Raw genomic sequence first — 248,087 nt, forward strand, 5'->3', positions numbered from 1 at the left:
TGTTTTTTTGGATTGTTCTGCTCATGGAACACTGGAAAAATATATTTCCAAGAAATTTCAGTTGACAAAAAACTCCCGCCAATATAAGCTGTGGAAAACTGTAAGTAACCTAGGAGCTTTATACAGCTTTTTACAGCGGGTGACATTGGAAACACGGCAAGTCTATCCCTCACAACCTCACTTTCATACATGGCGCTGCTCTGAATAAGGTCTATATACTCACTGCTTGGTCTTTTCTGTTTCTCGTAGTCTTTATCAACACAAGTCTATGATCAACACCCAATTGTACCACCTACTGGTTTTGTTTGTAGCAGCATGTGGAGATTGAGGGGACTGCTTTTCCTGCTATTTCAAGCGAATGGTAAATGGTAAAGTCATTTCAGGTTTCGAAAAACATGATATTTTGAATGTGAATATTTATTATTGAATTAAATGCTAAAATTATGTGTTTTTTATTGAAATATTTACTGGTTAAATATGCAAATGTGTGAAATTGCCTTTACAAATAATAAGTAGGATAGTATTTATCGAGATATAACCATTCACCTTATTATTATTATATTATATTATTATAGTTATGACTGAGATATTCATGCGATAAGGACCTTATTCTGACGAATATTATCTACCCATGCTGGTTTTCGAGTTCCTCTCCTGAAACAGCCAATGAAAACAATTAATATAGGCACCGGTCGTGACTGACCAATAGGAATAAGCTCAAATGATTTGCCATTAAAATGATTGGCTGAATTCATTTGAGCCATATTCACCGTACGTCAGTACGCTACACCAGCGCTGCACGATGGGTGGAATTAAAGAGCTAGTGTTTCTTATTCTATCTTTTTTGTATTTGACATTTGTGAATGGTACTGATGATATTTTGGTAGGCTGTGGGGGTTTTGTCAAGTCAGACGTGGAAATTAATTACTCTGTCATTGAGGTAAGAAAGACTTGAGATTTAGGGTTAAGAATGGTTAGCTGGCTAGCTAGCGCATGCAGTTCCGGAACTGAACTGATTATCTGATCTATATGTCATCTGCTTTCCTAAGAAGTAATGCTTGTAGTAGGTTGTAGATCGCATAATCTGTTGGATCAACGGATCGTTGACGGATCGTCTGTCGTGAAGGTAACAGGTTGCATGTCAGCTTTGCAACCTGTCAAGCAATGTCAGCAATTGTTCAAGCATGTTTAATATTATTATCACAGATCTGTCTCGGTTAATTAGATTTGCCTTACTCAAGTTAATCACTGAAACTCTCTGAATTAACTGCATATAGGTAGTCAAGCAATCCATGTTGTTCTCAGTATTCGCAAGTGTTTCAATTTTTTTAAGATTAAGTATGATAGTGTATATTACAATTTTGACGAAGATATGTAAATGCAGTGGCATTGTAAAAAGTAAAATGAATTTAAAATGAGTTTATGGCCAACCTTGACTATGTATGTGTTCTTTACAGATAAAGTTGTACACTAAGCAGGGCTCTCTGAAATATCAGACTGACTGTGCACCAATCAATGGTTACTTCATGGTCCCCCTCTATGACAAGGTACTGTAACTCTTTAGAATGTCTTGTATTCTGAATCTTTTTCTTGAACATTCAGATTGCCTCACCTTTAGTAGGGCTACACAATATCGAGGAACATATGATTCCACTATTTCTTTCTAGATTTTAAGCCATAAAAAACTGACATCTCCAACATGCATGTTTCCTGTTCGTTCTATTTAAAGAACTAAGTAAAAATGACCCTCTGTAAAAAGTATCATCTAGCATTAATGGAAACAATATGCTTATTTTATATTATGTACTTGTGCAAAATGACATCTACAACATCAATATAAGCAAATTATGTGGAGAGTGGAGCTTTAATTTATTTGACTATTCATTTCTTCTTTCCGCTTTTTCTATTTGCATAAATATTTCTTCATATTGCTTATTTATAATTGTTTCAAATTCATTTTAAAAAGTAGGCTTTATGGTTGCAGTACTTTATCAAATTCAGTACATGTTTAGATTATTTCTATGTGAAATCAATGTATCAGATTTTATATTCCGTACTTCACTGACAAAACGTTTTTCATATCTATCTATGTGTTCTCTAAACAATGCAGAAATTAAAGGCTATAAAAACAAATATAAATGTATGAATGCATTATGATTCTATACATTGTCTGCAGAAATTTGTTGGCCAAATGTTTGGAAGCTAATTTGGCAGCGAGACTATTTTAAATAACTAAATGATGAATAATATTAAAGAAAAACTTAGAGGTAGATCCCTCATAGTAAATTATATTTAGTTAACTTATAATTTTTCATATAGCCTATATTTAAGGAAATATTTATTATAGTATTATAAAGATACTTGGGGCAAGCTGAAGTTGCATGACTTTATATTCATTATTCAAATAAGAATATAACAGGAAAATGTAAGTGCACTGGAGGAAAACACCTTGCTACCTTGAAGATAGATGACAGCATCAGGCCAGTTCCCTTGACAGTCCAGCTATCATATGTTAGGGTTAGTTGCAGGTTCTTTACTTGACACGTGCATCACTGCTGCCGCTCAATGCACATACCAGAAAACGGGTGCATTTCTAGATGTTTCTCTGCTCTTTTCATCTCCATAACTTTCCGGATTGATGCAGTAAAATCAAATTGCAATGCATATGCAACCCTTATGAGTTAATTTGTAATGCGTCATGAAATTCAATATATTGTGCAGCCCTAATCTGCAGAATGGTAAAGTTTCCCAGTGGAGTTGAAACTAATCACGTATTGTCATAGGACTCACAAATTGCTGCAAGCTCCTCTGATGGTGTAAATTGGGGCAAAATTCATTTTTGACAGGCCCGTCTATTTTTAACTGGAACAGGAGTTGAGCAGGCTGAGGGACCGCCTGCCAGGCTCTTACAATGCAGTATTTCATCCTTATATCTGCAGCTTCACCTTAATTTACACCATCAGAGAAGCAGTAGAGCTGCACAATTAATCATTAAAAGATAACGATCTCCATTCAAACACCCACGAGGGCTTATTCCTAAATGACAACGATTCGCCTGTGTCTATTAAACCTTTGACAAAATCACACTGGAACATTCAAATCTGTGTTAGTGCTGCCGCTGAGCCAGAGAGAGCAGTTGTCATAGGTATACAGCTTCATATCTTTTCAACATCACAGTATCGTTATAAATATTCATATTATCTCAGAAAAACTGGGATACAAGTTTATAGTTCGTATATAAACAAACACTGACGTCTTGTCTTCCGAAGTGATCAAAAGGGAGTAAATCACCTTTTGAAAGTAACATGGTGTGACTGTAACAAGTCCCCCAGTGGTGAAAATCCAGTTTTTAAATGTTTATATGTCTATGTGGTGTTTTTAAATTCTTTGTGTAAATTCTTAAGTCAGCAGCACCATTGCAGAGTATTTTCTCCTTAAAACTGCAGTGAACCTGTAAGGCCTGCCCAATCGGTCCAACGACAGTTCACGATAAGCGGGTGAAGGTTTACTGCATGTTACTGTCTTTTCCACGTGGCAAAGTAATTTGATTCCAATTAAACTTTTATCTGACTCCATTTTACCACAACCTCAAATTTAAGTTGGAATGCCAATTTGTTATTGGTCATTTATATAATAGTTTAGCAATACATTTGATTGTTCTATTTGACTCTTTACTCTTATTAATTGTTCATTCGGGCCGTTAATATATTATGTGGGCCCATGATCACAAACTCGCCAGCTTCAAGTCACTAAACAGAGGTAATTGGCTAATACCTTAGACGGTCGCATTCACGCTTACACAATCAAATATATTTTTGTATAGCCCCCTCGGTTGTATACACTTAAATTAAAGTAATGTTTTCTTTAGACAGAGGTCATAACCACTACTACAGATATAAGCTGACCAATATACTTCTCTGATAGTAGCTTTGGTTTGGTCATGCCATGGTTTTCCATGTACACTTGGCTAAAGTAACATTACATTAAACAGAGGTAAAACTCACCCTATTTAGGTTGGTCGATCAGCAGTTTGCTGTCCGAAACGGAAATTCCCTTTTAGCCTTTACAACCGAGTACACTTGAATTAGTGCCAAATATTAGCCGGAACTCTAAAATCGCAGTTGGTGTGCCCTAATCTCAGAAAGCAGAGAGTTCCAAAGTTTTGGAGCAAAAGAAGCGAAAGCCCTATCACCCATAGATCTCAAACGAGTTAGCAGAACAGTTAAAAGACCAGCTTCGGAGGAGCAGAGATCAAACGTTGAGGTGTAGGGGGTTAAGAGCTCTGACAAATATCGTGGAGCCAAACCATGCAAAGCCTTCAAGGTAAGCATGAGAATTTTAAAATCAACACGAAACCTCACACGGGGCCAGTGTAAGGACTCCAAGATAGGAGTGATAAGATCCTTTGTCTTGGTCCTAGTAAGGATTCCAGCAGCAGAATTGTGTACAAACTGATCAAAACATTAACAAAACAGAATTAAATCATTAATCACAATTATCTGTATGACAATTAATCTGCAGCACAAAGTTCATGATCGTAGCTTATGTGTATGTTTGCACTAATCGGGACTACCATCTTTTACAGGGTGATTTTGTTCTAAAGATAGAACCACCGTCAGGATGGAGCTTTGGTAAGAAATCGATATGATTTCATGCGATAAAATCGTGAATAATTCAATCTTCAATAATTTAAGTTCATGTATACTCTTAAATCTGCTCTTATTCAATCCATGGTGTAACTTGTGCTTACCATTCACCTGTGATGTATTGTGTTATGCATTATCTGTATGCAGAACCAACAACTGTGGACCTACATGTGGATGGAATTACTGACATCTGCACTAAAGAACAAGACATCAACTTCGTTTTTACAGGGTTTTCAGTCCTGGGAACTGTAAGTTGAAATTCTGTACATCTGACTTTGTAATTCAGTTTTTGGTAAGGTAAAAAAAAATCTGATCATTTTCTTCACTCATTCAGGTCTTGAGTAAAGGGCATTTGTTGGGGCCTGCTGGTGTTGAAGTAAGTTTGAGTAAAGCAGGAGAAGATGATGTTCTTCAGAGTGTCCTCACCCAAGCTGGAGGCCAGTGAGTAGATTTTTTTTTTCTCTTCATAAACTGGTAAGGCGCGGTCTGACTAGACACTGATCCTGACAAAGTTCTTCTGACACAATGGGCTTAATATTGTCCCGCTCTGCACCGCTTTGTCTAAAAAGAAAATTCAACATATAATTGAGCGTAATCCCTAGATCATTTAACATCTTGCAAATTTGCAAGTTAAAGTTTGAATGCAGCGAAATATGAAACTTTGATCCTTCTTTTTTGATACTTTTGATTTACATTACTGCATGTACAGATTTAATTCAGATTTCACTCCACTGGTCTATAGATTGTGATAAATTATTGTTTAAAAATATTATGAGTAATTGTTTGAAGTATGCAATGAATTCTTGAAATGATTAAAAATAATATATCCATGACATATAAAATATTATTAAATTTAACAATAAAAACTCCAGGTAAAATGATCCCCCATGGCGAACAATATGGTTCTCTCTTTAACTTTTCAATTCAAAATAATTTTCAGATTTTTACTGCACAAATACTCCATTAACAAATAGACAAAACATGTTACCCTATCTATCTTGCTTGTTTTACAGGTATTCTTTTCTCAAGGTGCTTCCAGGAAATTATGACATCACTGCCTCTCATGTCTCATGGACCCTGGAGCAGGTATAAAGTACAAACTAGCTTGTTGACAAAATAGTTCTCAATGACAAATAGGTCAAAACCCAAAGAAAGCTGCCACTACACTTCATACTACTATGTTTGTTCATACGTTACATTTATGTCAAAGCATCTCATTTAAATATAAATGCAGTTTTGTGTACTTGGAGTTTATTGTTAAATCAAATAAAATTTATCTATAAAGCACAAAATGGCAAGGTTTACCAAAGTGCTGTATAATAAAAGAGAAAGTAAGATGGTAAAAACAAATAAGAAGGTAAAGGACAGCAGAAGAGTATAAACTACGAAAACTACAGCCACATATGCTACTATTGTACAGTTTAAGCTATTGAAAACAAGTCAGTTTTTAAATGCAGCTTGAACATGTATCATCGATGTTGATGACCTAAGGACAGTGGTAACCCATTCCACAACCTAGGGGCAGCAACAGCAAAAGCTTGATCACCCTTACATTTTGACCAGTGATGCGCGGGTCAATGTATAAACAACCCGCACCCGACCAACGTTTTCAACTAACCCGCCCGCAACTCGGACCGCAAAAAAAGAAAAAAAAAAGAAAATATTGTACCCGACCCGCTTCCTGACCCGCTTTTTTTTTTTTTGTGTGCGTGCGTGCGTGCGTGCGTGCGTGCGTGCGTGCGTGCGTGCGTGCGTGTGTGTGTGTGTGTGTGTGTGTGTCTAAATTAGCAAGGAGGCATTTAATTGTTTAGTAATAAACTGCTGTTTTCTGTGTTGCTGCAAAGATGAAGTTGACGATGCGGACTCGCCATGAACGCCAGAGAGAAATGCACATTTCATCAGAGAGTAGCCTATTTATTTTGGTTTGAATATTTTCGTTTAAAAGTAGACATTTCAAACTTTCTGTAATATATAGCCTATATTTCTCAAATCTGTGAGGCACAAGCTGAGTTTCGGCGCCCTCCAGTTCACATGCAATGCAAGTGATCGTGTCTGCGCCTTATTACATTGTCTGCTATATTATTTGCTTCTTATTTATTAAATACGGGCAATTGATTGATAAAACATTGATCAAAATTAAGATACAATTTATACAAAACAAAAATATTTTAAAAAGAGTTTTCTATAAAACAAAACTTAATGAAGTCGTCAAAATCATGTTTTACCAAAAACAGCGCCGTTGCTAGGAGGGCGCCAGCGCCTATGCCTTTCAGCGCCTCTGCCTCGCGAGTGGATGATAGCCCTGAAGACGCCTAGCAATGATATACCTTTAGTGGTAGTATACCCTTAGTTAAGTTATACCTTAAGAGTCCTCGTAGCGCGCTAAGAGACAAGGTTATCGGAAAATGCAGCCCAGGTATGATGCGTATGATGCATATGATGCATAATGGAGATTCCAAAGCGCTCTTCTTTGGTCAGAACCATGGAGAGCGATCGCGGATAGGTCTGGCCTATGCACCGAAACTTTTAACAATGCAACAAAATATTTAAAGAACATCAAGCTATTAAAATCTATATTATGTATACGCACAGATAATATAACAGCAGGCTATATTAGTCAATATTTTTTTTATTAGGTTAAGCAGTGATTGGATAATGTTTTTTTTTTTTTGTTTTTTTTTTTACATGTTTTTAATTTAAGGCCCACCCACAATTGGTCTGGCCCATTCAAAACTGGTGGCCCATCATTTTCCATTTCAGCTGTCTAGATGCATATTATTGATGAATGCGATGTTTGAAGCTCTCACAAGCACAAAATGCAGGCATAGAATATGTTAATAAAGTCTTTATTAACGCATTTTAGACAAACAAAAACAGGTAGGCTAAGCCAAAAGACTGAGGCTACAATATCCATAAATAAATGCTCACAAATACCATTAACCTGGGCTTAAAAAGAAGGCTAAAGGGTGCCACTTGTTGGTAAAAAAAAAGTAGCCTAATACAAGATAAACGCAAAATATGCATTTGTATAAGAAAATAAAATAGGCTGCATTGTTTAGCCTACACAAATATATCCATAAAACTAACACAGGAACCTAAATCAGATACAGTAAGCCTAACTTGGGCTTAAAAGGGCTATAAGGTGCCGTTGGTGGCCTAAAACAGAAGATTAGCCTACTTATTTTTAGCTTTCCTCGCGCTGTGTAGAAATAATATTGAATCAACCGTCCCTGGGTTGAGACGGTTTCTTCTCGCCTCTATGACACGACCTGCGGAGCTGAATGTGCGCTCACTGGCTGCACTTGATGCTGGAACGCAGAGGATCCTCCTTGCCAATGCATGAAGCCTCTGGAAGGTGGGTGCCTGTCTCTCCCAAAATTCAAGCAACCAGTCCTCGTCACAGTCATTCAGCGTAAAGTGTGCAGCACGGTAACGCTCCAATTCGTTCGTTAGGCCACATCAGCGGCATCATCGGCCCATTCAGCGAAGTCCACTCTAGGTCTTTTCTCTCTCTGACTTTCGTTAGTGACGTCTGTGGAAGGTAAAATAGCATTTGTCAATAATGTCATTTACCAGCATTAAATTGAAATATCCCATTCATCATTAATAACGCAGCCACTTACCCTCGCCTGTAGATGTCCGTGGTGCTGTAATGCTTGAAGTCTCAGGAGAGTCTGCGGCTTCAAAAGACACAGGGTATATGAGGTTGCCAACGATTCTGTGGAGATTTTTCCTTTCAGTCTCGGTCATCATTTTGAGACTTTTGTAGCGGGGGCAGAGGAATAGGGCGATTTTGTGCGTGTCTGTGAGGATTAACTTTTGATGGAGTAGAGCAAGTGCGCGCGTACGGAGCAAAGCCATGTACTCAGGGTCTCCAAAGACTGGTTTGCAGAGTGCGCTTAGATTGTAAAACCACAGCATCACTAAATACAGTGTCGGGTAGTCCTCTCCCTGCAACTCCTCAGATGCTTTCTTGAAAGGCTCCAAGAAATCTATCACGGTTGTGAGCGTGTTTTGATATATGCCTTCCATGCGCTCTGACTGCCCCCTGCTTTCGAGTAGCTCGTTTATTTCCCTGTATTGCTTGCTCACAGATTTGAGCATGTCAATTTTGCTATTCCAACGAGTCTCACAATCTTGGACTAAGCCATATGGGAGAGCTGTGCTTGCACTGGCTTTTTTAAGATATTTGACAATGCCCTTGCACGCGTCAATCATCTCCGTTACCTCCTCAATGTCAGATCCACTAAACGTATGTTTCAGAATTGTGTTCAGAACATGGGCTGCACATGGAATCCAGTGATCATTTTTTAGGGCAGCTTTAATGTTAGAGCTCTGGTCACTCACGAGCACCACTTGATCAAATGAGATCCTGTAAGAACACAGCTGCTCATTAATCTGTTCGTGGATGTTGATTGCTGTTTTGGGCAATGTGCAATCGAATTCCACTGTGCACATAACACGGCTTGCCAGCTTCCAATCCTCTGTCATATAATGGCACGTCAAGACAGTGTAGGACCTTCTGTTAAAATCATCAGTCCACATATCAGTCGTTATTGCAACCCCTCCATTGTCATGCACCGCTGACTTCAGAACCTCGGATAAAACTTCTTTCTCGACCATGGCCTGTTTTTTAGCACGATCACAGACTGTTTGCCTATGAGGAAGCACTCCATTTGCGTCGACTGAGCCATAACGTGCTCTAATGTTGATGAGACCCTGGGCCACTTTCGTAAAACCTTCCCCCGAAACAATATCAAAGGGGCGCAGGTCTGTGCAACAAAAGTCCACGCAATAATCCACAAATTTACTCTTCACTTGAAGAGGAATTTTCGTGTGGTCAGGGCGCATAAAGGCATCTATAGTTTGTGGCCGGGGTTGGCCTGACGCTGCTATATTCGGCTGTGATTGCTTCCAAGGGCCGCACTATTCAGCCAATAAAGTGTAGGCCTATGTATTTCAAAATTGTGTCTAGTACTATATAAATTACAAAGGTTTAATTGGCATCTTTATTTCAAACGACCCGACCGACCGCAACCCGAATATCATTAAAAATATTTTTGGATGACTCTGTGGCGAGCAGGACGAGGCCGAGGGCCGTGAGAGGGCGGCACGAGGCCGGTGGCGTGATTGCTGATGAGCGACACCTGCGCGACGCACCGGTCTCGAATCTCTCACGGAGGAGCGGAAGCATAAAGGAGGAGCGACGACAGTGAAGAGGGAGAGAGGACAGGCCTGTGTTTTAGTTCATGTTTTGTTTTTGGTTTGTGTTGCCAGCAGTCGTCCGTGAGGGGCTGCTGGCTTTTACTTTCATTTTTGTATTTGTGTGTTTATTTATTAAAATCTTTAAATGTTCGCCGGTTCCCGCCTCCTTCTTCCCGTAACATCTGAACCTCGTTACACTGGTGCCGAAACCCGGGAAGAGGGAGGGACACGCTGTCGGAGAGCCCTCGCTGCTGGGAGGAATCGCGGTGCTGAGGAGGTCGGGCAGCACGAGGGAGCGTCGGCCGCCGATTGCTGCCCGAGGCGATGGTGCTGGAGCGATGGAAGATCTGGTGGGACAGAGAGCTCGACACCGTGCTCCTGGATCGAGGAGGGGTGGCTGCCGTCAAGAGGGAGCGGAGGAGTCGCTCCCGTTCGCCGTGGGCCGGAGCCTGTTGCCGTCGGCCATGATGGGGGCGGAGCAGGGAACGGGAAACTCGCTGCCGGCTGCCCTCGAGAGGAGTCACCGCCGGCCGCCAGGAGGCGGAAGGGCGTCGAGCCGTCCCCCAACGAATGTCCAGTACCATCGCATGGCACCGCGAGTGACTCTCAGCTGGTTGAGGACCGAGCGGCAGTGTGTCCGGGAACCGGATCAAGAATTTTTTTTTTTCCTCTCTCCCCTCTCTCGTCTCTGTCGCTCCTCATGCTTCCGTCTCCTGTACTCTCGCCTCGTCTGTCCATACCCCCAGGTACCGCAGCCGCCGTGATCGGTCCCCCCGGGGAGGGGGGGAGGGGGAGTAGGCGCAGCCTCGGTGGTACCCCCCGGCCTGCGAGGGGCGATGGGGGTATGTGGCGAGCAGGACGAGGTCGAGGGCCGTGGGAGGACGGCGCGAGATCGGTGGCGTAATTGTGATGAGCTACACCTGTGAGACGCACCGGTCTCGCATCTCTCACGGAGGAGCGGAGGCATAAAGGAGGAGCGACGACAGTGAAGAGCGAGAGAGGACAGGCCTGTGTTTTAGTTCATGTTTTGTTTCTGTTTGTGTTGCCAGCAGTCGTCCGTGAGGGGCTGCTGGCTTTTACTTTCATTTTTGTATTTGTGGATTTATTTATTAAAATATGTTGAATGTTCGCCGGTTCCCGCCTCCTTCTTCCCGTACCAACATACCCCGTTACAGACTCGTAAACGCGGGTGACCGCAGGCACCCGCTCATTTTGGATCAACCCGCGCATCACTGATTTTGACCGAATCCGCAGAATGTCCAAAAGCAGCTGATTATTCGATCTAAGGGATTTTGAGAAGCAGTATGTATTGATAAGCTCTGAAATATAAACCAAACGGCCAAACTGTGAAGAGCTTTAAAACATACATCATGAATTCTATTCACTGCTTGACAGGCAACCAAAGAGAGGGAAAGACTGCAGGAATATGGTCTCTCTTTCTTGTATTTATTAGCAACCTGGCTGCTGCATTTTATTGTTAAGCTGTAGGCGTAACAATAAAAATCGACAAATACCTATTGTATATATGTATACAATATATGTATTATATAAAGCATTACAATGATCGAGGCAACGATCACTTTTTTTAAGATCAGTAAGAGAAAGAACTGGTTTTAATTTAGCGATTGTTGTATTATTATTTTTTTCGACTTGTAAAATTTAAGATCAGAATCAAATATGTCTTAACATTCCATGACAGAGGCCCAAGATAGTCCTTCCATGCATTTTTACATGATCACCAGGGCCAAAAACTGGAGAAAATTCAGATTTGATCCAGCTTTTTATATTGTTCTAAGAAATCTTGTTGGTTTACCCTGCCCTCCCCACAGAGCTCAACCACTGTGGTTGTGTCGAATGAAAATGCCCCCGCCGCAGCTCCTCTTGTGGTAAAGGGCTATGATGTCTCTGGAGAGGTGCAGAGTGATAGTGAACCCATGAAGGGAGTCAGTTTCCTCCTTTACTCTGCCAGCGTAACACAGGAGGTAAATGGTTTTATTAGATTCAAAAGCCAATCGTATATGTCATTCTATAATATGATAATGTCGTCACAAATGTGCACAGAATCATCATCTATTATCTGGTAAATTTTTCCTAATCAAATTTGTTATTTATCCAGGATATTAATGGCTGCAGTGTGGCTCCTGTGGATGGGGCTTTAATCGGCGACCCCTCCCTTGTGTATTTGTGCAGCTCCCAGTCTCGTGAGGATGGCACTTTCTCCTTTCCCTGTCTTCCCAGTGGTGAATACTCTGTGGTAAGAAGCTGTTTTTACTTTTGTTGTCACTAATTTCCATATGAAATGTGAATTGTGAACTACTGGCACACTGAAGCATAATATATAAACACCTGTCTTTTTTTTTTTTATTAAAATAATGTGATATTTATTTCCATCTCATGCTGCCTTTTTTATAAGTTAAATCATTTGTAATGATAAAGCACAAATGTCAGTCTTAGTTTATTAGCTTGTCTCTTCTTGAATTGCAGGTCCCATATTACAGAGGAGAGAGAATTACTTTTGATGTTGCTCCTTCTCGTATGGATTTCAAAGTACAACACAACAGTTTAATGTTGCAGGTGAGTTTCTCAATTCTCTGACTTGTTTAATTATGGTTTAGTTATTCAGGTTTTTTTTTTTTTAAATTTGCTTTGGTACTATTTTAACAAGTGTACATTTTCAAAACCATTTTCTTTCCACAGAATCATTGTTTCAAAACACAATAAATATCATTGTAATATGTAATGAGAACATTTGGTTTAATCGCCAGAACAAAACAATATGGTCTATGATTCAGTACTTTTTACAATCATTTCATTCAGTAGCAAATAATGCAAGATATGCAGTATGTTTGAAATAAGCCTTGTTGCTATAACGTTGCTGTCAATACAGTACTAAATGGCGGAGTCTATAGTGTAGTTAACCCTTTCCAGATGAGTTGCAGTAATTTGTTTGTCTCTACCATGGTAAGTCCTCTGTTTATATTATAATGATGTGGCACACTGTAATATTAAATGCCTGTACTTGATGCATCTCCTTCTGATGCATTTTTGATAAATCTGGAATGTTTATATAGATGAAACGCCTATTTTCTGTATTGTACATAACATAATTGAAAACATGCTGAAATGTTTTTTTTTTTAAAAGTGCATTTTGATCATCTGTTGTAGGATTTGGATTAGTACTAAGACTTTTGGAAATTTACCACTTGCTTGTGAAAATTGAACCAAAGCAATTAAAAGAACTGTAGTAATGCTTACGTACTGACTTCAAATGGACATTAAATCATTAATGAATAATTTTTTTTTAATTAATTAACTCAACAATTGCTCAGCAGCCTAACCTGTTTTCTAACATGTTTTTCCTATTTTGTCTCTCAGCCAATATTCCGGGTTATGGGATTCTCTGTGATGGGCAGAGTTCTGAATAGCCCTAATGGAGAGGGTGTTGCAGAGGCTGTAGTTACGCTTAACAACCAAATTAAAGGTAACTGATGCTACGCTTAAGTAAAATTAACATAGTTAGCCATACTCCTAAGAACCCAACAATTCATGCTTAATAAACAAATGTATACTAAATTAACACATTGCATTTATATTTTGCCTCCTCCCTGGTCTCTTTCACAGTGGAAACTAATGAAGATGGCTCATTCCGATTGGAGAATATGACCACAGGCACTTATACCATCAACACGCACAAGGAGCTGATGTTCTTTGAGCCAGTCACTGTGAAGATTGCTCCCAGCACCCCTCAGCTGCCAGACATCATCACTGCAGGGTGAGTATGCATATAAGAACTGGCCTTAAAGTTGAAGTATGTAATTTCTGTGCACCTAGCGGAATTACAAAAATAAAGCATATTTTCAAATAGGGCTGGGCGGTATGATGATATATATTGTTACCACTGTATAAAATGTCTATCGTTAGAGATTTTGCTAAATCTTGTATATCGCTGTATGTAAATATATATTATTGACACATCAGAGTGGGGCAATTCCAGTGTTATGGACGTGACATTGCAGTCATAACTTGAAATATAAATTCTCCGAAAATGCATTTAATACCAATATATTGAAATGTCTGTTTATATATCCATAATCCCTTAATAAAGGAGTCCAGACATTCGAAAAATATCAGTCTACACACGCCTTTTATATTTTAGATGAGGGAAATATAAATGCGTAACGGACTTGACAAAAAAAAGTTTTAGGTGGCAACATATTTTTTATGAATTCTGTGAATTACACTGCACAAACCAAAAGTAATACTACCCACCGAATAAAGAAAGGTTGACTCTCCACAGAACATAAAATATTAACTTTATTTTATTTTTCGTGATCGCATTTATGAGGAAAAAACAATGTTACGGGTGTGACAGTTCTCCGTTACGGACGTGACCGCTCTGAAAGCGGCACTAAACTGCACAGAGACCTGGAGCAGGCATTTAAACCACCAAATATTGAAATATGCCATATCAGTATGGTAAGATTGCATAATAATCAACTTTATTATACTAAATCGCTCTATTTCAAATGGTTATGGATTATTTCTCATATTGACAACCGTGTCACCTTGTTGTTCAAGACTCAATATAGAGACCATGGTTTTCCTACCAACAGAACGTCTCAGGTTACGACTGTAGCCTATGTTCCCTGAGAACAGGGAACGAGACACTACGTCAGAATGACGCTATGGGGAACGCCTCAGGCGTGACAGGTGTCTGAAATAAATATCAACTCACGTCAATTATGTTGACCGGCGACAGCCCGTGAATCATCAGCTTGATTGATTAACGCGCAACCTGGATGTATAAAGGGAAGCCTTGCATACATGACAACATCCTATCGTCTGAAGGGACTGTTGCAGGCAGGCCCCGAGGCATGGCAGGAAGACGTAGTGTCTCGTTCCCTGTTCTCAGGGAACATAGGTTACAGTCGTAACCTGAGACGTTCCCTTTCGAAAGGGAACTCTACACTACGTCAGAATGACGCTATGGGGAACGATATACCAACGCCACCATGCTGAGGGGAGTGCATGCCCAAAGGCAGTGACAACTGTCCGAACCAGTAATTCAGAAAACACTGGAACCACTCACCCTTAGGTCACATCGGGCTGTCAGTGACAGCACTCCCTACCGGTCATCACCCAAGCTAATGAACCAAGAAACCGCCAGAACATAGTTAATGGGGGGTATATCTGGGCCAGCTCAAAGGCTTAGGACCACAGCTTCCAAAAGAAGGGGTCCCTTCTAGGGAGTGTGGCTAGGGGGCCCAGGGGACTCCCAGCCAGTCACTATTCAGGGGAGCGTGCCACCTGAAATACCACCAGGCAGGCCTGACCTGGTGTCACTACATAAGACACTAGAGTCTGGCCACTTCCTGTCTGTCTGAAGACAGAGCCTCTGGACACTTGCCTTAAGGCATCCAACCCGAGGGACTGCAGAACAGGCAGTGAACCACTCAGCCCGGATCTCAGAGACGGGACATCCTGGAGAGTATGACTCAGCATAGTGCTTTACAACCCTTGCCAGCGAGGGGAGTCTCTCTACTCGATCCATGGATCTACCCAGTGTTTGTGTTTCAAAACACTGAGGAGGCCTGTGAGGGCCTAAAGGGAGCTACCTCCAGGAAGGCCTGGTAGGACCTCTAACCTGGCGACCACAACATGGGGGAGCTTGTATTCAACCACAATATGTGGGAGCTTACCTTCAGGAAGGCCGGTGAGGCCTCTGACCTGGCAACCACAACATGTGGGAGCTCATATCAGGAAGGCCGGTGAGGCCTCTAACCTGGCGACCACATCATGTGGGAGCTCATATCAGGAAGGCCGGTGAGGCCTCTAACCTGGCGACCACAGGATGTGGGAGCTCACTTTCAGAAAGGGAATAAAGCGTACAGCGCACAACCCTTACCATAAAAAATGGAAATAGAAAGTACATGAAAGAAAGTGCATGTACTTAGCCATTCTGAACCCAAGAAGGCCTGATGAGGCCTCTAACCTGGCGACCACAGCATGTGGGAGCTCATACTCGGGAAGGCCGGTGAGGCCTGTAACACGGTGACCACAGTGTGTGGGAGCTCATCAGAATGTGGAAGTTAGCTAGAGAAAAACATCTGTCGTAATAAAGTGACGACAGGAAGTAAGACCAGGGTCTGAGCCACATAGGAAGGGACAGAAGCGATACGCGCATGACCCTTACCATAGAAAATGGATTTAGAAAATACACAAGACATAAGTCGTGTGACTTACCATAAGCATGGTTTAAAAAAGGTACGGAACGTATGTACCAAAAAGGAATGAAGTAAAGGTTTGCTCGTACTTCACTCTAAAAACACAGTATGTGTGAGCCCACATTCGGGAAGGCCGGATGAGGCCTGTAACCTGACATGTAAAAGCTCAAACCCAGGAAGGCCTGGTGAGGCCTGTAACCAGGGAACCACCGTACGTGGGAACCTATAATCAGGAAAGCCAGAAGAAGCCTGCAACCTGATAGACACAATCCGTGGGAGTTCTCATTCAGTAAGGCCTGGTGAGGCCTGCCACCTGACATGAAAGAACTCATAACCAGGAAGGCCGCAGAGGCCTAAAGCCTGGTGACCACTAATTGTGGAAGGTTAAAACTCAGGAAGGCCGGTGAGGCCTGTGACCTAACGACCACCGCACGTGGGAGCTCAAATTCAAGAAGGCCTGGTGAGGCCTATAACTTGATAATCACAGTAAGTGGAAGCTCACAGCATGTAGGAGCTCACATTCAGGAAGGCCGGCGAGGCCTGTAACCGGACATGTGAAGGCTCCTATCCAAGAAGGCCTGGTGAGGCCTATAACCTGGCGACTACAGTATGTGGGAGCTCATATACAACCACAGTATGTGGGAGCTCATACTCAGGAAGGCCTGGTGAGGCCTCTGACCTGATAACCACAGAATGTGGGAGCTCATAACCAGGAAGGCCAGATGAGGCCTGTAACCTGATGACCACAGTATGTAAGAGCTCACATTCAGGAAGGCCGATGAGGCCTGTAACCTGACATGTGGAGGCTCGTAACCAGGAAGGCCTGGTGAGGCCTATAACCTGGCAACTACAGTATGTGGGAGCTCATATTCAACCACAGTATGTGGGAGCTCATACTCAGGAAGGCCTAGTGAGGCCTGTGACCTGACAACCACAGCATGTGGGAGCTCATATTCAACCAAAATATGTGGAAGCTCTCATTCAGGAAGGCCTGGTGAGGCCTCTGACCTGATAACCATAGAATGTGGAGGCTCATATTCAAGAAGGCCTGGTGAGGCCTAAAACTTGATAACCACAGAATGTGGGAGCTCATATTCAACCACAGTATGTGAGAGCTATACTCAGGAAGGCCTAGTGAGGCCTATGACCTGATAACCACAGTATGTGGGAGCTCATATTCAAGAAGGCCTGGTGAGGCCTAAAACTTGATAACCACAGAATGTGGGAGCTCATATTCAACCACAGTATGTGGGAGCTCATAATCAAGAAGGCCTGGTAAGGCCTATAACTTGATAACCACAGTAAGTGGAAGCTCACAGTATGTAGGAGCTCACATTCAGGAAGGCCGGCGAGGCCCGAAACCTGACATGTGAAAACTCCTAACCAAGAAGGCCTGTGAGGCCTATAACCTGGCGACTACAGTATGTGGGAGCTCATGTACAACCACAGTATGAGGGAGCTCACATTCAGGAAGGCCGGCGAGGCCCGAAACCTGACATGTGAAAAACTCCTAACCAAGAAGGCCTGGTGAGGCCTATAACCTGGCGACTACAGTATGTGGGAGCTCATAACCAGGAAGGCCGGATGAGGCCTGTAACCTGATGACCACAGTATGTGGGAGCTCATATTCAGGAAGGCCGGGTGAGGCCTGCAACCTGACATGTAGAAGCCCAGCACCAGGAAGGCCGGTGAGGCCTGTAACCTGGCGCCACAGTATGTGGGAGCTCATAACCAGGAAGGCCTGGCGAGGCCTGTAACGTGGCGACCACCGTGTATGGGAGCTCATATTCAGGAAGGCCTAGTAAGGCCTGTAACCTGATATCTCAGTATGTGGGAGCTCATAACCAGGAAGGCCGGATGAGGCCTGTAACCTGGCGACCACAGTATGTGGGAGCTCATAACCAGGAAGGCCTGATGAGGCCTGTAACCTGATTACCACAGTATGTGGGAGCTCACATTCAGGAAGGCCGGTGAGGCCTGTAACCTGACATGTGGAAGCTCATAACCAGGAAGGCCTGGTGAGGCCTCTGACCTGATAACCACAGTATGTGGGAGCTCATATTCAACCACAGTATGTGGGAGCTCATATTCAACCACAGTATGTGGGAGCTCATATTCAACCACAGTATGTGGGAGCTCATATTCAACCACAGTATGTGGGAGCTCATACTCAGGAAGGCCTGGTGAGGCCTATGACCTGATAACCACAGTATGTGGGAGCTCATATTCAAGAAGGCTTGGTGAAGCCTATAACTTGATAACCACAGAATGTGGGAGCTCATATCACAGTATGTGGGAGCTCATATTCAAGAAGGCCTGGTGAGGCCTATAACTTGATAACCACAGAATGTGGGAGCTCATATTCAACCACAGTATGTGGGAGCTCATTTTCAGGAAGGCCTAGTGAGGCCTATGACCTGATAACTACATTATATGGGAGCTATATTCAAGAAGGCCTGGTGAGGCCTATAACTTGATAACCACAGAATGTGGGAGCTCATATTCAACCACAGTATGTGGGAGCTCATTTTCAGGAAGGCCTAGTGAGGCCTATGACCTGATAACCACATTATATGGGAGCTATATTCAAGAAGGCCTGGAGCGGCCTATAACTTGATAACCACAGTATGTGGGAGCTCATATTCAGGAAGGCCTAGTGAGGCCTATGACCTGATAACCATAATATGTGGGAGCTCATTTAACCATAGTATGTGGAAGCTCATATTCAGGAAGGCCTAGTGAGGCCTATAACCTGATAACCACATTACTCCTTGACAGTCAATTCCTGGGAGCTCACCTCAGGGAGGCCCAAGCACTGTCCGGTTGCAAAATGGGGACTGTCTGGTCAAGGAGGCCTGTTAAGACCTACTACCTGACCATCAAAAAAAAATCTTTAGATTTACTCCCAAACCATTTTGCCCCAGACTCTAAAACAGGAGATGTGGTCTGAAAAGAAACAGAAATATGTTAGTTTCACATTTTACAAAAAGACCAGAATTACACCTGCTCTTTTTGTTCACTGCTTATTTTTAAATTAAAATGCAGCCAAAAACACTGGATAACGCGATCTGGATGATAGGCTGAATTACTAAATATCTAACTTCTTAAAAGTCAGATAATATTCCATCATTTTAATTCATAGAATTAAATGCAGCCATACTCACCAGACAATACTGTTTTAACATTTATACGTTCTCGTAATCTACACACTGCCTCGGCAAGCGCGAGAAAAGAGCCGTTAAAAAATATATATGGCTTTCATCCCTCGAGAAGAAAGTCAACAGGTGCGAGGTTGAAACATCCGACAGCGCACGGATTTTTTCTTTCTCACGCGCGCCGAGATATTTCTTAATGAACACTGCCAGCACCCTTAGGAACTGACTGTGAACGCCTCGTACCCAAACAGTATTGTTTCACAGATCGCACCACAGCTCAGATGCTGAACCCTCCTCCCTCGAGAAAAGGATCCGCGAAAGCGGAGCATTTTTAAATAAAAAACGCTCACAGTTTGCACAAGAGGCTCTCTCGAGAGCCTCCCGCGCGCTTCAGCGATATTCTCAATACAGACAAACAGTCCCTGAAGACGAAAAGATGTTGTCATGTATGCAAGGCTTCCCTTTATACATCCAGGTTGCGCGTTAATCAATCAAGCTGATGATTCACGGGCTGTCGCCGGTCAACATAATTGACGTGAGTTGATATTTATTTCAGACACCTGTCACGCCTGAGGCGTTCCCCATAGCGTCATTCTGACGTAGTGTCTCGTTCCCTTTCGAAAGGGAACTGCTTGCTAAAATACATTAACTAATATTAATGTTTATCATATATGAGTTCAAATCACAGGTTTCCTCCACAGTCAGGTGAACTGATTCAGTCATAAAACTGTCAGTTTTATGTTTTATGTCAAGTTTGTGCAGTTCAAAGCACAGTCGTGAGTCAAAATGGTTTTATTTTATTTTATTTTATTTTGTGTTAAAATGATTGCAGTATTATTATTATTATTATTATTATTATTATTATTATTATTTTGTCAGCTTGATCACGGGATTATAATGAATATTCATGTTTTAACCAAGAGGTGAAAACACGACATCCCTTATGAAAAAGGGTCTAAACTTTCAAATTCAGTTTAATAGATGTCGCTCTTTAATACGACGTGACAGATTTCTGTAGCACCTGAGTGTAAGCGGCAGATCAAGCACACATGGAGCGATCTTCTCTTCCTTTTTGCTAGTTACAGGATGAAATACGAACATCAGAAGGTATAAGACAGCCTACAGTACAACTTACAGAAGAGCATTGTGTCTCATAGGACAGTTAACAGTTGGGTGTGTAAACTGGATGTGTATCAGTATAATGGATTTGATTTTGTGCGTTTGGTCTTAAAGTGACAGCAGCCTAATATACCTACAGTACATGCTGCTCTGTGTCATTAAAGTGAATCAAACAAAAGAGAAAATAACTTGCTGCTCCTGACTGAATAACTTTTTTAGCTTTAGTAAGAATACATTTAAATTGAATTCATACAGTGAAGACTATGCAATATTTTTTTTACGTTTGATTATTACATTTCTGTATACTACACGTTAAATAAACCTATTGTACCTGATACATTTCATTTGTTTAATTAATATTTAATGTATATGTCCTGTTGTTTGCAATTTGCTTATTTTTTATTTTTAATAACAGAAATTAGAGAAAATAACACAAAATAATTATATTATTATGTATAGCGTGTTCGTGAAATAAGAATTTGGTCATATTCTTGATGTGACCAAATTCACATCAAGAATATGGTAATGTATTCTTGGAAACCCAAGAACTGTTGGGTCCCCCCAAGGCCCCCCTATTCAAACATCAAAAACTCAGATCTTATAGGTGCTTGTAAAGTAGGGCTGCACGATTATTTTATGTGTAGCTTGTCAGTGCAGCATGGCTCTGTGATCAGTAGTAAATGCTGCTCCATCTGAAAGCCAGAGGGCGCTCTCGCGCAAACACTGCTTGCCCTGCAGAAGTAGATAACGCACATTATTCCAGGAAATCCCTATGGGCATCATACTATCCTGTAGCTGAATAAACAGAAGATTGAAGCGCTTTGATTGATTTATTAAACTTTGTTTTTTGTTGGACAAGAGGTTCATAAATGCTTCTTATGTTTGATGTGTGTTGAAATGCATGTTATAAGCGACTCAAACCACAGTGCTTTCAGATGCATCACAGAGCCGTGCGTCACTGACAAGCTGCGCATAAAAAATAATCACAGTCTTTGCAATTTCATAATCGCAATAAGACTGTTTAAGCGCAATGTCGTGCAGCCTTATTAGGAAGTTTACTTTAACAAGTTAAAGTAGGCAACTTCTTAATAAAAGTTCCAACATGAAAGGAAACATAAAAATGTTATGAATTTGGTATGAATTTGAAGACAAAATTTGTCTTTCTGAACGGGTGCATAACTATACGGAGCCCCCCTAGTTCCACTTTGGCAAAAAAAAATTATTATAACTATCTTGTGGCCTCAAGATAGTAACTCGTGGCCTCAAGATAGTAACTCGTGGCCTCAAGATAGTAACTCGTGGCCTCAAGATAGTAACTCGTGGCCTCAAGATAGTAACTCGTAACTCGTGGCCTTAAGATAGTAACTCGTGGCCTCAAGATAGTATCTCGTGGCCTCAAGATACTAACTCGTGGCCTCAAGATAGTAACTCGTGGCCACGAGAAAGTGAGTTTTTTCAAGGCGAACGTTCCTTTTAATGTTTCCATGGCGACGCGTCACGCGATACACCGCAGCCACAATAATACTCTATGACAGATGTCACTTTTATTTCGCTTTTCCTTTTTTATTCAAAATATTCACAAACTTGCTTACCATGTCATCAACTAGCCCCTAAGAGTACGGCGCCACATTTAGAATGTTCAGTGCTGCCAGATCCAAACTGTGCTTTCGCGCATTGGCTGGCGCTGAGCCAGAGTCGGACGCGTTCAGCGCTGTCATCACAACTAAGCAGTGTTTTCAACTTCATAATGTTTATTTTTGGTTTCAGATATTTAAATACACATAAGCACGAGTAAAACAATACATTTGGAGTTTGTAAAACACACTGATGTCTGTGGAAGCAGCAATAACAATCTATTCAAATATAATTTGCCGACATGTGTTATTCATATTAGACAAACATAGTGCAAGACAAGGAATTATAAAGTTTACTCTATTCTTCTCTGTTCACCGGCCACTTTCTTGCATTTATTTCAGGAGAAACTGATGAATTTACGTGCTGTAAATCCGACTGACAGGACAACATTGCAGCGCCCATCTCATGTTATTATAGATCAAGATTATTTATAAAGGTTTTTAAACGAGCCAGAGTCGGACGCGTTCAGCGCTGTCATCACAACTAAGCAGTTTTTCAACTTCATAATGTTTATTTTTGGTTTCAGATATTTATATACACATAAGCACGAGTAAAACAATACATTTGGAGTTTGTAAAACACACTGATGTCTGTGGAAGCAGCAATAACAATCTATTCAAATATAATTTGCCGACATGTGTTATTCATATTAGACAAACATAGTGCAAGACCAGGAACTATAAAGTTTACTCTATTCTTCTCAGTTCACCGGCCACTTTCTTGCATTTATTTCGGGAGAAACTGATGAATTCACGTGCTGTAAATCCGACGGACAACATTGCAGCGCCCATCATGTTATTAGATCAAGATTAAACGACTAAACGCACTCACTTACACGTATGTGAGAATCGGAATATCAGATAGGCTAGTTGATGACATGGTAAGCAAGTTTGTGAATATTTTGAATAAAAAAGGAAAAGCGAAATAAAAGCGACACATCTGTCATACAGTATTATTGTGGCTGCGGTCAATCGCGTGACGCGTCACCATGGAAACATTAAAGGGAACGTTCGCCTTGAAAAAACTCACTTTCTCGTGGCCACGAGTTAGTATCTTGAGGCCACGAGTTACTATCTTGAGGCCACGAGTTACTATCTTGAGGCCACGAGTTAGTATCTTGAGGCCACAAGTTAGTATCTTGAGGCCACGAGTTACTATCTTGAGGCCACGAGATAGTTATAATAATTTTTTTTTGACAAAGTGGGACTAGGGGGGCTCCGTATAACTATGCTGTATGGTTCATCCATTGTAGCATGTACCATCGCAATGCCCCATTCGTTTTGATGTGGTCATGACCTGTTTAATCGAGACTAAATGTTTTTTCCCATGTAACACATCAGCCATGGTCCCACACCAGCTAAGCACCCTCTGGCTCCGCCTACTACAGTATGCCCCAAACTCTCGCTATACTGTAGGTTAAGCTGGAAAGAGACTGACAGATCTGAGTGGACTGCTCTCAATCTTTTGATGGTGCCTTGGAGGCTCAATGTTTACGCTTTTGGGGTAGAAGATAAACCCATGAATGGCATACTAACAGTAGTCATTGAACAATAAACCTGGTTAAGATAATGTATTTTAACATAAAATATCTTTCATACTTCACCTTTAAAAAGAAGTTCCAGCCAGAAAATGTGGTCAGAGGAAGAACAAGTACTTCAGGTCTCTGCCCTCAAGGCTTCCGCTTGATCGGATTGATAAAAAAAAAAAATCTGCCCCACTTTGTCATTTTCAGGTTCAGTGTGTGTGGTCACATCTTAGTCACCCGTCTTCCTGAGACTGTTAAACAGCTTGGGCACTACAAAGTTACTCTCTCGGCCCAGGATCAGGGCTTTTTCCGCACAGTTGAAAGTGATAGCCATGGAGCATTCTGCTTTCAAGTCAAACCAGGGGACTACAGCTTGCAGGTAATGATAATTTCTATTGTAACGCCACTTGACTTTTAAAGTTATTGCAGTTGCACGTTAATTAAATTGTTGTGTGCTGTACTGCAGGTGACCCTCCCTGAAAGTGACGTAAAAGCTGGCCTCGCTCTTCAGCCATATTCTCTCGATATTTCACTGGTGGACCATCCTATCACCGATCTTCTCTTCACTCAGTTCATAGCATCTGTCTCCGGCTCTGTGTCCTGTCTTGGTGAGATATTTTTTCATGCCCGCTATCAAATTCGATACGTGTGTTTTCTGTTTTTGTCTCAATGATTCAATTGTGTCATCAGTGGCATGTGGAGATCTGACAGTCACCCTTCAGCCTGTGAGCAGACAGGGAGAGAGGCAGAACCTCCAGTTGTCTGGCAGCAGTGAAACTCTCAGCTTTACTTTCAATAATGTGCTACCCGGCAAGTACAAAGGTAAGCACTGTTTTGCCCTGTTTTGATTTTAATGAGCAATAGAGACTATTAAAATTATAATTAAATATATGCAAATAGTTTTAGCTGAGTAAACGTGTTCAGTCTCCGTTTGTTGGGCCGTGGAATGTCTTAGAAGCGACATACTGCAATCTGGTGATTTACCTTGTGTTGGTCGAAGTCTTTTGGTGCAGTGTGAATTGGTCCTAAAGGGTTAGTACACCAAAAAAAGAAAATTCTGTCATTAATTACTCACCCTCATGTCGTTCCAAAACCCGTAAGTACCTTCGTTCATCTTTGGAACACAAATGAAGATATTTTTTGATGAAATCTGAGAGCTTTCTGTCCCTCCATTGACTGCAATGTCATTGAACGCCAGAACGTCGGCTGACTATTGGCCAGCATCACACATGACCAGCGTCAGCCAATAGTGAGCCTACGCTCTGACGTAGAACCCAGAAGTGCTGCACTGTTTACACTACGTCAACAGCGTATGAGAATGACATGGAAGAGAAGAGATTGTTGAATAAAGTCGTTATTTAATTTTTTTGCGCACAAAAGAGTATTCTTATCGCTTCATAACATTAAGGTTGAACTACTGTAGTCACATGGATTATTTTAACGATGTTTTTACCACTTTTCTGGGCCTTGAAAGTTGCAAAGATGTTGCTGTCAATGGAGGGACAGAAAGCTCTCAAATTTCATCAAAAATATCTTCATTTGTGTTCCGAAGGTCTTACGGGTTTTAACCATTTTAACCTTGAGTAGGTTCTAAACTGCTAGACCTTGTCAACCTGCAGATTTCACCTACTGCTGTCTTTGGCAATGTATAAATTACTACACAATTAATTAAAAATTGTAAGAAACTGAAGAAATGTAAACAGAAATTACTATTGTAACATTATTGTATAGTAAAAAAAAAAAAAAATAGTGTGGCTCAGTCTGTAGCACTGTTGCCATACACAGGGTTCCAGACTGCGACCATTTTTTGAGAATGTGTGAGTTAAAATTTGATGTGGTCGCATTTGTGCGAGTGCATGGTCATGTACTACTCAGTTAAATTCACGCATGAATTTTCCTGCATTGAACTTGTTTTAGCGCCCGCCAAAGTCTTATTTGATCGGTGAGTAATGTAGATGAACTGCTGCGCATGTTTAACTGAAAGAACGAGCAGAGAGAGAGAGCCCCGGTCGCGCGCGCGCTCTCTCTCTCTTCGGAGTCAGGCGAGAGTGTAAACAAGACTTCACCGTCTCCAAACTAGACGCTGTCTTGCTCTCTCTCCCGCGCGCATATTAATCAATATTAATCGTCACGGTGGTAAAAGGTCGGAAGAGTTTCCGTGGAGCATTCGGAGATTTTTTTTTTTTCCTGAATTACCGCTGGGTGTGAATTGTGCTAAATAAGTTGCCTTATCTTCTCTGAAAAGCGTTCTGGGCATTAAGCTGACATAAAAATAAAAAAAACACTTTAATTAAACGAAAAAAACTATCCAGTGATGAAATGTTTTCTGTGTTGACACAAATCTTGGATGTCCATGTCCTAACTGCTGGGATAATCACACAACGCGCATGACACGTCCAATTCGCGAACTAATGACTATGAACCGATTCATTTTAATGAATGGTTAAAACAACTGATCTTTCCAACAGTGAACTCAGGAGACGACTGAATCGGTGTAGCCTACTAATCAGTAACACTTTACAATAAGGTTCTATTTGTTACATAAATTACATAAAAAGTACAGTTTGCTTACTCAAGCTTTAAAATAAATAAAACCACTTTTTTTGAAAAGCATTTGACTACATTTTTCCACACAGTGCTATCAAGAATCGATAAGAGAATCGTTAAAGAATCGGATCAATAATCAGTATCGTCAGTGGCATTATTATTGATAAAATCTTATCAATTCCCATCCCTATGTGAATACAGTAAAATTATAATCAAACATTAAAGAACATAAAAGTTTTTTTATTATTTATTTTTTTGAGTTAAAAGATTATTTTTTGCTAACATGAGGTCTTGTGTCACTGTCAGTCTTATTACATCAGTGCAAAACTAGGGTATGCAGATTAAGACCACTATTCATCAGCATGCATTGATTAATCCCATGGCATGTAGCAAAAAAAAGAAAAGAAAAAAAAGGTGCGACCAAATCATATGCTGGTGCGACCAACTGAGAAAGTTGGTAGCACCAGTGCAACCAGTGGAAAAGTTAGTCTGGAGCCCTGCATACAGCAAGAAGTCCCCCACTGTGTGTGCGTGTGTATGTGCGTGTGCGCACTGGGGCTGCACAAGTCAAAAAGGGCATTTGGCATAAAAGCTCTGTTAAATAGATGTGCTGATCATTTTGCTGTGGCGACTCCTAACAAGGAGCAGCTGAAAGAGAGTAAAATTAATAAGGTTATTACATTTTACTGTAATATCTGGTCTAGTTATAGTACTATTATAACAAAATATATGCTAATTTTAAAAATAATAATAGTAGTGATAATTAGCGGTTTGCAGAGAAGCCAATATTTATATCTGTTGCAATGGCAAAATTATTTGTATCTGTATTCGGATAAAATCAGATGTGGAAGTTTGTCCAAACTATATGAAAAGCCCTTTTTAAATTCCCTTTGTAGTTAACATGCATCCCTTTATAGTTAATGCCTTGTATAATTTATAAAAGTATTTTTTCGTTACAAAATTTTCTCTAAATATGTTTTAATGAAAACAATAATACTAAATGTTAAATAAAATCAAATCGCTCTTTAGTAGAGAATGTCATTTGCGTGTGGGACATGTTCCCACCAGTTTTTTGCCAAATTGCAGTTTTGCCCCCACCACTTTTTAAAAGCCATTGGAAAAAAATCGTTTGCGGAATCGGAATCCATGTACAACACACATCTAACACAAATTACATTTGTGCCGCTTTTCCATTTTCCACATATGCATATGCTTGTATGTTTGTAATTATGTTGAAGTTTTATTATATTGCAATATATTATAGATTAATCATATTATTATTTTTGGAAATCGTGCAGCCTTTCAGTTTAAGAAAAAGATTAACAATGTCTGTTTATCACAGTGTCTATCACCCAGGAAGAGTGGTGCTGGAAGCATAAGTCAGTGGAGATCGATGTAGTTGACTCATATGTAGAAGGAGTGGAGTTCAGACAAACTGGATACTTGCTGCGCTGCTCACTGTCCCACGCCATTACTCTGGTGAGGCCTTAAAAAAAATCTATATTTAATGATGACTGAACACATAGTTGCCAGGATACGCTGTTACTAATCTAAAATGGTAATGATGATTATGATGCATTATTTGTCTATAATATTAGGAATTTTTCCAAGATGGCAGTTCACCAGAGAACGTTGGCATTTACAATCTGTCCAAAGGAGTCAATCGCTTCTGTCTGTCCAAACCAGGTGAGCTCAGTCTTTCCTTCAGTTTTGTTGGTGAAGTTTATAGAGGCTAAAGTACTTAACATATTTCTTTTAAATCTAAGGTGTTTATAAAGTAACTCCACGTTCCTGTCACCAGTTTGAACAGGATTACTACACCTACAACACGTATGTGACTGCCGGTGCCAAGCTTTTTATTATAATCAAAGTAGTTGCCACATCTTTTTATATCCTTTGATCCAGTTCTTTTGAAGTATGTGCTTGTTGTGTAACATTATTGAATGAAGTCTAATCCACACTGTTTTTTTTTTCATCCTGTTCCTTAGGTCTGCTCCAAGCATCTTAACCCTGACTGCTGTCAGACACCACATGACAGGGCTAATCACCACTGATAAAATGCTGGATGTCACGGTCACCATCAAGTGAGTGCGGCGGAACATTGTTAATGGCATGCATTTCTAAAAGTATAAAGCAAGTCTGTCTGTTGCTTTCTAACAGGTTAAAGGTTAAACCCCGGTATTCTTTGTTTTTTATTTTGGCAGATCTTCCATTGAGAGTGAGCCTGCTTTGGTTCTGGGGCCCCTGCGCTCAAACGAGGAAGAGCGAAGAGAGCAGCAGCTTCTGGAAATAGCTGCCCGCAGGAAGGAGAGGGAAGAAAAAGCAGAGGAGAAGAGCCTTCCTGTGGAGGAGAAACCAGATGAACTCCATGAGCCATTCCACTATGAATTTTCCTATTGGGCACGGTAAGATCTTTTGAGGAATGTTTGCTATAATTTTCCACTTCTGTCTACCAGTTTAAAGCCCAGGTATGTTTCATTTTCCAAGTTCCGAGCCTTTCAAAGTATGCTCATTTGGCCGTTGGCACGGAAAGACATGTTCGGCATCTAGTGGACTTTGTTTTCAAGCGCTTGTCGTGGAAATTCTCAATACAAATACAACCTACAAAATCTGACTTCTTCACCAAGGACAATTCAAAAAACTTCCAGTTGTTAATATAATAGTATTCCCTGAATACTTACAATACAATACAATACAATACAATACTTCCCTGAAGTATTGTGATGGCTTCAGTACTGTCTATCACTACTTCAATCACACATGAGCACACAGTTCTTTTGCATCTATACACTCTCACCGTCCTTCTCAGGTGTACTCTGGACCGACACAGGACCATTAATACTAACCCAGAGTATTTCAACCTAATAAAGTTTTATTCACGGCCGAGGAGTTCTCTGACCACAACCAAAAGATACATGTGAATTTAAATCTTACAGTTGAGTAAAAATCAATATCACTCAATTATCTAAGCTAACCATACAGTATGACTGTTAGTTCTACTGTGTTCAGTACTTTTTTGGTAAGTCTACATTGTCTTTGACCTGAGTATACTTAGTCTGCATTGTTCTATAAATTTCATACTGAAAATACACGTTTTACCATTTCTGAGGCCATAACATAGAATATTTCTATCACACACTCAAGTCACTCGAACGTGCTGTTGTACACGCATCGTCCATGCGGACACAAAAATCCGGCTGCACGTGGACAGTGTGCGCAGACGTCCACAGACCCTCCTGATGATAAAAATTACGTCACACGGACAGTGCACAGACTGGAACTTGGACGGCCAAAGTATACTTAGGGCATTAGGAAAAAATTGTAAAATCATATGTTCAAAGAAAGTGTGTTACCTTGTCTTTTCGTACCAGTCATGAATTTCTTGGTATTCATTTTATATCTTGACTGTGTTGGTTATTACAGGGCTGGGGAGAAGATCACAGTCACACCTTCATCCAAAGAATTTCTGTTTTACCCTCCTGAAGTAGAGGCTACAATCACTGGAGGTTAGAGTGCAATACAAACTTCTGAACCCTTTTTAAGCTTTTTATATTATGATAATAAATGCATTTTGTGTCCGAGCACTTTCACAACAAATACGAAACAAATTGCAGATGAGTTCTATTCACACAAAGGATGGAATTAACATTTGTCAAGCTACATCAAAAGCAAATCCACACTTATACATAAGGTGACACTAGCCCCGTTTACATGTAGCATTGTATTCCGATTATAACCAGGTGCAAGTCCAATCAGAATGAAAATGCTCCATGTCAACACCTCAATCGGAATAAAAATGCTCAAACCGATTGAAATTTCAGTCGGATTGAAGGGGGTGGAATAAACCTTTTCATGAACCGATCAAACGAAAGATTACACCATGTAAACGAGCTGATCCGATTACTTTGAGCGTACGTCTTTCTGCGCATGCCTGGTTTTGCGCCAGATAATTCTGTCAGCTAACATTATGCCTTCTGTTTGTGATCCGTTGTGGATTCTGATCACCGTATAAGGTAGGAATATTTATACCCGATGCAAAAAACTATGCGCGCTAACCATTACCATAGTAAACATGGTAAATATGTACGCTTGAAGAAATCAGACAAATCATAATCCTGTTTTTATTTTATCTGTCAGTAGCCTATGTCTCGGACTATCCTTTTTTTCTCTGACTGAAAATATAACTGTATCCTTCTAGGATAGAGTGCCAAAGCTCCTCAGGTCATATTTTTGGTGCCATATTTGTAGAAATTAACATTCTTTCTAAATGTGATGTAAATACGTCCTGTTACTAGGCTACCAAATAAACAGAAACAGACGCGAATAAGTTGTGTGCCCTCTTTCTTTTGTGAACGTTCACAAACGTCATAAAAGGTAAATCACTTTATTTCTGTGTGACTAATGTGCAATTTTGACACAAATTAATTCATTATGATTAATGTATCGCTTTTTATTGTAAACCTGTGGTAAAACATCTATTCTTGGGTTTTAAATATTTAATTAAACAACAAAAATGCCAGCAAACAGTCGCTCTTGTTTTGCGATCACGCTGTTTCCAGTGATTTCTTTCTGATCAGTTTTCTGATAAAACTTCCTTTTTTTCTTCTTTTTTTTTTTTTACAATAATAATATATATTTAATTATATGCTATAATGAGTGTGATATGAGTATGAGAATGAAAAACTGATGCAAATACAAAACAAGACAATAATAAACAAAGAACAATAGCCTACACAATACAATAAAACGGCCCGTTTATGGCTCGCACTGGCCCGACAGTGGAAACGCGGCTGATGCCTACAACTAACGCGACAATTAAGTGATGCACCATCTTGACAGGATTGAAAACGTGGAAATAATGAGCTTCCAGATCCGGCAGACAAGCTGTGTGCGCATGTCATAAAATGATTTCGATTGGAAGCGTCAGCACATGTAAACACCAGATCGGTTTAGATAATATCCCATGTAAACAGTCAACCGGAATCCGTCAATCAGAACGATCTCAATCAGAATAGCAAAAAAGTGTGCATGTAAACGGGGCTACTGACTGATAACCGAATTCATGGGGTTCATATCAGTACAAAAAATGAGGCAACCTACACTTTCAGAAAAAAAATAGCAAAATGTACCTTTAGGGGAACAACATCTTGTCACTGGGGCAGTACCTGTATAGGAACAACTTTATTCCTTATTTACCCCAAAACAGTGCATATTAGTACCATAAAAGTAGCCTGGCTCCGCCCTCCTACGTACTTCCGCTCAATTTCATTTTCCTTCAGTACTACGTCTGGGACTGCTGTATATTCTTAGGTTTCCAGAAATCAATTTTTTGTAGGACCAATCAGCGAACAGAGGGAGTGGCTGAGAACGATGACGTTGATGTAGTGCGTCAGTTTGAGTTGGAGTAATGGCAGCGGAGAAAGATGTGAGAAAAGCTATTTGGTCCGTTGTTGCAAAACTGCCGAATATACAGAAGTTAAAGTCGGAGCAAGAACAATGTTTGCTAAGTTTTATTGGTGGCCATGATGTTGTGGCCCTCCTCCCCACGGGGTTCGGGAAAAGTTTGATTTTCCAGCTCACTCAGCACTAGAAGTGCCAGAATTCCATAACTACTAGAACTGCCGCAAGCGGTCATTTTGGTCGCTATTCAAAACTCTATATCTTTAATGATAAATCCCCAATTGAGAGATTAATGCATTTATTGTATTAGGATGTCTTTTAAAAACAAACACCAAACTGTACATTTAAACAAGTTTAATTATAATTTATAAATAAATAATATTCGTAGATGCCCTGAACAAAATGACGAAGAGTATAGCCTATGTTTTCATGTTTCCACTGTTCGATCGCGCCCGCGCCCGCCGACACGCACACACACACACACACACACACACGTATTGGAACGTGAGTGAAGTTCAAAGCCTATGATAAAGAATAGTTTAGCATCCAAATACATCGCAAATGTTGAAACATTTTGATTCTAATTAGAGAGTTACGTGAGCCCAACGCCGCTTACTTTCACTTTCGCTTATAAAGCATTTCATTTTGGCTTTAGTTATTTTTTCCTTCTTGTTTTGTTCTGAATATCATTACATTTAAATGATTTGTTGTTGAATATGTTTAGTGTATTTTTTTACCACATTTTATTGTTGCGTATATTGGTATAATACCGCGAAATTCAGTGCGGTCAATATGACCGTTTATGGCCGAAATAGGTAAATATGTTCTTTCTTTTTTTTTGCCTTATGTGTAATTTACATAGGTAATTTGTATGAAAAACATTTTAAATGAAAATACAGACACTTTTAGGAAAAGTTAGGTACCAGCAGGATTGTATTTATTTTTTCAACATTGCAGATATAAAATTCAAAATGACCGCCATGGCAGTTCTAGTGGTGAATGAGTTAGCTAAGGCGAACGATAGGGCTGTAGGGGTAAAATCTTTGCAAAAGCCGATAGTTGTTGTCGTCTCCCCTCTTGTTGCACTAATGGAGGACCAAGTGAAGGAGGCAGAAAAGTTGTTTCCGTATCGCGCAGTAGCCTGGTGATCACTGTACAGCATTTGCGGCAGATCCGAAACGACCGCAGCGGCGTATTGTTAATGATTAGACCCAGCTTCGACAGTTGGCTGAATACATCACTGTCCTTACTGTCAAATATACATTTAGAATTTGTAAATGTTTCCGGCCGGTTTCGGCGCATGACATACGTCACGACCACACGTTAGCGATTGACTATGGCAGATCCTGAGTGACTCTGGGCAGATCCAATAGTTTTGAACTTTAACAGAGAACCCGCCTACAAGGAAGTAAACGTTTCTCAATGGAGAGATTCCAGACTCTCTGTACAAATGAAATGTACGAGAGTCTGGTAGAACCAGGCTACCATAAAAGGATAGTTCAGCCAAAAATGAAAATTCTGTCTCAAGTTGTTCTAAACCTTTATTATTATTTTTTTCTTCTGATGTTTTGAAGAATATGAGAAAATGATGACATGTTTTTTTTTTTATCCCTTTATGGGTGCATTTTACTAAGAGTAAAGAGTGAGAAACTACGCAAATTCGATTAGCTGGTTCAGGGTGTTGTTAGAACTAAACTCTGTAGGAAAATGGCCCTCCTAAAGCAGGTTTGGACACACCCAATGTAGGCAAAGGCCAGGTATACGTGCTTTTGAGAACTATAAATTGTTGTTGCTGGTTATTAATTGGGGTTTTAGTAAATTCAACATGAAAAATGACATTTGGATATTACTTGGTGTCTTCAACTACTATATCACAAATGAAATATTGATAAATCAGTTTTGTAAAAAAGTATTTTCACTCTCTTTCAACCCATGGGTCTATCATAGAATGTAAGAAACTTCTTCCATATGTGCGTCCCATAGTGAAATCCCTCACTAATGTACCTCAAAAAACCGGGTTACAGTTTTACCCCAGTTTATTATATCTAAACCTGTAATACAATCCTTTGTTCTGACAGAGAACTGTCCTGGTCAAATGGTGGAGATTGCTGGCAGGGCAGGGCTGTTCCTCACGGGGCAGGTGTCGCCTACACTGGAGGGTGTGGAAATCTCCATTAAGGAGAGTGGAGCTACTAACCCTCTCATTACAGTTCTCACGGATGAAACCGGATCCTACAGGTATCTCACTTATTTACGAACATACCGCATTCATTTATTTAATAGCTCTCTTATCTATTTATTTAGTAATGCATATTAGTGTAAAAGTATGGTTTAGAAAGTGAATGACTATTGGCATATTTAGAAATTAAGTGCAGTCATCGTGGCTGAAAGCGTAAGTGCACTCTAGTGTTCTAATCAATAAAAATTGAAAACTCCTTTTTTCCCTTTGAAACCAGTGTTGGACCCCTACATAGTGACTCTCTGTATGACATCAGTGCCAGTAAAGAGGGCTTTGTCCTGACTCCAGTGGAGGGAAAGACAGGAGACTTCAAAGCGTTTGCCTTGGCAGGGGTCACTTTTGAGGTCAGTGCCATATTAACGTCTTCTCATAAGCTTAGTTGATCACATTTCATCTTGTATTTTCATTTCTAGGAAACAAATGGTTCATTTTGTTCAAGATTTTTTTCTTGCCCCTCAGATAAAGGCAGAGGATGGTGTTCCTCTCTCAGGGGTTCTGCTGTCTCTCAGTGGAGCCAGCTTCCGCTCAAACTTACTCACTCAGGACACTGGCCTCCTCACCTTCAACAACCTGGTACTGTCTTTTCAGTGACTATGGGCATCTTTTTGATGTGTCTATCACATTGGTGTAGAAGTTTTTACTGGAAAAAAATTACAGTTTTAAAGGTATAATTTATTTAAACCAAAAATTCTGTCATTGTTTCCCTGGGGCTGTGCGATTAATCATAATTGATTTTTGAATTTGGCTTCCGAACAATTATAAAAACAAGATAATCAAGGTAAAATTATTATTGTGCCACTGCCACATTCCATCCAGCGCACCTTCCTTTCATTCACAGTGGTGTGCTTTCGTTCCTCCCTAAAAACCCAAGCTTATCATCTAAATCAGCCAAATACGTGAGTGTTGTAAAATGCAGTCTACTGTTGCTAAACTGCAGGATGGGTTTTATATTAAACCGTGTTATTAAAAGCGCATTAAGCTGCAAAAGAGACACTGTTCCCCAGGCGGCTTTCTGTGTGCGTGCTCCGAGTCAGAGCCAAATGCGGATAAGCAAATGGGCTTCGGATACGTGCCTAAACACGTGTGTAACAGTATATTGGATCCGTGCATTAGCTCTTAAAGTGACAGAAGCCTAATATACCTGCTGTAGTCTGTCATTAAAGGGGTCATATGATGCTATTTTCAAAGTTCATTATTTTGTGTACTGGATGTAATAGAATATGTTAACATGCTTTAAAGACCCACTCCGATGAAAATCATGTTTTTCTAGGTGTTAACATGTTCTTGTAGCATTTTTCTGATGTTAGAGGACATATCTTGAGAAAAATAAGCTCAAAGTTGTATTTCTGAGTATTTCTGCATTCAAATGGCTGTGAATCAGTAGCAGGCGCTAAAATGCCAGCTAGAAAAGACTGGAGTTGTGACGTAGTAACTCCACTGGGTGGGGCCACAAGCTCATACTCCCCTCCGCCCCCGCCCGCTCAGGTTCCGAGGAGTAGAGAAGACAATGGCGGATCAACACCTATGTGCGGTAGCGGGTTGCAAAACTACGGACAGTTCACACCGCCGCCGACTTGAGCGGCAAAGAAGCTCTGGCCGCCCTGTCAAGTACGCTTGTCAAAAAGTACGAGGAAGCTTGTTGACGCTTTGGCCGCTCTGATGTAGCAGCATTCTATGTTCGATCATGGGAAAAGAGAAGTGCCACACCATGATAAGTAAACAGAATAAACAAGCAATACATTGACACTAGAAACCTTTTATAATGACAGCATTTGTATAACCGTTTTGGTCACATTAATATTTATTATTATTAATAGTGAGTGCGCGCGCGCGGCCGGGGCTCTCTCTCTCTCTCTCCTCGTTCTTATATGCCCTGTCAAGCGTGCCCTGTTAAACTGGCAGGACTTAAAAACACATGCAAATGATAAATTTTCACTCTGTGATGGTTAAACTGCAATTAATACGATAATGATAGGAAACCCAGCAACGGCGATGATCGGCTTCTCCTCCGTTTTCTCGGAAGCTCAAGTCTTGAACGTACAGAGGAGAGGAGGGGGAGGGTCGTCTCCGTGCCACCGGCTCCGCCCACAACACAGAGGCGAATTGCTAATGAGCTATTGCCGCTCTGCTGAAGCGAAGTCCCAGAAAACAGCACAGGTTTTGTGATTTTGGATAAAAACGGCATAATCATCATTTAAAGACCACTGAGAATGTTTAAAAATAGCTCGAAATATGATCGGAGTGGGACTTTAATGTTCAAAAAATACATAATTTTTCACATACTGTACATTATTGTAGCTCCTCCATGCCCAGTCTTTCTAAAACGTGTCAATTTCTACAAAGCCCCTCCTTCCGAAAAGCGTAGTGTGCTCTGATTGACCAGCTGACCCAGAGCATTGTGATTGGCCGAACACCTCAAGCGTTGTGTCGGAAATGTAATGGTAATCGCAAGCTTCAGCTTCCAAAGCAATTATGAAGACTGTTAATAATGTCGTCAGTTTTATCATAACATCTGATACTCGTATGTATTTGCAGTACACAGTTCAACTGAACTAGGCGTAATTATGTCGTTCCAAATCTGTATGCCTTTATTCTGTAGAACACAAAAGGAGGTTTTTTTTTTTTATGTTGTAACAGTTTTTGTCCATACAATGAAAGTCAGTGGAGTTGAAAACAACATTGACTTTTAATGTATGTAAAAAAAAAAAAAAAAAAAAATATATATATATATATATATATTATTGAGTTCCACAAAAAATATTGTTAAAATGAAATACCTAGATTTTCTTAATCTCTCCTCCCTCCATCTCAGAGTCCTGGCCAGTACTATTTCAAGCCCATGATGAAGGAGTTCCGCTTTGAGCCCTCAGCACAAATGATCACAGTAGAGGAAGGACAGGTCCTCCATATTCCTATCACTGGCTTCAAAACTGCATACAGGTCAGCAGTTACAGTTCAGTGTTACAGTATGCACTGGTAGGAAAAATGCTTAGTACAAAGCAGCATATATATATGTGTGTGTGTGTGTGTGTGTGTGTGTGTGTGTGTGTGTGTGTGTGTGTGTGTGTGTGTGTGTGTGTGTGTGTATATGTGCGCATATAAAAAAAAAAAATATATATATATATATTTATATATTTATATATTTATATTTATATGCGCATACAGTACTGTGCAAAAGTCACATTTTGTGCGTGTAACTGTGCACATTAGTATTTCACTAGGGGAAAAATTGTTTTAAGTTTACATTTCCAAACATTCCTTTTGTCATTATTTGTAATAATCCAGTGAGATATTTGTTGATAATGAGTGTGACAACAGCCGGTATGCTACACACAGAGATCTTTTCTCACCATCATAAAGTCTATCTGTGATTACATGAAAAAAAAAAAAACAGAAAGAACTGAGACTAAATCCAGAAGAACTTCAGCAATGATGTCTCCAAGACGCTTGAAGAAACCTTCCTGCAAAGATACAATACTGTGAAAAGTTGTAGGCACTTGTGTAAAAATGCTATAAAGTGAGGATGCTTTCAAAAATACTGTCATAAATAGATTTTATTCATCAAATAACTTCTGTTAACAAAATCAAATCAATATTGGGTGTGACCACCTTTTGCGTTTAAAACTGCTTTTGTCCTTGATACACTTGCGCATAGTTTTTCAGGTAGCTTTGCAGTCAGGTTTCTTCAAGCATCTTGGAGACATTGCCGCACTCCATCTTTTTCCTGTTTCTAAATGTAATTTTCGAAACATGCTCATTCCATTGTGAAGTAAATTTTCCACTTGTACATTTTGACATGTATCTTAGCTGCTATGGAACAGTGCAGTCAATAGGTGGCGATGCGGAGCAGGGTGTTTCCGTGGAAGCAGTGGGGCAGGGAGAGTGTGGCATGTACAGTGAGGACACGGTTACTGATGAAGAGGGACGCTTTAGACTCAGAGGCTTGCGGGTGAGACTTTACTTGAGTAACTCTTCAGATAAACAATACGACTGACAAATATTCACAAAAACTACGTTTTAATATTCTAAACAAAGCTTGCCTTTTCTTTGTTCATTGTCAGCCTGGGTGTAACTACAATATTCAGCTGAGAGAAGAAGGAAATGATCACATAGAGAGAGCATTGCCACCACACAAAACCATTGAGGTGAGCAATGGAATTTATTGACCTTATGTTTTTTGGGGGTTTTTTTGCACATTTTATCCATGAATTGATTGATTATTTCCACAGCAATAATATGGATGTGTTAAATATCACTGTTGTAATATATGTCTGTATTGTACATTGCATTAATCAAAATTGTGCGGTTTTTTTTTTTGTGATATCCGTTTTGACAGACAATAAATATTGTATTTACCTGCTTTAGACACATTCCACATTTAGACAAATCTGTAACAGTATGAAAAAGGACAACATATACTGCGCATGTATGGTCTGCTCTCCAGACTTGCCATAGATATTCTTCTTATACCATGTCACATCAAAATACCAATCGTTACGTTATTCAGCTCTTTCAGTCAAACTGACGTCTGTTGGCTCGTTAGGAAAAAGTGGATATGAAGTTTTCATTCATTTATTTTTTTTTTTTTTTACTTTTAGGTTGGCAACACTGATATTGAAGGAATAAACATAATCGCCTTTAGACAGATCAACCAGTTTGATCTGAGTGGCAATGTCATCACTTCCCCTGATCATCTTCCCACTCTCTGGGTAGGTGCAGTAACTCTAAATCTCCTTTTTCTCATATCTGATGAAATCTTGAAGTCATTGTTGTTCCTCCCTCTCTAAAGGTGAAGCTCTACAAAAGTGACAGTCTTGACATTGACAATCCCTTCCAGACTGTGTCTCTAGGCCAGTCCCTGTTCTTCCACTTCGCCCCCCTACCACGTGATGGAGAGGTAGATCATTACTTATCACCTCTATTCCATTTACAATGAGTCTTTTCATCTGAACTACTCCTATTTTTTAGAATCTGTTTCACAACATTCATATTGTTCTGCCAGTACTTTCCACCTGCTTAAAAATTGGTGGTCATTTTCATTTATTAATTTTATTTTATTGTCCTCTTGCAGAGCTATGTATTGATGCTGCAAACATCACTTTCTCAATCCCAGTATGACATCAAACTCCCACAGGTCTCTTTCACGTCCTCTGGTTACCACAAACATGTAACACTAACCTTTAATCCTAAGGTAAGAACCTTTTCGCACAAAACATACATAATTATTTTCTGTTCGGTGATGAAAACATGCCGAATAATTAGATTTGTGTGAATAGATTGTTCATCTACAATTAGTTAATTTGCCATTTGGTAGAGCTGCAGGATTAATCGATAAAAGATCGCGATCTCGATTTCTAAATGACAACAATTTGCCTGTCTATTAAACCTTTGACAAAATCACACTGGAACATTCAAATCTGCGTTGACGCTGAGCCAGAGAGAGCAGTTGTCATGTATAGTATAGGTAAACAGCTTTATTGTCTTTTCAACCACACAGATTCATTATTTCTGTTACAAATATTCATATTATCACAGCAGTAATAAGATAAGTCTATAGTTCAAATATAAACACTGATGTCAAAGGTAGCAATCAAAATAAGAGCGAATAAATCACCTTTTGAAAATAACTTGACACTTCAAATAATGATTGTATCGATGATGATCGTTACACCAGGAGTATGTATATGTATATATGTGTGTGTATATATATATATATATATATATATATAAACCTTTCATTGAAGTAAAATAATTGAAAGTGGGGGGGAAATCGAGAAAAATGATTTTCTCCAAAACACATTGGCCACAATTATTGGCTCCCTCTAAATACTTTTTGCAACCTCCTTTTGCCAAGATAACAGCTCTGAGTCCTGACAAGAGATCAGAGACCATTCCTCCATACAAAATCTCTCCAGATCCTTCAGATTCACAAGTGCATGTTGGTGCTGCTTCTCTTCAGTTCAGCCCACTCATTTTTCTATTGGGGACTTTTTTTAGGGGACTGGGACGGTCATGGCAGAAGCTTCATTTTGTGCTCAGTTACCCATTTTTGTGTTGATTTTGATGTTTGTTTTGGATCATTGTCCTGATGGAAGAACCAACTACGGCCCATTATAACATTTCTAGCAGAAGTGGTCTGGTTTAGATTTTTTGTATCTGTTGGTATTTGCTAGAATCCATGATGTCATGTGTCTGAACAAGATGTCCGGGACCTCCTGCAAAAAAACAACATCCTGGCCCACAACATTAAAGATTTAGCAATATATTTAATAGTACACATTGGGTAATTTTTTTTTAATCCCTGTTTGCACCAAACACATCTGGTGGGTTTGCTGCCAAATAGCCCTTTTTTTGTTTGTCGTTTCTGACAACGGAATATCCGGAGTTTCTTTTTGGAGAAGCAAGGAGGATTTTTCTTGAAACCTTTTCTTAATTGTAGGGGTTGTTTGAACATTTTTTTTTAGGCTTTCTGTTCCCAAAGACTCAAGTAATCTCTGCAATTCTCCATCTGTAATCCTTTGGAGAGTCTTTGGCCACTCAAACTTTCCTCCTCACCTTGCATTAAGACAATATAGACACACGTTCTCTTCCAGACAGATTCGTAACCTCTTTGGTTCATTGGAACTTCTTAATTATTGCCTTGATGGTCAAAATGGGGATTTTCAATTCTTTAGCTATTTTCTTACAGCCACTTTCTATTTTGTGAAGCTCAACAATCTTTTGATGCACATCAGAACTGTAGTCTTTGGTTTTACTCATTGTGATGGATGATTAAGGGAATTTGGCCTTTGTGTTTCCTCATATTTCAACTCCTGTGAAGCAATAAGTCATAGCTAGACTATCATCACCTTTGTGTGCTAAAAAAAAGGTAAATATTTATGAGAATATGGAGATATTTTAAAAAAATTCTAGGGGAGCCAATAATTGTGGCCAATGTGTTTTGGAGAAAAACATTTAGGTTTGATTTTTGCTATTTTTTTTTAATGAAAGGTCAAAAGGATAAACATTTATTTATCTTTTTACAGCCATTTTTGATCATATTTACCAGGGGTGCCATTAATTCTGACCACAACTGTATATATATTTATATCTGATGTATCATTCAGTCCTAATTTGTTTACACTTTTTTGGCTTTCAACAGAGGAAAATGCCAGATCAAGATGTTTCCCAAGGATCTTTCATCGCCCTTCCTCTGACATTGCTGCTGTTACTTGCTGTGTATAATCATGAGCGGGTATGCTTTTTTTTTTTCAGGATGGTTGAAAGCTACTTAGAGACTCTTGTCATTTACAATTAGCTGCAGTTCTTAGGACATTATGTATATAATGCTATTTTGTCTTTCCAAGGTGATCCCACTTCTTCTGCAGCTGTTCAATCAGATCCAGGGTGTTCTAGGACTCGCTCAGACGAGCGGGGATGGAATCCCTATGGATGAAGCCAAGCGACAGTCAAAGAGGCCAAAGACAAGACGTACATGAAACCCCAGTATGAGCTAATATGAAGGCAAAGTCAATCGCTGCTTTCAGATCTCACAGGCATCCAGTGTCAGACAACACATGAGACCATGTTGGTCTGATCATAAAATGCTTTCATAAAAACAACCTCATTTGGAGTCACCAAAGTTTTTTGGACATCTTTAATTTTGTTTTGCTGAATCTCAGATGATTTAAGATTATTTGCCTGTGGTATCCTGGTCACACAGATCCCTATAATTTACAGTCCCTAGCACATGTGAATGTGGCTCTGAGATTTTGTATGTTTGTGAGATTGCTCAGGGAGGACGGCTGATTTAAAAGACTACAAATGTGTGTGTGTGTGTGTGTGTGTTTTTTTTTTTTTTTCACTAGTATACTAAGAACCCAAGGAATTGATTTGTTTGATGATTCCGGTAGTGTCCTGAATGACTAGTTTATTAATCCCACACTCCCATAAAAAAATCAGTTCAGTTTTTTTTATAATAACCTTACTAGAATTTGTAAACACCTTTACATTTTAAAATATAGATGATTTGTTTAATAAACATTGATATTGTTTTCACAAAATAATTTATTTTATACGATTTTTTGGTTTCCTTCATTTGTTTAAATGCAACAAGACATATCCTAAAGATAAAAAAAAAAAATCAATTCCCTGCCATTTGATGGATTTAGTACATATTCATTCCACTTCATTAAACAGTAAATAATGTGATAATGTGTCTGGTTATAGAGAGAACCAAATTAATAAAGTGTTTTGGAATCTACTTGACTATATATTGTGCTTATTGTGTGTGGGTGGGGGCGGGGGGGGGATTGGTGTAATTTATGTAAAAAACTTGATCAAATGTTATATGCAAATGTATGCATTTTGGCAATGTTGTAAATATTGGCAGACAAAACAAATCAGTCAAAGAGATACATCTGAATTACACTATATTATTTTAGGAATTATATTTGTATGTTTATTTGAAGGTTTTGTTATTGCCATAGAGACTATACATTTTGATAGAATTATTTCACTCAATTGGAAGTTCAGATGGAAAATCAGAATTAATAAGTTAATTCTATAAATGTGTTGAGAGAAGATTTAGTGACATGGTCAAGATGTGTGTGTGGGAAAACAGGATATAATTAATACCTATGTTTAACATATCCATATGTTTTTGAAATCAGGTTGATGAAAGTGAATATATCACATTTATTGATGCTCTTCAGAGTCTGAATAGCTACTAGCTCGTGTGTTTGTCTGACATGTTATTAAGGAGAACTGAGGTGACATAGGCTACATTTTATTGGTTTACTCTCATCAACTGCAATTTGTGAAACGTGTTGTAGCCTACTAACTGTGGCAGCCATAAGCCCTGTCGCGGAGAGATTCATTTTTGTTACATGAAGGATCACATTTTACCTTACATTTGTGAAGTGTAATTACAAATGTAATAAACATGTCCTCTGTGCTCTTTATTACACTTTTGTGGCGTAAATCGAGTATGGGAAGCATAGTTTTTGTCAATTACAGAAGTTATTATTACAACATTAAAACTGTGCTGTTACCCACCAAAGAAATAGAGAAACCGAAATTAAAAGTAATTTGGATTACAGTGATTATAGCCAACAAGTAGGCCTACCAAGTAACTACATCCAGCGTATTAGGTTAGGGTTAGGATGAGAGTTTGGTTTAGGGTTAATTGCATGTAATTGCTATGCATAGTTTATAGTTACAGTAACTATGTAACAATGTAAAATAAAGGGTTTCTGAAAGATTCTTACAAGGAGTTCCCATATATTATTTCTTTAACTGTAACATTTTGGCGGAATTGCCAGTTTGTGTAATAGCAAATATATAACAAGCAGTATTAATTTTTATCCCCTGAATTATGCGCGAAACTCGAGCTTTTAAGACCCAGAGGGGGTCCATCGCTCCTTCTCATTGATTACGTATTTCAAGCCGAATCTTCAAACCGGTGGTCAGTGTGTGTCCCCTAATTGACAAGTGGATTTCAGCGCTGCTCCGCGGGGTGGTGTCGACACAAGTCAACACCTGCAGCCATTTTACGATCCGATGTAAAATATCACTGTGATGCCGTGAATCAAATCCATCTCTGAGCAGAACGTCTGCACCCTTGAATCCAGCAGGTCAAAAAAATGGTGAAAAGAAAGAGCTTGGATGACAGTGACCAGGAAAACTGCCGGGGAATCCCGTTTCCGATCCAAACCTTCCTATGGAGACAGACCAGGTCAGTGATTTAGTCGTGGCATAACAGGTGTTTTTTCTTGTTGTCTGTTTCTCTTGTATATGGCTCCCGCAGAGCCTTTCTCATTCGTATGCATCTCTCATACCGGTTTCTGAATTGATTTCTGTTGCGCTGGTGTCTCGTGCGTCATCTTTTCATACACCGCCGCACCTTGTGTGTCTTATTATAACCCCCTAAACAAAATTTGCGGAATATTCAATCGAATATGTAACCTTCATAGAGCAATGCTGCTGTCAGTGCTTTACCCAGAGTTCGTCATAATTCAGTTTCAGTTCAAATCATCTGATTGTCCTTGTCAGCTCGACTGTTATTTTATGCAGTTTTATTACAGACATGTAACGTAACTAAATGAAATATGTATCTGTTTCAGCGCGTTTTTACGGCCGAAGTTAGGGAAGCAGTATGAAGCCTCCTGTGTGGTGAGTGTAATAATCATAAGTGAACACTGTCACCTGTGCTGTGAATAATCTGTCCTCTATCTCGGAAAACAATACCATAAGCCTAAATCCGAGGTTCATGTAGGCTACATCCATAAGTTTAAACGTAAATATTAAGATGTACCTGGAAGGTTGTGAATACTAATAATAATTAATAAAGTTCCCTAACGGGTTTTTAAAATTGGGGTTAATAAAAATAATAAATACAAAACTACTGAACTGTGCATTGTTTTTTGTTTTTTTTTCTGCTTTCTAAAGACGATGCAAGACTGGAAATCATGGAATTAATTGTGAATATTTCGTTTTATTGACAGACGCAGAGTTTTACCTGTAAGAAATAAAGCAAATCTGCATGTAGTTTTGTAATAAATAAATAATAATAAATTAGTATTATTATCATTATTACGCCAGATAACTGACAGTCAGGCTGGTTTATTCTGTTCTCTTCCTTGTGTACAAATAATATTGTAACAAGAATAAGTAATCATTTAATAAGTGCTTTTGGGGATTATGTCTCACGCTTTTAATCCTGGCTAGTCATTTGAGCGGGTGCTGGTGGAGAACAAACTCCATGGGCTCTCCCCAGCCCTCACTGAAGCCATCCAGAGCATCTCTCGCTGGGAGCTGGTTCAGGCTGCTCTACCTCATGTTCTTCACTGCACTGCCATCCTTCTTTCGAACCGCAACAAGCTGGGTAGGAACACTTTTACGGTTTACGGTTGCTAGATTACGTGTGTTTGGGTGAAATCATTTTGTGGTTCATTTTATAGCTTAGCATGTCCACAATCTCTCTTCACCAGGACACCAGGATAAACTCGGGGTAGCTGAAACAAAACTCCTTCACACTCTACATTGGATGCTTCTGGAAGCGGCGCAGGAGTGTCACCAGGAGCCTGGCCTGGGACACGGCTGGTCTGGGGGCAGCAGTGGCGGCAGTAGTGCCTACCTTCAGCCTGTAGGGAACCAGGGTCTCACAGACCGCAATGGCAGCACCACTGAAGAGAATGAGTATGCCCGTGCCAAACTCTACCACAAAAACATGGCCACTGTGGAGCTCTTTGTGTTTCTCTTTGCGCCCCTCATTAACCGGATCAAGGTTGGAACCTTTATTGTTTCGATTTTTCGACAGGGCTCAACAATAAGGATGGCCTGCTGAGTCACTTGCCTTTTTGTGCAAGTGCCACGTTGCCACTGTAAATTTTGGAATCATTGATAGTTGATACCATTAATTATAGTGTCTTGGTTTTCTATGATTTTTGATTTATTATTGTTGTAGAATCTTTTGATTTGTCATTAGATAATGTTACCTAGATGGCTTACATACTGTAGATAAGGTTAGCAGAAGTTTGTTTATGTTACATTACAGCTGTATAATTTCCATCTTAGTTTTTTTTTTTAAAAATCTAAATATTTTAATTATTATTTTAATTATTAAATAATTTGAATGAAATAATAATAATACAATAATACAAATATTTTAGTGAGTGAAAAAGCAAAGTTAAATTACTGAAAAATAAAAATAATTCTAGCAAAAATAGAATCATAGATCATAGAAATAGATCATTCTTTTGTGGCGGGGCGGATAAAAATTTGTAGTACAAAGCAAGTAAAAAATTGAAATCCTCATTGTTGAGCCCTACTTTATCAGTTCAAAATACATCATCATTTTTTGAATGTGCATATTCCTTTTTTTTTTTTTTTAATTAGTTTAAACTGCTAACATTGTTGATATTTTTGGATTTGGCAGGAGTCGGACCTCACCTTTCGACTGGCTGGTGGGCTTGTTATTTGGCAGCCAATGTGGGAGCACCGTCAACCTGATGTTCCTGCTTTTTATGCCCTTGTCAAACCCATGCGTAATATTGTTACAGGTCCGATTTCTGTAAATTCACCTTTCACCTCTGTCCTCAACATCAATGTCATTTTTTACCCATTTTACCAGTGTCATTGTTCTTTATGTGTGCCAATCGTTTATGTTTCAAACATCTGCTTTCTCTCTCTCTTATATTTTCCACAGCAAAGAGGAATTCTCCAGTGAATAACCAGTGTAGTCCTCATGATACCAGTAACCCATGCCCTGCAGTGAGTATTCAGACTGTGATTTGCAGCCGCACAGCCCCTTGTGGCTCATTCAGTCCAGGCTTAAATTAATTTCCTCTCGTAATACATTAACATTATTGTTCTGCTGGGGTCATGTGATTTCCTCTTCTGTCTCGGCTTTCAGGTGGTATGTGAATCAGCCCTGCCTGACTCCTCCTCCCCTTCGGTGACAGGACCGGGCTGTCGTCGTGGCAACTCTGTGGAGAAGGGAGGGTCTTCACAGCAGGCCTTTGAGAGAGGATTTTCACAACAGAAGAAGTGAGTGTTTGTACACACAGGTGGTACATATAGCAGGACCATATCATTCTATGTTGAAATATAGTGGAAAAAACGGCAGTATAGAAAACAATCTAATTTCTGGGTGGTATTCCTCTACACTGAACAAAAATGTTACAATACGGTTAAATGTTCTGGGTTAATCCCTGGGTTATTGTTAATCAATTAGTTAATACATTAGCTATCATGAAATAATAATGAAAAAAAAAGACTTTTACAGCAATTATTCTTCTTTATGTTACTTTTTACATATACAAATACAGTTTTCACATATTTAATTCTATAAATTGACAATTAACTTAAGTATGAACGAACATTAATTACCAATAATACATTTAGAAATATGCATATTAATATATTATAAATAATAAAAAATAATACATTTATAAATTAAGATTAACAGATTAATAAATTATGGGCCAGATTTACTAAACTTAGATTACTAAAATTTGCGTGAGCTCAATTCCAAAAAAGCGCGACGACATGCATGATCTACCGACGACATGCAAATTACAGAACGCAGACGCAGCCGTATCATGTGATCAATGCAATCTACCAAGCCCAGCACAAATTAGCGTCTGGTTTAAGATGTGCTTTTTTGGGCAGTAAATAATGGTGCAAATACCAGTAAATTGACTAACCTTAGTAAATCACCTTGCATGATTCATTTAAATACTCTCCTTCTATAATTTTTGTGCCTGAAAGGGAAACTCCTACAAATGCATATAAGGTCAGCCGCAAAAATAACCCTGTCCACACCTTTTCAGCGCCAATTTTTCACTGCGTGTTTTTAGTAAATCCTGACAGTAGTTTTTTTAACGCCAAAAGACGGTTTGTGCTGGCGCAAGCTGTTAGTAAATCTTGCCCTTAACGTTATTGTAATGTGTTGGCAGAAAAGTAAAAAAATCCATTATAATCTTTTAAAACTAGAATGATCTTAAAGCAGTTTTTCTTTAAACTCATCCTATGTTGGCTAGATAAACAGCGTCCATTTCCAGCCAGACTCCCATCTGTCACAGTGTTAGTCTGTGCATGTGATCGCAGTGCAGTTGCCAAGCAACGCTTCTCAGCAACCTCAGTCTGAACTTCCGTTCTTTCTGACCATCATTTTCTGTAACAACCTCTCTGTCTTTCTTTCACCGAAAGTTTCTCAGTCCCAAGTGGCATCTCTGTATCGCAGCGGGCAAGGTATGCCACCTATTTTGACGTTGCAGTGCTGCGTTGCTTGATGCAGCCTCACTGGACAGAAGAAGGTGTGCACTGGGCTCTCATATTCTACTTGCAGCGGCTGCGTCAGATACTGCAGGAGAAGCCTGAACGCCCCCCCGAGCCCCTGATACCCCCCTTACCACGGCCCCGCAGTAGCTCCATGGTGGCCGCTACCCCATCTTTGGTCAATACTCACAAAACACAGGTAATCCAGCACAGAAACAATCATTAACACGTCAGTTAGCTGACTGTGAGACAGTTTCAGATGGTAATTGGCAGTGGTGCAACTGGGACAGATCCAGGGTGTGAAATACATACTAACTAAAATTAGAAAAGTGAAATCATAATCAGGCACCCCTTTAAAGAGGTGCTCGATTATGATTTCACTTTTCTAACTTTAGTTGGTGTGTAATGTTGCTGTTTGAGCATAAACAACATCTGCAAAGTTAAGTTCAAAGCAAAGGAAGATATTTGCTTTTAAAGAAATCGTTTTTAAGGACTACAACAAACGGCTGATACAATATACAATACAGTACGTAACACAAATGCAATAGCATGTCACTCTGTAGGCATCTTACAACAGTTCCCACACAAACGACTTATAGATTATCATGAAAGAATATGCTAATCAATGACTTGAAGATAGTTAACTCCATATCAGCAACATAAATTCATCAACTAACCATTCAGAAACGTCCTGTTGCATTCTACATGTTGTCACTTCTTCTTGAATCTCTCCATCATTGTCCGACTCCAGTTTAAACATAAAAGGCAGAACAGTTTCTGACATTTTAGTGCGTTTCTGTGTGAGGTAATCAGAGCTGCTCATTTGCATTTAAAGGGACACACAACGTGTTTTTACTGACCCTCAAAAAGGGAGAATTTTAACATGCTGTAAAAAATATCTGTGGGGTATTTTGAGCTGAAACTTCATACACACTCTGGGGACAACAGAGACTTATTTTACATATTGTAAAAATGGGCATTATACCACCCCTTTAAATTTCTGGCTGATATTGATATAAATAAACAGATTATTAGTTTTATGCTATGGTCGATAATACATAAATGGATGATATTAAAATTCCATCCAAGTTTGTCTAAATACATTGAAAATAAGAATAATTATAAGAGCATTGAAATGTACAGTATGACATCCTTTTGAGACTTCCTAACAATTAGTTTTATAAGTGTTATTACATTATGTTAGGGGGTAACAGTTTAGGACCCAAGGACCAGATGTTTGAAAGAAGACCCGGAGTCAGAATTATAATAAATTGAAGAAAAGTTTTACTGAAGATAGTTTGCAGTTTCTTCAGCAGAAGTCAGCTTCAAGACTCACACAGGAGTTCGTAGGCCGCCCCGCTTACAGTTACAAAGATGACAGCAGTTATACCCTTCATCAAGGTCTAAGCTACGTCATTGCTTCAGGTTGCAGTTTCTGATTGGCTAAGAAATAGATAAATATAGTAATTTTCCACACATATACAGCTGACACTCGGACCCTGAAGTTAGGCACGTCATGACCTTCCAGTTCTCAGATTTGGGTTGCTGGGTGCCAGCATGTCCTGAACAACAGCTCTCCAATAATGCCAGTGGTTCCTTAACCTGTAACTAAGAAGACTAACACACACACCGACACACAGCTTTTCCAAGGTTGGATTTGGCCAGGCTCTAACTATAAACAGGAGAGTTTTCTCAAAACATCAAGGTAATGTGTTCTATTGGCTTTAATGACCCCTAAATGTTTTAACACGTTGAAGTCCTTTCTCAAACACAAAACGAGTCCATATTTAATTTCTGGAAGTCGGGCAAAATAAGCAAGCACTGTTACTGCATTCAGATATCAAATACAGACATTAAAGAATACATGAAAAGTACATTTCAGTAATCACACTGGTAACTTCTATAACAAAGTAAAATCTCCAGAGTCATTCAACTCATTTGATATTTAGAAGGAAAATATTGATTAATACCTTGATTATAATCACTCATTACATATACACTGAAGCAGCAGTGGATTCCAATCCACCCCCTTCAATTATCAGTGTTTTTAAAGGAACACGCCGACTTTTTGGGACTTTAGCTTATTCACTGTATCCCCCAGAGTTAGATAAGTCCATACATACCCTTTTCATCTCCGTGCATGCCGTAACTCTGTCTGACACACCCACGCTAGCCTAGCTTAGCATAAAGACTGGAGGTAAAAGGCTCCAGCTAGCATACTGCTCCCAGTAAGTGACAAAATAACGCCAACATTTTCCTATTTACAATTTAGTGATTTGTATAGTCACAGCGTGTACAAATAACAAGGTCACATGAGACACAGCCATCTTCTAACCATAAACATACTGGGAACTATATTCTCAGAAGGCGAAGCACTGCTACTTGGGCGGAGTGATTTGCTCTCAGCGCCTGAGAAGCCCCGTGGTGAGGAGCAGAGAGTTCGCTCAGAGTTGGAGTAAATCATTCCGCAGAAGTAGCAGTGCTTCACCTTCTGAGAATATAGTTCCCAGTATGTCCATTCTGGTCCAAAATGATTTAACCCTTATTTTTCCTTCCTATTTTTCTAAGGATATGACTCTGAAATGTAATGAGGAGAGCAGATCTTTGAGCTCTGAGACCTTCACCAAGGTGTCCATTACTAACCTCAGGAGACAAGCAGTCCCTGATCTATCAGCTGAGATGGGCATGAACATATTTAAAAAGGTTTGCAGATTATTTTATTTATGCATAGTTTAAGAGCGTAAACCTATATGTATATAGATCAAGCAAAACCCCTTTTAAAACATCTTAGTTCTCTAGAAGGGATACCTTTGCTTGAAAGCTAAACATTTTTCTAACCACTTATTAATATAACATGCACTCAGTTCCTGTTTGCCTGTGCTGTTTGTCTCTATGGTCATTGATTAAGCAGGTGTTTCTTGTTACGTTAACAATCTGTGCGTGTGTTTATAATTCTGTTCTTTGTTCCATGATGTCAATGTCTGTGCCAAGTGGTTGTTACGTTAATGCTCCTGTTTGTTCTCTTTGATTAACAAAAGACTTTCATTTTGACTACTCATTCGTCGTGCGCTTCCTTGATATAGCCACACTCGTGACAGTTTTATCCTGTCACTGCTTTTTCAGTTAAAAAACCGTAGAGAGGATCGGGAGAGAAAAGGCTCTATCCCATTCCACCATACTGGGAAAAAACGGCAGCGGCGGATGGGTGTACCTTTCCTAATGCATGAGGATCACCTGGACGTCTCACCCACACGCAGCACCTTTTCGTTCGGAAGCTTCTCTGGACTGGGAGATGACCGTCGCACACTGGACCGCGGGGGTTGGCCTTCCACCATCATGGGTATGAAGGGCCCTATGAAATTCGTTATTATTTTTCATCAAAAACATTAATTCATAAAACTTTTTTAATCATTTTAGTATTGTAATATAATATAATTAAAAGTAATATTCTATTGTCATATTGCTCTGTTTTGTTGTGTTGCAGGGAAGTTAACACGTCGTGGAAGCTCAGATACTACTGGAGATGTGGACAGTCTTGGAGCGAAACATTTTCACTCCCACCACAACTTGCCTGAACACTCTAACAGTCACAGTGACAATACCATCAAAGAGGGTGGTAAGCAAATAAGCACTATCACACTATTAGTTCATAAATCCATAACAGTTAATTTCATAAAATTCATTAAAAATCATAATATACAACAGAAGTTTATTTTTTTTATTGAAGCTACAAGGTGGCATTAGGGGATCCATGGAACATTTCAAAGAAATTAGTTTTTGTGTGAAAAGCGCTATACAAATAAATAATTATTTTGAATTAAAAATATTATACAGATAATATTTATCACTGATTTTAGCTTTAGAAAAATGACAACATAAACAGCAAATATTTTGTTTTTAATATCACACTTACTATTACCCTAACAGTATTAATAATAAGTCTTAAAAAGGTCAGAGTTCACCAAACTTAGAACTAAACTTCTCGCATGCATATGCGATTTGGTCTCTCGCATGCATATGCACAAGAATGGAAGTCAATGGAACGAAAAGAGTAGTGTGACTGCCTCTTTAATCAGTAATGTGGACTGATAGTCTTCTTTTTTTTCTCAGTTCGTTCTCAGATCTCCACCATCACTATGGCTACATTTAACACAACTGTGGCTTCCTTTAATGTGGGATACACCGATTTCTTCACGGAGCACATAAAGAAACTGTGTAACCCCATTCCCATCCCTGAGATGCCATGTGAGCCGTTGGCCTGCTCCAACCTTCCCCGAAGTCTGACAGACTCCTGCATCAACTACACATCCCTGGAGGACCGAGACACCATTGAGGGCACCAACAACTTTATTCTGAAGAATGGCATGCTGGACCTCATGGTAAGGAGTGGAGCCTTGAGCATAGGGGTTTACTGTCATAGAGTGATAGATTTGCGTATACACTACCGCCGGTAAAATGTTTGGAATAATTGATTTTTTTTTTTTTTTTATGTTTTTAAAGGAAGTCTCTCATGCTCACCAAGGCTGCATTTATTTGACCAAACATACAGTAAAATAACAGTTTTCTACTTTAATATATAGTAAAATGTAATTAATTTTTAGCATTTGCCATCATAGGTATAAAATGCATTTCAAAATATATTAAAATAGAAAATGGTTATTTTCAGCTTTAATAATATTTCACAATATATCTGATTCTACTGTAGATCACTTGTTTGTCAAGTAAATGTAGCCTTGGTGAGCATAAGAGACTTCTTTCAAAAACATTAAAACTTTTAACTGGCTAATGTTATGATTGGCCAATAACTTCTGTGGAAAATTTGATTATTTTAGATATAGTTTAAAAGATCTGACCATATGGTTCATATTATTATTAGTGTTAACTTTCTTGTTTACCACTGTGGTTGTGGTGTTTTTCAAGGCTGTTCTACGGGCCCTGTATTCTGTACTCACCCATGACATCAGCTCTCGGATTTGCGATGTGGCGCTCAACATCATCGACTGCCTTCTGCAGCTGGGTGTGGTTCCCAGCATGAGTAAGAAATTCTCCAAACCCGAGGACAAAGAGGCGGAGTGTCCGAAGGAGGGAGCCAGTCAGAGTGTGGGTGGAGCTCAGGGGGAGGCAGCTGGAGGCACAGGACCAGCACCTAATGGAGGTGGTGGAGGTGATGGAGGAGGAGGGGGAGGGGGAGGAGAGAGTCGTGGAGGAAGCAGAGATGATATAAAGAACAAGGACAACAAGGTAAGCCTATTAATATATCTGGTGTAAAGGAATATCTGAGTGTAATTGTCACATCATGCAAGATTTGCATTTTTTTTAAATCATCAACAGGATGAAGACACTTCACTCAGCACTCACAGGTTGGCTCTCACCATGCTTATTAAGATCGTAAAATCGCTCGGCTGCGCGTACGGCTGTGGTGAAGGCCATCGCGGACTCTCTGGAGACCGCCTTCGAATGCAGGTCAATATAGCTGTGCAATACAGTGCAAATTAACCTTTATTTTTCAAGAAGATTAAGCACTGACCTCTGTCACACAGCAATATGTTGATTTACTGTCAGACTAAGTCATATGGTCAGATGATATACATTTTATAATACATGTAGAATGCATTATATTACGTTTGTTCATAGCAATTATTAGACATGATTAACTAGCTCTGTCTCCAACAAAGGTAAATTACTTGATGCTCTGTCCTGTTTTTTTAGGCTCAGAACTGTTTGACTACTATGTACAAGCTGGATAAAGTGCAGTTCCGGCAGACTATGAAAGAATACGTTAACAAGGATTCGCTCAACAACATTGTGGATTTCCTGCACGCCCTACTTGGCTTCTGCATGGAGCCAATCACTGACAGTAAGAGGGCTGAGCTGCACTTATTAAGTGCATGTCTTTAACATGCCCAGGCTTATGTTTTATTCTGAAATAAGATATACAGCATGGGCCCAATTTCCATGCATCAGAAACAGAGATGTATTTGTCTTTTCCTAAAAGAGAGATGAACTTGATTATTTGCAATTTGATTATTAAACGGTGTATTGAACTTTTATTTAAAACTATGAATGCAGTAAAATTATACATTTTACATTGAAATAATACTACCCGTCAAAAGTTTGGTTCTTGAAAGAAGTCTCTTATGCTCACCAAGACATTTTTTTATGTTGTCGTTTAAAAAAATACAGTAATATTGTGAAATATTACTACAACTTTTCTGTTTGAATATAATTTAGAATGCACTTTATTCCTGCGATGACACTCCAGTCTTCAACGTCACATGATCCTTCAGAAATCATTCTGATATGCTGATTTGGTGCTTATTTAATATGCTTATTATTAATGTTTAAAAAAGTACTTTTATTCTAGCAAGGACCCATTGGAGTGACAGTAAAGGAGATACTTAGAATGTTACAAAAGATTTTGAATTCAAATAAATGCATAGTTCTTCCATGAAACTCTAGATGGCACAGGCTGATGGTCCTTGACGCAAGCTGATGATATTCATAGTGTTTACTACTTGGCACAAGCTGATTGGTTCATGTCATATCTGCAGCCAATGAGCTTGCTGCTCAACATTTAAATGGCTGGTTACCATTTTACTATAGCAGTTTGCAGCGTGCTTTCAGTGTTTGTCTAAACCTTCCACCTTCCCTAGCTCCACCTGTACAGATCTGATATTATATGGTTTCTTCCATGATACAGCAGCGTTTCGGCTTATGTATTGGCAATAGCAAGTTCCCGTACTTGCTCTGCAGCAGCAGCAATAATCTACAACATCAGCAATAATCAACAGCAGCAGAAATTTAGTCTGTGACAGACGCACAGAACAGAAATCATGAGTTAACAATCGCAATTTGTCCAGTGGGAAATTGCGCTAAAAAAGGTTCTTATTATCAGTGTTGAAAACAGTTTTTGTTGCTTTATACGTTTTATTGGAAAACATTTTTTAAAGAAAGGTTTGCAATCTCACTGTCACGGGTGGTTGGGAAGATGAAGAATCCATGAAGAAAGTTCCATACAAAATTGAACAAGAGTAATGCAAATAATATTGAGACAGGAAGGGCAACACACACTAAATGTAACATAGACCAAACAGATGGTGACTGTGCGGGATCAACTTATATAGCAAACACAAACGAGGATAATTAATAGAACACAGCTGAAACCAATGAACTAATAATGATGGCAACTATGGAGACAGACAAGTGGCGTGAATCAGAACAAGGAAACGCGTGACAAATAAAAACAAACTGAAAGTCCATGAACAAAAACTAAACAGGGGTGCGTTTCCTGAAAGCATCGTTAGCCAACTATGGTCGCAAGTTCCGTCGTTATCAGCATAGTTCAACGATTTGGTGTTTCCCGAAACCATCGTTCCAACGAACGTTCGCAAACAGCATCGCAAAGTTGTGTGGTTAGAACGACAGCTCGTGACAAAATCTAGCGTTAATTCGATCTCAAACAGATTAATTCACATAAATTATTAGTCCACCACATGCGAGACGTCATAAACCAACGTGGTTTAACGAAACTTTGCGACATACGGTTTCGGGAAACAGTCGTGACTAGCTAGTTGATTTCTCCAACGATGCATCGTACTATGGTAGTTCCCTTTCGAACGGTCACTTCGTATTGCGTAGCTATACGCAGTGGGCAAACTCCTTTTCCTCGATTTACTGAAGCTTTTATTTAAAACGCATTTGCAGCTGCACAGCTAGCACATTGAGCGTGGCTCGCTCATGGGCTGTGCTGCAGCAACTGCTTAAACCAATGGCGCGGGCGCCTCTGACAGGCCACCAATGAACAACATTGTACGTCAGAGCTCCCAAAGGGGGCGTGGCCTTAGTCTATATCAGAGCCCCGCATTCACCATTATAGCAGATTTCACTCCTTCAGCGACAACTGCATGTCTCTGACCAATACTGCAAGCTTCGCCGTAGAACAAGCCCTTCAGCCTGAGCGAGCATTCTCAGCGGACTACGCACTTCAAGCCGTTTTCCCCCTGACGCCGTCTCACCTGTGGCTATCCGGCGACGATATATCCTTTTAAATTATGCCTGGTTCATCCTGCGCCACGTGCGGACTCAAGCTGCACGAGGCTGATGGACACGCGAGCTGCATTTCTTGCCTGGGAGCTGCCCACGCGAAAAATGCGCTCTCCGCCGGCGGATGTGAGGCCTGCGAAAGCATGCCGATCTCCGTGCTGCGCACCCGGCTAGCTCTCTTACGAGACGGCGATGCCGCGTCACCCGCCCTTCCCTTCCCGGCACTACTTAAGCCGCGGAAGAAGAAGCGCCGCAGCCAAAGGCCCCCCGAGACCATGGAGATAAGCGAAAGCACGCCGGCCGTGTCCCCGCGTGCCTCGCCTTCTCCAGAGACGACGCCCTCTCCAGTTTTCTTCGAGGGAGACCTGCGCCCCCCCCCCCCCCCCCCCGCCACGTGGCGGGCCTTGTCTTCTTCGCGGGATCGGGCGAACACGACGACAGCCTGTCGATTACTGCGTCTGAGGAGGAATGGCCGGGCTCTCTCGACCCCGCCAAAGCTTCTGAGGCATCAGGCAGCATTTCAGCGACCAGGACTAACTCCGACGCCGAAATGCTTCGGATCCTGACAAAGGCTGTCACGGACCTCGACCTCGAGTGGGCCTCGCCTGAGGAGCCGCCCCGTAGTCGGCTGGATGGCTGGTTTCTCTCAGGGCGCCAACAGGCCCCACGTCACAAACCAGCGCCATTTTTCCCCGAGGTCCACGAGGATCTGACCAAGGCGTGGCGAGCACCCTACTCAGCACGGGTGGGTTCATCTGTTTCCGCGACACTCTCATCAGTGGACGGTGCAGCGGAAAAGGGCTATGAGTCTTTGCCGCCCCTCAAGGAGGCTGTGGCAGCTCATTTGTGCCCGAACACGGCGGCTAGCTGGCGAGCTAGAGCTACCCACCCCTACAAGCCGTGTAGAGCTACATCAGCCCTCGCCGGACACGCGTATTCCGCCTCTGGCCAGGCTGCATCGGCTCTACACACCATGGCCGTGCTTCAGGTCTACCAGGCCAAGCTCCTCCAGTCCATGGACGAGACTGGCCCGGATCCGGAAGCCTTCAGCGATCTGAGGAGCGCTACGGACCTAGCCTTGCGTGTTACGAAGGCTACAGCACAGGCCATAGGTAAGAGCATGGCAAGCTTGGTAGTATTAGAGCGCCACCTTTGGCCGAATCTAACGGAGATCAAGGAGACGGACAAGACACGTTTTCTCGACGCCCCCGTGTCCAGCTCCGGCCTCTTCGGCCCGGCGGTCAAGGGGTTTTCGGAAAGATTCACCGAGGCACAGAAGGCGTCCCAGGCAATGCGACACTTCCTGCCGAAACACTCTAGCTCAGCGTCCAAAACCAAGCCAGCCTCTTCGCCGCATCCAGTCAGACCGGCAAAGCAGGTATCTCAGCCCCGCCCTGCGGCTGATACCTTCCGCCAGCCGAGACCGACAAAGCGTTACCCGATGCCCCGGCGCCAAGGCCCGCGGCCCAGCGGGGTGAGTGAACCGGTTCCGCCGAAGTCGTCCTAACAAGGATGAAGAGAGAGGGCTTGTGTCTTGCACTAGCCGGACCACCCTCAAAAAGACCCACTATACTTCCCGCAGCTCCCTGTTTAGTTCAGGCGGCTGGGGATTTTATTACTGTAAACAGGCCCGCAGCAGTGAGCGCGCCTCTACAAACAAACGCCGTTTTCACGGCGACCCAAATAAAGCACAAAAAGAGTATGTTTCACAAACACAACCCATGGTTTCACGGTCCCCCTACACTAGGTGGCCCCCTCCATGTTGTAAGAATGACTTCCCCACAGGCAAAAGCTTGTACAGTCAGTCAAACACTCAATATGTGCACAAATCACAATGTAAAGGTAGTGAGTCCCCACAGTGTAGGCGACTCCTCCCATTCAGTGGTTCAATCCCTAGCCACACGGGTGCAGGCCTGGCAAGCCATCCCCAGTGTGTCGAGTTGGGTCATAAACATTATAAAGCGAGGCTACTCGCTCCAATTCGCTCGCAGACCCCCAAAATTTCAGGCGGTAGTCGAGTCTTCAGTGAGAAGCAGCGTGGGTCACGTGCTTCGCGCCGAAGTACAGAATTTGTTAGCAAAAGGGGCGATAGAATTAATCCCTCCAGCGCAAACATATTCAGGGTTTTACAGCCGTTATTTTCTAATTCCGAAAAAAGACGGCGGTCTCAGACCCATACTAGATTTGAGACATTTGAACAAAGCTCTCATGAGACGGCCGTTCAAAATGTTGACTATCAAACACATCCTAGCGCAAATTCGCCCGGGGGACTGGTTTGTAACAATGGATCTGAAAGACGCATACTTTCATATTCAGATAAACCCTCGTCACAGGCCATTTTTGAGATTCGCCTTCGAGGGTCAAGCCTATCAGTACACGGTCCTGCCCTTCGGCTTGTCCCTGGCACCCCGTACATTCACGAAGTGCATGGAGGCAGCGCTCTCTCCCCTGAGACATCAGGGAGTGCGCATGCTGAATTATCTCGACGACTGGCTGGTGCTAGCACAATCGAGAGCAGAGCTGATAGCTCACAGAGATTTGATTCTCGGCCATTTGAAATGCCTGGGTCTCACAATCAATGTTGCCAAGAGCAAACTGACACCCAGCCAGACTGTAGTTTTTCTGGGCACAGTTTTAGACTCAGTGGAGATGACAGCGCGGCTCACACGAGAGCGCGCGCTCGCAGTGCAGACGCTAGCAGCCTCGTTCAGAGCGCGTGAGCGCGCGCCCCTGAAAAAATTTCAAAAACTTCTCTGTCTCATGGCAGCAGCATCGCCAGTACTCTGTATGGGATTACTGCGCATGCGCCCGCTGCAACACTGGCTGAAACGCCGTGTGCCAACCCATGCATGGCAGTCCGGCAGCCTGCGCATCATGGTGAATCACGGTTGTTTAAGAGCCCTGATTCCCTGGCGAGCTCAGGACTGGTACCTCAAGGGTGTGACCATGGGAGTAGTTTCCAGAAGGAAAGTAGTGTTTACAGATGCATCCAACCTAGGTTGGGGTGCTCTGCACGAGGGCAAGCCTGTCTCCGGCCTCTGGTCGAGCACGGAGCAGAGCTTACACATCAACTGTCTGGAAATGAAAGCGGTTGGTTTGGCCCTGAAAGCATTACTAACAAACTTAAAAGGCCACCATGTCCTGGTCCGCACGGACAACATGTCAGTGGTGGCCTATATAAATCGCCAAGGCGGCATCAGGTCAGGCAGCCTGCATGCCCTAGCGAGAGAAGTCCTTATATGGGCACAGAGCAATCTGCGCTCTTTGAGAGCAATGCATATCCCGGGCGTTCAGAATCTGGGCGCGGATATGCTCTCACGGGGCAACACTCCCCCAGGCGAGTGGTCCCTAAACCCTCAGACGGTTCGTTTGATATGGAGTGTGTTCGGAGAGGCCGAAATAGACCTTTTTGCCTCGAGATCCAACACTCATTGCAAAATGTTCTTCTCGAAGAGCAGGGATGCGTTGAACCATCGTTGGCCCAATCGCCCCCTCTATGCTTTTCCCCCTGTCTCAATGATTCCACAAGTCATAAAGAGGGTCAGGGAGAGCGGGTGCCCAGTCCTGCTGGTGGCCCCTCTCTGGAGATCCAGACCGTGGTTTCCGGAGCTGATTCAGCTATCAGACACAGTCCCTTGGCCTGTTCCAATGAGGAAAGACCTCCTCTCCCAGGCGAAAGGAACGATATGGCATCCGCGACCCGATTTATGGGCCCTCCATGTGTGGCCCCTAAACGGGTACCCGGGGACCTTCCAAGGAAAGTCCTAAACACTATCTCCGAAGCTAGGTCCCCGTCTACTATTCGCCTATATGCTTTGAAATGGTCAGTGTTTTCCAGCTGGTGCTCGAAAAACTGTTTGGACCCAGAGTCATGTGAGGTAGATGCAATATTATCCTTCCTGCAGGAGCTGTTGGATGCGGGCCGCTCCCCGTCCACGCTCAAAGTGTATGTGGCAGCTATTGCAGCACATCATGCCCTGATAGCTGGCCAGTCGATAGGAAGGGATGATTTGGTGGTGCGGTTTTTGAAGGGTGCTAGGAGGATTAACCCCTCCAGACCCCCTTCTGTGCCCCTCTGGGACCTCTCCAGGGTCCTGGGGGCCTTAAAGGGCCCACCATTCGAACTGCTACAGTCGGTTGATTTGAAACCTCTCTCGCTAAAGACTGCTCTCCTGCTGGCACTGGCATCTATCAAGCGAGTAGGGGATCTGCAGGCGCTCTCAGTGAGCCCTTCATGTTTGGAGTTTGGCCCAGGTGACTCTAAGGTCGTCCTCAAACCCAGGCATGGTTATGTGCCTAAAGTGCTTTCAACTCCGTTTAAAGCACAGGTCATTACGTTATTAGCCCTTCCCCCCTCTGCCGAGGATGGTGAGGTGAATCTTCTGTGTCCTGTCAGAGCACTGAGAATTTATCTGGAGCGTTCTGCGTCTTTCAGGCAGTCAGAACAGCTATTTGTCTGCTTTGGTGGCCGATCCAAAGGCGATCCAGTCACCAAGCAAAGGCTGTCTAGATGGATTGTGGATGCAATATCTATGGCTTATACCTCGATGGGTCAGGTTTGCCCCATAGGTATTAGAGCCCATTCGACTAGAGGCATGGCTTCATCGTGGGCTTGGTCATCTGGTTTTCCTATTCAGGATATTTGTGATGCGGCTGGCTGGTCCTCGCCTTCCACATTTATGAAATTTTATAATATGGAAGTTCCTTCTCTGCATGCGAATGTGCTTTCAGTATGATGAAGACCCGGCAGTGCCCGGTCTTCTCTACAGTGTACTGTGCACAATCATTCACATATATATATAAAACCCGCTTGCTGGTTATTTTCTAATTTACTAAATAGCCCCGACGGTGTCTGGGTTCATTAGTATATTGGGTTGGTATTGTTACTGACACATATATTTTATAAGGCCCGACGGTGTCTGGTCTATATATATAAATATATATTATAATGGTTCGGACTTGTATTGAGCTCAGGGGTCCTGAGTTCAGTGGCAACCAGTTATTTTTAGTGCGGCGTTTTGCATGGCGTCCCCACTGCGTATAGCTACGCAATACGAAGTGACCGTTCGAAAGGGAACTACTCGGTTACTATCGTAACCTCAGTTCCCTGAGATAGGGAACGAGTATTGCGTAGCCGGCCGCACTATAGTAACCTGGTGAGTTGTCGCTTCAGTCGTGGAACCTGCTATAATGGTGAATGCGGGGCTCTGATATAGACTAAGGCCACGCCCCCTTTGGGAGCTCTGACGTACAATGTTGTTCATTGGTGGCCTGTCAGAGGCACCCGCGCCATTGGTTTAAGCAGTTGCTGCAGCACAGCCTATGAGCGAGCCACGCTCAATGTGCTAGCTGTGCAGCTGCAAAGTAAATCGAGGAAAAGGAGTTTCCCCACTGCGTATAGCTACGCAATACTCGTTCCCTATCTCAGGGAACTGAGGTTACGATAGTAACCGAGTAGTTAAGCGGCGAGCTGTATAGTTGTACGGGAAACGCACCCCAGAATGGTAACACTTACAGGCAACATTTAATTTGTTTATACAAATGCAAAGGAAAAACACATTTTTAAAAACCATCCCTTACCAGACCTGTTAACATGAAAACATTACATGCTAAAATGATGTGTTAGTCAACAAGGTTTCCATCAAGGTAAGGGGGCCAGATCTTATCAAACTGTCCAAATTTACCTTTCAGATGATAATTGGTTCCAAGTGTAAAGTAGAAAACAACTTTCAAAGCCTTAACTGTAACTCAGGAGATTCAGAAAAACAAACAGTATTTAATAATAAATCCAAGGAGAAACTCATATAATTCAACCATAAGGGGAAGCAAAGGGCTTAAATTAATAAAGAGATAATGAGGGAAATAATGAACAGCAGGTGAATTATAATATGTAACTAAGGAAACAAACTAGCAAACAGAACTCAGTCTAATAGGGACAGGGAACACAATGGAAACTAAACCAAAACACAACTCAACTGACAAATACTTGACCATGGGAGCATGCTTTTTCTTCCAGAACAGCAGTAGTAACTTATTTGCTGTAATTGAGTGAGTAAGAGTGTTTCTGAAAGCACATCAAATAATGTATACTAATAACTCTGTACCTTAGGGCAGAAAATAATACTGTGTGACAAATAAGCATCAACTGAGCTGCATTTATCACAGAGAGGTGAAATACTTTTCAGTTTATTTTTTGAATAGTGTAGTCTGTGAATAACCTTAAAGTGAACGAGACAGTGTCTAGAATTGGGAGTGTTCATTAATATCCTTTAAACTACTCTGCCAAGTTTCCTCAGGATTGAAAAATGTCCCTTCCCAGCTCTTTTTCCCATTCTTCTTTAAGTCATTTTGTTGAGGGAGAGTTAATGGATTGCAACATGTCATATAATACTAATGACTCAATTTTACTTCCTTTTACACTGATCAAAACACTTGTCAATAACTGAGGGTGATGTATTATCCAAGGAAGGTGTATGAGCATGTATCGAATTCCTAATCAATAAGAACCATTATTAATAATTAATCAGCGTATTGGAATGGTTTCTGAAGGATCATGTAACACTGAAGACTGCTGAAAGTAATGACTGCTGAAAATTAAGCTTTGCAATACAGGAATAAATTACATTTAAAAAAAAATCATTATTAAAATAGAAAACAGCTGTAATAATATATCACAATACATAATGTTTTTACTGTGTTTCTAAACAAACAAATGCAGCCTTGGTGAGCATAAGAGACTTCTTTCAAAGACCAAAAGAAAAAAAAAATCATTAATTTGAGTGAATTCAGAATATGTTACATGGCTATCTGAAATACCTGATTCCAATTGGTCACTGAGCTGTGAAATATTTTTGTATAATGACCGCTAAACTGTATATTTGACTGTTGTCGATGGCAAGATACCGGTGCTACTTTCATGTCTCTTGTATAACTTCAGCGTCTGTTTTCATACCAACACAGCTTAGAATAGCTCATTGTTGCCATCTTGTAACTCAAAACTAGAAGACTTAAATGTTAATTTTAATATATATATATATATATATATATATATATATATATATATATATATATATATATATATATATATATATATATATATATATATATATATATATATATATATATATATATATATATATATATATATATATATATATATATATATATATATATGTGGAAAAACCTTTGATAGATGACTAGAAGCAAGAAAAGCAAGAAAATGAAACCATTGCTTGGAAGAACAACAAACCGGTAAGAGACGTAAAGAGCTGGATGAGAGAGAAATTAAAATAGATGAAGACATGTAACATTGTAGCTAATTATGTTAATTAACTAGTCCATAAATAGTAACTTAGACTTAAGATTAATAATAATAATATATGACTTAATATTATAATACTGTAGCAGCATTTATTTAGTTGCTGAACTGGTTTTCTTAGTAATAATGAGCTGTTTTCTGTATATCTTCCTGAGATCCAGAAAAAAGTTTAGTAAATGTATTTATTTAATTTAAAAAATATATATATAATTTTGTTATTACATTGTTTGGAGCCTAAGAAACAAATGAAAAAAAAAAGATATTTTAGGACTAATTAGGAAAATGAAAAGACATGTATGGGAAAAAACAATGTTGTTTTGTTTTGTTTTCACTGAAATCGATGCCGTTTCGTAATAGAAAGTCGTATTCTGATTTGAAGCTCCATTACGTTTTCCTGAAATGTTTATTCATGAAAAACAATTTGAAAATTAGTAAGATTTAAAGAAATTTAAAAAAAAAATAATGTTGTTTATATGTCTATGTGGCGTTTTTAATATGCTTTAAGACAAACCATGTGCAAATTCATTAGTAAAAACCATTGCAGAGTATTTTCTCCTTAAAACGGCAGTGAACCAAAGACAGTCTCAAAAACACGATTTGAAATCGCTGGTGTTTCTGACATCACAAACCACCTTTTAACCAATATCATGTCAATGTGCCGGCTGGCTTTTAGCATATCATTAACAGCAAACTAGCAGGGGAGTTTCAAGAGATGCTTGGTTATCCCGGTATATTTTTTTGTTGATATGAAAATCGGGTAGATTTACTGATATAGCCGGGTGTATGATGTATAGTACGATGTTATGATGAAATGTATGCTTTTCTCCACTGACGTTCGGAGTTGTTCATAGCGTTTTTGATGATTGTTAGAAGGCAGACTGAGATGGCGAACGGGAACATAGTTTGTGTAACTTTAGCAACACGTTATTAGCTGTTTGATAACATAGTCAAGCAAAAGGCTAATCATACTAATTACTGTTATGTGTCCGACGTTGTGAAGAACGATACCGTTGTGAAGAACAATACCATTGTGCAGCATTTACCTCAGTAAGTTGACAAAGTGAATCTCTGAGCTGGTGTGAGTGGAGGCGGAGCTAATTAACATATTCATATACCCGCGTATACTAAATGAAGGAAGGGTGTAGAGTTACATTCAAGCTATTTTAAGGCATGAAAGGCATTTTTTTTCTTTCTTTTTTCACAGGAAAATTTTTAAATACGTAATTTTGATGATCAAAGATGAGTTTTAAGGGATTGAATTATTGACTACAGGGGGACTTTAAATGATAATTACAAAATATTATTATTATATAATATTATATTATATTATATTATAATATAATATTATAAATTTCCATAAGAGTGCTAAAGTTGGTCATTTAGTCAATGTCAGTCATTTATCAGACCAAGGAGAGAGAGTTGCATGGTCAAACCTCCAAACATTTAGTATCTCTAAATGTGCTCTTTACAATACTGTACATCCAGACTTAAAACCTTGACATATATGGTCTCACAGAAATTCACTAAAATGTAATATCCTCTACAATGGACAAAAGTCTGTGGCTGGGTCTCAGGAGGATGTCAAAAGCTTTAAGCTAATGTAGTAAGATAAAATCAATTAATTATTTTATACACATGTATTTATTTATTTAATAAATAAGCAGGTTAATTTACTGGGCAGATAGCTGGTCATTATAGCTAAACAAACCCTTTCAGGTTTAAACAGGTGGTATTCGATCCCCTGTCTGGGTTAATGTTGCAAAAATTGCTAGCATTATGCAAGCAAGTCTCATTTCTTATAGAAATGAATGGAGTAGCTTTTCCTATAAACACATTGCCATTTATCAGAACATCTGAATATTTCTGTGTCATACCACACATCCCATGATACACAACAGGAATTATGCTTAATAACACAGCCATGACCAATCAGAACAGATCATAGCATCTAATATAGCCATTTAGTGTCATAAATCCGGGCTTTTTCATCCCCGTCTCTTCGGTAGTTTATATAATTAACTATTCCACCAAATATATTGCAAATCGAAATAGTTTAGAGGTTGGGTAGTGGGTACATCTCTCCAACATAGAAAATTTGGTTACAATTTACTTTAAGGTATCTGTTTTACAGAGTAATTATACATTTAACTACTGAGTAATAAGAATTAACTACATGTGCTTACTATAGGGTTAGAGTTAGAGTTTGGTTTAGAGTTAGTGTTACGGGCGACTTGTGGCCGCAACAATATAGGGAAATCAAAACAAAAAATTTAAATAATGAATATGATTTATTACATAATTCTAGGAGTTTCACAAAGTGCAATAATACATTTTATGCCATCTAAAATGTCCCAAAATGCTGACAGACGCTAGATCACGTTTTAGCGAGGAAACAAGAGGCCAGCCGTAGATGATGTCACCTCTCCGTACTCCCTCCCCATGCACGGAACAGAAACACATATATCTCCACCTCCTAATTTGAATCAGGTGTTCCTCATCTCCGCTGCCACTTACAAAACCAAGAGAAATACAAAACCAAAAAATACAAAGAAAAAAAAAACACACCCACACCCATAACACCTCCCCTCTTAAGAGAGAGGATCCTTGCAAAGGATCTCTGAAACAAATGAGAAAATTATTATTAATTGTTAATTAACGAAAAAACTAAATATTACCACTTAACCCAAAATCATTATAACAATTCCAAACCCAGTATGGTGCCTTTTTAATCTGATTCCCCCTTACAACTTGAATACAGCAACTCCCGGCGCCTAGGAAAAGCCATAGTCACAATGAGAGAAAACAGAAGGAAAAAAAAACAACTGAATCAGTCGCAAAAACTATGGCATCAGCCAGTACGTTTTCCACACCCCTTAAGTGTCGGTTCTCCAAAGGATAGGGTTGCAAAAAGAGAGACCATCGAATAAGACGCTGGTTTGGGCTCTGCAAAGAGTGCAAAAAGGTAAGTGGATTGTGGTCTGAAAATACCACTTGTTACATAGACTTCAAAAAACTGCAAAGCCCAAATCAACACCAATGCCTCCTTTTCAATAGTGGAATAATGCAACTGGTGAGAAAAATAGGAAACTGGTCTTTCTATACTCTGTTCATCAGTTTGCAACACTACAACTCCAGCTCCAACTTGACTGGCGTCAGCCTAGATCTGAAAAGGCTGTCCAATGCGTGGGGCAACCAGCACAGGGGCAGTGCTAAGCAACAGCTTCGCATTGTCAAAAGCTTGTTTACACTGCAAGGTCCACTCATATTTGAAGTTGTTCTTAAATAAATCAGAATAAGGAGCTACAATTGAAGAAAAATTTGGCCAAAAGTTTCTGTAATAGCCCACCATACCCAGAAAGCGCATTTTCTCTCATTTTGTGTTAGGTGGAGGAAAATGATCAATGGCCAAGACCTTATAGCGCGCACTGGACGGACTTGACCCTGCCCAACTACCTTCCCCAAATAGGTCACAGTCGCCTTGGAAAACTTACACTTTGCCAAGTTGACCGTGAGCCTAGCTTCTGCCAAACGCTCAAAAAGTGCTTGGATACGTAAAAGATGCTGCTCCCACGTGTCACTATATACAACCACATCATCTAAATAAACAGCACAACCATTCAACCCAGAGGTTACATGGTTCATCAAGCGCTGAAAAGTAGCGGGCGCATTTCTAAGGCCAAAACTCATTACAGAATAAGAGTATAGCCCAGAAGGGGTAATGAATGAGGCAATCTCCTGTGCACGAGTGGTTAAAAGCACTTGCCCATATCCTTTCAATAAATCAAATTTACTGACATACATCGCAGACCCGACAGAATCTACTCAATCTTCCATTTGGGGCAATGGGAAAGAATCTGGTTTTGTTATGTTATTCACCTTTCGGTAATCAGAGCAGAAACAGTACGACCCATCTGGCTTTCCCACCAGTAAACAAGGTGATGCCTAGCTTGAAAAGGAAGGTTTAGCGATGTTATTTTCGACAATATATTTAATTTCAGACTTGTTTATCCAAAGAAACACGATAAAAACGCTGGCGTATTGGTTTTGCAGCGCCGACATCTATATCGTGCTCTATCAAATAAGTGCGTGAAGGTGAACCTTCAGCCAAATTATTACCCAGAATAACAGAGATGTCCTGCACTGGCAAAGAAGGTCTCACGCCTACAGTAACCTGACCAATGACCAAATCTAATTCAAGTATGACATTGGGTTACAAGTTCTGCCTGTTCCATTACACAATTCCTTTTATTAACACCTCATTTCCAGTACTGGAACTTTCAGAAAAGGTTAAAACAGACTCTAAAATAAAGGTCTCTGAAGCTCCAGTATCTCTGAGAATTTTAACTGGGACTTTTTCATCACTTCCGACCAGAGAAACAAAGCCGTCGGTAATGAAAGGAGCATAGCTCAACTTTTCTACATTACCCAACACCGCACTTTCCTGAACAGAGTTTACATCAACACCAATTTTAGAATGGTTAATTTTTGCTTTAAGAGCTGGACAATCTTTTTTCCAGTGTCCTTTATTCAAACAGTAAGCAGACTGATCACTTTTATCTACTGAACTTCTTGGCTTTTTCTCAAGCTTCATATTACCAGGCAAAGAAGAACGAGTCTCCATAGGAGCACTTTCCACAAAGCTATTTAAACGACGCCAATGATTTTTTTTAATATCTCTATGAGTCAAATGAGTCTCCTCGGCTGTGAACCGCTCCAGGCGCGCGCCTGGCAAATCCATCGTTATAATAGCAATCCGCCATGGAACAAGCGTGCCTGCTCTTAAAGGGAATGTGAGATGATGCTCTGATTGGTTTATTTAACGTTACGCCCAAACCACACCTATGAGTAATGTAGCTACTTCAGACCAACCAATTTTATATTTGCGTCGGGCGCAAGAGTCATTTAAGGCTGATTTCATACTTTTCTGCTACCTCCAATAACTGTTTTTTAGAAAGCTTATTAAAGCTCTCCTCAGTAGGATACTCAAATAACTCATCTAATAACGTAGTCATCTTAAAAAGCACAATTACCAACCTCCAAAACATAAATTTTTCTTTTTTTTTTTTTCAAACTTCACTTCACATTTAGTGACCTTCCCACTACCTACACATAAAACTACCTCAACCCTAAGCTTTGTGCTTCCACCAAGGGCTAAGTGACTTTAAGCACTCTAATACCGACAGTACAGACCCCTCTCAGACAAACCAGAGAAAGACTGTACAGCGGCAGTGCCCTCAACCCACCGTCAGCACAAAAATAACAAAATAAAATAGTAAAGAGTCAACGCAAGTATTGCTTCAGCCTAACAAGGGAAACGTTACCAATATGGGAAGACAAACATCAATTTGACCTTGCTATAATCTCACGCAAATTTAATGGAGACTAACAAACAACGTACATATGCCATGCAAAAAAAGGTACTATAAACAACCTTAATACATGTGTGGCAACACCAGATCTCAACTCTACCAAACAAATGCCAAACAAGAGTAAAACATACGTTTACCTCAACAGCATTTCTGTATCACTTTCCAAATGTAGGTCAATTTAAAGTTTAACTCACCTACCTCACTTTCCCCTCATATCACATGGATAAGTGATGAACATTTGTGATCAACTACGGAAAAAAACAGTGAATATCCAACTTACACATCGATCTTTCGGCACATTCACCTGCAAACAGCTGAGCTGCTGAAAACACCAACAGGTGTTTCTAATTACCCACGTGTCTTACAACACTAATACAAAATCAAACAAATGCATAAATGTCTAAAACGCGAAAGAAGCAGACATAAGTCTCTTATTACGTGAACTACAAAGATAAAAAAAAAGAAAAAAAAGATCTATCCATCAAATATTTTCTCGAAAGGTAAAAAAAAATCCCGGACGAGCCCCCATTTTGTTACGGCCGACTCTTGGCCGTAAATCAAAACAAAAGATCGATATAATGAATAAGGTTTATTACATAATTCTAGGGGTTTCACAAAGTGCAATAATACATTTTATGCCATCTGAAATGTCCCAAAATGCCGACCGACGCTATATTACATAGTGAGGAAACAAGAGGCCAGCCGTAGATGATGTCACCTCTCCGTACTCCCTCCCCATGCACGGAACCGAAACGCATATATCTCCATCTCCGCTGCCACCTACAAAACCAAGAGAAATACAAAACCAAAAAATACAAAGAAAACAAGACACACCCACACCTATAACAGTTAGTTGCATGTAATTATGCATAGAGTTATTACTATAGTAACTATGTGTAACACGGACAGGACTGTAAAATAAAGTGTTACCCAAAATTTTAATTTGGTTTTGGAATGGACATGCCAGCAATAGCATTTTACAGTTCTATCACAATAATGAAGTCTTATATTCCATTAAAAAGGCCATAATACACAAAGGTCATTAATACAAAGTATTAAATGAGAAACATAATGCAAATGTTACAAAATAATTTGGAGATACAGATTGCCTCTACATTTTTTTTAATGTCATTCGTTTCTCGCTCCTTGGCCTCTTCTGTCTTCTGCCTTCATGTCTGCCAGTAATATGACCCTTCCTTCCTTCCTTCCTTCCTTCCTTCCTTCCTTCCTTCCTTCCTTCCTTCCTTCCTTCCTTCCTTCCTTCCTTCCTTCCTTCCTTCCTTCCTTCCTTCCTTCCTTCCTTCCTTCCTTCCTTCCTTCCTTCCTTCCTTCCTTCCTTCCTTCCTTCCTTCCTTCCTTCCTTCCTAACCCTAACCACCTACCTACATGTCTGCTAGTCAAACTCCACTGTTTGTACCCCAAACGCTCATCACTCATCCTTTCAGCAGACTTGCCAAACATCATATTGACAGTGCCAATTCTTATTGTTTGTATTTTCAATTTTATGGTATCAAAACAAGATAAGCTGAATTTCGATTGATTTCTGGCAAGTTAGTGAACATGAGTGAATGTTATAAAAATGATATCCCTATGTTTTTTTGGGGGGGTGTCTTTTTTTGCATCTGTGGGTATGTGTCTGTGTGTGGGTGTGTTTTGGAGCGAGTTGGTGTTTCCTGACTTACGAGTACATGTCTGTGCTGGCCTGACACCAATGTTGCCCACCATCTTTTCTCTTTCAGAGTACGGCAGTGCAGGTGAGAGGTCCAGGAGGGCGAATAAAAGAAACATCGGTAGATACTCAATATCTAAAGTTACTGCCAAAACTAGGCATTACACCCATTCCTGCACCCCTCACAGTGTCCAGGGTGATGTTCTCGCCTGTAGTAGAGCTAAACAGTGCATAGGCCTTGCCAAATAAACAATCAAAAAATCGGCTTAATAGATCCAGCTAAACAAAACTCAACATTGCTGTGAAATCAGAGCATGACCTGATTGTTAGGTCTATCACTATCTCTCAGGCCACAGTCACTTGCATGTATGCAGACATCCAAAACCCGCAATCACTTTTTAGGTTTTCCTATCATATGTGCTATTAATTTTCCCCCCTTTTCATCTCGTAAACATCAATGCTTCCCTTATTTTTTGGAGCTTATGGCTAAGCCTCAGTGATTTTGCCCTGACATGGCAACCAGGTCACAGTTTCTCATCTGAGATGACTTGATTGTCTTTGCAGACAAAGCTGGTTTCGGGAACAACTTCACCACTGGAGGAGATAAGTCTCTGGCCCAGAGCATGGAGACTGTGGTGGTGGGCTGCATGTTCAAGTCTCTTATAACAAGATGTGCCTCCACTACACATGAGCTTCACAGTTCTGAGAACTTGGTGAGAGTACTGCTTTAAACTCATGAGTTGACAAAACTTTGGGCTTGAGTTTATATTTGGTGACGCTAATACTGTGTACTAACCAGGCACAATACACTAAAACAACAAGTGAAAAGGCATATTTTCTGTTAAGTTTGCCATCTGTTTAAGCATAAAGGAAATACAAAAGCCTATTTCCAAATCTGAGACTTGAAAAACTTCACCCTATCTATTTTCTTAAGGCACATTATTGATCTTATTATGATCAATAACATGCCTTTAGTAGCTCTGAATGCAAACTAAATACATTCACATTCCAATCTGCCTCCATCCAATCAACTACAGATATATAGAACCAAGTCCCCACCCTACATTTTTATCAACTTTTTTGATAATTCGTTTCATAATGATGTAGGTCACAATGTGGAAGAAATGATCTGTCGCTATGGAAGCATATGGGTAGCAAATTTCAATTTGAAATGTAATATGCAAAATGACAATGCAATATGTAAAATAGCAATGCATTTCTGTATTTAAATTTTAATTTTCCAATACATTTGTGCAACGTTTGGTGCAAAATGAAAATGAAAATTCAATTATATAATTTACATTTGCCATTTCATACACTAGTTTTAATATGCAAATTGAATACATATTTTAACACTTTATAAGTTGCAAAATTAAAATTAAAATGTATTACAGAAATGATTAGATATGTTTAAAATGTTCAAGCAAAACCTGTAGCAAAATTGTAATTTAAATGTTATTTTTTCTTAATTGCATTTACACTCACAGTTAAGACACTTGCGACTGCATTTCCATGAAGTGTCCCGCAATGCATGTAGCAAAATTCAATGTGCAGTTTGAAAATGCATTCTGAGCCGATCACGTGTCCGCCCCGCCCTGTCAATCAACTGCGTTGCTCGGCAACAGGTAAACATAGGCTATGGTGCATATTTTGAGGTGTTGGAAGGAAACAGGGCAGCGGCAGAGCTGATACGAGTTACATCAGAGAATGTCTAATAGGAAGAGAATTGGCACTCTCTGCTTACTTCCGGTTTCTGGACTGGCTGCAGTAACACGTCTCTGTCCATGCGGGGGCGCTCGCAGGCGAGTGCAGAATGAATGGAGGTCTATGGCGAAAAACCCTCAAAATCCACTTTTCTCAGGATATAATTTTTTGTCTAGTAATTTGAATGTTGTATTCGAAAGGAGATGCAAAGAAATTACACATTGCTGGGTGTTAGACATGGGTGTTAGATTTTTTAGAGTCACTTATTTGGTTTAAAAAGTCTTTTAAAATGTCAATGACGTCAGAATGCTGACGTCATTAGCAGAATGCTAGCGTGTTATGGGCAACAACAACTCAACCTGTAAGAAATCGAAAAGAAATAAGTACTCGTTCATTCAACTTTCGACCTATAACCCATGTTGAACTTGCAAAACCTACAATAAAATCTGAGATTTTTCAACGCCAATCGGGTGAAAGAGACACATTTAGCCGTCTAGCCCCATAGACTCCCATTCAGTCTGCACTCGCCCGCGATCACCTCCAGTGGACTTCTAATGGAACTGCAACCAAGATCGATACAATGGGGCTAATAGGAAGTGCCAAGGCTCTCCGTAGACGGGCTCTGGTTACATTCACTAGCAGATGAAGTGGAGCGTGAACAGAGAAATGGTAGTGTTTCCGAAGATTATTATGTGCCTGCAGGTGATAGAACCAGTACGATGTTGGACCGTCTGGGAGAATGTTCTACCTTATCAGGCGTCAACATTATGCTGAGCTGCTGTTGTCTGATGCTGGACTGTGTTTATGGTTTTGTTTTGTATAAAACATTCTCATTGTCTGATACATGCTTATCTTTATTCTTATTACTATTAACTTTAATACCCAATAATGTTGGAGATCCTATAGTTTTCCCTTACAAATGCATAGGCCTATTACTCTGTGATCACATATGACAAAGCTCCGTTGGTATTCGGTATTAATAGCGAAAAACGTGACCGCTCTTTTAATAACTGACTGTAATGTTCAATAAAGTGACGAATGTGATGTGTGTGATCATCTCTGTTTGCAGGTGTATAATCATAAAATATGAGGCAGACATGCGAATCCCCTTTCTATTTATAAAGCATATTGAAGGTATTAATCATAGACTGTAAAAAATATTATTACACAGGGTCACGGAATCTGACGGGTCAAATTCATCGACCTAGCCTTTTTTGGGTGAATGTGGAGCAGGTCGAGGGCTGGTGACGTCATCGTCTATAATTCAGTGTCTAATATTTTAAACAACGAAGCAGCACACGAAACTTTAACCGGCACAAACGATCGCACAAACAAACGAGACTATTCTGGGAGAATGTGGAGCAGTGGGGGGCCGAGTGAACTCAGAATGACCAATAAATATTATTTTAATATTTAAGAAACCGAAGCAGCACAAAATAAACGTTTATCAGCGCAAATTAGCACAAACATATGAGAATTTTGGGTGAACGTTGAGCGGGTGACGTCATATGATTCGGTCTAATATTTCAAAAACTGAAGCAGCTGCAAAAACAAAACCGGCACAAACCGAACAAGATCTATTTTATTTGGAGCATGTGGAGGCCTGGGTGACAGAATTACCTATAAATATTCTTTTACTATCTAAAAAACAGAAGCAGCACAAACAAACAAAAATTACACCACAAACGAAGTAAAACGATTGAGCCTATTTTGCGTTGGAGGCGGGGCCAACTTCACGCAGTGATTGACAGGGCGGGCACGTGATCCGCTCAGAATGCATTTTCAAATTGCACATTGAATTTTGCTACATGCATTGCGGGACACTTAATGGAAATGCAGTCGCAAGTGTCTTAACTGTGAGTGTAAATGCAATTAAGAAAAAATAACATTTAAATTACAATACAATTTTTTTGCTTGAACATGTTAAACATATCTAATCATTTCTGTAATACATTTTAATTTTAATTTTGCAACTTATAAAGCGTTAAAATATGTATTCAATTTACATATTAAAACTAGTGTATGAAATGGCAAATGTAAATTTTATAATTGAATTTTCATTTTCATTTTGCACCAAACGTTGCACAAATGATGGGAAAATTCAAATTTAATTACAGAAATGCATTGCCATTTTACATATTGCATTGTCATTTTGCATTTTACATTTCAAATTGAATATTGCTACCCATATGCTTCCATAGTCGCTACTTCTGTTACATTACAACTTAAAGTCACACTGTGAGATGTAAAGTTCTGAGAAATTTGCGAGAAATCTGGACACAAATTATGAGAAATAAAGTTACGTGTTGTAAGATTTTTTTTTTTTTGCAAATTGATATAAATATATAGATTTGATATTTTGGTATAAATTGATATAAAGTCTCAGTTGCAAGGAATAAAGTTGCAAGTTCATTTGGATGTAGGTCACAATATGGAAGGGAAAAAATATTTTGCTACTCCCTTTACATTGCAAATTTAAGACCCACTGTGAGATGTAAACTTGCGATAATAAGGTCACAAATTGTGAGAAATGAGATTGCAAATAATGAGAAATAATGTCGCAAGTCGTGACAAAAAAAGTTGCAATTGTGAGAAAAAGTTGCATTGTTAGATATAGTCAAATTGTGAGATATAAAGTTGGGTTACACTTTACTTTAAGGTGACGCAGTTACATTGTACTTACTCAAATAAGTACAGAGTAATATTAATTAACTTCATGTTATTACTATTGAGTTATGATTCGGGTTTTGTTTAGGGTTGGTTACTTGTAATTATGCATCATTTACTGTTATTACTATAGTATGTATATGTAGAAACGTGTAACTATGTCATCTTAAAATAAATTGCCAATTTTTCAACTCTAAGGCGGAACTGAGAAAGATTTGTTTTGATTTGCTGTGGTTTGTGATGAATAGGTTGCATCACACGCCATTTTCACATTCGTCTGTACAGAAAAATTGTTCTTAGCTGCGATCTTGTCGTATTGCATCTGGTTGGGATATGGTATAATAGAAGTTTACTTGATGTGCTTCTATGTATATGGATTATGTCAAATGAATAGCTGTTTAGCAGCTCTTATTGTTCAAAGAAGAGTGACCATTTAAATATTTTTTTTTCCATCTCTCTCTTTTCACACATTTCTCTCCTAACATCTAAACTCGCTCAAATCAGGGTCTGTATTGTGACATACGTCAGCTGGTTCAGTTTATAAAGGAGTCTCATGGAAATGTCTTCCGACGTGTGGCTCTCAGTGCTCTCCTGGACAGCGCAGAAAAACTTAATACCACTAAAAAAACTGACGAAAAGGAGGAAACCAAGCCATCTTCAGCAAAAAAGTACACACACAAATATAACACACATTTTGTAATGCATAAATGAAATATATGCATGGATTGAGTGCATCTGTATCTGTGTATCAGCGAAGAGCAGATTCCAGGAGCTCTTTTAGGAAGGAAAGACTTTTGGAGGAAGATGTTCAAGTCTCAGAGTGCCGCCAGTGATACAAGCAGCCAATCAGAGCAGGACACTTCTGAGTGCACCACTGCCCACTCTGGTACTACCACAGACCGCCGTTCACGATCACGTTCTCGACGGATCTCACTGCGCAAGAAGCTCAAACTGCCCATAGGTATGTTTTTGTGAGAGAGAAGTTCTTTACAAACATAACCAGATTTGTCCTATACAAAGCAGATAAATATGATAAACAACAGTGTGATCAGTATGATCATAGGATGACATCAGGCTTTGGCTACCAATACTTCCCTTTCTTATCCCTATACTGTTGTTCATCACTGGTATGCATGCTATTATTACCCAGTTTTTCAGAATTTCTTTCATTACAGAATTGCTGTATAAACAGGATTCAGGTTTAATAATATTCCATAATAAAGTAGCTTCCTGTGCGTGTGTGTAGGCTATATACTTTGCATTTTACTGTACCCTGCATTTTACATAAGATTTTAATTAATCAAAATCATCCGTAAAATGCAAAGTACAGTAAATACATTCATCTAAACAATTCAATGTAAATCTTTCTGTATACTCAGCCCATTTAGTCTAGAAAAATATGATTTTCTTTGAAAAATATTATATTTTTCTGAATTGTAAAACAATGATCTTATGCCAAATATGCATGATTGGGAGAATACTCACATTTATAGTGATTTGCTTTCTGTAGACTAAAAACTACAAAATTCAAATTTCCATACACAGAGGATTCACAAAATGAAAATGATGTCATCATTTACTCACCCTCATTTGTGTTTCAAAACACAAATGAAGATTTAGGTTTCCCTTAAATGTGTTAATGTGCATGCCATACATAGGTAAGTTTGTAAACGTTTCAAAAAATTAACTTCTAATATGAGAGTATGTGACGTTGATATTAGAATTGTTTTTAAATAAACCAATAAACTGATTTTTAAAAAGAGTTTTCACTTCTGATTTGTTCATTGGTGTGTTGGGGATATAAATTTTATGAAAAGTCATTCACTTCTCTGTTCTTTCCTTTTTTGTCACCAGCATGCCATAGGAAAGTTCGCCATCCACTCACTGTCTCCATGTTACGTATGTGTGTTGTGTTTTAGTTATGCAGCCTCATCTTACAGTGTCATTATGGAAGCTTTAGTTTAAAAAAAAAAAAAAGCATTCAAGATTTATCTTTCTTTTTTTACTTTTATGTACTTGCTGTGAGATTCAGTGTGTTGTTTTGTCTATTTTTGTGTATGAGCCGGAGAACCAGCATGAAATATTCCCTCTTACATTCCTTTTGGCTTGTTTGCACTTCCATTTAAAGGGTACCAGAGTTCAAACATGCTACCAAAATGCTAAATTCACTTTTATTTTATTTTTTTCATTTAACTATTGAACCTGTGGTACAGGTAACTGGCTGAAACGCTCCTCTCTATCTGGACTGGCTGATGGGGTCGAGGACCTGCTGGACATCAGCTCAGTGGACAGACTGTCCTTTATCAGACAGAGCTCCAAGGTGAGGACTCTGAATTTACAGTGTAGTAATGTCAAGATAGTTCGTTAAGAGGGTCAATGACAAATAAGAGTGTCCACAGTAATAAAAATCTTGTCAAAATCTGCAAAGTTCTTAGAAATGCATCCATGGAGAGATTACATTTAATGATTTATTTGTTTACATTCAATAAAATGTCATGTGGTGTGACCATCATAAAAAGTACTTTCCTTATACTTTGAATGCATGTGAGTGTTCTCTCTTATTGCTCATTACTTAATCATTAATATTAGAAAAGTATACTTTTTACCTAGATAAATACATCTTGTTTGAATATATGTATTGTTAGTTCATATATATTACTAGGTTTTGGAGAGTTGCACCACAATTTACAACCTGAACTAACCTAAACATGTCATAAAAAGGTAAAATAATCTGATTTTGTCAGAGACTCATCGCAGGGATCCTCTATATGCTATCATATTTCATATTTTTCTGCATGCTAGATAAACCACATGAATTTGTTGGTTTCACAACTTGACCAGTGGTGTGCCGTCAGAGCCAGCAGGGCCTTCTCTGCTGGCCCTGTCAAAATAGAATTTTTTTTTTCTAAAATTAAATTAATGTGTGTCTGAACATGTCTAAATTCAATTACTGTCTATCAGTACGTTACAATTATATTTCCAGAAAGAATATGGTTATTTTTTGTGAGTCTGAGCTGGATTTTACATATGTCATCTAAACGCCGTGGACCAGCACTAGTAGTATAGCTAGCCTTCCGTTGAAGCTGCCGTTTTCCAATTGATCATAACTTTGACTGACGTGTTTTATCAGCCAATCAAATTGTGATGCGTATGACAGAACGCCCCAGAGGCCCAGCGATGTGTCGATGGCTAGCCCGCGCTGATGTCATCGACATGGGTGGGCAGATACAATACATGTTTGTGTACAATAACAATTTTCAGGAAAAATAACATTACGATGTCCAGAAATAAATTTCATTAGTACATTGGGTCATTTTGGGTACATTTGTCATTCTAGATCTACCAATTTTGTTAATACCGAGAATTTCCACGTGAGTAAATCCATTGATAACTATGCAACTTTACTGTTCGACGATGGTCCAGTGGTAGAACTTTAGCCAAGTGTGTCAGAGGTTCTGGGTTCGAGTCCACACTTGTATAGTTTTTTATTTTTATTTTACCGAATATGTTCATCAGTGGTTGTATATCAAGCAAGGCGTTTGTGTGCATTTTGTTTTGTAAGATTTCAACGAATAGAAAGTCTCCGCAACGGCGCTAGATTGAAGCGCGCATCTGAGTGAAAACTGTGCGCGAGCCACAAGAGAACACTGTATCCGCGCCACTGATAACAGCGGCAACGAGCACTCAGCTTGAACAACACATTTCAGCGCTAGAATGCATCTTATTCAACAAACGAAAATTAATGTCCTGCTAGTTAACCGGAGATGTTTTATTTATTTGTATTAACTTACATCCGTGCGCGAGATGTTTCAGCTCAGCTTTTATAATGTACAGTGGTGTGCGTGTGCGCTGAGGTTGAAGATCAGCTGTCTCGTCGTTGATGTTACGCAGTGCATACAGTGCATGATTGTATTTTTATTTTATTTTTTTTTGGGGGGGGGGGGGTAGATCGTTACTGAAGGCCCTGACTGAAACCCCACGGTACGCTACTGAACTTGACCAATATTAATAAACAGTGCAGCAGTTTTGTTAAAATATAATTTTTTTCTAAATTATAATAGTAATAATAATAATAATAATATGCTATTTTCTACATTATGATATGACTGCAATTGTATCACCTTGACACAGGGTTATTATCGTTATTAAATAAAATAAAAAACATTTTCATTACTTGAAATAAACTAAACTAACTGAAATCAAATAAAATATCAAATAACCTAAGTTTATTTTATTCCAGCTAGTAATTAAATTTCTAATTTTTGTTTAGTTTAAGATGAAGTAAATAACTAAAACTGAAAACTAAAATATAATGAAAACAAAATTACACAATTTTTAGATATTTCAAAATATGAACAAAAACTATAATAGTATATCATTGATACTAAAATAACACTGCCTTGACATTTTTAACTTTATGCCCAAAACCATATTCATCTTGAGTATTCTAATCATTGTTTGTATGAATTGCATTTTTGAATAAATTATTAGACTGAGCCAAACAAAAACTGCATAATTACATTCACCCAAGAAACAGTTGACCTGATTTCTTATATGATTTATACTTAATTTGGTTTTCTTATTCTACAAACAAACAACAATGTTGTAAAACATACACATATTCAATCATTTAAACTAAAACTTTGTTATACAAAGTCACACACAAAACCAAATAAATGAATTAATTCTAATATTTTATGATCATGTACACACAAGGAGGGAAAAGAGGGTTATAATCATTAGGTCCCACCAGAAACTATGCCATTGCCATCATTACTGTGATCATTAATGATATAATAATGTCTTTCTTGGGAATAAATCTGAACCTCTTCATGGAAGAAAATCAGTTTTGCTTTGCACTAGAGTTATTAGACATCAAGTCCTTGATCCGAGTCTTTCCTGTACATCTCAGGTCAAGTTCACCAGTGCCGTGAAGCTGTCGGAGGGTAACGCTATTGAATATGGGCGAGAGGAAGAGGAGAATTTCTTCAAGCGGCTCGGTAAATGGCGGTCTGGTCGGAGGAACCCTTCCAAGATTCACCACACAGAAGAGAAAGATGGTAGAATCCTCGGTGCCGTCCCCCGCCCCCGCCCACAATTCGCTCTGTTTGTTTGTGTGTGTGCCCGTACTTGACGTGTCTTGTGCTTCTGGTACACTCCTCTACCATCTTCCATGCCAGCTCTCTGTGTGTTTGTCCATCTTTGTCAGAACCATCCGCTGGAAGAGGAACTGTGGTTTTCTGACCTATGGCCTGGCACCATGACCCGCCACAGCTTTGTCAGAGTTGTCGTGAACCTTCAGCTCTCCAAGTTATTAGATATATATTTGGGGAAATGCACAAGTCATGGTTTGATTTGTAGATCTTGTAAGGACAAAAACAGACTTGCATGTTCATTCGATATCACCAGATGCATATTTCACCAGCTATTTTCAGTTGTTAAAACCTTGTCAGATGCTACACTCCTTGTACTGACACTATTCTGTACCACCGACAAGGTTGCCATGGATTCCAGGAGCGCTTGGCTGCCAGCCAGGAGGCCATAAAGAATAAGAATATTGTGAATCTAGGTGCAATCAGACAGGGGATGAAGAGGTTTCAGTTCCTGCTGAACTGCTGTGAGCCGGGAACCATACCAGATGCTTCGATTTTAGCTGCTGCGCTGGACCTGGTCAGTTCGGATTCTTCTGTTTATATACAAAATGGTGTCACATTACTTTTGAAGCATACCTGCTAGACTAAAGAGATAAAATGGTAACCATAAACTTGAAACCTGTTATGTCCTTTAAAGGGGATCTTTGTTATGTGGTTACGTTTTTGCAGCTTGAAATTGAGAAAATAAGGAACTGAACATTGTTATGTTGATTTTGATAAATGTCTCTCCCAGGAAGCCCCTGTGGTGGCAAGGGCCTCGCTTTTTCTGGAGTGTGCCCGTTTTGTGCATCGCTGTAACCGTGGTAACTGGCCAGAGTGGATGAAAGGTCACCATGTGAACATCACTAAGAGAGGGCTGTCTAGAGGACGATCGCCTATAGCAGGAAACAAGAGGAACACGAAGCTCCAGTGGAATGCAGCCAAACAATTTTACCAGTGGGGAGATGTGAGTCACATTAATCTGAAAAATATGCAAATTTTGCCTTTCCTGCAGAAAACCTTCTTACATCATTTTTGAGAAATGCATTTGTGGCATTTGGTTGCATCTAATATATGTATCCTCAAAAAGGCAATAGGCACTCGGCTGAGTGAAATTTGCCATTCAGACAGTGAGAGTCCAGCCAACATCTTGGGTTTTATTTATGATGAAGAGAGCAAGAGGCGTGTGAAAAAGGAGGATGAGGAGGAAGATTATCTGGATGACAGTAAGAGTGAAAATGCCATGAATTCAGATTAAACAAACAGATGATGTTCAAAACCAAAATAATACTTCGGCATTTAGCTAATGTTTTTTTTATTTTTTTTTATGATTCTTTCAACAGACACCGTCAACCCTACAAAGTGTGGCTGCCCTTTTGCTCTGAAGATGGCTGCTTGTCAACTGCTTCTGGAGATCACCACTTTCCTGCGGGAGACTTTTCCCTGTCTCCCCAGACCCAGAACAGAGCCCCTTGTGGTCAGTTTTGGTATTGTCTCCCTCTGACCAGATTCATTCATGTGACATGATTAAAGGGATAGTTCACCCAAAAATTTAAATTATCTCATCATTTACTCACCCTTATGTCATTACAAATGTATAAGACTTTCTTTCTTCAGATATTTTAGAAAATATCTCTAATGCAAGTCCATATAATGCAAGTTGATGGTTCCCTCAAAGTTGAGGCTTCAAAAACCACGCAAAACAAACACAATGGTAATCCATATGACCCTAGTTAATAGGTCAATGTCTTCTGAAGAGAAATGATAGGTTTGTTGTAGAAAATACTTAATTTTTTTTTTTTATATTTTAAATTTATCATAAGCTTATGTAGTGAAACGTGAAGTAAGCATGTTGTGAAATTTGCTCTAGAAGTGATACGGAAGCACAGATATGGTCACTTCTCCATCAAGGAGATGGTCACCGGAGTTTCACAACGCACATACACACCTCATTTCACTTCAGAAGACATTGATTCATCAACTGGGTCGTATGGATTACCGTCGTGTTCATTTGGCATTGTTTTTGAAGTGTCAACTTTGAGAGACCTATCCACTTGCATTATATGGACTCACAGAGATGGAATATTTTTCAAAAAATCTCAGTTTGTGTACATCTGAAGAAAGAAAGTCATATACATCTGGGAGGGCATGAGGGTGAGTAAATGATGAGAGAATTTTTGGTCGGAGTATCCCTTTGATTACGAAGCCCCTCATACAGTAAAACATGCAGGGGAAAAAACAGGATGTTGTGGACACAAATTAGGAATTAAACTGCAGTCACACTAGACTTTGAGCATGCAAAATTTCTACGGACACTGGAATGGTCGCAAAATGTTTCTTTTCTTTTTTAAAACATAATACAACATATAATACATAAAAATTGTAAAAATATGCAATCTGCTTCATTTTACTGCAGTCCTGCAGATTTAAAGTTTGTGTTCTTTTAATTCAGCTGAAAGGTCACTCTGTGGCGTATCAATCTTCTATTGATCACACATCTTCATGAATTTGCAGGTCAGAGTTCACCAAACTTGTACTTTTGAATTCAGCAAAAATGCATAACTTCTTCACTTGGATTTGTGTGTCCTATCTCTTGCAATTGTATGAAGTCAATGTAATGAAAAGTGTTGTGTGACCGCCCCTTTAATTCCCACAAATTATTAATTTGTTAAAACTTAGCCATGTTGTACTTATTGGTTCCCTTGTTTTAGTTACATTAATGAGGGAACAAATTAGTATATCATGTGTATGATTTAACTATATTGAGTTAACAAATTAGTACATCTTGGCCATGATTTTACTAAAACGAGGGAAATAATTGATAAACGTGGCCATGAATGAATGTCATGAGAACAAATCCTTAATTTGTCCCCACAATATCTTCTACATATCATGTGTGGGGCTTCACAATTAACTTTGCAGAGAAATTTGATAAATTCGTATTTTTAAAAAAAAAATTCCAGACATTATATTTATGGCAGGAAGTTTAGAATTAAAGATTTGTCTCTTGAATTTGAATTCAGTTGTCTACAATACAAAATGTTGAAATGGAATGACAGAAAGATAGAATTACAGAATGTAATGTAATGTAATGTATTCTGGGAAATTAAGTAAAAGTTAATTTATTAAATATTATGAAAATGCATGTTTTGGTAACACTTTAGTTTAGGGTCCAATTCCCACTATTAACTAGTTGCTTATTATAATGCATATTACTAGGATATTGGCTGTTTATTAGTACTTATATGACCTTATTCTACATTCCTAATCCTACCCAATACCTAAACTTAACAGCTACCTTACTAACTATTCATAAGCAGTAATTAGGAGTTTATTGAGGCAAAAGTCGTAGTTAATAGTTAGTGAGAATTGGACCCTAATCTAAAGTGTGACCTATGTTTCAAATGCAGGAAATGAATTTGGAATTTAAATCTCTCAATTCCATTCTTAATAGCGCACATCCCTGGTGAATGCGTTTACTTGGCTGATGATTGAATAGTTAGCGGATCTTACATCGCACAGTTAAACAATTGCCGAACCAAGATTGTATTTTGGCTCCTATAGGATTTAGAGAGCTGCCGCTTGCGTCTGGACCCTGAGCTAGGCCGTCACCGCTATGAGAGGAAGATCAGCTTTGCAGGAATCCTGGATGATGAAGATGGACACGATTCTTTGAACAGCAGCAGCCACACCCTCAAGTCTGACACTGGCTGTGAGGAGAAGAAATCATCACAAGAGCCACTGGGTAAAATGAAAAAGGAATAATTGTCTGCATGTACATGTTTGATAGAGGCTGAAAATATGATTTATCATTTTTATTTTGTCTCATCTCCTCTCCCCAGCTCCAATTAGGAAGATCCGTATTGGTGGCTCTCGTTTGCTACAGATTAAAGGAGCAAGGAGTTTCCGAATAAAGAAAGGAGGCTCTTTGTCTTCTATCCGCCGGGCAGGGAGTCTGAAAAGCACTAAGATGTCCAGACAGGACTCTGAGTCTGAGAATGACGTGGATTCGGAGCGGCTGCTCTCCCAGAGTAGAGATACTGTCACTGATATAGGTCAGACAATGCTTCTCCAGCCCTATATGAAGTTATTTTATTATTACATTTGTAAATGTAGTTATTGGGGAGATGGCCAAAGCAGAATACATTATTTAGAAAGACATTAATAATGGCGTCAATAATAAAATGTATGGGTTAAAAGAAAAAATATTTGTTAGGCTGATCCAACAAACACAAAGGTAATGTTTTTAATAAATATATCTAATCGTACATGTAATGGCCTAATGGTCAGTTGTAAAGGTAATATGACTAAAGTATGAACTTTATAAGTAAAAATACACAATGGGCCCTATTTTAACGATATGCGCATTTAATCTAAATGCATGGTCTAAAGCACTCTGCGCAAGTGCACTTAGGGCGTGTCCGAATCCACTTTTGCTAGTTTTAACGACGGGAAAAATGATTGGCACATGGTCTAAAAGGGTTGTCCCTATTCTCTTAATGAGTAATGGTGTGTTTTGGGCGTAACTTGCAATAAACCAATCAGAGTCTCATCTCCCATTCCCTTTAAAAGCCAGTTGCGCTTGCACCATGGCTGGTTGCTATTTACATGGTGGAATTTGCAAGCGGAAAGAATGCGTCTCCAGAGAGGAAACGGATCTGCTCGTGCGCGAAGTTAAAGCGTGCAAGCAGACCATCTACGGGACAAGCCGGATTCCACCATATCTTTATGTACACAATATTAATCTTTTACATTGTAATCCTTTTATTTTTCATATTTGGCTAGTTTGTGTGCTGTTGGGGGTCCCTGTGTGTGAAAGAAGCACAGTGTACGCGCGTTGTGCACCCGCCTATAGGCGCATGTTACTAACACGCTCTATAATAACAAAATAAAATTTCTGCGCCATTGACTTTAGACCAGGTTTTTGTTGGTCAATGGTGCAGTCTATTTCAGTTGCCTCAAAATCGTAACGCGCCATTAATGCGCCTGAACACACCTCGTTTTCAGACCCATGGGCGCACAAATAAGCGCAAATGCACTTGCTATTTATACAACGTGGCGCAGGATGTGAAAAAGATAACTGCGTCGGGCTGAAATTAGCAAAAAACACTTACGCCGCGCCTGGCACTGCATTGGGCAGGATGTATGATAGAGCCCAAGGTGTGTAAAAGGAGTTCAAATTGGATGGCTATTTTGCAGTCATTTTTATTTGATGTGTCTCAGAAATCTAAGCATGTCAAGAGTTATATTGAACTATGATATCATACATATTTTTCACTTTTTTAAATGTTTGTGCTGCTTTTTTAAACCTTCAGAGTGAGAGATATATAGCATATTTCTGTATGCAGTGTATGAGGTAAAGGAGGGGTGAAATTTCTAAAAAATAATAATAAAATGAATAAATAAAAATAAGAGCCATTTCTTTCTAAGTGAAAGCAGTACCCTCAAAAGAAAAGAACAGCCTGCTGTGCTGTTATATTTCTGATTCAAGCTAAATCTTTTTTTTTACCAACCTTTGTTTTAGAATTTTTAGCTTGATTTACATAAAGATCGCAATAAAAATTAAATAATAAATAATTTAATGAATTATACACGTCATATTTGGAAAGTAAATGGAGATCAGATACATCTAAAAAGATTTGTCACAGATACTATACAAATTTGCTTATACAGATAATGGCTTTCCTGTACATAAGTAAACAAAAAATGTACAACACATTAAGAAAAGTAGTGTATGCATTATCTGTTTAGGAAGCCCTTGGAGCGCTAGCGAGCCAAGCATTGAACCTGAAGGTCCTGGCAGCACAGGGGGTGTAGAGGACAACTACCATCGCAACATGTCATGGCTGCACGTAAGAGCCAGCATTCGGACTTTTCCCTGTGTGAACTAAATGTGTGGGATATTTGTTTATCATGCTCCTCTTTCTCAATTTCCAGATTATGATTCTGCTGTGCAACCAGCAGAGTTTCATCTGCACTCATGTGGATTTCTGCCACCCTCGCTGCTATCAGCACCACAGCCGTTCCTGCGCTCGGCTCGTCCGTGCCATCAAACTTTTATACGGAGAAACAGTGGACAGCCTGAAAGAGAACAGCGCCACTGGCAATATCAGCGGCCGTGCCAAAAAAAGCAAAGAGGTGGTTAAAAATATTCAGTGCGAGGGGGTCCCCAAGTACAAACTAGTATTCTACAAACATAAAAAAACATTAATCTCCTAACATTATTTATGTAATTGTCATTGCAGTGTAAAGATATTCATTCCATATCCAAGTAAATACAGTTCAAGAGCTTTGGCACTGTAGAGTATGTGTTGACTAAAGGTGTCCAGGGACAACCTAACTGAGCCCTCTTAGATCAGCTTGCCCAAGTACAGAATATGATTGCTTTTTGGGTTTCACTTTATTTTTGATGGTCCCTTTTGAACATTCTGTTAACTATATGTAACGTTGTACCTACATGTCTACTAACTCTCATTAGAGTGTTAGTAGAGTATTAGTAGACTGGAAGGGTTAGGGCTCGAATAAGTTGACATGTAGTTGCAAAGTTACTTATAGTCAGTAGATTGTCTATTGAAGGACCATCACAATAAAGTGTAAGCAGATATTAAGCATACAGTCTACTAATACTCTAATAAGAGTTCATTGACATGTAGTTGCAAAGTTATTTATAGTCAACAGAATGTTCAAAAGGGACCATCAAAATAAAGTGATGCCTGTTTTTGTTTCAGTGTTCAGACAAATCCTGCCTCCGGACCCCATCCATGAAAAGACGCCCCACTGACAGCAGTGCTGAGGGGAAAAAAGACACTGGCATGCTAAAGTACATCCGCAACCAGGTCTCTCCTTTCTGTCCACTAAACCAGTGGTTCTCAATTCCAGTCCTCGTGACCCACTGCTCTGCACATTTTGTATGTCTCTCTTATCTGACACACTCAGTTCAGTTCATGGAGTCTCTCCTAATGAGCTGATGATCTGGTTCAGGTGTGTTAAATAAGGGAGACATACAAAATGTGCAGAGTAGCGGGTCACGAGGACTGGAATTGAGAACCACTGCACTAAACAGAGAACTTTACTGGTGTACAAGCTGTTGCTATTGTTACATATGCATAAAAACTGTGAGTTCGTAGTGTTAAGTATGCTATGTTCTGTTTTTTTAGGTAATGAGCCTGTCTCCAGCCCCTCTATCCTTGCTCATAAAAGCAGCCCCTATCCTGACTGAGGACATGTATGGAGACATTCTGCCTGCAGCATGGGAGCTCCTGCTGAGTGTGGATGAGCATATGGCTGCAGCTGCAGGTCTGTCTGGCTCCTCCCTTGCTGGGGAATCTACTATAATCCTATTTAAGGCATTGCAGAACTAATTTTCATTTTGTAATGTTGATGACCATGTTATAGTAGTGGGCAGCCTACTTAGTATGTATTTTTTTTGCAATATTTATTATAAATAATTTATCCATGCACACTAATATTTGTTTAATTCATGTGCATTAATAATCTTTTATCAAAATAAATTCATCTCCCTTTTGCAAAAAGACAACAATCCATTAAATTCTGGTTGGACAAAATCAAGTCCCACCATACATTTTTTCTTGTCCGAGAAGTTTCACCTGGATATACATCACAACAGGAAAGAAAAGACTACCCCAACTTTAAATTTGATTATAAATTAAGCTTTACATGACTAAAGCTTAATTTTAACAATATTTTATATAGGTATTTTCAGTGCTTGGAAAGTATCAGTAGAAATTAGTTATAATTAACTCATTAGTTAAAATTCTATAAGTGCTATACAAATAAAATCAGATTATTCATATAATGTAACTAAAAATATTCTAGGACACCTAGGTTTCCGTGTATGCCTTTTTTGTGCTGATAATAAGTGTATCAAATTTGTGCTCTTATAATTGTGCTAATTATAAGAGTATCAAATACAGCAACATCAAATTTTGTTGCAATCTGGAACTGTAAGAGTTTGCCACACGTGGCTGTTGACATTTTGGTTAGGATGTTAAAAAGTTGCTGCCTATATATAGAATGTAGACAGCAAGACAACTCCCTAGGGTTTGGAAGGGAGCAGGTATATGCTTATTCATCCATTTCTTAAATGGAGTCTCTCTCTATATACATTAATTATTATCATGCAAACACACACAGCTGCCCTGTTCCTGCTGTGCGCGGTGAAGGTGCCGGATGGAGTGACCGAGATGATGATGGCTGAATTTCAGCACCAGGAAGCGTGTCAGAGAATTAACTCCATTTTGAAATTCTACACTGTTTGGAGATTCCGTTACCAAGTGTGGCCTCGGATGGAGGAGGGGGCTCAGCAGATTTTTAAGGTATTATTGATGGAAAAACATATTACAGTGCAATTTACTGCAGTATGCTACTTCTAATTTCTATGCATATTATTCTTTGTTATTATTTTGTTTTACATCCTTACAATATCATTATTGGCAATATCAAAACTTTTTTCAGTCTCTCTCTCTCTCTGCGTGCATGTTGTTTCATAGATTCCTCCACCCAGCATTAACTTCACGCTGCCCTCTCCTATCCTGGGAATGCCCTGTGTGCCCATATTTGACCCTCCATGGGTTCCTGTTAATGCAGGCACTGTTCCGGATGCAATTAGTGACGATCAGTCTGTAGGTTTTATTGGCCCACCACACCAAACATATCCTGCCTTAAGGCAAAATGGTCAATATTTCCCTATTAACCACTCATTCATTTCTTCCTCTGCTCCCTGTACATTTCAGAAATCATTCTCGGCACGTGCAGTGTCTCGCTCTCACCAACGGGCAGAGCACATCCTGAAGAACATGCAGCAGGAGGAAGAGAAGAGGAGGCTCGGTCGTGAGGCCAGCATCATCACGGCCATCCCTATCGCTCAAGAGGCCTGCTATGAGCCTACATGTAGTCCCCCGCCCGAGCAGGAAGAAGAGGGTGTGTCATTTCTGTGCTGTACTAGTTAGGGTTATATCATAAGAATCTAATTTCCCTGATCTTTTCAGATAAAAGAGTAGTCCCACTTTACATTTTTAACTACTATGTACTAACATTTAAATGAATCATACAATGATACAATACACTTAATGTGTACATATATGATTTCACACTGTACTTATATTTAAAAAATACCTGCATGTAATTACATCTGCAATTAATTGTTGTAATTACATCAATAATGGCACTGTTAACTATTCCCTTACTCCTTAACTAGTCTCACGTAGCCAGACCTTCAGACTGACGGCAGAAGGTCTGGACTCTATCGCAGCTTTTCTTAGTCAAGAAACGCCCAAGAGCACGTGACTGACATGTAACGCAATCGATCACAGTTCGTTTTTGTTCCGCGTCATGTTTAATAATAAATATTATTAAATTATTAAATACTAATAAATTATTCATTCAAGAACGTTGTGCAAGTTTACTACAACAATGGAGCCACGAACTACACATACTTTTGAAAATCCAGCGTTTAGTTGAGTCTGGTAAGCGCTCATTGTCACACTTGTAAACACAACGGCTTTCTTCTTCCACGAGGGGTTTTGGCGTCACGGCATTTGTTTCCAGGTGGACCGATAAAGAACGCGACACACACATCTCCTGGACATCCTGTAGAATTCAACCAATCAGATTGCGACTTCAAAAACTCCTGAAGTGTTTCCAGAAAAGTGTGCCATATGCATCAGACGTTCAGCCAACGGTCTGTGAGCGTGACGTCTGAGGCTGAGACACTACCCCTTAACTAACCCTTGAACCTAACCATACCAAACCTGTCCCTAAAATGTACCCGTATCCAAAGTCAATTGAGGCAAAAGTGTTTTACAATACAACATGAACACAATAAGTGCATTGTACCTGTTTTTTATGCAAGTTTGTAGTAGTTAAAGACACCTAATATAAAGTGACAAAAAATGGTTCATTTTACTTGTAACATACTGTAAATTTCAGTATTTGTAACATACTGAAAACATACTGTAAATTTCCATAACCCAGTCCAGAAAAACCAAAGACTTTAGATGTACAAAGACTACAAACTCATATTATTTATGAATAGGAGAAAGTGCAACAGGCAATATGGCGGAACAAGTTCCACCTTCTAAATAAAAGAGCCAGTCGATGATTGGTAAAGTCATAGCATCACTGCAGCTGCCATCAGAATCTCTGCTCGCCATAGAAACAGTGTTTTGAGACGCGCACTTTGGACTGCACATTCGCATTGGCTGGTCCAGCCTGAAAAATAAACTTTTTTTAATGCTAGTTAACAGTTTATGGGACTGTTCATGTCAGATTGTGTTGCTGATTTGAAATATGTTATTTAAATGTGAATTCGACAAGCAGTTATTGAGATTTCAGGATTCCCCCATTCAAGTAGACAGGACTTGGTCTTGGATACCTGAAATAGCCTCTCGGTTTGAAAGTGAATTCTGTTTGAGCAATGCTTTATACAAATTCCACTGAAATACCTGCAACTCTGCATATAAAGAATCCCAACATTTGAAATGAGCAGCTGAAATTTTTGGTTACACTTTATTTCGATAGTCCACTCAAGACATTCTGCTTACTATAAGTAACTTTTCAACTACATGTCAACTAACTTTCATTAGACTGTTAGGTTAGGGTTAGGTGATAGGGTTCGGGTTAGGAGAATAAGTTGACTTGTAGTTGCCAAGTTACTTATAGTCAGTAAAATGTATGTTGGGGGACCAACAAAATAAAGTGTTAGCAAATATTAAAGGAGTAGTTCACTTTAAAATGAAAATTCTGTCATCATATACTCACCCTCATGTTGTTTCAAACCTGTATGAATTTCTTTCTTCTGCTGAACAGAAAGGAAGATATTTAGAAGAATATCAGTAACCAGGCAGTTTCTGGGTCCCATTGACTTCCATAGTAGGAAAAAAATATACTATGGAAGTCACCCGGACCCAGAAACTGTATGGTTACTGATATTCTTCTAAATATCTTCCTTTCTGTTCAGCAGAAGAAAGAAATTTATACAGGTTTGAAACAACATGAGGGTGAGTATATGATGACAGAATTTTCATTTAAAAGTGAACTACTCCTTTAAGCAGACAGTCTACTAATCCTATAATGACAGTTAGTTGACATGTAGCTGCAAAGTTACTTATAGTTAACAGAGGGTCTAAAGTGGACTATCGAAATAAAGTGTTACTAAATGTTTTAACCAGGTTTAATTTCTGAACTGTTTGAGCATAGATTGTTTACTGAACGATTAAAAACTAAATTAGACTCAACAGCAAACCCACAGCTTGTGTGTAAATACCGCATGGATACTTCACATGTGAATGTATTTACATAGTCTTAGAATTAAACAAGCTTTTTTTCTCTCTCTCTCTTTAAGTGCCAGAAAGAAAAAAATTAAATAATAAAACAATGAATGACTTGACTTCTTTAGATTTTGAAACACTGATTTCACTTTAAGCCCAGTGATCAATCCTGAAATATGGGTTTTCAGAACATGTTCATAGAGATGAGCTAACTATGTGCAAATGTAACTTGTGGTATCCTCTTCTCTGTCAGTAGAAGATGTGATGAACCTGACATCACGTCGTCTGTCCGCCAGCCCTTCCTGTGCCTCCAGTAACTCTCACAGAAACTACTCCTTTCGCAGAGGCTCCGTGTGGTCAGTGCGCTCAGTGGTCAGTGCTGAAGGTAAGCTGCGTCACCTTCTCCATATTTACAACAGATTTAGGAGTAAAGTCATTAATCACATTGATTTTATTGTTTGCTATTCATGTGGTTTGTTTTACCTTACAAGATGATGAGAACACAACGGAACTCACACCAACACACCACATGCTGCAGCCGCCCCAGGCTGTTTTCCCACCATGCATATGTGCTGCCGTGCTGCCCATTGTGCACCTGATGGAAGATGGAGGAGTTCGGGAAGATGGAGTTGCAGGTGAGAGGCAATGAAGAATCTTCCGACAAACCATTTAATTAACATTTTTACCCACTGTTCTTTTAGAGCCTCACACTACTACTTTGTTTTTTGTTTTTTTTGTGTGTTTCCACAGTATGTGCTGTTGCTCAGCAGGTCTTGTGGAACTGTCTGATTGAAGATCCAGCGTTGGTTCTTAGACACTTCCTGGAGAAACTCACAGTCAGTAACAGACAGGTAAGACCACTTAAGTAGTCATTCTTTCAGAGAATAAAAGATGAACGTTTGCTGTTATATGATGAAACATGGTTATTGTTCTCAGGATGAGCTGATGTACATGCTGAGGAAACTGCTTCTTAACATTGGGGATTTGCCTGCACAGACCTCGCACATTCTTTTCAACTATCTGGTGAGACTTTAGCATGAAGAAAAGAAAACCAACCAGCAGAAAGAACCAAAAAGGGGGTTTTACAGCAATGCCATAGAAGAAGCATTTTGGATTCCAGAAACCATTTATCTTTGTGCCATAGGAAACCTTATATAATATTATTTTTATAGTGTAAAGCACACTTTTCCATTACAGAAAATGTTAAAGGTTCTTCACACAAAGTACCATTTAAGAATCTTTGTTTGGGATAGTTTACCCAAAATTAAAATTCTGTGATAATTTACTTACCCTCATGTCATTCCAAACCCAGAAGACTTTGGCTATTCTTCAAAACAAAAATTAAGATATTTTTTATATTTCAAATAAAATTGATCCAAAAAGTTCATAAAGGTAAAATAAATCCATATGAAGTCTTGTGAAGAGATATGATCGCTGTATATGATGAACGGATTTAATTTAGGCTTTTATTCACGTGTAAACACATACATAGAGCGCATCACACATGGTAAACATGGAAGCTTGTGCATGCTAGAAAAAAACTCATTGGTTCTCAATTGAGCTTTCATGTTTGCCATATGTGATGCGCTCTATGTATGTGTGTTTATATGTGAATAAAAGCCTAAATTAAATCTGTACATCATATAAAAAGGGATCATATTTCTTCACAAGACTTTGATTAAACCACTTGATTCATATGGATTTATTTTACGATGCCTTTATAACCTTTTTGGATCTTCTAAGTTTTGGTTACCTGGACTATTAATAGAGGGACAGAAACCTCTCAAATTTCATGAAAAATATCTTAATTTGTGTTTTGAAGATTAACAAAAAGTCTGAAATGACATAATGGTGAGTAAATGATGTCAGAATCTTCCTTTTTAGGTGAACTATCCCTTTTAGAGTGAAGGATGGAGATTCAGGGATCTCATTGTGCAGATCTGGGTCTCATACTAGACATGTGAAATCTTTTCTCATTTTTCCCAAGGTGGGCTTGATCATGTATTTCGTAAGGACTCCCTGTGAGTGGGGCATGGATGCCATATCAGCCACATTGACCTTTCTGTGGGAGGTGGTGGGTTATGTAGAAGGGCTCTTTTTCAAAGACCTTAAACAGACTATGAAGAAAGAACAGTGTGAGGTCAAGCTTCTGGTTACTGCCTCCATGCCAGGTTGCATATTTCAGCTACGCTCAATACAGAAAATAAGTTTACTAGTGTCCTGTTCATGTTCATAACTGAACCTGTAATTGTGTGCCTAGGAACCAAAACCCTGGTCGTTCATGGACAGAATGAGTGTGACATTCCTACCCAGTTACCAGTGCATGAAGACACACAGTTTGAAGCTCTTTTAAAGGTCATTGTAATATCTGTAGATTTGTTCAATATGGACATGCTATTAAATGAGGTTGCGTTGCTATATTTTCACAATTTAACAACCTTTCCCCTTTGTTTTGCTTAATGTCTTCATGCCAGGAGTGTTTAGAGTTCTTCAATATACCAGAGGCTCGATCTGCTAACTATTTTCTAATGGATAAGCGTTGGAACCTTATCCACTATGCCAAGGTGGGTTATTGTTTTCGAACAGATCTAGACATTTCAAAAGATACATACTGGATATTCTTGGTAGCAAACACTAGAATGTTTGTATTTTGGCTGAAAATTGGTATGCATCTCTACATCAGACCTATGTGCGAGACATCTACCCTTTCAGAAGATCAGTGTCTCCTCAGCTCAACCTGGTTCATATGCTTCCAGAGAAGGGTCAAGAGCTCATTCAGAAACAGGTGTGCTTTATGAATCTCAGTCAAGGGAGTAAGTGTTTTTGCTGAACCATTTAATGGTTCACATAATGGAATTTGGTCACTTTAGAATTCAGAACTATTGTTGAATCTATATAGTGTGCATAACTTAACATGACATTAAAAAAAAAAATTAAGAAAAATATAGCACAAATTACCAATCATTTGTTAAAAAATCTTTCAGGTGTTTTCCAGAAAGCTGGAAGAGATTGGCCGAGTTTTGTTCATCATCTCGCTTACCCAGCGTATGCCTGCCATGCACAAGCAATCCCACGTCTCCATGCTTCAAGAAGACCTTCTGCGACTGCCGTCATTTCCTCGCTCTGCCATTGATGCTGAGTTCACCCTCTTCAATGAGCCTCTAGGTAAATGAGAAAAATAATTTGATCCTCTTTTATGTTAGCTAATAATCTTGACTAACAGTCCAACAATTTAACCAGTGGTGTCAGTTCGCCAAAAATCAGAATAGGCCTATATCTTACAATATTACCTGACAATTTCAAAGTCCTGTTCAGTTTAATCCTTTCTAACCATAAAATTGGCATATATAACATCTAATGGTTGACTATAATCTTAAAATATATCTAAAGCCTGGTTCACACGGCAGGATAATTAGGCCGATTATAGTCCCGATTCACCCCTTCCGACAATCTTAAGGATGCTCCGATATCGTAAAATAATCTGATCAGATATTCCTACCATGTGTGGTGTGTTGCTCGGAAGGACTTCGGGACCGCTCCGATCTCAAATCGGGGATATCCAACATGTTGGATTGTTTTGGCCCGATTTCTCCTCGTGTGTGGTGTCCCCCGGGGACAAACGAGCACGCAGCCTGTGGACTGTGGCGTGTAGATTTTTCTTTCATCCATTGGCTGCTCTATAGGCTACTATAGTATTTTATCACGCTATCATTCATTCAAGTGCTAAGAAACAATTCAAGCGCGATAAAACGCAAAAAAGAACTTAAATCTGTACTGGCGGCGCGCTGTCTGTAAATCTCCTCTCTGTGTGATGCACACACACAGAACTCATGAGCACTGAATGCCGCTTCAGACAGCGCGCAGCCGCATTGAGTTCTCTTTCACGCTTGAACGGACAAAAACACACAAAAGTATGCCAAAATGTTCACTTTGTCAAGTATCCTCGTAAGCACAGTATTAAATTACGTTTGATCTCGAGGGATTTTGCGAGATTTCCCGTCTGACATGGGAATGCTCGGGAGTCAAATCGGTTCGTGTGTGATGAGTTGATTTTGCCGTGTGGCTGCGCACCACACACTGTACGACCAAAACTGTTAGACCCGTGATTTTTTATCGCCGTGTGTGGGGTCTCTCAGGTTTGGAAAATCGGCCGACAATTTTAAAATCGTCCCGTGTGAACCAGGCTTAAGACATCTTTATTCATTATATTAGAAGGGCGGCTCAATTTGACTAATTCAATATTACAAGACAAGATGCTGAGTTGAATTGTAGAAAAACCGAAGAAAGAAAAAATACACGGATGTTAGTGTTTTAGATTAAAGATCAGGTGGACACAGTTTTTAAAAATGCATTCATCAGCAACACTGCAACATTCCATAAGAAAAGTTTTGATTTCATGGTAACTTTAAACTAAAAAAAGAGAGAAATTACTCCATTTGTCACAGCGCTCCAGTGTAGATAATCCACAGAGATAGATGATAGACGATTAATGACCAATAGGAACATAAGTACTACACACATGCAACATAACGTTATCGCAAGACCCAGACCTACGGAAAACGAAGGGCTTAAATACACAAGGAAGATCATTAACAGAACAGGTGTGTAGCTCAATTAGAAACCAGAGCAACTAACAATGAACAAGAACTCAGGCAAAACAGGAACAGGTAAAATCATGATAAGTAACCGTCAATTTTACCCTTCCGGTCAAATGTTGCGCTGCAAACATTAATAACAGCTTTAAATTGTCAATGCTGGCAAATGACCATGGTATAAGCGAAATATAATCCATGGCTAGCTGTGCATTAAACGATTATAATGCACTTTGCGATTTCTTTTCGGGCAGTTCTTTAGGTCCTTGCACACTGAGTCCGAAATTTTTGCATGCGTTTTTTCGTATTCGTGAATATTCGTGATTCGGTGGCTCTAAATTGTCAAAACACCATTCAAAATGCTTGCTACAGATGCGAAAAACACAGAAAATCGAACCTGATTCAAATTTTTTTGACGGACGAAAGTTTCAGAGATACATTTTATTTGATCGTATAGTTTTTTTATTTTGTTATTTAAAATAAATGCATACCCCTTGCGCTGCAGCCCTGGTTACATTTAAATAATTATGTTCATATTAGTTCAGGTTTAGAAAATCTCCTTTACAGTTCTTATGTTAAAAAATGTGTGCATGTTCATATAATACACATTATAATTCATATGTAAATCAACATATTTCTCCCTTCCCAGGCAAAGAGCTTTTTGGTTTGGACACTTTACACAAGGTCCTATGGATCAAACTGCTGGAGGAGATGTTTCTGGGCATGCCCAGTGAATACCCCTGGGGTGATGAGATTATGCTATTTCTGAATGTGTTTAACGGTGCCCTGCTCTTACACCCCGAGGACAGTGCCCTCCTCAGGCAATACAGCGCCACTGCCATCAACACAGCTGTACACTTCAACCACCTCTTCTCCCTCAGTGGCTATCAATGGATCCTTCCCACTATGCTCCAGGTTAGCAGCACACATATTAAGTTCATTTCCTCATTTATTATGATTTAGGAATGTTTTCTCATTTTTTATTATGCTTATTCGGTTTTGTGTTGCTGCTCTTCTTTGCTGAAGACATATGCGGATTATGAGAGTAACCCACTGTTGCGTCGAGGGATTGAGTTCTGCTGCAGACAGTTCTATATCCTTCACCGTAAACCATTCATATTGCAGCTCTTTGCTAGTGTGGCCCCACTGCTGGAATTCACTGTAAGAGGTTTAAGATTTCATGGTTTTAACAACCCTTCATTTATAGATACTGTTATTACAGTGTTATTACAGTATCATTAAACATTGAATGTATGAACTGACTTTTTTACAGACTCGCACTAGTACTGGTCTTTCGAAGGGCGTGTCTTCACAGTGTCTTTTTGACCTGCTGGTATCTTTAGAGGGAGAGACTGCAGATTCATTGGATGCTCTGGAGCTGGTGAAGGCTGAGAAACCTCTCCGCTCTCTGGGTAAGATGGCACACAGGGCTCCTGGAGGATACAGGTCTACCCTCGTCCTCTGTTTTATGTGAACACTATTCGGCTTGGCTATTGCAATTGTTCTGGGTTTTCTTTTTTCAGATTTTTGCTACGGTAATGAGGATCTGGCTTTTTCAATAAGTGAAGGCATTAAGCTGTGTGTCACAGTGGTCGCTTATGCCCCAGAATCCTACCGCAGGTTTGTCACTTGCAGATTTCAATCAAATTCTTTAGAGATGTACTATATATGTATATACATATATAGTATATTATTGGCACCATACCATTATAAGCAGATATTAGATGCCCATCGATACTGGATATATATTGTACAATATTAGATATATAAGTGTACCTAATTTTTACAGTTAGATTATCTTTGACGTTATTTAATGCTGACCTAAAGTTAATTTTTCAAAACAAGATTAATTTAATAACACATTTAAATTTTTTCTAAGATTACATTTAACAGAGTATCCATTTGTTTAATATTGTTTTTGTTTTGTTTGTTTTTTTATGTTGTGGTACCTAATTATGTGATTTACTTGCATTCAAAAGATTTCATTTTATTTTAGTTTTTAATGTTTTATTTTCAATTGATTTAGACAAAATAGAATAATTTTAATATCAGCCATTTACCAGTTATCAGCAACAACATTCAAATAATTAGTGGCTAATAACTGGAGGATCGAAGGATATGAGAAGTCCACTAGCAGCAAGTGTTCGTAATGACATTAAATGACTGAGGATCAAACACTTTAGTGTATGATGCACATTCTCTTTTCTCTGTAACCATTTAGAAATCCATTACGATATGAAAAGTCCTGTAGTGTATTCCAACCTTTAATAAACTTGGTTTCTCTGTTTCTTTTGTCAGTCTGCAAATGCTAATGGTTTTGGAGGCTTTGGTTCCATGTTACCTGCAGAAGATGAAGGGTAACACACAGACTCTGGAGTCTGCATCTGCAGCAAGGGATGAGATTGCTGCCATAGCTGCTCTGGCCACCTCTCTGCAGGCTCTGCTCTATAGCGTGGAGGCATTGACACGGTCAGTCCCAGAACACAAGCCTTTACTGTACTTACTGCTCTGAAGTCCTAGATATTCCCTGTCATGTATAATTTATTATGGTGTTGTCACATGATTTGGAATTCCTAGACCTATGACCGCACCTCAGATGAGTCGATGTGATCAAGGCCACAAGGGAGCAACTACAGCCAACCACACCATGTCTGGAGGACCAAACACCAGGTCAGGGCAGATATAGTTGGCTTATGATGCGTCTGTGTACCAGAAAACATTATAGTGTGAAGAGCATGGTACAGTGTATAAAGTCATGATCAGTGTTTGAAGACCGACCATACAGTTTGACATTTCTCAAGTTTCTTCTTTTTATTGGGGCATCAGAACTAAATAATAAATTGTCACAGAGAAACTGTCCAATTTTAAATTTTTGAGAAAAAAAAAAAAAAGCATATCCCTTCTCCTTTCCAACTTTTTAAAAAAGTTTTAAAGCCTACGATCATGACCTTTATTCAGAGCTTTCTGGTTCGTTTAGGCAGGAAGTTTCAGAGAACTGAAAAGAGGAATCAGTTACCATGACAGCAGATCTGCTACATTCTAACTCAAAGCCCTACAAGAGATAAATCTGAAAAACATCTCTTACAATCAGGGATCTTGGTATGGCTTGTAATATCTGCATTAATATAGTTATCAATGAAACAGTATAACTCAAACCATCTGAATCATCCACACAGAAGGGCAGTGCAAAACATATGCATTAGTAACAGAACTTGCATTTTTATGCTACAACCACAGATGTCGTTTGAGAGCCCAGAATTCCGTAGTGAATCATTAATGCCTGTGTGCCTAACCATATAAATCTTTAAAAGTTCCCCTGTTATGCTTTTTTGGATATTACCTTTGATGTAGTGTTTGTGAAGGTAAAAAGTTTGATAAGTTTCAACGGTCAAAGTGCATAACAAATGTGACCCGTGCTGGCAAATTTTTTGTTATTTTAATTGAATGTTAATCAAAAATTGTGGTATCATGGAAAAAAAAAGTTGAATACATATTTTTCCTATAGATATTTGGTTTTGACTTGGGTGTGTGCCAAATTTGGTGTCATTACCAGTGATTTTAAGGTATGGTTGCTAGGTGATTTTGTTTTGGAACCTTCAGAAAACTTTAACTTGATTTTTCTCAAAATTTACTATGTCGACTTCAAAACGGGTGTAGCTCATTCATTTATTTTGCCTGATTCCAACAAATCATACATCATTTGAAGTTTTTTTTTTTTTTTTTTTGTAAATTTGCTCATTGGAACTCATTTTGCCAGCACGGGTCACAAATTGAATCCTTTATCGAACCGTTTCAGACAATGAGAAAAGATTTCATGCTGCAATGTATACTATGATAAAATGAAAGTGTTTTTTTGACCTTGGATGTATGTAAACCTATTGTAGGACACCTCTAAAACAAAACTAGGAACCTTTATAGCATAATGGGGGCACTTTGCAAGTTTCACTTGCAGATTTCATTGCAATAAGTGTCACTCAGCCTCAATTTTATTTCATGAATTAAAAAGGATACCTTCATCAAATAATTGTATTTGGGTCAATTTAACTGAATATCTTATGTTTTGCTCACTCGAAACAACATTCTCATGTCAGCTTCTTACTTCACCCAGTTGCTGTAGAAAGAAGGTCACTTGGCACCATGTTGACACCTACTGTATATTGTTACTATAGCAACCCAAGTAATATAGCAGAAAATGACCAAACTTCCTGAACACATATTGTCTATTGATATGGTTTGGAAGAAAAAAAAAGTAATTATTGCTGTAATTTGACTCTTTGCAGGGATAACCTGCACCTGCTGGAGGAGGGTCAGGGTATACTGAGGGAGGAACTGGACGAGCGCATCGCCCGTGAAGAGTTCCGTCGCCCCCGCGAGTCTCTGCTTAACATCTGCACGGAGTTCTACAAGCACTGTGGTCCACGCCTCAAAATCCTGCAGAATGTGGCAGGAGAACCCAGAGTCACTGCTCTAGAACTGCTGGACATCAAGTCTCATATGAGGTGAAACAAAAGCTACCTAAAGAAGTTTGAACATTCAGTAGTAATTAAATTTCCACAGCATTATGGAGCAAGCGAGTCATAGCATGCATCTATAACTTTACTCTTTATGTTCTAATCTACAGACTGGCAGAAATCGCCCACTCCCTTCTCAAATTGGCCCCTTATGACACACTGACCATGGAAAGCCGAGGGCTGCGCCGCTACATTACAGAGATGTTACCCATTACCGATTGGTCGGCAGAGGCCATTCGTCCTGCCCTCATCCTCATTCTGAAGAGGCTGGACCGCATGTTTAACAAGATTCATAAAATGCCCACACTCAGGTGCGTTCACCCTCAGGCTCTGTGCACCAGGTATGTCCTCACACTGATCTCTAGCCCTCCACCGTCTGTGTTTCTGTCTGCTCTGGTGGGCCTTATCAGTGGTATCACATCTCTGAGATGTGATGGATGGCTGCTGCTGTTGTGCTTTGGTGATGTGTTTGTCTTCCATTGTCTCCATTATGGTTAGTGGACTAAATGTTGTAAAGCAACAAGTATGTCTAATTATGCTTTATAAAACGGTTAGTTCCAATCCTTGATTCTGATTGGTCAAAAGCTGTGTTTTATTCACAGTAAAACACAGCTATGACCGTTTCACCCAACAGTTCTATGTATCACTACACAACACCCCTAGCAACCACTCTTAGCAACTTAAACATGTTTGATCTCATTGATATTGTTCATTGAAGCTAGAGTAGAGATTGAGTAAGCGAGTGTACCTGCATTTACAGTAGACATAGCATTTTGCTTCAGGTCAGTCCTATACTCATAATAAAAAAATCTGTTTGGATGTCCGCTGAGATATCTTGTCCTTTTAACAGTTAAGGGGTTTTCCTGTGCCCTAGTCATTTGTCAGTTGCGTCTTTTCCGTGTTCACAAGTTTGAGTCCTTTCAATGTAAAAGTCTTCACTACTGACTGAAAAAATGTATGTAACTTCTGTTGCTGTTTACAGTCAGGGACTATTTTTTCAAGCGGAAGGAAGGCTTTTACTGATTTTACTTCATGCTAGTTGCATAGATGCATATTTTTCGGCTTTAAAATGGTAAATGGTAAATGGATTGCTTACGTATCTTGCTTAAGTAATTTGTGTAAATACTTTGTTTGCTTATGTTTGTGAAATGTTGTATTGTATTGTTACTTTAGGTGCTCCATAATTCAATGACTAGTGGTAGAAAACATGATACCTTTGTTGATTTCTATCTTGTGATCTCTGTGTGTTGTTTTTGCAGGCGGCAGGTGGAATGGGAGGCGGCTAGCAGTCTGATTGAAGGGATTTGTTTGACACTTCATCGGCAGCCAATCATCTCCTTCCTCCCTCACCTGCGATCTCTAATCAACGTCTGTGTCAACCTGGTGAGTCCCAAACACCTGTTGCTGATTATATGCTCTGTGTGATATGTATGTGTTTACATATAGATGTGTGTGTTAAGGTGATGGGGGTTGTGGGGCCGTCTAGTGTGGCAGATGGACTTCCTTTGTTGCATCTGAGTCCGTACCTGTCTCCTCCCCTTCCCTTCAGTACCGCAGTTGTGCGTTTGGTTGCCATGCAGATCCAGGTATAATCTATTCCTTCCTAAGGATATTTCGTTAGCACTTTATTTTACAGTCCTTTTCTGCATGCACATACTATGTACTTATAGTAATTACAAGAACTGGGTAATAACTAGGTACTGACCCTGAACCTACCCTTAAACCTGACCGTAACCCATGTAGTTGCCTTTTATTACCGGGTACTTTCTTTGGTAAGGGGACGTAAGTGCACGCACTGTAACATAAAGTGCAACCATTATTCTAATGTGCATTTCAATTCATTGACATATTTTTTGCCTGCATTCATGGGCATATGTTTAATGTCTTCCTCCAATTCTAGGCTTTAAAGGAGGACTTCCCGCTCAGTCATGTGATCTCCCCCTTCACCAATCAGGAGAGACGAGAGGGCATGCTGCTTAACCTCTTGATTCCATTTGTATTGACTGTGGGCTCGGGAAGTAAAGGTCTGCCTCAGAGATCAAACAGAACCAGGAACATTTAGGCACAGTTCACATAGAAACAACAGAAAAGCATGTGCAGTGGAATGTAAAAATGCGTTCTATGTAAACATGTTGTAGACGCATGTGTTTGACCATTGCTCTCGCGTCTTCTGCCTTTTGCAATGTCTTGTGCATGATACGACGATCTAGAAATGCAGCGCTCATGTTAAAAGATGATCAACTTTGTAAAAACCTTTCTCTAGACGTTGCATGTTTTTTTTTTGTATTCTTGTATTTTTAACTGCAAAAACGCATGTGTGAATATGTTTGTAATTTAGAATATGTTTGTTTGTTTTCCTTTCACAGACAGCCCTCATCTGGAACAGCCGGAGGTTTTTCTCCTTTTGCAGACAGTCATTAACATCCTGTTACCTCCACGCATCATCAGCACCTCCCGCAGTAAGAACTTTGTTCTGGACGCATCCCCTGCCCACTGCTCCACCCCAGGGGACACTGGGAAAGACCTGCGTAGAGAGGGACTGGCTGAATCCACCAGCCAGGCAGCTTATCTTGGTACTAGAGCCTTAGAAAGGAAAATTTTAATTTAAAAAATGTGTTTATATATTTTATATAAATATTTCAAATCTGCTCTCTCTAGCTCTGAAGGTGATCTTAGTCTGCTTTGAGCGACAGTTGGGTAATCAGTGGTACAAGCTGAGTCTACAGGTCAAGGAAATGGCTCTGCGTAAAGTCGGCGGTCTGGCTTTTTGGGATTTTATTGACTTCATAGTGCGCACACGGATTCCGATCTTCATTCTACTACGTCCTTTCATACAGTGCAAGGTAAGAGATTTTGAGGGTATGCACTACCTTTCTGAAGTTTCTATTAGTGGTTGACCAATACATGTTTTGTAATGGCTGATGCCAATGGGCTATATATATATAAATCAAATCAATACTCGGCGTGACAACCTCTGGGTTTAAAACAGCTTTTGTCCTCGGTACACTTGCGCATAGTTTTTCAGGCGTCTTGGAGATGTTGCCGCAGAATTCTGGATTTTTAGTCTGTCTCAGTTTCTTCTTTTTCTTCATGTAATCACAAATAGATGGTGAGATCAGATCTCCGTGTGGATCATACCGGCTGTTGTCAGACTCCTTGTGCATACAAAAATCTCACTTGATTATTACAATTAATTCCAAAAAGAATGTTTGGAAATGTAAACTGATATTTCCTACTGACACACTACAACCAAAGATATAAATAACTGACTTAAAACCTTTTTTTTTTACTAAGACTAAGTACTGTATATACATATATGCATAGTTTGTCACATGACTGTCGCAAAACATCCATAGAAATGAGCACTTGCAATCCATAAACACCACCTGCTGCACCTTTTCCCGCACAACAACATAACTCACCGCTTAACTAGCATAGTATGATGCATCGTTTTTAATGAATCCGTTTGAGATCTAATTAATGCTAGATTTTTTTCTGTGAATTACAGACACATGAGGACTAATAGCTACTCTTTTTTTTTTTGCTTTATTTCCAGATTCAATCATAGGCTTGTTCTTACATACTAGAGCACGTACACGAATGCGTACTCCTCAAAAACTGTGCTTTAAATCTCTCGACAAATTAAAGGACCTTAATGGCATTGGTATGTATTCAAAATGAAAGATATAGATTGTATAGAATGTCAGTTTGCTTGTTTTGCTCAAGATAAGGATTTATAAAGCCCACATGTCATGCAAACCAAGAAAATGTACTTCTAACCACAGTTTGAGAGCTGTCATTACAACCACACAACTTTGTGTCAGAGCAAAAGTGAGTGCTAATTAGCTAATGTAACACAGTTGTTCAGTCATTTGCACTATCCAAGCCTATCCAACATTTTTGGATAAAACAAACCTGGTAAAAATAACTGGCAGGCAGCAGAAGAAAGCCTTATTTTGCCCTTCAGGTGGACGTTCCTATAAAGATATCAGCCTTGGTGATATGATGGTCAACCACTAGTTTATCTCTCTGATCTATCTTCTGCCAGTTTTCTTTCCGTGCTTCCATAAAGTTGATGCTCATGAACAAGTCCTCAAATCTCTACTTTCAGCTGTTGACCCAGCCGGCTGAGTCTCAGGAGGAGATCACAGCCCGTCACCATATCGCAGAGCAACTAGAGCGTCGTTTCATCCCACGTTCCCTCTGCAAGAGCTCTCTGTTTGCTGAGTTCAGCAACGAGCTCAAGATCCTGAAAGAGGCTGTGCACAGCGGCTCCGGTGAGAACTGGCTTAATTGATATACAGTATTACTTCTAAATCAAAAGTTTACCTACCCATCTGTCAGGTTTTGTCACACTTTGTTAACCCTGGGTCATCCTTAACCATGGGCTAATCATGTTCCACACTGGTCCTGCGTTTGTAATTCATTTGACCCAGATTTAACCCGGGGTTAAAACTGGACTTTACCCAGGGTTAAAAAAGACATTAACCTAGGATTAAATGTAACGTGAAATGGTTTTCTGTCTATCTCTCCCCCTTTTTTTTATTCAGCATACCAGGGAAAGACTTCCATCAGTACTGTTGGCACGTCCACCTCTGCATACAGGTTAAGTCTCGCCACAATGTCTCGCTCCAACACTGGTACAGGAACTGTCTGGGAGCAGGAGAGCCAACCCTCACGCCAGCCCTCACAGGATACACTCAGTCGTACCGATGAGGAGGAGGAGGAAAGTGTGTAATTCTTCTTCTTTAGTTTATGCTTAAAGGCCTAGTTCACTCAGAATCCTTTTATTTTATCATCATTAACCCATGTGTCATTACTCATTACAAATCACATTAACTTTATTTCTTCGTAAACTATTTCAACCTGTTGATCGAAAAGATTTGACTTAAAAAACCAGTCTCTGTTCATAAATATATATGTGACGTATATATGACTTGTACTGTAATGCACAAGCCAGATTGACTACTTTTATGGTGCTTTTATGTACCATCCAAATTGTTTGTAGGCTAATTGCATGGAGAGAAAGAAACTCTCCTTCAAAAGAAGGAAAGTCATGTAGGTTTAGAGCAACACAACCATGGGCGTAGCTTGCAGGGAGGTGACTGAAAGATGCTACTATGTAGTTACAAATAAATGATATGTTCAACTCAAAAGTAAATATGCATATAATGTAGGTATTTTAATACGTTTTGAATTATTTCGTAAATAAATTTAAGAAAATTTTATAAATAAATCCAATCAAACTTACTAACATCTCCCCCAATCTCATTTGTGTAAGTTGTCTTGTGATGAATCTGCATTTTGCTAGATAACAGCCCAGCAGATGTCTGTTTTAAAGCAGAGGGTGAGTAATTCTTGACTCCTTTATTTGCTGAAAAGTGTTTTTTGCACACTAGTTTAACATGGCAAAACAGACTCATGGCAGCCCTCACAAGTAATTTGCGTGCTCTCTGTAGTCATAGTATAAATCACTTAAATATTATTATATATGGAGTTACACTGAGTGTGAATATGTAGGTTTACTATAAAAAAGCTCAAATGTGACTAAAATGGTGACTGACCAAAGCGACTAGCACGGTCTGCCCCAAAAAAACCCAGACCCCCCAAGCTCAGATGTCAAGCTATGCCCATGGACACAACGATGAGTAAATAATGGTATGGATGTCAATACTAGTATGTTTGTAATGCCTTCCATTAAATGGCATCATGAAATTCAGTTGTGTTATTGTGAGTAATGTTACTGGTTGCCTTTTAATGTCGATTATTTTAATCAAAGGTGTAATTTTAAAACAGTCATAAATGCTAAATTATTTAGCGTGACCTAGTGGAAATTATTTAATGCAGCATGCTGAGTTTAATGTAAAATTGATGGGTTTCATTGCTGAGCAATTTTAGAAGCACTTGCCAATGTTATTATTAGTGAATGACCCATATTAACTCTTACTCTGTCATTTTCAGATGACTCCATTAGCATCCCCAGCGTGGTAAGTGAGCACGAAGCTTTCCTCCCCAGGCTCATTTCCCAGCGGCGTTTCTCCAGTCACGCCACGGGCTCAGCCACCACTCAACCTGAACCAGGCATAAGCACCATGCTGCCCAGTCACAGGTAAACAAGCACCCCACTTCAAATCTAAAGCTCATGTAGACTGAAAGCAACAGAGACTGTCTATAACAACCTTATTTATCCAATCTTACCTTATCTTTCCCTTTAAGAGGGGGCTGATCTACAGCTGGGGGGTTGCATGTCTCTCTTATTATTCCCCTAATCTTGTTCCCTGCCCAACTCTACAGTGAACCCAATGTGCTAGATGAATCCCAGGGGCTTCTGGAGGAGGGTAACCTGTCTAGGTACAGTGTCACGGCCCTGTGTGTGCAGTGTCTCACCGTCTGTGTGCCGGGGCTGGGCCTGCCTTCCCTGTTCATCACATCCAACTTGAATTCTCACTAGGATCTCTCTCTCTCTTTCTCTTCTCATCCTCTCTCTCTCTCTCTCTCTCTCTCTCTCTCTCTCTCTCTCTCTCTCTCTCTCTCTCTCTCTCTCTCTCTCTCTCTCTCTCTCTCTCTCTCTCTCTCTCTCTCTCTCTCTCTCTCTCTCTCTCTCTCTCTCTCTCTCTCTCTCTCTCTCTCTCTCTCTCTCTCTCTCTCTCTCTCTCTCTCTCTCTCTCTCTCTCTCTCTCTCTCTCTCTTGGCAAGAGACAATGATGCCAGTTTACCTATTATCACTCTGTGGTACTCATGTCATCTCCAGTGAGCCTCATGGTGTCATGGTGTCCACTCATGTTTCAGGCTTTTTGCTGCTCAAATTGGAGTTCCTCTTTGGGGGGCCAATCTGTGGGGCTGGGGGGGTTTGGTCTAGCAGATTTAAAGTGGACAATTAAACATTTAAAAATGCATTTTCTGATCTGCCATCATATGAAACTCACAAATTCACTTATTGCCAGAAGTGGCTTAGTTCAAATGGGGGGTTACGTCCTGCTCACACTGCTATACCAGCTTCTCTATTCCCCTTTGTTTTTTTGTTGATGACATTGCAGGTTCTGACCTGTGATTCATGCTTTCTGATTCGTCCCTGTCCCTGTGTTTGATTGGTGGAGGGCTATGGACTGATGGGGATTTGTGGAAGGGACACATTTCCTCTTAACTCTCCCATTTATTAGGAGGATTTAACAGGGATTGTGTTCAGCTCTCCGAGGAGTTCAAGCTCATCGGCTCTGTTTGTGTGTCTTTCCCTCGGCTTTATTCTGCAGGGTTGCCAGTGTGCAGAGTGAACCAGGACAGCAGAATCTGCTCATTCAGCCGCCTCTCGGTCGGAAGAGAGGACTTAGGCAGGTGAGCTTTCAGTCTTATTTATAACGCTCGGATTTTTTGTATTCGGTGTATTATGTTAAGGCATGAAATTAAGGCGCTGTGTCTTGTAGCTGCGGCGACCCCTGCTGTCTATCCCGAGAGTGCAGGACGACTCTCGTGGGCGTCAGGGAGCCAGACTCTCAACAACCCGCAGGAGCGTTCAGCCTAAGAATAAACCAATCGACAGAAGTACGTGTTGTTTGTTTGTTTGTATGACTACATGAAAAATGAAATGAACGCCTATGATGCTAATGTGCACAACACAACATCTTGCCCTGTAAGACCTGATATATAAAATAATAATTCAGAAAATAGTAATCATCTTCTAGTCTATTGAGTCTTTTGACAAAATATATATAGCATGTATAATAATGTAAAAAATTATGAATAATAATTTAAATTAAAAAATATATGATAGCAAAAACATTGTTGTAGTAAATATTTTAATAATTACAGAGCAGGCTGCATAAGTGCATATATAAAAAAAATACATATCAGTTCCCAATGTAAATAAAAAATAATACTTTTTTGATATTGTGGTGGGCATAGTATATTTTAAAAACATACCTTCAGATACCTACTGTGTAATTTAGTACATTTTCTATAAGCAATGAAATATACCTAATGTCTATAAGTTTCTTAAATACACTTAATTTTCATTTTGAGATAGCAATATATTGCAATACTTTGTCTGACCAAAAAGTGAAATAATAAATATGCCAATATACATATTCCAATAAATATTCTTCTACTTCCTGAAGAGCATGAATAATCCACCAGGGGGCAGAAGATATGTAGTAGGTCATATAAAAAGGTAATTTTGGAAAACCATTGGTCACATTTAGGATGTAGAGGCCTTAGAAAGCCATGTATCAAATTGAATTAATATGGTTTTATAGGGTTCATGACATCAGCTCAAATGGCCACTATGAGAATTATATATGGAAGAGTCTGCAGGGCAAACAGTAGTGCTTGCTTGGTGCTAACAACACCAATGTTATGGATTCGATTCCCAGGGAATCGCATGCACTAATAATGTACACCTTGAATGCAATGTGCGTCCCTTTGGATAAAGGTGTCTGCCACATGCAGAAATGCAAACGAGGCTCAGGGGTATCTAATGAATCTCTTATTTTTTCCTAAGCACACGGTGACCAAAAGAGGTCTGTGACTTTCACTGAGACCCAGCAGGAAGCAGCGGGCAGATCTCCCACCGCCACTGCCAGCCCCAGCAGTGGCCTAGCAGGGGTCACAGAGGTCGGGAAGCTGAGCATTGACTGTCCTTCCACCGCATCAGAGTCCTCATCACCTAGCATCAAAACTGCTCAGCACAAACCAGCATTGCCACAGGTCTGATTAAGAACAGTGTTCGAATGAAAGCTTGCAGAGTTGTTGGGTTACACACATTCTTAGTTTAAAATGACACGTTCATAAGGTCTAGTTTGAAATATACATGAAAAGTTTGGGTGCACTGAGTGAACTTGACCAGGGTTGGAAATTAACAGTAGCTTGGAGTAAAAAGTGCCATCAAATGTCCCCCAAATTCAAGATAAGGGGGGAAAACTGCATCCGTTCAATTATAGGCTCTACTAAATCTATTGTTTGTCGCAATAAAGCGAAATGTGAAAATGAATTAAATGAAAAGTGTCAGTTGTTGCATTACGTTGCTCACATTGCATTAGATTTCTATTTATGCTTATTTTGCAGCGTTGGGAATTATAACCAATCACACACGTTTCTGTTGAGCTTATGGACAATCATTTAGATTAGTCACTGAAAATTCTGGAGTTTTGTTTCAGTGAGCGCTCACTGACTTTAATCTGTACTCCTATGAATTCTCTCATCATAAATGGCAATGTGAATAACCAATGTGAAGTCTTGATTTTATAATACGTAATTATCAAAGTAATTCATAAACGGTTCTTTAACTTTTGTCAGTGTAGCCAGAATATGTTCCCACTTTTAATGTATTCTGTTAATCAACAATAACAATCATTAATGTAATCAAGAGCAAGAGTCATATTTGAGAATTGAAATAGTTTTTTTTTTTTATTACAGTTATGATACTCACCTAAATGTTTAATCACCATGTATTTGTGCACTTGCAATTGATGCAAGAATCTGATGTGCTGAATCATATTTATATTGTTAGAAAGATACTTTGGTTATATTTATATTCAAGTGTATGACATAAAAGATTATTTCATATATATTTAATAAAATATTAAATTAAAATAAAAAATGATTATAATTACAGAGGTTAAAAAAAAAAAAACACACACCTGGAAATCAATTCCAGGGGGCAAATATTGGAAAAGTCCATTTCTGACTGTTGTGGAGACATTGTGTCTTTAAAATTGAATTTATACCTCTAAATTCAACAGCTTACAACTTACACTTGCTCTATTTTGACTGTAGGTCTTTCACTATGAGAATAAAGAAAGGAAAGATCAGGAGAGTGTAAGAAGCAGTCTGTCTCCCACCCCCTCTGCCACCTCCAGCTCCGCTTCTAGAGCCTGTTCCCCTCTTCCTCCTCCCCTCCCTGTCCTGAGTACACCGTCCCGGCTGGTCCCAACACAGATCAGAGAAAGTCCGGAGGATGAGGAGACCTCTGGGCTTCTGCAAAACACTGACACCTCCAACAGTACAGAAGAGGACCGTGGCACGGAGAACCCACTCCTGACCTCGCTGCTCGTACCCCATGCCCGCTCTCCGCTCCTCCTGTCCCCTGTCGACCTGGATCTGGACGAGTCTCACGTCTGAGAATGTCCAGCTTCGGGATGTGCAATACTGTGCTAGTGTAACAGGAAGTGGCAGGGCTCTCCTGTGATCAGATTTCTTGAATAACTTGAATTTTTTTTTTGTCAACTCTGATCAAACATAATAAGCTGATGCTTTGCCATGCTTTGCAATTAATATACGTATTTATAAAGCACTGTGCTTAAAGGGATAGTTCACCCAAAAATTCAAATTCTGTCATCATCATTTACTCACCCTCACGTCTGATAGGCCCTATTGACTTCCATAGTATGGGATTTCCATCAACTGTTTGGTTACCCATACTCTTCAAAATATCTTCTTTTGTGTTCAGCAGAAGACGGAAATTCACACAGGTTTGTTACGACTTCAGGGTGAGTAAATGATGACAGAATCTTCATTTTTGGGTGAACTATCCCTTTAATTCCACCAATCAATGAAAGCTGATTAACCTGTGTTGTACCATTCAGTCTTTAGTGAGATAAATTACATCATTTTAAATTAAATAAGTATTCTGTGAAAATCATATGTTAATAATCATATATTAACTACAGAAACTCATTGTGTAATTATATAGATGTATTCTAAATATGTATCATCTCAAAGTATTTATTTAGAGGATTATATGAAAATGAGATATTTCAAATAATTTACTTTAAAATTCTTTATTTTCAGAAAAAAAAAACGATGCTTGTATAATATTGATGCCAAGTTTGTTGCCAAATATATGTTTGCAAAGACACATTTTCAAATAGATATAAGGAAAATAAGCAATTAAATATAAAGTATTTAAGTAAAATAAATATATTTAAATAGAAATATTCTAAGCATCTTCCCAGATGTTGTCCTGATTGTGTTAGTGTTGATTCCTTTGTTCTTTAAGGCCCAATTCAACTTTGGTTACACTTTATTTTAAGTTGACGTTGTTATATTGTAATTACTCAAATAAGTACTGAGTGATATTAATTAACTACACGTACTTACTATAGTGTTACGGTTATGGTTTGGTTTAGAGTTCGTTACTTGTGATTATGCATAATTTACTGTTATTACTATAGTAAGTACCTTAAAACAAAGTGTTACCTCACCTTTTGCTTAATCTGACTCTAAAATACAGTATAACCTTTTTTCAGATACCTTACACTTTCTTCGACATAACGTTCAATGTTAAAATCGGAACTTAATTCACTGAATGTCTCACTCTGTGTTACCTGAATACCCTCAGAATGTAAAAGCTCAGCAGGTATTGTGTTTCTGTGTGTGCTGATTCGTGGGTATATTGTGTTTTCGTCTAATGTGTTGCTATCTGTTCGATTTGTTCAATAATAAAAATTTGAATCATGACATGTTGGTTTATTTTAATTAGTATAATTACTAAATTAATTTTATTTGTTGGATTTGTGAAAGAGTAATACTGACTTTTTGGTAACACTACAACAAGGTTTCATTTGTTAATGTGTTAACTAACATGAACTAACCGTGAACCATACATTTGTTACTGTATATGTTCATCTTTGTTCATTTTATACAGTTGTTAATTGTTTGTTCATGTTACTTCACAGTGCATTGACTAATGTTAACAAATACAAATTTTGATTTTAATAATGTACTAGTAAATGTGAAATTAACATTAACAACGATTAATAAATGCTGTAGAAGTGCAGTTCATGATTAGTTTGTGTTAACTAATGTAACCTTATAGTAAAGTTTTACCTTTTTTTATTATTCAAAAGAACTAGACACATCATGGCAATGCAAAACAGTTTATTAGCAGAAAATAGGCGATTCTTGGAATGTATCTATCAGTAAGTTTTACTTGTTGGCCACAAATGTCTCGAGGACTTTAAAGAGCCTTTCATCTCTAGCGTCAGCTTCTCTTTCTCTCCTCTCCTCTCTTTCTCTCCATTCCCTTTCATGTCGTTCTTCTCTAGCCAGCATCTCTTTCTCCCACCGGTCCTCTCTGGCAAACATTTCCCGTTCCCTCCTCTCCTCCCTCTCCAGCGCCTGTCCCTCTCTCATTTCTTCTCTCTCTGCAGCCCTTCGATCTCTTTCCACCTCTCTCTCTGCAGCCCGTCGGTCTCGCTCTTCTTCTCTCGCTGCAGCCCGTCTGTCTCTCTCATCCTCCCTCTCCGCCGCTTGCCTCTCTCGTTCCTCCTGTCTCCTCTCCATCTCCCGCAGGATTATCAACCAATCCTCTTCCTTTCTCTGCTTGATGGGAGGAGCGTCCTGAGCAAATGAGGACACTTGGTCCGGCTTGATGAAATGGTTGAGGGGGATCTCGCCACTCAGTGCACCATCCATGATAGCATACCACTTCCAGGTTGCAACTGCTGTGTCTCCTCCCACCATACTGAGGCTTTTGAGGTCCTGCAATAAATAATCAAAGACAAATGAATTGCAGGTACATGTACCGTGTTATTAGAAATGTGCTCTTTGTATTCATGTTGGTTTCATATGGTTTTGAAAAACTTTCTTAAATTATTTTAAGATAATATTGATGCAAAGTTTGTTGCCAAAAATTTGTTTGCAGAATTCAGAGCACCTGCCTATTTTTGACTTTAAAAGTCATTAAATAACAATAATATATTTAAATTGAGACATTCTAACCATCTTCCCATCAGTTGTCCATATTATGTGGGTGCTGATTCGTCTGATTCTTTTATATAATTTTCAAGAAAGGTTTCAATTTATCAGTCATGTTTAAGATGTTTTCCTTGCATCTTGAATGAGAAAAAAGGGGTGTAACGATACCCTCATGTCACGATTCGATACATATCACGATTCGATATTTTTTGCGATACTCCAAGACATGGTAAAAGGTGAACAAAAAATGCACTGTCAATTAAAATGCTAAATTTGGTATTACATTGGGAGTGTAAATGAATAGCCTTGGACTTGGTGCTGGTAACCCAATGCACAGGACAATGGTGACACCAGAATAAAAATATTCATGATTCTGAAGCTAAAAATACTGACTAGATATGTTTAAAATAATGTAAGGCACTTTTTATTGGTAACATAAGACATTTGGCATTATCAGGACCCACAAATATTCAGCAATTGCATTATTATACATTATATTCAACATTATATATAGTGGTTGAATGTAGTACTGACAATAAAACTGAAAACTTGAATTTTTTCCTCTAAAAACTATACACAATACATATTTTCACTATCCACAATGCATTATTGTATTGCGATATATTGTGATACGATATATTGTTATATGTTTAAATGTTTTTTTTATTTTTTTTTATAGCTTAGGCTACATATTTTATAATTTTTGCAATTATCATGGATTATATATATATATATATATATATATATAAATTAATAAATAGAGGGACTTAAAGCACATGACATTTTATAAGCAAAACTACGAACCTTACCTTCTTCTCTTAAGAGAATTACTGACCTTGACACTAACACTCTATTACATAATTTAATGTATATTTATTTATTTATTTATTTATATTTGCATGTTTGGTTGTGGTTGTACCTCATGATTTTGATTTGGCAAACTTTCTAAAATACAAATAAGCAATGAAGAACTATTTTTTTTTTTAATTAGATTTTCTTATCAATCATTTTTTCATATCAATAAAGTTTTTTTCTTCGGGACAGTTGTACCCTGAAATCTTTGACTTCACACCCATCCAGACAAAAATGTCATGTCATTTAACAGTTACCTTCAAGCAGAGTAATTCATTAGTATTTCTATTGTAGCCTATTTAATTGATTTCTGCAGTGCAGACATGTGACTTGCAAACAAGCTAATAAATGTAAAGCATGTCATCACCTTATACTTTTGTTTTAGATTCTCCCACTTCTTTCGAACCCATGCAGGGGTCACTTTCCCTTCCAGCTGTTTCTCTTTCACATACAGCCTGCAGATGGACAGATCAACAGCATCAAATAAGCAAGAAGGCGGCATGATAGCACTCAGTAAAGTTCACTCACTCAAAGGCTTTAATGGCTGCATTTCTTCTGCCTGTAAACAGACTGTTGTTTCTGACTCTCCACACAATCAGATCTGCCGTGTTGGCATCAGTCCCTAAATGCATAGAGACGACTGGTAACGATAGTTTGCCTTTTACCACTACTTGAAAGGGGAATTGATCACATACATTGACAATTTCATGATATCAGCATGTTGTTATTGTTGAAGCATTACGGTTTTTTGGAAGTAAATAAATCAGGCTAATCACAAACCGATACATTTTGACATAAAAAACGTGCTACTTGCATTTAAAGACTCCTTCTTCCGAACCCATTTTATTTGTTTGTTTTGTTTAGCATTGTTTTCTTCTGCTGTTCTTTCTCTCGTGTGGGTGAGAATGAATTACAGCATTAGCGCCCCCTATCGTCAATTGCAACAGGCTTGGTTTAGTTGGTTGTTGTTTTCCGTGACTGATTTCAAACAAATCACAATTCAAAAAAGCTATATAATATGTTACATGGGCACGATTCGAAAACGATTTGAATTATGTATACGGTTAATGTCAAAGTAAGGAGAAACGTGGTTTAATGAGACATCAGCTGAGGATTTTCTCCAGCAGGGGCGCTGTAGTGGTTGCGACTGTAGGAAGTGACGCGACTCACGCGAGCAGGAACAACTAGCAACGCTTGAAAGAAAGTGTGTAGTCACCGTGTGTTACCCGGTCTGCAGCTATATTTTCTGCATAACATAATCAAATCTTTCAAATAGTTCTTCGTATTATTGCTTGCTTTACATTTGTCATCATGGTAAGTGAACACGTTTGAAGAAATAATTGCGTTTGATGAATGCGATCGTATTTATTAGCACTGTAGCTCATTTGCCTTCTCATCTTTACTGGAAGTTGTTATAAAATAATGTATCCTAACCTGCAAACTATAAATCCTAAGTATTTTTGTATATATATATGAGCATTCCACACGCACAGTACGCTTTAGTTATATCGAGTGAGTGCTATTATGCTGAATTATTATTATTATTCCCTAGTCATGTTTAAAACGAAACTAACAGTTGCACTTGGCTGCCTGGGCCAAATATGGATGGTGGATTAATCATGCATAGACGTGCTATATATCATAACTTTCATAATTGTATCGGTATTAGAAGGGAAATTCAGTATTTTAACTTTTTTTTATCAAATATGATCATTTATAAACATTTCACAAGATGTGTAATTGGATAACAATTGCTGTGTTCCTAGTGGTACAATATTATTTGATCGAAACTATTTTAGTATTTAATTCTATATAATAACTATTTGAAAAATGTATATGAGTGTATGTAAGTTGCATTTTCTTAATTTTAGTCTTACTGTCTTCTGCCTATAGTCTATTATGTCATATAATGGAGGTGCTGTCATGGCGATGCGGGGAAAGGAATGTGTGGCAATAGCATCAGACCGGAGGTTTGGCATCCAGGCACAGCTGGTTACCACAGACTTCCAGAAGTTATTCCCCATGGGAGATCGACTCTACATCGGACTGGCAGGTCTTGCCACAGATGTACAGACAGTGTAAGAATACAATTTTAGATGCATTATAAATGTATGATTTTAAACAACACTTGTGATTTGATCTTTAATACTTTTTGGCTTTTACCTTTCCCTTTTATTTTAGATCTCAAAGGCTGAAGTTCCGCTTGAACTTGTATGAGCTGAAGGAAGGTCGTCAGATCAAGCCGAAGACCTTCATGAGCATGGTGTCCAATCTTCTGTATGAGAGGAGGTAAAAAATGCACTTATTTTCTTGCTAGCTACAGTTAATTTGCACCAAATGCAAAAACTATTTGCTGGAAAATGTAGGTCAACAGCAAATGCATTCAATGAACAAAACACTGAATAGCAGTAAATAAACAACTATTATTTTGTTTGCCAATATCCTGCAATGTGGGAAAAATCTGACTTCCTAAATATTTAAATGTCTTGCTAATTGGAATCGAGGAGGACACTAATGCAGTATTGGCTGATGCTGACAAGGGCATCAATACAGATTTTTCCCAGTTAATTTTGTAGCCACTCACATTGCTAAAATCTTTAAATATTCTAAGACATTAAGGGAGAGAAGTGGAAAAGTTAGACTTATACAGTAAGATATCATCCGCAAAAAGAGAAATGTAATGTTTGGAACCGCCTTTAGTGACAGGGGAGATTTTGTGATCCTGACGAATTGCCTGCGCCAGAGGCTCTAATGAAATTGCAAATAGCAATGGTGATAATGGGCACCCTTGTCTTGTGCCTCTACTCAACTGAAATGCTCTTGAAAAGCATAAACCTGTTGATACCCGTGCAGGAGTTAGTATATAAAATCTGGATCATGTGAATAAAGCGAGAGCCAAAGACAAAACAAGTTAAAACAGACAATAGGTATGTCCACTCGACCCGGTCGAGGGCTTTCTCGGCCTCTAGTGAGAGGATAGCGCGTTGTTCGTTAGCCAGGTCGGATGCGTCAATAATTTTCAGACGCCGTCGTTCGTTATCCATAGCAAAATGTCCCGTGAGAAATCCTGTTTGGTCATAGTAGATTAGGGAGCTGGCGACTGTTCCTAAACGTTGGGCTAAAACTTCAGCATATACCTTGGTATCCGTACTAATTAAAGAAATCGCCTATAGCTTGAACAGCAATGGGAATTCTTCCCTTTTTTCAGAACCAGTAAGATAAGGGCACTAGTATTTTGACCTCTGTGGAAACGACCTGTATCTATTGCAGAGTTTAAGGAGTCGTGGTCCAATTAGATCCCATAACACCAAACACAGCCCCGGGGGTAAACCGTCCAGACCAGGAGCCTTACCCCGTTTTCATTGACTCTAGAGACTCCTTTAGTTCTTTCAACTCTGTTGGAGAATCGAGAAAATGTGCTGCTCATCATTTAGGTGAGGGAGATTTAGTTTTGACAGAAATCCAATACCAGGTTGTTTTTCCGCTCCCACCTCTGATCTGTAGAGATGCTCGTAGAATTCCTTAAAGGAGTCATAACCTAGTATTACCTTGGATACCTACTGCTGTATTATAGTCTTTCAGGCCCTTCTAAAAAAGAAAAGTGGAAAAAAAATAAAACACAGAGCTCCTCAGACCCTTATTTCTGAAGGCATTATTGTCTCGCGAGATCTGATGCGATATTTTGGCTGTCGTGGACGGTCATTTTAATAATGCAAATGAGGGGCGCGTTGATTGTTGGCAGGAAGGAGGGGGGTTGACACCGCAGGTGACGCTTTAGCATATCATTACAAAATGACATCATGGCGCAAGTTATGAATGAACCTGACCTGGCCGCGACCGGCTTCCCGGCCAGTGTATAAGTATGAGGTGCTGTTTAGGGCTTAAATCAAACTTCATTCACGCACTGTCACGCTTGCATACATACTAAGTAGTCACACATACATGTATATGAACTCTCCACGTACATACTCATATGAGACGCGAGCACACACACACAAACTCTCGCACATACTCGTATAAGACTCGAGCACACACACACACACAAACTAGACGGCGCCTCATATATAAGCGTTAGGCAATCAATATACAATAGCCGAATTCATGATGATCTCAGTCATTTGTTGTTTGCAAAGTAACATTAGCAGCCATTCCCCATGTTTACCTCGAAGCTAATACTCCCGCTAGCATACAATAGCCGCATTAGCAGTTAGCTGCTGTTTGTTACACACAGTAGAGCAATAAAAACTCAGTCTTACCGTTTCAATTTCAGGCAAGTCTCTGATGGTTGGAATTGCACCTTTTTCCAAACAGAGCTTCGAGGCCAACTTCGCCTGATATTGCCCCAAATTTGTGTATGATTCCTGTGTGAACTGTTTAGCGCAGACTCCTAACGGTAAGCCAGTTGAAAGGGTTGTTGGGACAGCGTCATTAAAAATGAATTTCATCCACTGGTCCCTGATAGTTTGGTCCGTTTTTGGTAGAAAAAACACATTTACATGTTGTTTGTGGCAGTCAACCACAGAGCAACTCAGGTGTGTACTCGTTTCTCCATCTTTCTCGACTGAACTGAATATGAGGGGGAGAGGGGCGGGCTTCCCGCGGCATAGGTTTGCGGTGTCCATATATGGGATATCCTGCCCCGTCTTGACGTCAAGACGGGGCTGAAATCAAAATCTCGTATTTGAGTGCGCGTGCACGTGCGCTGGTTTATTTACCCTGAGGTAAACAAACGCTTCACTTTTAAATATCGGCTTCCCGGCCAGTGTATAATCGTTAGGCAATCATAACATACATTGATTCTCGTGGAAAAGTGAAAATTGCAGGTTATGACTCCTTTAAATATACAGTTCACCTCGCCCAGAGCTGTATGAAGATCACCAGTTTTTGACGGACATGATAACGTGCGCAAGGAAAGAACCATGTTTGAATTTTGGGTAATTATAAAACGTGCTGGAGATGGTTGAAATGCTTTTCGTTTAGTTAATTATACTTATTTTACGGAATTAAGTGTATTTTGTGGCTTAAATAAATTACACGTTACTCAGACACTGAAATGTTACATTCAACTGTCACAGACTTTTGAAAATCAAGGTAATTAGTATTATTTTTTATTTATTTTTTTTACCAGGAAAGGAGTGGTTTTGATTTACAAAGTTGTTTTTATTGTCTCTTATAACAAAAATATTTTATTTAAACCCATTTGTTTATTATTACTCCTTAGCTGATTTTGACATACATGTATAAAAAATATATATATATAAATGTAAAAAAAAAGCTTTAAAAAATCCCTTTATTAGGACACTGTATTTTTTGTCAAATCCAAATAAGCTTTTCAGATCTTTAATGGAAAGGGTTTAAACTATATTTTTCGCACTTGTTCAGTGAGCCATAAACAATTATTGCACATGCACCTGTGGAACGGTCCATAAGACACTAACAGTTTACAGGTGATAATAGGCAATTACAATAGCTTAAGACACTAAAGAGTCCTTTCTACTGAAAAACACCTGAAGAAAGATGTCCAGGGTCCCTGATCACCTGTGTGAACATGCTGTAGATGTGGTCAGAGCAATAAACTGCAATGTCCGTAATCTAAGATGCTAAGACAGCTGTGTCCTTCCAGTGCTTCCAACCCTGTCTCCGGATGCACACCAACAGTACACATTTTGTCTGATCCATCCGTTTCATTTCTGCTAAGGAGCTGATGGGTTGAATCAGGTGTGTTTGATTAGGAAGAGTTGGGAAATGTGTGCTGTTGGTGTGCTTCCAGGAACAGGGAACAGGACACACTGTCCTGATATGTAATTTTTAACACCTTTGTCTTTCTCTGAAATAACATTCCCATGCACACTGTCTACATAATTCCAACCCTTCATGTCCCTCTCTCAGGTTTGGGCCGTACTATATTGAGCCTGTGATTGCTGGTCTAGACCCAAAGACCTTCGAACCCTTCATCTGCTCCCTTGATCTTATTGGATGCCCAATGGTAACAGAAGACTTTGTTGTGAGCGGTACTTGCTCAGAGCAGATGTACGGCATGTGTGAGTCGCTATGGGAACCTGACATGGTAGGTGGAATAGAATAGGTTGGACATGAAGGCTAGTTTATGACCTAGACTGGTAGTCTCATAGACGATGCTGTTGATTGTGTTCTCTAGAAACCGGACGATTTGTTTGAGACCATCTCACAGGCCATGCTGAACGCTGTTGACAGAGACGCAGTGTCTGGAATGGGAGTCGTTGTTCATGTCATGTAAGTGTATCATCAAAACATCAACTGTAGTTATAGTATGAAAATCATTCACTTTTAATCAACTCACTTTAAACTACACAAAACGCATTATGTGAAGATTGTCATATTTTTACTGAACTTAAAACATTAAGACTAAGTTATTAAATTATTTTATTCACTGTATACACTGGGGGTCAAGGGTTTGGAATATTTAAAGGGATAGTTCACTTTGAAATTAATTTTTGATATGTTTTAGCTTACCTCAAGGCCATCCAAGATGTAGGTGTCTTTGTTTCCGCAGTAGTTTCAATTTTGATATTTTTAGGTCAGACCGTTCTTGTCTGTCAGTCATATAATGCAGGTCTATGGACACTGTTTCAAAACACAAGCACAGAGTCCAAATTAAAACAATTCCCCATCGTCCAAATGAAACAATTCCCCATCGTAAGTACACATTGATGGCCTAAGACACGAAACGAGCGGTTTGTGTGAGAAAACGAACAGTATTTATATCGTTGTTATCTCTTGCAAACAACACACGTCCAAATGATCTGACGGCGCGGGCGGGTATAGATATATTCATAGATGTCGCCTTGGCTACTGCAGTTCATAGGAACGAAACCGTAGCCAAGCGACATCTAGTGTATACATCTATACCCGCGCGCGGGCGAGTATAGATGTATACACTAGATGTCGCCTTCGCTACTGCAGTTCAGTGGAACGAAACTGTAGCCAAGGCGACATCTATGTATATATCTATACCCGCCCGCGTCGTCAGATCATTTGGACGTGTGTTGTTTTGCAAGAGATAACAACGATATAAATACTGTTCGTTTTCTCACACAAACCGCTCGTTTCGTGTCTTAGGCCATCAATGTGTACTTATGATGGGGAATTATTTCATTTGGACGATGGGGAATTGTTTTAATTTGGACTCTGTGCTTGTGTTTTGAAACAGTGTCCATAGACCTGCATTATATGACTGACAGACAAGAACGGTTTGACCTAAAAATATCAAAATGGAAACTACTGCGGAAATAAAGACACCTACATCTTGGATGCGCTTGAGGTAAGCTAAAACATATCAAAAATTAATTTCAAAGTGAACTATCCCTTTAAGATTTGTTATGTTTTTGAAAGAAGTCTCTTCTGCTCTCCAAGGCTGCATTTATTTGATAAAAAACAGTAATAACCGTAATATTACATAATTACATAATAATACAGTTTTAAAAAAATCTTTTCTACTTTAATGTATTTAAAATTAAAATGTATTACTGGGATGGCAAAGCTGAATTTTCAACAACATTACTCCAGTCTGTCACATGATCCTTCAGAAATCATTCTAATATTCTGATTTGCTGCTCAAGAAGCATTTCTTATTTTTGACAATGTTAAAAACAGTTTGTTGCTTTATATTTGTTATTATATTTATATTGTTGTTAAAAACGGATTTAAAATAAAGATGTATATTTTTATTCAACCAGGACAATTAAATTAATTCAAGTGACAGATATATTTCATAACATTATAAATGTCTTTACTAATTCAAATAAATGCTGTTCTTTTTCACATTCAAACATCAAATAATTCTTAAAAAAAAAAATCAGTTTTCACAAAAATATTAAGGAGCAAAACAATGTTTTCAACATTGATAATAATAAGAAACATTATTAATAATTGAGCATTAAATCAGCATATTAGAATGATTTCTGAAGGATCACGTGACTGAAGACTGGAGTAATGATGCTGAAAATTCAGTTTTGCCATCACAGGAATGAATAAATTAAAAAGTCAAATAGAAAACGTTTTTTAAATGTAATATTTTACAATATGATCAAATAAAATGCAGCCATGGTGAGTATAAGAGACTTATTTATTAACATCAAAAATCTTAGTTATGCCAAATGTTTGACCCCCGGGGTAATTCATTTAGTTTGATTTCTTGAAGTCACACTCTTGAAGTGTGAAGTGTAATGCATGGTACAGATTCAGACTATGAAGTGTTTTTATTTTTACATTTCTAGTTGAATTCAGTGAGTTAATTTGTGTATGTGGTTATTTCACAGCGAGAAGGATAAGATAACCACACGCACCCTGAAGGCCAGAATGGACTAGAGAAAACGACTACTGCTGTGTTTCCTGTCCTGCGAGCCCTTTTTTTTTGTACTGAAATAGAATTTGCCCCTTTCCATTGAATTGAGACAGAAAGATTAAATTGTTTAATAAACATTTCTGATATTTACTCATTTGCTTGTTATGTGGTCAGAGAGAGAAAAAGTGGTCTAATTCTATGATTTTTTTTTTTTTTTTTTAGTATTGGGACAGATTAGGTAATTCATGCCAAACTACCAGAAAGGATTTACCACATAAACAGGGATTTGATTTTTCCCAGAACAATAGTGCCATGAATAATGGAGTTTTATCCTCCTGACTGAAAACCAAATTTAGCTGCAGTGTGTGTACGTGGCCATGGATTTGCAGCGGTCGCATGGACACATCCAGTGTAGTCTCAAGACGTTGTTCATCTCAAACGTCGGGATCACAGTCATTTGACCACTTTATTTGAGATAAAACTCAATAAAACACAGATCATGTAAAAGAATGGAGTCATATAAAAAGATGCACAACAATAAATGAATGCAAATCCTTGTAGTGTGAGTGATAGGGGATGTGTTAAACTGATCTCAATATCGGCTGGCTGGACTGAGTGGCCAATGCAAGCTGCAGTAAACAGTATTTCCAGGCTGTTTTAATTTTGCGCTGTGTTGCTGACGCTGAGGCTTAGTTTAAATATTTTCTTGACACAATCAGGAGAAAACCCCAGAGTCTGAGCTTATTATAAAAAGCTACAAGTAATTGACTCGGTTGTCAATTCACGTAAAAAAAGAAACCCTTTTTTTTTCTGTTTTCTATAAGCTCGAAGATCTAAAAGTTTGAAAGTAAAGAACTTTAGACTTGTAGAATTCTAGATCTTTAGAATTGAAACTTGCTGTGTAAAATCAAATAATTATGAGGCCGATAATTAGACCTATCATATATATATATATATATATATATATATATATATATATATATATATATATATATATATATATATATTTTAATGGAACAGTTGTAATTTACAACAATTATATATCTTCATTTTTAGAATTAGAGTTAAAATAATAATATATTAATAGGCCCTATACTCACAGTCATATATATAAATATTAAAATAAAACCAATAAAAAAAAAACACTTAAAAAAAGTTTGGGAACCTCTGTTTTAAGTGAAGCTGACAAGAGGAGTGGTTAAATGAACAAGCGCTGAGTTGTAGACTGAGAGAGACAAAAGCTTGTCGATCGCCCCCTGGAGGGGAAATGAAGAATGACGAGACTGAGCTGTCCTTTGCTACAACGAAAGAAAAATGAAAGAAAATAAATAAAACAACTGAATTTGAAAGGATAAAGGGAAAACTGTCAGAGCCCAGGCGGTCTCCCATACAAGTTCAAACCAGGCCCGACCCAGCTTCAAGTGGTAGGCTACTCACTGCAGTCAAAAGACATCCAGCTCCTCCTCTCTGGACGTCTCATGGGGTGGAGGGGTAGAGTTAGGGTGTGGTTGGATGTTCTAGCTCCACCCATTAGGCCCAGAATGCATTCGCTCCTCCTCACTGGATGTCTAGTGGGGAGGAGCTAGAGGATTATGTTGATTAATTAATATAATTTCAAATTCCATTTATTTAGCTTTTCATCAACTCCACACGCAGTTCCCTCATGAACCCCCATTTGGAAAACCCTGAACTAGAACAATCAAATAAACGGATCAATTAGATTCCTATTAACAGTCTGTCAATTAATTCACCATATTTCTACAGATTAAACAGTTGCAAAAATTTGTAAAATTGGATAGCTTTACACAGAAAAGCATAGTGAGTTTTTTTTAACACTAAAATCATATTAACAAGCACATTATGTCATGTGGCTATACTTTTGAAACCGATTAGGCCTACTTAACAGCCTATAAGGCTTACGGATTGCCCCATTTACTTCAATCTCACTGTCACGCAGCAAATGCCAGTTCACGAGCAAGAACTGGGCACAACCATGAATGTTGGAGAATTATTTACTTGAAGAAAGATAGGGATGAATAGGGAGAGGATGAAGAGGAAGGGGGAAAGGGATGGTAGTCAGGTGTTGGCGGCCCATCTCAGTTAAATGTAGGCAGAGTGATTAGGACCCCCTGATACAACCTGGAAGGGAAGAGAACGGGTTGGTAAAGATGGTTGAATGGATGAGAGAGGGAAGAGAAGTTTGAGAGAACTAGACAAACAGTACTGTAAGGGACGGCCCGATATAAGAAGGTTTCGAGAAGTCAGGTGATTGGTTGAGGCTTGGCCCCGCTCCTAAACCTCAAGTTAACTCCATTGAATTAAAGTTTGTCCATAATAGTTGTTCACTCAGGAATCCACACATAACACCATTTCATTTCATTCATACAGTAGACTGCCGTTCAGTTTTTTTAATTTCATTCTATTTTTCGATAAACATGAAAGCGTACAAGGATTAAAGCTTCATTTGTCAACACAGTTCGACCTGAGGCATGTTCATACGGGAGGCGCACAGTAGAAAGCAGTTTGTACCTTGCTGAATTGGCGGGGCTAATATCTGATTGGACGGAGGGGAGTTTCGATGAAAATTTACAGAACTTTGGAGGTACAGAACCATTGAGTGGAGGTGGACATTTTAAAGGCAGACGAACAGGTCTTTGAGGGTCAGAATTCTAGCTAATGAACAGGTGTTCAAATACTTATTTGCAGCTGAATCATACAAATAAATAGTTAAAAAATTATACATTGTGATTTCTGGATTTTTTTTTTAGATTATGTCTCTCACAGTGGACATGCACCTACGATGACAATTTCAGAGCCCTCCATGATTTCCAAGTGGGAGAACTTGCAAAATAGCAGGATGTTCAAATACTTATTTTCCTCACTGTATATCTGGTTCAAAGAGAAGTGGGTGGGCATTCTGAGCAAGCGATTTAATGCCAGAATAAAACAAAATAATAATGACATCACGTAAGAGGTGTAAAAGGTCTGCAGAGGGAGAACAAAAGGAACATGATAAGAGTGAATGGAAGGTTACAGGAGTTCAATGTATTTATTTTTTTTATTTATAAGGCTTTTAGGTTCTTCTCTAAATAAATCACATGACATGATCAGAAAATGTATCATAAAATAGTTTGAGGTGACACCCATATATATGAAATGGATCAATGTGAATACACACACAAATACACATATGAAGATGAAGGTAGTCACTTCTGCACACCAAGGCTGAATTTATTGGATTAAAAATACAGTAAAACAGTAATATTGTGAAATATTATTTTTAAATAACTTTTCTATTCTAATATATTTTAAAAGGTAAAATATCATGTATTGTGAAACTGCAACTTCATGCTAACGCAAAATAAATACGATCTGTATTCTTCTGACTTCCATTTTTTTTTTGCGCTTACACTTTTGCCACGTTTTTTTCCGCACAAATACGGCCAAAAGCATTGCAGGCCTGTGAACAGCAATTTGCAAGCGAAAACAACAGGAACTGCAAAATAGATTGATCACGTAAAAAAAAAACTTTGTGTAAAAAAATAAACTGTTGCAAATGTCTGAATGACTTCTTGTGTGCATGGGTCAAAAAGTTCCCAAAATAACCTGATTTGTGCAGTTGCGTCTTTCTTTTAGCTGCGCTTACAGTTTTGGCACGTTTCTCTCACTCATTGAGTTTTGAAAGCGTGAAGAGGAGGGCGGGTCCATCTTCTTCATGTAGCCAATCAAATGAGCTTCTCGCTGACTCTCGATTTACTCTTATCTGATTGGTTCAATAAACACGCAAGTTGCCAGAACACATCTTTATCTTCTTTTGGCTCAGCATCGTTCTCGGTGCCCAAATGGTACTTTTAATCAAATCACGTTATTTCGGGAACTTTTTTTGCCCCGTGCACTCAACAAGTAACTTAGACATTTGCAACAGTTTATTTTTTTACACAAAGGTTTGTTTTACGTGATCAATCTGTTTTGCAGTTCCTGACTGTTGTTTTCGCTTGCAAATTGCTGTTCACAGGCCTGCAATGCTTTTGGCCGTATTTGTGCGGAAAAAAACATGCCAAAAGTGTAAGCGCGGAAAAATGGAAGTCTGAAGAATACAGATCATATTTATTTTGCGTTAGCATGAAGTTGCAGTTTCACAATACATGAATTACACTTACGAATAACAGTAAAATGCTGCAAATATTTTTTTTTCTTACACTTGAAAGGTGATTTAGCCTACACCATTAAGGTCCTTTCACACTGGACGCGATTTTTACGCACGAATAATTCGCGCGATGGTTTTATTTTTTGATCAGCTGTTTGTGTAATGAGTGCTTTCACACCGAATGCGAATGTGCTGCGGCGAAAAAACGACATTTTTTTTTCGTTTCGATGTCGATTTTTTTTTTCTTTTGCGGCGACAGAAAAGACTTCAGCCAATCATATACTACAAGGACAATGATTGTGTGGCGTAGCATTGCCAACCAACTCGGTTATAACGACTGTGAGTATGTTGTGTGATAGTTTTAGTTGTTGTATAGTCCTGTGCTGTGTAGGCTAGCAGGCTAAACTACATTTGGGATAGAAAGCTAATCGTCAAAGATAGAGATAGAGACCGTGTTTACGCGGCTCATGTGATGGGTTTTGACGCGAATTATTCGCACACGAACTATTCGCTTTTTCGTTACGCATCCAGTGTGAAAGGGCCTTTACAAATATTTTCTTGTGCAAGCAAATTTTAATTACACTTTCACAAATCTTACCCTGCGCATGTGATTCTTTATGGCATCATATTACCTTCATAAGAACAGCATTCACCAAAAGATCTTACTTTTAAATGGTAAACTTTAAAATGGTAGTGTAACATGGTTTCCACAAAAATATTAAGCAGTGCAACTGTTTTCAACAGTGAAAGTAAGAAGAAATCAGTAGAATGATTTCTGATTGATCATGTGACACTGAAGTATGGCTACTGAAAATTCAGTTTTGACATCACCTTAATAAATTAAATTTTAAAATATATTTAAATAATTATAATATTAATAATATTTCACAATATTTTTGTTTTCTCTGTATTTTTCATAAAATAAATGCAGCCTTGTGAGCACAAGACTTCTTTTAAAAACATTAAAAAATCCTAACTAGCCCCATGAAGCTGTAGTTTAACGATTCTAACATCACTTTAAAACAGCATCATAGAGGGATTTTCTCAAATTGTTCCTACACATAGCTGCCAAATGTTTCATAAAATAAGCATACAGCAACACAAATTTATTAATTTATAACAAACAAAAATCTGCCAAGCAATGTAGTTCTTCAGAAGATTGCTAATTAACACACCGAGATCATTACCTGTTCGTTTCTTATAAGCGGTATAACTGGTATTGCTCGCAGCACTGTTCTTGCATACGGCAGCTCTCATAAACTGTACTCTCTTCCTGGTTTAAGATATGCATGGGATATCAATTTCAACAAAATGAATCTCACATATAGGCAAACTCTTTGTTCTTAATAAGTGCTTGTGAATCATGGGAACTAATAAACTGGGTAATAAGTAAATGTTTTTTTCAGACTCATGGAATTTTATTTATTATTCATCAGAAAAGATCTATGAAAGAAGCTCAACCTCCTGATTTTAATGTCACGTTGCTTCCAAACATTGTTTACATTGTTATTCTTCAAAATATTTGTCAATAGTGGCTAACGAATCAGAAATCTTGATTATTCATAGAAAATATCCTACTTCCACATTGCAAAATACAGTGGATAAGATTAGGGATGTCAAACTCTGTTCCTGAGGACCTCCTTCCTGCAGACTTTACCTCCAACAGTGAACCAATTAATCAAGGTCTTTGGCAGCTGCTGTTAGATTAGGGTTGGTCTGCAGGACTGTATCCTTCCAAAAGCTGAGTTTGACACCTCTGTATGATGATCGTATCTTGCATGAGTCAGAAGTGCATTCACATAGTGTATGAATTATGGCCTCTACAGAATACAAAAAATATAGTTTTTAAATGTAGCCAAACATATTTCTTTGGAATAAGCTTCTTAAACATTAAATGTCAAAACAATTAAGTAGTCTAATAATATAAAGCATACCTTCTATCCCAAAAGAACAAGTTAAAGAATTACACAACTTAAAGGGTTAGTTCACCCAAAAATGAAAATTCTGTCAGTAATTACTCACCCTCATGTTGTTCCAACCGCGTAAGACCTTCGTTCATCTTCGGAACACAAATTAAGATATTTTTGATGAAATCTGAGCCATATCTGAATCCTCCATAGGCTGCTATTGTGTCCGAAACTTGCTGGCCCAGAAAAGTTATTAAAGAGATCGTTAGTATAGTCCAAGTGACTCCAGTGGCTCAATCTTATGTATATCAAGCGACGAGAATACTTTTTGTGCGCAAAAACAAACAAAAATAACGACTTTATTCCACTATTCATTTCCTTCTCTCTGGACCTCTAGTTGGTTTGCGTAGTGTTTTTGCGAAGCGCGTCCGTGTTACACGTCACCACGTAGGCTCACTATTGGCCGACGCCAGTCATGTGTGTGATGCGTGATGACGTGCAACACAGACGCGCAGCGCAAAAACACTACGAGGCCCAGAGAGAAGGAAATGAAAAGTGGAATAAAGTCGTTATTTTTGTTTGTTTTTGCGCACAAAAAGTATTCTCGTCGCTTGATATACTTAAGATTGAGTCACTGTAGTCACTTGGACTATATTAACGATCTCTTTAATAACTTTTCTGGGCCAGCAAGTTTCGGACACAATAGCAGCCTATGGAGGATTCAGATATGGCTCAGATTTCATCAAAAATATCTTAATTTGTGTTCCGAAGATGAACGAAGGTCTTACGCGGTTGGAACAACATGAGGGTGAGTAATTACTGACAGAATTTTTGGGTGAACTAACCCTTTAAGGCTGTGTGTTAGTGGGGTTATACCACAGGTAAAAACACAGATTAGCTGCCTAAAACCCACATAATCATGGTAAAATCACTGTGTGTTTTCAATTGTCTTCTTGCTCTCACAAAATTGCAGAAACCATTAAATAAGAGAGGCCAATGTTCAAAAACACTTTTATTACTAATGAGAATCAGAATAAACAGTTCCTCCACAAAGTGATATTGTTTGTTTACAGTTGCTAAGCAATGTAGCAACTTGGTGCATTAATGTGTGGTTACAGTAATGCTTTTAAGTATTTTACAACAGCTCCGAACATGACTTAAAACTTAATTTAGAGTAGGCTATAATCTTATCCATCTAAATTATTCAAAGACTACCATGTTCAGTTCTAGAACCACTAGTCCAAAGTTTAAAAGTAACATTTCTTTGTTTACACGATTTATTTACTACGAAATAAATGTTTTCCAAATTGTATTTGGTGGCACATGCATTTGTGTGGAATAGTTGTAATATTTTGGGGGGTGGTATGGGGAGACAGAACATATATCCTATGAACTATACAGAAAAAAAAAAAAACGTTTATTTTACAATAAACATCAGCAAAGTTCCTCCATGAATTACTCCAAAGCAGTGGTGATTTTGCTGTTGTAACGTAAAAGGAGTACACGCTCAAAATGTTCATCTGAGAGATGATTTCCTTTTGGGGTCACAGCGTTGGACCCATTGCTGAAGAGCTGTTGTACAGGGGAGCTTGAGGGCAAAGTTGTGTTGAACTTGATGAACACTTTTTTCACACCTGGAAATTCATTTAGGCATTTCAGATCTTTGTTTGTGCCCTGGAGATACAGCCATACCTCTTCTGCTGCTTCCCTCTTACCACTTTTGTTGCCAGAACTTCCAGGTCCATACGAGAAGAATTCATCTTCATGAACAGAGCCTCCATTGGTCTCGGTTTCTTCAGTCCCTTGGTCTACCTGCACTACCTCAGTGATCAACTGTGCCCGAAGAGCTTCCCTCTCATCTTCTGGTAACCACCACAATCTAAATTGTGGCATGGTGGCTGTAGCCAATCTGGCATCAGAACTGTCAAATACCTGCTTGAAGCCAGAGTCAATTGCCTTAACGGTGTCCTCAATGACTTTGGAGAAAAGGCGGGTGTTTGCTGCCTTCTCCTCGAGCTTCCTTTTAAGGGTCAACAATGTTGGTATCACAATGCCGAGGAAACACTTTTCTTCTCCCTGCAAAAGGTCCAGCGCAAAAGCCACTGGTTTGAAGACATCTGTATATTCTGTGAGATACGCAGTTTCATCAGGTGTAAAACCTGAGACACCCAAGGCTTCAGTCAATTCGTTGAGCTGTGAATCAGTAAGTGACATCAGTTTGTTAACGGCATAGTATTCTGAGCTCCACTTATTCAGGCAAGGTACTGTGATTGTCATTTTTGCAATAGATTCCATTGCCTCAGTAGCTTCCGTAGAGGAATGGGTCTTGTGCCATATCGCTGCACATTTTTCAGTTGCGCTACTGTGCAGTTTGCCTGACGGTCCCTTTGAGACAGCATCTGCTAGATCCTTTGATGCAATCAAGTTCAATGTTTGGGCAGCACACCTTTGGTGGGGAGGTAAGAAATAACTCAGAAAGAAGTCTCCACCCATTTCTCCATCGCAAAGAATACTGCCCAAATCCTCAAAACGACTGTCCTCCACTTCTTGGTCGTCCTCAGATGAGAACTCTTTAAAAGCCTTCACGAAATTGTTACCATTGTCAGTGACAGTGGCCTGAACTTTGCTCTCAATGTTATAGGAAGAGTGAATTTCTTGAATTTTAGCTATAATGGTTTCACAAGTGTAGCTGATAGGGATTCTTGTGCAGGCAAGAGCAGCAGACTTTCTTTCGAGATTGTCCTCAAGCCAGTGACAAGTCATTCCGAAATAACTTCTGTCCTGCACCGACCATATGTCTGCAGTTGTACACAATGTCTGTACTTTGTCGAGTTTTGCTTTTATCTCCCCTTTCATTTTATCAAATGCTACATCAAGCCTGGTGACAAAAGCGTTTCGGCTCATGACTTTTTTGCCTCTGCTTAATGCTTCAATCAACTTTCTGAAGCCAGGTTGCTCTAGAATTGAAATGGGCTGCACATCCTCCACGATAAAATTAAAAACCAGTGCATTTAGCCTGGATTGTGTTTGATAATAAATGGTGGGATCGGCCTTAGCTTCTTTTGCTTCGGAGGATTCTTCCGTTTGATTTTCCAAAATGCTTGGTCCATAATTGCTTGGTCCATCACTGCTTTGTGCATCCCTTATTCTCTTCCTACACGGCACAGAATGCTTTCTCTGGAGGACAAAGAAAAATTAAAACAAGACATTTATTTTCATTGCTTAAACTTGGTAAAACCAAGACACATGAAACACTTTAAAACATTAACTGATAGGTATGTCTTGCCCTAGAAGATGAAAGATTCATTATTTTTCATTTAAAAAGGAATTTTGGAACTTATTTCTTCTATGCTTGAAAACAATAATGAATGAATGTCCTATGAAGGATACAAGTCCTTCTTGAACTTTTTATCCATACAATAAAAGTCAATGGGGCTCAATTCTGTTTTGGACCCCAGTGGCTTTAATTGTATAGTCAAAACTAGAGATGTCCCGAGCCATCTAAGGATCAGTATCGGAGCTGGTTAAGGTTTTTTTTTTTTTTTTTTTTTTTTTTTTAATGTTCAGTATAGACTATCTTAAAGGTCCCGTTATATGCCCCTTTTCACAAGATGTAAAATAAGTCTCTGATGTCCCCAGAGTGTGTATGTGAAGTTTGAGCTCAAAATACCCAACAGATCATTTTTTACAGCACGTTTAAATTGACATTTTTGGGGCTCAGAAAAACGAGCTGTTTCAGTGTGTGCCCTTTAAATGCAAATGAGCTGCTGCTGGACGACACAGGGGGCGGAGCTTCATGAGCTCGTGCTCAGTCTGCCAGGACAAATTCATCTCACGGAATGATGATAATATCAGAAACTCTCTGTAACGGTGTTCATTTCGAGTCGGACAATAATGCCTACAGAGTCAGAGTGCTGTATAGAGATGAAACAGGTATGGTTTAGTAGTTTAATTACGGTTATTATAACGTATTTGTCATCTGCTTGTATGTATCCATTATTTATTAACAGCCTACAAGTCTGCTGTTTCGGACCAGGTCCGAATGATGATCAAACATGTACTGATGAGTTTAATAAAGTTTATTGTACATCACACAAAAGATGAAGCGTCAGTTTTACTTCAGAAAATCACCGTAAGAGCTGAGTAAACACAGTAGCCTAAGTTATAAGAAGTGCGCAAGTAGCCAGTAGAGTTGAGGGAGCATTCCTGTGGGCGGAGGTTAGTCTAAACACGGTTCTGGTGATGTCACTAATGAAGGAAGTAGAGGGGTGTAGTCCAATCGAGCCGTTTTATGTAGTCAAATTCTGTTAAATAAAATATCTCGCTTGGCATTGAACTTTGAGCTTTATAATTTTACAGATATTATTTATACTCTAACAACAACATTACACACTAACTAAAGTTTGAAACATGGGATCACATAGAACGGGACCTTTAAGCCAGATCCTTTATTTTACGTCAGCTGTCATGCAGTAAGTGGCTATATGGACCTTCAAGTGGGTTTGCCAACCGCCATTAAAAGGAAAAGAAGCTCAAATGTGCGTGACACGCAAGAACCAATGAGGTCTGTGCAATTAATCGAAATCTTAATAAAATCGTGATGTCAATAGAAAGCAACGGTGCCGCGACACTCATGCAGTGCGCTCTTTTTTCAGGCACATCTACACCACAACGAGATGAAAAAAACTAAACTTTTCAGAATCCCGCAAGCGCACCGCAGGTCTTGTGACAAGAACCAACCGATCAGCTTCGTCCTTTCCATAACATCAAAAGCTCAGCCAAGATGGATGAAAAGCTGATCATAGCTGTAAGGGGTGGGTTTTTTATTGCACGTCTCCATAAATATATGTAGTAGTAGAGCTAATGCAAGGGCTGGAAATCCATTTATCCTTTGCTGAAACTTCTTTGTCTTCATGGAGAAAGCGGCTTATGATTGCTAAGCAAAGGAAGACACCACTGGAGAGCAATCGCTTTTGAAAAGAGGAGAAAGCGGCTTAGCCGGCGTTTTCCAAGTAGGTATAACTGCAGACCGGAGATCTCCAAAAATGTTGTGTGAACTTCAAAAGTGGACAAAACCTCCAAAATGAGACTTTCACCATTGGCTCTGGCTTCAGCCAATTGTCACAAAGCCCATGGCCAATGGCATTCAGACTTAAGTTTACTTCCCACGAGCCGTCTCAGCGCAGCACGTGGGAAAGTTTTTACTCTATCACTGTGTTCTAAGCAACGGGGGTGTCCAGGGGCTCGAGATTCGCAGGGAAGGAGGGGGTTGTGACTAAGTGCAACTAAAAAGGTCCCATTGTCCGGTGAGGTCCGGTTGGGGAGTTACGGATCTGCCCAGCTCGGCGATCTCATATCGCATAAGAGCTTATTAACTGCCATGCAGTCTATTTCACTAGTTAAGTTTATGGTCAGGTGTCAGTTAGGTTTAGGGGTTAGAATTTGTTGTAGTATAGCATTGTGTAGGAAATCAGCACTGTAGAATCTGCCGTGGGGCGGAGTTTGCGCTAAACTGGATTTGTGGAAAAAATCGTCATGTGCCTATTTGCCAATGAGAGGAAGCCACACCCTATTTTGGAGCTCCCACCCCATTTTGGAGTTCTCACCCCCATTTGGAGATCTCCAGGCTGCAGTTGTACCCTTCTCGCATTTTCCACACGTTTTTAGATGCGGCATGTGAACGGCCGTGTGCAATCTGAATGCAGCACGCCTTAATATAGCGCAAGAACAGAACACAGTGGGATTACCGAACGACATGGAAGAAACAGGTAAGGAGAGTTCAGGGCAGGATAAGGACAAAAAAAAAAAAAAGATCTGATCAAGATCAAGATCTGTGGTTTGGGCATATTTTGGATACAGGAGAGATGATGTATCAGAGCCAGGTAAGCCAGGCAACATGTGCAGCACAAGTCTGTCATATAGGCTACATAGGATTATAATGATAAACTACTGCAAAAGAATATTGTGAATTCTTTGTTCACCCATGTTTTGTGCTGTTACGGGAAAAGCGCATCCACAACAGAGTTACGCCTTCATGACTAGCACATTCACTTGTTCACAAGGTCACTTGTACATTCGCAAAATTTTGTGCAATAGTAAGTTGTAGGCTAATATGTTAATTTTTTGTATGTCTGATTAATCACATATAGGATGCGTTTGGTTAAGTAGCCTAAATTAATGCTGTAAAAGAGTGCTTCAGTTTACCGGCCGCTTTTATGATCATCTTTAGCTTTAGCACGCAGCTCAAACAGCAATGCATAATGTTAATAACTATAATTGGGAATGTCATATTACATAACATAATAAAGAGAACACTTGTAATAAAACACTGTGAATTCTTTGCATTTAGTTGCCTTGTTTCAGCACATTGTTACGGAAAGAGTGCACCCACAATAAGAGTAACACATTCTGACTACTTAGTTCAATTTCACTTGTGCATTTTCATTTTGTGCAGATTTAAGTTGTAATATTATGTTGTATACATATCTGATTAATCTTACATAGGATGCGTTTGGTTAAGTTAATTAACGCTGTGGTAAAGCACTCCAGTTTACCAGTGTGATCACTGATCATCTTTAGCTTCAGCGCAAGCAGCTCAACTTGCAATGCACATCAATAACTATGATTGGGACTGTCATAAAGCCTACATAACATTATAAAGAGAACACTGTTTTAACAAAACGTTGTGAATTCTTTGTGTCTAGTTGCTATGTTTCAGCATTGTTACAAGAAGAGCACAACAGGATCACACATTCTGACTAGCATGTAAAGTTCACTTGTGCATTTGCATCATTTTGTGCAGATAAGTTATAATATGTTTATGTTGTATAAATATATGATTAATCTCATAAGACTGTTCATTTAGCTCTTCAGCTTGAACGCACGCAGCTCAAACAGCACTGCTGTTTTTTAATATTAAAAGTATTAGGCAATAAGTAATATTAATTTAAGATGTTTCTTTTTCAAAAAAAAAAACTTGATTCATTATTAATAACTAGCACTTTTTTCTCATTTTATTTTCATAAACAATATGGTTTAATTAAAATAATTTCATTATTGTCTGTGCTTAGGGGCTGTTTACAAGACACCGCTTTCAACTAAAAACGTAAAACTTGTGCGTTTTTGCTGTTCATTTACAAGACAACAGCGGTTTGGGTGCCTGAAAACGGGTTTCAAAGTGCAAGTTTTTGAAAACGGTCTCCATGTAAACAGCAAAAACGTGAATCTCTGAAGATGATGACATCACGCAGATGCATATTACGTGTTCAGTCTATAGTGTCTATAGCAGAATACAGCATTTTTAGTCGTTTCCGCAGATCCGTGTGAATGGGGATCGTTTTGACAATGGTGTCGTCTGTACGCGGAACACTTTAAGGAAAAATGTATCTGCTTTAAGCATATAGTTGTCGTGTAAACGTACCCATACTATTCCATTATTTATTCATAGCACACCCATTTTCATTTTTTATACGTGTAGTCCAATGACCTGTTTGCATTATTATTATTTTTATAAAGAAATTTGCATTTGCCCCTTTTTACATTTGAGTCCCTGTCCCCGAGAAACTCTCTGCACGGCCCATACATTAGATTGATTTTAATAACTTAAATGTACTGGAAGTTGTACACCAAGCACTAGGAAATTACAAGTATAGGATCGGGACCCTGTATCGGCAGATACTTCATATTCAATGACTCAGGACATCCCTACTCAAAACATTCTTCAAAATATCTTTTGTGTTTCACAGACAAAAGTAACTTATACAGGTTTGGGGTGAACTATCCTTTAATATGTTGGACAAAGTGGGACAGTAACTTTCAGGCAAGCTGATCTAGAAGTGTAACGGTATGAGATCTTCACGGTACAACATAACACGATTATACTCTTGATGTTTTTATTTTTTATGTTGCCCTATAGTAATGTTGCATTTAGGGCTTACAGAATGCACCAACATATGATTGACCTACCAAAAAATTATTCATTTCAAAACTTGATGTGTATTCCATTTACTAATGTATTTTATGAAAGGCGGTCTATAATTTATTAGTTGGCGATTTATAGTATTGTCACTTACATTCATCTTTGCAAATTCCTTGGGGTGGTGGTCACGGAGATGGTGCATCATGTTTGAAGTGTTGCCCGACCGTGCCGACACTTTTTTCCGACACATTCTACAAACTGGATAACCATCAACAGTGATGGTGCCTCCTGGGTCTTTTAAATACCCAAAATGCTCCCAGACAGCGGACTTCAGCCGCTTGGGTGGGAGAAAAAGAGGCTCAGGCTCCGACATTTCGGTGTGCTGCCGTTTGCGCATCTGGCAAGGTGAGTGACACTTAAATGAAAGAGGAGAAAGTCGCAATTTAGACATTTATGATTCTCTCTTAATTAAACGTATAGTAAATAGAAAAATGTCTTATTTTGGTTTTATTCAAAATAAAAACCCTAACTTGTGTTCCAATAACCGTCTTTATTTAAAACCGTGTACCGTAAAACCGTCATACCATTACATTGCTAGTTTGAACAGATAAAGTGCTTTGATGAATAATAATAATCAATCATCATACTGTTAGGAATGAACATGTCACAAACCATGCCATATAAAAATTTAGCTGTGTCTAAAATCACCCCAATCCCATATATTGTGCATTATTTAGGGTGGAGATTATCCAGTGCACTCATTCAATCCCATAAAGCTCTACTACAGAATGCATGGTTAAAGGGATAGTTCACCTAAAAAATAAAATTCTGTCATTATTTACTCACCCTCAAGATGTTCCAAAACCATACATTTCTTTCCTTTCCTGATCACAAAACCAGGTATTTTGAAAAATGTCAGTAACCAAACATGTATTATGACATTGACCTCCGTAGTATTTTTTTCCCCATCCAATGGATGTCAATGGGGCCCCGTCAACTGTTTGGTTACCCATATTCTTCAAAATATCTTCTTTTGTGTTCAGCAGAAAAAAGAAATTCATACAGGTTTGGAACAACTTCAGGGTGAGTAAATGATGAAAATTTTAATTTTGGGGGGAACTATCCCTTTAACTATACGAACATTTGAATACTGAATTTATTAAGGAACTGAATTTAATTAAGAACGGGGAGGGGATACATTATACTAATGTATATGAACAATTCTGCAAAGGAATGTTAGGCTATATTTCCCTTTTATAAAGCAACGTTTTCTGAATTCACTCTCCAATTTTCATTCACCCCTTTCTAGTGTAGTGGATTATAAGACATTCACTAAGGGATAGGGGACTATTTTGGACACAACATACAACAAAGTTGTATACAACACTACCTAGCCCGCCTTAAACACATTACTGACCAATCCCACCTTCGAAACTGCAGCCGTCCGCCATTTTCTCAGACGAGCTTTTTCTTTTCTTTTTTTTAAATAGAAGTCTACCGAGGATATGAATGTTTCTAAGTTTTAGACTTTATTTTACAAACATACAGTAAGATAGAGTTGTTGGATATCTTATAATTGTAACGCAAGCGGCATTTTCCTTGTGTAAAGCACAATAAACAAACCGTGAGACGTACACGCGGTATTACCCCTCATTCACAAATGAACACGTATTACGACAATAACATTTTATAAAGAGTAAACATTAAGCCTTACAAACGTTTTATCAACATTTTAGAGTCGACACTACTTAACGAGTTTGCAAACAGTACATGCGTTGTAACGTTAGAAACATTATAAACAGGAACAGCTCTGCTCACCGTCGCCAAACCGCCAATCGATTTAAAATGAAGCTTTCTTATTCCATGACTGAATATATTGCACGTTATTACTTAGCGGGTAACTAGTTCTAATTAAGCACCTAACATCTAACTTAACACTTTTTAATAGAATAAATCTGTTGGCTACAAACTCAAAACCACTCCCACTTTTGTTTATTCTGTCCCCAGGTTTCGCTTGAAACTTTGCCTGAAAAGCATTTAAAGTAAAACCAGTGCCTACCTGTATTTATATGTCACATAATTATATTATCTCGTGCCTCCTTGCATTCACACATAGAAATGTAGGCTAACTAAAGCTTTTAATCTGTGCTCGATCGCGAATCTACCAAAAACAGTCTACTTTTACATATTCGCTCCACAAACTCATGACGTTATACAGTATAAAAAAAAGCAATCTTTGGATGTTAAAATTGAGAAAACACGCAAATGTACCTCCAAATGCTTCTTTAGATTAGACGTAGAGTCCCTCGCAGTGGACAAGATGTTGATCTTTGGAAGGCAGAGGTTGCACTGAACGGTTATGTTTCTCCCTCTTGTATCCCTGAACGTGAAGTGGTGTCTGTGCATCCAGTGGTCAAAAGCTGTTCGAGCCCGCTCCATCTTCACACGAGGCTCCGGCGTGGTCAGCTCTTTTAAAACGAAAGAACAAAAACAGTCAATTATTTTTGCTGTTTACTATTTAATCGTGTAATTAAAAAAATATATATCCTATTTTATTTGCAGACTCTTGGTTTTTGTAATCTAATTACGTAATCCAAATATCGTGTAGTCCGTTACTACCAAACAACAACAGACAAATTTCTTCTCTCTTCCGTTTGCTGTTTCCGGCGGAGGACAAACTAAAATAGCTCATTACCACCACCTTCTGCTAGCATGGAGCAAAGACGCTGAATGTTCTGGCCCTACTCATGTACAAGCACACACACCACAAACTTCATTGAGAAGAAAATCTGTCTCATTTCGAAGGCTGTGCTCTCCGCATTAATTTGTCAGCCACGTATGTCATTGAAGATGTCTTATTTCAGAAAAATAACCATTATAAAATTGACTGTTATTCTTATGAGTTGTAAATTACACTAATTTCTTTCTTATTTTGGAATATAATGGGTTGGCCTACTCTACTTTTTTCTTTTTTTTCTCTCTCTCTCAAGAAATATAGTGCAATAGTGCAAACACGCATCTCTTAGAAATCTAGAACATTTTCAACAATGTACATATTAAACAAGTAAAATCATACTTGCACAATCATAGGACAAAAATGGAAAGAACGAAAAAAAAAACAGCAAACATATTAATCATGGTACATGAAAGATCTCATCATATTTCTTTAAAAAAGAAGTACATTTTCTATTATCAATTATTATTAGTTATTTGATCAAATATTTTACTTCACATAAGAAATCTTTAAAAGTAGGAATTTTCTATAGAAACCTTTGTTTGTGAAAGTAAAACTTTGCCATAAGGATAAGGAAGGTAACAGTAGATTCTAAAGATTTGTTTGGGTTTTCAAAAAGACAAATGACATCCTTAATACGTAGATTACCGTTCATATTAACTTTAGAAAAACATAAGAGCTCAAATCATTACAGAAAATTGATGAAACATTACAAGAGAAAATTAAATGATAGATGTCTTCATTTTCATTCTTACAGAAGGTGCATATATCAGCTAAATCACATTTGCAATATTTAAGTAACCATGTTTTTCAGAAATATTTCCCTTTGGGGGTAAATAAATTTCTTGATTGAGAGAGTTGACGAATTTATGTATTATTGCAATCTTTACTTAAGAGCGATACACCTCCCAAACATAACAAGGATAGTTGTTTAACATGACGCATGGAGTCATATTCCACCACTTGGAATAGCCTTTATAAGTTAAATTCTTTAAACGGGACAGGATATTGATATTCATAAAACTCAAGATAACAGATCACCATTAGAATTGAATAGATCAGCAATAAAAATTATGTTTTTTATTAAACCATTTATCAAAAAAGATTGATCTATTTCTAATTTTAATATCTGATTTATTCCATAAGATGGTTTTGTGGAGGGAAAAGATGTGGTTGTGGTAGCCCAATTTCCTGGCTAACAGAGCTTAATTTACCAGTGGAGTAATTACATTTCATCAAAAAATAAAGGCCACCTACCCTTTTAGATATATTATTATGGATACAATACCACATCGAATCTGACCCAAGCAAGCGTCTCTTCAACCAATTAATACTGAATGTGTGGTTAGTATCATCAAAGTCCAGAACTTCAAGACCCCCCCCCCCCACACACACACACACACACACTCCTTTTGTTTGCTAAAATAATTTTCTTCAATTTTCGAGATTTATTTTTCCAAATACATTTTTTGTATTTTATGAGGAAGTCAGGTGTGTCAGAGAAGTATGTGAGGGTGGTGCAGGACATGTATGAGGACAGTGTGACTGCAGTGAAGTGTGCAGTAGGAACGACAGACTGGTTCAAGGTGAAGGTTGGACTGCATCAAGGATCGGCCCTGAGCCCTTTCCTGTTTGCAGTGGTGATGGACAGGTTGACGGACGAGGTCAGACAAGAGTCTCCCTGGACTATGATGTTTGCGGATGATATTGTGATTTGTGGTGAGAGTAGTGAGCAGGTTGAGAAGAGCCTGGAGAGGTGGAGGTACGTGCTGGAGAGGAGGGGAATGAAAGTCAGTAGGAGTAAGACAGAGTACATGTGCGTAAATGAGAGGGAGGGCAGTGGAGTGGTGCGGTTACAGGGTGAAGAGGTGAAGAAGGTGGAGGAGTTCAGGTACCTGGGGTCAACAGTGCAAAGTAATGGAGAGTGTGTTAGGGAAGTGAAGAAAAGAGTGCAGGCAGGGTGGAGTGGGTGGAGAAGAGTGACAGGAGTGATTTGTGATAGTAAAGTATCTGCAAGAATGAAAGGAAAAGTTTATAGGACTGTGGTGAGACCTGCGATGTTGTATGGGTTAGAGACAGTGGCATTGAGTAAAAGGCAGGAGGCGGAGCTGGAGGTAGCAGAGCTGAAGATGTTAAGGTTTTCGTTGGGAGTGACGAGGATGGACAAGATTAGAAATGAGTTTATTAGAGGGACAGCGCATGTTGGACGTTTTGGTGACAAGGTGAGGGAGGCGAGATTGAGATGGTTTGGACATGTGCAGAGGAGGGACATGAATTATATTGGTAGGAGAATGCTGAGGATGGAGCCACCAGGAAGGAGGAAAAGAGGAAGACCAAGGAGGAGGTTCATGGATGTGGTGAGGGAAGACATGCAGGTAGTTGGTGTAAAAGAGGCAGATGTAGAGGACAAGGTGGTATGGAGACGGATGATCCGCTGTGGCGACCCCTAATGGGAGCAGCCGAAAGAAAAAGAAGAAGAACAAGAAGATTTTTCCAAATAAAATCTGGATAATCCATCTGCTTATAGGATAAAAAGACTAAAATTCTGGGATAGTCCTAAAATGGTTCAGGTCATTAGATGGGAGAGGTTATAATGTGAGTATAGGAGACCATAAGTCTGAGTGGACATCCATGACATGCGGAGTCCCTCAAGGCTCAATTCTTGCGCCGCTCCTGTTCAACCTGTATACTCCCAATGAGCCAAATAATGAGAAAGAACCAAATTGCTTACCACAGCTATGCAGACGACACACAGCTCTACTTAGCCCTATCGCCTAACGATTACAGCCCCATTGACTCCCTGTGCCAATGCATTGATGAAGTCAACAGTTGGATGTGCCAAAACTTTCTTCAGTTAAACAAAGACAAAACTGAAGTCATTGCTTTTGGAAACAAAGATGAAGTTCTCAAGGTGAACGCATACCTTCACTCTAGGGGTCAAACAACTAAAAATCAAGTCAGGAATCTTGGTGTGACACTAGAGTCAGACCTTAGTTTCAGTAGTCATGTCAAAGCAATAACTAAATCAGCATACTATCATCTGAAAAATATTGCTAGAATTAGATGCTTTGTTTCCAGACAAGACTTAGAGAAACTTGTTCATGCTTTCATCACCAGCAGGGTGGATTATTGTAATGGACTCCTCACTGGCCTTCCCAAAAAGACCATTAGACAGTTGCAGCTCATACAGAACCAGCTTCCAGAGGAGATCAGATGTGCTCCTACAATAGTCACATTCAAATCCAGACTCAAAACACTTCTGTTTAGCTGTGCATTTACTGAATGAGCACTGTGCCACTGTCCGACTGTTTGTACTGTACTGTATTTTATTTTATTTTTCTAAACTGTTTTAATTATTCGTATCTCTTTATTATTTTAATTTCTTCTATGTAAAGCACTTTGAATTGCCATTGTGTATGAAATGTGCTATATAAATAAACTTGCCTTGCCTAAAATTGCCTAAAATTGTCAGATCTCTTTGTAGCCAACAATCAAAAATATATTTTGTTTTGGATAGTCGTTGAGAAAAATTCAGAAACTGTCTACTAATTAAATTTTTCGTTAGATGAATCCCCAAATATTTCACTTCATTTTTAATTGGTATATTTTCAGTTTCTACATTGTCAAGTAAGCAAATCATTTCACACTTGGATAAATTAAGTTTGAGTCCAGAAGCATTAGATAAAGCATCCATTTTAGTTAAGACTGGAGAAACTTGCTCTTTATCTTTTAAGAATAAAATGGTATCATCTGCAAATTGTTCAAAATATTCAAATCTCTCTGTTAAAGACATTAAGACCAACAAAGTTATAATTGAAACAAAATATCAATGGATAATGTTTCTACAACCAATAAAAATAAAAATGGCCTCAAAGGGCAACCCTGTCTTATTCCGCGAAGAACAGGAAACCTTGGTGATGTTCGTGAATTTAAAATTACAGCTATCAATATCTTTGTACAATATTTGGACAACATTAATAAAATTGGATGGGAATCCAAAAGCCTCCAAAGAGCTTACAGAACTGGTGCTCTACAGTGTCGAAGGCCTTATAAAAATCAAGGAATAAAATAATTGCATCAGACTCAATTTCTTCTTTATAATCAATAAGATCCAGAACAAGTCGAGTTTTACAACTAACATGTCCTTTCGTCCTTTATATGCCTAATCCCCCCTAGCTATTTGGCCAGCTCCTGCACCTAGGCCCTTTGAGACAGAGACACCGTTCCAACTTTAAAACGTCCGGTCAGTACCGGTGTAAGTTGCTCGCGAAGATGACATCACGAGTCCATGTCGTTCGCCCGCCATATTGGATTGAACAGAAAGCAAAACTAAATTTTCACAGGTCACAAATTTGGTTCGAACTTTACGAAACTGGACGTACATGATCCTTGGACCAAGCCTCACAAAAGTTACTAGAAGGATTTTTGATTTTCGGAAGCGTTTGCCCGTCACAGCTAAACGAAATCGGCAGCTTAGTCGCCAAACAGGAAGTCTTCCATATCTCAGGAACTCTGTCACGTATCGAAACCAAACTTTGTACATGAACTCGGGACTCCAATGTGAGGATGAACAAGATCTGATTATTATTATTATTATTTTTTTTTCAAGCTAATTGACAAACCCATTTACTTATGTCTATACAAAAGAGTTTCACCTCACACTTTTAATGTTAATGCATTTAGACAGTAAATGGGGGTAACTCTCAGTAACGGTGTTCAGTTCGAGTCGGACAATAATGCCTAGAGTCAGAGTGCTGTATAGAGGTGAAACAGGTATAGTTTAGAAGTTTAATTACGGTTATTATAACGTATTTGTCATCTGCTTGTATGTATCCGTTATTTATTAATAGCCTACAAGTCTGCTGTCTGAATGATGATCAAACATATACTGATGAGTTTAATAAAGTTTATTGTACATCACACAAAAGATGAAGCATCAGTTTTACTTCAGAAAATCACCGTAAGAGCTGAGTAAACACAGTAAGTTATTAGAAGTGTGCAAGTACATAAACAAATTTCAGTAGAGTTGAGGGAGCATTCCTGTGGGTAGAGGTTAGTCAAAAAACGGTTTTAATGACGTCATTAAAGAAGGAAGTTGCCTAGAGGGATGTAGTCCAAATGGGCCGTTCGATGTAGTCAACTTCTGTTAAATAAAATATCTCGCTTGGCATTGAACTTTGAGCTTTATAATTTTACAGATATTATTTATACTCTAACAACAACATTACACACTAACTAAAGTTTGAAACATGGGATCACGAAGAACGGGACCTTTAAGGTCCTAGCACACTGAATCCGAAATTTTCGCATGCGTTTTTTTCGTATCCGACAGTCTGTGGTTTGCACTCATTGTGGAAGGGCCTTTACGCCGCCTTCACACTGGCAGTTGAAATCAGCTCCGTAATACGCAATACGCCCCCAGCGGACGTCGTACACAGCGGTGAAAAGTGTTGGAAGCCTCGGAAGCGAGTATATTTAAATATTGAATTATTTAATTGTATAAACTGCCCTAATAACGTTAAAACATCATGAAAATTTGTTTATCAGTACCATAGCAACGCTAACTTCCGTTGGGATCATGGGATAGAAACCGTCCGTAGCCTTTCGCAAGAGTCACATTTTTTGAACGCATCCGGATGGCCAACGGACACGATTTTTTTCGCACCGCACTCGTTCGCACCTGGTTCGGACCCATTCGCATGCGGTCTGCGAATCTCCATAGGAAATTAATGACTTCCGGTCGTTTCGCTGCCGTATCGGAGCTAATTTCAACTGCCAGTGTGGCGTTAGATGTGTAAAAACAAGTGGAAAGCGCGGGCGCACCGCTGTCTCCTTTCCACAAGTGCTTGCTCTCCCGTGGCATCTGTCGTTGCTATGCAACCATGAACTGCGCTCTCCATGATGACAAGGAAGTATCAGCAAAAGATTTATTGATTTCTAGCCCTTGCATTAGCTTTACTACTAGATATATTTATGGAGATGGAAAATAATAGGGCGCCCTGTACAGCTATGATCAGCTGTTCGGCCGAGCATTCAATGTTGTTACGCTGCAAGCTGATCAGTTGGTTCGCTGCTGCCGCGCTCTACACTGTAAAAAAAAATTGTTCACTCAACTTACATTTTTTAGTTATTTTTTTGCTTTGACTCAGTTAAGTTTTATTGACTTAATCTACTAAGTATGTTCAACTTAAAAAGTTTAGTTGACATAGTTAAAATAGTTGAGCCAACAACTTATTTCAAGTTACCTGGACTTGTAAAGATTAGTTGAAATACAATAACTTACATTTTCAAGTTACCTGGATTTGTAAAGATTAGTGGAAATACGATAACTTACATGTTCAAGTTACCTGGACTTGTAAAGATTAGTTGAAATACGATAACTTACATTTTTAATTTACCTGGACTTGTAAAGATTAGTTGAAATACAATAACTTACATGTTCAAGTTACCTGGACTTCTAAATATTAGTTGAAATACGGTAACTTACATTTTCAAGTTATCTGTACTAAAGTGTTTGTTCATTGAACTTAATTTAGCATATTTTCTCAACTTGCAATATAGCACACTCAACCAAATAAATAACAGATTTTTCCATACAAATGGTTTTATTGTTCCTTACAAATCAATAAATATTAAGAACAAACTGATATTCAAAGGAATACAATTATCTCACAATTGCATGAAGTTTAAAGATAAAAATGTATTTGAAAAATGCATAGAAAGTGTATTCACATGGGACTTTTTTCATGTTTGTACAAGTTTTCAGAATTGATGGCCTGACATGCATTCTCATTGCTTATTTTTTTTAAATTTTACTTGGCTAAAACATATATTAAGATTTCATGTGTTTTAAAGTTATTTCACAAGGGGGTATATTAATGTGAAAAATCTTAAAGTCTCAGTTCACACAAAAAAAGTTGCTCACCTGTTAATACTTTCCATTGTTGGTAGACAAATGAATATCTTTTTAATAAAATCGGTGAGCTTTCTGTCCCTCCTTTGACAGCCTAAGCAACTAGCACTTTCAAGGTCCAGAAAAGACATCCTTAAAGTAATCCAAGTGACTCCAGTGGTTTAACCTAAGTTTTATGAAGCATTGTCAGTGTTTCATTCCATTTTATTTATTAAATAGTTTTCTCCATCAAATGTTTACAAGAACATAGCAGCACATGATTCTTGTGTCGACGTGAAAGCTGACACACTGCTGCATGTAAACAAATATATAAACCACTGACGCCACTTGGATTACTTTAATGATGTCTTTTCTGGACCTTGAAGTGCTAGTTGAATAGGATGTCAAAGGAGGGACAGAAAGATCAAAGATTTCATTTAGAAAAATATCTTAATTTATGTTTCAAAGATAAACAAAGGTCTTTTAGGTTTGGAGCAACATGAGATCTAACATCTAACAAAATAATTTTAATTTAGGTTAAACTAACACTTTAAGATTTTTCACATTAACCCTTTAAAGCCGCATGTATCATATTTGATACACGAGTTTCTAAGACATATACTGAATCAGTGAGAGCAATACTTTCTTTGAAAACCTGTTGTATCTATTTTGATACGTGTATTCTGCCATCTTGTGGAATTTCACTGTACTGCAGGCAGTAGAGGGGTGATTTTTTAGCTTTTCAAATTGGCGGCTGCGAGTTGAATCAAGCTAGACGCTTTCGGCAGGAAAATAAAGGCTAATTTCAAGTTGTTAAGGTAAAAAATAATATTGGATTTCGCCTGATATAATTAATTTAACACTTTCTGAATTGAAATAATGCATAATTACTTAATAATTTAATCGTTAAATTACGAGTAAATCGTGTTGGAAATTGTGTATCAAATTTGATACAACAGGTATTAATGGAACATAAAGCAGTCTAAACAGTAATGTCAAATGTAGTAATGTTATTTTATGACTACCACAATGCAAACACACAATATTGGGATGATTCAATTAATGGCAATTAATGACTGAAATGACATAACCCTCTGGGATTCTTCGCCCGAAAACGGGCGAATACTTGAACGTTTCGAATTGTTAATTTTTTTTTTGCTTCATTGGATGGGGGTGAAATTTGTTGACTTTTGTTTTATTACCTATATGAACACACAAAAAAAATCAAGGAGATGATTCTGATATGGTAAAGGGTCGTAAAAAAAAGTCACACTTAGCTTCCTCCCGCCCGAAAACGGACGACGAATGGGAAATATGAAAAAATAGGAAAACTCAGAGAAACTTTTGGTGGTACAAGCTACAGATCAGCCACTGTGCTGAAAAAAAGTGTAATAACTCCAAAACTATAGCAAGGAGAGTCAAAAGGTAGGTATCGTTTGAAAGAACTCTTTTTACATTTTTTGAAAATATAAATTGCATTACATTTGGACATTGTCCTGCCAAGAAACGGCGGATAAAAGACAATATATATATATAATTTTTATTATGATTTTGCATATCTTTCTTATTTGTCATGTAATAACTCAGGAAGGAAATAAGGTAGGAGGAAAATTCTTTTTTAGTGAAGTCCCCCTATGTTAGCTGCATCTGGATAAAAAAAATTTTTTTTTAGATAAAGCAATCAAAAATTACAGCATTTTGAAAAGAGATAGCCTTTTTGTACAGTCTTTGACACCCCCTCATGGGCAATTTTTTCTCCATGAAGAATATCTTGTCATAAAAGCAATAGATTATGTTAATTTTGGGCTCATTTTAATTGTAATAATATGCTGTAAAAAATGAAGTGCCATTTTCAATTATCTGAGAATGTTTCATGAGCTGTATGATGGTTTTGACACATTGCAGTACATTATTTTATAGATTATGAAAAAAAAAATTCTATTTATCAGCAAATAACTCAGCAATACTTAAGAGTTTTTCAAAGTGGATACATTCGCTGTAAAGTTCAGACTCTAAGCTTTCAAATGACATCAACTTTGTGTTAATCAAGGCAAGATTTTTGAAAAATATGGTAATGAATATTTTCGCAGCTAGGTGGCGCCTGCTGGCGGTACACTTGGTTTTAGAGGGATTACTCAGCACTCGTTTGGAATTAATAAATGTAATTAGATGCATTAAAAAGCTGAGATCCTAAGCTTTAAAATGATATATAATTTTTGTTGTTCCATTCAGTGGTTGCTTAGTAATTTAAAAAAATCTTTCCAAATGGGAATAAATCAAATAAATAATTAAAAAAGCTATAGGCCGCCTAAAGCTATAGGCCGCCAAAGTGCATCTTTGCACTTTGTTGGTGCAAAGATGCAAGCATTGCACCAACAATCACTTCTCCCATGTGTACTGTGAGAAGTGTAAGGTGCATCTTTGCCTGAACAAAGACAGAAACTGCTATGTTTTCAAACTGTTAAAGGCATAATAGATTTTTTGTTTCTAAAATCTACACTGTTGTAAGCAAAACGTTCCACAAAAGCCTGATGTATCAAATGTGATACAAAAAATATATCATAAAAAAAATGAGTTGGCAAAAAAATTTTTTTTTATATTTTGATTCAAGGCTTAATAAACATCTAATTTCCAAAAATATATAATTTTCTGCCATTTTTTTAATGTGTCAGGCTTTAAAGGGTTAATAATACCTCTTTAACTGTGAAATAACTTTAAACCACATGAAATCTTAATATATGTTTTAGCCAAGTAAAATTAAACAAAGTTAAACAATGAAAATGATGTCAGGCCCTTGATGCAGAGAACTTGTAAAAACATGGGTAAACAAAAAAATACAGATGAAAACACAGGCTCTTTGTAGAAATACATACCTTACCTCAACAACATCTTTAATTCAACAATGTATTTTTAAGAGAGTGCACTCTTGCACTGCAGGTATCAGCTCCAATGTTCATGAATCACCTCGAAAGTGTATCTGAGGTGTTTTCTGAGGTAGTTTATGTTGAGAGCATAAAGCAATGTCATTTGTATGTCACCAAATCCTCGCAGAACAACTGCTTCCTCGATTACAAGGGCCACATCACTAGAGTTGCATGGAATTGGGTCTATCACATCTTCCACCACTGCGATGATTCCAAGAGTCATGCCCCAATCATATCTTCTTCGGAATCTGTGTGCTGTATTAAAAAATGACAAACTTCAAAATGTGCTTTCACACATACAACACTGAAGCTCAACCACTTAAACACAACATGAGTACACCAAGTCTTATTTAGTGTTCCGAAGAAGTAGGGCTGGGCGATATGGCCAAAAAGAAAATATCACGATAATTTTTTTTTTTTTAATCAGTCGATATCGATAATTATCACGATAAAAGTCAAATCTTTATTTCTTTCAAGTTTAAAAGCAGATTTTTGTTCCTAAGTGAAAGTTGTAGAAACCATGCAGAGCGTTAATTGTGGTTTTAAACTACTCTTTATTGTCAGAACATATCATGACAAACACATGCCAAACTGGTAAACATTTCACAAATCTGAGAACATTCAAACATTTGTCATTTTTTCTTAACAAAATAAATATCTTTATTGGACAATTAATTTCTTAGTTTCTGCATGTGCTAATTTTTATTAGGTAAAATGTAAAAGCTCAAAAAATGGTATTCGGACCAGCCCAGCCCTATAGGGGCGGCACAATTTTTTTTCGCCTAGAGCGGCAGAAGTGCACGCGCCGGCCCTGCAATATAAAATACTGAGGATACATCATGAATCATGATGATGAACAGTAAAACACTTCCTCGAGGAGTCCCATAAAACCATCTATAAGTTTGATAGAGATGATGGAGATGTAGTTTCCCCGCAATTCCAAAGCTCTCTTTGTGTACCTATATAATGTATTGAACTTTTCCTGTAGCTTTGTTTGTTGTCAAACTGGCAGGACTTGGAGCTGAGGCTTTTTCTGTTTTTTCTTTGTTTGGACACAATGACAAGCATAAACTGATCTTCAAGGCAGTTCTTCAGTTCTTCAGTTCTTGCATGACACAGTATAGTATGTGAGAATTTAGTGCAAATTTCGACCTGTGGAGGGCAGTATGCGCTTAGCTGCGTCTACCGGAATAGTTTATGGGATAATGAAAAATCTGGAAGACATGTATAGAATTCAAAGAAAAGTGGGAAAGAACAGGAATACATAGAAGCGTGAATAAGATGTGGTATCTAATGAGGCTAGGTCATACAGGATTAAATAGAACATTATTTATAATGAAAAAACATGTAGATGGAATATGTGAATATTGCAATAGTCAAGAGACTAGAACATGTAATTATGTATTGTCTAAAATATCATCAAGCCAGACAAAAGATTAATTTCACAATTTGGTGAGAATCAGGTGACATTAAATTTGCATGATATATTGCAAAGAGGATCTGGTGAAATTTGTTTTTCTCTTTTGTTTTCTTTTTTGAAGATTACTGGGTTAGAATTTAACGAAGTGTAGGTCGACCCTTGATCCACACTCCAGATGGTGGCGATAATGCGCCGAAAGCTGGTTGCCAACCGCCATAGAAGAAGAAGAAGAAGAAGAAGAAGAAGAAGAAGAGAGGATGGGTCAAACCGGGGCGCGCGGACTGAAGACCGAATCAGCGCTCGAGGGAGCGTGGGAAAAATGGCGGAAGGAGGAGCGGAGTGGGGAGACACCTCGGATGATGATAATGGTCAAGATATGGAGTATCAGGAAGTAAGATACAATAAAAGGAAAAAAAAGAGTAGTTTGGGTGATGGATCTGATTGTGAACAAAGAAGACACACGAGAAGTGAAGCTACTAAAGAGATGTCAGGGAAAGAAATCAAAGTGATTATTACATTTGCTAAGCAGACAGAACAGCAAGCCCATCCTGTCAAAATATCGAAAATAATCGAGAAAGAGATAGGAGTAGTGAAAGCTGTATCTTGTCTTAGCAATGGAAGAATAATGATTAAATGCATGGATCAGAAGCAGAAGGAAAAAATAATGAAAATGAAAATGCTAGCAGGGGCACGGATAACGTGCACAGAAATAGGCAATAAAGTTCAAGGTGTTATTTCGGGAGTACCTCTTAATGTAAGTATGGATGATATCAAAGGCAGCCTGAGTGGAGGCACAGTCATTTCTGCTAGAAGGCTACAGATGTGGAAAGACAATAAAAAATGTGAAAGCATGAGCGTGATGATACAGTTTGAAGGGAAAAATCTTCCGATAAGAGTAAAACTAGGATTTGTAAGCTTCTCAGTGAGAGAGTACGTACCTCCGCCTTTAAGGTGCTTTAAATGCCAACGCATGGGACATACTGCTAGTATCTGTAAAGGGAAAATGCGTTGTGCAAAATGTGGGGGAGAACATGATTATGGAAAGTGTGAGGAGGGTGCAGAGATAAAATGTTGCAATTGCGGAGGAAGACACAGTGCAGCATATGCAGGATGTCCAGTGCAACAAGAAGCCCGTGAAGTACAAAAAATAAAAACGGTACAACATTTAACATATGCAGAAGCAACTCGTAAGGTGAAAGGTGCAGTTGAAACAAAAATGACTAATGTGCAAGGAACTATGGCAGAATCCTTTCTTCAGAAAGATGTAAATGATGTGAGAAATAAACCAGACCAACATATTGTGATGAACAAAATTGATTTTGTGGCTTTTATTTGTGCGGTGGTTAATGGTACCTCGCAAGTGGAAAGGAAGTCAGATAAGATAAAGATTATTGTTGGGTGTGCTAATAAATTTCTGAAGTTAGCAGGTGTTACAGCAGAGGAGGTCCATGAGATTTTGAAAGCTAAGGAAGGAAATGTTGCTTTGGATATGACTCAGAATAATACTTAGGTATATAATGTCTTTCCTATTACTACATTGGAACGCCAGGAGCTTAATATCAAATGGGCAAGGTTTTAAAAAACATATCGTAGAAATGGGAAAATTGCCAGACATCATGTGTATTCAGGAGACATGGTTAAATAGCTCCTTGGATTTTAAGATCGATGGATATGTAGTTGAAAGGAAAGACAGAGAAGCTGGAAGAGGTGGAGGGTGTGCAACATTTATTAAAGAGAGCATTGCATATAAAAGAGTATTCACAAGTAATAGTTTAGAATGTGTAACCATAGACGTATTGGGAAAACAAGAAGGAATCAGAATTACAAATTTCTACAATCCATGTAAAGAAATAAGTAATGATATATTAAAAGAAATGATGGGTAATATTCAGGGCAAATTTATCATATGTGGGGATTTTAATGCACATAATGGTTTGTGGGGTAGTGAAAATACAGATAACAATGGGGTAATCGTAGAAGAATTTATAGAAGAAAACTCACTTGTGTGCTTGAATGATGGGAAACCAACAAGAATGGATATAGTAAAAGGTGGTATGTCATGTTTGGATCTAACAATAATGTCAGCAGCTTTAGCTGGTAAGTGTACTTGGAGTGTACTTGAAGATAACTTGGGCAGTGATCATTGGCCTGTAATATGTGAGATCCAGAGTACAGTGCAAAAGGAAAATATGGGTCAATTTGCAAGATGGGGATTTAGGCAGGCAAATTGGGAGGAATTTTATATGTTGTGTGAAGAAAATTTCAAAAACATTAAGCTGGAAGGAAATATTGAAGAGAAATATAATAAGGTAGTAGGAGGAATAATTTCTGCAGCAAATCAGACTATACCATTAATAACAGGTAATGGAAAGAAAAAGAAAAATGTGCCATGGTGGTCTGAAGAGTGCTCAGTGGCAGTGAGAGAGAGGAATAAGGCATTCCGGATTTTAAAAAGAGTAATAACTCAAGATACCGTAATAGAGTATCAGAAAAAAAGGGCTATTGCAAGGAAGGTAATTAAAAGCGCAAAGAGAAAGGCTTGGCAGGAATTCTGTAATACAATTGGGAGAGAAACTGGAATGAATGTGGTTTGGAGAATGATTAGGAAAATGAATGGTGTTAATAGTTGTAAGAAGATTCCTGTAATTGAAGAGGAAGGGAAAGTGGCCATAACAAATAAAGAGAAGACAGAAGTCCTAGCTAAAACATTTTCTAAAGTCCATAGTATTGAAAATTTAAGTGACAAATTTTTAAATAAAAGACAGGAATTAAGCAGAATATATGAGAATGTTCGTGTGAAAAAACAAGGAGCTGAAAATAGTTTGGATGAGGATTTTAATGTTTTTGAGTTAAAAATAGCTATTAACAACTCAAAGAATACAACTCCAGGGAAAGACATGATTACTTATAGTATGTTAAAGAATTTACCAGAGGTAGCAATTAAAACAATGTTGGATTTATACAATCATATATGGAATGAAGGTTATTTACCCAAAGATTGGAAGAGTGCAATAGTAATACCAGTAGTGAAACCAGGTAAGGATGCAACAAAATCTAATAGCTACAGGCCAATCGCTCTTACATCTACATTATGCAAAGTAATGGAGAAAATGTTAGTAAGAAGGTTAAATTATTTTCTGGAAAAGAAAGAAATATTAACACCAGTTCAGTGTGGTTTTAGAAAAAAAAGATCAACAATGGATGCTCTTTTATTGTTTGAAAATGAGGTTAGGAAGGCATTAATAATGAAGGAGTTTCTTGTAGCAGTTTTCTTTGATATTGAAAAAGCGTATGACACTCTATGGAGGGAAGGTCTGTTAATTAAGTTAGATAGAATTAATGTAGGAGGGAAAATGTATAACTGGATATTAGATTTTTTATTTGAACGTACATTTCAGGTAAGAATAGGTGAGGAAACATCAGCATCATATGGTATCCTGAATGGGACCCCACAAGGAAGCGTGATTAGCCCAATTTTATTTAATTTAATGATCAATGATATATTTGAAAAAGTTAAACCAAGCATTGGGAAGGCGTTGTATGCGGATGATGGTGCTATATGGAAAAGAGGTAGGAATATAGGAAATGTAATTAAAGGAGTACAAGAAGCTATAAATGAAGTTGAAAGATGGTCAGTAGATTGGGGAATGAAGTTTTCAGTATCAAAAACTCAATATGTGGTTTTCTCAAGGAAAAAGAAAATTGAACAGATTACATTGAAATTATATGATCAACTTTTAGAGAGAGTGACAGAGTTTAAGTATCTTGGTTTAATCTTTGATGAGAAGATGACTTGGAAACAACATATTAAGAAAATTGAAAATAAATGCAAAAGAGTAATAAATTGTATGACCTCAATAACTAAATATGAATGGGGAGCAAGGAAAAGTGCAATGTTATGTATATATCAAGCCCTTGTACGTTCTAGCATAGATTACGGATGTGCAGTGTATGGTGATGCAGCTATATCTCAGTTAAAGAAACTGGAGAACATACAATCTAGAGCACTTAGAATCTGCTGTGGAGCTATAAGATCAACTCCTCTAGATGCTGTCAGGGTTGAAATGGGGGAAATGCCATTAGACCTGAGAAGAGAAAAGCTTGCAATGATGTATTGGGCTAACTTAAAAGGTGGTAAGAAGAATCATTGTACACGCGTAATACTAAATGACTGTTGGGAATACAAAAAGAATGGAGGAAATAGCTTTGGCTGGAAATATGGACAGTGGGTCAAGGATTATGGTATAGAGGATGAAGCAATTTGTCCTAACATGCCATTAAGTGGTGTGGCAGTGTGGAATATTACTGAACCTGTTGTTGAAATGAGATTATTGGAGGCTCGGGAAAAAGCAGAAGAAATATGCAGTAATAGTTATAGAGTTAATGTTTTTATGAGAGAAAACTTTAATTCTTTTGTGCAGATTTACACAGATGGATCTAAGGATCCAATTGAGCAAAAAGTGGGCATAGGAGTGTATATTCCCAATTTTAAGACAGAAATAAGCTTGAGGCTAAGTAACAAACTGTCTGTGTACACTACTGAGTTAACTGCAATTATAGTAGGACTACAATGGGTTGAACAGGTTAGGCCAAACAGGATTTTAATTTGCTCAGATTCTTCATCAGCTCTTAAAAGTATAAAATCTACAAAAAGTGATAGAGAAGATTTGTTAGTGGAAATTTATACTTTATTGTACAGACTGAAAATGGAAGGTATAACTGTATATTTTTGTTGGGTGCCAGCACATATCGGGATAATAGGGAATGAAACAGCTGATAAATTAGCAAAAGAGGCATTAAAGAAAAACGTGGTGGAAGTTAAAGTCCCTTTGGGTAGAAGTGAAATAAAATCTGTGATTAATAGGAAATTAATACAAAAATGGCAACAAAGATGGGAAAATAGCAGTACAGGTAGGTGGTTTTATAGTATTGAGAAATCAGTAGGGAAAAAAGTGCAGTTTTTTGGAAGATATAGAAAAGAAGAAGTAATGATATCTAGATTAAGAATGGGACATACAGGATTAAACTCAACATTAGCATTAATGGGGAAGCATGACAGTGGGATGTGTAACGAATGCAATATTTTAGAAACAGTTGAGCATGTGCTTTTTAAGTGTGGTAAGTATGATGGTCAGCGTGACAGTCTTTTTAATAGTATTAAAAATAGGCCAGTGAGTGTTGTGGATCTTCTGGGGAAGGGTTTAAGTGACAATCAGATATATAGGGCTGTTTTAATCTTTTTGGAGGTTACAGGTATATGTTACAGGATATAGGAATATAGGGTCTGAGGGTGAGATGTATGGTGCCTCTGCCTGCCTTAGAGGCTGAGGAGCCCAGTGTGGAAGCTGGAGGAGCTGAACACGCAGCGTCAGCTGAAGCCTGGGCTCTGATCCTTTGGGGTGGGTGGGATATTCACCCCCCTTCAATAATTTTTTTTTTTTTTTTTTTTTTTTAAGAAAGGAAAGGAAGGAAAGGTGAAAGAAAGAAAAGAAAAGAAAACAATACAGATTCATCACCCAGGTGGATAAAAAAAAATTCAGTAGGTGGCGGTAATGCTCCTATGGAGTAAACGGCCAGATAACTAAAAGAAGAAGAAGAAGAAGAAGGGTCAAACCGGTGAGCGAAGAGTTGCATTGCAACGATTGCAACATGCTACTGGATCTTTCACTGTGTAGCGTTAAGGTCAATAGGCGCAAGCGATTATGACTGAACCATGGCTTTGCCCCACCGTTTTACTGTGCATTTATGGATTTTTCTCCAGCCTCAGACCACTGGAGCCTTTTCTAACACGGTTTTTGATGGGACCTGACAAAAACCTGACGGAAACAGAGGTAACGTTGACGTTAAGTGAAGTGCTGTGGTAGAGAATGAGAATGAAAAAAATAATTTAATGTGAAGAATATACTTTGGTGTTGGGAAGTAAACTTTTCCCATCCGCTAGTTAGATGGAAAATCTGCCAGCTATTTGTCTAATCCTCAGGGGCGCTGCTAAGGATTTTGGGCCCCATGAAAAGAATCTTGACAGCTAGGGCCCCCAACACAGCTGAGACTTTTTTCATATTAGTTTACATAAAATCATGGTTTATGGTTTTTTGACTATCATTCTCATATATTTAAGTCAATCAGACAATTTCCACACCCGTAATTTGTCCTCTGTAATACTGCACTACTTCAGTATGTATAATGTATATACTGTGCATAGCTGTACATGTGTCATATAGTGTATTCACATATATTTATATTTGTATGTATGTGAGGCAAAGCCGTGCACCCGCTGCACCCTGCTCTATCGAAACGTGCTAACTTGTCGAAAAATGCTACCGTAGAGACCTGGGGCCTCATGTACAAAGCGTGCGTATGCATAGAAAAGTGCCGTAGGCTACGATCATTGTCACGGGCGGTCCACAAACAATTTAGGCCTACTTACAAACCCACCTTTTCTTGTGAAATATTGGGTAACATACTGTCGACCCTTTGCCTCTTTCCAGGGTTTCCCCATTTTATCACCCCAAATTTAAGACCTTTTTAAGACCACTTTAATGAAAATTAAGACCTACATCGCACCCATTATGCAGTCGTAAAACACCAGATCAAATCCCAATAATGACTATTACTAACAAATGTTTTAATTAAAAATACATTTATTATTAAAAAAACTCATTCAACAACACACTGCAAAGTGATGTTTTTGGTAAATATCAAACATTCATAACAATAAACAGATAAACTAACTTTTCAAATCGTCTTAGTAAAGTTTCTCAGCATTCAAATTGCTTCAACCATTGCTTCAGAGGGGGTAGACAGATAGGTAAGAGAGATATAGATAGGGTGTAACGGTTCACAAAGTTCACGGTTCGGTTCAATACGATTGTGTCACGGTTTGGTACGTTTTCGATACAGCAAAAAGAAATAAATGCCAGAGATTTTTATTATTATTATTATTATTTTATTTATTAAAACTAACACACTTTGACCAATGATGGAGCTATAATAGACTCTTCTTAGGAGCATAAACAAAACAGCTCATTGGAGAAAATGAAATGTAACCTAATATTGTAGTAGTTATAAACAAAGGTCTATTTTTAGTTCAGATTAACATTTGAGGGCAGCAATTGTATTCATAATGTCAAAATAAAACCGACGTAATGTTACTTGAAGCCATTATAGCCTAGGCCCTGCCAAACTTCCATGGTTGCAGTTAAGTGTTACTACAGTAAATCCATGGTGAATGTTGCTGATCTGTGGACACTGGATAGTTCATTCATGGCACAATGTTTCTTCCTGGTTTCCACGTCAGCGCTGTTTGATCCGTTAAAAACGGAGAAATGTGAATGTTTCTCACTAGATCTCACAGCGATGTTATTACTTCTGTGGCGAATTCAAAGGATTTATTTACTGGATCTCTTATTACCGCTGTGTAACAGTGTCGCTTGATCAAGATCGCTCGCGCTGCACTGGTCCAAACTGATAAGCGGTCCTTCAACTACACAATAACGAGTAGCCCAGTTTCGTTCCGCTTACATTACGTTTGCACATTTGATGTTGGACAATGTTGTGGTCGCGCCGGCGTCTCTTACATTATGAGCGCGCTTGCCACGCGCAACGCGCCTACATTTGAAATAGTGAAATTTTGGTCGGCAGGAAAAATAGTCCAACGAACCGTTCGGTTCTATGATACTTCATCACACCGGCGCTATAAGTGAAGTCAAGCTGTTTGTGTTGCCTGGATACAATTTGGGCGGATTGAACCATTTTATGATAATCGAGAGGGGGAGAAGGGCCCACGGACGTTTGTGTTTCCTAAACAAATACATTTTTTTGACACCAGGAAACAGCAAATAGAATAAATTAAAGTTAATAATTTTTACTATCAAATATTTTTTTAGCACCACAATTTTATTGGGGGCTTCTCTGGGCCCCCTCTTAGTCATGGGCCCCGAGAATCGTCATCGTTTACCCCCCCTTTACAGCGCCCCAGCTAATCCTAGCAGATTAATCCCTTTTCCAAAGTAAAATCCTGCAATAAATAAAGCTGAATCACAAGATGTTTAGGCTTCAGAGAGTGTTTGTGTGTCTTTTGAAGAAATGCTAATTGTAGGTTGTGAGCTTGCATCCATTTTTTTTTTTTATATATATACATCTCAGCTTTCGGTTTATAAATCAAATCAACTCAAGGTCATGTGCCACCAACATGCGGGGAAAACAGATATATCATAGAGAGAACAAGAAAAAAAAAGTTTGTAGACAAGCTTTAAGTTGGCATAAAAAAGACTTGCTAGAAAGTTTGAAGAATTTTTAAAAGCTTGAAGTTTGAAGGTTTTTATAATTTTAATTAGTTTAAGTTTTAGTTTAGTAGTTTTAACAGTTTGAATGTTTTCAGTTTGAAATAGTTTGTTTTAGTTTAGAAATATTAGATAGAATGGAATCTTAAATATGTCCGATTGATTAGAAATATTACATAGAATGGCAGCTAATGGAGTCTAATGGTCTCTAATAGAGATGCGCGGATGGGCTATTATTTCATCCGCAACCGCATCACAAAACTCATCATCCATCCGCCATCCATCCGCACTAACGTTTTTGACCAATTTTCAAAACCGCACCCGCCCGCCATCCGAATGATTGCTGCATACATAATATTTTTCATTTGATTAGTTCAACCACCCGCCCAAATTGAATTAAAATATTATTTTTCGTCACGTCATCCGCCCGATCCGTAACCGCCAACCGCGCATCTCTAGTCTCTAATGGTCACTCTAGATAGTTAGAAAGAAAGAAAGAAAGAGAAAGAAAGAAAGAAAGAAAGAAAGAAAGAAAGAAAGAAAGAAAGAAAGAAAGAAAAGAGAGAAAGAAAGAAAAGAGAGAGGAGAGAGAAATAAAGAGAGAGAGAGAGAATTTAAATTACTCTATTACAAAAGACAAAAACAGATTAACAATAAACCAATGGATTCAATAAAACATGATTATAAGAAGTGTGTGTGAGAGAGAGAGAGAGAGAGAGAGAGAGAGAGAGAAAGAGTAAGAAAGAGAGAGAGAAAGAAAGAGTAAGAAAGAGAGAGAGAGAAAGAAAGAGGGAAGATAGATAGATAGATAGATAGATAGATAGATAGATAGATAGATAGATAGATAGATAGATAGATAGATAGATAGATAGATAGATAGATAGATAGATTAGAAAAAGTATGGAAGCTTAAATGTGTCTTGATTAGAAAAATTACATAGAATGGCAGCTAATGGAGTCTAATGGTCTAGTTAGTTGGAAAGAAAGAAAGAAAGAAAGAAAGAAAGAAAGAAAGAAAGAAAGAGAGAGAGAGAGAGAGAGAGAGAGAGAGAGAGAGAGAAAATGAAAGAAAGAGATAGAAAAGAGAAAGAAAAAAGAGAAAGAGAAAAAGAAGGAAAGAAAAAGAAAGAGAAAGAAAGAAAAGAGAAAGAAAGACAAAGAGAGAGAAAGAAAAAGAGAGAGAGAAAGAAAGAAGGGAAGGTAGATAGATAGATAGATAGATAGATAGATAGATAGGTAGATAGATAGATAGATAGATAGATAGATAGATAGATAGATAGATAGATAGATAGATAGATAGATAGATAGATAGATAGATAGATAGATAGCAGAGGTGGACAAAGTACACAACTTCTTTACTTGAGTGAAAGTACAGATACTACTTGATTATTACTCTGTTACACGTAAAAGTTGTAAAGAAGCACAGAAGTACTTGTTTTTAAAAGTACTTAAGTAACAAAAGTAAATGTCAATGCATTGTTGTGTGTGTAATACTATGTAATACAAATTTATTTCTAGAACACAGTTCCAGTAGTGGGATTGAATAAGTGCACTCAATAACCTCCACATTGGTTTCGGACACCCAAATGGCTGTTCCCTCAAATAGTGCCCTATTTAAATTTTTTGGCCTTTTAGTATGAATATGTTAGTCAAATCGGGATGAGCAAGACTGTGATTAACTGTGATGTCAAGAAACAAGTAGGGCTTTTGTAGTGAAGGAATTTCCCTAGAGGTAATTTGACTCAGAGATTGACTAAATTGACTCCGAGATAATTTTTATCTCCATTTATTTATTGCTAAGTGTTATGCTGTGGTTAGCAGGCATGAAGACGAGTACATGTTCAGTATGCATTTCCCTCCCATGCATTTCATATGCCCCCTTAAAGGGATAGTTCACTTTGAAATTAAATTTTGGTAGATTCGATTTCAGGATTGACATTAATCTCCAACGTTGGACAGACGTTGTATTGTGGTTGAAAACGAAAACTGGGTTTATTTCAGAAACCAACATCAGTCGGTTTCTGACGTCAATCCGACTTTCATTTCCAACCAAAATGTAACCAAATCATCCACTGACTAACATTACTACTTTCTACTCAAGGACCTTGACAGAATTGTAGTGGAGTAAAGTATGATATTTGTCTTTCAAATTTAGTGAAGTTAAAGTAAAAAGTTTCCAGAAAAAAATAATACTCAAGTAAAGTACAGATACTCAAAAAGTGTACTTAAGTACAGTACTCAAGTAAATGTACTTTGTTACTGTCCACCTCTAATAGATAGATGGATAGATGGATGGATAGATAGATAGATAGATAGATAGATAGATAGATAGATAGATAGATAGATAGATAGATAGATAGATAGATAGATAGATAGATAGATAGATAGATAGATAGATAGTACATAGTACACAAATAGTACATAGAATGGCAGCTAATGGAGTCTAATGGGCCTCTCCAGCTGTCAAAATCTGAATTTAGACAGTTGAAGTTTGAGTAGTCTTGGCTCAATTTGAACATTCCGCAATGAAAGTCTATGGGATTTGTCCGATTTTTGATCAGCAATTTTAGGAAAACCTTATAGTCCTATCAGTCTGAAAAGATGAAGCAACTCGAGTCATGACAGTTTGAAGGTCTATTGTGAGTTTGGTGGATGTAGCTTGAACAGTTTAGGAGGAGAAATTTAGTCTAATAATAATAATCTAAGTACAATATCAATAAACTTAATTAGTTCAGGTTGTAAAATGTCCCCGAAATTAATTATATTCTTTAATTTAAAAAAAAGATGTTACTATTATATTGTATTTTAAATTTACCTCATTAAAATGTGTACTCGCATGTATTGAAGGTGTAAGGAAAATATGTTACTACTTGTTACTACTTGATGGTTACACCACATTACATTTTTTTGGTGTTCAATTTAAAATGTCACGTTTTAAGCTAGATTTTAAAACAATCTTTTTTTTCACCATAAACACTGTTATCTACAGTACACCATTTGAAGTGGATCAAAACCTTTCATGAATTTTGAACAAAACCCGTTCTGTCTTGTCTTGTCTTCAAATGTTGACTACTGTATTATTGTCTCTTCAAACTACTTTATCTTTTATCACAGGTTGTGAACGAGATCTATCCATTATGGACATATTCCTACCTTGTCCTGCTTTTTCCTGTTTTCCTGGTCACGGATTACCTTCGCTACAAGCCTGTGCTTATTCTCCAGGCGGCCAGCTTCATAGTGACATATGCTATGCTCATGAAGGCCCAGGGTGTGCGGGCCATGCAGTTATTGGAGTTCTTTTTCGGTTTGGCCACTGCCACTGAAGTTGCGTACTACTCCTACATCTACAGTGTTGTGGAGCCGTCTCATTATCAGAGGGTGACTGGTTTTTGTCGCAGTGTCACACTGTTGGGCTCGGCCTTTGGCTCACTCATGGGACAGATTCTGGTGTCTGTAGCCCAGGTACCTCTTCTTTACTTGAGCGTCATCACTCTGGCGTCCTCCTGCATAGCTTTTGTTGCCCCTTGGTTCTTACCCATGCCCGGTAAGAGCCTGTTCTTTCATGAGAGAGAGCGCAGCTCTCAGGATGAAGCAGTACTGGAACCCATGAACCCTGGTCAGCTGATCGAGAAGCCAGAGGATCCAGAGTCCAAAATGCAGCTTAGTGCAGATGAAAGAACGGTGAGTAGACTAGTTTTTATGTAATGATAGTAAAATTAAAAAAATGTGTCCGGTTTATTTGTATGCTCTTCCAAAAAGTTTGATATGTTAATCAAAAACATATGCTTTTCAATTAATAAACAAGTATTCATTACTTCAATGAGCTCATTGTTTCTGCCTTAAATTATTACATTGTTTAAAAATATTTTTTTTTGGCTTACTGTGAATTTGTGTATGTACATTTCTGAAATGCATAACTTAGAGAGTTACCTCTGATAACAGAACACTCTAAATTGTAACGTGGACTCAAAATATGCATTTTCTGTAAAGCTGCTTTGAAACGATGTGTATTGTGAAAAGCGCTGTACAAATAAATGTGAATTAAATTGAATTGAATTAAGATAATTCAGATTAATAGTATTACCTGCTACTATTAAAGGAATAGTTCACCCAAAAAAGCAAATTCTGTCATTTACTCACTCTGATGTTGTTTCAAACCCAAAAGATTTTGGTTAATCTTTGAAACCCAAATTAAGATATTTTCATTGAATCCTGAGAGGTTTCTGTCCCTCCATTGATAGTCCAGATAACCCAAACTTAGAAGATCCAAAAAGGTCATAAAGGCATCGTAAAATAGATCTACATGAATCAAGTGGATTGATCCAAATCTTATATAAGATCGCTTTATATGATGAACAACAGATTTAATTTACATCAAAGCAGTGATTGAAACATTATACATGGAGCATGTCACATATGGTAATTATGGAAGCTCAAAAGTGCGTGCGCGGGATGCATGAGGACCAGTGAGGTTTGTTTTAGCATGTGACATGATGTATGTGTGTTGTTTATATGTGAATAAAAGCTTAAATTAAATCTGTTTTCATATAAAGTGATCATATCTCTTTACAAGACTTTAAGACATTCAATTCATATGAATTTATTTTACGACGTCTTAAAGACCTTTTTGGATTTTTGGTTGTTTAGACTTTCATTGAAGGGACTGAACCATCTCAGGTTTCATTAAAAAACATATCTTTGGGTTTCAAAGTCTTTAAATGATGACTGAATGTTCTTTTTTTAAACATTAAAAAAATGCTAATATTTGCAGATACTGATATGTTCACAGTCATGTGCATTATCAGATAACTATCTATGACTTGATTTGACTCATTTGTTTGATTTTTAGACTCTCAGGGACAACGCTAGCAGTAGTGGATTACTGGAAGTGTTAAAAATGCTCTGGGCAGACTTCCTGCAGTGTTACTCCTCCTCTACCCTACTGGCCTGGTCAGTGTGGTGGGCTTTGTCCACATGTGGTTACTTCCAGGTGATTAATTACGCTCAAGCACTTTGGGAGAAAATCTTGCCTTCCAATGAGTTTGAGATCTACAATGGATATGTGGAGACCATTTCTACCTTGCTTGGTATGGTCATAGGTTTATAATTAATTTTATTATATGCTCATTCTCAAATTACTTTGTTATACGACTTCTGGCTGGATTTTGCCTACCCCACCCTTAAATCATGTAAATGTATTCTAGTAGACCCCAAAAATAAAATGATGATCTTGGAAATTAGCGTGATATGGGCACTTTTAATGACTTATGTTCCTCCCGCCAGGTGCTTTTGCTGCATTTGTTGTAAGCTTTGTGAAAGTGTCCTGGGCAGAGTGGGGAGAACTTGCTCTCTGCATTTTCTCTGTGGTAATTGCAGTGTGTGTGTGCCTCATGGACACCATCAGGAATATCTGGGTTTGCTACACTGCCTATGTTATCTTCAGAGCTACCTACATGCTGCTTATCACCATAGCAACGTAAGTAAAGCTGTCAATATGTATCAATTTTCTTTAGAAATCAGCTTTACGCTGGATAACGTTTAATTTTGTGAAGGTACATTTTGTTCGGACCACAGCGTTCTAGGAACTTACGACAGCGAAAGAAATGAGGATGAAAGAAAATTAAAGGAGAAATGAGTATTCCAAAGATACCCGGATTGTCTACTCTTTCCGGTTAGAATCCGAAGTGCAGATCCATGCACATTGTAACGGCTAATATTGCCCACAACCCATTGCGTGTTGGACAAGGATTTGATTAGAACTACAAACACAAATAAAAAAGTGTTAAACTACAAACATGGCAGATGTACAAGTCCGACAGTTAAGTAGAGAAGTTTAGATAAAGGGGTTTGAGTGATTAAAGGGATAGTTCACCCAAAAATGAAAATTCTATCATTTACTCACCCTCAATTTGTTCCAAACCTGTATGAATTTTTTTTTTCTGTTGAACACAATGAAGATATTTTGAAGAATGCCAGTAACCAAACAGTTGAATGGCACCATTGACTTTCATAGTATTTTTTTCCCTACTATTGAAGTCAATGAGGCCCCATTAACTGTTTGGTTACCCATATTCTTCAAAATATCACAATATTACATTCACTTGGATGTACGTCATTGCTTGCGTTACATGAGTGCTCACTACAGGCTGAACCCTTGCAATGGGTTTTTAATGGAACACTCTTAAGCCCTTGATCACTTGGAATCTGCTATGGAGAAATGGATTCAATATATTTATATAAATTTTTTTTTTAAATCGAAGATTAAAACGAACTATAATTGTGTAAAAAAACAAAAAAAAAAAAAACAGTCAGCCTAAGGTAGCTACAAGTATGAAATGCGGTTGAATGTCAAAATAACTCTCAATACAATAGAATGTCAATACACTAGAGTTGTGTGGGGTGGGGGTAAATTAAGCGTGATCTGCTGTGACGTCCCAACCATGGTGCATTGTGGTCTATGGTTCTGCTAAAAGTGTACATATTGAGTAGACTCGCAACCTCTGTCAAAATCAAAGGGTCGAGTGTCTGTCCATATAAACGTCCCTCACCCACTTTACGAAGTTTAAAGGTGGCTCACAACACCCTCCCCCTGTCGGTGATTGGTTGGAACACTATTTGTTTTGGTTTTGAGTGTTTGGCTAAACCATTTGTTTTTGTGTGCAGATCTCAGAGCCTAGGCTGCCTACAGAGACGCGTTCTTTTGACAGCATGCTTATGGGGCGGACAGCTAGCGGATCGTTAGGAAAGATTAGATGAATGTGATAAAAATATTTTTGGGAAATCACCGATACCACCTTTAACACACTTCAAAATGACGTTGAGGATTCCTCTGAGGGGAAGTGCTTAGGGAAGTTAGAGTGGAGTTAAACAGTCAAAGAGAGAATACAGAGCACAGCTTGGGCACAACAACAAACCCTTACGGCTCTGGGAGTAACAACAGCAAAATTAACAAAAACTCCAAAACTCTTTAAATAATTAATTACAAAGCAAGTGCATATTTACTCTCCGGAAGATGGGCTAAATGAATAAACACTGTTTCTGCATTCCTAAATCACAGAGAGCCCAAACTCATTCATTGGTTCCATTTCCATCTATATTTGTCAGTGTTTGTTCAGTCTTGTTGCTGCAGTACTCCAAATAATCATGTTTAAATCTGAAGTGAGATTTGAATTAGCGACGTTACCTTCTAAACTGTAGTCTTTCTGCTCATTTATCTGAAATTCATTTGGCTGTTTCAGTCGAGTTGTCCACGTGCACTTGGACCCTGACAATACTTTCTTTTCTTTAAAAGTCTACTCTTTAAAAAAAAATCCTTGTAAAATATTTAAATGCATAACACTTTAAATCAATTTTGGGAAAGGTCAAATTCATTTGTCTTTTTTATATTGCAGGTATCAGATTGCTGCTAACTTAAGCATGAAACGATATGCTTTGGTTTTTGGAGTAAACACTTTCATTGCACTCTTACTGCAGACGCTTCTTACAGTGATTGTAGTAGATTCTGTCGGACTGGGCCTGGACATTTTTCTACAGGTAAAGTACAACATGAATCCAGCCGAGTGAGTAATAATGCTTTTGCATCACTAATGAAAGCTGCTAATATCCTGTGCAATTTTCTGCTTTCCACAGTTTTTGATCTATGCGAGTTACTTTGCTGCAGTAGCAGTGATATTCTTCATTGCTGGGCTGTATAAACTGTTCAAAAGAAGGAGATCTGGAGGACAGAATGAATTACCCACAACAGAGTCTGTTCCAGAGGTTATGGAGTAAACCTCTGTCCAACTGAACAGAAAAAAATGTATAAACAAAAAAAGCAACATTTCCAAATCAGTCATACTTGATTGATCCAGCTTTATAGATTTTAAGCACTGATAATTATGATTCTTATTACTGAGTTCTAGGGATGTCCCGATACCACGTTTTCACTTCCGATACCGATATCAATCCGATATTTTTATTTTATTCTTGAACTAATACTAATAATAGTATATAGTCCACAACAACAGTTGATTATGAAAGACTGCCACCCTTTATTCTCTCTCTCTCTGTCTCTCTCTCACTCTCTCTCACACACACACACACACACACACACACACTATGGAGCCTATGGAGGAGTGAGACAACTCTCAGATTTAATCAAAAATATCTTAATTTGTGTTCCAAAGATGAACGAAGGTCTTACGGGGTTGGAACAACATGAGGGTGAGTAATTACTGACAGAATTTTCATTTTTGGGTGAACTAACCCTTTAATGACATAAAATAAATCAACAACAAAACGAAAGTAAAAGACAGCAGCCCCTCACGGACGACTGCTGTCACATGATAAAACATAAAAAACCACTACATGACTCCAGGCCTGTCCTCTCTCGCTCTTCACTGTCGTCGCTCCTCCTTTATGCTTCCGCTCCTCCGTGAGAGATACGAGACCGGTGTGTCGCACAGGTGTCGCTCATCAGTAATCACGCCACCGGCCTCGTCCTGCTCGTCACACTAATATTCAAGCATGTAGGTGATGGTTTAAGCTAGATTTTCCCATGGTCTGTGTTGGATAGGTATCGGATCATATTTTTCTCTCCGATCTAGCGTTCTGGGCCGGTATCGGCACGATACCGATGACGTGGATCGGATCGGGACATCCCTACAGAGTTCACATTTATACACTAAGTGGCCATTGTCAGTCACAGATTGTGTAGAAGAAAATGCACTTATTTAAAGGAAACCATTATGATGCCTTAATTTATGGCTGTTACATGAAACGAAATATTTATTTTATTCATAAAATAAGCACCAGCAACAACAAATATAACGTTATAGCACATTTATTCCTCCGCCATGCAATGTAGTTCCAAAGAGGTTGCCAAGCAACACATGCAGCTACAAAGAATCACAAACGGCAGTTGTGCAATGCGCAGTAATACTAGCCTATGTAATGCGGTCAAAGGTGTATGTTTGAGTAATATACAACGACTTCGAACGCGGCTCAACCAATCAGAATCAAGGACCGGAATTATCCGTTTATAATTGAATTTCTAGTCCAGTGGGCACTGAAAGTCCCCGTGAACCGGAAGTTGCAAACGACTTTTCTCCAGTGTTGTGACGTATTTCCAAGGGAAACGGAATATTGAACAGAGGGCAGGGTTTTACTCTAGCGCTCCTCCTCTCTATCTCTGCTCATAGCAGACTAACGGTTTGAGGGGAGTGGTTAAGCGTTTTCAACCCAAGCCGTCAAACTGACGTCATCAGAGAAGGAACGCCATTCCAGACCGGAAGTAACTTTTCAGATTTTGATTAAAGATTACCACGGCAAACAATTTTTTTCTGTGTATTAACTTTCACGGATTAATTGTTCACCACAAGACTAGTAATATGCGCTAACAAAGTAAATAGGGTCAATTTTGATTTCATGTCGACTTGAAGTGTTTCTTGTCGAAAAAACCTGACGCACGCATAAATTCTCCTTCACATCTGTTACAATCTTTCAATTTGTTTTACCTTTGCAGTTTAAACAAACCATACATCTCACATATTTCAACAAGGCATTTTACTTTATTATTATTTCTTAATGAATTTCTGAAATAACCAAACTTCAACAGCATGAGGGCAGATCCCTTAAGCGCAGCTGGTGACCCTCGAGTGATCAAGAATATCACTTGTTTTGTTCCCTTGAATCCTAAGTGGGGTGGAGCTGGGACATGAGGAAAGAAAGGGAGGATGCACAAAAAAAAAAAAAAAATTAAAAGCACCCAAAGCCTTTTGGATTCAGAAAGAGAGATGTAACATTTTAGTTATTTTTTTGTCTATTCTAAGAAAATCATTCCAAATGAAGCCACAGCAGAATTAACCTTTGCACATCTTTGTGCAACTCAAAAGTGGTTGTGTTTTGTTCTGGACTGAACCATTGAAAAGAGAGAATGATTCAAGGACTCAATCAAAAACAGTCACTTGATTAATCAAATTTGAGGATTGTATAATACTGCAACAGTTTATCAATGTGTGCTGCTATATTTTAATCATTACGTTTCTTCATACAAAAGCTACACGTTTTGTTGAACATCCCATCTATGTTTTATTTAATACATTATTTTTTAAAAACATTTCTTTATTTATAGATAAAGGGGAGCATGAATGTGTGTTTAAACACCAATGTGTTCGAACATTATTTAACACTAATGGTCCTTGATATATCATGTTACACACAACAGAAGGAAATTAATTTTTTAGTTCAAATGTCAGAATAAAAAGATTCAGTATTAATAATTTGTATACGATATTCAATTGACTACACTAAACAGCGACATAATTTACCATGACAAGCCGAAAGCTGCGTTGCACCATCCATTGTACCGTATTTGCAAATACCGGCAAAGATCTATACATCTTTATCTAGGGTCTAGCTTTACAGAAAAAGTATACAGTAGAAAGATATTTTAGAAATATGCTGTGCATAAGTTACATGCAATAAAAAAAACAAAAAACATTTTAAATGTTAAAAAAAGCAATAACATATGATTGCCTTGATGGACTGTTAAAATTCAGTCATGATTGTGCTAACATAACAAATGTACTTTTATGTTGTTGTTTTTTTTATTTAATTTCAGTCTTGTTGTGTAGTATTGTGAAAATTTGAGATCAAAACAGGGTTGTGTGAGTATTTTGTCTGTGGAACTAACATCTTTAAGTTATGTTTTATATTGTAAGGTAATTTGGTTTTAGGTGTTGTGTCCTCTATGATGTTGGAAAATGAATAAGTATGATCTTCTAGTGCTGCTATTTTTTGTTTTTACAAGTATTCTTCTGTAGAGGTTTTCTAAAATGAAATAAAGAAAAAACCTGATCACATTTTGTGGATCTGTGCATTTCTTTTGGTATGAAATATTTAAGATTTGTACAAATTATTCATTTTAATGTTTTCACATTGCATAAATGCATATACTAATAACACATTTAACATTTAGCCTTTTTTTTAATATTCATTTTAAATCATCCATGTCATTAGGCAATGTATGAAAATAATGTTCATTTACTAAATGTCTTAGTGCATATTTTATTACCCCTGAATGCCCAGTAGAGGGCATTAGAGAAATTCCAGATAAAATAGCCCATATAAAATGTTCCCAGAATAAAAAGTTTACTTCTGACTCAATTTATCAACAAAATATATAGATAATTAATTGTGGAACAAAATACACACAAACAAATAACTTTGATTTTTTTTTCCTCATTAGCAATGAATATTTATTATGTTAAATTCATAAATGTACAGTTAAAAGAAACTGCATACAAGTACACTCAAATTGTAAAACAAAACATGAATCAAAAACATTAACAACACATATTTGGCAACACTTTACAATAAGGTTCATTAGTTAATGCATTAAGTAACATGAACTAACAATGAACAAAACATTTGTTACAGTATTTATTAATCTTTGTTAATTAACCCTTTCAAGCATGAATTATGATAACCTCAGTCAGGATTTTTTTCCTATGTGTTTTTATTGCTCTTAGGGCATGAAAAACAAGAATTGATTTTTATTTTATTTGTTTACAAATTTTTCAAAGAGATCTTTAGATGTCCACTTGAGTGGACAGCATGCGGTTGGTTTAAACTGAAGATATACTGTATTAAATATAAGACAATAATCAAACAGATAAAGTATGTGAATTTAACAAACTAATCAATGCAATTATATCAAATAATGTGAAAACTATAAAATATATACAAAAAATATAAATGCAAAATATTGCAATGGCTTCATACAACTTCATACAAGTTGCACTTTGCGTATCTTTGATATCAGAACATGAGGACGTGATTCCATAGGAATTTTCTACAGCCTGTCAAGGTACAACTGTGGAAACCACTCAGATGCTCCCTCCAGTGCACCAGAGTATGGAGATTTACCCTTATTAGCTGATCATTCTGATTATGTTCAAGATGGACATGCACATTTCTATCATAGCCCTCCTCTGAGAAAACCTAGCGATACGTTTTTTCAATCTCATCTGAAATGATCAGTGTTGGGGGCAATGCATTACAAGTAACATGCATAACGCATTCAGATTACTTTTTTGATGTTACAAGTAAAGTAATGTGTTACAAGTTACATGCATAACCTAATCAGATTACTTTTTGATCTAACAAGTAATTAACTACAAGTAATGTGCATTACCTAATCAGATTACTTTTTGATGTAACGAGTAAAGAAACGCATTACAAGTAACATGCATTACGTAATCAGATTACTTTTTGATGTTATGAGTAAAAAAACGCATTACAATAACGCACATTACATAATCAGATTACTTTTTGATGTTATGAGAAAGGAAACGCATTAAAAGTAACATGCATTATGTAATCAGATTACTTTTTGATGTTATGCGTAAAGAAACGCATTAAAAGTAACATGCATTACGTAATCTGATTACTTTTTGATGTTATTAGTAAAAAAACGCATTACAATAACATGCATTATAAAATCAGATTACTTTTTGATCTAACAAGTAAAGTAATGCATTACAAGTGTCATACATTATGTAATCACATGACTTTTTTCGATGTCAATGAAAATTACATTCTAATAATACAAATACATTTATTTACAGTAGAAAAAATCAATGCATAATAAGTTTTTAAGTTTTAAATTTCAAAAACAATATTCACATTATAATTATGAATTGTAGCTGAAATAGAGCCATTGCATGCATGACGTCCACTACAGTGGACATGTGATTAATCAGAGTTTTCTCTCAATCTAAAATCAAAACTTGGAAAATTTTACTGTGATATGACTCATTAGATATTGCTTTATGCTGCAATATTTTTTTTACCTACAAGAGTCTCCTAGGATAGAAGGAATGGGTGGATATTCTGGAGCAACTTGGCATGACCCTTGGCCATCTTGGTTTGGAGGGGGAAAAAATCGAAACACAAAAGCTTGCCACTTGGTTGCAATTTATAGGATGATGCACCAGGGTCCAATGAAGAGATTGATGTGCGACTTTGCCATAAAAACTCGTGCAAATTCAAGAAAATGCTTTTTTAATAGCTGTCCACTGTAGTGACCACTATGCGTGAAAGGGTTAATAAAAAATAAAGCTGTTCATTGTTCATATTAGTTCACAGTGCATTAATTAATTTTAACAAATACAACCTTTGATTTTAATAATGTATAAGTAAATGTTGAAACTGATATTAACTAAGATCAATAAATGCTGTAGAAGTATTGTTAAAGGCACAATATGTAACTTTTTTGCTTTAAAAATAGCAAAAATCACTATATGTATGTTATATATTTTTTTTAGCTGTGTACTTACATTATCCCGACTGTTTCCAACAACTTTCAAACCAGGAGAAATTTGTAATTTAATTCGAAGACACGTCCCGTTTCTTTATTTCCGTTTTGTCGCTGTCAATGGCGTCATATCCGCGTTGTCCCTAGTTTCCGCTCGTACTGCCATAGCAACCAGAGCTCTCTGATAGTAACCAAGGCGACAGACGCGGACAACTGTAGTTCGCAATGTCTATTCGCACACTGTTGTTGTTTCGTTCAAACATTATGTACCATGGCAAGCAGACTTTGGATAAAAAAGGAGAATTAAAATGAGAATCAATATCAGCACTGTGTTTTTGAGATGCCGAGAGCTCCACGTCCGAGACCTTGATCGCTCCTAAATGTACTTTATTAAACAGGTGAGCACATTTACATAAAACTAATCAATGTTATATAGTTCAACAATGATAAAATGTCAGAATATGATCTGTATGTTATTCTAATGTTGATCTAGCTTACTGCTAGTCTCATACAGACACATTCATTTCAACACATTCAAATGCAGTGTAGTGTGCTAGTGTAATGTTAGACCAGGTGAAACAGCGCTGCGTTACCTCACAAGTTTAATTTGTCTAATGAACTGACCTGTGAGTTGTAATTCTGCACTTGCGTGTAGTTCGGTAGAATGAAATGTCCATATTCCTTTTATATCCGCGGGACTCGCGTCGCGTTTGGAGCTGATAGCTGTCTCTTAGCAATCCCGAACTGCTTCATATCACAGTCATGATAAAAACATTGATGTATTCACTCATCCATAAACATTATTAGATCGGTCGGCTTGACATTGACGACAAGATCCATAATTCTTAGCAAATGTTGCGTCATCAAACTACGTCTTTGTTATTGTAAAGAGGTTAGCGACCCCTAGTGGCAAAAAATTCCATACTGTACGTTTAAGTAATGAACCTTATTGTAAAGTGTTACCAAATCATTCATGACAAGAGCAAATCTAAATATCAGCTACCACAAAACGGTACATCAAAATGAGGAGCTCATTGTACTGTTTAGTAAGAAAACTGAAAAGGCAAAGTCTTCTGTTCTGACATTTGAAACTATTCACACTTTTCCCTGTAGGGAGTGCACAGGATCAAAGACATCTCCCACTGTTCTTAATAACCGTAACCCCGATGATAGCCCTCATGGTAACCATCATGGTGACTGTAGTCGTCGTCTGGGCAACGCATGCCGAGAGACTGCTGGATGGCCATCTCCTGCCTGCGAAGCTGCATGGAGTCCACCAGCTCGTAAATGATTGACATGGACCACATAGGCGAGGGGTACCAGGATTTCACATTGCCGTCTTTCCCAACAAGCAGCATGGAGAAATACTCGTGGCTGATCTGGAAGTAGTTTCTGATGTCCTGCACCAGCGAGGCAGACAGGTCCTCACGGTCCACTGATGCACTTCCTGCAATACAAACCACAGTTTCCTCGTTTTCTTTGAATAATAAAACGGCACTACATCTGCATTCCAGCAACAAAAGTGAGCGAGTTTTGTTCACAGCGAAACAAGTCGCTAATCTCACCATTTATGGGGTAAAGCTCTAGGACTCCACTCATGTCATCCAGCGTTTTCCCAGTAATTTTCAGTACAGATATGTGACGCAGCCCTGTGAATTTGGGGAAAAAGAAAGACTAAACATAATGAGTGTTCACTCATGGATTCAACAGAATTTTCACAAAGATGTTCTCTGAAACATGCATGTGATTTGCATTAAAAATATGTGTTGTTTTTTGTTCTAAAACGGGCCTTCGTTTATGAGGGCATCAATCAAGCTGTCATGCCCCAGAGAGGAAGTGGTCTCTGTTGGATCGCTACGCACGACTCAAACATCCACAGGTCCTCCTGGATTGTAAAGAATGCAGAGAAAGATTCCTAAAAATGTTCCTACTTCCAAAATAGCTAACAAAAGAGCTGTAAATGGACTGCGTCATCCTATTTTTATTAGTGCCATTCCTCAGAGCCATTTGTGATTGAGGGCTCTTGTGCAGATAAGAGCTGGTTCCAATTAAAAGACAAGTATCAATACCATATGTGCATTTCTATAAGCGGGCAGCTCTCTGGAGAATCCTCTGGCTTCTGACTTGATGATTTCCTAGTGCAAATAGTTTTTTATGTTAGTTGTCAAATTGGAATTATGGGGTTGTTTGAAGGTCAAGACATCCAGATAGTGTAGAATGCACTTAAGTCATGCATTTTTGATTGGAACGTCCAAACAAATCACTGCTGTTGACATTATCGCATAGGGTGTTGACCGGACCGGACCCCAAAATTTGTTTACAAATGCTTAACGTGGAATTTCAGAAAACAAAAAGTGTCTATTTTCTGACTTCCATAAACAAGTAGGAGTGATGTTGATATAGCAAAGCTCTTAGAGCTTTCTGTATACAGTTCACAAAAAAGTACTACTATTGATAGCTTGAGTGCAGTGTCATATAGTCTCAACTTTCCTGTTTTTTCTTAATCTAGTAAATTCTCAGACTGGCTGGTTTGACACAACTGTGTCATGAACAATTCTATTAATGAAAAATTAGGCTAAATGATTCCACAGGCTTATTAGAAATCCTAGAAATCCTTTTATGGTGTATGTTGTGTGAACTATATTATGACCATTAAAGTCCACATGAAATCAAAATTGACCATATTTAATTTGTTTGCCTAAATTGATCGTTTTGTGGTGAACAATTCATCCATGCAAGTCAATCCACACAAAAAAATTTTTTGGCTTCGTAATCTCTAATCAAAATCTGAAAATGCCCCTCCCCACTGCATTGGAGGACCTTCCCTGATGACGTAGGTTTGACGGCTTGGTTTGGGAAACGCTTAACCACTCCCCTCAAACCGTTAGTCTGCTATGAGCGAGAGATGGAGAGGAGGAGCGCTAGAGTAAAACCCTGCCCTCTGTTCAATATTCCTGGGAAATACGTCACAACACTGGAGAAAAGTCGTTTGCAACTTTCGGTTCACACAGACTTTAAGGTCTTTTACATTATAGGTTACATATAATAGTACAGGGTTTCCCAAATCAGGGGGTTTGTGAGTTGATGAAAATCTAATAATGAATTAAATCAAATGTAAAATTTAAATAATTAAATGGGGATTCACAATTAATCAAAATAAAACAGAAATCGCGATATAGCGTTGTTTAAATAAATATAGTCTGTTGAGTTGTGTGCTTTAGAGTGAAGAGCAGCAGTTTTTTACACTCAAGTAGCTTTGACGAGGTGTATCAGTATCTTAAAGCGGTTTGGTTCTGTTTTATGTGCATTTTGAGGATGCTGTGTGCTCTTGGTTCACTTTATTTAGCCTAGACATAAAGTTTGAGGATTTGCATGTTTGAAAGTGAAGCATTTAAAACATTGAAATATTGGTAACCTGTGGTTACTGGTATCTGTGTCAGTTTCTATTTTGGGTGGGTTTGTCACATTTTAGTTTTCTGTGTTACCAGTGCTGTGTTCGAAATCGCCCCCTATACCCTCATTCACTATTCCCTACATTACTCCACTAATATAGTCCCACTTGAAGGAGTGAATGAAAATGAGTGAGTGAATTCGGACACTGAGTGTCCAAGGGCTGCCGCTTTTGCAGTTTGTGCTTGCTGTTTAATAATTAATTGAAACGTAGCAAACTGCTCCAGTAGCTCCAGTAGTAATGAAAATATTTATCTTGCACTCTGCTATGAAAACTAGCATGTATAAACCGTAATTAAACAATTTAATAATCAATTAAAAAGGAATTTCTACCTGTATGATATTACAGGGTTTGGAAAATGGATGGATGATTGATTTAGCTGTGGCGCCATCTCCTGGCGAGACGCAGGAATTCCTTCAGCGCGCACTCTCTCAGTGCATTATGGGTATTCTCTAGCCGTTGAGCGTTCATCAGTTGTACACTCGTTATTGCGGTGCATTGTGGGACTGAATGAGTGTGCTCAATATCATCCACTATGGTTTCGACACCACTACAAATGACTATCCCTTCAAATAGTGCCCTATTTAAGGGTTTAGGGGGGCGATTTCAAACACAGCCCATGGCTTCTCTTTGATTTGATTAACATGTGCACCTGTTATTCATTTAGTTGATTAGTTTGCCTTGTGTATTTAAACTCTAGCCGTTTCTCAATACCAAGTACGCAAAGTTCGGACTTGAGTCCTTGGTAGTTCGGACTGACAAGTTCGACTCAGGAGAACGAACTCCCGAGGACGGGAGGACGCGAGTCCGATAATTCTGCAAATGGAACAGCGGCGTACTTGATAGCGTCACTCAGCTTGCTCTGGCTACTACGGTTATCTCTTTATAGGCTACAAATAAAACAAAATATGTTATAAACCACCACTTTGCCTCTTTTCATTTTCATTTAAAAAAGATCTTTAACATAATGGCCACAGAAATGAGGTTCAGGCAACGCAATTGATTCACTGCATATTTACAACAACACGAAATATAAAGCACAACCCTGGCTCTTTTTGTTTTCATTTTAAAAATATGATGAATAAAAAAAACATTATAATATTGATCATTAAAACGAACATTTAGCAAAGTTGTGTCATATATGTATATACAGTGAAGAGAATGTAGGCAACATGTAGGCTATTATAATAAAATATTTTATATGTTTTAAATATATAAAATAAAATGACATAACCTTTTTTGCTAAATGTCAGTTTTAATGATCAATAATAGCCATTCTAAAAGTATAAGTAGCCTAAAAGGTAGGCTAAGAAGCTACAATAAAGCCAACGATTCAGTCAAACATAAGTCAGCTCTCTACATAGTTAAATAGACTAACGTTAAATAAAGCTATAACTTCACTTTGCCCTCACCTAAAACGTTTTGCCAGGGAACAAATAATACATTAATGAGACAAATAAAATACATAAATCGCCTGTTGGATATACACAAGACGATTTAAATCTCATGTTATACCCAGACTGTAAAAGGTTATACCACTAGACTAGAGACATCCGAGCCAACGGCAAGTCAGCAGCAGAAGCCGAGGAAAGGCTGTTCTCGGCGGGGTACGAGCGCCGAGCGTCCGATTGCCTGGTTCTCACAACTCCGAAAACGTCAGATCAAATTTTCAAATAGGCGCTATCTTTATAAATAAACCAAAGATTTGAGCTTTAAACAACTACATTCTCGCCTGAAATACTCTTAAAACTACATTTCGTGACACATTTATAGCAGTATTATTAAATTACGCGGAGTTTCTCCTCTGCTATTGACGCTTGCTGGTTGGTGGTGTGAGATGCATTCTGGGTTACCTGGCTTGTCAAGTCCGCACAAGTCACCTCTTGATGCATCCTCGGTAAAAGGGGCGGATCAAGAACACATCCGGGGATTCGAACTGGACTTGGCTAGATGTGAACTTTGAATTGGCACAGTACTAGGGCAGCGACTGATGACGTTCTCTTACGAGAGGTCTCTCGTACTGCGTAAGATATCTTACGCTAGGGGAAAATCCTTTTCCGCGAGATATTGAAGCCAAAAATTATCCTTAATTTTGTAATAATGCAAAACGCGTTGCAGCAGCAATGCAGACATAGGCGAGACAGCTCGCGCGCCTATTGGCTGCTCTGCGGCAACTGCAGCAGCCTATCGAGCGAGGCCTGGCGTGACGTCAGACCCAATCAGGGCACTTTGCGCCCGCTGCGTCACGTCCCGCCGAAATGGGCGTGGTCTAGGCCTATAAATATCGCTCGCAGGCAGCTATTATCTGATTTTTCATCCTTCAAGCGAAGCACACGCATCGCTGGAGCTGGATTAGAAGCCGCGCCGTCGAGAGAGAGCACCTTCAGCGGGACGAGTCACTGAAGTCGCTGGCCGCGCCGCCTTCCTGCTGCGCTTTCCGGCGCTTATATCCTTCTCTTTTATTACACTGTATTTCTGTGTGTGTGTGTCGCCGCCGCGACACATTTCTAAAAGAGCTAGCGTCTTTTTAAAGATGCCTTCCTGCGGCTCGTGCAGAGCCACACTCAGCGACGGGGACCGCCACTTGATCTGCGTTTCCTTCCTGGGTAAGGAACATGCAGCTCTCGCGCTCGCTGACGGCGGATGCCCTCAATGCGAGCTGATGGTAATGGCGACTCTGAGGACTCGCCTAGCCGTCTTCACCGAGACTGCTCCCCCGCCCGCCGCGGCGTCGCGCCGTAAAAAGCGCCGTGCCCAGCGGGCCCCGGAACCCTCCCTCAGCCGCCAAAGCTCGCCGGTTCGCCCGCTTGCTTCCCCGGCTTCTTCTGTTTCGCTTCCTGACGGACAGCGGCCGCCGTCTGCCGCCGCTTCCGTTGATATCGCGGATGAGGAAGCCCTGCTGGGAGAGGATGATTCCTGCTCTATCCTGGCGTCAGGCAGTGAGGATTGGGCGGGCTCTGAGGACCCCGCACCCCCTGCCCGCACATCGTCAGGCAAGAGAGCTTCCATTGAGACGGAACTCATGCGAGTACTCGCACAGGCCGCGGCGAGCCTCGGCCTCGAGTGGTCTTCGCCTGAGCAGCCCGCTCACAACCGGCTGGATGGATTTTTCCTGCCTGGGGAGCGCGCTTTGCCTGTGTCCAGACCGGCGCCCTTTCTTCCTGAGTTACACGAAGAAGTGGCCAAGTCCTGGAGCGCCCCCTATTCTGCTAGAGTGCGTCCTGCTGTTTCTTTGGCATTCTCCACCGTTGACGATGCCAAGAACAAAGGATACCTCTCGCTGCCGCCGGTTGAAGAGGCGATAGCGGCCCACTTATGCCCGCCCTCCGCTGGACGGCGCACTAAGCCGGCCCTACCCTCTAAAGCTTGCCGCACGACGTCAAGCTTGCTCCACCGCGCTTTTTCCGCCGCCGGGCAAGCTGCGTCAGCGTTGCACACCATGGCAACGCTCCAGATCTTCCAGGCCGATCTCCTCCGTAAGCTGGACGAGGAAGGACCTGACGCGATCTGCGTGCCGGACTTAAGGAGTGCCACGGACCTCGCTCTTCGTGCTACTAAGTCCGCAGCACAAGCCATTGGACGGACTATGGCTTCTCTCACCGTGTCTGAGAGACATCTCTGGCTGACGCTCTCGGAAATGGCCGAGTCTGAACGCACCGCGTTCCTCGACGCCCCGCTTTCCGCTACAGGCCTCTTTGGATCCTCCGTCAAGGATTTCGCGGAGAGATTCGCAGAGGTACAGAAAGCGTCTCAGGCTATGAAGCACTTCCTCCCGAAGCGCTCCAGCTCTGCAGCAGGCCGTGCGAAACCGTCTGCTCAGAGCTCACAGCCACAGCCACCGTCCACTGCCTCCACTTCACAGCGCCGCCAGGCCAGAAGCGCGAGACCGCGCTCCCGCTCATCCGGTCGCCGCCCCGCAGGACGCGGCTCGCGACCTAGGATCACGGTGAAGCCCAAGGCCCCGAAGTCGTCCTAGCACAGCTAGGAAAACGACGGTGTTCCAGTCCCGCTGCGGCCGGACTCACACCAAAGCTATTCGCTCGTCCAGTTCCAGAAAATGTGACTGTTCCAGTGTTTTCTGCAGCCAACAAGTCGGTTCTGTCACCCGCTTGCCTGCACACAAATGTCGTTTTCACGGCTACCCAGATAAATCCCCAAAAGAGTGTATTTTCTGGTGTCCCGGCCACGGCCGATGGTGTTTCGTTTGTAGTAAGAATGCCCACTGCCCAGTGCCCATCCCTACACATAAGCACAGCCTGTCACACAGGGCTCGCGCACATAAAACCGACTCAGATCGGTTGCGCTTCAAACATGGTGAACGTGCCCACTACCCAGTGCCCACTAACACCACGTTATGCATGTCTCACGGTTTCTGTAAAAACGAAACCAACGTGCACTCGCTTCACGCAAGCGAACGATGTTTTCGGTGTGATAAATGTGCCCGCTGTCCCGCGCCCACATCCACACATAGACATGACAGTTCCCACGGGAACCGCCCAGCCCTCCCCCTCGCGGTTAACCACCGCAGAGGAGTCGAGCGCAGGCAATCTGCCCGCTGTCATCAGCGCGCCCCATGCCTCAAATGTCACGAGCGACACGCTTGTGTTACAGCACACCGAAGCTTCTCCATCGCTGAGCAAGCGGAGCGTGCTTCGTATTCGACCCCTAGCTATCCATGCAGACGCATGGGCAAAGCTACCCGGGGTCTCGAAGTGGGTGCTGAACATTATAGAAAGAGGATATTCGCTGCAGTTTCGCCGACGCCCTCGCCGCTATGTGGCGCGCGTCGAGACCACGGTAAAAACAGAAGTAGCACATCTACTTCGAGCCGAAGTGACGAAACTATTGAGCAAAGGGGCCATAGAACCTCTCTCTCAAGATCAGAGCGAGGGAGGGCTATACAGCAGATACTTCCTGGTACCGAAAAAAGACGGGGGTCTCAGACCCATACTAGATCTAAGGCAACTGAACAAAGTGCTTGTGAAGCGACAGTTCAGGATGCTCACGACCAGGCAAATCCTTGTGCAGATTCGCCAAGGAGATTGGTTTGTGTCAATAGATCTGAAAGACGCGTATTTTCAAATACAGATAGCGTCACGTCACAGGCGATATTTGAGATTCGCCTTCGAGGGCCAGGCATATCAGTACACAGTCCTGCCGTTCGGTTTGTCCCTAGCACCCCGTACATTTACGAAGTGCATGGATGCGGCGCTCGCACCCCTCAGAATGAGAGGCATACGAGTGCTGAACTATTTGGACGATTGGCTGATTCTAGCGCAATCTCGCGCAGTGCTCATAGAACACACGACCATTTTACTCGATCACCTCGAGGATTTGGGTCTGAGTGTCAATTGGGCAAAGAGCTCCCTGTCACCCAGTCAGAAAATATCTTTCCTGGGCACAGAACTGGACTCACTATCCATGATAGCGCGACTATCACAAAAGCGCGCGGTAGACATTCGACGCACAGCGAACTCTTTTCGCTGCGGCGCGTTTGTCCCGCTCAAGAAATTTCAGAAGATGCTAGGTCTCATGGCCTCAGCATCGTCAGTGCTCCAGCTGGGTCTGCTCCGCATGCGCCCGCTGCAGTTTTGGCTGAAAGCGCGAGTCCCACGCGAAGCGTGGGCACCCGGTTTGCTTCGCCTCAGGGTCAATCAGAAATGCGTTACAGCTCTGAAACCCTGGAAAGCGAACGACTGGTACCAATCAGGTGTAAGCCTGGGGACTTCCTCGAGGGTGAAAGTGGTGTCCACGGACGCGTCCACCTCGGGATGGGGAGCGCTGCTCGAGGGCAGACCGTTCTTCGGCCAGTGGTCAGAACGGGAGAAGCTCCTGCACATAAACTGCCTCGAAATGCTGGCAGTAGACAACGCGCTGACGCGTTTTTGTCCCCAAATAAAAGGTCACCACGTCTTGGTCCGTTCGGACAACATGTCTGTGGTGTCCTACATAAATCGCCAGGGCGGCATCAGATCCGAGAAACTGTACAGGCTGGCAGAACGCCTCCTGGTATGGGCTCAGTGCAACCTGCGCTCGCTCAGAGCAGCGCACGTGCCAGGGATCTTGAATTTAGGACCGGACAGACTGTCCAGGAACAATGTTCCGGCAGGCGAATGGTCTCTACACCCACAGACAGTCCAACTGCTGTGGAAGAAATTCGTCAGAGCGGAAGTGGACCTGTTTGCGTCTCAAGAAAACGCTCACTGTCAAGAATTTTTCTCCAAGAGCAGGAGCGCGCTGGCCCATGTGTGGCCCCGCCGCCCGCTCTATGCTTTTCCCCCCGTCTCTCTCCTGCCTCAGGTGATAGAACGGATCAGGGAAGAAGGATGCTCAGTACTGCTGGTAGCACCGTTCTGGAAAAACCAACCTTGGTTTCCAGCCGTGATGCAGTTAGCAAGTACTGCCCCGTGGCCAGTACCAGTGAGGAGAGATCTCCTCTCACAGGCCCGCAGCTCGATCTGGCATCCTCACCCGGAGCTATGGTCCCTTCATGTCTGGGCCATCAACGGGTACATGTTGGACTCCCTAAAGGAGTATTAAACACGATCACGCAGGCTAGAGCTCCGTCTACAAGACGACTCTATTCTTCGAAATGGTCAGTGTTTTCGGGCTGGTGCACAGCCCGTGGTGTGTCACCCACAAACTGTGATGTGACGGAGGTGCTTTCCTTCCTACAAGAGCTGTTGGATGGGGGCAGGGCCCCCTCCACGCTCAAAGTTTATGTGGCGGCTATAGCAGCGTTCTCAGTAACAACGCTTGGTCAGTCAATAGGAAGGAACGATTTAGTCATCCGCTTCTTTAGAGGAGCTAAGAGACTGAATCCTCCCAGACCTCCCTCAGTCCCCGTATGGGACCTTTCTACGGTTCTGGAAGCCATGAAAGGTGCGCCATTTGAGCCTTTACAGTCAATCGATTTGAAACACCTGTCTTTCAAAACGGTGTTTTTGCTGGCTCTCGCTTCAGTGAAGCGCATAGGGGATCTGCACGCGCTCTCTGTGAGCGCGGCGTGCATGGAGTTTGGGCCCAATGACTCAAAAGTTATACTCAAACCTAAGCACGGTTATGTTCCAAAATCCCTCAACACACCGTTTAGGGCGCAGATTATCTCTCTGTCAGCCCTGCCGGTCCCTGATGAGGAAAGAGACGCGAGCCTCCTTTGCCCAGTCAGGGCATTACGAGCTTATGTGTCTCGCTCGTCTGTTTTCAGACAGACGGAACAGCTCTTTGTTTCGTTTAGCGGACGTTCTAAGGGACTAGCCGCGTCGAAACAGAGCCTATCCAGATGGATAGTTGATGCTATAGCGCTGGCATACGCCTCCAAGGGCATGCAGTGCCCTTTGGGTGTCAGAGCACACTCCACGAGAGGCATGGCCTCTTCGTGGGCCTGGTCAAGAGGGATTGCCTTGCAAGATATTTGTATGGCGGCAGGCTGGGCCTCCCCGTCTACATTTATAAGGTTTTATAACCTAGAGGTTCCCGCCCTGCAGGCCAGGCTGCTGTCGGTCTAAACTACCAGTATTATCTGACCTGATGCGTTCAGCTCAGAATGCTGCGTTTGCTGAGCACAGCTCAGCGTTCGACAGTATAAAGCTGGGCAAACTGTGTAAGACCCACATTTTTCCCCATCAGTTCAGGCCGTACCCCGCCCTGTCTGTATGATGAAATTCGCGTCCCATCGACGCTACTTTATGTGGAAAAGTGAGGCTGCGCCCCTCCTTCTTCCCGGACTCTATATGTACCCCGGGCTTTCGCCCTTGGGTCTTTGGTGTCAGATCTCAGCATACACGGCGTTTTACATTGGGTCCCCTAGCGTAAGATATCTTACGCAGTACGAGAGACCTCTCGTAAGAGAACGTACTCGGTTACTAACGTAACCTCGGTTCTCTCTAGAAGAGGGAACGAGTACTGCGTATCTTGCCGTGCATGCACACGCTCTGGTTGCTTCGATGATGAAAAACCAGATAATAGCTGCCTGCGAGCGATATTTATAGGCCTAGACCACGCCCATTTCGGCGGGACGTGACGCAGCGGGCGCGAAGTGCCCTGATTGGGTCTGACGTCACGCCAGGCCTCGCTCGATAGGCTGCTGCAGTTGCCGCAGAGCAGCCAATAGGCGCGCGAGCTGTCTCGCCTATGTCTGCATTGCTGCTGCAACGCGTTTTGCATTATTACAAAATTAAGGATAATTTTTGGCTTCAATATCTCGCGGAAAAGGATTTTCCCCTAGCGTAAGATATCTTACGCAGTACTCGTTCCCTCTTCTAGAGAGAACCGAGGTTACGTTAGTAACCGAGTACGTTTCACAAGTCCACAAGAACACAAGTACAGACAAGAACGCATATTGAGAAACGGCTTCTGTCTTTGTTCAGTTCATTGTCTGTTTTCATGTGGGGGTGTTTACAAGACAACGATATGCTTAAAACGGAGAAGTTTTTCCTTTGAGTTTTCATTGTACAGATGACACCGTTGTCAAATGACCCTCATTCACACAGATCCACGAAAACAACAAAAAATGCTGTATTCTGCTGCCAGGCCGTTAGTATGGAATGCCAAAGCTGCCAATATTAAAAATAAATAAATACATAAATAAATATACAAATAAATGTAAAAAATAAAAAATATATATATAAATAAATATACATAGAAAAGCAAAAAAAAACGAAAATAAATAATTATTTATAATTATTTATCCTTATTTATGTATTTATTTATTTTTTTCCATATTTATTTATTTATTCTTTTATTTATTTATACATTTATTCATTTATACATGTATTTATTTATACATTTATTTATTTTTACATTTACTTATTTCTACATTTATGTATTTCTACATTTATTTATTTATTCATTTATTTCTTCCTACATTTCTTCCTGCGTAGGGTAATGAGGAGGGCGTGGTTTACCTCAGACATAGCAATCGAGCTCAGAGTAAGCGAAGGCGATGGGGTTGAGGCCACAGTGACAGTGACACCCTGTGGCGAAATACAATAAGTATAGCTCACTGACTTTGATGCGCTCTGTGACTGAATCTTACTGTGTGACATGGATAGGCTACTCTTTATTCCGGACATGGCCGTTGAACATCGTTTGTCTGGATTTGTAAAATGTCCTGGGCTAACAAACATGAAACAGGGACTCTTAAACGGAAGCGCTTGATATTTTCCATTTTTCGGACAGAACTCACGGAAAGAAAGCAGGACACATATAGGCTACAGTTAAGTCGACGCAAGCATATTGACCATTGCTTTTGAAACGAGACCATTGCATTTTAAATATAATTTTTCCGACGTGTGTTATTCATATCAGACAAACAAAATGGAAGTAACTACTCTTCTCACAGTTCACCGACCACTTTCGTGCATTTATTTTTCGGGAGAAACTGATGACTCACAGCCATAGGATTCTCTGAACTGCGGCGCAAAGATCTCATTATAGTAACTGTTAGATCAAGATCAAGATTAGTTATAAAGGTTTTTAAATGACCAAACACACTCACATACACATTTTTGAGAATCGGAATATCAGAATATTTTGAATAAAAAAGGGAAAAGGAAATAAAAGCGATACATCAGAGTCAGAGCCATAGAGAGAAAGAGTTGCGACACTCCCATAGACCTCCGTTGTAAACAATGGCGGGGCTTTTAACCGCCTACTTCCGGGATTTGAAGAGCGGAATAGTTCTAAACACTGTCATTTTGGCGTTGGACCCCATTCACTTACATTGCTGCGCGTCGAGTTGTTCCAGAGTTAAGTTGTTGAAATATCGACCTCTTTTGAATTGTCAACTGTCTATTTTGTATCAGAGGCCCTTTGCGATGCTTATACTGGTCTTCATTTGTACATGCACAGCGTAATTATTTATATTTTATGTTAGTTGTTTCAACCAATTTTCAAGCACTGCCTGCTAACTTAGCTAACGTCAGTTAAGAGTTCGGTAATGAATCGCTGCCACCTTTATAGCAACTTTTATTTAATTTATTTTTTTGGGGATATACTAACTTTTCATTATGTTTTATTGTCTTGAGTGAAGCGGCTTGTGAGAACAATGCTGGACCTCTAGGATTGTTATGGCCATCACCAGTCCTGTCTGTTTCATGGATCACCTGCCCCTGGTTTTTGTTTTTCTTGTTCACACAAGCACACATTTTTGTTGTCTGTCATTGTTTAATAAAAATAGTTTATTTGAAAACCTTCATTTGTATCAGCAATGCTTATAAATTCGTTTTTAATCTGTTATAGTTTTGATAATGTGTATGGCTTAATATTAAAATAATATTCTTAGTCTTAACATGATAATGTTTCACGTTGTGGTCCTGGGGGTGGTCACTTTCATCAGAAGAAGTGAGCTAGCTTGAGCGAACTCTGAACGGACCGCCACGGCAGACCTCTTTGCGTAATCACGAAGGTAGGCTAATGGCTGAATCAAAATTTATAAGCAAAATCACGGGAATCAATAGCCTAATACAGCCCAGTTGTGCTAAAATAAATATCATGAGACGTCCATCATCAGATGAATGATATGGAAAAGTTAAGTTAGAGCCACTAAAGACATGCGAACATGAACACTAAGCTTTTCCCTCCAAAAATATAGCCTAAAACTTGTCTCCAAATGCAAAACTGACATTAACAAAATGCAATAACAGCTGAAAAAGTACTTGGGGTGTGTTTTATTTTATATTTACCGTTCAATAATGCAATCGCTGCTGTCTGTCCCATAGAAGAACATGACAGCCAGCGTATGTTTTAGAACTATTGGGGCTTACATGAACCACGTGACAGCCATAGCGGCGACATCAAAGAGTGTCGCAACTCTTTCTCTCTATGGCTCTGATCAGAGTTATTGTGGCTGCGGTGTGTCACGTGACAAATATGACGCGTCGCCATGGAAAAATTAAGGGGGAACGTTCTAAAATAACAGTCGCCTTGAAAAAACTCACTATGGGAGTCAGTTAGAATATTAAAATTAAGCGTGAAAGGGTTAATATATGCATAATAAATTACGCTGGCAGTATCTTTTTTACTAAGCAATTTATCAGTGTGTATTGTTCATTGATGGTATAAAGTTAAGCCCCCTTAACAATTTCACATGCCCCCTCAGTCATTTCATCCTGCAGCCGGGCCTGCCCAGGACACTTTACAAATCCAGACAAACGATGTTCAACGGCCATGTCCGGAATAAAGAGTAGCCTATCCATGTCACACAGTAAGATTTAGGATTTTGACCATATACCTCGCAGTCACAGACCGCATCAACGTCAGTGAGCTATACTTATTGTATTTCGCCACAGGGTGTCACTGTGGGCTGTGGCCTCAACCCCTTCGATGACATGGTTGCGCTTACTCTGAGCTCGATTGCTATGTCTGAGGTAAACCACCCCCTCCTCATTACCCTACGCAGGAAGAAATGTAGGAAGAAATAAATGAAGAAATAAATAAATGTAGAAATACATAAATGTAGAAATAAATAAATGTAAAAATAAATAAATGTATAAATAAATAAATGTATAAATGAATAAATGTATAAATAAAAAAATAATAAATAAATAAATATGGAAAAAAAATAAATACATAAATAAAGAAATAAATGTATAAATAATTATTTATTTTTGTTTTTTTGCTTTTCTATGTATATTTATTTATATATATATATTTATTTATTTTTTCTTTTTTACATTTATTTGTATATTTATTTATGTATTTATTTATTTTTAATATTGGCAGCTTTGGCATTCCATACTTCTTAGGGTACGTTTACAAGACAATGATGTACTAAAAACAGAAACAATTTCCTTTGCGTTCTTCACGTACAGATGATAACGTTTATAAAACGATCCTTGCTCACACCGATCAGCCAAAACAACTACAAACGCTGTATTATGCTGCCAGGACAGTATACGGCGATATCATTTTGTAAAGAAACACTACTAAGCACCTATAGACTGAACAAGTAATACGCAAGACGTCACTATTTTCACAAATTTGCGTTTTTGTTGCTTAGTGTTTTAAACAGGGAGACACATTTTTGGGAGGTAGGTCCTGAGGACTGGAGTTGAAAAACACTGACCATACACTAGAGATAGTGAAATTGAACATTTCTCATTTTGCATACTTCTGGATTTGTCTATAGCATTTTGTAGTCTATTGTAAGTAGCGCTAGTGGTACGTTCACATTTAAAAGCACATGTTAATTTCACAGTGGAAGATAAAAATGCTACTAAGGTTTATCCAAATGATCTCACCTAGATTACAAGCTTGGCTATTAACGACGTAGAGTTGTTGCTGATAGGCCCATTCTTCATCATTAGGGGTGGATATTACAAACAGTCTCCGCCTCCAACGGAATCTTAAAAGACATGACATGAGAAAGCATGCAGATGAGCACATTCCTTATGTTAATGCATTATATAAATGATAAATTCAGACACCGACAGTGGTTATTTCGAACCTAGATAGGAAGTCCTCTAGAGATCTTGATTTGTCTTCTTTCTTGCACATAACGGCAAGTTGCCTCTGCTGTTCTATCTCTTTGATGCGAGTTGACAATGTGTCAATGTAATCAAACACTGCTTGCATAACAATCGGGACTTCATATCGTTGCTGTGAAAACAAGGAATGCATAATTTTGTGTTATACAATTAGGTCAGATTTTGATTACATCTACATCTCATATTCACTAACAAAAGTTTTTTTAAGACACACCTTGACTTTCATGTCAAAGTCAGTCAGCAACATGTTGAAATCATTATAAATCATCCCGAAATGTTTCCGAAATGCAGTGATGAGGTCCTGGTTGATGAGATCACTGTCCGGCAGGCCTCGTAAAGGCTTATCCTGTTCTGTTAAAAAAAGAATGAGGACATTTTTACATCATGTTTTTACATGATGTACATTTTGACATCATTTTTACATCATGTCTTATCATGTTACAAACACACAAAGACTGTAAGCAGCACTGACCTGTCTGGTAGTGTTCAATCTTCATGGTACTGTTTGTGAGGGGTCCAAAGATACTGATGATGGAAATTTTACGCAGGGCCATATCACACACTTGCTCGAGGTACTCATCCCTCTGTTCACTGTACATATGATTCTGCTCATCTGGAGCAGTTATTACCTGCAGACGATTAATAAAACACCCAACATTTTTAGACATTGATTCAGTGCTTGAATGAACCAAAATGCTTCTTAATTTTCAGGAACATAATGAGCAAATAACGTTTTAAAAAGGGAGGGTTCACATCTTGGTATGAAATTTTTCTTTCATTTTAATAAACTTTTTGCAATATATAGAACCTTTTGTGCATAGAAGAGTTCAATAGATGTTAGAATTATAGAGAACCTTTATTTTTAAGAGGGCTCAACAGTAAGGATTTTTCCAAAGGTTTCTTAAATAAATGGAAAATTATTCATTTAAATGTATACATTGATCTATTTTTCATTTTAAATGTATAATATTTACATTTATTATTTAATATTCATTTGAAAATGATTACAAGTGTTCACACATTGCAGTAATAGATAAAAATGATACATTATATATTTATATATCTATCTGATGGGTTTAAAAAGTTGATAAACAGAATTCCATGTCACCAAATTTCAGAAAAGGTTTGGTGATGAGTAATGTGTAGTAAAACATGTAAGATATAGCGATGACCCATTGGGCATGTGACAGTTTCGACAACAGGCCCGAAACTCTCTCACAACGGGTCATCCTTATTGTTGAGCCCTGAGCTTTATCTCTATGTAACTGTTTCCATGTGTCTCACAGATACAATACGTACTATGAGCCGTCGTCTTCTCTGAAAGTAACTCAAAAAAGTTTCTAACGATTTCTTGGAATTGGCTGCCTTGTCCACAACAGCCCTTCCTTCAAAGACATTTGGCTTTTGCACAGCGTTTTTTATTTGAACACTGACATTTGTCACTTTTGGGCCTTTTTCCCCTCCAGGTATCTTCTTTAAAGGCTTTTCAGGTCTATCCACCTTCTTCCTCCGGTCGGCACTGTCAGCTTTAGTTTTGCCCTTTTGAGTGGTAATAAGCTCTGTCTCTGGTTTATTAGCAGTGGGCCTCCGTGTGTCTCGTTCTCTTGTGTGCTGACTAAGCTTTTCACTCCATCCATGTTTTACCACAGGCAGTTTCCCCTTCTGTGTGGATGCTTGTGTTGGTGAGATTGCAGTTGAAATCTTTTGCATGTGGTCTAGGTGTTTTCCTTTATGTTGTTTGTAGAAGTTAGAGGTAACAGCGAGACGAGTATCTGTGTCTCTCATACGGTTTGGTAGTGAGGGCCGGTAGACCCGCTCAGAGGTATTGGGCACAGCTGTGTTCCAGGGTGCGGTTGTGTGTGGATGCGTTTGCACCACTGTGGAGGGTGCATTTGTGGTAATAGTAGTCGTTGTTGAGGGAAAAAAGGTGGTAGTAGGTGCTGTTGTTGTTATAGTAGTTGGAGGTGTTGTGGTTGTAGTTTTCAAGGTAGTCGTTGTTGTAAGTTTTTTGGTTGTAGTCATTGTAGTGGTACTGATGGTAGTTGATATTTGTGCCCGAGTTATCTGGGTGGGCTGAGGGACCGGTCTCACCCTGTGTCGCCCTGTATTTTTTGTCGTGTTCACCTGCGGCTGCAAACCAACTGCATTTGAGCCAACAGACTGCACTACCTGGCCCTCAACTCCAGCGGTCTTGCACTTTTGCACAAAGCCCTTTTGCCTGGCCTTCTCCAGTCTACGCATAGGAGTCTGGTCTATCGCTTCATAAATTGCCTCCAGCTGAACAGGGTATGGGTATCTTTCCTCTACCTGAAGGGTCTTTCTTAGAAGCACCATCCCAAACTTACCATCCTCCAGCTTCAGGAAGCCCATCAGTCTGGGCACCAGGGCTGGATCCAACGGCTCCTCCACCAGAGATCCCTGATTGTTAACACGGCTCACCTTGCCTCCCATCTTCCCCTTTTCGTGGAACATTATAATCTGCTGCATGTGTCTGTCCGCCATCTCACAGTACACGTCCGGCCTGAGCAAGTTCATCATTAACCTGTAATAGCCATCATAGTCGTTTGGAGCTGAAATGACCAGAACACGTTTTTTACCTGCAAAACCAGCCAGGATGTTTATGGAGCTAGTTGTGCCCAATGGAGTAGATTGAAAAATAAGTTCTTGAGCAGGAATGCTGTAAGTCACACTGGGTTTCCTGTATGGAACTTGTCTTTGACCTTTCAGGACCCTCCTGGCTGGGGGTCGTGAGGACTCCACATTCTGATCATTTTGACGTTTCCTCAGTATACGTGTATTTCCAGAGGTGGATAACTGTGCAAATCTACTACTAGATTGCACATAATTTGTGTACTTTTTGGCAAAAGTGTTTGATCCTAATTGTGCATTTCCTCCCTCTGATCCTGTGTAATCCAGGACCAATTCTGATGCTTGAATCCACGTCAGAGTGAACAAAATGGCATGTACCTGATGATTTTTCATTGCAATAATACTGCTAATATGACTACAGCATAAATAAAAATCAATCCAAAAATTATGACATTGAATAGGCAAAAAGGTTTGGGTAATTTGATCCAACAGCAGCGAGACACAAACTAACCCTGCATTCCTGCTCAATCGTGTTACATTAATAGTAAACAAAAGACAGATTAATACTTAGAAAAACTGCGTAAAATAGTTACATAAATAACTAAAAGTTATTCCGACTCGTCTTCGAGGGAAAAATATAATGTCATAATCCAAAGCGAATGAGTTTGTCAAATGATTGCGAGAAATGCATAATTCCGTATGCGAATTCCCTCATTATAATATTCAGTTACGTCAAGTAGTTTCCAAGAAAGACAGGCAGAACTCCACCACAGTTTGTCAAATTTCTGTATCCTTTAAAGAATGGCGTGAAAAGAGCCTCGTGTCCAATACTTCTCAATGCTCTCTGAGCTCCAGGCACTGACTGAGATCTGGAAGAAAGTTCTCAACAAGCGGGGCTCGCAGCCAGATTGACCACGCCCACTCTCTTATGTTAATAGCGTGCCTGCCTTGCTAGTGTGTTCTACATCAAATTTGCATAACATTATATTGCACAACATTGGATAAAATAGGGTTGTGAAGGGATTTATATGTCATTTTTTTAAAAGATGAAATACTAAACGTTATTGATCACATACGTAATAGCATGTATTTTTGCCATGTAATCAGCTGCTTCTGGTTTTAACGTAGACATTTTTTTATTTTATTTTATTTATTTTTACCATCTTTAGGATCTAGAAAATATTTCTGGGTCAAGAATATTTTATAAAGGCGAGAGAGAGAGAGAGAGAGAGAGAGAGAGAGAGAGAGAGAGAGAGAGAGAGAGAGAGGACTGCCATCTATTGGTACCAGAGAGGATCCAAAAAACGGGGAAGAATCTACGCTCTTTAACATTTCATTTCATTTTTTTAACTCTTAAACCTAATGTCTATGTAAATGTGCTTGAAGTAATAATAATAAAACATAAATAAATAAATAAATAAATAATAATAATTAAACCCTCAATTAGCCTACTCTCTGCTTGAGTTAAGCCTCTTACGCTAATGCACTCGTTGCTGAGCGAGCACAGGATGGCAACCTCCTCAAGAATATACAGAGATCTAATCAGCCATTACACATGACGATGGCTATTTTGACCAGGCTCAGGCTAAAATATTACAGAGAAATAAACATAGTATAGAGTGCTTGGGTTGTGTGGATCTTAATAGGCCTATATGTCCGGAGACATTGTGGGAACGTGGGATGTGTCGCTAAGTGATGGGTTTTACCGAATTGAGTTTGAACATGGAACGACAACAGGAAAACGGGTCATTTACATTAATGGGAAGGTGAGATCTAGGCAATTATTTATTTATTTATTATTAAAGGCTACTATAGGCTATAGCATTGTGTTATATTATTGTTATAATGATATGTGTGAGTGTGTGTGTGTGTGTGTGTGTGTGTGTGTGTGTGTATATATATATATATATATTACACAAAAAGTATATAAATACATAAATGGAAAAAACTTGAATGAAAATAAAAATGTATAGAATACACAGAATATGAGTATATAAAACCAGAAGCAGAACATGTAGCCCTATTACTGTTTTCTTTATTTTCATTTTGACTCTAGTTTCTAGTTATATTTCTGTATAATATTTTTATCTTGAATTTATTCATTTAGATAATACTATAAGATGATATCTAATATAAAGATGAATGAGATCATATCAAATAATTATAATAAGTCTTATCAAGTCTTGTTTTTAAGGAGGTGTTGAGGAGGGATTGGCTGTTCAAACTGGTGGGCAAAGAAACATTCCCTGTTGGGAATACAGACACAAAAGCAACCATACTTATTGAGGCGGTCACTGGGTTCTCCTACGAGTACACACTGGAGATCAACGGAAAAAGTCTCAAAACATTTTTGGACAACCGATCAAAGATTTCCAAAACATGGGTGCTGAAACTGGATGATGCTGATTACAGGATAGTTCTAGGTAAGATTCACAGTGAAAACATCCCTCTTGATTTATGATGCAAAATGATGTTTTTTAAGTTTTTCTGAAAGCCCTTATTCTTCTCAAGGTCATTTATATCCACAGTGTATGAAGATAATGACTATCAGGGTTTTCAAATTAGGGGGTCAGCAGATAAAAAAGGTCAACTTATTGGACAGTACAAATAGGCCTTTTTTACATGAAAATAAATAGCTACTTTATATTTTAGGAAGGGGGGGTTTCACAAGGGGTTCATCATATGTGGGGTTCTGAAGCATCAGTTTGAAAACCCTTATAGACTAAATTATGCAGTGCGCATGCAGTACTAAGAGAACGGAAAAGTGATCCTCTAATTTGCTTGTTTGATTTGGCAGGCATCAGACAGTTTAACTGTAATCTCTGAAGTTAAGACAATTAAGACAACATTAGCAAACCATTATGTGTTTTTTTTTTTTTTCTGTTTCACTAGAGAAAGACACTATGGATGTATGGTGCAATGGACAGAAAATGGAGACCATGGTGAGAACTTTTAATACTGCAGTTCACACTGGCACAGGCCTTTATAATGTGTGAAAGATACACTTTGGTCCATTAAGTCTGAGTCGCGTAAGCTAATGGAGCAGTTGTGTGACCAGTGACCACTGTGGAAATATGAAACACTATCTTAATCGTTGCACAGCATTCCCATGGCTTGTGCTTATTTAGTTACATGCCTATGTTTATATTGATTTCTGTGTGCAGGGGGAGTTTACCGAGAATGGAACCGAGACACACTTTGCAGTGGGGAACCGTGAATGCTGCATAAAAGCAACAACTAGTGGAAGGAAACGGAATGGAATAGTTCATTCCCTACTGGTGGATGGAATCAGGATAGAAGAGGCCATTGAGTAAAATGGAGGCTAATAGAATTCAGATGTGCCAGACATTTACCAACGGCCTACTTTATCAGAATTAGATACAGATGGCACTGAAAAGTTTTTTTTTTCCTTTCTGTTCAATAAATCCAGTATGTTGGCATTTGTTCAGAGTATGGACAAGAACATTTAAAGTTGTTAAAGATCTTAAGTATCGTTAGAAGCACAATCAATCCCATTTAATTTAAATAAATTACACATTTTGTGAAAATGAGATTTAAAAAAAAAAATTTTTTATCAAGACCAGGGGTATCAAGATGGGATAATATGACCTTGAGGCAAGATGACACCCAACCCCACCTTAAAGGGATACTTCACCGATTAGCATTAAGCTTTGTATTAGTAGAAACGGTAGTATTTTCGAATGACCGTGCTTCGCTCCCTCATGTCCCCCTGAGATGAGAGAGTTCTGTATTGTGTGTCTGGAATTTTTTTTTCAATATTTACTGTAATTAATAGGGTTATTATTCAGTAAATCCATGAGTTAGATATATTTTAGATGTCTTCACTATTCATTAAATCTAGGTTAAATGAGTGAAATCATCCAGTTTGATTACCATGACATATCTTCAATTAAAATATGGGAAATTAAATATGTATATTCATATGCCCAAGCCTTAGAATAAATGTACTTTTTAGATGAATATCTTATACTGGAATTATGTACTTTATACTTTGTCTGTTATTGGTTATTCAATTATTGATCTAAATGATCAAAAACACAATTTAGTTGATTTAGCGCACAAATTGAGTTTTAATGTTATATGGGTACATTCCAGATTTTTACTGTACAAACTGTATATTCTATCCTCTAAACCTACTCCTAAACTTACCCATCACAGAAAACCTCCTGCATTTTTACATTTTCAAAAAACATCACTTAGTATAATTTATAAGCTGTTTACCAAAAATGTTCCACACAAGGACAGGGATTTTGGATATTGCCATCTTATGGGGACATTTTGACCCAACAACCTATATCACACACACACACACACACACACACACACACACACACACACACACACACACACACACACACACACACACACACACACTTAAAGGGGTTGCATCTATCCTTTAAACCCATGTCAGTTCACCAGTAAAACCAAACCAGCATATGTTTAACCTTTATTGGATGGTCACACACCCATGTTAGCATAAGACTCTGAGGTCATATCCGAGTGTGTCACAGAAGACAGAACTGAGACCAACAAGTCATTCTTATGGTTTACAGGGTCTAATCAAACGACACATGTGTTCAGGGTAAGATAAGTGCACCCTATAGCGCCCCCATCCAGTGTGTGGCGACCTGTATGCGTTTTTATAACAACGGACTGCGCAGAATTAGCGCAGCTACGACCTTGACGACGGCCCCGAAGCGCCGACGTTTTTTCCAGTAGGAAGCGTCCAAAGGAAGGAGCAGGCGCAATGATGTTTGAGAGGATACAGACGGGACGGACCTCAGTGCGGGAGAAAAGGGAATGCACCCATCTTTGCGGATAAAACAAGAGAGATACCCGAAAACCCCGGCGATAGAATCTCGTTGAGGTTGGCGCACCTCTATGGTTTTGTGGTTTCGCATCGAGACCGCAGAAAGTGTTTCATTGGTTGTGATGTCAGCATGAGCCGAAGTGAACAACAGGAGAGAGCGAGTTGACTGTGCTGGGAACACAGCAGACATACCGTGTCCAGCTCGTCTGTGCGAACTGTAGTTTCTCGGCGAGTTTGAGTTTTAATAATTTATCTTCGTCTCACCCCTTTTTGCCGCTGAAACTGGTCAGTGTGTATGAAGCACACAGCCGGAGTCGACCATGTGGACTCTTCTCGCCTCGGACTGTAGACATGAGATGGCCTTCACTTGCCTATTATAGTCCGTAATGACGATGCGTGGTGATTTGGTGGAGCTTCTTTGTTTTTATGCTGTATTTACGAGGATATGGGGCATATGACTGTATCCTGGGATTTCCAATCCGGACAGCTGCAGCTCTCCCTCCAGCGTCTGGACTTCTGTTGTAGTAGCCTACACACATACTCAAATATTACATGCACTGATATCAAAGCCGCTGATAGTCAGTCTCGCATGAAGTGCTAGGTGGTTTAACGCCTAATCATTAGTTCGTTTTGCTGCCATCTGTGATTGCATCCTATGGTATATATACAGTGTGCATTTGGGATCATTTGCAGTTTTTGTTTAGGTTTTGACCAAAATCGTTAAGAGCTGACCTCAGACCTCATGTGGACATCTGATCTCACTGCTGTGTTTGCAGCACATCACAGTCCCTAAATCACCTGCAAACACTCTTTAGATAATTGCATATCGGGTTCTATTGTAAGAGATCACATTGCAAACATGAATTATCAGCAGCACCTGGCGAACTCCGCTGCGATCAGAGCTGAGATCCAGAGGTTCGAGTCCGTCCATCCGAACATCTACTCCATCTACGAGCTGCTGGAGCGGGTGGAGGATCCACTGCTGCAGAACCAGATCCGAGAGCACGTCATTGCCATCGAAGGTAAGGGCAACAAGGGCATTTGAATCTCCTTCAAGAGCCAGTTTTCAGAATCTTTAATTGTATATTTGGTGGCAACGAAAATGGGATGGTACGACAAACCTACATTATAGCATGCCACTTTTATGAAACCTGTGTCCACTCCCAGTGTCATTAAAAAATACACAATGAGTATTATATTACATAATGAATAATGACATTACAAATCAAGCCACTCCAAAGGGTGATTATTAGTTCTCTCTCTTCACATGACGAGTGCACTTTCTTTTCAATCTGAGAAAAAGTTTTGGACCTTTGGCTTCTAGAAATGAGAGGTAGTAAATCTTATTTCCAATGTTTTATTGGTTATTGCAGTTGTTTTTTAAACCATTTACTGGTCTTCAAGACATCTGAGATTTCAGATTTAGTCATTGTAAGCGTGAGAGAGGTTTGAGTCCAACTTTAAACAGAGAAGTTAAACCAGGTTATATAGATTTACAGTCTGTTCGGTAGTTTGTATAGTATTTGATTGATACTTAGGCAGTACAACCCTTTGATCTGCCAGTCACAGCCTCTGTTAATTCATGAAAATTTAATGTAATTTGCTCTGAATAAGATCCGTACTGTCACAAGGAATTGTTGGTGGTTTGTGTCAGATGCAGATTTCATTCTTGCTACTTGTGGAGGGTTGAAGGTAGTGTTTATGTATGGTTTGCATGAAGATTTCTTTGCAGGGTGGTGGGAGAGTGGCTGTCATGGCCTGTGAGGTTTAATGCCTTGTCATTGTTTTAATATAATACTGTAGTTAAGAGATAATCATCATGGTTTTTACACACAAATGCAAGTGCTGTCAGTTTTACCTGTAGGTTATGTAATGGCAAAATGAGAAACTGCATTGTGCTTGAAATGAAACTCAGTGTTCCACTAGATTGCAGTGAGTGTTTTGATAATGAATAAGTGGGCTCTTGGCTGTGTGTGTGGTCAGTGACATGTCTCTGTCAAAGCTGATGTATGAATCTTTGACCCCTTTCAATGAAAGTAAAATGGTTCTTGACTTGCTGAGACATGCACATGGATCAGCCTGACATAGACAAACCTGTCACTCCCTTAGCACACCCCTCGACAGACCCCGGCCTGTCTAATTCCTTAAGAACCAAGACAGACTTGAGAATGGAGTGTTTACTTGCTCAGTGGAATCAAATGTGAATCTTTTAAAATCTTGCTATACTTATAATCCCTTAAATTTAAAGGCATCATAGGCCTACATGTTATGTTGCATGTGGTCATGAGTCAAAGTTGGCATTCTAAAAGCAGAACTTGACAGAAGTTTTGTTTGTTTTGTTGTCAAAACTGGTTGACTTCTGGCGTTGCAGTGTTTTACTAATCATGTTAGCTAAGTCCTGCTAACTAACTAACTGCTGTCATTACTAGCTATGTGTTCTTGGTAGTGAATTTATTGCAAAAAATCTGAATATTCCAAAAACAATCTGCAGAATAATCAGGATTTAGGAATTGAATGTGTAATGGTGGATTAAAATGGTCTAATGGTCTACTTTGATGCCACTTTCATTAACTACTCACTGACCCTCTAGTTTAACAGATGGCAAATCTGAGCTGAAAAGCGATACTTAACACGCCCTGTGATCTGAAGCTTGTCTGTCTTCAGATATTAGACTGGTGTTGCATTTACATTGGTGTGCACTTTACTTCATTTTACACAAATGCCCGCTGACACATCAGGGACGGGTTGGTCTGAGCCTAAGCAGATCGCTCTCTATGCAAGGCATGTTTGTGACACTCTGGCCTCCCTGTTTCTTGCATAAAGGGCATGACATTTATAAGAATGAATAGTGTAGCTTGTGCATAGAAAAGAAGAGTTGTATGAATGTTGGATAAAACAGACCTTCTGAGAATCAAAAATTCAGAAAGCTATCATTCACAATCATATACAAGTATTAAAGTAAATGGTGGTCAGTTTTGATTTCATATTGATTTTATACTCGGTCAAGGCAAACGTGAGCGTATGTGCTTTTGTGAGCATTTTATTTGCATATGTTTTATCCAGCATTTGTGATGTAATGCCCCAAAGTGTCCGGACCAAGTTTTGAATCTGTCATTTCTACTCTATATTGCCACCAACAGTTGAAATTTGACCTTTCATTTGCTGGTAACTTGTCAACTGAATAGCCTAGAAATAATTAGTGCTGGGCAGTATACCGGTTCATACCGAATACCGGTGTTTATTTTTGTTATGATATGAATTTTCTTTATATACTGCTATACCGGTGTATGCCGCTTAAACAATGTTCAGAACGTGGCGTGACACTGTTTGAGAGGGTCCCTTTTCACTTGCACTGTGGTGAGGGCACAGCTGTATGTGTTACTAAGCGTGGCGGTAAAGATGGATAGGTTAAACTATAATTGATAGCTGTCAAATTATATTTGTGTTTCACATACATTGGTTCACAATATCAACACTGCCCGCCACAAATAGATTTTCCAAAAGGCTTTGACATCGTTGAATAAACATGAGCACTGCACGTTTCAAAGTCAAAGTGTTTTTATATGAATGTATCTTTGAAGGGAACTGACTGTCTCTAGAAAAGTTTCGATGTTATTTTCATTGAATCTTTCTTTATCTTTCCTGATAAAGCAGCGCGTATGAGCGCTGCACTGATTTGTGTACAGCCGTTACCAGGGAAACCGCTGTTTCTGCGCTCCTAAAGTGCCTCATGCTGGCACCACTTTGTAAACAGCATCATTTTGTGGGGCCTTGCAAACCTGTATTAATACTAGTGTGGAATTTTTCTACAATATTCACTCATGACAGTAAAATAGGACATTCTAAGTCAATCAACTGCAGTATTTCCTCTCTCAATCAGTAGAAAATGTGATTAACACCCAGTGGGGGGAAAAAATACCGTGAAACCGGAATACTTTTTTAAAATACTGTGATACAAATTTTTGGTCATACCGTCCAGCACTACAAATAATTATTCCTCTTATTCTTTTTAGTGTGAATTGCATCAATTTCTGCCAAATAATATATTTTACGACATTTTGAATTTTAGATAGGCCTACTTTATGGCCACACAAAGTTGATAGATACCCAGTATTCCTCAGTTATTAATTTTGTCATAAAATGCTGAGTTTTACCAATTTGGTCTGTTGTCAAGCCGGTTTGAATTTCACTCCTGTAGCAGTTTATCGCAGCTGTTTTCATATAACACAGCGGTAAATATGATAGCAAAACGTCAAAAAGGAGGATGTCTCTCGGCACCGGTGCTTGGCCCCATAATTGCTGTTTGCAGACATTTTGTCCCTCCTAATTTGCCAATAAAAGTAGCTAAAAAAGCCAGAAAATATTTGAGTATAAACGGACTCATAGTTCTTTTGCTCTCTGAGAAGCTCATTGTCTGTTTGGTTAAATTTTGCCTGTCCATTTTTGCAATGCAGGACAGGTTCCCTGTTGGGATTGTTAGCTAGGAAATATCTGGCAGATCTAATGGCTGGGGTTATTGTGCTTGGGCAACAGTGCTTTTCAACACACCCCCTCCAAATGAGAGGTCGCAGCATCATGCAGATGTCAGAAACACAGCCCCTCCCATCCAATCTGTGTTGAGGGAACCATTAGGGAGATGTAGTCACAGCCATCCATAAAGTTTGTTAAATGCGTACAGAGGAGCGTGCGTCACCCGGTGGAATGGCAGCAAGGTTGGACTGTCAAATTGGTCCATCCTTAAAATTACATCTCACATCCTACTGCTGAGTCATACTCTGCTTTTATGGCCAGTCTGTCTGGCACATTAAAGATTTTGGACATCTCTTTGGCATTTCTCAGAGCTGTCAGCCACTGTGGTCAGCATTTTACTCAAATTGAACTAAGCATTGGTGCAGTAGAATGCTAACCAGAGCAATGGCTGCAAGGAGACCATATATCTGTTTATATTTAATTAGGAGGCCCTGAAGCACGGCCGTATAGCTTGGAGAGAGGAACGGGGCAGCATATGGGGGGGCCATATGTTGAAAAGCGTGCAAAGTCTAGACTGGTTTCAGGTATTAACAAGCTACCAGTACAGTTGAATTAAATGGCTCAGTGGGGTTCTGAACACAAACAATAAAGAGGCAGATTAGGGGCAGTAACTGTCTCTTCTAGTTATGCGAGTAAGTAGATTACTTGACCTTCACTGGTTTCCACATAGGCTACGTCTACATGAATTTTCATTTCAAAACTCTGTCCACACCGGTGTTTTCCAAAAGTCTCTTGTCTACACTGAAAATAAAAATCATCTTACCGTGCATGTGTAAAACTTAACAAAAGCTCACTGAGATGACCAGACATAATAAAGTTCTTATGTTATTCTTCTGGCACGATCATTTTAATAGCAAAATATCCCACCCCTTATTGGTTCATCCAGGTCGAGGTCAATCACCATTCCACGTATGGTCTAAAATGCAATTACTCTGTTTTGACACAGGACAGAAATTGCAAGCAAATTTTCTGTCATTTTTACAGGAATGTAATATGAAGATTTTACAAATAACTCTTTTCCACTGCACTTCCACTTCCACTGCGTGGTACGCCTCGACGCCTCGGCGGCTTGGCTCGCTTTGACCCGGTTTGCTTTCCCACTGCAGTTTAGTACCGCTTTATAGTGGATGGGATTATAGACTTTTTTTTAAAGACTTTAGATTTTAAGACTGATCGTTATAGTTGCTGAAAAACGTTTTCATTCCTGGTCGCCACATCCAGCTCTCGCTGGATCCAGTCCTCGGCTACCAACAACTCGTCTACTAACCACGATTCAGCCATTTCTTTTTTCAAGTTTATTTTTTTATTTTTTCAAACAAGTCGATTAAAATAATTGTACTGCGGTGGCTGTTGCTCACTATTTAAATCTAGCGGGTTTTGTGTCTCGTGTTGCAAATCCAATGACGCTGGTAGTGACTATTCTCTGTTTTCACGTCACATTTTAGTATCGGTACGGCATGCTTGGTACCTCAACAGAGGTGGTACCATTTAAAGCGAGCCAAAGCGAGCCCTACCGAGCCGTACCATGCAGGGGGAGGGGGCAAAGAAGTTCCTCGCCATAGAAAAGCACCTCTTCTGCAGACGGCATCACAAGCTTCTATTGTGAACACGCCGCTCAGCTGCCGTGTTCCAACGAGAAGACTTACAAGAAGCTAACGGTGCGTGTCCACTACTATCAGTACATCACTACTGATCAGTATAATCAATGAAAGCATCCAAACTGCGATATTTAACATATGTAAATATATAACAACTGTAAAGCGTCTAATCTGTAAACAATATAATTTGTGCACTAAATCTAGCATAAACTCCGGCCTAAACTGCTTATTTTTAAACGCTCAAGACAGACGTCACTACCTGAACCTCACAGTGATTGGCTGCCGACCGTATTTTTCGCTTGATATTTGCATAAAGTCAAAGAATGAAAGAACTGCCTAACCTTTTGACAACGCTCTCAACACTTTCTCTGGTCCGCTGTCAATCGCACAATGCACCACGCGAGCATGAAACTCAACTTCCATAGGAATGAATTGAAAAAGCTCACTCTGCTCTGCTCACCCTGCGCCAGTGGGCACAAACTGCTGCTGACAAATTTTTTTGTTTATTCAAATTAAGTTATGTTCTGATCTGTTATTCCCTCTTACTGTTGGGGGGTGGGGGTGCCAGTTTATTATTTTTTTTAAACCTTTTGTTACAGCTCTTTTGTTATAGCTTCTGTAGCAAGGGCGCTGCCATCTTGCAGTACTATGACCTGTGACGTCACTGGGTTGGTTGTTTTGCCTGAGTTCAACAGACTCAACGGTAGAGAGAACGTTAAAGACCGACAGTAGAGGACAGTGAAAGATAAGGACAGAGACATTGAAAGATGGAAACTGGAAAGCTACAGGGCATCAGAAGACAAAAGGGAGGCTACTATGATGTAAAAATAAGTTTTACGGTGTTAAAGCAAAGGACAATTAAGATTCCGTTTGCATAAATTGCAGCTGAAACAGAGAACATTACTACTTCGCCTCCCGATACACATTCCAGCACAAGACCCACTGCCTCAAGATTTCCATAGTTATACTTGGCTATACAATATGTAGCCAAAATGACTGTCATAAATTAAAATGAACCACAACCATTATAAACACCCGTATGTCATTCCACAACATGCAGAGATCAAAGCTGATACAAACCGCAATAATATTTCTTATCGTGATTCCACGTTTACCAATCATCAGGACTCCACACGTTGGATAATCTCCAAACATTATCCATAATTCCTTGCCATCTTTTTTTGATCCTTTAGCATTTTGTGCAATAAAGTTTTGAACCAACATTTTCTTCACTGCTGGAGTCCTGAATAATTTTTTTTGCCTATTTTTTTTTTATTTTTTTATATCAGCCTGGTTTTTTGGTTTCTGGTTTCCTGATTTTGGCCATCTACTTGGTGATGGATATTATGAGTTTTGTCTATTACTAGTAACGATTATAGCAACTAAGCAGAAAAATCAAAGAACAGAATCGAAACTAATAATACTCATTAATTGTTACAATTAATGGCGCCATTGTTACAAAAGCTATAACAACATCTTTTTATTTTAGACAATTTTTGATTAGAGTGGAAATCCATTTACTATAAATAATGTTAACTTGACTGACTGCTTCATTTCCACTCTAATGGGAGTGTTGGTACAATATGCGTCACATGAAGAAACGTTTTAGAATACCTTTGTTTTCACGGTCCACACTATTATGTGAAAATGGCATTTTTAAATGTATCCATTTTGTAGCGCATCTTCCGAAAGCTCTGCTTTTGCAGGACAAACAGGAAATGCAGAGAAACATATGCATTTTCAAATGTATCTGGATTAATATAGAGCTGATTTTTCAAGGTGTTTATTTGCTGTTCTCAAAACCAAGATGTTACATCTTTTGGGGTTTTGGTTCTCTGGCAGTAAGTGGGACAAAACATCAGTAGCATGATGGGTCAGTCCCAAGGGCCTTTTTTTTTTCTTTGGTGATAGTAGAAGGCAGTAGAGGAAGTTGAGCTCTTCTAAGTCACTTTCAAAGGAAAGAGATGAAACACTGCCACAGGCAAAGCTGTAAAGAGTCTCGAGTCGAGATCAGCTCTCTCTCCATCCCTTTCCCTCTCACTCCCTCGGTTTATCATTTTCTTTCTCAGTGTGGGTGGTGAGTGAGCAAAAGTTCTCAGCTGAATAGCGATTTGTTCTTTCCAGTCTAAAGCGAAAACAACACCCTCATCCCTCTCTTACTGCTTTTATCACTCCACATTGTCATCCTTTCAGCAGACCTGTGCACCCGTGCCCTCTGAAAAAATGTGCTGGGTGATTCACAATGGTTGTCTCATTCCTGTTTGAGCCTTGAATCTGTTTCTGCATTTTTCTCGGATAATAGAGCAGATGCCAGATAATAAGAAAGATCAAGATGTGGGAATTTAAATGACAAGATATTCAAGTATTGTTACATGTAATTAGTAACTCCACTGTCATCTGCATTATCCAGAAATGCATTACTCATAAATAGCCAACAATCTTTTCTGCAGTGGCGTTCTCTAGGGCAACACTCAAGTTTTTCTGTCTATCCTTGTGAAACTGGAAGTGGAAAATATTCACCTCTTACTGTGGAGTAATGGGAAACTCTTTTAGCCCATCCTCCTCATATAGACTAACCTAGTTCTCAAAGGACATTTGACACTGGAGGAAGTGTCAGGTGTTCGAGCGTTTCTGATTAAAAGAGTCAGTTGTTAGATTGTTTAAAACTGATGTATTCAGATGAGCTGGAGGAAGATCCACTTGTTTGTCCAGTTTTGTGGGGAAATCCCTCAGCAGGCACTCTAGATGGAAGTCACTTGTTTCCTCTTTTGCTTTTAATGTATGATGTGGTTATGCTGATCACCACATTTTTGTTCCACCTTGCTGTAGACAAATGTATGTTTATTGGATGTCTATGAATTTCATTACTCAATGCACCTCATAATCATAATTGAGTCAATTATATATGACTATATATATAATCGTATTTTAATAGTCATAGTGATTTCTGCTTTAATTAAAAATAATCGTCACAATATTTTCCCTGTTGATTATTTGTCCTGAAAACTTTTTATTTTTTATTTTAGACATTTCCATTTTCTTGCATTGCTAACCAGTGTTTTACTTCATTTTCTCAATCTAGCAACCATGCGCACACTCCATTGTGAAATTCTGCTTGAATGACAGCGCCATACAGCCACTCTTTGTTCTTTCACGAGACCACGTTTGCCATTTGCTGCTACTAAATCTGAAACTTTTCTGTGACAAACTTTAATAAATCCAAACATGATTCTTGACCATATTGTTTGTGATCATGGTTGGTGAATAAATGGGGTCCATGCACCCTCTGTGCTACAATACAAAGTAAAAAATGTAAAACAATTTGAAATTAATATTAGGAATTTCACTTTTTCATGTTTTAGCTTTTGAGATGATCTAAAGCAGTTGGAAACTACATAGCCACTATCAGTTTGCAGTGTTTAGCCATTTCAAATATGAACATGGCTGAAAGAAAGACAGGAAAAAAAAGCATCTTTGTGGTCTGTCTGTAGAATGTGCATTTATGGGGCAATTTGAATCTGAGGTTTGTCTCATTTGCAACTGAATTGCAAGTAATGCAATTGCAAGTTAAGTAATGTTCAATTTACTGTTACCTCAGGACTCTTTTCTCTCTCTCTCTCTCTCTCTCTCTCTCTCTCTCTCTCATTCATATATATATATATATATATATATATATATATATATATATATATATATATATATATATATAAAATAATAATAATAATAATCATCAATAATCGTAATCATCAGTTTAACTATTATGGTGCTGCCCTATAAAATGCAATTCTTACAATAATTTGAATTAAAAAAAAAACATGCACTTCACAGAGAAGTATTTATGTTCATGTCCCGGCTGATACAACTGTTCTGAAATCATAATGAAGAAGAAAATCTTATTAAAAGAATGACATTCTTAAAAACACAATTTAGTTTAGCTTAGGCTAATCGTCCATTATTACTATCAACAAAACCACTTTGCTATATATAATTTTCATATCAAATGATATTTCATATCATATATAATTGCCATATCAAAATAATGTGCGACCAACAAAGTAATGTGATTCAACCAACATGCAGAAATAGAAACAGGAACATGATATCATAGATATTTACCCCACAGACCCTCATGATGTGTAAAGATCAGTAATTCTCTTAAAATAGTAGCCTACATTATTTGATCTTTTTATCATGACAGATTCGGATTGTAAAATGTATTGTGGTAGCCTAGAAATCTAGATGCACCCTATAGCGGCAGCAAAATTAATTTTGCAGCCAGGGTAGTCTAGCAACTCTCCGTTGACTTTCGGAGCCGTAAAAACCTAAATTGGGTCAGGCCAATCACATCGTGTATAGAGTAGGCGGGGCGGGCCTAACATAATGACGACAGAGTTGCGACGGTTCCCTGCTACTTGGAAACAAAGAAGAGCTGCTGCTGCTGCTGGAGAACAGTCTTTAGAATCGGCTTTGGCCGCGACTCTGGAGGACTTGGAGTTAAGCTGTTCTTTGAGAAAAGAGCAAAGAACGGCACTTAAGTCATTCTTAAAAAGGAAGATGTGTTCGTAGTTTTGCCGACCAGATTCAAAAGTTGAATCTATCAACTAACGTTAGCTCCGCTGTTGGGAAAACGCTCTGGTTGGATGAAGCGATATCCTATTGCGTGCAGAGGGAATTTGAAAGACAGCCGTTTATCCCGCCCCTCGGATTGAGCCGTGTCTATGGTGAGTTGCCAGACCTAACATCTTGATGTAGGTCTGGCTTGCCAGGCTAGTATTGTGGTGCGACTCCCCAAAAACATATTTATGAATTATTAAATCATGACATTTGTAAAAAAAACAAAGATGGCTGGATGGCTACACTGTATTACAAACTCAATTATTTAACAATAATAATAAAAAAAACTTTTTTTTTCAAAGGTTTCAAAAAAGTTTTTTTTTCAATGGGTTCATAAGCCATTCTTTTCTCTGACATTATCTTAAGACCGATGAAGGACCATGAAGCAGTTTGTTGGCTGCTTTAGTCCTGTGTTGCAGAAATTCCTCAGATACAGTTCATATTGTTGGCTGAACTGCAATGATGTAGTAGATCTAGTTTGCCAGTGATACTGGTTAGACTAGAGAATTGGAGCCAATGTGAAACCTTGTGTCACTACTGTCTCTGAAGATCATAGAGGAAATACCAGACCGTCGCAGTGAGTGTAATATGGGGACGCTGGTGATGTAATGTCTCTAGAGACACAGGGCTTTGTTGTCATTTTGTCCTCTGCGTGCCTACGCACTACTCTGATGGGTTGGGTTTGTGTCTCTTGTCGTGAAAGCAGCTCATCCAGACAGCTAAAGCTGAATTCTGTTTGTAATACCACACCATGTGATTTACCTGTTTGATGACCTCACACGGCGATACAATTGCTTAATTCCCCTGTCCTCCTCTTTTCTTTATTGGACTGGAATGGTTGTAAATTGGTGCCCTAGATGTCATTCACATGTTGTTTAGACATGACCTCATTTGTAAGTTAGTGATTTAGATCAGTGTTTTGTGGGTGAGTATGCTGTCAGTGATTATGGAACAGCTGCAAACAGAAACCAATGTAGCCAGGACTCTCTCCTGTGACTGTAGGGGAAGTGACCGTAATACAGCCACATACATTATATACTACCATTCATATGTTTGAAATCACAATGAACATTGATGAAACGAAAGTTGCGATAGTCTTTTCTTCACAAGTGAAGTGGCTTCTTGAACAAGAAAACAATGTTGGGCGGGACTTGATTTTGTCCATTTGTAATTGATTGAATCGTTGGATTCTTGTGGTTTGCTATTGCTGTGTTCTGCTAGATGGAGGGGAAGTTGTTTTGTTTAAAGATTATGAGGGCACATGAATAAAAAAATAAGTGTGCACTGATAAATAATGGATGATGATAACTGTAATATTCCATAAAAATAAGACTAGTCAGTTTTTCATGGTGAGTTTAAAGTAGCTGAGCCTTTTACTCAATAAGAATGCATTATGTTTGATATATTATCAAAAAGGCATTTATAATGTTACAAAGGACTTTCTATTTGATTCAAATAAATGCTGTATTCTTCACATTCTCTATTCATCAAATAATTCTCCTCTTGCAGCACTGACAGCTTTTTCGACCTGGGCATTCTAGATTTAAATATTCAGGTAAAGTTTCATTCTATGCTTTTTATCAATAAAATGCTACATTGGCAAACATAAGAATCAGCGTCTATTGAAAACAAAAGATCTTTATGATTTCAAATGTCTGAACGGCATTGCATTTGTTTTATTTCAAAATATAAAAAGAAAAAGAATTTTTTTTTACAGGACAAAATATGTTTGTTTTATACCAAAATTCCTGTAGTCGGTACCAATACAGTACAATTTCACATTATAATAATAATAATATTATATTATATGAATGGCTTCATTCATTCCTATTGTTCCTAAAAAGTCCACTAAACTAAAAACACCCAGAACCTCATATAAAAGGCATTAATCAATTGTCTGTGTTCAGAAGAGAACACTGTAGCCAGCCAGGGAAAACAAACTTATTTAAGCTGGTAATTCAAATATCAATCAAAATCGAATTCTTACTTAATCAAATATAAAACATTTACATTAAAATTTTTCACATTGTTATTATTGTTATTTTAATAACAGAACATGTGTGTTTGAGATTTCAATTTAATCTTTGATTTACTATCAGCCTTATCCAGGAGAAAAAGTTTGATGGGGTCACTTCTCAACATTTAGAGCAGCATAAAGTTTGAAAAGGCTCCTTCGCAGGACTTTGTGTTTCTGTATTTAAAGACAGTCAGAGCTTGAGCACAGCAGAAGTAGCAGCACCTTCTGGCCCTCGTTCTCCTGATATCGCTCATCTTACTTGTCAGGGGGCAGACACCAACCCAAACAATAGCGGTGCTCTGATTCAGATCTCAGGGAGGCAGAAATAGCCTCCTGAGCTGTGGCCTTCCTGCTGCTCACTGTGCTGCTTCCCCCCCATTAATGTCTCCAGGGGAGTGATGTCACTTCCTCAGCATCGATCGCTCTGTTGTGGGTCGGGTGGATGTCCTCCAGCTGCAACCTGTCCCGGTGGCTTTGCAGTCAGTCACTTTGTCTTAGTCACATTAGACCAATACATTCTTTTTCAGTATTATTGATTATAAAAATGTTATGCGGTGTAACCATCAGGAAAAATGTAATATTGTTTACCTTACACCTTGAATACATGTGAGTGTACACATCTTAATCACATACAGGTTTTTTTTTTTTTTTTTTTTTTTTTGTACTAAGATGTCATAATTTGCAAGTAAATATCATTCTTTGTGGAGTCACACCGAATGACATTTTACCACCTGACCTAACCTTACCTTGTCATAAAAAGGTTTCTGAATGTTGTAGTGAAGCATTGAAGCAGATTTGTATGTTTATATTTCTAAATAATAGTTTAAAATATTATTAATAATATTATTTTTAAAATATAATTAAAATATATTATGCCAAAGAGTTTTCAAAAATGTTTTCTTCATTATGACATCAGGACACCCTTACATTTATGAACATCAAAATGAATTTTAATGCAGAAATAATCTCATTATATAATATATGTAAGCCATATATGTATAAATTGAGTTTTAGAATGAATTTAAATGAAATGAAAAATTTAGGATGACATGACATGACATGACATGACATGACATGACATGACATCACATCACATCACATCACAACACATGAGTCATGACATCACATCTCATTACATTACAGGTCATTGATCGCTTAACAACTTTCAAAATGTTAGCATTCACAGCTGTAGTAGCTCTTCATCTTTGAATGACTTTGAATACAGTTGAGATTTTCCAGCCTGTAATGCCCCACCTTTGAGGTGAACTGGGAAATTAATAGTTTGAGTCTGTCTTTTTTCCAGTTTGTTGTTGTTGTTGTTGTTGTTTTTTACTGGAATTCCCATTAATCTTTTTTTGTCACTTGGCCTTAAAATAATTACGCTTCTCCATATGTTGTACATTTAAAAATAACTTTCTAGCTTAAAGACATTGTAGAAAAATGATGGTTTGTTTCTTCTGTATAGAAATTCACATAATGGGGTCAATCTATGTTGTGTCCTATATTCGCTGATACAATATTAAAATTGTTCTGTCATTCATTCATCATAACTGCCTAGGGTACATTTGTTTTGTCTGAGTATCTGTGTTGTTGGGCATAATTTATTGGCGATGCAGTGGTTTGTGGGGAGGCCTCAGTCAGAGTAGGGAATACTCCAGTTGCACACTTGCTACGCCTGCTCCTTATTTCAGTAGAACGGTGGAAGCACAACGTTACCTGGTCTTTTAAAGTTAAACATTTGGATCCGCAATCAGGCCATCTGCAACCACCCAACCCCCAACTTTGTATGGAAAACAAACGGATTAGTTGAGCCTCTGTCACTACATCTTAGGGTTGCCTCCTTACAATGGGTGAAGCTCACTGGCTGAATTGGCATTGAAAGTGGAAGTGTTGCGTCAATAAGAGGCACTGTTCCCATCTGGCCCCTGCTTAGAAAGGAAGAGGAAAATCAATGGCACTTTCCTTCAGGACCGTCCTCTTGTGTTAGGTCACCATCTGCCAGTTCTAGACCCCGCTTTCAGTGTTAGTGGAGTAATTAATGTCTTCTGCTACACCTCGAGAGTGTGTGCGCTAACACAGCCTGTGAGCGTCGACCAAGATGTTTGCATAGTTTGTGTAGATAAACAGTTTAATATGTGTTGACTTCATTTCAACCTTACTGCAACCTGTACTACTGGAACATTCAGTCTAAAGGAACTGTTCTTTACTTAAAGTTTCAATACAGTGTTTCCAATGGGAATCTTTAGCAGCCTGGCACCAGTACATACTCACTTAACCCTTAAAGACCTATACAGTAGCCGGCGGCTAAAAATAACTTGTTCTTAAATGTATAATAACTTTTGAACAGCTAATCCAATCTGTATGCTTTAAAAAGTCCCATAAAGAGGAGATTCTTGGCTTTTCTGTGGTATCGGGTAAATCAAGTTTTGTTAACCAAATACATGGCAATACATACTATAGCAAATCTCAAATTCTTGTTTGTTTATTTTGACGTTACCATGACACATTACACGGTTTGTGTCTTGCTTTGTACTTGACTGACAGACTGGCAATCTGACGCCCCAAGCTTGCTAATCACTATTCAACCTTTATATTTTATTTTATTCTGCTCACTTTAAATATAAAATACAAGGAGTCTGTAAGTTGTTGTATATTCATAACTGACCACACAGTCCGTTTACAAAAGCAATCAAGAACCGTGGACCATGGCTCTCTTAGTGATTGCTAGTGTAATTAAAAATCTACATATGACATATTTAAAAATGTTACATAATTAATTGATGCATGTTTGTCATGTATAATACACAAATCAATTGCTATGTGGTACGAAAAGCTCAAATTTCATTGGAAAATGTGAAGTGGTAATTTCCTGGTCTTTTTCATAAATCAGTTTAAAACTATACAGCCACTGTCTTCATTTTTTTAACTAAGTGAAATGGCAAAAAAAAAAAAGAAAAGACGAGTATCATTCTTTAGTCAACTCCAATAGACAGAAGAATTTGTATTTGTGAAACGGTTTGTCTCCGTGTAAATTGACCACTACTTACCATTAGCACGACTTCTGGTGCTGCATTGTTTTGTCCGTCCGTCCGTCCGTCCATCCATCCAAGTTAGCAGTCATATCACCCTGTAGCCCAAGACTGGTTGCCCACTGAAGCTAAGCAGGGCAGAGCCTGGTCAGTACCTGGATGGGAGACCTCCTGGGAAAACTAGGTTGCTGGAAGAGGTGTTAGTGAGGCCAGCAGGGGGCGCTCACCCTGTTGTCTGTGTGGGTCCCAACGCCCCAGTAAAGCGATGAGGACTCTATACTGTCAAAGAGCACCGTCCTTCGGATGAGACGTTAAACCGAGGTCCTGACCCTCTGTGGTAATTAAAAATCCCAGGATGTCCTTTCGGAAAAACAGTAGGGGTTTAACCCCGACATCCTGGCCAAATTTGCCCATTGACCTCTGTCCATCATGGTCACCTAATCATCCCCACATATACGGATCGGCTTCATCACTCTGTCTCCTCTCCACCAGTAAAGCCTGATTCACACGGCAGGATAATTAGGCCGATTTTAGCCCTGATTCACCCCTTCCGAAAATCTTAAGGATGCTCCGATTATCGTAAAATAATCTGATCAGATATTCCTGCCGTGTGTGATGTGTTAAGACTGATCTCGAGGGATTTTGCAAGATTTCCCGTCTGACCTGGGAATGCTTGGGAGTCAAATCGGTTCGTGTGTGATGTGTTGATTTTGCCGTGTGGCTGCGCACCACACACTGTACGACCAAAACTGTTGCGCCGCCTTCACACTGGCAGTTGAAATCAGCTCCGATACGGCAGCGAAACGACCGGAAGTCATTCATTTCCTATGGAGATTCGCAGACCGCATGCAAATGGGTCCGAACCAGGTGCGAACGAGTGCGGTGCGAAAAAAATCGTGTCCGTTGGCCATCTGGATGCGTTCAAAAAAACTCTTGCAAAAGGCTACGGACGGTTTCTATCATAGATATTATATCTATATGATGTCTATGGTTTCTGTCCCATGATCCCAACGGAAGTTAGCGTTGCTATGGAACTGATAAACATACCTGGATTCTTAACTTTTAATAAAATAAATAATGATTTTATAACGATTAGTTGTCATGTCATTTTTTTTTTTCATGATGTTTTACAGGGTTCCCACGGGTCATGGAATTTCTGGAATGTCATGGAATTTGAAAAGGTCTATTCCAGACATTGAAAGTCAGGGAATTTTATATATTTTTTGTCCAAGTCATGGAATATCAGGGAATTTAGTTTGTTGCTTTAAATTTTAGTTTCCATTTATCAAAATGTAATTTTTCTATAATGATTTTTTTATCGCACCTATGCAAAAATAATAATACGGACTTTGATTTGATTGTCTGCTATATATTTGCTTCTCATTTATTAAATACAGGCAATTGGTTGATGAAAAATATATTAAAATTAAGATACAATTTATAGAAAACGAAATTCACTTTAAAGAAAGGCTTTCTACAAAACAGAACAGCTCAGTGCTCCGCAAAACAGCAGCCTGTTTTGCCGTTCATTATAGGTCATGGAAATTCATCTTTTTAGTCAGTGAAAGTCAGGGAAAAGTCAGGGAATTTGACATTTGGTTTAGAGTGGGAACACTGGTTTTAACATTATTAGGGCAGTTAATACAATTAAATAATTCAATATTTAAATATACTCGCTTCCGAGGCTTCCGACGCTTCTGACGCTTTTCACCGTTGTGTACGACGTCCGCTGGGGGCGTATTGCGTATTACGGAGCTAATTTCAACTGCCAGTGTGAAGGCGGCGTTAGACCCGTGATTTTTTTATTGTCGTGTGTGGGGTCTCTCAGGTTTGGAAAATCAGCCGACAATTTTAAAATCGTCCCGTGTGAATCAGGCTTAAGCCGGTGTGTGGTGAGCGTTCTGGCGCAATATGGCTGTCGTCGCATCATTCAGGTGGATGCTGCACATTGGTGGTGGTTGAGGAGAGTCCCCCTCCATGTAAAGCATTTGAGTGCCAAGAAAAGCGCTAAATTTAACAAATTATTATAATTAATACAATCAATTAAACTTTCCTCTACCCTAACTAAGCTTCACTACACCTTTATTTTCTACACCCTAACACAACACCTAACCCTTCCCTTTACAGACAGCGTTTAAAATTTGAAAAATTGTGGAGAGATCTGCCCTCACCAAAAAAATAACTAAAAATAAAATACTAGTGAGCTACAGAGGTCATGCTTTTGTCTTGGCATGTTTTTTTTTTTTTTTTTTTTTTTATTCATTTAGCTGACGCTTTTATCCAAAGCGACTTACAATTGCTATACATGTCAGAGGTCGCACGCCTCTGGAGCAACTAGGGGTTAAGTGTCTTGCTCAGGGACACATTGGTGTCTCACAGTGGATTCGAACCCGGGTCTCTCACACCAAAGGCATGTGTCTTATCCACTGCGCCATCACCACCCAGCATGTTGCTGGCATCTGGATTACAAAGGTGAGGGAACCGCTGGCAGAGGCTTACGTTATCCATCAGTGCGATTAAGTCGTTGGGTTCAGTAGGTTATGCGTTCTCAGGTAAACAATGTAAATAATGTAATGTGAGGCAAAAGCCTGCACTGATCCATCTCATCTGTAGTTAGAGATTCCATCTCTGGAAATTCACCACTGATGTTTAGTCAGCTGTAGACTTGCTCCCCTGGCATCAGAATATAGAATTTCTATTTAAGCCGTTTAGCGTGGACAAGCTGGCACTGAGAGGGATGAGTGTGCAAAACACACACACACACACACACACACACACACAGTGCTCAGGTGTGCTGGGGTTGCCATGGCGCTCGAGCTGGGCTAATTAACCCCTGTGGATGCATCTGCCTGCGGGCGGCGGTGGTTCTAGGTCATCTTTGCTGACTGGGAATTGCACCAAAACACTCCAGTCCTCCTTTTACTTCACTTGTTCCAGCTCTTGTCAAGTGTACTTGAGGAGTTTTCATATAAAAGGGTCACATTATGATTTGGTGCAGCAATGGCGGTCTTGTTGAAAAGAGATCCAGTGGTGTGACATTATCACAGTATCACAACTTCCCGCAGACGTTTTAACAATACATATGTTGCGTGCCAAAAATCTGCTGCAATTGTTTATTATGCGTGGGAGGCCTGAGGGGGAAGCTACATATTTCAATTGCATATCTGGGTTTTTGTTGAGGCTGTTTAATGTGTAGCTAGTAATGAAGTGAAAGACGTGCCATGTAATGATAGCCATTTTCTCACAGAGCGAGAGATGTAGTAACAGCACGTAATTATGATAAGAAAGGCCTGAAGGTGTACAATGTAGCTTGTGTACAGTATATAGGCCTATTTATTAGATTCTATGAAATGGTTTGATATTGGGATGCACTCATAACCAAAGTTTTGATATGGAGAAAAGTAGCTTGCATGTGAAATGATCCAGGTTTAATTATGTAAAAACTGATTGATGGTGATATATTGCCAGAAAGAGCTTGTTAAAGTTGAGACTCACGTTGTGGTCAAAATTCAAACGCACTTGCAAATTCAGTTTATAATTTGTCTAATTTTGCATGCACAGTGTGATGTAATTCCAATATTATAAATAAAAAAAGTTCTGCATATTTAACTTTGCATTAACTTAGATACTCCCCTTGCGAATTACTAAAAGTTTTAGTCATCTTGTAGGATTACATTAACAGACATGGACTAATCCTTCAATTTTGATTTGATCTTTTAAAAATGATAAAGTTATGGTGTGATATTAGTAGTAGAATGTATATTCAGTACATTATAGTACTGTTTTGAATATGTGGGTGGTGTAGCCTAGTGGTTAAAGACTACTAACCAAAAACTTGCCTGTTTGAACCATCGAGTTAATCACAGGTTAGTTTACTGTAACCTAAATTTTGATGTTGAGTGTAAAACAACAGTTCCCTTGTTGTATGGTGAAAATGATTGCATTAAGAAGAATTTGATTCTATTTGTAGAGTTTCTCAGGAAGACATTAGCACTTAGGGGTGTAACAATATATTGTGTCACAATATTTTGCATTACAAAAAAATGCAACAATGTGGATAGCAACCCTCTACACACTGAAGCTCAAGTCGCCATTGGCTAATAAATTTTGTATTTTACTCGCCAGACTTTTTACATGGAATGCAAGAATAAAACAAATGGAAAAATATATAACATTATTAAAGAGAAGTAAACAACTTGTAAGAACAAGTAATTAAACTACAAGCAATACAACACAATAGAACAAAGATACAAATTAAATAAACTGTGCTTTTCAGGGGTTTTTTCAGGTAGATCTAACAGTAGTTATGCAGATTAGATTAGGTACAGAAATTGAGTAATCAAATGTAAAATAACACTCCATAGTCTTCACTGTATAAATTAAATATAGATGGATTATTATAATTAACTCTACAAAGGTTATTCAATCAAGAGCAGTAATTGTTTTTATTTTTTGCAGTAAGTCTTTTGTTGTTTAATTAACATTAAAAAATACAGACGGCAGTAGGAATATTAGGCTGCTGTCACTTTAAGACATAATGCCCGAATCCAGTACGCTGATACTGTTACACATCTGTTTGTGTTCTCGACTGTTTATGTTCACTTAAGAAATAACTGGCTATGTTTAGTAGGATACTCGCCAAGACGGGCATTTTGACATAATTTTGTGATATTGTCAGTTCAAGTGCAGGAAGACATGAAAGAGAACTCCATTCAGTATTCGCGTGCTGACAAAATTTCTGAGTACTGAATTAAGTTCTCTTTTGTATCTTCTTGTGCTTGAATGTTTCAGTTGGAATGGCTTAAACACGTGCAAATTAAAAACTTTCATGACGATGCAGCACCAGCCCGATCGGGACAGTGACAGTTCTGGCAACTCTTGGCCAGCGGGCAGTCCTTATTGTCGAGCCCTGCATTTAGATCTAGCATGTCAATTCGATAAGCCTCTCTCTTTCTCTCGCGTTGAGTGCAGGTGTGAGTGACAGCGATAGAGGACGCTCTCAGCCAAGTGATGGTGCTCCGCAGGCAATGAAATTTATATCTGAGCTAAATTTATTTTTGGCCTCTTACTCAATCACAGGCAAGTGAAATTAGAGGTGGACCGATAGTGGATTTTACCGATAACTAGGTTTGACCATACTTGCAGATAACCGATTAATCAACCGATATTTTTTTAAATGGATACTGGATAAAAAAACAAACAGAACACTTAAACAGTGCTGAACTAGATAAAATGGATATGATGCTAAATGGAATAAATGTATAAATATGAATATATTAAAATGAGAAGTTCTACAAAATGAATTCTACAGAAAATAATTTAAACATTAAAATATTACAGGTCAAATGTGTGTTTCTTTAGCTATAACCTAGAAACATAGTAAATTTCATAGGTAACACTTTGCAAGTCCTATTTATTTACAAGGATGTATTAGCTAGCTTTCATAAACTATATGCATTATGCAGTGTACATTTTTACAGCATGTATTAATATTTAAGCAATACAATTGTACCTTGATCATTCATGTTAGCTCATCGTACATTAAGGTTAACAGATAAAATAAAAATTAAAACTCAATTTAAAATGTATTAGTAAATGTTAAATTTAAACTAAAAGTAAACAGTACTACTACAACATTTATTAATCGTAATGAGTAAAATAGAATCTTATTCTAAAGTTACCTTTTCATATAAATCCAAAGTATTTCTTAAAGATGGCCATCTTTAAATATATGCAAAGGCCAGATTAAGCATTAAAATTACATAAATGTAAGCCTATATTACATTTATAGTATCACACTTTGTTTTGCTTCTAATTTAGAGCACTTGATGATTATCTAATCAAAACAACTTGCATTGTAGTGATAAAAAGAATTTAAATCAAATGCGTTTCTGATTTGTTTATGTTTCTGTCGGCTACATGAACATATCAATGCTGAGAAAGCAATCACGTAAATATGCAGCTTTGCTGGCTAATGAATGCATAAAAGTGACCAGTTGGATATAAACTAATGCAAATAGATGGTAACAATTGCGACATTAAACATTTGGGTCAGGTTTGTGTGTGTGTCTAGCGTGAAATAATATTCGAGTAATTTACTTTTCGCATTGTTGAGGGTTGGATTGCAACAATACATTAGGCCTATAGTTGCCAAACATTTTTGAATTTAGCATCAAATATGGAAAACCCAGAAGGTCACACATTTGAGCTTCTATGTTTATTCATTATTATTAATACATTTAAAATAAAACGCATTAATGAATAAAATACAATATTTCAAACATTTTAAATGTAGTCCGGGACAGAGTGCAAACATATGTTTTAACATAATTCTATATTTTTAGCTAAGCCAAATCATGAATGGGGCTATTTCTCAGGGGTGCAAACAGCGCGCTTTTCGGCGCCTCCCGCTTTTTTCACGTCAGTTTGGGTGACTTGTGTGAATCGTGCAGATCCGAAGAGGTTTTTTTTAGGGGGGGGGGTCTGAGAGGGTCTGATTATAATTTAACCAACAGTAATTCTGGATTGCATCCACCAACAAGTAAATAGGAGATAGCGAATCAGAACACTGCGCGCCAAACCAGCAGTGTGTGCAAGCGTGAACCACTAGTGTTTCTGTCTCACTCTGGATCTGCCGCGCGCTGCATTACATTTCTCTCTGCGTGGCGTGTCCGTTTTTATGTCCGCTCTCGTGTTAACTGGTCAGAGCTTGTGTTAGAGCACAATGCCTGCGTGACACACACACACACACACACACACACACACACACACACACACACACACACACACACACTTCTCGAGCCGCGCCGAAACCGCGTGCTAGAAATAGAACCGCAACCGACGCCTATTTTTCACGCGACACGCAAGAGTGTTGGAAGTTTCCAGACAAAATAGAAGGCGCAAATACATATTAATAAGTTACATTTTGATGCATGAAAGTCTCTCGGTTTTGACAAATGCATATTTGTAATTTAAAAAATAGGCCTAATTATCGATTTTTTCGAGTAATTTCAGCCGTCACCATGGTAACCCGGGACGGAACCACAATCGCCGCGAATCGCGGCCACCCCGGCGGCACGTCAACATGGTTACAGATGGCAGAGAGATGCAATCTTTCCCCGGAATACCCGCCCAGCGAGTGCTTGAAGTGCGTCAGAAACAGAGCGCGCGCGCGATCAGTTGTTGGTAATTTGTTGTGTAGCGTGCGCGACGCCGCATCCGATGTAGACAGCATTGCTTTTTTTTGAGGGCGCTTAACACACAGGCTCGTAGAAACGGCCCTGGCAGCTCGCGCCAGTTCTAGACACGGTGAAAGTTTCCTGATTGTGACGGATGGCCGAATTTACATGACACATTATAAATGAGCATTATAGTCTGCGATAGATACAGTGCCAAAAAGAAGAGAAGAGGATAAAAGGGGATAAAGACAGAGGTAAAGTGATGTAGTTAATGAACAGTTTATCTAATTGCATGGGAGTAAGATACTATAATTTCATGGCAGTTATTTTTACCTTAAACTTAATGTTAGCAGTTGTTCTGAGAGCTCCAGAGTCCAGACTGTGTGATTTTGTAACAATCATGTCAGTTTTAAGACGCATTTTTTATTATCACTTTTTTATTAATGTTTTACCCTACAGTTGTGCAGTTTTGGGGGATACACTACAGGCCAAAAGTTTGGAAACATTACTATTTTTAATGTTTTTGAAAGAAGTTTCTTCTGCTCATCAAGCCTGCATTTATTTGATCAAAAATACAGATTTGTTTTTTTAATATTGTGATATATTATTACAATTTAAAATAATTGGTTTTCAATTTATTATACTTTAAATTATAATTTATTTCTGTGATGCAAAGCTGAATTTTCAGGATCATTACTCCAGTCTTCAGCATGTGACATCCGGTCTATCACATGATCCTTTAGAAATCTGATTTATTATGAGTGTTGGAAACAGTTCTGCTGCCTAAAATATTTGATGAATAAAAGGTTAAAAAGAACTGATTTATTCAAAATAATTAAAAATATTTTCTAATAATATAAATCTTCTTTACTATCACTTTTTATCAATTTAACACATCCTTGCTGAATAAAAGTATTGATTTATTTCAAAAAAAGAAAGAAAAAAATACTGAACCCAAATTACTGACCAGTAGAGTATATTGTTGTTACAAAAGATTTCTATTTTTTTTTTAATTCTTCTTCCTTTTTAATTTTATTTTAATTTTTATTACTTTTTATTCATCAAAGTATCCTAAAAGTATCACACGTTATTAAAAAAATATTAAGCAGCAGAACTGTTTCCAACTTTGATGATGAATCATCATGGAGTAATTACTGGAGTAATGATCCTGAAAATTCAGCTTTGCATCACAGAAATAAATGATAATTTAAAGTATAGGCTAATAAATGGCCTATATTGGGGTCTCAGTATATTTTCCTGCTATTTTGTCCTTAGCCAATCACATGCCTGATGCTTGTATTTTGTTTATTAGTTTCTATGCAGATGCACTAGGCCTACCCTACACAATTACCCCAATCATCCTAGAATTATTAATTCTTTACAAAAAGAGCTATTCAAATCATCAGGTGAAATTGTTTTCAGGAAGTAGCAGTAAAGCAAGAAGAAGAAGTGCAAGATAGTTTTTCTATCTAGACTATGTGCCTATAGGGGTGGGTGGGTTGGGGATGGTGGCAATGTAGTATCTGGATATTTGCCGCGGGACGAGGGCTTCGATTACCTCTCTCTTTTTTGACCATACATGTGTTTGCACCCCTGATTTCTATTCTGGTGTCACTATTACCCTGTGCATGCAGAGCCTATTTAAATACATTCCTGATGAAAAACCAAATTTATCATTTTAAGAACTGTACTTTTTTGTTAACTGTTTATAGTCATTATATGTCCTTGAAGTAGTAATTAAAAAACACTTACCATTTTAATTCTTTTGGCATATCATGAGAGTATTGCTTCGTAAGATCAGTATCATGTATCAAACCAAATCGTGCCATAAATGTATTGTTACACCCCTATTTAGCGCTGCCAGCTAGCAGTTACATCTCATTGTGAGTTGAAGCTGTTCTCAAAGCTCTCTGTGGTAGATAAGCTGTACGTTCAAAAGTGGTGCTCTGGGAGCAGAGCCTCTCCCTCCAGAGTCTGCATGTCTGCACAGTATTGTGGGTATTTGCGCATCAACAGCTCATTGGATGCTTGATGAGTTCAGTGTGAATGGGCAGTATCCTGTTTTATGCTATTATTATTCCCATACTACAGGAAGTGCCTTGACTAAACACACTAATATACTCATGGGAATCAATAATAAGCTGCTCAGTTTGCAAAATGTTCTTTAGTGTATATGTAACAACTAATGGAACGAGATATAAATATTAATTAGACACGCAAATGGTGTGTCTTACATGAAGATACAGGCAAGGTGTGGCAAAACTAGGGCACACTCTTATTACAATGTCAGAACAGTCTAGTTTTATTGTTACATCACACTGCTTACTTGCAGTGTACTAGCCTATGGTGTGCTATGGTATGGTGTTAAACTACGTTGGCCCAGTAGTGCACAACACAACGAAATTTAAAAAGCAAACGTAACTTCACTACACAACGAAAACAAGCCACAACACACATGTTCGGGTGATAGTTGGTAATAGAAAACCAACTATTTTCTAACCAATCATTTTTTTTTATTTTCATTACACCACAATACCATGAAATGGCATTAATTGTATAAATAGAAATAGACCTTGTGACAACTCAGCCAGTCTTCCCTAAGTGACAATAAGGTCCCATTTTTCGTGTGTTTTTGAAGCTTTGATTGTGTTTACAGTGTGCAATATAACATGTGTTCATGTTTCGTGTGTAAAAAAACAGTATTTTTCACACAATTTACTTATCTGTATACCGCTGTTTTCACTGTCCTAAAAACGGGCTGATGACTTCCTTGTTCTATGAAGTCCCTCCTTCAGAAATACGTAACGAGTTCTGATTGTGCCAGCAGTTCCTGTGTTATGATTCGACAGCAGCTTAGCGCACGTTGCCCGGAAAGGTCACGCCTCTTACCATAACGTGGAGATGCATGGCTCAGGGAAGGCCAAACAAAGGTGATTGGACTCCGGGATGAAAATAACAGCGTCTCGACGACATGGCGACAAACACACTCTACAAACGCAACTCTTACTCTTCTCCGTGAGAGCGGAAGAAGACCACGCCCCCTTTTTTGTGCATTCCTGTGGGCGGAGGTTAGTCAAAAAACTGTTCTAGTGACGTCATTAAAGAAGGAAGTAGAGGGATGTAGTCCAAACCGGCCGTTCGATGTAGGCGACTTCTGTTAAATAAAATATCTCGCTTGGCATTGAACTTTAAGCTTTATAATTTTACAGGTATTATTTATACTCTAACAACAACATTACACACTAACTAAAGTTTGAAACATGGGATCTAAAATTAAAGAAAATCAGGAAAAGGATTATTTTGAACCATATTTTGAGCAGAAAAATAACAAAAGTCATTAAAGGAGAACTCGGCAACTCTAGCGAACTCTAGTCACTTCTTCGCTGATTTTCCGTTTTGTTGCCGCATGTTTTCCCCACGAGCTCCCCCTACAGCTGTGGGGGGGCGTATATTTCACAACACGGTCGTAAAAAACTCACTTGCGGCGGCCTCCTCCCCCTCTCTACCGCTGCTCATGTGCGTTTGTTTTGATCGGAGCAAGCCAACTGTATCGTGTGGAGCTATGTCTGACTACCGAGGTGGGTAATCTGGTAATACATCATACATGCGTGTGTGTTTATGTTGAATTGCCATAAAGCAATTCGTGTTTCGCGCTCGTTCTCGTTCTCGCTTCTCACGAGACTTCCAATTTCTATCTTGCCGGGACGGTAGTCCCCAAGTTGCAAGGTTGGTTTTCCGCCTGGGAACGCTGGGGGGAGCGGGGAATGTCACCAATATCACCAGAACAGGTTGTTTAACCATCCAAATGATTTCTAGACAGTTTTATTTAGTTAAAAAAGTTACCAAGTTCTCCTTTAAATCTTACTGTGAAGGTCATGTGGCTACTCCAAAAAAATGGTTTCAGAGATAACAGCTTAGTATTTTTGTTACATTTAAGCCATTTTATTTTTTTATAAATATAAAGGCAAGCAGCTGTAATTAGAATAAATACATGATTACTATAAAATTAGGAAGTAAAAAAATCAACAACAAAAATGGTTGTGTATAATGAGCAAAGACTTTTAGTGGTTAACAATGAATGAACCAGATACAATATGCATATAGCCTACTGTCAAGACAAAACATATACAAAAAATTACACCATGTACTGAATTTTCTCTGCTTTTCCAAAAATACCTAATGTGTGTTTACTTAATTAAATTTGACCATATTCATGTACCATGGTATTTACAAGGTGGTTTTAAAAAACAAACAAAAAAACATGGTACTTCTGATTATTAGATTCAAGTACTAAATGTTATGTACACTGTGTGTGCTAAATGTCCAATAAAAGTAGTAGCCTAATTTGCGGTATTAAGTGCTGTTTCGTTTAGTATTTAAATTATTTTGTTTGGAAAATGTCTTTACCCAAGTCGTTCAGAAGCCATGAATGCAGGTGTCGATCTTAATGAAAATGGTCTCCAAAATGGTTTCCAAACCATCGACAGAAAATCTGGAACACACAGCAGGATCACTGACATATTATATAAAAAAAATACTGATTGCTGAGTAAAAAACAAAAACAAAACCCGCCCGAAACATAACAAAATTATGCAAATGAGGACGTGAGCACTTGCAGACACAAACCTGTATGTATTTTTTTCTTTTGCAGAACTCAAAAGGAGAAGAAAGTTTCAGCTCTTTCACTTGAGTAAAATTACAGGCAAGAACTGAATAAAGCAGGTCTGCATGAGATACACAATCATTTAGGTTAATTATAACATTTAGGATTCCATTAAAATTACTAGTCCCCTCTCCGTATGAGGCATTTAAGGAGGAGATCTGCCCCCACTTTCAGAACTGCATTTCAGGGTTTCAGGCCCCTGTTCTCTTTTCTGACAGCCAAAACTGGCTCTGTAAATTCCTCAGTGCTCTGCAATTTGAAGGTCCAAAACTCCCCTTTCTCTCCTCTCCCCCTCCACTTTGCTGGCTGCTATCACTTTGCTGACTTAGCGAGAGTTTTCTCAGGAACAACAGTGACTCGCTTTTGAGGGAGGGGCTGTGTGAGTGGTCTGGTGACGCAGGATTGACGCCATCTCCCCTCTCGAGTCAGTCATCCAGTTGTGCTTGTTTGAGAGCGAGTGTGTCTGTCATCTTTGTGTGTTGAGGTTACATCTCGCTCGCTGCACTTTCATCTGTCAGTACATTGACGGCGTCTCCCAATCATCCGTCAGTCTTTCTGTCCGCCATCTGTCTGTCATACTGCAACACTGCGCTCGACTCAGAGACCGGAACGGTGAACAAGGGGGACAAACTGTGACTATAAATTATACAAACGCAGTGGCAGCCATAACTTTGACTCTGATGCCTGTCACGTGGTATCCGACCGTTTCCCAGCACTTCAATGTTGAGAGAGTTTTTTCTTCCCTATTGTGACATACACTCTCAGAAAAAAAGGTACAAAAGCTGTCACTGGGACAGTACCCTTCAAAAGGGTTCTAATATGTACCATTTAGGTACCAATATGTCCACGTTTGGTACCAATATGTACCTATGAGGGACTTATATGCACTCTTTAGGTACAAAGGTGTACCTTTTGAAAAGGTACTGCCACAGTGACAGTTTTGGACCTTTTTTTTTTAGAGTGTACAGTTGTGGTCAGAATTATTGGCACCCATGGTAAATATGATCAAATATGGCTGTAAAAATAAATCTGCATTGTTTATCCTTTTGATCTTTCATTCAAAAAATTCGCAACAATCTAGCCTTTCGTTGAAGTAAAAGAATTGAAAGTGGAGGGTAAATCACATTATGAAATAAATGCTTTTCTCCAAAACCATAATTATTGGCACCCTTTTATTAAATACTTTTTGCAACCTCCATTTGCCAAGATAACAGCTGAGTCGTCTTCTTTAATGCCTGATGAGTTTGGAGAACACCTGACGAGATCAGAGACCATTCCTCCATACAGAATCTCTCCAGATCCTTCAGATTCACAAGTGCATGTTGGTACTGCTTCTCCTCAGTTGACCTCACTCATTTTCTATTGGGTTCAGGTCATGGAACTGAGATGGCCATGGCAGAAGCTTCATTTTGTGCTCAGCGACACATTTTTGTTGATTTTGATGTTTGTTTTGGATCATTGTCCTGATGGAAGAACCAACCACGGCCCATTATAACATTTCTAGCAGAAGTGGTCTGGTTTTTATTTTTTTTTATCTGTTGGTATTTGCTAGAATCCATGTCATGTATCTGAACAAGATGTCCAGGACCTCCTGCAAAAAAAATAGGCCCACAACATTAAAGATCCAGCAATATATTTAATTGTACACATTGGGCACATTTTTTTTAATCCCTGTTTGCCCCAAACACATCTGGTGGGCTGGAGTTAAATTTTTTTTGGCTTTCTGACCCCCAAGTCTCAAGAATTTCCCTGCAATTCTCCATCTGTGAGTCTTTGGCCACTCAAACGTTCCTCCTCACTGTGCATTAAGACAATATAGACACATGTCCTCTTCCAGACAGATTCGTAACCGTAATGCAGTTAGATGTTGTGGGAAGGAGGTGGCGGGAACCGGCGAACATTCAACACACAATTTAATAATAAAATAAATAATACAAAACGAAATACTAAAAGACAGCAGTCCCTCATGGATGACTGCTGTCACATATAATAAAACAAACACAACACAAGTCCAGGCCTGTCCTCTCGATCTTCACTGTCGTTGCTCCTCCTTTATGCTTCTGCTTCTGCTTCATATGGTATCATAGACCATATCTGTATGGAGGAATGGTCTTTATGGACCACTGGCATCGACATCGGCTGATACGCAGGATCGGAATCGGTAAATTTAAATGGTGGCATCAGTGCAGTGCTATCTAGTACACAACCAGAAGACAGCTTCACTGAAAGACACAGACACTTTATGGATTTAATGTCGCTTTATTTCACAATTTTTTTGCTGCTAAACCTTGATGATTAAAATTCACTATACTAATGGCTTTAGTACAAGGTCATGTCTGTTTTCTTTTTTTAATTTTTATTATAATTGTTTTTATTTATTAAATTAGAGCGTTAAACTTGCTTCTGATAGCTGTATGGTAGAGCAGAGTGCATTGCTCCATCTGTTTTACCGTGTGTTTTTTTTTTTTTTTTACTCCAATAAATATTTCTTTTGCTTTAGGTGTAAATAGACCTTACATCTGATTCCTTTAACTTTTTTTACATTGCGTTGGCTATGAAAGGGCCTTAATAGCTAGCAGGGAGACCAGAGGCCATTTGAAAGAAAGCATTTCAGTGATGCCATTATATGATTTTATCCAATTTGAGCCTTGTTGACTGTTCTTTTCCAGCGATACAGACGGAGGAGGTTGACATCTCCTTCTCCTCCTCCTCCTCCTCGGAATAAAATCTCTGGTGCTGTCCAGTTCCCTGCCTCTCTCACAGAGACACATTAAAATAGTGCTTGCGTCACATACATCATGTTTCTTAACTCAATTTGCTGACCAGTGAATAATTGAATTCTGCTTGCATCATTCTTGTCTGAACATGAGTGGAGGGAAAAGACTGAGGATGTGATTTTATCCTGGGATTTTCTTAGAGGATCCTAGGTTTTTGTAGAGCCCGTTTTTTTTTTTTTTTTGTTCTCTGATCTTTGTTAGGAAACTGAATGGACTCGCAGGTGGCGAGGTTTCTGTGTGTTCAGACATACATAAATGACCTCTAGTCATTTGTAATAATTGAGAAGGTTGTCTGTGATCTTAATCCCGTGCGAATCGACCATGTCTGTAATTTGTAAAGTAAAAATTCCCCCGCAAATGACCTACCAGTTTTTATTAGTTCCGTGCGAATTGGCATCTCTGTGATTTGGTGGGGTCGTATATAATTTTTTCAAGGTTTTGTTTCCTGTGTGCTTTTTTTTTTTATCCATCTTTCGCAAAGAATGGAGGCTGCGTTGGAGTGTTTTGATAGTAGCCTATTTTGTGTGCTATCGCTATACACCACAACTATACAATTTGCAGAAAGAGAAAGCTGAAAACCTTCAGAAGAGCAAAAACAAAAAGTATGATTATCATGGAAATGAATGACATGTAGCAAGCGGTAAGGAACATCCGTCTGTTCGTTATATCATACAGTCAGACCTATAACGACAAGACATTTCCAAGCAATAGCCTACTGACATCATATCTGGGAGATAAGTCAGTAAAATCACAGGCTTCGCTTATCCCGTGCAAATGCACCACACGAAATTCAGATGTGGGTGGGTAATTTCTAAATCACACGTGGTCCCCAGATAATACTAATCCAGTGCGAATGGGGCTATTGTTGCTGTGACACTTCTCTTTACCCCTATTTCTCCCACTCTCTGTCTGAGGAAAACGGTGAAATGGCACATTGTTTGCTAGATACACATCACAGTTTCACTTTTAGAAAGGGATAGAGCCAAAGCAGTGGAGAAAAATTGAGAAGGACGTGCGCAGGAGGGGGCGAGACATTAGAGGGCTTTCTTGAGTGCTTTGGAGATCTGTGTAGAGGAATGGGTTTAGTCGCCCTTTGTGACCTAAAATACAGTATGCAATTGAATTATGCTGTAAATCGCATCTGGCTGTTCTTCCTCCCAGGAGACGTAGGTTAGCTGCGCGCACAGACCCGTGATTATTCTCCTTTCAGGCTCGCAGAACCCTGTGCTGTTTCTCTACACTAACTGGGAATCTTTTCTTTCCCAAAAACATGTTCCAATTGAATTCACAAAGAGCAGTGGTTCTCACTCTTTTTATTATATAATTATTAAATCCTTTTTATAAATATAATTGTGTTATTACTGAAACAGAAATTTATTGAACCGTTCTATTGAAGGGGAAATAAATATTATTTTAGTTTACGTCTTTTTATTTGTTTTTAGCATTTTCATTTAGTTTAGAGTTATTTTAATTTATGATTATAACTTTATTAATTTTATTCATTTTAAATCAATTTATTAATTTGGAAGTTCATTTTAATTACGTTGTGGTTTGTTGAAAGGTTTACAGGACATACCACATAGGGCTGAAACGATTAGTCGACACAATAAAAAATTGTCGACAAATATCTTTGTTGTCGAGTAGTCGTTTGATCCCACGTGACCTAATGTAAGGGCCTGCAATATCGTGATTTGACCGGTACGGCGCTGTAGCGCTAGAGTTAATGCAGCCGTTACAAATGCGGTAGAAGAAAACACAGCGCGAATTTTATGACGGAGCGCAAACGAATCCGAACCTGATCCGAACTAGCAAGGTGTGTGAAAGTTTCACAAAACTTCAAACCAAGAATACTGTCGTGTGTAATACATGCAAGGCAAAACTTTCTTTTCACGGGAGCGCAACATGCATGTTAAAGCACTTAAAGAGGAAACACCCCGGCACGAGACGAGCCGGTGAGAGGTGAATGTTCTCCAGCTGGAGTTAAATAACTAGCAGTGAATCTCTTTTTAGAGAATGCAAAACTACTAATACTAGAAATAATATTAACAATAATAATATAATTACAGTAATGTGATGATTTATTTTTGCATAGAATAAAGCTTGATCGAGCTTAGGAGTCAGGGCTGTTTTTATTATTGTAACACTATTAGGTATTAAAATCTTATCACTTGCCTGTATTTTGTTCTATATTCATTAAGACTTACATAAGGAGATGTTATGAAGAATATCATGTCAGTTACTTTATTCTGTAAATTAAAAGGTGAATGAGTGTCTCTGTCAGCTCAGCTCAATTGTCATGTCATTTTTTATTCTTATAATAATTGTTTGCAGTTTAAGTTTTTCTGTAATGCAGCTTATTATTTTTTTTGTTTAGTTTTTTCTATTGAAAGAGAACAGAATATTTAACCAATGCTTAGAGAGCATTTGTGTGTGATTTGAGTTGGACAGAAATCCGAAAACTTAAAGAGAATGACCTGTTTAGTTGCTCAAAGTTCATTAAAACAACCATTTCAAAAGCTGAAGTGATTTTCTTTTTTTATATTATAGTTAGAATATGTATAACTCAGTGTTTTAACTAATTGAAAAAGCTGAATAATCGTTCCAAACTTAATGATTAGTCGGCGAAATAATCGACGATTAGTCGATTAATCGTTCTAATAATCGTTAGATTAATCGATTATCAAAATAATCGTTTGTTGCAGCCCTAATACCACACTGACTTGACCTGGAGGTTAAATATTGAAACAATTATCAAATATTCATTGAACATGTTACTTGCTATATTGTAATCTTGTAATCTTGCAAATACATGTATAGACTCTACATAAAATGCTGTTCGCAACCAAGAAAATCTATACTGGCTACATATTTGCTTATTTTAAGTTTTTTTTTTTTTATCACCTTATGACGAATCACTGTGGAACTGCAGGGAAATGATGTTATGACAACGCTGACTCGCTCATGACACCACAAAAACTCACATATTCCCAAACCTTTCACTAGTAGTGACTATCCTGAGCTATGATGTCAAAGGCAGCAGACAGTCCAAAAAGCTGGTGTCACACAATATATATATATATATATATATATATATATATCATGTCAACATAGTGTAGGCCTATATATAACTATAACCTATACTATGATCACAAATTAGCAATATACATATTGCTTAAAAACTTTTGATAGTCAGAATACATGGTTGATTTTGAATAACCAAATGGAGAATGATGTTGTTACAACATCTGGCAGAGGGTTAACGGGGTCATGTTAAGGTCATGTTATTGTGATGTTTATGAGCCTATTCAATGAGAGAGAATGCAGAGGCGGGAATTGAATTCAGCCATTGGAAATGTATTGGATTTTAAAAAGTGGGTGTTCCATACCATAATAGTATGTTAGACTATTATGGCGATATTTTTATCAGACTGAAAATAATTTTTTATATTATTTTTCTCTTTGCTCTGAAATGGCTTAAAAACTGATCTTAAATTCATTTATAATGTTTAATGCCAGAAATAAAATGCAGTAAAAATGATATAGACATGGATTTTACCAGCAAGCATTTTTTTTCTTTTATTTATTTATTTATATGAAGCAATATATGATATTTATATGAAGCTATATAACAATAGTAATAAACATCTGTTTTTTTTAACGCATGAAATGTCAGTGAACCCTGTTTCATGTTGACTCAAACACTTTTAAAACATTCAGGAGTCCTGTGACTTAAGAAATTTGCCTTAACATGGAAATTTACCTTAACATGTTTTATTCAAATTAGAGGAAGATGCTGATATCTCAGTTAAATTGATGCTTAAAGGTTGTGCTTCCACAGCTGCCATGATGGCTCCATCTACTGCTGTGGTTAAAGTTTTCTATGCGCGATTTGATTTGGCTTAGTCACGAGACTAACTACTCTCTCTCTCTATCCAATCACATTGATGGATAAAAATAAAAACAAGTATTTAACGACGACAAATGGAGGGAAAATAGCGGCGTAAAAATACAGATATACATTACTTAAAATGTACGCAATTTTTAAACTACTTAATAATTAAGTAACTTGAGTATTTGCAATTCGCTACTTCACACCCCTGAGTAAGATGAATGCAAACGAGCCAGGGTTCGATAGAATCAAGTTTAGTGTGAAACCAGACCAACGCTGCGGGGGGCACCGGGAACAATTGTTCTCAGATTTGATTGCAGCAAATGTACCCAGTGTGAAAGCCCACTTATACTCATTCACACACATTCACATGCTCTCTCATACTCATTGACTTGACCACAGTGGCATCAACCTTCCTTTCTTGTGAGTCTGCAGTCTGTGTGAAGCATTTATGTCAGTGTCTATCACCTTCAGGCAGCCTGGAGCTCTCTATGCCTTGCCTGCCTGACTCTTTGACTGTCTGACCTGTGTCATTTTGAATTTTTCTGGCCTGTGCACGCTTGTTTTCATGCATGCCTGTGTCTGTCCATCATGCCGTCCATCACTTAGAATAGAAATGAGAGTAAAGACGGCCTCTTGCAACCTCATGCTATTTGTGCACTGTGAAGCCGTTATGTGTGTCGTTATGATGTTTTTGTTTGGCTAAAAATGTAGACAAACAAAAACAAAAACAATTTTTTTTTCTATATGCTTAAAAGTAGGGCTGGGTAAAAACATTGATTTCTCAATATTAATTGATTCTTATTTTTATGAACCAATATCGATTCTTGCATCCCAAAAATTGATCTTTTAGTCAATGCTATTTTCAGTTGATGAATGAACGGAACATTGTAGTGTTTCTCCTATCCAATAAATTGCAGTAAGTTTGTGTTACTTTTTTTTTAATATAAAACAGTCTCAGATTAAAAATTCTGTCAATTTTGTAACAAAATACGCACGAAGCGCACGTGAACAGATCATCTCTTCCGCTTTACTACTAGTTACAGTGCAATATGAACTTGAATGAACATCAGAAGGTATGTTATAAGATACAGTACAACTTTCCAAAATTCTTATTATGTCACATGTAATCACTCAATCAGTGGAAAGATGTCAATAAAACAGCTTGTAAACAATGTCACATAATGTTACATTTACCTCAGAAAAGCATTCAGTAACTATAAACCAAGAAATTATAAAGGTTTACTCTAGAGAGGAGCATTTTGCTAAATGTATGCACCATATTACATATTCATTATAATTTTTACTGTTCTTCAATATTTGATGTTTGAAAAAATAGGCTATGTCATGAAGTTATGACAGTCAACATTGAAATGTTTATATTTCATTGGAGTAGAAACATAATTATGTTATTATAAAGTTAGTATTAACTTTATTATTATAAAAACTTCAATATTATAGTAATGTAGCACCAACTGACTTCCTGTATAGTTTACGGCATTAGTAGAAAATTTGCCATGTGGCACCTGGTATATATACAAAATAATCGAAATCGAATGGAATCGGAATCAAATCTAATCGCAAGATTATGAATCGGAATCAAATTGTGATATTTGTTTCAATGCCCAGCTCTACTTAAGTGTAATTAACCCAAAAAAGAAACTGTATATACTGTATATATCAGCAAAAAAGATTTCAGGATTCTCTATTTTAAAGATAATTGTTGGAAAGGGTTTAAATAGTGTTTTTCATGGCTGTTCAGTGAACCATAAACAATTACTGCACATGCACCTGTGGAGCACTTAGGACACTAAAGAGCCTTTTCTACTAATTTTGAAAAACACCAGAAGAAAAGTCCAGGGTCCCTGATCACTTGTGTGAACATGCCATAGACCTGCTGTAGAGGCTTGAGGACTGATAGGGAGGCAGAGACTGACTGCTACTTTTATAGTGAACCCCCCTTTGTTCAGGGAGTCATTATTTCATTTCTGTTTGTCAATGTCTGTGAAATTTCAGTTTATGTCAGTTTTTTCTCTCTCTCCAAAATTCAGAGTAAGGGCTTAATTGCAGTAAGATGTTTACATGACACGAGCAAACCTCTTCACTCCCGTTCACATGCAATTTTCATTATTCTGATAATTACTAAGAATACCCCATACCCCAATGCACACGCTACAGTAGGTTTGGGCCACTGTTGTACGTCAAATGCAAAATACATTTTTTTTGGTGACGCGAAAAGCTAAAAAGTTTCACAATAATATTTCAGCAGTTTCATACTGTATGTTAGGTACAGACACAGTGTTCAAAGAGTAAGATCCCTTACTGCAATAAGTCTATTACTGCTTGCTTCCCATTTTTCCTCCAAATGCCTCATAATATGAAATCAAAACCGTCTCATTCCTGTGTGTGTCTTCATGGGTTTATTTATAGACTTGTAAGGACACACTGTTAGTATGAATACAAATTAGATATGTGGCCTTCAAAATATGCAGCACAAAAGCAGCCTCTGTTCTGATGTGTAGTAGCAAATTCACACCACTATGCGGCGGCAGTGAGCTGTGTTTGCACTCAGGAGTATAGATTCATGCACAAGTATGAAAACCTATAGATATACACTTCGCTGTATTCCGTTTATTTGTCTTGCCATACAATCAGCCTCTGCTCTTCGTCCCTTGAGTTTGCAAGTTTGCATACATTAAGGCTTCTTGTGTTCACAATACTGTTTTATAAAACACAAAGTGCATGTGGTTGTTTTGATGTGGAATCTGACCCTTTCTTTTTCTGTGATACGTGGTTGTTTGGCCTGTTTACACATGCTGAGTGAATCAGTGGGTCTCAGTTTGGCTGCAAGCTCCCGTCTCCCATTAATTGTGCATGCTAAAAGACGGCGCCACATCTCCCATGTTGATACACCGCTGCACCAGGGGTTCTACTGTGGAGCGTGGGGCACGGCCAATTTACAGTTATTAGCCTAAATTTGTTGGTGCACTGAAAAAATTTGTGTGTGTGTGTATGTTAGGTTGTTTGGTCCCTAGCATTAATGTTTTATAACAGTTTAAATTGTTTATGAATCACTTAGTGTTCTTTTAAATAATCATGTTGAAGATACTGATCTTCAAAAGAGTTTTTTTTTTTTTTTTTTTTTTAGAGATTTCTGTAATACATATATTAATATGGTACAATGAAATAAATCTCATGTTTTTTGGTGTGAGGTCTGTAATCTAACATACAATTAACATGAAAAGCTGTGTGGTTCACAACTTGGGTGCCTAGGGGAATTGTTATTTGATTATATTAATAATATTATATTACTAACTTCCATAAAACATAGAAGAAAATTATATTTTCCCCTCAATAAGTATTATTTAAAGTCCCCCTGTAGCCAATAAATCCCTTAAAACTAATCTCTTCAAAATGACATTTAAACTATTAAACTATATTATATCATGCCTTAAAATAGCTTGAATGTTACTCTACTGCACCCTTGCTTCATGTAGTACACATGGATTCATGAATATGCAAATGAGCCCTGCCTCCACTCACTCATTCAGGATCGTCTACAAGTCGATGTATCAGAATGGGAATGCGTTTTATGTATCGCTCTCTACAACGTTGGACACACAACGGTAATTGGTATGATTAGCCTTTTGCTAGACTATCTTTATCAAATCGCTAATAATGTGTTGCTAATATTACACAAACCATGTTCCCGTTCGCCATCTCAGTCATACAGCTGCCTTCTAAAAATCAACATCCTAGAAATGCTTTAAACAACTTAGAATGTCAGTCGAGAAAGTCATTTAGTTCATAATAATATCGTAATATACATCATATACATAATTCATATTGCTATATAGTTAAATCTACCCGACTTTTCATATTAAAAGAAAAATCATACCGGGATAACCTGGCTTCTCTTGAGAAACTGCTTCGCAGTTAATGATATGCTAAAGCCCGCCGGCACATTAACGTGATTGGTTACAAGGTAGTTTGTGACGTTCAGAAACACCAATGATTTCAAAACGTGTTTTTGAGACTGTCTTTTTTCACTGCAGTTTTAAAGAGAAAATACTCAGCAATTTGTACATGGTTTGTCTTAAAGCACATTAAAAACACCACAAGGACATACAGTTTTTGAAACTTCTGGAATCACTAAATTAATTGTGGTGATTAAAAAAAAAAAAAAAAAATCTAAGAGAGGAATTTTTTTTTTTTTTTCACATTTTCTACAATTATTTCAGCACCTCTATTCTGATTGAGTTTCGCACTGATTGAGTTTCCAGGTTCTACACAGACCCTCCTTCCAGAAAGCCCAGAGTGCTCTGATTGGCCAGCTAACCCAGTGTGTTGCGATTGGCCAGACACCTCAAGCATGTGTCTGAAATTTAACGTTGCTTACCATAATCTTCAGTTTAAAGGGTTAGTTCACCCTCATGTCATTACAAACCCATAAGACTTCCGTTCATATTTGGAAAACAAATGGAAGTTATTTTCAGTGAAATTTTAGACCTTAATGTCCTTCCATTGACCGCCTACGCAACTGCCACTTTCAAGCCCCAGAAAGGTAGTAAAGAGTAGTTGCGTAGGCTGTCAACGGAGAGACATAAAATCTGTAAAGTTTCATTCAAAATAACTTCATTTGTGTGTATTTGTGTGTATTTGTATTTTCTTTTTTTGTGTGAACTTACCCTGTAAAGACACACACACACACACACACACACACACACACACACACACACACACACACACACACACACACACACACACACACACACACACACACACACACACACACACACACACACACACATACACACAATCAATGATAATATTGCCTCCTAGCTCCCTAATGATGTCTCGAAGGCAGGAGAATGTATGTGTTTACATAGGATGCTGTTCTTCCTCTCACTGACAGCTCCTTCTTTATTACATTCTTTCTCTCTCTTTGACAAATAGAATATATAACACTTTTTTTTTTATCCTTCCTTGCCCTCTCATTCTCTCCAACCGTGCTTTCCATTACTCACCCTTATTCTTCCTGCATCGGTCTCCTTTAGCAAGCACACCGTTGCCTGTGTCAGGTACTGTCGGCGTCCCGTTCTGCATTCGTTGGGTGTGTTTATGTAGGTGATAGTGGTGGAATTCTGTTAACATTCAGAACGTCTGGGTCTTGAGTGTGTGTGAGGGGCTTTGTTTAATGGGAGGGCCAGACACAAGACTGACAGCTGCTTAATGAGAGTGAAAGTCACTTCAATAAAGCCTTTACTCTTTGTGGGTGTTGGGCTTCCGTGACGGCTGATGTGGAGGGGTCTTAACACAGTAGATGTCATTGTTTTGTTTGCTGTTTTTTCCCAAAAGAATGTGGAAAGGACTTTGAGATAAGCAGCTCTTTGAGATGAGTCCAGGACATTTTCTTTTAAACTCTTTATGACATAAATCTCTGCTTTCATAAAATGGAACACGCATGGACACAAGGCCGTCTATAAGGTCTTTAAGTTGCTAAATAAAGTGCAGATTAGCGTCTTAGTGACTGTTTGTTAGTTAGTTAGTTAGTTAGTTACTATCTCCAAGTAAGTAAAGTGTAAAGTAAAGTGTAGTCACGTATGAATTATCTTATACTGATCCAAAAAGAAGCCTTGCAAATGATCCTGCAAATGTGTAAACATAAGTTATATAAGCAATCATGAAATAAAATAAGTAAATATTAAGAAACCTAAAATTGTGACAGTAAAGACTTTTACATCATTACTAAAAGTGTCTATTCATAAAATAATTCCGAAAAAGTATGGTTTCCACAAAAATATTAAGCAGCACAACTCTTTTCAACATTGAGAATAATAAGAATGGTTTATTGAGCACCAAATCAGCATATTACAATGATTTCTGAAGAATTATGTGACACTGAATACTGGAGTAATGGCTTCTGAAATTTCACCACAGGAATAAATTACATTTTACAAAATATTTGTAATTATATTTCACAATTTTTTTATATTCAACCTTGGTGAGTATCAGATGCTTCTTCCAAAAACATTTTTAAATGGTATTGGATAAACGAATGAACAAAATATGAGATTTAAAATGTACATGTATTTTTAATGAAATTGTTTTGTTTTGACTTGACATGTCTGACATGCATAAGGAGTTACACAGGGTGATACACACACTATTTAGTCTCATCTTTTATCAGTTTTGTACTGAGGAGTCCGGTATTCACAATGGTTTCACTGTTATGTGTAAATAAGTCAAATAATTAGATATGCGTAAGTTTGCAGAGTGCTCATTTATGCAACAACTAGGTTAAAGGTGGTATCAGTGATTTCAGGCCCAAAAAGAAATGATCACATTCAGCTAATCTTTCCTAACGATCCGCTAGCTGCCCGCCCCATAAGCATGCCGTCAAAAAAACGCGTCCCTGTAGGCAGCCTAGGCTCTGAGATCTGCACACAAAAACAAATGGTTTAGCCAAACACTCAAAACCAAAACAAATAGTGTTCCAACCAATCACCGACAGGGGAAGGGTGTTGTGAGGTTTTGAGCCAGCTTTTTCTTCCGCTCTGACTTTGCGTGCAGCCGTGCATGATCACAAAACCTCACAACACCCTCCCCCTGTCGGTGATTGGTTGGAACACTATTTGTTTTGGTTTTGAGTGTTTGGCTAAACCATTTGTTTTTGTGTGCAGATCTCAGAGCCTAGGCTGCCTACAGACACACGTTTTTTTGACGGCATGCTTATGGGGCGGACAGGTAGCGGATCGTTAGGAAAGATTAGATGAATGTGATAAAAATATTTTTGGGCCTGAAATCACTGATACCACCTTTAAGTTGGTGCAACCGGCCCCAGATTCTTAGTAATCTTTTTAGTCAACATTACACAACTGTTGGTCTGTACACACATTGTGTCTTATGCTATGAGTGTAGTAATTTTTAAGATGTTAAAAACAATTATGAAAACAAGCTACAAGACCGCTAATTTCTGATACGCTTAAATATGAACAGCACCTTGTCCAGGTGTGCATGAGATGGGGTGAGCGGTCTGTTTAAAAATATGTTTTTTGTTCTATGATGTTTCATTTCATGTGATTTATAGATATATTTTGAGGAAAAACCCTCTGCCAGCTTGCATCGCTGACATCTTGAAAGGCTTCCTGTGTTCTAAAGGAATCTGATGGAGTTCAGCCAACTTAATGTCCTGTTTTTCTGAACACCAAGCACTTCCTCTCGCCGCCTCTCGCAGCCTCCATGTTTTTTGTGCTCTCTCTTATCTAGAACATGTGAATAATTCAACTGCGATTTGCATAGCCAACACTGTTGACTTTTGTACAAGAAGAATTGGATTTTCTACTCCCTCAAAAAAAAATGTAGACCAGTGTTTAACAAATTTTCGATGTCTCTGTAATATAATACACCTAATTCAAACCATTAGCCAACTGACCCTTCGCTAAACCCTGCATTTCAAATGTTACTCACCAGTCCTACCTTAGCAACGCGGTCCCACCATTTTCTCACACATTCTTTTTCAAATGTTCACCAAGGGTTCATCAATGGCTAATGAATCGGAAGTTGTGCACATTCATTTCGTGTTTAAAATAAGGTGGATGGATAATACTGACACAAGGTACACAGAGAGGATATAAGCAATATTTTGTTCTTCCAACTCTTTAAATAATTATTAGGGATTAAAGTATCCCAAATAAAAACATAAAAACAATCCCAAATAAACATCTATCAGTAAAAATAGCTACTTTGCAACAAGATCAATTAATGGTACAATTTTGTATTGATACAAATCATTCTAGTAGTTGTGGGTAGATAGTCTAGATAGTGGGTCAATTAGGTGTCATTAGGTGCAACCTCCCAAAAATGTTATATTTATGAATTATAACACTTTTTAACTTAATTTTTACAGATATTTCAAATGTTTCAAATTTCAGATATTTAAAAAATGAGCAAGATGTGTACATTTAATATGTAAGGACAAGTTTACATATTGGACAAGGACAAAGGACAAGTTATTACTATTTACAGTTTTGAATCCCTTTATTTAATCCTGCATTTCCCATTTTGCAATGTCACTTCATTCCAGTCCAATTAATTTGAGCACTTTATGAACAGCGTTTACAGAAAATCATGCTATTTATAGAAATCTACTGTTAATTGCTATGCAATGTTCTGTAAAGCTTTTTTGATTCAGCAACAAATACCAAAGAGATTTAGTCAAAACTGTTTTGTCTTCAAAAAATGGAATGGAGCAAGTTGTTTTCTCAGTAACGTTGGTGTTTTTAGATGGAATAAGCAGCAATGCCGCAGGACGCAGTGTAATTATAGGCTCCAAACTCACTCAGACAGCCATTCCCCCCCCCATGTTTATATGCAATCCTGAATTTGAAACATTATTGTTAGATTGGTAATGCTTGCCATCTATCTGTTGACAGAAGGAAGTCTGGCAACTGGTGTGCAGATGGATTTAAAGGAGATGAATTGAAGCTTGGCTTTTGTCCTTAACATCTGTGACGGAGCTGTGTTGTGTAGCGACAGCTAGATGGCATCAGCATATTGAGTGACCTGCAGCAGGCTGGACTGTGGGGCTTTGTTTGTTCAGAGTGTCCGGTTTCACAGATTTACCCTGCCATTACTGACATGGATGTTCTAATTCAATTCATATTTAGCCTACTATTGTTCAATATAATTGGAGTGATTTCAGTTTAGAAATGTCTGCTAAATGCATATTACTTTTCAGTTCCATTCCTAGAAGGAAGCACTTCCACTTCAGATCCTGATGAAGGTTTCTTGTCCGGGATCTGGGCTGTAGCTTAGGTTATCTGGTCTAAATCTAATGCTCAATGTCAGATCAGCTGTGCGCTGTACAGCTGGCCAAATCCTCTTTAAATTGTGATCACGTCAAGAGGCTTAATCCTACTTCCTGCTTCACCTCATCAGCCCTGCGTCCTCTCTGTCACCAGGCCAGGGTGGCATCTGTAGCACTTTACCCACAGTTAGAGTGTTTTTAAAGCTTTTTTTTTTTTCAAGCAAAACCATTTGAATTAGACTAGAATTTGGTATACCAAGCCATTTTAACATTGTTGTTTATGGCAAACAAACAGATTTATAATATGCATCATTTGGCGAAAAACTAAAAAACCAACAACCTTAATTTCGACAAATATGGAATTTGAACTGCAATAGGATAAGCATTTTTTTTATCTTATATTGCTACTACGCAGACATCAGCTATGTTGAATCAGATGTAAAAACTACAAACTTGCCATGGATGCTTTTTGAAAAGTTGTTTTGCTTATACATTTGCTAATTTTCTCATACAATGATAATAACAACAACAATAATAATAACGGTTGCACTTTATTTTACAATGTTATTTTAAACAATACATTTTATGTTTCGCATTAACATACTAAGTACTTATTGTAGTAAGGACACTAACTGGGTAATAACTAGGTACTAACCCTGAACCTGCCGCTAAACCTTAACTTAACCCATGTACATGTACACTACTTTTGTGGGTAAGTACACTGTAAGTACATTGAAAGTTTTTTAAGGTGTCATTCTAAAAACCTCTAGGCTTTTTTGACAAAATCATTGAAAGGCATTTCATTTCAGTGTGTGACATGTTTGTAAATTATTATAACCATTATTCCAAATCTGGCTACACGCTGTTATATCCTTTTCTGTTTAAAATCAGTAACTATCAATAAGTTTTTTTTACATTTTTCTTTTTTAAAATTTTTCTTTTGTATATTAAATGTTTTAGTAATTATGCAATTGTAAAATTAAGTGGACCCGATAGCTTTCCATTTACAATGTTATACCATTTGTAACACTGTGGCACATTGCTCTGAGACGTGTTAAAAAACAACAAACTGGATATTATAAGCATCACAATACATGGAATAGTAATTCTGTAAGGACTATATATTTATTCCGATATCAACCTCTTGAGTTTAAAGGCCAGTTCACACGGACACGAATGTTTGACATGAAAATTTTGTCTGATTTTTGCATGTGATTTGTCTATTCAGACCAATGCGTAAATGTGCAATACGTAAGTCAGGTGGGCTAAATGAACATGCAAATTCAATTTCTGACAAACTAAAAAGTTATATTGCTTTGTCTCCTGGAGGAACCGAGTATTTCTGCTTTTCGAAAAGCAGAAATATCCTGGTTACTCCTGGAGACAAGGCTCTATGTAACTTTTTTTTTTTTTTTGACACCAGCTTGTCACGGAGAAAAAAGGAAGTCAAACAGTATTTAAATGTTTTCAAACAGTCGTTACAAATTTTTATATCTGTGGTGTTTACCAAATGCAAGATTACAGAGACTAGAGCCAGTTTCGGTTTCTTTCTCTGCTATTCATTGTCGCTTAGCAAAATAGTCTGTTTGTTTGTGGTGTTGTACTCGAAACTGGTCTTTTTTCGAAGGTCTTGGTCACAGACTAAGGGTACATAACATGAGTATGATGTACTAAAAAATGGAAAAGTTTTTTTTTGTCAATGCGATCTCCGTTCACTCGGATCTGCGAAAATGACTAAAAACGTTGTATTATGCTGCCAGGTCAGTAGTTGGCGATGTCACTTTGTAAAGAAACACTACGCACCTATAGACTGAACACGTAATACGTGTACGCATGTGCATGACGTCACTGTATATACAGTAAGGTTATAAGCGAGGCGATAATGGTATCGTTTAAAAAAAACTTGCACTTTGAAACCTGTTTTCAGGACCCCATAACGCTGTTGTCATGTAAATGAATGGCCAAAACATATATACATATATATTTTTTCTGTTTTTAGTTGAGTTTAGTTTTAGTTTAGTTTAGTTAAATGTTAAATGGCCCCTAAGAGGACTCAGGATTTTGGGATTTTATTTCAAGACCACAACTGCGGGGATATCAATAAATTGCCAGTGCATTGTCTGATTTATTTGTTAACATCATTACCAGTGATTGGATATAAAGCTTCCTGCTTCTAATACAATAACTTATTTCTAATTTGGTTTCTTTTGTGCCGGGTCAGAAATTAAAAGGGGAATTGTGTCAAAATTTGTTGGTCTTGACTACAACACTACTGTTAAATATAGCAGCAGCTGCTCTGAGCATGTGACCAAAAGCGTGACTTTGATATTTGTCTTGGTGTCAACTGGACTTAATAATTGCACAAGGTCATACAGCAATTCCAATTATATTTTGATTAATTGTGCAGCCCTTTAATTATTAAGCCGATTACATTCCTTATACCATATCTTCTTATGTGTGAACTTGCACAAGATTACATTTCTAGAGTGTGAGAGCTGAGTCAGTATTTTGGCATTGTGCAGCTGAGGGTGAACGTGAACCATGAGTGAGTTCAGGATGTTTTTTTAGGCAGGTTGTTCTTGGAAGGTGGCTTTGAAAGGCAGAATGAGCATATGGTGTGATCTGTGAAGGGTGATTAAGGCTGGATGAAGGCAGGAGCACTGCAGGGATGCCCAGGGGGGTCTTTGCTCAGCTGCTGCCTGTACTGCCACTCTGACAGGAAATGGCATTCTGTTCCTGCCCCACTTTTTGGTTGGCATTGCGGCTGTGCAGTTCTGATAAGATTACCAATATTAGAGAGAAACGCACACATTTACAGTCTGATTCAACTTTGTTGGATAAGCAGAGCAGGATCAGATCATGCACTGTGATATGCTCTTTTATTCACGGGCAGAAGTGTGTTTGTGAACTTGGTCTCTGTTCTCAAGCCCTTCCTCCACCTGCTCATGAATATGTAATGTGTGTGCTAAATGCCACATTGAAACTACATGGCTCATGAATAATTAATGCATCAATGTAACAACATGGTTCAAATGCTAGTCTGAAGCCCTTGAGCTGACCTCAAAACAAAATCGTTACTTGCTGATAAACTAAGAAAAATGGAAATTGATGCAGTTTGAGAAGCCACTATTCTCCCAGAAGACAGTTCTGGGAGGGAATTATACCAAAATCTGACTTTGTTTTAGGCATTTTTTAGAATGACCAACACAGCATTTCAGTGGCAACGAGATCGGTCCTCTCTGGTTGGTCCTGTTATGCCGTCACATGTCCTTATGCCGCATCGAGGAATTTATTCGATAAACGTGTTTCCATCGTAGTTTATGCGCATGTTTTCTTAGTTATACTCAGTTGAGCACGTACATTTTTAGAATTTGTGTATCTTGGTGTTTCCATCCAGTGTTTTTTATGCAATATCCCAAAATGTGCATAAAAATAGGTGATGGAAACATAGCTACTTTTGATCACTATGTTAAGACCTAGTTTTACTTATAGCCTTGCCTAGCAAGAAAATTGTGTCTTAAAAGTTGTTTTATAAATGTTTTGTGTACAGTATAAATATCGTACACTAATGAATGTTTTTCTTTCTCTTTTATGTAATCTTGGCTTCCTTGTCGTGATCCTCACAGGTAAGAGATGTTTTATTTATTTAAATCAATCAAATATATTCTCTTTTTGAGCTATGATTCTCAGAAAGAGAAAGAGGGAGGCTGCAGGGTGACCTTAAAGGGTTAATTAGTTCACCCAAAAATGAAAATTATCCCATAATTTACTCGCCATCAATCCATCCTAGATGTATATGAGTTTTTTTTCTTTCAGCTGAACACAATCGGAGTTATACTAAATAATAGGCTATCTTGGCTCTTCCAAGCTTTATAGGAGTGAATAGTAACTGAGATTCTGAAGCCCAAAAAAAGTGCATCCATCCATCATTAAAGTAATCCATACGGCTCCAGGAGGTTAATAAAAGCGTTTTTGTTTGAAAAATTTCCATATTTACAACTTTATAAACTAGAATCACTGGCTTCCCTATACGCGAGTCTAGTTCCGGTGGAAGAGTGACCACAGACCCGTCACAGGACGTATTGACGAACGCAGATGCACAGAGGATGGAGCAAAATAAAACGGCAGTCACGAATAAGAAGTCTAAAATGAGAATTTTTAAAGAGAAATGTCAGAGAAGCTTAAGTTTGTTGCCCGACCCTATTTGTTTGAACCGCGAGAGGCGTCTACTCTCACCTAAGCTTACGCAATGTCGACGTCATACGCCAGAACTCAACTCTCTCAGACGGACGGACATTACCGGAAGCTAGTGATTTAAAGTTTATAAAGTTGTTATTATTATTATTTTCTCATTTGTTGTGATTTATGATTGATTATCACACTATACATTATTCAGTGTGGACAAACAAATTTCTAAAGCTGAAATCTTGTTTTATGACTGCTTACGACACAATGTAAGAAATTGTCTTATTAAATGTTATTTCCTTACAGATTTTAGCCAGTCAATCTTAATCAGATTTTTGTGCATATCCGATTGGAATCCGATTATATTTAGCAAGTGTGAATGTCAAAAAAAAAAATCACAAATAATAGAATTTTCACAAATTCGTTTCAAGCTATGTTCATATGTGGTTTGCAGTCCTATTAAAATCACATTTCTGGAAATCCGTTTCAGTCTGATCAGCTCTGCTTTGAATTCGACTTTCTAAGTCACTTTTTTTTAAGATGCGTACAACATAAAAGGCTGTAACACAGCAGACTGTTGTCGCCTCACGTCAGCTGCGTCTGGGCCAAAAATCTGCGCTTGAACACACCGCAAAGACTACAGCAGACTGCCAACTAGCATCTGTGTTCTATGCCTGCATGTAAGTAAATTACTGTTTATATCAGCAGGTATCAATAGTCTAAATTTATCTTTCAAAAAGGAAACTGAAAATAGTGCAGATATACAAACCATAAACAAATCAGCGCTTGCTTACCATTTTCACTATAACTCATGTTCATCACTTTCTTCATTCCATGTGGCTCATGTTGTTTTGACAATATTAGTGTATTAGAATGCTAAAGTAAGATGACGTAAAATTAGAACAGCCTTCTGTCTGTGCCGTCTTGACTTCTTTGCTCAATTTCGTCACTTTTATTCTCATGAACTGACTCGTTCGCTAAACTGAACAGCCAATCAAAAGTGATCTCTCTCACTGACGGCCCCGACGCTGATTCAACATGCTTTATTGGGAGAACCCGCCGCCGACGCGTGGAACACACCGCAGAAACTAGCACGACAGAGGCTCACCGCTGGCTTGGTGTGTCACAGCCCAAACATGTCAGACAATGTTGTAGGAAAATAAATGCAGAAACAAGGTTGTGTTGTTGTGTGTAAAAAAAAAGTGCAGGTCGAGTAAAAATACTACTAGTCGGCCTGGTCTACACAGCTCTTTGAATTCTGAGACCGGCAGAGCCAGCACCAGGGAATAACATTGTCATGTTGTAAGAAAACATTTAAAACCATCCATGTTGTTGCTGTTGTGTTTTGCCGTAGTAGGTATACCAACACAACGTCATTGTGACGCCATTAAAAACCAATTAAGATTTTTCAGAGCACCACAGGATACACAAATCAGATCTGCGCATTTGCGAGACACATTGTGAGACTCAGTCATTCAGATCAGATTCCAATCGCCTACACAAATAATCAGATTTGGACTGACGGTGCGAACGGAACCTCCAAATTGTTGAGCAATAATTACGAAACTAAGTTTCTGTAACGTTGAGGGAATGTTAGTATTTTCTGCTGTTCTTCTAGTATAATCTGATGTTCATATGTATAGCATTATGCTGCCTCTTTCTGTTATGAGCTTCTATTCCTTTGCTTGGTGTTATCTGATTTTCCTGTTTTTAATATTATCTGTAATTCTTAGAATTATCTGATGTTCATAGAGTATATGTAATGTATAGTATTATCTGCATTTCCTTTAGTTTAGTACCATGTTCTGATCTGTTCTTTGATTATTTATAGCTTACGAGGCATTGCACGAATCTTGATCCCTTTTGTATTTTTTTTTTAAATTGTGTGAATTGTGTACCTACATGCATGCCCATATGCCAGTGAGTGTGTATGTGTGCGTGTGTGTATTCCAGCAGGGGTCTGTACTCTCTGCTAACTGACCCATTTTCCACAGCCTCATGGGGGGGATGAAAGGCAGCGCGGTGCTTCGCTCTTTCAATCTCTCTCTGCATCAAAGAGAGAGTGAGAGCTGCTCAAACGCACCTTATTCACTGTTCAAACCCCTCTATCCCAGCATCCCCACATCAGCTCCAGCACAGCTCTGTTGGTGGCTTCACAACTGTCTTTTAATGTCTAAACAACCTCCGTTTAAAGTTTTTTAACGGGTTTGCGTGAGCTGACACTGAAAAGCCAAGCGTTTCTGCTGTGTTGCAGGGCTGCGATTCATATTTAATGCAATGCGGAGAGTGTGTGAGCTTGTATGTCGATGCGTAGGAGGGAAGCTGCAACTGAGGGTACGCTTTCTTTTTTTTTTTGCGTTTTTTTTTTTTTTAAATGTCTTTTATATTCCACTGCCGTGTCAATTCCCTTTTGGCTTTGCTAGTTTTCTGATCTCCATTTTAGCAGTGACCTGCAAAAATGCTAACATAGAACGAGTCTCTCACCACCATTTTGTTTCAGTTCCTGAACTGTAGCGTCAAGGCCTGAAAGTAAAATCTGCCCTCAGGCTGCTTATTTTTTTCTTGTTGCTGCTGTGGACATGGTTTCAATTGACTTTGTGTATGCTGTAAGTCTTCTGAACTCAGTCTGGAACTACTATTGATTTTATTGTAATAAACAGCTTCTAGTGGTTTCATGTTCATGACAAGCCTATTATAGTTCAGAACTACAGCATGAAAGCAGACCATGGGGCAGTGGATTTCTTCTGTTTTCTATGGAATTAGCTCTTTATTAGCTTTTTCTGCAAAAAAACACAGATACACTGTCAAGTTTTGATTGTTTTTCCATGGCAAATCAACACTGTTTCTCATCCGCAGCCACTGAACACTGTGGGTGGTTTCATTCTCCTTTTTATAAAATGTAAACAGTAGATTATGCGTTAATCAGGTCATGCCACATATTACATTACAAAAGAGGTTTCTCAAAGGCTTTCCTCACTGAGCCAGCAGGTGGTGTGCACCTACAAGGATTTCTCTTGACAACTGACTTGGCAATAAATAAAATAAAATAGTTGGTATTATAATTTTTTTTCTTCCTTGGATTAGCATTCACAGTCTGTAACCAGGTAATTTAATTGACATAATTTTACTTTTTATATTTATATTTAATATTATATATTGTATTTATTATATTACATTTTATTAATAAATTAAATGTGTATAATTATTTGTTTCCTATTGAGACGTAACACATTCTAACTTTATTTATTAACAAATTATTTTTTTATTTTAAATAATATAATTGGACTTTTAAAATATTTGTATTTAATGTTTATTTTATTATTTATTATATCATATTTTGATATATCATTAATGTAATATGTATAATTATAATGTTATTTTTAAATACATTTTTATTGATGTGTTAATAGGAAACACACACACACACACACACACACACACACACACACACACACACACTTTGTTTCCTTTTAACAAATATTAATAAATCTTATTTATAAAAAAAAAAAAAAACATAAACCTTTACTGCAGAGGTAAAATTTCAGTTTATTAGAAAACTTTTGTGAACAATTTTTAAAGGGATAGTTCACCCAAAAATGAAAATTCTGTCATCATTTACTCTCCCTCAAGTTGTTCCAAACCTGTATGATTTCCTTTCTTCTGCTGAACACAAAAGAAGATATTTTAAAGAAGGTTGGTAATTAAACAGTTGCTGGTCCCCATTGACATCCATAGTATTTTTTTTTTCCTACTATGGAAGTCAATGGGGTCCATCATCGTTTGGTTACCGACTTTCTTCAAAATATCATCTTTTGTGTTAAGCAGAAGAACGAAAGTCATACTGGTTTGGAACAACTTGAGGGAGAGTAAATGATGACGGAATTTTCATTTTTGGGTGAACTATTCCTTTAATAACTAAAATAATTTAGTAATATCATATTTGCTAGCTGACATAATTATATCATGTAAAAACAATCAAATTGAGGTTCACACTGGGTTAACCCACACCAAACCCAACTCTAAACCTATCCGATAGTGTTCACAAAAGCAAATGTGAGAGAAAAAGCATTTCTTCAGGATTCTTTGAAGAAAAAAACAGCATTCAAAAGAACCGCATTTATTTGAATCTTTTGTAATTTGTTGTAGTCTTTACTGTCATTACTGATCAATTTAAGGATGCATTAACCCTCTATGGCATGAATTTTTATTTTTTTGGGGAAAAAATATTTCACCCCGTTTTTTTAATTAAATTTGTTCCAAAAAATCTTTTTTGTAGTATTTTTGAAATGTAAAAATAGGTGAAATTAGCATACATATTTAAATATGCAATATTAACCATTATCAATGAATTAAAATGAAATAAAAATCTAAAATCATCTACAAACCCTACAAAACACATCATTTAAACGGCAGAGTTATGTATAGTATAGAAACAAAGGCAAATAGCATTTAAACGTTTTGCATATTTTGACACCGCAGAAGCAGTTTCACAAGGAGCCCATAAAACAACCAACAAACCACAACAGAAGAACTGAAAAGAATGTACTATTCTTATTTGTGTTATGACAGACCTATGACGTAGATGCCCAGTGCCAACTTAACATTCTCAATGAAGGCTCAGGCCTGAGAGAAAACAGGATCCCGGAAACAGGAGTAAGTTGGGTGGACAGACAGAAAGAAAATAAAAAGAAATCGAGATGGAAGGAACAGTGAGGGATGTAAAAAACATGCTGACTTTAGCAGGTGTTCTCTAGCCCATTTGCTGCACTTGGAAGGGTTGGCAAGACTCACAGGGGAGAGACTTTCATCTGAGATAAAAGGCTCAGGTGGAAAAGAGCCATGTTTATTGCTGCGCTCCAGTGGCAGGGTGTCGACAGGCCCCATGATTGGCGGGTTTCATCACTGCTGCATCATGTAAGATCCCGAATACAGACCACAGAGCTTCACAGGTGCAGCCCGCACAGAATCTCTGGTCCATGTTATTAGCTAAAGCAGAGTGTGGGGCGCGCCTCCCCAGGGGGGGCGCCAGAGCATGCCAGGGGAGGCGTGGAGAGTGGTAAAAACTATAGCCTAATAATTTGTTTAAATTAAAAAAGTTAAATTGTTATTATTCTGAAAATAAGGCCTCGTTTACACTGCAGGTCTTGATGCCCATTTCTGATTTGTTACCTTTATCCGATTTTTTTGATCGTCCGTTGACACGTTCTTTCAACTGTGACCCATATCCGATTGCACAGATGTGGGTCACATATCCGATATGCACAGATGGACGAACGCAAAATATGCTTGATGCTAGCTCTGCGATAAATGCAAAGTTCTCCAAACATCACCATGATTTTGAGGCGGAGGATGAGTAAAAATTGCCATCATTGCAGCCTGTGCATATGCTTCAGTTATTGTGTGCGAGAGAGATCTCAGGACTGGTGGGAGCATATTTAACGAGGAGGAGTGGGTCCGAAATTTTAGGATGAGCAAGCCAGCCTTTGATGTGTTGTCAACGTTTGTCCACATTCCTCTCCTACGACGACACGACGTTTCGAGGCCTGAAACCGATCTCGAAATATCCGAATGCATGCGTTTTTTTTCTGTTTACACATAGCACATCCGATCTGTGTCACATATGAGCAAAAAATCTGAATTGGGTCACATTTCACTGACAGTGTAAACGAGGCCTGCACTTTTCATGTTAACAAACAATGATAAAAGTGAGGAATTAAGAGTCTGAGATTGCTATTGGGTAAGTTGTGTCAAAAGGGAGGCCCGCTGTCTTAGACTTTGAAAACCCCTGAGCTAAAGCTTAAAAGGAAAAGAACCACAGCTCTCAATGGGAATGAGCGAGAGAATGAGAATGACAGTGAGAGAAAGAGAAATCATCATTGTTTCAACTAATAGAAAGTAAAGTGCAGTCCACAAGTTAAACACTGATTATATCTGCTTTCATACGTGAATACTGGTTAAGAACAGAACCCGAGTGACAGATTTCCCTACGCGATTTTCAAACGTTATAGAGCATTAGCCTATGAGCTCCTCTTACCAGACATTTAATTCCAGAACTGCCACGATACGTAGAAAAGCAAACATAATAAAACGGTGCCAGATTCACGTATCACGCTCCTCTGTTTCAGATAAAACCGAAAACACTTTTAGCTTTGAAAATGTTGCAGAACGTGCAAGACATAACTTGATATAATTTTGCACAAATGGCACCAGGTATGTTTTTCCAATTTAAACACCGAAGACTGGAGTATTGGCTGCTGAAAATTCAACTTTGCCATCACAGGGAAAAAAGGCATTTTAAAGTTATT

General features: G+C 38.7%; 10 protein-coding genes across 12 annotated transcripts in view; 7 read left to right on the forward strand and 3 right to left on the reverse strand.

Moving 5' to 3' along the window:
• Window positions 1-753: 753 nt before the first annotated feature.
• nomo (nodal modulator) lies at window positions 754-41,941 on the forward strand. The gene is made up of 31 exons (XM_081380487.1): window positions 754-940; window positions 1,458-1,547; window positions 4,586-4,631; window positions 4,794-4,894; window positions 4,981-5,087; window positions 5,660-5,732; window positions 11,681-11,833; window positions 11,968-12,105; window positions 12,336-12,425; window positions 13,227-13,332; window positions 13,473-13,623; window positions 23,717-23,888; window positions 23,976-24,117; window positions 24,200-24,331; window positions 27,399-27,535; window positions 27,655-27,742; window positions 27,823-27,886; window positions 28,045-28,140; window positions 28,261-28,461; window positions 29,480-29,562; window positions 33,535-33,694; window positions 33,913-34,039; window positions 34,155-34,268; window positions 36,508-36,635; window positions 37,503-37,644; window positions 37,757-37,840; window positions 38,294-38,404; window positions 38,485-38,592; window positions 38,767-38,886; window positions 40,837-40,929; window positions 41,042-41,941. Exons 1-31 carry the CDS (start codon window positions 803-805, stop codon window positions 41,171-41,173), a joined length of 3,627 nt encoding a protein of 1,208 aa, XP_081236613.1. The 5' UTR covers window positions 754-802; the 3' UTR covers window positions 41,174-41,941.
• A 1,216-nt stretch (window positions 41,942-43,157) lies between these two features.
• unc80 (unc-80 homolog (C. elegans)) lies at window positions 43,158-109,967 on the forward strand. The gene is made up of 64 exons (XM_081380353.1): window positions 43,158-43,410; window positions 43,799-43,847; window positions 44,403-44,559; window positions 44,666-44,961; window positions 45,613-45,736; window positions 45,883-45,947; window positions 46,090-46,223; window positions 47,388-47,655; window positions 50,025-50,159; window positions 50,580-50,796; window positions 50,941-51,072; window positions 51,567-51,835; window positions 52,377-52,697; window positions 52,788-52,919; window positions 53,166-53,313; window positions 69,926-69,976; window positions 70,420-70,568; window positions 74,731-74,894; window positions 74,979-75,187; window positions 76,440-76,546; window positions 79,139-79,286; window positions 79,724-79,896; window positions 80,113-80,325; window positions 80,449-80,584; window positions 80,702-80,835; window positions 82,923-83,103; window positions 83,201-83,413; window positions 85,110-85,210; window positions 85,296-85,496; window positions 86,087-86,194; window positions 86,516-86,654; window positions 87,513-87,694; window positions 87,869-88,000; window positions 88,112-88,298; window positions 90,900-91,031; window positions 91,138-91,281; window positions 91,397-91,497; window positions 91,583-91,669; window positions 92,634-92,817; window positions 92,907-93,001; window positions 93,121-93,210; window positions 93,330-93,431; window positions 93,631-93,811; window positions 95,888-96,153; window positions 96,265-96,399; window positions 96,512-96,650; window positions 96,762-96,858; window positions 97,537-97,707; window positions 97,816-97,908; window positions 99,519-99,737; window positions 99,860-100,060; window positions 101,009-101,132; window positions 101,210-101,335; window positions 101,650-101,773; window positions 102,116-102,322; window positions 102,408-102,592; window positions 103,861-104,026; window positions 104,300-104,479; window positions 105,711-105,858; window positions 106,044-106,100; window positions 107,000-107,081; window positions 107,171-107,288; window positions 108,244-108,449; window positions 109,518-109,967. Exons 1-64 carry the CDS (start codon window positions 43,319-43,321, stop codon window positions 109,860-109,862), a joined length of 9,972 nt encoding a protein of 3,323 aa, XP_081236479.1. The 5' UTR covers window positions 43,158-43,318; the 3' UTR covers window positions 109,863-109,967.
• A 1,541-nt stretch (window positions 109,968-111,508) lies between these two features.
• LOC308699426 (uncharacterized protein) lies at window positions 111,509-114,459 on the reverse strand. 2 transcript variants are annotated; one of them, XM_081380222.1, is made up of 4 exons: window positions 114,106-114,459; window positions 113,820-113,958; window positions 113,659-113,746; window positions 111,509-112,223 (listed from the first exon to the last, which is right to left on the reverse strand). In XM_081380222.1, exons 1-4 carry the CDS (start codon window positions 114,131-114,133, stop codon window positions 111,669-111,671), a joined length of 810 nt encoding a protein of 269 aa, XP_081236348.1. In that variant the 5' UTR covers window positions 114,134-114,459; the 3' UTR covers window positions 111,509-111,668. The 2 variants fall into 2 exon arrangements, with proteins under 2 accessions (XP_081236348.1, XP_081236349.1); XM_081380223.1 differs by having other exon boundaries at window positions 111,531-112,223; window positions 113,820-113,913; window positions 114,106-114,221.
• On the forward strand, window positions 114,222-121,764 carry psmb3 (proteasome 20S subunit beta 3). Its single transcript, XM_081380224.1, has 6 exons — window positions 114,222-114,605; window positions 115,185-115,369; window positions 115,473-115,580; window positions 119,181-119,358; window positions 119,449-119,543; window positions 121,589-121,764. Exons 1-6 carry the CDS (start codon window positions 114,603-114,605, stop codon window positions 121,635-121,637), a joined length of 618 nt encoding a protein of 205 aa, XP_081236350.1. The 5' UTR covers window positions 114,222-114,602; the 3' UTR covers window positions 121,638-121,764.
• Window positions 121,765-128,662: 6,898 nt separating this feature from the next.
• On the reverse strand, window positions 128,663-138,236 carry zbedx (zinc finger BED-type containing X). The gene is made up of 4 exons (XM_081380638.1): window positions 138,206-138,236; window positions 137,858-138,054; window positions 135,741-136,001; window positions 128,663-130,845 (listed from the first exon to the last, which is right to left on the reverse strand). Exons 2-4 carry the CDS (start codon window positions 138,023-138,025, stop codon window positions 129,124-129,126), a joined length of 2,151 nt encoding a protein of 716 aa, XP_081236764.1. The 5' UTR covers window positions 138,026-138,054; window positions 138,206-138,236; the 3' UTR covers window positions 128,663-129,123.
• A 16,874-nt stretch (window positions 138,237-155,110) lies between these two features.
• On the forward strand, window positions 155,111-167,613 carry slc19a2 (solute carrier family 19 member 2). Of its 2 annotated transcripts, XM_081381388.1 has the most exons (7): window positions 155,111-155,172; window positions 155,318-155,387; window positions 160,952-161,518; window positions 162,687-162,924; window positions 163,121-163,313; window positions 165,229-165,370; window positions 165,467-167,613. In XM_081381388.1, the coding sequence occupies exons 2-7, from the start codon at window positions 155,355-155,357 to the stop codon at window positions 165,605-165,607; spliced, it is 1,314 nt and encodes a 437-aa protein (XP_081237514.1). In that variant the 5' UTR covers window positions 155,111-155,172; window positions 155,318-155,354; the 3' UTR covers window positions 165,608-167,613. The 2 variants fall into 2 exon arrangements, with proteins under 2 accessions (XP_081237514.1, XP_081237513.1); XM_081381387.1 differs by having other exon boundaries at window positions 155,145-155,387.
• Window positions 167,614-171,505: 3,892 nt separating this feature from the next.
• ccdc80l1 (coiled-coil domain containing 80 like 1) lies at window positions 171,506-190,187 on the reverse strand. The gene is made up of 7 exons (XM_081381519.1): window positions 188,373-190,187; window positions 187,546-187,702; window positions 187,288-187,424; window positions 187,034-187,185; window positions 186,828-186,931; window positions 172,700-172,783; window positions 171,506-172,581 (listed from the first exon to the last, which is right to left on the reverse strand). The coding sequence occupies exons 1-7, from the start codon at window positions 190,053-190,055 to the stop codon at window positions 172,283-172,285; spliced, it is 2,616 nt and encodes an 871-aa protein (XP_081237645.1). The 5' UTR covers window positions 190,056-190,187; the 3' UTR covers window positions 171,506-172,282.
• A 1,127-nt stretch (window positions 190,188-191,314) lies between these two features.
• faimb (Fas apoptotic inhibitory molecule b) lies at window positions 191,315-192,976 on the forward strand (the record flags this gene model as incomplete). The annotated part of the gene is made up of 4 exons (XM_081381031.1): window positions 191,315-191,428; window positions 191,857-192,085; window positions 192,555-192,604; window positions 192,827-192,976. The coding sequence occupies 4 exons, from the start codon at window positions 191,315-191,317 to the stop codon at window positions 192,974-192,976; spliced, it is 543 nt and encodes a 180-aa protein (XP_081237157.1).
• Window positions 192,977-194,327: 1,351 nt separating this feature from the next.
• The window catches only part of LOC308700129 (arf-GAP with GTPase, ANK repeat and PH domain-containing protein 1-like), a 75,504-nt gene continuing 21,744 nt past the window's right edge, over window positions 194,328-248,087 (forward strand). The window contains exon 1 of the mRNA XM_081381523.1: window positions 194,328-195,515. Coding sequence (XP_081237649.1) covers window positions 195,353-195,515 — 163 coding nt within the window. The 5' untranslated portion in view covers window positions 194,328-195,352. The remainder of the gene's footprint in view (window positions 195,516-248,087) is intronic.
• agap1 (ArfGAP with GTPase domain, ankyrin repeat and PH domain 1) overlaps window positions 194,416-248,087 on the forward strand; it is a 199,318-nt gene continuing 145,646 nt past the window's right edge. Inside the window, exon 1 of the mRNA XM_081381520.1 lies at window positions 194,416-195,574. The gene's annotated coding sequence lies outside the window, so the exon portion shown is untranslated. The remainder of the gene's footprint in view (window positions 195,575-248,087) is intronic.

This window comes from Scardinius erythrophthalmus (assembly GCF_964197995.2).
Source record: "Scardinius erythrophthalmus genome assembly, chromosome: 12".
NCBI lineage: Eukaryota > Metazoa > Chordata > Actinopteri > Cypriniformes > Leuciscidae > Scardinius > Scardinius erythrophthalmus.

What these genes read in the sequence shown, in the direction of transcription:
- psmb3 (XM_081380224.1), top strand. An exon ending in AATCTTCTGTATGAGAGGAG is followed by an intron (nt 115,581 to 119,180) that starts GTAAAAAATGCA and finishes TCCCTCTCTCAG; the next exon opens with GTTTGGGCCGTACTATATTG. An exon ending in CGCTATGGGAACCTGACATG is followed by an intron (nt 119,359 to 119,448) that starts GTAGGTGGAATA and finishes TGTGTTCTCTAG; the next exon opens with AAACCGGACGATTTGTTTGA.
- ccdc80l1 (XM_081381519.1), bottom strand. Translation starts at nt 190,055, where the DNA reads ATGAAAAATCATCAGGTACATGCCATTTTGTTCACTCTGACGTGGATT. An exon ending in AGAGAAGACGACGGCTCATA is followed by an intron (nt 187,703 to 188,372) that starts GTACGTATTGTA and finishes AATCGTCTGCAG; the next exon opens with GTAATAACTGCTCCAGATGA. An exon ending in AGAGCTTTACCCCATAAATG is followed by an intron (nt 172,582 to 172,699) that starts GTGAGATTAGCG and finishes TTTGTATTGCAG; the next exon opens with GAAGTGCATCAGTGGACCGT.
- slc19a2 (XM_081381387.1), top strand. Translation starts at nt 155,259, where the DNA reads ATGACTGAACCATGGCTTTGCCCCACCGTTTTACTGTGCATTTATGGA. An exon ending in AAAACCTGACGGAAACAGAG is followed by an intron (nt 155,388 to 160,951) that starts GTAACGTTGACG and finishes CTTTTATCACAG; the next exon opens with GTTGTGAACGAGATCTATCC. An exon ending in CTGCTTATCACCATAGCAAC is followed by an intron (nt 163,314 to 165,228) that starts GTAAGTAAAGCT and finishes TTTATATTGCAG; the next exon opens with GTATCAGATTGCTGCTAACT.
- zbedx (XM_081380638.1), bottom strand. Translation starts at nt 138,025, where the DNA reads ATGGAGCGGGCTCGAACAGCTTTTGACCACTGGATGCACAGACACCAC. An exon ending in ATCTAAAGAAGCATTTGGAG is followed by an intron (nt 136,002 to 137,857) that starts GTACATTTGCGT and finishes CTTTCATTTAAG; the next exon opens with TGTCACTCACCTTGCCAGAT. An exon ending in AGGAATTTGCAAAGATGAAT is followed by an intron (nt 130,846 to 135,740) that starts GTAAGTGACAAT and finishes TTTGTCCTCCAG; the next exon opens with AGAAAGCATTCTGTGCCGTG.
- unc80 (XM_081380353.1), top strand. Translation starts at nt 43,319, where the DNA reads ATGGTGAAAAGAAAGAGCTTGGATGACAGTGACCAGGAAAACTGCCGG. An exon ending in CTCAGTGGTCAGTGCTGAAG is followed by an intron (nt 91,032 to 91,137) that starts GTAAGCTGCGTC and finishes TTACCTTACAAG; the next exon opens with ATGATGAGAACACAACGGAA. An exon ending in GACATCAAGTCTCATATGAG is followed by an intron (nt 99,738 to 99,859) that starts GTGAAACAAAAG and finishes TCTAATCTACAG; the next exon opens with ACTGGCAGAAATCGCCCACT.
- LOC308699426 (XM_081380222.1), bottom strand. Translation starts at nt 114,133, where the DNA reads ATGGGTTCGGAAGAAGGAGTCTTTAAAT. An exon ending in GGAAGAAGGAGTCTTTAAAT is followed by an intron (nt 113,959 to 114,105) that starts GCAAGTAGCACG and finishes CCTTTCAAGTAG; the next exon opens with TGGTAAAAGGCAAACTATCG. An exon ending in GCAGCCATTAAAGCCTTTGA is followed by an intron (nt 113,747 to 113,819) that starts GTGAGTGAACTT and finishes GTCCATCTGCAG; the next exon opens with GCTGTATGTGAAAGAGAAAC.
- nomo (XM_081380487.1), top strand. Translation starts at nt 803, where the DNA reads ATGGGTGGAATTAAAGAGCTAGTGTTTCTTATTCTATCTTTTTTGTAT. An exon ending in CTCACCCAAGCTGGAGGCCA is followed by an intron (nt 5,088 to 5,659) that starts GTGAGTAGATTT and finishes CTTGTTTTACAG; the next exon opens with GTATTCTTTTCTCAAGGTGC. An exon ending in CACTAACCTTTAATCCTAAG is followed by an intron (nt 38,887 to 40,836) that starts GTAAGAACCTTT and finishes GGCTTTCAACAG; the next exon opens with AGGAAAATGCCAGATCAAGA.